This window comes from Prionailurus viverrinus, chromosome D2, assembly GCF_022837055.1.
Source record: "Prionailurus viverrinus isolate Anna chromosome D2, UM_Priviv_1.0, whole genome shotgun sequence".
Lineage (NCBI taxonomy): Eukaryota > Metazoa > Chordata > Mammalia > Carnivora > Felidae > Prionailurus > Prionailurus viverrinus.
This window is the reverse complement of record NC_062571.1, coordinates 87,514,384-87,770,650: the sequence shown is the minus strand read 5'-3', so window position 1 is coordinate 87,770,650 and position 256,267 is coordinate 87,514,384. Positions and strand designations below refer to the sequence as shown.

Here is a 256,267-nt window from a genome sequence, read left to right as displayed (position 1 = left end):
AGGCGCAGCCGAGGCCCGTCCTCTGTGATGTGGCTGCCACAGGCCCCACCTGTCTCAGCGCCCACCGCCTCCCCGGCCTCCGGCCATCCTGGCTGGTGCTCTGGGCTCCTGGGTCCCTCCCTGCGGCTGCCAGCCAGTCCTCCTGGGATGGGAAGTCCGTGGTCCCAGGGGGCACCCGTCTGCCAGGGCCTCGGGCACCGGGCCGGCCCTCCTCCGCAAGCAGGAAATTCACAGTCATGGCCGAAGCGGGCCCCCCGGGTGGATGTGGACGAAGAAATTAGGCGGGTTAATCAAGCTGAGACGTTCGCAGACCCTTGTGCGTCAATGTCTATTAAGCTCCCTCATCCAGCACCGGTCTCCAATAGTTTAATTTCTGTATTAAATAATTAAAACTCTATTTTCAATTGCTGTGAACAATTGTTTTCCTTAATGATCTTCCCAGAGGAGCCAGTAATTTTGTATCTTGTAAAAATGATTAACTGGCATCATTATCCCATATCTCTGAAATATAACTGAGCAGCTCCAGGGAAGGCCATTTGTATTCAATTAACGCTCCCTTGCATTAAGACGGACAATATTACTTCGCGCCACGGGCAACCCTGCTGTCCCCCCGTTTTATTATGACGACGATGGAGATAGAAACAACCAGGTTAATTATCCCACTTCCAACAGAAATCAATTTTCAGCGTGTCCTCACCCTCACACAGAGGAAGAGGCCACAGTGCCATTCCGGGGAAGGGCAGGCCTGTCGTGGGTCCACCCGCCCTGCCGCCCGCGCCCGGCTCTGGGCCCGGCCGCGCGCACGGGCACGGGCCCCCGCGAGGCTGCAGGCCTGGACCTCGGGGGGCCTGCAGACCCTGGGAGGACCTGCTCCCGCCTCCCTGAGCGTCGCCCCTCCTCGTCACCCCTTGTCCCGCCCCCCCCCGCCCCCCCGGCACCCGGGCCCCCAGCCTTGGTTTCCTGCCCCATGCTGCTGACACTGGTGCCCGCCGTGAAGGCGGATTTATCGCCCCGCACGGCTGCCATCGTCAGGGTGATTCAAGGGACGCGCCCTGCCTCGCCGCTCAATCACTCCGCGCTGTTGGCCAGTATAATCTAATTGTTTGACATTTTTATCACAATTCATTGAGACCAGAAGGAGATGACTAGATTAATACCCCCGTGCGCTTGGCTAATGGCCGGGATGAAGCCGATGGGCCAAATTACAGGGGACATTTTCTTATTACAGAGTTTAATTCTTTGTGACAAGAGGCGGGAGACGGTGTTCAGACGGAGGCGGCTGCCCTCAGCCCGGTGGCCTGAGATCCGGGGTCCCCCAGGCCCTCCCCCTTGCCTGGGCCGGGGACACGGGAGGCGATGGGGACGCCCAGCCCCGGGCGATAGGGGACCAAGGGCCATCGGCTGAGCCAGAGGCTCCCCGGGGAGCCTCCAGTTTGAGATGAGGGTCCGTGGGGGAGGCCGGCCCAGGTCGGGGAGCGGCTCCTGGCTTGCAAGTGGGATTTTCTCCACCCAGGAGGCAATGTGTCCCGCGCCCGGTTGGATTTCCTGTTCATGATTTGTCCCTCTACTGGGCCCATCGGCTTCCCTTTCTGCTATTAGTGCCTAGTTCTCTCCCATACGGACACTAATCTTTTCTGTCGCAGACACCGAAACATCCTTCCCAGCTGTCCATTCGCCGTGGGGTCTGTCTTACCGTGATGGGTTTTGCCCCGCAAACATTTTACACAGTTTTCTGGCATCACGTGTGACTTTCGTCTGGCATCATGGTCAAAACGCCAGGTTCCAGATCCAAACCGCATGGAGTCAGACCCACCTCTCCAAACGGCAGGCCTGGGGGGGCCAGGTGAGCACGGAACTGGCTCACGGGGGGCCGGGAGGAGCACGGGGCTCAGGGATGGTGCCCGCGGGCTCAGGGGCCACCAAGCGACCAGCAGATGCCGCAGGACTGCCGGGTGAGGGGGGCTCGGGCCAGGTGGGTGGGAGGGGCAGCGGATCCCACGCCGACTGGCCTGGGCCCTGCACCCTCCTGGCTGCAGGACGCAGAGCCGGCCACCTGCCGTTCTCCCTGGCCCGGCCTCCAGGGTAGCAGGTGCAATAGCCCAGGGGCTCTGGGTCCCTGGCACCTTCCTTCCTCTTGACCCAGGAGCAGAGGTTCGAGGCTGGCTTGCTGAAAAACCACAGGGTTAGGGGCTGGAAGCCCAAACGGAAAGAGGCACGTATGAGCTGGGGAGGGGCGGAGGCCCGGGGGAGGCAGAAGAGGGTTCGACCTTCCCCCCACCCCCACCCCAAAGTGGTCAGGCCCAGGGCATCGTTCACGGGGCTGCCCCTGGGGCTGAGACTCCCACTCGGAGCCCCAGCTGGAGAGCCCGATGCCACCCTGGGTCCACTCCCTCGTCTTGGGGGGGAGACGGGGCTGTGGACCCCAGCCTCCGGGTCCATTCCATGCGGCAGGGAGGGCTGATCCCTCCTCAAGGTCTCCAGGATGACCGAGATGTGACCCAGCCTGGGCAGTGCAGCCTGGGCGGCCCTGGGGCCCAGGTAAGCCTGGAGGCTTCTGGGAGCCCCACCTGAGCACCCCCTCCCGCCCTCCCCCACGTATTCCCAGGCCACTTGCCCCAAATGCCCAGGGAGGCTGGTGCCTACAAGCATACGAAAAGGGCAGGCCTGAGGATCGTGAGCCTGCAGCCCCGACTCTGAGGACTGAGCCGCGTGCGGGGACAGAGTCCTTTCACCCTCACCCCTTCCCTACCGCCCCCAAATGGCCCCTCGAGGGGCCCCAGGAGCCCCACTCAAACCCATGTTTACAGAAACAGCCCTTCAGTAAGTATACACACAAAACGTGGGCCTCACAGGCCCAGGTACGGATCCAGCCCGCCCAGGCAAGGGCACTGATGTGTCCCGCACTCGGGCCTTGAGCTGGGGCCTTCTCCCCGTAACGGTGCTCAGACTCCCCCTCTCCTGCGTGCACCGCACGGCCCTCAGCCCCGGAGGGTTCAACAGCTCTGGCCGCCACCTGTCCATCTGTGCCCCAGGACAGTGAATCAGGGTGACTGTGTACCTGGCTGTGGATGAGTATTTTAAACCCAAATTATTCAACAGGTATAATCTAAGGAGTCATCTTGAGCAAGACACCATGTGACATTCCCCGTAAGTGCACACACGGAGACTGCGCACTGTTGTTTAAAGTAGGTCTTGTCTTGTTTGCTTGAAGCCTGGCACCCGAGGCCGTTACTCCAGATCACAGGGACACTGTCTTCTGAGGTGCAGATTTAGCCAGAAAAAGACGTCACAGAGCCAACACGTTCACAGCACAAGGAATAGCGTTTGGTTTCTTTTTTAACTTCTTCAAATTACTCCTGTGGGTATGTAAGTGGTTAACAGATCAATATTCTTTCTAAAAGGCAATTGGAAAAAGATCTCACACCAATAAAATTTTAATAGACCTTATAGTCTGTTTAATTTCCCCCAGAGGCAGACAAGGTGTATCAGGCAGTTTGGTCTGGGAGTATATTTATCACACGGGACCTGCCATCGGCTCTCGTGGAAGCCGGGGGACCGGACGAGAAGGTCAGGGGTGGCTGGGGCAGCCGGGTCTCATCAGGACACGCTCGGAGGTAACCTCGCGTCCCTCATGGGAGAATCCCTGAGAGGCCCTGAGCGGTTTGAGGATTTCCCTGAACTCCCAGGATGCACTCTGTGCTGCCCCCACTCTTGCGAGAACGGTGGGAACCCCTGTCTTCGTTCTTCTTAAAAAATTCCCAAGAGGCGTAATCTGGAGTAATTCTGTCCCCCTGAGCCCTGCCGGCGACCTCTGCCCGCTCGGGGTTCGACTGTTCCGCGTCCCTGCGTTTCCCTTGGGAAAGGCATGAGCCGGACAGGAAGAGGCCTGCTCCGGGTTCTGTCCCCATCGGCCGCCACCCATCAGGAACCCAGTGGCTGTCACCTGCCACCCTGCAGAAGTCATTCGGGGCCAGGCTGCACAGTTAAACCCCGGGGTCCCGAGCCACTGCCCCAGCATGGACACGGCTGCGTGGCCAGAACGAGCAGCAGAACTCGAACCTGCTGGCTGAGGCTCATGGGGCCTGGGCTGGGTGGGGGTGGGGGTGGGGGCTCCCCGTGACTCCCAGGCAGCCCCGCAGGGCACCTCCAGAGACCCGTCCGGGCCAGACGCAGACACGACCGCGGAGATGCACAGGGCAGTTCCGGGCAGGACGGCCATCCTCTCAGAGCAGCTCAGCCGGGAGACGTCCCAGGCTTTGTAAGGTGGGGACCAGGTCTCGCTCAGGTGACGCGCCTCTGGCCGTGCTCAGGCGACGCGGCGGTTTCCACGTCGATTTGGTTTAGCCTCTGATGCCCCAGGTGAAGTGCACGGTTTTGGAGGCAGGACCCCCGCCTCTGCTCGGTCACAGGTGGCCTGAGCGTGGGGCGTGGGGACGTGACTCCTGCCCGGGACAAGTCAGCAGCCTGAGCGGGGCTGGCCCCGGGTCTGGCAGGTGCCCGATTCTGTCCGTGTGCGAGCCGAACAGGACAGTGCCCGGCGCCCCCTAAGTGCTGCCACCTTCCGACCAGCCAGCCTGTTGGCTCAGAAACCCAATGGCACCAAACTCAGTGTTGGCACATCCAACTGCTTTAAACACAGTCCAGCAAGGGGTACGATTAGCCGCTGAGGGTTCGCCTGCGCCCCACACCCCACACCCCGCACCCGACACCCCAAAAACCACACCCGACACCCCACACCCCGCAAGCCGCACCCGACATCTGCTAGTTGACAGGACTGGCCCTGGGCTGCAGGAGCCCTGGGGGGGCATCCCCTCTCCTGCCTCCCCCTCCCCTCTCCCTGCCTCCCCTTCCCCCCTCCCCTCTGTCTGCCTCCCCCTGCTCCCTTCCCCTCTGATGGGACCTCCCCCTCCCCCTCTCCCTGTCTCCCCCTGCCCTCCTCCCCTCTCCTCCCTCCCTGCCTCCCCCTGCCCCCTCCCCTCTCTCTGCCTCCCCCTGCCCCCCTCCCCTCTCTCTGCTCCCCCTGCCCTCTCCCCTCTCCCTGCCTCCCCCTGCCCCCTCCCCTCTCTCTGCCTCCCCCTGCCTCCCCCTGCTCCCCTCCCCTCTCCCTGCCTCCCCCTGCCCTCTCCCCTCTCCCTGCCTCCCCCTGCCCCCTTCCCCTCTCTCTGCTCCCCCTGCCCCCTCCCCTCTCCCTGCCTCCCCCTGCCTCCTTCCCCTCACCCTGCCTCCCCCTGCCCCCTCCCCTCTCTCTGCCTCCCCCTGCCTCCTTCCCCTCTCCCTGACTCCCCCTGCCCCCTCCCCTCTCTCTGCCTCCCCCTGCCTCCCCCTGCCCCCCTCCCCTCTCTCTGCCTCCCCCTGCCCTCTCCCCTCTCCCTGCATCCCCCTGCCCCCTTCCCCTCTCTCTGCTCCCCCTGCCCCCTCCCCTCTCCCTGCCTCCCCCTGCCTCCTTCCCCTCTCCCTGCCTCCCCCTGCCTCCTCCCCTCTCTCTGCCTCCCCCTGCCCTCTCCCCTCTCCCTGCCTCCCCCTGCCCTCTCCCCTCTCCCTGCCTCCCCCTGCCCCCTCCCCTCTCTGCCTCCCTCTGCCTCCCCCTGCTCCCCTCCCCTCTCTCTGCTCCCCCTGCTTCCCCCTGCCCCCTCCCCCCTCCCTCCCTACCTCCCCCTCCCCCCTCCCCTCTCTCCCCTCCCCCTGCCCCCCTCCCCTCTGGTGGGACCTCACTCAGCACTATGTGTCCATGGGCACAACCCCGCCCAGAAATTAAGTGTGTGCTTTCCCTGATCAGCCCTGACCGGCCCTGGAGGGGCCTCGGGACACACGTCCTGGGAGTGGCCAGGGTGGATCTTGGGCCCTGTGCTCAGCAAACCCAGAAACTAACGGAAACTGCAGCCAAGAGTGAAACCAAACACCGCAGAGAAGCGGCAGCTGTGTGGCCCAGCGGGTTCCTTCTTCCCGTGTTAGGAGCCAAGTCAGAGGGTCTGTCCTGCCACGTCGCCGACTTACTCAGAGGACCGACGTGTCACGGGCACCCGGCTCGGGTCAGAACCACCTGGGTGACCTCTCCCCTCCGCCAGCTCCCAGGGCGGGGCCTGACCCGCCAAGGCCTCTGCGTGTTCGTGACTTCACGACCGCCCCAGACTCTTCTCCGGGATTCTTCTCTGCCCTGGCTCACGCGGGGGACCTGCCCCGCACACACAGGCCAGGTCGTTCGGAACTTGCCTGACCCCAGAGAAGCTGGTCGCTGAGGGCTAGCGGCACCCCCAGCGCCTCGGTCAGCCCAGACCCGACGGCCGCCTGGGCTACACTCGTACCCGGTGCGATTTCGGGGGATTTCACAGCGAAAGCGGCACACGCTCCTGGGAAAAGAAGCCAAAACACACCGGGGAATACGAGAGGGAAGAGGGGCACTGGAGGAGGGTTTGGGGCCCACGGGTCCTTCCAGGTTTCTTCTCTGGAAAGGGCGTGTTCACATGTTCCACGATGAAATGGCATTAATTTATGAAACAAGATTCGCCTTCTCCAGGTCGGCTTCACGCCAGGTAGGCTCTCACGGCAGGGTCTTCCCCTCATTACGCTGCTGGGGACACCTTCTTCGTCACACACACCCACGCGCGGTGGGTGGGAGCAGTGTGCCAGCTCTGGTGACGCCGCTGGCGTCTTGGCCCGTCCCCACGTGGGGCCGAATGGGAGCTCACGAGCACAATCGGGTTGCCTTCTGCCTCTTCACGCGCTTCTGTCCCTGCCAAGGATTGCGGTGCGCGTGCGCCTTCCGAACGGCCAGCAGCCCCCACCACCAAGCGCGGCTCTGTCTCAGGCGGAGCCCTACAGATGCGACATCCGACCGTCTGGCTCGCGATTCCTACTGCCTGTCTGCGTGTCACACGCCAATCACATGTTTGTCAGGGACACACCCGCCCCCTTCACCTGGACCTCCCGGGGCTTCGCGGGGAGACGGCTCCTGGCCCCCACCCTCCACGCCCGGAAGCGAGACTACAGGTAGAGGAATGACGGAGGGTAAGAAGCAGGGGACACGGGAGAAAGGGGGCAGAACACAAAGGACATGCTGTGGGACAACGATGCAGCCGGCCACGGGCTTCCCGCCAGGTCCAAGACCTGAGGGGTAACCGAGGGGGCCTCAGAGGTTTCACTGGGGGGGGGGGGGCGCCCACCTTCCCTGACAACCAATCACCAAAGAGGTCAAGGCCGCTGACCCAGGGCCAGCAAGGGCACCCCTGAGGGCAGAAGCCTCATCCCAGACCCTGCGGCGGGTCAGCCTCTATCTACGGCCGCTGGAGCCCTCGGAGCCCAGACCCGGGCGGCGTGGAGACCGTCTTCTTGCCTGTGGGCGAGGGAGGGGTCCGCCGAGGAAGATCCCAGCGACCACGCAGGGCAGGGTCTAGGAGCAGGGGGGCCTGTGCCCACCCCTCCCCTTGGGCCCTATTCACTCAGATGCCCCCAGGCCGCCTGTGATGGGTCCTCCCTTGAGCGGACGTGAAATCTGGATCCAGGAACCTGTCACTCGGGGAGCACGGCTTGGGGCACTCAGGCAGGTGTACAGAGGTCCCCCCCACCCCGCCCTGCCCCCAGCAGCCTGCCCTGAGGCTGAAGCAGCCGCCCAGCCCTACGTTCACCGCCTTGGCCTTTCCATCCGCGTTCTGTTTGTCTTACTCTGGGGCCTTAAGCACCTTCAAGGACCATCACCGGGTGGCAGCACCCGCTCCTGGACTTGCCCGGCCCAGCTGTGGAGGGCAGCCTCCGGGTGACCCGCCACCCCCATGGACGCCTGGCTTTCTGCCTTCCGGCCCAGGCGGCGGTGAGGCAGTTGGCTTCCGTGGGTTGGTCCAAACTTCCTCTGGTAAACATGCTCTCTCCGCCCTGGCCTCGGAGTCCTGGGCAGCTGGACAGGTCGCCAGACCCCCACCCACTCGTCCGTCAGGGGCTCCTGGTCCTCTACGGTGCGGGAGATGCCAGGGTCCCGGGCACTGCCCGTGTTTGGTCCCCTTTCCTGGGTCTGTGAAGTCTTTCCTTGGGAGCAGCAGAGACCAACCCCCTGAAATTCCTACCTTCCCGGAGGCTCAGCTCCATGTTACCTTCTCAGGGAGCCTCCAGGATTTCCCCGGGCCCCTACTTGTCCCCAGCATCCTGGGTGAGCTGCCCCGATGTCCTTTCCCGTCACACCGTGCCCGCCACTGGAGGGCAGGGACAGGTGTCAGCTGTCTCAAGTGTCCAGGGAAAGCGGCAGTGAGGAAATCACAAGGACCCTCCAGTGTCACCCAAATGTCGGTCACAACTAGAGGCCTCAGAACATGGATCATCCTCTTCCGTGGGGATTTGGGAGGAGCCCCTTTGTTACTGTCACGCACCAGCCAGCCTTTGTCAGTGGTGCCAGATAACAAACATCTCCCCCCACCAAAGCCCAGTGGCCGATTTCCCCGGCTAGCCTGCCCTGCTCCTTGGGTCTTCTCGCCTGGACCTGGTCCGAGACATGCCTCTTTGCAGAGGGAGAGAGCCGGAAAACTGGCGGACACACGGGGCTCTGAAATTTCCTGCTCAGGCCACCAAGTGTCCCCTCCGCACACCTTCCCTTGGGCCACGGCGGTCATGTGGCAGCTGAATAATCAAGAGGCAGGTACAGTCCTCCCCAGAGAAGCAAGGTGAGCCCCAGGGCTCGGGTGGGAGGGCTCTGGGGGGGGGGGGGGGAATCTCCTTCCTTATATGAATCAGCACCGGGGCAGGGGGGGGGGTTGGGGCTCACGTGCCAGAGCCGAGCGCTGGGCCCAGCTCACTCCCCTCCCCAGCCCCACTGAGCCCACTGCCCACAGAGGCCAAGCCGGGCGGCGGGCAGCCTTGCGCCTGGAGCACAAGACCCTCACGCATTGCAGGGAGCGTGGGGGGGCGCATTGCCTCACATGCAGACCACCCCCCCTGCAGCATCAGGGGGCCTATTCTCCACGGCCTGGATGTTCCCCACTCACGGGACCCAGGGCAGGGTGCCCAGGCTAGAGCAAACACGGTCTCTTACGTGAGGCGCCAACCGGAGAGGCTTTCCCGAGACAGAGGCCCTGAGCGCCCCAACCGCGGGGGGAGTGGGGACAGGGCCCCGTGGCTCTTGCCTCACGCCAGCCTCTGGCCGGGGTCCAGGCCCCACCCCCTGGTGCTCAGTGACCCTTAAAATGCAAATCTGCCTTCATAATAGACAGCTCCTTCCTCTGCTGGACTCGGGCCCCTCCTCACCTGGTCCTGAGTGGCCCCCGGCTCCCTCCCAACCTCCTGTCTGCTGGGACGCAGCAATGCACTGACGAGGCCTTAGCAGGAGCGCCTCGGTCACCGTGTGAATAACCGGAGCACACAGTTGTCACTTAGCGTGTCATCTGCTTCCACCCCAACAACAGGCCTGCGATGGACAAAGACGTTCAAGCCAGGGAGCCCAGGCCCCGCACGCAGGGTGGGGCAGAGACAGCCCCACGATGGGGTCAGCCCCCTCCCACGTGGCCAAGACCGCTGCACACACATCGCCAGGAAGGGGCACCCGAGGGGCCCGTGGAGGCCACCCATCCCGGGGCTGGTGCTGCCGTGGCACCGCTGGACCCTCACCCGCCGGGAAGCCCCACAGAAGGGGCCGGGGCCAGGCTGGAGTGTAGCCAAGAGCCCTTCCGGAAGCCTCCACCCGGCCGGGGCTGGTCCCGTCCCATCCTGGGAGCGTGGCCACGGCAGCCGAGCAGAGGCCCTAACACAAATCTTTTACGCGGTGCTCAATTAGTGCGTTTGGCACGCGGTCAGACACCCCCAGGAGAGCAGCCCCCGGGGGAGAGCTCATTACCAGCGACTGCTCATCTGGGGCCCGCGCGGCCCTGGGGAACGAGCTCCGGGGCTGTGATTTACGGCCGCCTCTCTTTGTCCTTTCCTGAAGGAGACAAGATTCTTAGGACCCCAGTAGAGGGCTTCTGAGACACCGTGTGACGATCGCCCTGAGACCGGCCTCTGTGGTCCTGTGGTGGTGGGTCGGCCCCTGCTGGGGGGCCCCCTTGTGGATTCAGGTAGCTTTGCAGAGTCCCCCTCGCCCCGGATCCCGTTTCTACGGGGCACTGGAGGGGGGCGGCACGTCCCAGCGGGGGCCCTCCTCAATGGCGGTCGGGCTCCCTGGGCCCGTAGAGGGCGCTGGGGCCTCGGCCGACCCAGCTCGGGTATGGCTGCAGGGGACGGTGGCCACAGGTCTCCAGGAGAGCCAGGCGCATCTCAGAAGCAGGACCCCAAACAAAGCGGGGAGGCGGGCCTAAAGGCTCAGGTCTCTTGCAGGGGGGACCACCCCTCCTGGGCTCTGGGCTGAGCTGCCTCTCTGCAGGGGAGCTGTTTATTCAAGCTCTTTGCAGCCACCGGTGGGCTGGTGCCTGTGGGACGTCTCCATGGAGAGCGTGAGTCCCAAGGGAGGGACCCGGGAGGCAGAGGAGGCAGACCAGAGCCCAGAGCGCCTGCGCCGGGAGGGGCCATCCTGACTGGAGAGGTCAGGTAGCCACAAGTGAGTCTTGGCGCTCCGGCCAAGGAGGTGGGAGGTGCCAGTCTCTTGAGAGGCTTTCTCCAGAAGCTAATGATAGACACTGGCTGTGCATCAGCAGAGGTCGCGGGCACGCCTGTCTGTGGGCACCTGCAGCAGCCACGAGGGGCCTGTGGACATGTGTCTCCCAAGCAGAGATGACCCACAGTTGTGTGGCCGGGTCAGAAGAAGTCACAGCCTGCACAGAACCCATGTAGAGGGCACCCCCCCCCACACACACACGCTTATTCTGGGAGACGGGTGTGTGTGCAAAGGTCCCCAGCAAGACAGCGACTCCAGCACACCCAGGGCGGCGGGTGGAGCGGATCCGTGCAGGCTCCGGAGAAGGAAGTGAAGGCTGCAGCCAGGCTGTTAGGGACACGAGGGTGACGCTCGACGGCCATTTCATTTACCAAATAAATAACTTTTGAAGGAACAAAGGTGCTGGAGTTAGGGGAGAGGAGCTGGGTGGCGGGAGGGGCAATGTGGGAGGGGCCTGGTGGGGGGGGGTCCCCACGCTGGGGGAGGAGCTTCGGCACAGGAAGCAGATGATCTGCGGAGGATGGGAGCATTCATGCGGCTGGGGCCAGGTGCCTACTGAACCCTGGGGGAACACAGAACCCCTCCCCCACCCCGCCAGGGGCTCTGGACCCCCCCCCCCCCCCCGCATGTGGGGCCGGATGCTGGGCCATTCCATTCCATAGTATTTACTCAGCCCCGAGGCACCTGAGCGTGGAGTCTCCGCTGACCTGGGTGCTGACAAGGTGACAGGCTCAGAGATGACCACTCGGCAGGTGCTGCTACCCGGAGGGGGCTTGGTACTCACTGGGGAGCGGCCCAGGCCTTAGCGTGCAGGCCGCAGAGCAGTGCAAGTGGGGGGAGGGGGGAAGGGGTGGGACGGGGGAGGCCTCCTCTTCCAGCCCCTCCCACCTCAGGGCCTCCTCTGGCAAGGCTCCCCACGCAGAGTGAGGCCACTAGAGGCTCGGGGAGCTCGGGGGCTCTGCGTGGGGCCCCAGGGGTGTTTGCTGAGGAGGGTGGGACTTGCTCCTGCCCCTCCTCCTGTGGCAAAGGTCGGCCTCCTCTGAGCGGCCCAACCGCGTGGGTCTGGGCTCCCGCACCTCTTCCCTCGCTCTGTGACCTGGACGCTGCAGGGGTTACATCCGGGCACCTCCGCGGTCTTCTTTAGGCTCGCGGACCCCTGGGTTAGCTCAGCAACCCGTGAGTCGGACCCCCGTGAGGCCTCATCGTGCGAGGGTTTGAGGATCATGGGCGCAAAGCAAGGGCCCTTTGCAGGGGTGGCCCCCAGAGTGGCCATGGTCCCGGCGGGCCGCAGCTCAGCGACCACGACGAGCGGAACACAGACGGAGGACCGCTTCGTTGATAACGTCTCCGAGGACTCGATGGCTCCTCAATCCAAGCTCCATTCCTGGGCCCGCCTCCCCTCCCGCCTCCGCCCAAGGAGCCGGCTGCGAGGACCTGACCCCGACCCGCCCTCCGCAGGGGCCGACCCTCCCGACCCGCCTCCGCCAGCGAGCCGGCCCGTCCGGCAGACACTCCCCAAGCCCCCTGTTAATCGTTCGTTACCCACCCGCACCGGCCAGTGCGCGAGGGGTCGTGGAGCGCGCTGCGTTCCCGGGCGCGCCCGGCACGTAGTAGGTGCCGAATAAATACGATCGAACGCATGAGGGTCTGTGCCAAGTAGAGCGCTCTGCGCTTCCCGACAACGTTGTAAGTTCGCCCCGAAAAGCGCTCCTTTGTAGGACGTTTTCTTCAAGACCAGGAGATGGCATTCTCGAACCTCTCGGCTCAGGCGCCGGAGGTCCGCCCGAAGCTGGGAGCCCAGAGGCGCTGCTTCCTCGCAGGCCACCTTCGCCGGAGGAGGGGCTGCGCCAGGGGGCGCCGAACGGGGTGCGGGTGGGAGCCCCGGGGAGGGGGCGGCGGGGGCGCAGGCCAGAGACGGCGGGCGGGGAGGACGCCGAAGTCCACAGGCCTTCACCCGCGGGACCCGGGCACCGGGGGAGGGGGGCCCGAGGCGCGGCCTCCAGGAGGCTGGGGACCGTCCGGGGCGCGGCCTTGGGAACCCCGGAGCGCCGGGTAGACGCGCGGCCCTCGCCCCTTGCTCTGGTCCCGCACCGCGGCCACCGGCTCCCCGGGGAGACGCGCGCGCTGAGGCCAGAGGACACTCCAGGTGGGCCGGAGGGCCGGGCGACGTGGACAGACCCGGGGTCGCTGGGCGCAGGACAGCAACTCGGGATCTGCTTCCTCCGCGGTGAAAGACGGCCGGGAGGCTCTCGCCCAAAGCGCGGCGCCGGGAGCTTGGCGGGTCCTCCTGCCTCAGAGCCAGGGCCGCCCGCACCGTTCGGAAGGACTGCGCGCCCCTGTGGTCCCGCCGGGCGCGCCCCGGAGGCCCTTCTGGCCGCCACCGCCCACCGTCGGGTCCCGAAGAGCAAAGGGCGTGTCCGGAGGAGGGACGTGACCCCGCCCCGCGCAAGGCCCCGCCCACCTGCCCCGCCCACCCGGTCTCCTCCTCCCCCCCAGCGGCCCTCCCCCCCCCCCCCCCCCGAGTCCCAGCCTGGGCCGCGGTGCCTCGGCCTCTGGGGCCCCATCCTGCGGGCAGAGTGCCCCCGCGGCCAGGCTCTCAGGGCGCACACGCGGCTGTTTGCCCCGGGGACGTGGGGTGTGTGGCAAGCGAGGCCGGGGAGGGTGTCCTGGGGGCCGGGCCCCGCTGGGGCAGGTCACCCGGATCGGGCGAGCGCAGCCCTGGCCCAGAAAGCGGGGAGGCAGGAACCCCCCGTGCGCCCGGGGCTGCGCCGCACACGGAGCTGAGGGCCCCGCACGTGCCGCAGCCTCTCCTGGGCAGCACGGCGCGCGCGCACGGGACGCAGGGGCGACCCCCAGCCCTCAGGCCCGCGCAGCCCAGCCGGCCAGTGGCTTTCCAGCCGTGATCTGGCGTAGGGACTCGCAGCGCCAAGACCCCGCCGCTAACGGCACAAAACGAAAATGGACCCCCGAAGGTCGCCGTGCGAGCGGACGCTGGGTCCCCGCACAGAGCCGGGAGGGTCGCCTCCACTCGCACCATCCAAACCCTGGCGGCCCGGGGGAAACGGGAAAGTCGTTGCTAACGGAACCGCACCAGGCCCGAGACAGGCGGTCCGTTCGCCCACGCTGGGATCACGGCTCCCAGCCGGCAGCGAGTAACAGTAGCGGCCGCCACTTACGAATCAGTGTGGCGCCGCCCAAGAGACTAGAGGCGACAACGGCCAGCGTCTTACTCAGCGCCTGCTCCTCGCAGGCGCAGAGTCCGCCGCGATCTCACTGAATCCCCCCAGCAGGGCCATGGGCGGGGGGGGGGGGGCTTTTCGTAGCAGGGGGGACGGCTTGGGCCCCGCGTGTCCCGTGAAGGCGGCGCTTCAGCCCGCTGCGCCTCGGGAGCGCACACAGGTCAAGGCCCTGACCGTGGCCCACGCGCCCTGGGTTCGGGGCTCTGAGCTGGCCACGTCGCTCTTCTCCACGAGACAGCAGCGGCACGTGGGCTCGGTCGTGGGGTCCGGGTGGGAGTTCGAGGCTGAGGTGGCCTTCCGGGAAACGCGGGGCCGGGAGGCCCGAACCGTCCGCGGGCCCCAACCCTGCAGAGGGCAGTGCCGCGGGCTGGGAGGGGACAGGGAACTGCCCGCCTGGCAGCGCGCGAGGCCGGCCACCTCGCTTGGGGCCCCCGGCGGGTCTCGCCAACCGCGCCAGCAGAGCAGATTCGCGCTGGCCCCTCGGCGCGCGGGCTACGAGGTCCAGTGTCCTCCACCCGTCTGCGTCACAGGGAACGTCCCCCCCCCCCGCCCCGCTTGTTCGCGGTGCTCCCCGAAACCTGAGCCCGGGCCGGCGCTCTGGCCGTGTCCCCACGACGGTGCCAGCCGGCTCCCCGCGCCCGCACACCTGGGGGCTCTTCGCCGAACGGGACGCACAGAACGTGCCGAGCGGATCCTCAAATCTGCATTCTTTCGAGCGATAAAATATGTTCTCGTATTTTTTCCCGATTCCCCATTAAAACCTTTGCCTAACTAAACTCCCATCCAACGGGATTTATTTCGTCCCGGGGGAGATAAATCAGGGGGCAAATTTACAGCCGGGGAGGCACCTGCCGCGCTAATGGGCCCTTCATGGAGTGCGCGGCCGGCGGGGGCGCGCAGACGGGCGGGGCGCTGGCCAATGGCCGGGCCGCGGGCGCCCGCAGCCAATCAGCGCGCGCGCCGCTCGGGGGCCCCCGCGGTTATCAGCGCGTCCGGCCCGCGCGGCGCCGCTCCGATCGGCCCCGGAGCCGCCGCCGCCGTCGCCGTCGTCGTCGCCCCGCCGCTGCCCCGCCGACCCCGCGGCCGCCGCCCAGCCCCGCGCCGGAGCCGCCGCCCTCGCGCCTCCCCGGGCCGTCGGCGCCCGCGCTCCGAGCGCCCCGCTGCAGCCGGCGCCCCGGGCCGCGCGCGAACTTCCCGGGCCGGCGGGCGCGGGCGGCGGGCGGCGGCGGCGGCGGCGGCGGGGCCCGGATGGGCGCCCGGGCCGGCGGCGGCGGCGCCCATGGACGCTAACCGCCCGGGCGCGTTCGTGCTGAGCAGCGCGCCCCTGGCCGCGCTGCACAACATGGCCGAGATGAAGACGTCGCTGTTCCCGTATGCGCTGCAGGGCCCGGCCGGCTTCAAGGCGCCCGCGCTGGGCGGCCTGGGCGCGCAGCTGCCGCTCGGCACCCCTCACGGCATCAGCGACATCCTGGGGCGGCCGGTGGGCGCGGCGGGCGGCGGCCTCCTGGGCGGCCTGCCCCGTCTCAACGGGCTCGCGTCGTCGGCCGGCGTCTACTTCGGGCCCGCGGCCGTGGCGCGCGGCTACCCCAAGCCGCTGGCCGAGCTGCCCGGGCGCCCGCCCATCTTCTGGCCCGGCGTGGTGCAGGGCTCGCCCTGGAGGGACCCGCGCCTGGCCGGCCCGGGTAGGTGGCGCGCGCGCGCGCGCGCGGGGAGGCGGGGGTCGGGGCGCGGGGCGCGGGGCGGCCGGCCGAGCTCACCGCCGCCGCCAACCCGCTTTGCAGCCCAGGCCGGCGGGGTCCTGGACAAGGACGGCAAGAAGAAGCACTCGCGGCCGACCTTCTCGGGCCAGCAGATCTTCGCGCTGGAGAAGACCTTCGAGCAGACCAAGTACCTGGCGGGCCCGGAGCGCGCGCGCCTCGCCTACTCCCTGGGCATGACCGAGAGCCAGGTCAAGGTGAGCGGCCGGGAGCGGGGCGGCCTCCCGCGGGCCCCGCTGCGCGGAACGTGGTGGTGGCGGGAGGGGATCCCGGCGCCCGCGTCCGGCGAACGGCGCGCGACCGGCCGCCAGCCCGCGGCCCCCCTCCCCCGCCCCGTCCCCCCCAGCCCCCCCCCCCCGGGGGCGCCGCTGCCCCGCGGCCTGGCAGCGGAGCCGCCGCCCAGGGCCCTGCGCGTCCACGCGGGCGGCGGGGGTCTCCCCCGGGGAGCCGCCTGACCGCCCCCCACCCCCACCCCCTGCTCCCCGCCGCAGGTGTGGTTCCAGAACCGCCGAACCAAGTGGCGCAAGCGGCACGCGGCGGAGATGGCGTCGGCCAAGAAGAAGCAGGACTCGGACGCCGAGAAGCTGAAGGTGGGCGGCTCAGACGCGGAGGACGACGACGAGTACAACCGGCCCCTGGACCCCAACTCGGACGACGAGAAGATCACGCGGCTGCTCAAGAAGCACAAACCCGCGAACTTGGCGCTGGTCAGCCCGTGCGGCGGCGGCGCGGGGGACGCCTTGTGAGCAAGCAGGGTCGGGGCGGGCCGGCGCCCCTCGCCGCCGCCCGCCCGCGTGTATATATATTTTTACAGAATAAGTTATAAGGCGGCCGCGCGTCCCGGGCGGAATCACTTTGTATAATCAATAAATTATTTAACACGTTCCCGGCGGAGCCGCGGCTCCCGAGGCTGCACCGCGTGTGTCTTCCTTCTCGAGAACTCCGTTCTCCGCACGCCCCCCCCCCACCCTTCCCCGCCCCGCGGGTCCCCCGGCCCAGGCTTCGTCCCCGCGGGGGCCCGGGCTGGCGGCGGCGGCGGGGGCGCGGTGCGGCCCCGGCCTCCCCGCCCCGCCGTGTCCCCGCGCCCGGGCGGCGGCAGCTCGCAGCAGCGAGGGGACCGCGAGGGCCCGGCCCCGCGACCCCTCGGCCGCCCCGGGAGAGCCGGAGGAAGGAGCCGCGACGCCAGCGAGCGCCCAGCGGAGCCGGACGGGGACGCGGACGCGGACGGAGACGCGGCGCGCGCGGGGCGCGGGCGGCAGGGGTGCGCGCGGCGGCAGGTGCGGCGCCCCTCCGACCCGCGCCGCCACCTGCGCTCGCGAGCGGGCGCGGTCCCCGGGGCTGCGGGGCCGGCTCAGTGGCGGAGGTCTGCGGCAGGTGAGCTCCCCCTCCCCACCCCGCGCGCGCGTCCTCCTCCTGGGAAAGCCGGGGGGCGGGCGAGGGGCGAGGGGCGAGGCCTACGCCGCCGCTGGGCCCCGCGGCTCGGGCCGACCGGTCTGGTCTGGTCTGGCGCATCCGGGAACGCCTCCGCGGCTAAAATTTCCGCCCCCGGAGCCCGCACTCGGCGCGCAGCCCACGAACACGTCGGGTTTTAAGCTCTGCACCGGGGCCCCTGCAGCCCCCGGCCCGTAGTCTTCAACCGGCAGAAGCTGCTGTTTGATCCAGACTCGGGCGCCGGAGAGCGCTCCAAAGCGACCCCGCACAGGGACAGCGAGGCCCGCGGGCCGGGCGGCTTTGGGCCCCGAGGGCAGCGGCCCTGGTAGCGGGGGGCCGGCCCGGCGGGCCGCTATCGGGGGCCGGAGCCAGGGCTCCACGCGGTTGCGGCTTACTGCTCATTAACTGTTGACTTTTAAGTTAAAAATTAAGTACAACTGTTCTCCCGGAAGGCGTTTTTTAAAACGTGAGACAGAAACGTGAAAGGCTGAAGTTGGTCTCTGCCGCAGGGGCCGCACCATTTTACAAAAGACATTTCTTTTGAACCGCTGGCTGGTTTTCTCTTTAACGGCGCGGTCTGGAAATCTGCCTCATTTCTTCGAGCGAACTGTTCTCTCAGCTCAAGTTAAGAGCGGAGGAATTTCCAGTTTTCAACTTTCGCGGAACGCAGTGCGTTTTTATAACCTCCTTTTCAAAGGCCGAGGGGTAACTGCCATTAGCTACCACCGTCCACGGACGGGTATTCCAGGATCTCCGCGGGGCCGGATCGGAAGGAACAGCCCACAAAGGCTCGCCCTCCGCTCCTTAGCATTTCAAAGGAGGCGGGAGAGGGAAGGAAGAAACAAAGCGGACGCGGCACTGTTTTCACCAGGATCAATTTTATTGCTTAGGAACCGGGAGCGGTCGTTTCTAAAGGCCTCCACAGTGACCAACAACTGGAACCCCGTGAGACAGAACGGCGTGGGGCGGGACTGCCGTGTGGCGCGTGGACAGAGCAGAGGGGCCACAGCACTGACACAGACCCCCAACGCGCGCGGTCGAGGACAGATTCGGCGAGCGGATGCCCGATCACTTGCAAGGGTAGTGATTCACCTGAAGACGAGCATCTGAGGCCTTCACACGGTCCAGGAATTCTGTAGTGTTCTAGAGCAAATCAATAAAACCCACGTTTGTGTTTCATCCACAGGCACTGCAGTGACCTTTAATGCCGTACTTCGTGCTAGGAGAGAACGTTTGCAGCAGGGCCATCACGTGGGTTGGTTGCAGCTGAGCAGCCGAGGGAACTTACGGTTAACGTTTTTTATATACAGCCCATGTTAGAAGCAACTTCTACCTGAAGCAGACTAGATATTGTGGTTTTTCATTCCTCCCATGATATTATGGTTTTACGTAGGATACTTGGCACCATAGAACAGTAACAAAAGACAGACCAACAGGTTACAAAATTCTTAAAAGGTACACCCGAGCTAGCTACAAACTTCACATTCAGTCCTTAATGTTACACAGAAGAAAAGGCATAGGAGTAAGAATCTGCAAGTGTAGACGTGCTGTGGCCGACGTTCGCGCCCCGCCGGCCGCACTCTGGGATGCGTCCGCGTGATCTACGCAAAACTGAGCTCCTAGACTCCACTTCCACCTGCTGATAGGACACTCTCGAGCATTCGTACTGGAAAGTGTATTTAGCATAAGTTTTGGTAAGGTTTATAAATTATTTTTAAAAAGTATATATTTATATATATTTATATATATAAAAATGGAAAGCAGCTGCAGTGTAATTCAAAAACCACGTAACACGGCAGTTAGAGTAAATAACACGGAAGGGGGGGGGGCCGGAGCACAGCGGCCACGCTGCCTGAGGCGGCAAAGAGCCCGCGCCCGCCGCCCACCCCAGCTGGCAGGGGGGTGACGCCCGTGGGCTTTCTACGCCGGAGACGCTCTTCCCACGCTGACAATTGTTAAAAATTGAAACCCTGGAGCCTGAAATACAGACTCCCTCTGCTGTCTGTAGAGTTTTGGCAACAGGACGGTGACTTATTACAAAAACCCACTATTTCTACTAAATGTCACACGAACAGACAAGACAGTGAGGTATGTGAGGCTTTTCCGGAACGGTCCGGAGGCTGAAGCGAAGTGTGGGGCCGGCCGTCTAGCGGGTGGCGCTCGGGCGGGTTTGTCGATGCAGCTGTTAGGAGTACGGATTTCACGGACGCGACTTCCACTTGCTCCTCGCGCTACGGGGAGGTCTCGCGAAGGGCCCTCTGCTGTCGCTGCCATCGCTTCCCTGCCGCGGAATGTGTCATTTGTTAAAGGAACAAACACACCGGGAAAAGCTGAGAAAAGGTGAACTCGAGGGAAGGAGTCATATTTACCACACGTCACTGCACGACACAACACTTGTGCACATGGGCGTGAGGTTTACCTGCCCCGGGCGCGATGCGGAAGGCCAGGAACACGGGCTGCAGCAGAGAAGAGAGGGCGTCAGGACCCCGGCCGCGAGCTGACCCTGACCCCCGACCGCCCCAGCCGCGCCCCCTGGCTGGTGCGCTGGCACCAACGTGAGCCCAGTTGACCCAGAACCGGAGCCGGGCCGGGTGACCGGACGCCTGGGGCCACGCGCCTTCGTGTTTTGTCAAGCGGGTATCGCCTCCGGGTGGGGAGAAGCTCGCCCACAGACCGCTGGATAAACCCCAACTAGCACGGGGAAGGACCGGTGCCGGGGGTCACGGCCCGGGGGCCTTGCGGACAGGACCGAAAGCCAGTCTCTGATTTGGCTGAAGGTGGGACAGAGCCGGCACCGCCCTCGGTGAGCCCGCGGGGCCCTGGCGTGAGGGCCGTCCGCTTGTACCGAGGTGGCCCCTGCACGCAACTCCTCGTGCCCACAGAGCACTCACACTCCCCCCCTGCACTGTGGACGCGGCTCGGCACGAGAAGGCCACTACAGTAGTCCAAGTGCACGCTAGAAAAACGACCCTCAGAAATCATCGGCTGTAGACGGTATTTTTGTATAAATAGCAAAGTTCTGTATTTTGTTCTGCCTTCTGAGTCCACCTGCCTGCCTGCCTGCCTGCCTACCTTCTGGTATTTATTACAAGCAAATAAACAGACCAAACGTGGCCTGTGCCGTGGAGGCCGACCGAGGAGAAGCAGCGGCCCGGCCCTGCCCCCCTGCCCGCAGCCCGCCACCCGCCACCGGCCGCCCCTCGGGCCGCGCCCCACCCCGCAGCAAAGCCACATCACCTTGTGGTCTCCCATGCAGACGTTGGGCCCGATGTGGTCGTAGGTGACAACCTTCTCCTCGCTCTCCGACTGGGGAAGCAAACAGAGAGAACCGTGTGGGAGGCAGGAACGGTGGGGCCTCCTTGGGGAGTGCCAGCTACCGCCCCCCCCCTCCCCCCAGCTCCCTGCATGCAGGTCTCTGGCCGGCCCCTCAGAGGGAGAAGCCGGCCAGCACGCACAACGTTCTGGAAGCCCTGGGAGCCCCCGACCCTCCCTGCTCCTGGACGGGAGTCGGGCCGGGGGCCGCGGCACGTGCCCCTGCCAGAGCCCTTGCTCAACGGCAGTTAGTGCCGCCGTGAGCTTTTTTCCCGGGCTGCCCCCCCCCCCCCCCCCCAGCACTGGAGCAGCTCATCGGGCTCCGGATGCCCCGTGTACATCTGTTCTGACAGCCTGTTGTATTAACCCGGAACTCGGTTCACAGGACGCAGCCGCCACCGACCCCCCGCTGCTGCACGGGGCACTCTGCACACGTTAATTAAGCGCTGCGCGCACACCGGCTCTCCTCCCTCCTCGCCGGCTCTGCCAGCCCGCGGCCGCCGGTATTTTGGGTGCGACCCTGAGGGTCCGCTGCCGGCCATCAGTCGGCTCCGACTGGGCCGGAATTTTTACACCTGCAGCCGGAGCGTGTGAGACTATAAAGTTAAAACTGAATTATCTTGGATGCAGTAGGAGGCTCCAGGTCAGATGCACTTTCCCGCGTGGTCGCCTGCCAGAAAGGATGAACACCTAACCGGCACCGCGCGCGCGAGCACGCCCCATCCTTCACGGGGCAGGCGCGGCCTCGCGGAAGGAGGGGACATTCATCAAACGCGGCCCGGTAATTTACAACGGCAGCATAAAATTGTGGACTTCCAACCGCATAATCTCGAGACAGATAAACAAATTACAGCAACGCGATCATCCCCGCGGATCCCAGCCCGCGCCGCCAGCCCGCCACCTTTCGTGTTTTAGGGCCGGGGAAGCAGAACGGGACATGATGACGAGGTGGCGGAGCGTGGCATGATGGATGAGGCCGAGGGGCTGCTCGCGGTGCGCGTCTGCTCCCGCTGTAAGGCCCGCTGCCGCCGGGCAGCCCCCCGGGAGGGCCGGGGGGACGTCTGTTGGGGGGGGGGACCCTCCCCTCCAGCTCCGGCCCCCACCCCCCCTTCCAGGGCTGAGGCATCAAAGCTCGGAGAAGACGTGAGAGAACACAGAAGAGCGGGAAGCCCCTTCCACGGAGCCACGTCGAGCCCGGGCGGCGCACCAGAGATAGTGCTCGGCAGCTGGCTCCCGAGAGTTCACTGCAAACGCGGTTTCCTTGGTCGTGGCTGTTTTCCCTGGTAGACGGCTTGTCCCTTGTCTGTCCCCGAGGCCCCGGGGGCCCCATGCCGGCTGCGGCCCCGTGCCCAGCTCACCCCACGCGCTCAGGGCCGGCAGGTATGCGATGCCGTGGGCCTCCACGCGACCGCACGCGGCCGTCTCCCGAGCGCCAGAGGGCGGGCACCGCTGCGTCCACGGCGGGCGCCGGGCAGGCCCCGGGTCTGTGGGCTTGTGGCCCCCTGCAGCGTCAGCCAGGAAGGCCAGTGGGGGAGGGGCCCCGGGGGCCAGGGGGCCATAGGCGGGTGCGGGCCTTGCACACCGCCCGGGGTAGGGCTGCCGAGGCCCCGCCACGGCAGGCTTGCCGCAGACCCATCGAAGCCCCTGCCTCCAGCCCAGTCCCCCAGCCGGCTTCCTCTCCACGGGCCCAGGCCGCTCTGGGCTCGGGGAAGAACGTGGAGAGCTGGGCCCTCGAGGAAAAGGGCAGTGGGGGCCCACGGGGTAGGGGGCACCGGGGAGGTGTGTGGTGGGGCGGCACGTGGGGGGCTCTGCCCTCCTGGCCGTGACCCCCGTTGGCCCAGCGCGCTCCGCGTCCCCGGGGGAGGACCCAGGGCCCAGCCGAGCGGTCCCGGGGACGGCCCCCACCTAAGATGTGCCCCCGTCTGCTCTGAACACTGGGCACTGGACCACGGCACGCCCACCTCACCCCAGGGTGATGCTTCTTCACTACCGGGTGGACAAAACCAGTGTAGGCCTGCATCCTTCTGAAAACACTCTTTTTGTATTGGAATGTGGACACGGAAGATTCTGGAAAGTCAGGAGGCCACAGGAAGCCCAAACGTCCCAACACCCAGTGCGGTGTGCCACCTCCTGAATGTCGCCCGTCCGTCTTCACCCTATCGAGCCCAGATGTGAATCAGGGTCGTGATTCACAACTCAGGAAAATAACGGCGGACGTCTCCACCACACTTTCCAGCCTACGCGCTCTCTCGTGGACCAGAGCACATTTAGTTCCCCGGGATACAATCGACCGCGAGGATTTTTAAAGCGCTGACGACCACGTGTGCCCGTCTCGGGTTCAGAAAGGTACGGGATGTCGCAGAGGCCCCTGAGGCCTGAGCGCCGGGTCTGACGCCAGACTCGTCCCGGGTCTCCCCTGCGTGGCTGGTCCCGGGGCGGCTCTGGCACTCACCTTCAGAATCAGCTCCCTGGCGGACGGAGACATGAGGACGCGGTCGCACCAGGCGGGGCACCGCGTGTTCATGTACTGTCTGCCCTGGCCGGAGTCCTCGCTGTACGGGTAGCTGGGGGGACACAAAGGCACCCGGTCAGCCGCCGGCTCCGGCCCCTCCTCCCACCATCCTCCGCGTCCCCTGGGGAGGGCCCTGTGGGCTGCCCGTGCACGTGGGATGGCCGGCGCTACGAAGGGAAGGAATGCACGGTCAGAAGTTTCCAGAACACAAGGCCAAACTTGCAATTTCGGTCCTCACTGGAATCTTGGCTGTAATGGGATCTTGGGACAAGCCTTTCCTTTACAGAAATGGAATCCCCCGTTCACCTGTGGTTTTGGCTCTGTACGTGGCCTAGGGTACACGGAAGACCTACACAGGGAAAACCACGCCCCCGCCCCACGTCCCACCGGGAGACGTGCCCCCTTCCCCACCTGCGCCCCAGAGGCCAGCAGCCGTCTCCTCGCCGCAGTGGGACCCCCGCCAGACGCCCGTCACGCCTCGGGAAGCCGGGGCCCGACGCGGCACACACGCTGCCCCCACACCTGCTCCAGCACGGCACCGCGTCTCCAAGGGTGCCCGGGCCACTGGGTCACCGCCGTGGTCGCGCAAGGGTCTGTGCCCGGTTCTCCCCTTCCCACCCACTGACCTGGCTCAGCCCCCAGGGACGGAGCCGCCACCGCTGACCCACCCGCAGGCAGGCGACACGCCCGCGGGCGGCAAACAGCGGGGTGCCGCCAGCTGACCCGCCCGGTCATCCTGGGGACGCCCGGCTGCAGCCCCTCACGTCCTTCTGCTGCCTCCTGCGTCCAGAACCCTCCGGGGCAGTCCTGCCCGCGGGCCCCGTGCAGCCGCCCGGTGCCCCTACAATGGCCAGCCCACCCCCAGCGGGCGTCCTGTCCGGGAAGGACTGAATCATCGGTGGACAGACTGGCTGTGCTGTGTGGGTGCCCTCGGCGTGGGCTGTCCGCATGGCCTTCAGGCGGGTCTCAGACCCTCCCTCGTGGAACAGTTGTTCAGGTGAATCCCAAACCACCCGCGGCTTCTTCTCCTGTTGCTTTGAGCTCCGAGAGCGGGACGCGGGTGGCCTTCTGGGCTGCTCCCGAAGTGGCCCCTGGTCTTTGGAGGACCCTGGCCCCTCTCCCTCTGCTCCGTGGCCTCCAGACCCGAGTCAGGCCTGTGCCTTGACCATCAGGCTTCTAGACGTGTGCCTGCCCTGAGCCAGTGGCTCCCGGCCGCACAGGGCCCCCCGCCCTTGGACCACAGAGGGAGGGGCCTCGGGCCCCCAGCCCCTCAGGGAATTACCGCTTCCCTCGATTAAGGACTCAAAGCGGCAAATGCAGTTAAAACCTACACGACGGAGAGAGGACCAGCCACCCCTGTGTCCTACTGGTCACAACGTCCTCGTGAAGAACCCAGACGCCAGCTGCTCCCCAGCCTCCTCGGCAGGACAAGCGTGGACGAGTGTGCTCCTGGCTGGGCCGGGGCCACGGACGAGCGACATCGCCTGGCACACGCCAGCCCGCCTGGGTGCCGGGGGGCGGGGCTCGCCGAGGCCGGGTGGCGGGCTCTGTCCGGGAACACGCCCAAATGAAGAGCCAGTGGCTGGGGCGGTGGCGCCCGTGGGCAGGAGCCGGGCCGTCGGAGCCACCGGCCGCCCCCAGCAGCCCTCCTGGGCAGGCTCTGCCACCAGCGTTCCGCCCGACAGCTGGGTGTTGGCACGGTTCCCGCCCACTTCTTTTTCTTTGACTGCAGCTTTGTTTCTTTCCTTCTCTTTTCCAGGAGTTTCAGTAACAGCTGGTATTTTTGAAACCAAATGTTTGGGGGACGCCCTTATCCGCTTGGGGCTGGTGCGCTGCACTGGCCGTGACGGGCGTGCGTCTGCACCTTTTCTTCCGGTAACGCGCTGGGGGGGTCTGCGATCGCTCACACGGCGGGGCCGACTTGGCAGGCAGGGGTCCCAGGAGGGGCTTCTGTCCCCGCAGCCTCCCTGAGGGCGCACCCCCGCCCCTCCACCCCCACGGTGTGTGGAACGTACCGGAACGTGCCAGTCTGGCTGCGGTGTACCTCCCGTTTCCTCCTGAGCCTGGCGTCCCCACCCGCGGCTGGCCCCGCGGATTCGGCCGGCGGACACAGCCGGGCTTTGTGCCCTCCCGGCCGTGTTGTCCGGCTCGGGGCCCGCGGCGGCTCCACCCGCCCGCCCAGCCGTGGCAAAGGGGCCGCTACCCACATCCTGAGGGAAGGAGCTCGAGGGGCAGGGAGGGAGGGAGGCCGAGCCCTCGAGGACAGGTGGACGATTGTTAGCTCTACCACACGCCGCCAACAGATAGGCGGCTCTGCCTCTCCGTGGGGGCGAGGGCAGGGCGTCGGTCCTGGTCCCCACCCTGCCACGGTTTGCTTTCAGATAAGTGTGTGCACACGGCCGGCACCGAATTAGTCACTGTCGGCTCTGGAGGTGCTCAGGCCGCGGACAGGCGGCATCGGGCCAGGAGCCCTGCGCTCCGTCCACCGTCTGGGCAGCGCGTCAGGCAGTTCCGGAGGAAGGACCCGGGCCCCGCCCCCCACCCCCCCACCCCGGCCCCGTCTGGACCAGCACCGGCACTGTTCCGGCTTGCTGCCCCTGGTCCCAGGAGTGGCTGGGCCCCCTCTCAGGGGTCAGGGGCCACAGGGTACGGCCCCTGGGCTGTGGGGAGGAGGGCAGTGCCCCCAAGAGCAGGACACCTCTTGGGACCAGCCTCTTTCTCCTTTGCACTCCCCTATAATCACATTGGACTCTGGTGGCCGGGTCCTGCCCGAGCACGGTGGGGTCGGGCCCGGGGCTCCCCTTTGGTCGCATGCGTTTTAGGGCCGAGGCGCGAGCTTCGCCGCCGCTCTGGGCCTTTCTGGCTCTTCTCTGGGGCTCGTCCCAGCACCGCCGTGTGAGTCGTGACCACCCGTCAGGTCCTACCGTGCACAGGCGCCCCGCTGACAGATTTGTGTCCTGGCACAAACCCGGGCCTGCGGTGCAAACACTGGGCTTGGGCCCTGGGGTGTGTCCACGTGTGTGGGCGCTGTGCGCAGCCCTAGACGAGACCCGAAGACCGTCAGGGGTCTGCGAAGGGTTTCCTGTAGCGTCGGTGGCATCGGGCGTAGCTGAGCGTCCAGGGTCGTGTCTGAGCGTGTGAAATTCATCCAGCTTCCGTCCGGACTTTGTCTCAGCATTTGAGCCGGGCCACCACAGCCACCGGCTGCCCTCACGGCTGTCCCCACCCCGGACCTTTGCCCCTGGCCAGCGGGCTTGCTCTAGTCCAGCAACTCGGCATGTTGTCCTCTGGAAACTCGGGGCAGATCCGTGTCGACCCCGACCCCCAGCTCAGTGGCAGCATGTTCCCGGACAGAGCCCGCCACCCGGCCTCGGCGAGCCCCGCCCCCCGGCACCCAGGCGGGCTGGCGTGTGCCAGGCGATGTCGCTCGTCCGTGGCCCCGGCCCAGCCAGGAGCACACTCGTCCACGCTTGTCCTGCCGAGGAGGCTGGGGGGCAGCTGGCGTCTGGGTTCTTCACGAGGACGTTGTGACCAGTAGGACACAGGGGTGGCTGGTCCTCTCTCCGTCGTGTAGGTTTTAACTGCATTTGCCGCTTTGAGTCCTTAATCGAGGGAAGCGGTAATTCCCTGAGGGGCTGGGGGCCCGAGGCCCCTCCCTCTGTGGTCCAAGGGCGGGGGGCCCCGTGCGGCCGGGAGCCACTGGCTCAGGGCAGGCACACGTCCAGAAGCCTGATGGTCAAGGTACAGGCCTGACTCGGGTCTGGAGGCCACGGTGCCTGCCGGTGCCCACCCCGCGCATCTCCGTGGACCACATCCAACCTGGGCCCAGAGACCCGCTGGACAGACGGATGTCCTGGCTCCTTCTCAGCCGCCAGGCCTGGCAGATGGCACCTCCTCCTCCTAACTGCTCAACGTCACACAGATCGTTATGGATGAGAATCTACAGGTGGTCAAACTTTAAGTCTGGCCCGGGAAGAATTCTGGAAAGAGCATCCTTATCCTTAATTTAAAATTAAACGCATCCGTTAAGATAGACAACCCCTCCGCTGGCCTGAAGCGGTGAGTTTAGCTCTGTTACATGCGTTTCTTTTTTCTTTTTTTTTAAGCTACAATTTGATCTTATTCTGTAATTAATTCCTTCAGGAAAAACCTCTCCTTCCGGCCGTGGGGAGTTGGCCTCCGGGAAGGTATGGTCGTGTTTCTTCCCACTGCTTCCTCCGAGAAAGTAATTCACTTTGCAAACGTCTCAGGGGCAGACCCAGGTCACGTTTTCCTGTTCTCTCAATCAGCTTTATGTTAAAGTGTCACCCGCACTGGGAAGGGCCCACACGTCCCCACGCGTCCCCCCGCACGACCCCTCATCTGGGGGGAGCCCTGCCGGCCCTCCGGCCACTGCCTGCAAAGTCACGGGTCGTGACCCCAGCAATGCCAACTAGTCACGTCTCCGGGTCCTGCACCACGCCTGGCGTCCGGCCTCACGCGCGCCACGATTGGAGATTTGTGTGCAGAGAGCGATCGGGAGCCAGTCGCTGTCGTGTGGAGCTTTGCTTCAGCAGCAAGCATCCATCCCGCCACCGGTGGGCACTTGGGCTACTCCTGGTTTCTGGCTTGTCCTCAGGGGGTGGCGTGTGGGCCCCGGGGGTCCCCGAGACCCTTCGGGGAGCGTCTGTAAGGTAAAACCGCCTTCACGATCGCCCTAAGATGCCATCCGGCCTTCTCATGGTGCTGACGTTGCGCTGACGGGCGGGTGGCGTTCCTCGGTGTGGCTTCTGTGCAGCGGCCCCACGCCGAGAACCACGCGTGGTTACTGTACCGGCTCTCCAGACCGCGAGGCGGGATGTTTTGAGACGCGGCGGGACGAGATGGGACAGACAGGTTTCTGCCACGTGGCTGTTTCAGATCATTGTCATGGAACGGCTTTTTTTTTTTTTTTTTGCTAGAAAGGCAGAAAGACTGTTGTCGCTCAGACATGGGCATCAGACACGAGTTTTCTCAAGAGGCCACGAAACGAGCCACTTTTCCTCTCCAGGAAAACATCCGAGAGAATTTTTGCCAGTGAGAAAATTCAAGCTTTCAAGCAGAACCCAGGAGTTTGGAGAACTGGTATCGGCCCCACGTGCCTGGCAGTGCGCCACGGTACACAGTGCTCTGCCTCGTGGCCCTGAAGCCACACGGCAAGGGACACGCCGTCTCACACCTGCCAACATCTGGGACGTCTGCACAATGTGGCACCCCAGGGGCCCCGAAGGACCAACCTGTGACGTCCCCAGTCGTGCACGTGGGCGGCCCCCTCCCACGGCAAAAAGCCGGCGGCTCACGGATGTGGTTTCAGCTCCACTCTACTGTCGGAGGGATGTTTATAGACCTGCGGACGCACCGTCCGGCAGGATGGGACTTCGTCGGGCTGGGCGCTGCCCCGGGCCTGGTGGGGGTGGCGGGCGCCATCGCACAGCCCGGGGTGTGGGTGGAGGGCCCCCCGCGGTCCCTCTGCCTGCTCCCCCACCCCCACCCCGGGGTGAGCGGCACACTGCCTCTCGACCACCGCCCACGGCCGGTCACTGCTGTGGTGGCCCCAGGGAAGGTGCTATGCGAGCTGTGCCTTCGTGAAGAAGGACTGGAGAGTCTGTAAACGTCCAAGTATCAGCACCTTTCCCAGCAAAGCGACGGCATTAAGTTCCAATCCGTTAGGACTGAAGTCGTGTTAGTCCGTGGAGAACGCTAACAAGCATCTTCGTGAAGAACCCCTCTCTCTCTCGTCGCGAGGCCCAGCTGCCGATGAGACGCCTGCGGGGCTCGCGGGTGCACGGCCAAGCTGGCGCTCCGCGCCGCCACCCGCCCGCCACCCGGGGCCCTGGGGAGCCACCCCCGGAGCACGCGTCCCGCTCGGCACAGCGCTGCGGGAGGGCCAGAAACCGCGGGGCCCGCGTGCCGGGCACTCACCACTTGGATAAAGGGCAGAGAGTACAGATACATTCTGGAAACCAGCCAGAGGCCACGGGAACGGATGTTCAGGGTTTGCGCTCTCGCACTGGCACGGGCACAAGCCCTCAGATGCCGCCACGGTTCCCTGGTTCTGACGGACCGAAGCACACACGGGCCTCCCTGAGACCAACGACCTGACAGCCCCGGCTGCCCGGGCCCAGTCTTCACAGCCTTCCAGAAAGTACCGAGAGCACTAGCGAGTCCTGGCGAATACCCGAGAGCCGGGCGGGGGGATGAGAACACACGGCCTCGGAGACACAGGCAGTGCTTTGTCCCGACCTCCCGGCCGACCCGGAGCAGCCTGGGAAGCGAAAAGCGATGTTCACAAACTATACGTGTGTCGGGTAAAACCCTCCGGGCTGTGGAAAGGAACCGGTGTGGCACTTTGCGGTCAGTGAGGGGTCTCGTGTACAAGCCTGCCCTGCCCAGGCCGCGAGGACAAAGGCAGAAGGTGGGGACCCTTTCCCTTCTGGGAACATCTTCACGGGACCCGGCCAACATCCGCAAACAGAAACCTCTGTCGGAGGGAACAAGTGTGGGGAACCCGAGCTGGGCATCCTTCGGTCCAGAACCCGTGTGCCGCGCTTCCCGAGGGGACCGGCCTCCACCAGAGCCCCCTCCCAGCAGGACAGCCGCCCTGTGGGTGGGGAGTGGCAGTGCCTCGAGCTCACCCCCCACCCCCAGGCACCCCGGCACTGGAGAACGACAGCCCCCACTGAGACGGGGGCCCCGTGGTCCAGCCTCAGACCCCGTGCTGGGGACGGAGTTCCTGCCTCCTTCCCCACGGGATGATGTCATGTCCCTGGTCAGGCGGTGCCGGGAGTGTGGGACAAGAAGGAGCTGGACGAGAGGGCGGGACGCTTCAGGCCTCCAATCTTCCGGAAGGCTCTGGCCCCGGAACAGGTGCTTCTGCGTTCAGGACTCAGCCAGCAGCGCTGCCTCTCCCCAGGCGGGGACAGGACAGCCGTGTCACCGAGCTCCTTCCTGCAGGCAGCACTCTGGGGCCTTCTCACCCTCTGCTCCAAGAGGGGACAAAGGACCGTGTGCGAGGAAACCACTCCGGGTCAGAAGCCCCCAACCGCTTCCAGCCGCGAGACTGCTCCATGCTGGTGGCTGTTCACAGTCCAGACACGCACACCCGCACCCAGGAGACAGCCCCCCACGCTCACACCCCCACGCTCCCCGCCCGGGCAATGCACACTCTCTGCATATGCATCTTGCACGTGAACACACGCCCATGTACACTCATGCGCACACGATGTACAAGAACACACCCTGCCTCATGCACACCCGCCCCCTCGGACGTGCACACGCCACATACAGGCCCCTGGGTACACGCACCCGTGCACATGTGCACACCCAGCTCACACCCAACACCCACCTATACAAGACACACGCACACACCCAGACACACATCCCTAGACCCGTACGTGCGCACATACGAGCACGCGTGTGTACGAACCCCAGATCCCACTCCGTGTACATACACTACCCCCCATGCACACACGTGCACACACATCCACGCATTGTGGATGCTACGCGCATGCACAGTAACCTACATTCTGCACACACACTCCCATACCTACACACGTGCGCTCTTACCTAAGTAACGCCCACCTGCACGCACACAACCTTCTGTTCACACCCCCACGTGTGCATGTCTGTGCCCGCTGCAGCCCACGCGGGCAATCGCCCATACACGGCTGCGCGTGAGCTCACACCCCACCGTGTGCACACACCCACGCACACGCAGCATGCCTGAGGCCACTTATCGTACAGGAGAGTCAGAATTCACCTGGCAGACATCAAACCTTACAGCCACCGTCCTGACCCCTGCCCGTTCTCTCCCCAGACTTTACGGGGCTCATGCCCTCCCCACATGGTACAGCAGCTCCAAACCCCACACGGGGAGCCCTGGTCACGCACATGGTTTCAAAAATGCAGAGGAGCTAGAGGAGGAGGGGCCGTGTGTCTTGGGCAGTGGGGGAGGGGGGCAACGTGGCGCGTGACCCAGGCAGGGGGGAGGGGGATGACCCCGGGATCGGGGGAGGGGTGGACGATGGGGCAGCGGGGGGAGGGCGCCCTGGGCAGCATGGGGACCGGCCTTAGGAGCACGGGGTCGGTCTGTGCCAGAGCAGGTGCGGGGACTGCACTCAGATCACAAGGGTTTCCGACCCGGAGCTGGGCTCTGACGTTCCGGAGCTGCCGATTTCTTTAGGAAAAGCCTTTCACCTCTCTTGTCCCACACGCCCATCTTGGGACGCCACTGTGTTACTTCCTAATTAAAGGAAATCGACCTGTAATCGCTCACTTAATAACTTAATCGACCAGCCAAGCAGCCCCTGCGCCTGTGAAGCCAGCACTGGTAGGACATCAGGTGTCCCCTCCTCTGTCACAGCTCCTGTCTCTAGCCAGAGCGAGCTCTCTGCCCCTAAGGGCTCAGGGGGCCCCGCAGGCCGGCCTGGATGGCCCCGGACACCACCTGCAGCGAGTGCCTTCTCAGGCATGTCCACAGGTGCCAGGCTGAGGCAGGGACGCCTCCGGGCCGTCCTCCTCCCACACGTCATGGACCTTGTCGAGGGCAGGGTGAACCCGTCCCGTGTGCACAGCCACCCCTCCCCAGGCCCTGGTGAACAACGACCAGCACCCACGGGCGGCTCTCTGAAGTTCCTCCCACGTGGCACGAGATCACCCCCTTCTCCTGTCCAGGGGCGACAGAGGCCCCAGACGAGCGGGCTGCCGGGCGGCGGCCGCTTTCCGGGGGAGGCCTGTGCCCGCCCTGCCAGGAACCGCCAGCCCAGGACCCCACTGTCCTATGTGGCCACGTGAGGGCTGACGTCCTTCCAAAGTCTCGCCGTGTCTGGGGGGTGGCCAGGCGGGCATCTCTGCTGCTCCCCACCAGGGCACTGGCCACGAGGCCCTGGGAGCTCTGCACTCGGGAGAAACTCGAGAAGCAGACGCCAGCTCTAGGTGGCCGTGTCCACAAGGCCGTGGCCTCTGCCCCAGGTGCCCCCAGGCCTCCTCCCTCCTCGCCAGCTCAACAAAGCCTGGAGAGAGACCCCGGAGGTTGTTCAAACAGGGGGCACTCGGGGGGCCTGGCCTACCACACCCGGGACGAGGCAGCGTGACAAACCCTAAGAATCTTGTCAGGTCTCAGGTGCATCTGGAAGGACATCTGACCGCACGTCACTATACCCGTGAGGGGTCGGGGCCGTGAGGAGACGTGCTTGGTCAGCACCCACCTGGGAACTGCCGGGGCACCGACCAGGACCCAGTCCCTGCCTCTCTGGTCCCCTGGAACTCCCGCCGTGGCCCTCCCGGCCGGAGCCTGGGCCCCGAGGTCAGAGGGGCACCTGCCCATGCCCCCGAGCCGCAGGAAGTCACTCGTCCAGTGGTCTGTGGGGCCCCCTTCCGGCCTCCACACGTGTGACTGAACTATGACGCGGGGAAGGGAGGCCCCTCGCAGACGCACGAAGGGCTGTCTGGTTTTCGAGCTCGTTCTGGGAGCAGAGCTGTTAGGTCTGGTGATACTCCCCCCGTACCCCCCACCCCCCACGTTAGAAAGTTTCTGGAACGTGTCCGGGATCTAAAAGCAGAGAGAGGGAAGGGAGGAGTCTGGGGACAGGGTCTCCATGTCTTGAGGGTGCCCTCCCCCCAGGATGCCTGGCCCACCCTCTGCTGGCCTCTCTTTGCCCCACGCCCTCTGAGAGCCTGGGTGCCTGTGTGGGCCGTGCCCCTCACGAGGGGATGGGGTGTCGTCGCTGTAGACCGCGAGATTCCGTAAACATCGGAGTAAAACCCAGCGAAAGCTTCTCCGCCCGAGAAAGAGAAAAACAGCCAAAAACTCACCCAACACACGACGTTGTGGAAAACCCTGATGCTCCCAGAAAGACCCAGAACCCAGAGCAGCTGCTGGGGGCCCCCAGTGTGCCAGTCTGAGAAGGCAATATTTTGCGTACTTAAAAACATCTTTTTGTTAAGGGAAGCTAGCAGAAGCTAACAAGCTCTTCTTGTTCTCGGCTGGCTGCTGGCTTCGGGCCATGGAAGGGCAGGGAGAAGGGTTACCTGCTCGTCCGGCAAGCGGGTGCTCCTTACCTGGGAGGGAACGAGATGTCCAGTTCATACAGTCTGTCCTTAAAAACAGACAGCTCTTTGTCAAATTCTAAGAGCTAAAGAAAAGAAACAGAAAAACATAAGGTCACTTTGCTGTGCCGCACCGGCGGGGGGTGGGGGTGGGGGTCGGTCCGCTGCAGGGAGCCACGGAACCCGCGGGAAACACGCCTGGCAGACCGACTGGACCTGTGCGGGGAGCCCTGCCGACAGCCGCCCATTGGTGTCCCTGGAGAGGCCACGGGTGCCCAGGAGGCCCTTCTCAAAACCACGAGGGGCAGCAGACAGCACAGCCACAGGCCACGGCGGCGGCCCGCAGGGCGGACACGGTTCTTTGTTTTGCCCGAGCTAAGTCACGGAGCAAGCCACGTGGACCTCGCACGGGAGTGTGATTAAAAATGGCCACAGGGCGCCGGGGTGGCTCAGCCGGTTAAGCGTCCGACTCGTTTCCAGCTCAGGTCACGATCTCACGATTCCCACGACTGAGCTCCGTGTCGGGTTCTGTGCAGACGGTGCGGAGCCTGCTTGGAATTCTCTCTCTCTCTCTCTCTCTCTCTCTCTCTCTCTCTCTCTCTCTCCCCCTCTCTCTGCCCCTCCCCTGCTCACTCTGTCTCTCTCAAAATAAATAAACGTTAAAAAAAATGTTTGTTAAAAAAGAACGGCCGAGTCGGCACACCGGGGGACCCCAAGAGCACACGTGGGTGGGGAGCACGGTTCCTGCTTGCGGAGGACAGAGTCCTGCCCCGCAGACTCCTCGGAACCAAAGCCCGCCCTCCCCCGGGGAGGCAGGGGTGCCACCGGTGGCCCAGCCACGCTGGCTATGCCAAGGCTGCACTGCCCATGGCTTCCGGACGTGCGCGTAAGTCGCGTCCCCACGCAGCCCGGCCCCCGCCTGAGCACCCGCGCCCGGTGCTCTCCTCGCGTGGGCCAGAGGGCGACACCCGGACGGAGCTGTCGTGGGCTGTGGGGTGGGAGGGTATCCAGTTCCCTTGCACACACGCTGGACCGCACCTCACACACGTTCCTGCTGAAGCCTGCACGCTCACAGACACCAGCCTCAGACCCCGCCTGGGGAGGCTCGGATGCCGGGGGTCGGGGGCCCGGATCCGCCGGGAGCCACTCGCGAGCCCACATCCGCCGAGCACGACCCTGCTCAGCGAGGCCCCAACGGACATGGGGCTGAGGGCCCCCGGGGGGAGGGGAGGCACAGGGAGGCGGGCGGAGGACCACGGGGGGAGGGGAAGCTTGTGGGAGGCCACGGGGGCTTGGCTTCCAGGGCACCACATGGCCTTGCTGCCCCCACATCAGGGGGAAACTCTAGCTCCTCTTCCGGAGTGGGCTCCAGGCCAAGCCGCTTCCGGAAAGTTCCTGAGTCGGGTCCTCAGTGGAGCCGGGGATAGAGAAAGTCTTCAGGGAGAGAGAGACACTCCCTGGGGCCTGGACAGGGCCTGCACTTACACACACGTTTACACGTACGTCGGTGCTGGTAGACACACTCGTATTTACACACGCACACTCACACGACTATAGCGTGTGGCTCCCGTGGGTCACCCTGGTGCTTGAATTCTTGGCCTTCCCGGGTCAGAGGCAGGCCCCGCGTGCAGGGGGCACGGGAGCGCTCAGGGTGGCTGCTGGCTTCACGCAGGTCCCGTGTGCAAGGGAGAGGAGCCAGCCTACCCGAGGCCACGAGCCGGGGTTCCGGAAAGGACCCGTGCGTCTGGAGAAGTTTGGCCACGGCTGACGGGCGGCTCAAGGAGACGTCGACGGCACGTTCCTTTCCACACGGTGACTCTTTTCAGCCGCAGAGTCAGCCAACCTGCTGGTCCCCCCAACCCAGCTGACTCTTAGAGAAACGCAGCATGGCAGACAGAGATGCCGCGAGACCCTCCCTGTCCCCCGGTGGCCACGCCCTGGACGGCCGTGTCCCGCGAACCCTGCGCACGCACGTGTCCACAAAGAACAGCTCGCGTCGGGGGACACTGGCGTTCCCGCGCCTTCCTCCCGCCGCGGGTTCCCGACTCCGCCCGGCGCGAGTCCCTGGGCTTCTCCGGCCACGGGCCCTCGCTGCTCCTCTGGGGTCAGGGTGCCGCTGCCCGGCGCCAGCGTCCCTCTCGAGGGTGACCCGCCGTGCTCCTCGGTAGCTCTGCATCTTGTCTCTTCCCGTCTGATGTCCCGCTGGTTCTCGTGGACACATCCTCCTGAGGACTCAGCTCCCGCGGTTCCAACCTCCGCTCGCCAAACGCGGCCTCCCACGGCCTCATGCCGCGTTCTGCCCCCGCCCCCACCTGTGCTGCCCTGGTCGCAGGTGCCGAACCTCCTTGCGCCCTCGGGCTGTGTCGCCACGAATTCGCCGGCGGGGACTTCACTGGTAACACTGCCACGAGTTCTGTGTAGGTTTTAATCTGCCAGCTTCTTTCAGAGTGTGTTTATTTGCTTCTGATTCCTTCAAGTTTTCAATCCTATTAAACACTCTTATTTTGTGATTTCTATCAGTTATTTAAACGGCTGGTGTTCTCAGAGGTGCACCCGCCCTCCCGCCCGGCTTGTGTCTCTGGACCGCAAGCTCGCCTTCCGTGGACCTTCACCTGGGGGGGCAGTAAACGTGGCGCCCGCCCTCCATCAGACAGCCGTGCGCGTCGAAGAATCGGAGGCGAGGGGCCGGGCGCTCAGACACAAATACTCAGAACGTTCGGTCGTGAGCTGCAAGACGTTGCTCACGCTCTGGAGGGCACTCAGGGATGGCCCGGTGTCTCCCGGGCCCAACCCCACCGCTAGGACGCGGGCAGTGACCGCGCCCGATGGCCCGGTGCTCACGGCGGCCGCAGTCTCTTCCAGAGCCTCGGTCACACCCGGTGCTCCCTCCCTCCAGGTGACAGCGGCGATGTCTCCCGTGCTCCCCGTGTGGCGCCGCGTCTGGACTCTCTCGCACCGGTCCGCCTCCGTCCCCAACAGCCCGCGAGCCCCACGGGGGCATCTGTCGGTTCTGGACCCAGAACACAGCCCGGCTCCAAACGGCGCCCAGTTAGTAGCCCCAGGAATCTATTTCACAAAAGTCCAAAAGCGGTTTCGAAAGTTGCCTCGGGAAACGAGAAACTATACCTGTGCCCGGATTTCTTCCATGAGAGGGGTCTTCTCTCCCCTTCACAGCGAGATGCCCCCCATTGCCACCCACAAAACCACATCCCTAACGGAGAGACGGCTGCTCGCCGGCCACGAGACCCCTGGCTGCGCAGAGCCGCCGTCCCTTGCCAGCAAGGGTTTCGTTCACGCGCACGCACACAGGTGCTCGTTCTGTTCTGGTTTCGTCTGGCTGTGTCAGGAGACGGTGGACCAGAGCGGCCGTGGGGACGCTGACCACCCTCACTCTGCTGCGACGGCGGGGGGCTCCCGGGGCCCCATGGCCAGCCCCGGGGACACCGAGGGGCTTAAGGGGAGCGCGACGGCACACCGCGTGTGGGTGCCTGGGTGCACGTGAGCACGTGCGTGTGAGCGAGCGGCCTTCACCTGTCGCCTGCTGAACATCCTCCGTGTTGTGCCGCCTCAGAAAGGGCCCCTGGAAGCCTTGCTGGGCCCTGCACCCCCTCGGTGGCCAGACCTGCCCAGAGGGCGTCCACGTGGGCGGCGTCCGCACAGATGCCCTGTGAGGGGTCTGCAGGAACCTGCACACACACGGGCACACACACGCACGTGCACACGCTCCAATAAGCACAACTTGCAGCAGGCGATGAGACCCTGGAAAACCCTGGCATGAGGTGTGGTCATGGCTCCGCATGCTGACAGGCGGGTGGCAGCATCTGGGGAGGGAGCCACTTGGACAGCCACGCTTCTCTGGCTAAGGGTGTGAAGTAAAATTGCAACCAGGAAGCATCTGGTTTGGAAAGAGCGTGAATCTTCCAGCTGCCAACGAAGTGACAGAGCCCGTCTGGGAGGAGCCCTCACCTCCAGGGTCTCTGTGGGCGAGGCGCCCGCACGCTGGCCCCTGTGCTGAAAGGGACTCCTTGGGGAGCACCGCCCGTAACGCACCCATCTGCCTGCTATCCTGCCTGCCTGTCCACGTGGAGACGTTCCGGAGCGTGAGCATGCTCTCACGCCAGGTCAACACGTACTTAGGAAGCCTCTGCTGCGCGTCGGGGTCTCTGCCAGACAGACACTCTGGCAAAGGGCAAGGCCAACACCCGCCAGGCCGGGGCGCCCCTGGGCTGTCTGACACCGGCGGGGGCGGGGCACAGGTTAGTCCCACACCCGTGCACACAGCTGTAGCCCCGTGTGGCCCACGTCCTGCCCCGCACGGTCACAAACCCCGATCTGCTGCTTCGGGTCCCCGGCCGGCTGCCAGGTTTCTGGGATGCTCCCTCGTGGGGCCAGCGTGGGGCCAGCGAGGGGGGACCGCGTCTGGGGGACCGCGTCTGGGGCTCCGCGACAGCCACGGGGCAAACTCCAGCTGTGAGAGGTTCCTGATTAGAAATTACGGGGCATTTCTGTTGAAACGATAATTTGTATCTCTTTGAGATTTTTCACTAACACGATAACCAATTTCACATGTATCTTAAACATTCTTCTTGATTACAAAGTGAAAAACAGCTCAGGGCGTGTGTGGACAATGATAAAGGGCCTGGCGGATCGTCCGTATCTGTCAGGGCTGCACAAATCCCACTGTTACTGCAGAGACACTGCGCTGATAGAGAAAAAAGAGCCCGGAAAATCAATGCGCCTTGAGCTGAGCAGTTGCTAAACACACAGAAAACATCTCTATCCAACAGGCCAAGCGCTGTGAAAATTCCCAAGCCCTGCCCTGGGACAGCCGAGGAAAATTTAATCTCTCCAAATCCTCACCAGGGCACTCCATCCTGCAGCCCTGACAGCCACACTTATAATTAATTATACAATTTCGATGGGAATATCGACTAAACAAAGCTATAAATCATAGAAAAAGTCAATAGGCATGGACACATTCAATCATGTCCCGGCCAATGATTACTACTCTTAAAATACAATAATTATTTCCAGAAGCCAGCTTGAATTAAATTTCTGTCAAACGGGTACAAGACCGGTGCTTGATGAAGGGCGCGATGGATTTTGGGGCCGCGTCCGGCACAGGCACATCCATCCTGAGGACGGGTAGTTTGTCCCGTGGCCGTGGGGCTGCGTGCCTCGCCACGGCGGCGGCATGGCTCGTCACACCATTTATCTTGTCCCCCGTGGCCGGTCCCGACGACCCTACTTCCTGTGCGTGAGTGACGCGGAGGCGGCTTTTCAACGTGCCGGGTCGCGGCCAGGGGCACGGGCATCAGCGTGACCCCGCCAGGTGTCTCCGAAGGCACGGAGCCCCCGGGGCCCGCAGCAGCAGGGGGGTGGCGTGGCCGGCCACCCAAGCCTGGAGGAGCCAGGCAGATGCCCCGCGGAGGCCCCGGGCCTGACACGTGAGATTCCTGACAGACACGATGAAGGGGCACGTGGGGTCTTCCCCAAAACACCATGTGGACACCTATTCTAACTCTGTGCTGCATTTTTAAATCTTTGAAATTCAAACGTTCCCCTGAACATTCAAACTAATCTTCCTCCCTCTTAAAAAGTTTCATATGCAGATAAATACGGAAATAAAAATTATTACGTCCGACAGTGACAACACTTGTCATTTCTAATGGCAGTACCGTGAGCTCTGTCCAGATGTCAGCTCTGCCCATGATGTGGGTCCGTGTGCACTGGCCCCCCCATTTCCAGAACACATGCCGTCTCCTAGGCCCCCCGTGCCTCCCTGGCTCAGACCCCACGGGACGTCCTTCTGGCCCACCTCCTGCTCCTTCCTGAACGGTCCGGTCCCTGGCTGCCCCCGTGCCAGCCCCGCGTCCATGTGTCCACTGCTGGACCCTCGGCTTTGATACTTCCCTGGTGGCCTCACTGGCCCCCGCTCCGAGGCGTTGCCTCTGCAGCAGGGGCCCCTGAAAGCCCACCCTGACTCTGAGCTCAAGAAGTCACACAGCTGCCCAGAAACAGCGTGGCACACCCAGTCCCCCCGGGCACTTCACCACAACAGTGCCTCGGGCTCCCCTGTGTCCCCAGGTCCCCGGGCCCGGAAATCACAGGCGTGCTGTCCTCTTAGGTGCAGACGGCAGGCAGGACACGGTCCTTACCCTGGTGCTTCCCGCCTAGGGAAGCAGCCTGGGCTGTAAGCGTCCGCGTGCTGAGCTGGGCGCTGCGGAGGCTGCGGAGGGAGAGTCACCTTGCCTGGGCCTGAGGCCCCTCGAGGACGTGACATGTGGTCTGGCCAGGCCCGAAGGTCAGAGCCCCCGCTGGGACAGGCTGGTGGGAGGAGCAGAGCATCTGCTGGGTCCCCTGCACGGGGCGTAGGGCCGGGGGAGCACACAGAGGCTCACCGGAGGCCTGTGGCTGCGGGCCTGGAACTGAGGCCTGACTCTCTGTGCAGGAGACAAGCCCCTGGCTGGGCTCTGGGCTGGGGGCGCGCTGGGTGGGCTCCTGCGGCGAGCGAGAGGCAGTGGCCCCGGGCTGGTGGGGACAGACGAGGGGACAGGGACGGGGGCAGTGCCTGTCGCCCGGCACTGACACGGGCAGAGCTCCACTTGCGCTGAGGGGAAACTGAGGCACAGGTGCAGCCCACGCTCGGCACGGCTGGGCTCCCAGAGGCAGAGAGGTGAGAACAGGGATGGCGGGGCGGGGCCCACGGTCCAAGCACCACCCCCAGGCTTTGGCAGAAAGACGTCCCTGACATGGTCCCAGGGGTCTCGGAGGCACGGAGGCCGGACTGCCAGGGTGGGGGTAGACTGGGAGCTGAACAGAGGTCGGGGGTGGGGGGCAGCTGTGCACAGAGCCTCTATGGAGCGGGGTGGGGGCAGGGAGACCACGAAGGACAGAGGGCCGGGAGGTGCCCCACCCAGGGCCCACCCCTGCGCCACGGAACCCCGGGGGCCTGGAACCGGCCACACGGGGGACGCTTAGGCCTTGGAGACTGGCAAACACCACACGCCACCTGTTGGTCTACACGAAACAGACACCGATAAGCACGTGACAAACAGGCGCTGATCCCGTCACGCGAATCTGGTCGCCCCGCACGGCCTCTCCGGACTCTGCAGGGCACGCGGTGGCTTCGGGGAAGAGGGCGGTTCCCGCGGGACCAGGACTCCACCGACTGGTTTGAGATGCACGTTTCACGCACACGCCCTTGGTTTTGCACACGTGCACGCGCACAGCCACGGAGACGCCCGGTCAGGTGCGTCAGCCGTCCGAGCACCCGGGGCGCCGCCCACACAGGGGCCGCCCGGGCCGCCCGACAACCAGACGCTGGGCCAGCAGCCGCAGCCCGGGGACAGGGGACAGCGGGGCTCACCGCGGTGCCGTTGTTGTCTCGGAAAACCTCCTGGTTGAAGTAGTGGAAGACTTTCTTTTCCAGCTGAAGCATCACCTGGAAAGGAGAAGTGGACGCCAGTGTGGGCGGGGCGGAGACGCGCCTTCCGCACAGTCCAGAGAGCCCAGCTCCAGGGGCCGCGGGTGAGGGCTCGCTTACCTTCCGGTCGTTGTCCGACTCGCGAAATATCAGCTTCACCACCTCGTTGGTGTCGGCGGCGCGCACTGTCTGCATCGTGGCCTGTGTGCAGAGAGTCTGGGAAAGACACAGAAGGGACTCAGTCCCCGCAGAGAGGGGCCCGCAGCCCGTGTCCCCCGAAAGCAATCAGCACACCTCCTGGCCTCTCCCCCCTGCCCCGTCCTTTCCAGGCTGCTTCCGCCTGGCTCCACGCGTCCCCGGAAAGGGACCAGGGCCCGCCACACGGGAGCGGGAGCACGACCGGCCGACCAGGCACACTCTCCAAGGGCAGGCCTGTCGGGAAGTGCCGTGCACCTCCGGCGGCCCCGGCCTCCCTGGCCATCTCTGTTCCCCGTGCTGCCCCCGAGCCGGCGGGGCCTGGACCCTAGATCTGCCGGAGGCTTCGCTGAAATCAGCACGGGCAGCGGAGGGGCGGGGAGGTCTCTGCCCTTCACGGTGTCCCCACAGCAGGCTGGGGACACCCTGCGATGAGATCTGCCTCAGGTGGGCAGTGGGACAGGACCCGGAAGGCAACGCCAGGGAGCACAGAGGCCACGCTGGGTTTTTGGGTCACCCCCAGGGCCGCAAGGCCGGGACACTCCCCACAGCACACCCCAGTTCATGGACTAAGTTAAATCCAGGCCTGCCGAGAAAACTCCTCTAGTGTCAGGCTGGGTGTGAGGCAGGAAAGGTGTGGATGGGTGCAGCACACTGGAGACCCCCACCCAGCGGGGCAAGCCTGCTCTGGGCAGTGCGAAGTCGCAGGCTGGGTCACGGGTACTTAGGAATATGTTCAACAAAAGAGGTTCGGGATGTGCTGAAAGGATAGACCTTCACGGGAGAGGCCAGAGGACTGGGGAGCTGGCCCCCACCCCGTGCGGCGGATGACGCTCCTTCCTCGTGGGAAGGTCCCGTCACCAGGGTCCATGTGCCCAACGTGTCCAGGAAGGGCAGCTGGAGGCAGAAGGCAGAGCCGAAGCTGCCTGGGGGCGGCCAAGGAGAGTCCACCCCGGACCGAGGCCTGTCTGTAAACCACACCTCAACGGAGCCGCTCTCTAAAACCTGACTCGATGACTTTTATTTAAGAAAGAACACTGCAGGAAAACAACGAATTCTGACTTTTTGAGCACATCCTCCACTGAAGGCCTTTGCGAAGCTGGACACACGTCCCCCGGGGGAGAGTGGCGTCAGCCCAGAGAGGCCCACTGAGGGGCCGGTTTTGGTGGAGGGGGCAGGGACCCCCGGGACGAGCCCCCCAGCCCCTCTGCAGACCCCTCCCAGGTTTGCTGGGGACACACACACACACACACACACACACACCGCCCAGCATGCGGCAGGGGAGGCAGCGGCCACCGCCACCGTCCCCAGAGCGTACTCCAGGACAGGCCATTGACATTCAGAGCACAGATCAGTTAGGCAGGTCAAGCCCCCAAAGTGGCTTTTGGACTCATGTGTCACAAATCAGTCTGGCCGCCTTCAAGCGGTGAGGATTAGAACAAGCACAGAAGAATCTGGAGCAGAGCACGGCCACCCGGCCGCCCCAGTCCTCGGAGGTCCAGCTGCATCCAGATGCTAATGCGCTTAAGTGGCTTAAGCACTTCCGTGAATGGGGGAGGGCCCCCCGGGCGGGCAGACAGGCCATTGTGGCCACCCGGGGACGCGATTCAGGGGATTCTCCCTTCTTCTCCCAAAGGCACCTGCTAGAAACTTTTTAAAGAAATTGCTTTATCTGGCCATTTCGGGCGGGCTCCCAAAGGATAAACATCTGATCAGCCAGGGCTCTCTGAGAGGGCCGCCCTGTGCCTCCTGCTCTCCGGCCCTTTCTCTGCACCCTCCCGTGGAGCCACCACATTCAAGGGGTTTTAAAGAAGTGATCAGGCCTGGCCGCGGCCTCGCCTCAGCTTTCAATCCGCAGTCATGGCCAATCATGCAGAAACGTGCCGGGGCCTTTCCGCTCGCCTCCTCATGGAAGGGATTTTTCTTTTGAAAGGAGGAAAAGAAATGCCCCAAATGCTATTTCTACAGAGCCATCCAAGATTTATTTCATTATCAGCAGCCACACGAAGGGGCACCAGACAGGACGTTCCTGCAGTCCGTCCTCTCGGCACTCGAGCACCTGACTTTTGTCTTGGAATCTCGCGGGGCCGCTGTCTCCAAGGACGCCCACCTGTCGTGTGGCTAAGGAAAGCCCCGTGTTTCTTCTCAGTGTGATAACTTTCGAGGTAGGCTGCCGGGACGGGGTGTCCCCAGGCCCGGACCCCGGTGTCAGCCCAGAGGGCCACTGCCAGTGTTTTCTGTGAATCCTGTCGTTCACAGCCTACCTGACTGGCCCAGTCCTCCCCCGTGGTCCAAAACTCTACCAAAGGCAGCACGTGTGGACCCTTCCGGCCGGGCCATCTGACACCGTCTCACAGAGCCCACCCTCTACCCTCTGCTGTAGACAGAAGGACCCTGCGGTCCATGGCAGCAGGGACGGGGCGCGGGCGGAGCTCCGTCCCCACTTCAAGCACCAGCTACACAGGCACCTGACACCTGCAGGGCAGAGCTCCAGAGCCGAGGGGCTCGGGGATTCCCGGGAATGCCGGCCGGTCCTGGACCGGGCGGCTCAGCAAAGTCCCCAGTTTGAGTCTCCTTCTGGGTCTTACTGAGCAAAGCCTGATCTGGGGGCAGCTTGGGATGGGATACGTCTGTTAGGAAGGACGTTCCAAGGTTCCACGCGGTACGTTTCAGTCTGTGTTGGTAAGAAGCACACAGAACAAAAACGTATAAACGTAAATTTAAAGAACTCCATCAGGAACAGAGCCCGAACCAGAGTCTGCGAAGTTTCCCTGTTTGGACGGCTCAGTGCGTGAACTGAAGTAAAAGCCGGGATGCTGGGCTGTGTCCACCCCGAGAGGCGTCAGAAGGGCCGAGGCCTCCAGCTGCACGGACGACAGCTGTGACGCTCCCACGATGCTCCCGCCCGGCCGTAAATGTGGCTTCTGAGCAGGTTCCCCACAGGTGGCAGTCCCTCATCCAGGGACTGTGGCCGGGAGGGGGCGGAGGGGCAGGACGGCCAGCACTCGCTTCCACCGTGCGGTTTCCCCAGAGTGTGTCCGCTGGACATAAATCCCCGGTCCCGCCTCTGTCGGCGAGGCCCGCGTGGACGGGAACACGAGTTTGGTCTCGCTCTCCCCTGCAGATTCAGGAGGAGCCCCCCCGGGAGCGGGCAGGGGTCTCGGTCTCCCTCAGGCTCACAAGGATCCCCACCCCTGGCCCAGGCCCGCACACGGACCCCGCCGTACACGTTCAGATGCCGCTCGGGGTCACGGCACGGGCCGCTCTGGGATGCGGTGGGGGTGAGCCTGGGGTCAGCAGGCCCCTCGTCAGGGCCAGGACGCCCCACCCCCAGAGCTTGTGCGGGAGCCGCCGAAGCCACCGTGGCTGCAGGAACCACAGCCGAGCTCCCGGGGACTTGGGTCCTCACGCCTGGAGAGGCCTCTTCCAACGGCCTGCGTGTCTTGTGTCCTGGCAGTCGGTGGGCACAGTCCTGTCTCCGTGTTTTGACACAAGCCATCTCTTTGTTGGTGGGCCACGCCCTCCCTTCTGGCGACCGAGCCCACCTGCCAGCGAGGGCTGGGACCCACCGAAGGCCGCGAGCACACGGCAGGTTCTCAGCAGACGGCCTGCCCGACCTGCCCGGAGCCTCCCGAGGAGGCCCGCTCCCCTGTGCTGGGCAGGCAGAGCCACGTGTCCAGGACCACAAGGTCCCGGAGGCACCTCAGGGAGCAGGAGGGCCGCCACACAAATTCATCACCATGGCCTCCTGACCTGGCCACTGGCCACTGGCCCCGGCAAAGCCCATCCCACATCCGCACCAAGGGGGCAGGGGCTCCTGACACCGGCCCGTATCTCACAGACGCCAGATGCTCGCCGTCTGGAGGCGTGAGCAGGGCCGTTGTCTAGGGGTCCACAAAGAGGTGGGGGCAAGTTTTCATCCTGACTTCAGTCGGCAACGAAAACCAGCCAGGCCAGGTGTCTGCTGACTGTCGAACGTGCGGGGCGCGGACGGCGGTGCCCGGGGCCGGGACCCCTCGAAAGGCCCCTGCCTTCCCTCCCTCCGCGCAGGGGCGAGAACACCACGGGCCGAACTGAATGGATGCGGCCACGAGGCCAGCTGGGGCCCCACACAGACACAGTACAGGCAGCGCTGTGGGAAACAGTCCAGCAAATTCTGAAGGAATCAGGCTACGGCCGCGGGAAGCAGACTTCCCTGTTTTCGCACCCAGACCCTCAGGAGGAGGCACTGTGACCTGGGAGAGCCTCACACCACAGAACGGGCTTGGTGGGGGCACCCTGCACCTGCCGGCCCCCCCAACCTGGCGCTCCCGGGCGAGGCTCCCGAGGTGTGAGCTAACCCAGCTTTAGCCACTTACGAGCCTCATCCCAGCAACAAGGAAAAAGGAGTAACCCATCCGAAGAAAGTGACGGTGGAGGAAAGTGTGCGTCTGGCGCTTCTCAGACATCCGTAACAACAGAGAAGGGAGGAGAGCAGGAGAAGAAAGGAGGGAGCGAGGAGGGGGGAGGAGGAGGGAGAAGGAGGGAGGAGGGAGAAGGAGGGAGGAGGGAGGAGGAAGCAGGAGGCAGAACAAGCAGGAGGAGGAGGAGGGAGGAAGCAGGAAGGAGGACGGAGCAGGAGGGCAGAGGGTGGGGGAGAAGCCCTGAGCCCTGCCCCAGCCGTGTGCCCAGGGACTCGGGAGGGCACTCCCTCCTCACTGGCGGCCTGGCCTCGGTGAGCCGGTGGGTGGGCTTGAAGAGACATGTGCCCCGTGGTTCACACCTCTCCCCGGAACCGCGGCCCTGCCGCTGCTTTCGCCGGCTGACAGCCTGGTGCGGGACATGCAGACCCTTGTGAAACCGGAAACGAAGGAGCACCCCGGTCTAATTTCAGCCCCAGACGCTCACGGCTGAGTCTGGCCAAGGCGACAGAAGTCTGCAGAAGAAACGGACTGAAAACGCCTCCGGCCTTCCACGGAGGGTCAAGGAGCCGGGAGCAGGGAGGCCCCACGGGCATCGTGAGTCTCAGGGACACGCTTCCTTTGGCCGGCGGGCTCTCTGGCACGTCACGGACCACAGAGTCGGGAGGAGGGCCGGAGCCGGCTGACCTCCAGGGCCGGGGGTGCACGGGAGGCACCACTGAATCACGGCTCTGAAGGTTCTGGAATGGAAACTGGCGGCTTTAACACTTGCCTTGGTCCCTGGTAACCTACGCATCTGAGGGAAAGAGCTCAGGAAAGAGCCTCTCGCCCAACGCTCTCGGACCGTCCCCGCTGGGGGAGGGTTCACACGGCACCGCAGAGAACGAGCACGGAGAAGCCGCCCCCCCCTCCCCGCCTCGGCAGGGTGAGCGGAGCCCCTGCAGGTGAAGCCCTCCCTCCCCCCCCCCCCAGGGGAGCCCTGACAGAGAGAAGAGGCCGGTGGCCAGAGCAGCAAGGACATGCCAGTGCCCATCCCGCCCTGGTGACAGTGTGGGTCACTAGTGGGCAGGAGCGGCACGAGTTCTGGCCACTTTGGCTTCCTTCCCGTCACGCACAGGCACACACACGGGTACGCAGGTGGGCTACGTGCATGTGAATACACACGCCTGCGTTCAGTGCACACGTGTGCCAGCGAGGCACACACAGGGCACACCGTGCACACGCGCCCGCACGCACAGCTCCCGGGAGGCAGGAGGGAGCAGCGGCAGGCGAGGGCGGCGGGCCTGCCGCCCACAAACAGCCACTGTCACACGAGCGCGTCCCGGTGCCGGCCCCCCCCCCCCCCCCCCCCCGTTCTCGGGACCAGGGTGGCCTGCCCGACACAGAGAGCAGCCCCGGGGTCTTGTCCTCTCTCTGGAGAGGTACCCCTGCCTCCAGCAGGAACTGCCCCAAACGGTCCGCCAGCCCGTTTGTGCTGACCTCCCGGAGGCCCTTCTGGTGAGCGCTCTGTCTCTTCCAAAGGTTTTCCCACCAGATCCCTGCGCTCCCAGGAGGAAAGGCGTCTGTTAGTAAGTGTGGGGGAGACACCGCCTCTGAGGGCCCCAGAGTGCTGAGGCTGCTGCAGCGGGGGCCCTGGGGGGCTGGTGGCGGGTCGTGGGGAGGCACCGTTACGAGGGTTAGGTCAGCCGCCACGGCGCCTTCCCCCTCTTTGTTTCAGATTGTGCACTGTTCCTCCAGAACAACACCATAAAGACGCTTTCTTTCATCTCCTCTCAGGACGGCTCCCGCGAACTCCCTATCGGCCTGGCCACCAGGGCAGGCGCTAACGGAGCGGCACGCTGGGCAAGCCCGTGGCGGTTCTGAGCCCACAAGGGCCCCTCGGCCGGTGTTCTGGAAGGAAGCCAGGTGTGTCTCCGGCCGGGGTGTGCAATGCACGCGGCCTGGGCCCGGGACGGCTCCCCAGGGGTGACGCCTGCAGCAAGGCCCCGGCTGGGGCCTAGACATGCTCTCGGTCTGGTCTTTTGAGGACACCCCGGGACAAGGCAGGGCAGGCGGAGCAGGACCCCCCAGCCTGGCGCTTCCTCCTAGCGCCCACGCAGGCCACAGACAGACAGGGAGCCTGCCCACCAGCTCTGGCCCAGAGGTGGACGGTCCTAGAAGCCCCGCGGGCCGTGCTGACCCAAAGAGCAGCGGGAGAGCAGCACTGCATACAGCAGGACGCACATTAGTGAGCGCAGAGCCGTCCACGAAGCAGAAAATCAGGCTCTCCCACAGGGGACAGGCGAGGGCGAAAGGCACCAGCGCTCTTGTCACTTTTCTTCTCTTTCCATCATCGTGGTGATGATTGTTGGGACATCAGTGTACCAGTTGGAAAGGCCAGCTGATGTTTGCAAGGCAAACTTCCTGGCAGAAAATCCCCCCCACGTGAAACCCAGAACGGTCATAACTGTGACCTTACGTAGTTGGTTTCAGGTCCGTGTCTCGGGCCCCTTATCAAAACAGACCGGATTCTCCTTTTTTGGAACAGCAAGTAAATAAACCTAATGATTCAGATGCGTAAATTGGCTGCTTTAAACTCTGACTGTTCAAAAGCCACACAGACAAGCTGAGCAGAGACGCTAAGGCGCCTGCACGAGCGCCCGACCCAGCGGCTGCAACTCCTGGAGTCCAGACACAAGAGTGCCCAGAGCCAAGGAGGCCGCCGGCACGCCCAGCCCTGTCTACACCGGCTCCCAATTCAGATCGGAAACCCTCACGCCCACCAGCGTTCGCCCGAGACACAGAGGACAGAGCTGTCTGCACATTTAAACCCACACCCTCTCAGAGCTGCTAAGGGTCTGTGAGAGCCCCGTTCCCCAGGAGGCTCTCTCGCGGCGCATCACGGGGGCGGGGGCCAGGGCAACCCTTCCAGCTGTCTCAGGTCGCCAGGCTTCCCTCTCCTCAACTGCTCGCTCCCACCACTCATTGCCACAACACGGGCGGAAATGCCAGCTGGCTGCCGGGGGGGTCCGCGTGCCCCACGACCCGGGCTGAGTGTTGGGGTGCGGAGGGGCGGCTGGGGTTGGGTTCAACGAGCTCACTGGAGAGCAGACGCGAGCCAGCCCGCTGTCTGGCGCTCCGTGTGGGCGCCGTGACCGTGCAGGCTGGGTGGTTCCTGGAGGGCCTCCTGGGGGAGGGGGGCTGGCAAGGGCGTGATGGGGTGATGCCCCCTCAGGCCGAGTGGGAGCGCCCTCCCCAGGACGCGGGGGCCCCGAGGGAAGGAGGGCGGTCTGGGGACGGGGCTCCGGCCACCGGGCAGCCTGGCCGCACCACTCTCGCTGGCTGTGGTCTGCGGTGGTTTCGTGACGCGGGGGGTATGCCCCGCGTGGTTCCTTCTGGCCCCTTCCCAGGCCGGCGCTGTCAGTGCTGGGGGCGCCCCCCACCCCCCCCAGACGGGTCCTCACAGGACCCGAGTCCCCAGGGGCCCACCTGGCACCCGGGCGCATGTGCACGTGTCAGTAACTGGCAACTGGTTTTCAAGACGGCCGCCAGCCTCCAAAAACGCATCCGCCACCATCGCTGTCGGGGATGAAGCACGGCAGGTGGGCGTGGGCCGGGCCTCGCCGGGACGGGAGCGCCTGGCACTGCTGATGCTCTTTGTCACTGCGGCCAGCTGAGCGTCCCAGCTGCCAGTTGCCACGGCGCAAGGCACAAAACGTACCCTCTGAGCGATCCTGCCAGCGGGGCTGAGCCAGAGGCTGCGTCAATAAGCAGCTTCGTGACGCACGGCCCACCGGACGGCACGTGACAATCGTGTGGAATCTGTGCACGTTTCAATTACATCCAGCAGCACCAAGTCCGGTCCTCTCGGTTCTGCTCTGCAAGCATGTCGGCATGAATTTGCATCTGAAACAGGAAGCTGCCGATTCCCGGGGGACGGGCTCCCTCGCTCTGCGGCTCTTCCCGAGGCTGCCGCCGGGCAGGACTTGGCCACCCGTCTCCGTCCGGCTCCACAAGTGACCTGGTTCCCCTTCCTGCACTCGGGGGCCTGGCTGGCCCCAACTCCTTTGCCCGCAGGAGGGTCGTGGCGGCCCGTGCCTCCTGGAGGCTGCCATCCGCTCACTGGCCCCTCGCTGATTTGGAGACAGGTTTGCCAGTGAGCACGGGGGTGGCACCCAGGAGGCGAAGAACCCCGGACGCCAAGTCCGGGGAGGCTGACCTCACCGCCCTCGGTGAGGCTCGGCAACAAAACCCAAACCCAGTCCGGTGGTGGCTTCTCACCCGGCAGTGCTCAGCAGAAGGGACCCGCTCACACACAACGTGACCACACGCTTCCGGAAGTCGCCGTCAGGCAGGAGGCACAGTCCCGCCTCGAGGCCTCCTCAGGCCTCCTCACACACAGCTGCGGCACGGTCCACGACATTCGGGGTCCCCTGCCACGCCGACCTCGGGCCCGCCGAAGCCTACGCGTGGGGTGGGCACAGGCCACCTCGAGGACGGAGGGTGGAGGCCAGCACAGCCTTCTCTTCCCGTCCCTGGCACCCCGTCTTCAGGCACTGAAAGTGGGTGTCCATAACTGGCGGCCCCAGGAGGGGGTCGCTGCTGAGGGCAGTCCGCCTGTCTACCCAGGTGGAGGGGAGGACGGACAGTGCCGGGCACAGGCCCAGGTCGGTGGTGGGCAGCGTGGGTCCGGGCCAAGCCCCAGCGGGCTTCTCCCTGACCTGTGTTCTTTCCTGGGCCACGCAGAGCTTCAGAAGGACAGGTCAGGCGCCCCACTCGCCTCCTCGGCAGATCGCAGGGGCAGAGGCCCCGCTCTGAGGCCTTGGAGGGGGATGGACGGAGGACACTCTGCCCTCGTCCCGGCCCCCTCCTCCTGGCTGCCCACATCCCAGTGCCCACCCAGGGCTGTACCACCCCCCCCCCCCCCCGTCCACACCGCCAGCGGCACTGATGCCCCCAGACCATGCTTAAGAACCCCACAGGACTCCATGGCTCCCAGCCAGGCCTTGCCCACAGGAGGCCCCATCCCAAGACATGTCCCGCTGGCCTCCGGCTGACACCAAGGTCACAGACACAGGTGCGTCTGAAACAGGGCCCTCCCGCAAGAGGCAGGTGCTTCCAAGAACAGGGTCACGGGAAGCACAGACACCCTGGAAGACGCTGTTCTCAGGCTGCTCCTGGGGCTCCCAAGAGGATGGGGCAGACGAAACACAGCACTCGTGTCCCCAGGCTGGCAGACCCACCCCCACGGCTCTCCCGGCACCCAGGACCGTCGCCACGAGGGCCCCGGGCCACACGTCCACCCTGGCGTGCACCACAGGCACGCGGGAAACATCGGCTGGACAGACGTGGAAGAAACCCCAGCTCTGGGGCGGCCGACCGCAAAGCCGTAACCGAAATCAGAGTATCCAACCCGCCACGGGCGTCTGTGAAACAAGAACCACCATCCAGGCCGTGGGAAAGAGAACCGCGGCTCTGCTCTCCCCGGGGCCACGGAGCCACCCTGGGCCTCAAGGTCCTTCTATCTCCTCCCTGCCGGCTGTGAGGACTCAACAGACAGAAAGAGGAGAATGTGATGCAGGAAAGGCCAACAACCCGCAGGACCCCACAGCCTCTAAGAACACAGAGGGCAGCCTCCCACGCGTGTTCCGGAAACAGGGAGGCTGTAACAGGGCCGCCCCGGGCACGGTCCAGCCCAGAGGGGACACGAGCCATGACGTCCACGTCACGTGAAAGGCGGGCATCTTGCGTGCACACCTGCGGGGCCCGTCACCCCAGCTGGTGCGGGGCTCGACCTGAGGCGCTTCTCAGGCTGCGGTTCCCCAACCGCAGCCCCAACACGGGGCCTGGAGGTGCCGGCCGGCCCCTGTGGCACCCTCGTCGTGCAGTTAATTTGGAAGAAAAAAGCAAAGTGAAGTGAGTCGGGGGCCAGGCAGCCCGTCCCTCAGAGGGACCTGGGCTTGCCGGCACCCGCCTGTGGCCCTGGATCCACACCTGCAGAGGCCGCACTCAGGGCCCCGGCCTGGGACTCCTGACGCCTCTCCACACCTGTCCTCTGGAGGAGCCGCCCACCGCCCACCCAGCCGGACTCGGACTCTCAGGAAGCGTGCAGAAATGTCCTTTGGTTCCCACAAAATTTCTATCCATTGTTTTTACTGCTAAAAACTCCTTTAAAAAGCCATGCCACCTGCCACTGGCAGATTCTGATTTCCCAGAAGACGTGCTTGCGCGGTACTTCACAATTCAACAACCTACGGCACCTTGACTAACGCTACTGAAATTAATCACCGACAAAAAGAATTTGTTCTTTTTCAGTTCAATTTACCTTCAGGTACACCTTTGCCAAGAAGTACATTTACTGTGTTAGTGTTCAGCTCGTCAAGTGGTGGGGAGATATGCCAATCCAGCATTCCACGCTGTCAGGGTTGAAGAGTATCCCCCAAATTCATGTCTACCCAGACCTCAGAAGGTGACCCTGCTGCACAGTATGGTCTCTGTAGATGTAGCTAGTTAGGGATCTCGAGACAAAGCAGGCTGGATCCAGGACAGGCCCCGAGGTCGACGACTGGGGTCCACATGAGGGAACAATGAGGACCGGGGGTGGAGGACAGGCCGCGTGTTCACGATGAGGGACGACCAGGCCACCTTGACTTTGGAGCGCCAGGTTCCAGACTGTGAGGGAACATGCACGTGTGGTCCTTATCACAGCAGCCCAGGACCCTGCCACGTGGCGGCACAGGGCCCGGCACAGGAAGGCTGCACCGTGCGCTCGCCGTGTCCTACGTGTTCAGTCAGGAACGGGCACGAGATTGGTTAGAACCTTCTCGGTAAGCAGTACGTGTGCGAGGCCGGCAGGGAGGGGCCCTGGCGGCTTGGCGGTGACGCGGGGGCATGAGGGCAGAGCACTGGGGAGGGGATGCCTGGCCTGTGGGGGTGCTCCGGGACATCACCCGCCACGCCGGGCGCCAGGTTCCTCCCGGGCGTCAGGCCACAATTCTCAGGAACCACTGGATCTTTCTTTGGGAAGAGCGAGGCACCCACACCTGCTTCCTCGGTTTACTCCGCGACGCCTCGACTTCTCGGGCTCCAGGGAAGTTTCACAAGTGGTTGATGCCTGTATTGATGCTGCTGCCCGGGTTTCGAGAACGGTCTTGGGCTCCACAGCTAACATCTTCATTGACCCAACGGTCCTTAGAAACTCTAAACTGAAAGTCATATTCCATGCATTTGGGATCACGATCATCTCCCGAAAGTCTGCCGTATTTACACAGCAACCCCTATGCAAAAATGTAATTAGAAGTTTTGGCGAACGAACGGCCATTTATCCTGAGGCTTTAAAGAGCCACGTGGACGTGAAAATCCTCCAAACATTGAAGGATGGATCGTAGGCGCACTTGTTTAATGAGCAAGTGATTCCACTGAAGCCCACGGACTTCCCTCCCACTCTCGGCGGAGGTGCCACAGAGCCGAATCTGACCCGTCCCGGAACGGCACTCAGCGGGCAGCGTCCTGGGGCGTCGCTGGGCGAGGCTCGCTGCTCCCAGGAACCGAGCTCGGCGGCCCGCGGGCCTTCCCAGGCCGGGGGTGGAGGAGAGCCGTCTGCCCGGTGGCGCTCGGGTGCATTCAGATGCGCTGTCCTGTCCCGACACTCACGCGGACTGAACAGAAGCCCTGGGACGTGCTCCTGGCTCGTGAGCGAAAGACCCGCGTCCCCAACTAACAGGCTCCCGGGGAGGCCGCGTCTCCTGCTGGCGGCCAGAGCTCCGACAGGAGCAGCTGAAGACCTCTCTGCTCCATCAAGCCCAGCACCTCCAACCGGCACCGATGGGAAGAGCCGCTGGTCGAAACAGCTGCCCAGCTGCCTCACTTCCATCGGGAGAGGCTTCTCTGACCTTCCGAGGCCCTCACACACCCTCCTCGCCCCCGATGGGAGACCCTGGTCTCCCCACGACGCGCCCCGGGCGTCCCCGCTCTCAGTCTACCGTGGCTCAGCCCTCGAGTCCCCAGGACCTCCAGCCGCCTACGGCCCCCCACGCCTCTCCGGCACCGCCACCGTGCGGCTTCCCGGCAGGGCAGGAGGCAGGGATCTGGACACACAGAAATGCTCACGCTGGGACACAAGGACACAGCGGTGGTTTCATCAGTCGACCACCTGACGGAAGGAGGCAGGGAGGGGCCGCACGAATACACATTTGTTCCTTTTCCCAGTACCTGATGCCACGCTTTCCACCTGACGTCATACAGGTGCACAGAGGTGGGGAGGAGCACACGATGGCAAGGGGGCGGAGCCTCTCACCCTCCAAGCTCCAGAAGTGCGGGCGGCCCGAGCTCCTCTGGGCTGGCACTGGGCTGCCCGCCAATTGCCCCGGGAGGACGGGACCCTGAGCTGCTGGGGCCAGGGGTGGCGAAGCTGACAGAAGACGAGGCTGGGGGCCCAGGGCAGGACCCTGTGGGGTCAAGGAGGGGCGGACATATGTGTGCTGCTCTCCTTCTGAAAACCAGCCACTGTGGGAATCGTCTCCTAAAAATAGTGTTCCAAACAAGTCCTTATCTGTGTCAGGTAATTGTGATGGGAAAGCAATCGGAACAAAGACCTCCTGTCTTTTCCTGCAGGAAGGGGAATAGAAAGCTGGAGACACTTATTAAAAACTCAGGTAGCCCGTCAGATAGCGGTGCTTAGGAATCCTGGAACATTGCGGGCTATCAGCAACTTAGAGATTCTTGAGGCTCCTTAGTGACTTCGAGAAAAACGTGTCTGCTCTTGGGAAAACTTCCCGCCAATTCGCAAGACAGTCCCTCCTGTCTGCCGCGACCCCTGTGTGCAGGAGCCCCTTGTTTTAGGAAACAGGACAAGTCAGGAAGTGGGGGGCACGTTATGAGATAAAGACAGCACCCGGCGTATCTGCTAGCCCGCAGAGTGGCCCCAGCCCTCAGCCGTCTCCCCGGAGGGCACAGCAGCCCGCGTTCCCGCCGTAGGGGAGGAAGCGTCATTCTCAGATGGGCCGGCCCTAACTGCGCCACCGACCGCACTCTTCGGGCTGCGGCCGGCTTCTCGGCCCGGCACCCGCCAGGGGCTCAGCCGTGCTGTGCGCCACGCAGCCACGGGGCAGTTCCGGACGCACACCTGCAGCGACCTTGACCCGAGCCGGAGCACTGCCCCTCCTCGTGGTGTCTGTTCTCAGGCAAGAGAAGGCCCGTTCAACACCTCCCGGACCTTTCCGCACGTACAAGCTGCTGGACAGCTCCCGCCTGGCCGGCTTCGGTCTTTCGAAGGATCTTGACTTCTCTGCAGGTGGCTCGGCTCAGGGAGGAGAGCGAAGGATGAGCTAGGGCCGCTCTGTGCACGGCAGGCTCACCGTCCTGAGCACCGTGAGAAGCGACCCCTGCGTAGAGGGTCAGGATCTCATCAAAATGTGGCTTTTCAAGCCCCCAGTGGCCTGAAATCAATGGGGGCGGTGGCCTTTGGCGAGGGCACCGGGGCCCCAACAGCGTCAGACATGGGACCAGCTTTGAACAAGACAGACGAGCTCCCGGGCTCGCTGCAGGGCCTGAGAGCGGACCGATGAGCGCTCCGGCCCCGAAGTGAGGAGAGAAAAACCAGCAGAAGTGAGGACACCAGGGGCCGACAACCCCGCTGCTGACACACACTCTCCCAGCTGTCGGTGAGCGTCCAGGCACGACCAGCACGTAGCCGAACATTCACACACGTGCACCTGTGAGCACGCCCGCTGAGGAGCCGTCAGACGAGCCGCAACATCAGACAGGAGAACTTCGACACCACGCTGCTCACCTCCGTCAACCAAGGGGAGCTACGGAGTGACGGAGAGCGCGCCCGTCTGTCTTTCGGGGACGACCTCTACGGAGGAGGACGAGGACCGTGTGGCGGCGTCTGTGACGGTGACGCCGACAGGACGGTGACTGCTTGACGGCCGCCACGTCTCTACCCGGTGTGAGCCGGGTGCCGGGCGAACCCTCGGAGGGCTTCCTGGTGTGGGCCGCCCGGCCTCCCCATGCAGGCTCGGCACAGGCAGCGGGGTCACGGCTGTGCCGGCGGAGGAGAGGCTCCGCGGTCACACGACGGGGACCCACAGGGCCGAGGCTTCTCACGTGTGCCTGTCCCTAGGGGGCGTCCCGCCAGGGCCCTGTGGGTGCACCCGGGAAACGCACGGCCTCCAAGCTCCAGAGAAGCGAGTGACAGCCACGAATGTTTCGGCGAAAGACGACACTGGCCTCCAGCAGCGCCTGCCCGTCGGGCGCCACAGAAGCAGCCCCCTCCAGCCACACCTCCCCGCCGGCTTCCTGGGCGTCTCACAGCCGAAAACAGCCCTCACGGCGGGGCGTCACGTCCCGCCGGTTGGCGATGGGTCACCTGATTAGCTTCGGAAGTCCGAGGGACTCCGACAATGGCCCCCTTTTGACAGTGACACATGGTTATTAGGAATTTCTGCCACAAACATGGCCGGTGAGAACGGCAAGGTCACACCTGCCCGCGAAGCGCAAACACAGCCTCTGCGGCTTTCGCGAAACCCGTCGACTGCGGCGGAGGCTCCCGCCACGGCGGGGAGCGGTGCCTACCTCCACCACGGACTTGGAATCCAGCCGGAAGTTGAAATCTCCAAACACAAAGTAGGACACTTTCTCGAATCGCTGGTCGATGATTCTGGGAGGAGAGAAGGAGACCACGTTACTGCCACGCCGGGCGATCAGCTTCCGCACCAGGCTCCCCTTCCACGCACCCTCCCCGCACCCCCAGGCAGACGGCGCGGCTCTCCCAGCACAGACGCGCCGTCACCACGGGCCAGGGCCGTGGGGAAACCGCAGCCGGTGGGTGGTGCAGCCGGTGCGGGGGAAGGACCGAGGCCAGGAAACGGGGCTCGGGGCTCTCGCTGGGAGCACAGGACTCAGGACGCAGGGGGAGGGAGTCTGCACGCTCCTCCCAGGTGGGGTGGGACGCGAGTGAGCTCTGGAAGCGTCTGTGACACTCCGTTTCCACGTTTCAAAGGCATAAAACCGCGTCTGTTTTTCAAAGCGAGACGCTGCCTCCCTGACGTCTTGCCCACATGTTCTGAGTCAACCGCAGCCCCTTGGTATCTTCCCACTGAAACGCACACACGGCGGCCACTGCGCGAGCAGCCCCTCACGCACAGTGGGACAACCGCTCAGACCCCAAGTCCTCGTGGTTACCGACCGCTGCTCGCTTCTGACGGCAAAGCAAGGTGCCGGCCGTTTCCGACCGGAAAGCAGAGCGAGAGCCGTCGCTGACCAGCAGGACGGAGCGTGTGGCCGGCACAGAGGGAGGGACGTCCGGGGAGCCCGCGTCACTGCCGTGGCTCCGCTCACGCGTTTGCAGGGACGGAGCTGCGGGGTGCAGGGTGCAGGGTGGAGGGTGTCCCTCCCACGGGCCCATCCCAAGATGGACTAAGATCGAATCTTGTCAGGCAGGCAAAGGCCAGGGCGAGGACTGCACCGGATTAACTCGGAAAGTGCCACCGGTTACCGGGAAAGCTGGCACAGCCGGTAATGCCTCGGGCGCCGCTTACCGACTCAGCCTCTCGTCACTTGACTCGTTAGCTTGAGAAACAGAAGAAAGGGCCAAGCACAGGGCGACGTGCCGCCTTCTCCGGCTCGGCACGTTCTCCCAGGTCACAAGAAGGGTCCCTGCAGGCTGCGGCTGGCAGCGAAGGGCTCACGGGACACGCAGGCTCCTGGCGCCCAGGCTCTGCAGAGGCCCCGCGACCCCGTGCCGCGAAGGCGCAGGCGGCGTGCGGCGAGTTCACCAGCACCCTGTCAGCCCGTCCCGTCTGCGGAACAAACGACGCCTTCCGCTTCAACCGCGCCCTCCGCCCATCCCCACCACGGAGACCACCTGCCTCGTCAGGCACTTGTCGGGACCTGTGTTTCTGTCTCTACTTATTTCTGGCCAGTTTCTCTTTTCAATCCTTCCTTTCTTTTTTTTTTTTTTTTTTGAATTCCGGAAGGCTCCCTGTAAGCTGGTGGTGATCCACGTTCTTGGTCCGTGGATGCTTTCCACGCAGTTCCCGGCGGTTTCTGCCCGGTACGCGCCGTAAGCTTCACCGGGGGTGCGGGTGCCAGCCGCTGGCCGTGCATCCTCTCCAGAAGCCCGAGCCCCTGCCAGGCTCTCCCACCATCGTTAAGGCAGAGTTTGGTGGTTAGACTTTAATCCGTCTGGAATCACAGTGTGAAGCAGGGATCTCAGTTCATCGATTTTCCCCGCGGCCGATCGACCGCACCATTTATTAAACACGCGACGCTCTTCCCGTTCAGTCTGTGCAGCACACAATTGCCCCAATCACACGGGTCTTTCTGAGATCTCCATCTACCCTGCACACTTGGAATTAAGGCCACTTTCCACAGCGACACCCTTCTTGCTGACAGTTCCTTTGAAAGCCACCTCCACCGTTTCCCCATTTCTCTTGCAGTCATGAACTGCTGTCATCGAGCTATGTTCCATAAAACATCCCGTTTTCCTTTCTAATTGGAGTAACTTTTAACTTACACGTGAACTTGAAGACGAAGGACACGTTCATATGTCATTAATACTGCAGACGACCAGTAGTTTCCTTGTACGAATTAAACTTTTTAATTGAGGAATAAGGCGGTCAGGGGCCTAGTGGGGGCACCTGCTGACGCATCCGCACGGGGCCCAGGACCACCACCACCCCTCCTCCCCTGCCTCTGCCCTGCACGGGACTCAGTCTGTCAGCAGGAAGCCAGCTGCCTCTGCCGTCCTGAAAAGGCTAAAGCTTCTTCTGCCGTTAAACTCCTTTAGAACAAAAAACTCTTTAGAGACCCTGTATAGGTTCCTAGAAAGGTCTCCAGAATGTCTACAGCATCAGGGCACCTGCAGCATGGGCTTCTTGGCCTCCCCCATGAAGGTCGGGGTCCGATCCTTCCTGCCGCCCTCCCCTCCCCCCATGGAGGTTGGGGGTCCGATCCTTCCCGTCCCCCTCCCCTCCCCCGTGGAGGCCGGGGTCCAGACCCAGGATGCAGAAGCCCCGACGGGAAAGGAGAGGCCACGGTGAGCTCTGTTCTGGAGAGGGAGCCTCCTCACCAGAGCTGAGGGCTCTTCGTGCAGTGGCGATGCTGCTGCCGGGAGGCCTTCCGGGGCTATTTCGGGCGGAGAGAATACAATCACTGGGGGGTCAGTCACATTATTAGGCAGACAGATTTCTGTTTCCGGAGGTTGCACAGGGATGCATGTTGCTCTGAGGGCACCTGTCCCCAGGGGCTTCCCCGGGAGACGGAGAGGCCCCTCAGCGAAACGGAACTGTGTGTGTGAACCGGGAGGAGGCCGCCCCCCTCTGCCCCCAGCCGACTCTCTCTGCGCCTGGCTCGGCGACGCCACCGGCCTGCCCTGCCTCCCTGAGCAGAGGCAGAGCCACCTGGCCAGGCTGGCTCCGTGGGCATCACTCCGCCAAGGTCCGGAGACACAAGAGCCTGGTGGGCACCATCGGGGGGACTCCGTGGGTCAGAAGGAACGCTGCCCACAAGATGGCCGCTGCCGACACGGGGAGCTGGCCTGTCGCCGTGGAGCCCGGGACGTGGCAATGAGAAGGCTGGCCAGTGCCGGGGGACCCCCGAAGCCCCTCGCGTCGTCCGAGCCATCAGCGGTCACACCGGCACCACCCAGCGTGGCCACACACGTCCTCCCAGCCAGTACACGTGACCTCGTGCCCCTCAAAGGCTTTTCACTTTTCTGTTTTATTTATTTATGTTTTTAAGAAAAACGGAGCCGAAGCAACACTGCAACTTTCCCTCGCCGAGGGAAGAGGGCGTCCTCTCGCCAGGCAAACGCTTCGAATTGTCACAGGGTCCACACGTCTGGTCTTTAAGATCCGCCAGCTTCTGTCCGCTGGGGGCACGGCAACTCGTGTTCCTCGAGGACGCTGCACGTAGAGCACGATTCACCACTCCGCGCTCTCTACGCATTTGCCCCTCCTGGGACCGCGAGCACGGAGCTCGGGGAAACGCTTGACACGTGACCCGCAGAGACGGGACACAGGAGACGTGTGTGCGCACGTGCCGCCAGCGGGGGAGGGGGGACACAGCCGTGCCACGTGTGCGTGGTGTGCCTGCGCGCGGCGACGCCTCGCACGCGTGTGGGCGCGTGTACCCGCGTCACGCGTGTGCTCTCCGTCTACCCCCGCAGCGGTAGAGACGAATGAGAGGGACCAGAGTTCGCGTGCGCCCGGCAATCCGTAACCGTTTCCCGGGCGGACGCCGTCTCCTCGCGTCTTTGCCTCGAGAAACCCCACCTGCTCTGGTACGAATCGCTGCCGTCGCCCTCTGTGCTGGCGCGAGGCCGGCGCTTTGTGTTTCCTCGGGTCCGTGAAAGTTCAGAAGGTGCGTGAAGCCACCGGGGTCAGGGCGCCACTCCAGGTTTCTGGGATGCGCGGAGGCTGTGGCGGGAGCAGGCGGAGGCGACGACGGCACGTGAGGAAGTCGGCTCCGGGCCTGGGGCCACTGGGCGGCCGGGCGTTCGTGAGACGGCAGAGACCCCGGGCTCACGTGCACAGGGCCTCCGGCGGGCGGGGGGGGGCAGGGGGTGCTGGACACGGGCCACCCGTCCTCACGGGGCTCGAGGCATCGAGCTGACGTGACGGGAGGGGACAGGGGCTGCAGAAGGTGCGGACAGCTGACGCCCGGGACGGGAATTATGGACGCCGCCCACTGCTGGCTAATAAACGGTACGGGGCGTTGGGAGGTGAATTCCTTCTTTAAAAAACGGACAAACTTCAGATTTAGCATCTGAATGGAGGTTTAAAAGCTCCAGCGTGTCTAGAGTGAGGAACGCGAGGTTCCTTAGGCCTTGTCGCCATGGAGGCGCACAGGGATGCCCGTGGCCCGCGGCCCTGTCCCCGCCTCGCCCCCACAGGAGCCCCGGCAAGGAGCCGGCGTGGCCCCCGCAGGGGTCCCGTCAGCAGTGCTAGGCTCTTGTAACACCATCATTAAAACCTAAACTCGATCACGTTTCCACGCCCGCCCTGCTCCTTTGATGGAATGGCCCGCGCTCATCAATAACCACCACCATCTCCAAAGGTCGTGTGGTGTGCAAGATGGAGGGCTGTCACGGCCGAGGCAATCACCTGAGTGCCAGGCCCGCCGCCCTCACGGCACTCACGTTTAATTTCGATATAGTGCCATTTGGGCCAAGAGAAAAAAGTTGTTTTAAAATTAATTACCTTGTCAGACGCTATTATGATTAAAAAGTAGGCCCACATCAATATCATGTGCCTAATTCAGAAAGAGAATTACAAGAAGAGCCATAAAAATCAATTTTTTAGGCCTTGAAAACAGAGTCTCTTTCTGTTTTGACAGGCGATTTCATTATGTGACAAGCCACGCTGACACGTGCCGTATCACAGAGGCCCGCACGCCGAGGAAGGGGTCGCGGGCTCGGGTCTCGGTGAACGAGCGGTGCCCACCCTCCGAGGATGGGGACAACGTCCCCTGAAGGAAGTCACGGCTCCAACACTCAGAAGCTACAATGTTCCTGGCCGGTGGCCTTGGAGCGGGCGGGCGGGCGGGCGGGCGAGCCGTGAGCAGTCCCACGAGGCACGGACGGCACCCGACACCCCCAGAGCCTGGTGCGGTTCGGGAAGCAGACGGTGACCCGACCGCACCGGGACCGTTCCTTCTCTTTGCTCTCCTGTTTCCGCTGCCGCTGCTGGACAGACAAGACTGCTGACCCCGGGCAGGGCATCTTAGAGCTCTGGAAGTTTCTTCTCACCTTCAACACCTGAGTGGTTTGCTGCAGACACATCTAAGCTGTTTCGAGCAAGCAAACGGATCTGTTTTCACCTTCCTAGAAGCAGGTAGACTAGTTTCCACGTCACTGTTCATTCTACGCCAGAGCGTGCGGGCCGGCCGGCCCCCAGATGGACAGCCACCTGGACGTGACGTCGGCCGGCACCAGGGAGCCTGGGGAGGCTTGCGTATGATGCACACGAGGCAGAGACAGGAAAACGGACCTCAAAAAGGGAAACAGGAAAAATCTGTTCGAGGGCCCATGACGGGCAGGCTTTCACAGACACCTGGACGTCCCCCTGGTGTTAGGCAACGTCCCGAGAACCCACCTGCCCGAGGGGCCTCAGTGTCGGCCCGCCGACCGGCCAGCCGTGAGCCCTCAGTGCACAAGGCAGTCCCCAGGGCCAGGGTGTCGGGGCCTGGAAACCTGAGGGTGTGCTGCCCGAGGGGCCCGAGGTGGGGAGCTCTGCGGCTCCGCACTGGGGGGGACAGCGGCCGGCACGGTAGACACCCTGCGGCCTGCCGGCTGTTGGAAGCGCGTGCCGGGGCCTCGGAGCGTCCCTGGCGGAGGGCAGCCTGCTGTCGGTGCCGGAGGGCCCCAGGCAGCACACGCACCCTCGGCCCCCGCGTGGGTTCGGCCGGGGTGGTCGCGGCACGACTCGAGGGCACTGGGCTGGGGCTCATTCTCAGCTCCCCCGCAGCAGTTCTCATTTTCACTCCCTTTAAACAGCATCAAGACATTAAATACGCCTTTTCTGCACCAGAACCAGAGTCCTGGAGAGCTGCCGGCGAACTCAGGACGCGACGTGGAAATGCAAACCAGCCGCGTTTCCCGGCCGGCGTGAGCACGCGTGCCGGCCAGGCGGCCCGCTCGGAGCGCAGAGCGGCCGGGCCACAGCTCGAGACATCGTCCTGTTAGCAGAACGCCAACAAGACAAATGCCAACACGACAGTGGACGAGCAGGGGCGGTCAGGGCTCGCATGGGATGAGGCCGGAGGCCGGCTGCAGAGGGGGACACGCGGAACACGCGGCTTGTGGACGCTTACACGCGGGAAAAGGCAGATTGCACACACACGCCCCTGCACGCAGCACTGCACGACAGCAGCACAGGACGGTGCACACGGGTGTGAACGGGACACACGGACGAGGGACAGCACCAACAGGAGTGTCGGGAAAGTGGGGGGGGAGCAGGACGACGATGCAGGCTCAAGGGTGCCCGCGTTTCGTTTCTAAACAGAAGGACACACAGGACGAACACGGAAACACAGACGTGGCCACGCCGAGTGGAGGGCGCACGCTGTCGTCGGGTCCTCCCGGCTTTTCTGGACGCTTGAGCCTGTCCTCAGGAAGACGAGAGAGGCTGTGATCACACCGCCGCTCGTCTGAGATGTGGGGCGTAGGGAGCTCGGGGTGCCGGACGGCCACTGGACTTCACAGTCCCCCGGGGCGCGCCCCCGCCTGAGCCGTGAACGCGCCGGCGGCACAGACCCGCAGACTGAGGGGCTCGGGGTTCTGGCGCCCCGCGTGCGGCCCCGGGACGCCACGCCGTTGTCAGACACACCCATGTGATGACGGCCGCCTCAGCCTCCAGGCCGTCAGACGCCTGAGTGGCGTGTTTCCGGTCCCGAAGGACAGACGCGGCCTGCTCCCCGTGGGCACTTGGAGCAGGAAACAGGGTCGCGAGAAGCCGTGCGGTGCCTGGCCGCGCGGAGGGAGCGTCCCAGATGACCCACGTCTTTAGCGCCCTGCTTGCCTTTGCCTAGAGACGCAGTGGCTTTTCTTCTGCCCGCTGAGCAGCCAGGCGAGTTCTGGGAACGGCCTGAAGAGAAACGTTTAGGTTGGAGGGTCTTTGAGCGGCTGACAGCTGACTGATGGCCGCCCGGGAGGCCACAAAGGGGAGCTGTGTGGCGGGGCGCATCACATCGCCTCTCCCTGGGAAACTAATTGCTCCCAATTGTTCGCAGCAACATTATTTTTCTGGCAATCATTTCCTTTGAATACCCAAAATGAGCATGAAACAGCTCTTTTGCCTGGACATAAAAGTTAAATGTCCCAATGTTGATCAAATTAACTTCAGCGCCGTGACAATGGACTGTGTTTGTGAGAAAATAATGGGGGGACAACGGGGCGCTTTATGCCAGGATTTCACAGTTGTAATGTAAAATGTTTCTGTTGAACTAGGCCAGGCCACATCTCAAAGGGGACACACAGAAGCGCCCTGTCACTTGTGGAAAAAAATCTCATTTCACGGCCGAGAGCTCGGGGGGACGTCAGGAAGTTTCGGTGCTGGCGGCTCTGGAGGACAGCGTCCGAGGTCTCTGCTCTGCTTTAATCCCCGAGGAGCTCCCCAGGTGCCGAACTACGTCTGGGACGCGGGCAGGCCCGTCCCCACGGTCCACTGGAGGTGCCCGCGGGAGGAGGGGTCCCCGGGATGCACAGGGGGAGCCCCCCGCGCCGCCCGCTCCCCACCCCTCAGACGGACACCGCGCTGACTAGCGGACAGTCTTCTCCAACCTCCTGTGAGATTAAAAGCAAAACGCTCAAGAGTCGGCCGTGCAGGAAGCACAGAGGCCGTTACTTGTGACAAAAGTGCGGGGTTCCCCAGGGGCGGCACCCCAGTAACCCTGAGGACCCATCTTCTGCCGCCTCCAGGAGCCCCTTCCAGGTCGGCCCGGGGGGCGCCGGCGTCCGCGAGACTGCCCCGCACTGCACGGAGGCGCTCCACGGCGCTCACCGTCGCTGCTGTGGGGGGCACACGCTTCGGACAAAGAGACTTTGTCTCTCGCCTTTCTTGAGAGTAAGGTTTAACTCTGGGATCACCTTCGATTTCCAGGAAATCCGCACACACGGCACTGAATGCCCCTGAGTTGCCAACCGGCGTTCCCCCCGCCAAGCGCTCGGGGACGGGACGCCAGGCGCATGCGCCACCGCTCCGGGGTGCGACGCTACGGGGAGACCAAGCCAGGAGAAGGCAGGCTCCCCTCTCAGGAGCCTCCTGGCCGTCCCCCTGCGTCCCCGGAGCACAGCGGACAATGCTCCCGGAGGTTCCCAACGCCGTGAATGGGGCACTGTTGGTGGCATTGTCCTCCCCACCGGCAGAGCAGAATGCAGTCTGCTGGTGGCCGCCAAAAGGTTAGCCGCGCGATGAAAGGCCGGCCCGTCACTCACCGCTCCTACAGAGCCGCCCTTTGTGCCGGGCGGCCCGGCCCTGCGCCGCGGAGGCCCGGATCTGCGGCTGGCTGCGCGCCCCACAGAAGCCATTCATGGGAATGCAAAGTTGCAGAAAAGTGCCCCGGAACCCAGAGGCTGCTTTCCCGCAGGCCGCGAAGGAACAGCAGTCTGGGGCAAGGACGCGTTTTAATGCCCTACCCCACCGACAACCAACCCGACTACTGTCACCGAGACCTCTGTCTTAGGCTCCGCGGGAGGCCCCAGCGAGCGGGCGCAGCCGACACGGAACCATCAGGCCGGAAGACCCGCACGTGGCTGCACCTTGGACCAGGTCCTTGCTCCCAGGCCGCGGGCTCGCCGTCCCGTCCGCAGCGCCCCAGCCAAGCGGCTCGGTGGGGGGAGCCAGGCCACGGCTCCTTCAAGGTGACCCCTGCCCAGAGGGCTGCTCTTGTGCATCTGATGTACCTGCACGTCCCTGTCCTGCCTCCTAGGACCAGACGGCCTTCCGGGCCAGGTGCTGGCGGGTCAGCGCCCACCTGAGTGTTTCAACCTGCTCGAGCGGTGCTGGTGTTCTCAGCAACCCAGGGCCTCAGATGGGGCACTGCTGAGGCCTGCACGTTGGGGGCTCTCCAGAGCGGGCTTGGCTGAAAACAGGGGAGGGGGAGGCCCACCGTGAGTGGCCACGGGACGGGCCACCATGCAGGGGTACAGGGCCCAGACCCACTCGGTGTGCCCAGAGTTCAGGCTGGCTCAGGCCCTCTCCACCGGTCTGTCAGCCCGGGTCAGTCCCTTCTCTGCGCCCGGCTCAGCCTGAGCCCGAGAGGCCATTGAGACCCCCAAGAGCAGCCAGCACAGAACCTGTTCTGGGCTGAGAGCCAGGCCCTCCGTGTGCATCAGCTATAGCAGGAGAACCAGACCCCAGTGTCCTACACTCATAGCTCCTATGTGTGTCCCTGGCAGGCGGCAGCAGGAACCAGGGTGCCCAGACAGGGCATGAACCCTGATCTCGAGGTCCCTTAAGGTGATGGCCACCGTCCCACACCTTCCAACTCCCGGTCCAGAGCGCATCCCTGCGGAACCCCATGAGGAATCCAGAAGGATCATGCGTGTGGGGGTGAGGTCCCATTCAGGCCAGGGCCAGGCCGGGTGCCCGTGGGAAGGGTCAAACGTCAGAGTCTAAGCCCTTGGCACATTTATGCAGATGCGGCACGGGGGCAGAGGTGGGGTGTGGCAGGGCCCCGGGGAAATCTGAGCTCTCCTGGGCAGAAATGGGGAGACCCTGTCTGGTAGCGACTACTCCCCCAGGCCCGGGAGGGTCACTGACGTCACTCAGGACACAGAAGCTGGTCGGGGAGGACTTCCATCCGAGGCCTGGGCAGACCCTGACAGCCCCGTGCACGCACTCACACTGCAACGCTGAGCCTCAGCCAAGGTCCGTCTGTAAACCCAGAGGGGCACCAGGCCAAGACTAAACGCAACCCGTTAATCAGGGTGCGGGGAGCTGCCTTTCCCTCCCAGACGCCTACCGGCCCTGACCCCGTGGAAGGTCACACGCGGCAGGGTCAGGGACAGGCGGTGGGCCTCACGGGGCCCGGGGTGGGAAGGTCCTGAAAAGCAGCCTCGAGGGGAGCGCCGAACAGCCGGAGTGACGGAGGCGGGCGGAAGCCCAGGCAGGAGGGGCACACCCCGGAAGACCCCTGAGCCCCACCCCCGCCCCCCCAGGGTGCGTGGCCCCGGCCCCGGGAAGCAGGACCTGGCTGCAGGGAGGCGGAGCCAGGGGGGCCGAACCTGTGCAGCCTGGGCCGCTCCCAGATGCCCGGAGCCCGAGCCCGGCGACACCAGGATGGCGAGAGGGCTGGGGCCACGGGAAGGCGGGCGTGCCGTGTGTGGCGGGTGGAACCCACAGGGCAGCGTCTCTGAGCCTTCGGGAGGCTGTCAACGCTTCAGCGGACACCTCGGTGGGGCCACAGCTCTGGGCACGTTTTCTTCTCTCCCCCGCAACACGGGAGAGAAAGTGAGGCCACCCACCTTCCGGTCCATCTCGCGGGGACCGCTCAAGCCTTGGGACAGGGGGCGGGATTCGGGTCAACGTTGGCAAGTTTTGTGTTTTGGTAAACAGGAAAAGAACAGAGGAGGAAAAGCAGCTGAAAAGCAGCGGCCACGCGCCCTGGAGGAGGCGGGGAGGGAGGGCCGCACGCTCAGCACCCACCTGTCGAGCACGTAGCCCAGAGCCTTGTGCCGGATCCCCGAGTACACGGACGGGCTTGTCTCCCAAGCGACCAAGTTGGAAGCGTCATGGAAAAGATGGATGTTCACCAAGTCAAAGGCGCTGCAGGGACAGAAAGGAGACGTGGCGACAGAGGCCGGAGCTGCCGGGCACCTGGAGTCCCGCCTGCACCGTCCCGGCCCAGCTCCCGAGGGGCCTGCGGGGCCCGGGCCCCAGGGTCGCAGGGGGGCAGCCCTGCCCACGCCCACGCGTGTCCCCCGCAGCCGCTCCAGGCTGACCCAGACGTCCCCCCGCCTGGTCAGAGAGGACACTCGCGGCCTCGGCCTCAGTCTTAAAACACGTCTGGTCAGCTGAGAAGGGGGCTGTTTCCTGTCAAAGAAAATCACATGGCATGATCGCAGGAACCCTCCACAGGCCAAGAAGAGTCGTGAGGAAGAAGGAGGAGGAGGAAGAGGGAGAGAAAGGAGGGAGGACAGGAAGAGAGAAGAGTGGAGGAGGAGGGGGAGGGAGGAGGAGGGGAGGGGGAGGACAGGAAGAGAGAAGAGAGGAGGAGAGCAGGGGAGGAGGGGGAGGAGGAGGCAGAGGAGGAGGAGGAGGACAGAGGAGGAGGGGGAGGGAGGAGGAGGGAAGGGGAAGGGAGGACAAGAAGAGAGAAAGATGAGGAGGGGGAGGGAGGAGGGGAGGAGGGAGGACAGGAAGAGAGAAGAGTGGAGGAGGGGGAGGGAGGAGGACAGAGGAGGCGGAGGGGGAGGGAGGAGGGAAGGGGGAGGACAGGAAGAGAAAAGAGAGGAGGAGGGGGAGGGAGGAGGAGAGAGGAGGCAGAGGGGGAGGGAGGAGGAGAGAAGAGGCAGAGGGGGAGGAAGGAGGACAGAGGAGGAGGGAGGAGGAGAGAGGAGGCAGCGGGGGAGGAAGGAGGAGGACAGAGGAGGAGGGGGAGGGAGGAGGACAGAGGAGGCGGAGAGGGAGGGAGAAGGGGGGGGGAAGACAGGAAGAGAGAAGAGAGAAGGAGGACAGAGGACGATGGGGAGGAGGGGGAGGAGGAGGCAGAGGGGGGAAAGGAGGACAGAGGAGGAGGGGGAGGGAGGACAGGAAGAGAGAAGGGAGGAGGGGGAGGGAGGAGGAGAGAAGGAGGGGGAGGGAGGAGGAGAGAGGAGACAGAGGGGGAGGAAGGAGGAGGACAGAGGAGGAGGGGGAGGGAGGAGGAGGGAAGGGGGAGGGAGGACAGGAAGAGAGAAGAGAGGAGGAGGGGGAGGGAGGAGGACAGAGGAGGAGGGGGAGGGAGGAGGACAGAGGGAGGAAAAGGTGGAGGAGGCAGGAGCAGGCAGCCCGATCCCGGGCCTGGACCCCACCAAGGGCAGCTGGGGGCGGGGGCGATGCTCCTGGAGCCCATCAGCTGCTCCCTGTGGGTCAGTGACACCGGAAGAGGGGCACTAGGTGGGTCCTTTCACCCCCGAGAAGCCCCCCAGCTCACAGCCCCAAGAAGCCCACAGGGGGACCCCCGCGGCCCCGCTGTGGGTCTCTGCTCTGGGGGAGGCGGGGAGGCAGGAACTCAGCCGTCAGCCTTCCTGCCCCATGGAGGGCCCCTGGCGTCGCTGCAGACAGGTGGCCTCACCGGGGGTCAGTGTGGTGGCACAGGCACGCTACAGCTGTCTGTCACAGTGCCAGGGGCCCTGTGGGGGCCCAAGACCCCATGAGATGCGTGTGCTGAGCTAACGACCCCACCACGGCCCGGCCCGCTCTGTGCCGAGGTGGCCGGCATGGCGTGAGCGAGGGCACTCTGTGCTCCCTGGATTCCAGCAGTGAGTCTGAGGCTCGGCCTGGGGCTCCTCCTGCCCCTGCTCCAGGGAGAGCCAGCCCTGAGGGGCTCTGGGGAGGCTCCCGGCCAACAGCAGGGGCGGCTGAGGGCCGGCCCGGGATGGGGCACCCCGTCTGGACGCACCCTCGGCCAGCAGAAGGCCTTTCCACGGCCACTGGCGGGACACATGCCCCTCTAAGACCCTAAGAGCGGGTGCGGACTGCAGGCGCCCTCAGCCCCGCGGTGGCCCCGTGAGTGCACGTTAGGAAAGCAGGTAAGGGGTTTCTGCAGAAGGGGTGCGGCCACGCCGGATGGAGAGCCAGCCCAAAGGAGGCAGGGCCCAAGGGTCGGGTTGGGGGCGGGCTGCCTGCCCTGCGCTCCAGGCCAACCGCAGCGGACCGTGGCCGCCCTGGGACCACCACAGGAGCGGCTGGTTGCCTGGGCAACGCTCACGCCCACGGGAGGAGGTGGTGGGGCCTCTGGTGGGCTGATGCGGGGACACGGGACACGGGGACCAGCGACTACACTCCCTGTCACACGGCGTCACCGAAGACAAAGCCACAGGGCGGTGGGTGCTCGGGGCTTTCCAGTCGGGGCAACTCTTGATGGGACGTTCGCCCCCCACGACGCGTGCACAACCAGCGAGAATGTTCCAGAATTCAGAAGCGGAGGTAAACCTACCAGTCCGCGACACACCATCTCGTCCGCACGAAGCCTTTCCTTGACCACTTGCACTGAAAACAAACAGGATGCACAAGTCAGCGGCGGGAAAGACGGGGGAGGGGCGCACAACTCAGCGGCCAGGGCGGGGGGGGGGGGCACCCGTGCTTCTCCCACCCTCTTCCCGCCAGGGGACTTCTGCTCGGAACCGCAGCGTGCACCCGGTGCAGGCGGAGCACCTCACCCTCGGCCACCGGGGACGTGGCCAGCCCGCGGCCAGGCTGCCCGGGCCTGGGGCAGAGGACGGCTCCCACGTGCCCTCAAGAAGTCCCGACCCGGAGGGAAGCGAGCCGGCCGCCACAAAGGCCCTGCCCGGAGCGCCTACCAGCAGCTCCAGGGTCGGTGCCCCCAACCGCGGGAGCAGCGCAGGCCCCTGGCGTCAGACCAGAGAAACCCAGTATTTGTCTCTGCTACGTTTTCCCCAAAAGCAGCCTGTGTTCTAGAAGCTGGGAGAAGGGTCCATGTTTCCCACACTCCTCTCTGGCTGGTTCGTGCGGGGATGGGACGGGGCAGGCGAGAGGCCGGCCGTGCCCACCTCTCCCTCGTCCGCGGAGCTCACACCGGGCAGGGAGGGGAGGGGCTGTGCTGTGTCACGCTGGCCCACACGGGAGCCACGGCCAGCTGGGCCGCTGCACCGGGCAAAGGCTAAGTACAAAGCCAGGTGTTTTGTGTGGTCTGGACAGGGTGGCTTGCGGCCCAGGCAGTGGGACCGGGGCTCTGCTCACAGGCCGCGCGAGCCCCCAGGAGGCACCGGGGAGACCCCCCGAGCCCCCACTTTACAAATACTTCAGCAAGTTGCACGGAAACGTCCCGTCTCCCCGAGCCCCGGGGTGGGTCCCTGTGCCATCCCGTCAGGAACCGCTCTGAGGACAGAGGAGGAGGACGGCCGTGGTGACGTGGCCTCGGTGGGCCTGGGCTTTTGGTGCCGGGGGGGTAACCATGCGGGACCCACGGTTGAATGCTGATGGAAAGTGTTCCAAGTGAGAGAAAGGTCCAGAATGACAGGGGCTCTAGCCCACTCAGTGGTTACTCTTTATCTAGTGCAAGTAATTGAGTGGCTACGAACCCCTCCCTGACCCCACATCCCCCTCAGCCACTGTCCCACCCGTGTCCTCTCCTGATGACCAGCTTCCCAGGCGTCCAGCTTGGTGCCCACGGCAACGCCCTGCTGGAGGAGGGGCTGTCTTCAAGGTCACTGTCACCTCTGGGTGCAAACCTCTGGAGGCCTCTCCCTCACCGCCCCGACGCTCCGGGGGCTCCCACGGCCAAGCGTCCACACCTCGCAGGACACGTCCACGCCGCCCGCCCGCCCGTACCATCCTCGCAGGCCTCCCCCTCTCTGTGCTGCCGCCCCGAAGCCGCCCGCGGGCCGGTGAGGCTGCCATCCGTCCATCCTGCTCTCCCTCTGCACGTGTTCTGAGAACTTGGGTCTTCAGTTCCAGAAAGCTCCCTCTTGCAATAATCGCCCTACTGTTCCTCTCTGATCTTCTCGTGGAGGAGCACCAGAGCCCCCCACGGGCCCTTCGTGTCTTTTAACTGACCTTTCCTTTCAAAAAAGTGAAAGCCAAACACCCAGCTAAGCGGAAACGACCACGGTCTCCACCAGCAGGGTCCGGACGCACCCGATGCACACCCTTCCGCCACTTGTGCTGTTTCTGTCTGCTCTTCCCCAGACTCCCTCCGTTTTCGGTCTTTGTTTGCTTGGGGCTGTTTTAGGTTCACAAACCTTGCGTTTGTGCCTTGATTAGCGTCCTGAGGGCCTACACGGCCTCATCCTAAGTCTTTCTCGACTTGTTCCGCAGGACGCGCCCGCTTGGAGTAAACCGCGTCTGGCGCGTTGGCGTCTCGGCTCCCTGGGTGGGAGCCCCGCTCCTCTGTCCCGCAGCAACCTGCCGCCCAGCCGCCAGCCCCCGGCTCCCCCCCGCCGCGGCCCCGCACCACGAAGGAGGGGGTCCTCGCCCCCCGGGCGCCGACCTCCCATGACCCGAAGCGAGTCACTGCGGGGTGGGTCACTTCGTTTGCTCCTTGATCTCAGAAACCAAGTCTTCAGGACTCCGATGGCTCCTCCCCGCCTGCCGCCTCCGGGCCGGCAGCCGTCCTGCCCTGCCCTGCGATTTCCCCCTGCTCACGCACAATCCACGGACGCTCCACAGGTGCCAGCGTGCACACTCCTCGAGGCTGCGGTCTCCGCTGGACCCATGGCCCCCGGGGTGGGTGTGGAGGAGCGAACGGGGATGCGCCCACCCTGCTTCCAGAAAGTTCCTTCCAGAAGCCAGGATGGACACAGGACAGGAGACCCCCCCCCCCCCCGCCCCATGCTGGGCAGTGCTGCTAAGGCCCGAATACCATGGGTTCTTGCCTAGAATTTAACATAACCAGCACTGATTTTATTTCCATTAAAAATGGAAGGCGTTTGTGAATTTAATTAACCAAAAATTAATTACTGTTCCCAATTTTCAATTACACGTTAACTGAAGCGTCTCCGTGCACATACACCTGCATGCGTATCTTCAATACATGTACCATGGGTGTATCTCTTTCTACACACTTAAAACTTCTACAATAACGAAGCACTGTTTGAAATTATTAATAGAATGGATACACGTAGCAGAGAACAATGTGTTGCTTTTTCATATAACGTAGATTTGTAATAACTGTAATTTCCAGAGGATTCTAACAAAATTTAAGGTTTTTAACTGCATCGCAAACAAATCTCAAAAACTTTCACAGCATGGCGTTATTACACCCACGTTATTTTTTTTAGAATTTTTTTTCATTTTAGAGAGAACAAGAGAGAGGCAGTGTGTGCACATAAGAGGGGGAAGGGCGGGGTGGGGGGTGAATCCCAGGCAGGCTCCACACTCAGCGTGGACCCGTCATGGGGCTCGATCCCACAACCCTGGGATCATGACCTAAGCAGAAATCAAGAGTGAGACCTTCAACTGACTGAGCCACTCAGGCACCCCAACGCCCAAATATTTTGACGAAACATTTGCAGAAAATACATTCCTTCTGAAGTAAGTTCCTCATTACAATCACAAATGTGTTTAGGTGGCATTTCCAAGTAATTTCACAAGATGACAAGATGGGGTTACAGCCCGCGACCTCCTGGACTGCCAGAGCCTGTGCTCCGCGGGTGACCACGTGTCCTTGGGTGTGACGTCAGGGGTCCTTCCGGAAACTGCCTTCCTCACCCACAGAGTGCCCCACAGCCCTCCACCGGGGGGCCAAGGAGGCGGTCATGGCGAACACTGCCACGTTCACGGTGCAGACCCAGGGCCGAACACTGCCACCTGCCCGAGACCACTGGCTCCTCAGGGAAAGGACCGGAACTGGCATCTCCCTAAGCCCTGGACCCAAGTCCCCTCGCTGTGACCATCCCTTCCCTGTCGTGGCTGGGCCCCGGGTCACGCCGGGCAGGGAAGGGCCAGGGACACACCCCAATCAGCAGAAGGTGCAAGTGCCCGCCTGGTGAGGCTTCACTGCGTAACCCCCTACGGGAAACACACGCGTGTGCTCACACACGCACGAGCCCACAGCTGTCCCGCACCTGGGAGGGACGGAGACGGGAACCCGTCGCCTCCGTCACAGGCTGGGGGTTCCCTCGAATGTCAATTGATCTGTTTCGCTCCATCTACGTTCTGAGGCTTTCTGGTCACCAGGCACTTCTGAAGCCTCCCCAGAGGACGCCGGGCGACCGTGCGTGGGCAGCAGCGGCCGGGCGCCCGCCCGGCTGGCAGAGGCTGTCGCCGCGGAATGAAACCACGTCACGCCGGGCGGGGTGGGGGGGCTGCCGCATCGCTCACCTTGCAATATTAAGTCCCTGCTCAGACCCCCTGTTAATAGGATTCCTTTAGCCAGCAGATGGATGGTGACGGCAGGATGGTTCATCCACTAAAGGACGGCATAAATCACCACGGAGAAAAGGGAGGCTGTGGGGAGGTTATCGGCACGCAGCCTTGCCCGTGAAAGGCCCGCTTTGGAGCATTAGTGAAATTAATCCATCTTTCATAAGAGCTTGGAGCAGTCCCTGTGATCTATGGTAACAACCAATTTCTCACTACGGGCAAGAGGAAAAAAATGCCTCGGCCCTGATCGACTACACAAATCTGCTTTTTAAAAATGGTCTCACATTATCTGGAGTGCTGCTCCCTGAGGCAGCATTTGAAATTCATGCCGAGCCAAAAGCACCCATAAATCAGCAGAGAAAGTTTTGTTAGTTTTACATGCAGTGGGCCGTAATTATTTGGAATTGCATTATGCCTCCATCACGGTAATTACATTTAGATTATCCTTAAGTGACGGTAATAAAAGGAGAGAAATCAGGCCGAGACTAATTCCCTCCCCTAAAATGTGTCCAGATAAAGCTGCAGGACTGGCTGGAAGGCACAGGAGCAGGGCTGCGAACGCGGCTGCCCAGCGGGGACGGACCGCACGAGGACAAAAAGCACCACGCTATCGACAGAACGTTAGAAGCCTGTACGTGTTTTCTAAACGTTTTTCCTTCTGTTAATCAAGCCACGTGCACTTCTGCCACATCCACGCTGTCGGACCACATGGACCAGGCACTTAGTTTCTAGCGCAGCAGCAGCACGTGGAACAGAACAAGGATGGCGACCGCAGGGAGCCCAGGGACACCGCGGTCTCCAGTTGAGAGGCCGGGGTCTGCCTGACGACGCCCCATTTCTCCTTCCAGAAATCCCTCCCCTCTGCCGGTGGATGGGACAGCGGTCACCTGGGGGCTGGGGCCTGGGCCCCCACTGCTCCCCCAGGGGAGACGCAGCTGCTGGCTATCTGCCCCCACGAAGCCACACCAGCACCTCAGAGGGGGCCGCGCACTGGCCACAGGCCCCAGGGTCGTCGGCGGTGTCTGCCCTCCAAGGGGTGTGCGGGAGGCGGGACATCGCTGCTGGAGTAAAGCCCCAGACTTCGTGCTGACCCACCTGCATGGCCGGGGCCCGCGGAGGGAAGGGCTGGGATCGGGGCCAGGCCGCAGGGCCCCCACACGGGCTGGGGTCTGGGGGGCTGGCCTTCACAGAGCTGGGCCGGAAGAGAGCCTGAGGGCCGGGGAGCAGGGAGCCCCTCGGAAGGAGGCCCACCATCCTGCGGGGACAGAGGCTCAGGGCCAAGGGCTCAGCAGGGGCCCGCCTCCTCCGTGGGGTGTCGTGCACGGGGCACTGCCGCGCCCTCCCCTCCTGGCACCCAGAGGGATGCCGAGACCACCACGTGGGCCTCTTCTCTGGGAACATCACAGCTCACAGCCGACAGACTCCAGGGGCTCCAGGGACGAGACGAGGGCAGGGGTGCCACCGGAGGGCCCCGTGGCAAGAGGAAGAGGGACCGGGGAGGTGCGTGCTGCACGCAGGGTGTCTGGCTCACATGGGGCGATCGGCCGACACCAAGCCCCCAACAGCGTGGGGCACAGCCGGGTCCCCCCCCCGCCCCACCACGCGCACATAGTGGCGCCACTCAGCACGTCCCCGCGGAGGCTGGGGCACCGCGGGCCACTCGCTCCTCAGCAAGCGCCGGTTCACAGCCTTCGGGCAGGTGGATGCTGCAGACACCCCCCCCCCTCCGCTGGCCCCCCAGAGTCCTGCCCACCCCCCCCGTCCACGCCCTGTGGGGGAACCCTCCCTCCGGGCCACAAGCTCACCAGGCGCGGGTGAGCGTCCCAGCTGGGCTAAGGACGGAGACAGGCAGCCCTGGGTCTCGGCACAGTCACCTGGCTGATGGAAATAGCAGGAGAGGCAGCCTGAGGAGACCGCGGCCAGGACACCTGCTCCCAAACCACCCCGGCACCTGTCAGGGCTTGCTGTCCTCCTGCCGTCGGCCCCGCCACCAGCTCACTCGGCCCGTGTCCCCCGGGGCCCGCGGTCACTCTCGGGGACCCTGCTCGGCTCTGAAGCTGACTTTGCGGCCCTTGGCATCTCCGAGGGGACAGCAGCCCTTGGCCAACGTTCGGAGAGGGTCGTCCGGATCCCCTCAGCTGCTTCCAGAGCCTTCGGGCCACACTCCGGCCTCAAGAGGAGCAGGGGACGGCGGGGGCTGGGCAGCCAGGACAGGGGCCGGCCCCCCGACACCACGTCCTTGGCTCAGGGACAAGGAATGAGGAAGCCTGCCCAGAATGACAAGCACACCCATCCTTCACCCTGCACTCGGGTCACAGACAAGTTAATACCGTCGTGGCCTTGCTGAAAATCAGCTCCGGTGCAGGTGGGCGTCTCCGTGGATGGTGGCCAGCCCTCAGGCAGAGGGGCCCCGGCGGGGCCATCCTTCTTGCAACGAGCTGGCCTCCCGTGTGGCGAGAACACGGCCCCCCCCCGCCCCCCGCGCTCCACATCCCGTTGCGGTTTAACAGACGACCGCAGGGCGCCGGGAGCGAGCCTGGGTCAGCGTGTGAGTCACGCAGGATCAGCAGACTCCGGAAGGCTGGCCGTCCCGTTTGCTAAAACTAGCAGAACCCAAGCCTACCTGGGCCGCAGCGACTGCACACGAACAACACAGCCACACAGAAACGTGCTAAACCCAGTGGAGACGGAGGCGCGCCCCGGCTCACCGCGAGCAGCGCGCGAGCCACGCTCCGGGCTGCAGGCACCCCTAGGGCACGGGGCGGGGGCTCCCTCAGCTCCAGTTCTCCGCGGTGCCTCTCGCTCGCTGCTCCCCCGAGGCCTGACCTGGGAAATGGCCAGAGGGCCGGCACTCGGGCGCCGGGACGCGGCCTGCGCGTCTGGCCACCGGCACCCCGCACCGCCGCCGGCCACGTCAACGTGCTCTCATCTCGCGCCTGCCGGGAGGCCCCTGGCCTCTCCAGCCCCCCGTGAGCTGATTATTATTTTCCTACATCTCGTAGTCAAGGTGCCTGTGCCTGGAAACGAGGGCCAGAACGCGTGGCGATTCGTGCAAGGACAGACACGGTGGTTCTCTCAGCCCCCACCCGAGACACCGGGACGGACCCACGTGGGTGCCAGCCCCTCCCAGAGAGACGGTGCACCGCAGCCCTCAGCAGCCACACTGGGATCCCTGCCCCGAGATATGACGGCTTCAGGCCCTAAACGTGCTCGTGTGTCCCCGCGAGGTGTGCGCCCTGAGAGGGAACCGAGCGAGGGGGGCGGGCGGGCCGTGACGCACCTCGGGGAAGTAGTCCTGCGGGAACTTCTCCTTCTCCAGCATTGGCGTGCTCTCCAGTGTGTCCGAGTAGATCTCTTTGCCAGTGACTTTTTTATACTTCTTAGCTGGAAAAGAGCACAAGAATGACCTCATCACTACACCCCACCCAAGCAGTGCAGCTCTGTGGGGAGCGAGGGAGGCCCCCGGGAGGGGCCCCGCGGTCTGGGGACGCCAGAGGCTCGTAAATTGCCATCCACGACCCGGAACCCGACGCTCCACTTCATTATCCCCTAAGAGCTTCCAGCCTGCAGATTTACAGGGGCTAATTGGCATCCTCCGTAAAAACCGTGAATATATTCAAGACGGCTGCAGAATTGCCGTTCACTCATACCTTAATACGAATTTATTTAATAACATCGATTTCCTCCTCACATCCAGCCAACATCACTCATGTCCGGGGAAGAGCAGTTTTTATGCGAGACAGAGCAGATACGGCGGCGCGGGGCGCTCTGCACCCGCTGCCTGCGGCTCCCCAGACCCCGTGCCTGGGCTGACGCCCCTGCCCTTTCACGTCGAGGCCCAGGACCCCTTCCTTCCACAGACGCACGGCCCACACCCACGCCGGAGTCTCACGAGCGGCCCGGGGGCGCGGAGGCCGCTGGCTTCCCCACAAGACCGCGGGCAGGGACCTCGGGCAGCACGCGGGCCCCGATGGCTGCCGCCTGGCCGGACGCCTGGCTCCAGGGTGAAGTTCCTGACAAATCACGAGGTGTGCTCTCAGTGTCTGTGGGGCTCATGCTCCCTGCCCCACGGTGCTCACCACTGCAGCACGTGGAGCACTAAGAGCCCCACGGACCCCCTGACAGGGGCGGACAGCAGCAGGGAGACAGGTGAGCACGGGGGGGCGGGCGGCGGGAAGGAGACGGGTGTGCAGTGTCGTGGGACAAAGCTCTGGCCACTGTGGGTTTGGAGGAGCGTGACCCCCAGGTCAAAGCAAAGCACTGGAGGGTAAAGACTCATCTAAAGACCCACCAGAGGGACACAGGACGAGATGTTTGGGGACTCGGGGAATTCAGGACACAGCAGTGTGTGGAGCCATCCCCAGGTGCACACAGCTGCTCACTGTACCCACTGTCCCTCTGTTCCTGTTCCCAAACACGGGCACGACCTGCTGAGGTGACTAGTGGGGGAGGGTAAGTTGGTCCCCCGATCTCCCCTCATCACCTCACCCCTGGGCTCTGCGTTAGCCGGTCGGCACCTCGTGGTCAAGCCCGAGTCATGACAACAGGCGGCCAGGGGCACGAGGTCCTGAGCACAGGTGGTGCACGCCCCCAGGACAGACTCCCCCAGGACAGACGCCCGGCAGTGTGTGATGATGGGGCAGCACTGGGTCTGCGGTGTTTGAGGTCAGTGATGAAGAGGAGAAGCCGTGGCAGGAAGGCGATTTGGCTTCAGATGAAAACCCTCGTTGCCTTTGAGGAAAAAGCAAGAGCTCGGGAGAGGTGGAGAGAAAGGAGTTCGTTCTTTGTTAAAAAATAGACTTCAGCGTTTAGAGCAGTTTTAGGACTAAAATCACCCGAACGGGAAGCACCACCTCGCCCACCGCCGCCCGTCCCACCGCCGACACGCGGCACTGGTTCGGCAGGGGCACCCGGCCTGGCACCGGGGCTCACGGTCCGTGCCAGGCGTGCCCGGGGTTTTGACAAAGGCACGGTGCCACACGCCCAGCACGGCGGTATCACACCTACCCTCCCACGGTCCGGAAGTGCCGGGCGCTGGCCCGGCCCCCTGCCCCCCCCCCCCCCCCCCCCGCCAGCCCCTGCCACACTGACTGCTTATACCCTCCTTCTGCCTTTCCAGAAACATCATCTTGCTGGAGCCTTTCCCCACAGGCTTCTTCACTCAGAAAAACACACATTTAAGGCTCTTCTATGTATTTTTGTGGCTCCATTTTATTGCCGTGTAACATTCCACCGTTTGAAATATTCCACAGTCTACTTATCCATTCACCCAGAAAGGACATATTCTGGTTCCTTCTGGTTTGGGGTAATTATGAATAAAGATGCTATAAATACTTCTGCGTAGGTTTTTGTACGGACATAAAATTCCAACTCCTTTGGGTAACGTGCCGAGTGGGATCGCTGGACTCCACAGTAAGCCTGTGTTTAGTTCATAAGAAACCACCGAGCTGTCCTCCCCAGTGGCTGCACCCTGTCGCACCCCCAGTGGCCAGGAGTGAGGGTCCTGCTGCTCTACGCCTCCCCGGCACGCCGGGCGGTCGGTGCTCCGGACTCTGGCCGTGCGAACAGGTGCACGGTGCTGTCTCCTCACACGCGATGCGGGGCGTGTGCTCCTATTTTCATCTGTCGTCTGTACATCTTCTTGAGTGAGAGGGATGTTGAAATGTTTGGCTCACCTTTTCATTGGACTTGTCTCTAATTGTTGAGTTTTAAGAGTTCTGAGCCTGCCGTGGACTACCAGCTGTGTCTTTTGCAAACAGCTTCCCCCGTCTGTGGCTTCTCTTTCCACTCCCTCGACAACTCTTTCACAGAGCAGAAATTTCTAAGTTTAACAAAGTCCAACTTACCAATTTTCTTCATGGGTTGTGGAGCTGTATTTCAGAGTCATCACCAAGCCCAAAGTCACCTGCGGTTTCTGTGTTATCTTCTGGGCATTTCATACTTTCATCCTTTATACTTAGCTCCGTGACCCGCTTTCGGTTCACTTTCGGGGAGGTGTAAGGTCTGGGTGTGGATTTACTGTTTTGCACGTGGACACCCAGCAGGTCCGACACCATCTGTGCCCCGCTGTGTTACCTTTGCTCCTTTGTCAGATGTTAGTCACCTGTATTTACGTGGGTCTATTTCTCTGACCCACCGACCCGTCTGTCTACCGTTCCGCCAACCCCACGCCATCTTGATTACGGTAGCTTTTCTGTGAGTCTGCAGGTCAGGTGGTACCAGTCCTACAACCTTGTTTTCCTCCTTCAGTATGGGGTTGGCTCTTCCGGGTTTTTTGTCTCTTCCCTATAAATGTGAGACTCAACTTGTTGAGGTCTACAAGGTAACCTGCTGGAGTTTTGACGAAGATTGCCCTGAATCCACGGATCAAGCTGGGAAGAACCAATATATTGACAATACTGAATCTTCCTGTCTGTGACCGTGGGCTACTGCTCCCCTATATTTGGATCCTTTTTGGTTTCTCTCAACAGAGTTTTGTACTTTTCCTCATATTACTCTTTTTTTAACGTTTACTTATTTTTGAGAGGGAGACAGCGCGCACGCATGGCGGGGAGGCAGAGAGAGAGGAGGACAGAGGATCCCCGTGGGCTCTGAGCTCTCAGCCCAGAGCCCGACGCGGGGCTCGAACTCATGAACCGTGAGATCGTGACCTGAACTGAAGTCGGACGCCCAACCGACTGAGCCACCCAGGTGCCCCTTCCTCGTATGAATCTTATACATATTTTGCTAGATTTATTCCTAAGTATTTCTTGTGCGTGTGTGCGCTAATGTAAATGGTATTTTGTTTTTAATTTCAAATTCCGCCCATTCACTGTCGGTATAAAAAAGCCATTGACTTTGTACGTTAACCATGTATCCTGTAACCTTGCTCATTGGTACCAGTTTTTGTCGTTGAGGATTCTTTCAGATTTTCTACGTAATCATGTCATCTGGGAACTAAGGCCGCTTTATTCCTCGACCCCGACTCCCACCAATAAGCCTCTTATTTCTTCTTGCCTTACGGCACCGCCAAGATTTCCAGTACGATGTTGAAGAGAGATGATGCGTGGACGTCCTTGCCTCGCTCCTGATTCTAAGCGCAAAAGCATCTGAGTGTCTGTTACGTGTTATGTGGACGTAGGTTTCTGTAGCTGTTCTTTACCAAGTAGTTCTTTCCTGTGCCTAGTTTGCTGAGAGTTTTTATTATGAAGAGGTGTCAGGTTTAGTCAAAGACCTTTTCTGCATCCACCGACACGTGATTTTCTTCTTTAGCTTGTTGATACGATGTATGACATCAACTGAGTTTCAAATGTAGAACCAGTCTTGCACACCTGGAAAAAATCTCCATCTGCCATGGTGTAGAATCCTTCCTACACACTGTTGAATTCAAATTGTTAATATTATGCTGAAGAGTTTCGCATTTTATGTTCATGAGAGACACGGGCCTACGGTGTTCCTTTTCTATGACGTCTTTATTTGGTTTGGGGATTAGGCAAGGCTGGCCTCACAGAACGAGTTAGAAAAGTTTTCCCTCTGCTTCTACTTTCTGGGAGAGACTGTAGAGAACGGGCGTAATGTCTTCCTTCAATGCTTGGTAGAATTCACAGTGAAACCATCTGGGCCTGGTGCTTTCTTTTTTGAAGGTTATTAGTTATTGATTGAATTTCCTTAATAGATAAAGGCCTATTCAGATTATCTAGTCTTCCATTTATGAGTTTTGGTAGGGTGTATCTCTCAAGGAACTGGACCATCTAAATTATCAAATTTATAGGCCAATTCACAATATACCTTTATTATCCTTTTAGTGTCCACACTGTCAGTGGTGATGACCCCTGTCTCATTTCTAATATTAGTAAATTGTGTTTTCTTTTTTCTTGGTTAGCCTGACTAGAGGTATATCAATTTTATTGATCTTTTCAAAGAATCAGCTCTGGGTTTTGTTAATTTTCTCTATTGAGTTCCTGTTTTCAATTTCATTGATTTATGCTCTAGTTTTTATTATTTCTCTTCTTATGATTTGGATTTATTTTCCTCTTCTCCTAGCTTCCTAAGGCAGCAGCTTCGATTATTGACTTCAGGTCTCACCTCTTCTCTGCACATCTGATGCCACCGCCGCCTGGCTTTCACTGTAGCCCACAAATTTTGATTAGCTGTATTTCATTTTCATTCAACTCAAAATATTTTGAAACTTTTTCTTCGGATTTATTCTGTGACCCATGTGTCAGTTGTAAGCGTGTTCTTTAACGTCCAAGTGTTAAAATAAAATACAGTGACCAGCCTTTAAAATTCCCTGAGCACATAAAGCCAATTTAATCACACCAACAAAGCTGAAATTAGCTTATTTTTATTTTGCAAGACTAACTTAAACTGGCTCATTTCTTACTTATGCCTCTGAAAATCATAAGCAACCCTCAAACTGTTTCCAAAGGTTGACAGGAGGTGACCACTAAGCAATTGCCCATTACTCACGAGAATTCTTACAACCATCACGGGGAAGAAGGAGCAGTCACTGCCCGCACACCGTGTAGGCTGCTGTTTCACGACACACCCCGGAGCCTCACTCCACGTCTCGGTTTGAGTGCTCGGGTTTGCACACGGTCTTGCTGACGTGCACCACCAACTTTGGCTAATTATTACCTCAGTGATTCCCTGGCTTTACTTCTGTCAGTTCTGAACTTTTGACACACGTATTTTTGGGATTTTCCGGCCACCTCTCTGTTATTGATTTCCAGTTAAATTCCACTGTGGCCCCAGAGTATACTTTGTGTGATTTCTGTTCTTTTAAATTTGCTCAGGAGTGTTTTATGGCCCAGAATGTGGCCTATCCTGGTGAATGTTCCAGGTGAACTTGAGAAGAATGTACGTTCTGCTGTTGTCGGATAGAATATTCTATAAGTGTCCATCAGACCCAGGTGATCGATGGTGCTGTTGAGTTGGACTATGCCCTTACCACTTCTCTGCCTTGCCGGGTCTGTCCATCTCCGGTGGGGGGGGGGCACCGGAGGCCTCAACTCTAACCGTGGATTCATCCATTTCTCCTTGACGTTCTGTCAGTTTTTGCCTCTTGTGTGGCGACGGTCTGTTGTTAGGTGTGTCCACGTTAAGAACTGTTATGTCTTCTTAAAGAATTGACCCCTGTATCGTTAAGTGGTAAATGGCTTTGTTCCTCCCCAGTGACTCTCCCTGCTCTGAAGTCTGCGGTGTCTGAGATTAAGACCGCTGGCCCAGTGCTCTTCTTGGCCAGTGTCAGTGCCATCTCTCTCTCTCCATCTCTCTCCTTTTTTTTTTTTTAATTTTTTTTTCAACGTTTTTTATTTATTTTTGAGACAGAGAGAGACAGAGCATGAACGGGGGAGGGGCAGAGAGAGAGGGAGACACCGAATCGGAAACAGGCTCCAGGCTCCGAGCCATCAGCCCAGAGCCTGACGCGGGGCTCGAACTCCCGGACCACGAGATCGTGACCTGGCTGAAGTCGGACGCTTAACCGACTGCGCCACCCAGGCGCCCCCCCATCTCTCTCCTTTTAATCCGCATGTGTGTACGCATCTTACGCGGGTTCCCGGCAGACAACACACGCTTGGGTATCATCTTGTTAACCACTCTGACGGTTTCTGTCTTGTAATTGGTGCGTTGGCACTGCTAACGTCTAAGGTGGTTCTGGACACGGTAGGACACTCGGTGCCGGTAACTTTTCCCTCTGTCGCCTTCGTTTCCTGTCTTTCTTGTCTCCCCCGCTTCCTGCCTTCTTTGGTTTAGTTGAGCATTTCATCCGATTCCACTCTCTCTCTTCTGTCAGCATGTCCACCGTATTTCATTTTGAAAGTTTTCAGTTGCCACAGTTCGCGATACACATTTACGGCTGGGCCGGGTCTGCTTTCCCTGTGAGGCTCGTATCCCTTCACAGAGAGCCCGTGTTCCCCGTGCAGAGCCCTGGCCTGTCCCCACCCCTCCTGACGGCACTGCTACTCATCCCTTGTCCGTAAGCTGCAGAGTCACCCAGAACGTTGCTGCTTTGGCGCTCTGTACAAAAGTTCTCTGTCAGACTAAGGATAACAACAAATACGACGTCACCCCCATTTACTCCTCTCTCGCGCTCTGCCCCCTTCGTGTGGATCTGCAGGCACCGTTTTTCTTTTATCAAATAACTGTTAACATTTTTTTTATAAGGCAGGTCTGCTGGAGACAAATTCCCTCGACTTGGGTTTGAGAGAGTCTATTTTTCTTTAAACTTTGAAGGATAATTTTGCTAGCCACAGAATTCTAGATTTTTGCCTTCCAACGATAAAAATATTTCGCACTGCTCTATTTGCTTCGCGGCTTCTGAAAAGAAGTCCAACGCAAATCTTGTCCTCGCTCCTTTCTAGGTCACCCCTACCCACCCCTGATTCTTTCAACGTCTTTCCGTCATCTCCGGCTTTCTGTCGCTCCAGAAGGACCTGCTCGGGGACGGAGTTTGGGTGCTTAGCCTGCTCGGTCACCTAGAGCTCTCTGGACCTGCCGCTTGGTGTCCATGATCAGTGGTGTAAAATCCTGGGCCGTTACTTCAAATATTCCCTCTGTTCCTTTCCCCGCCGCCGCCCCTCAGTGCACGCGTCCCACGGCGCTCGGACATCTTGCTCTGCTTTCGTGTTGTGTTTTTCTCCCACTTTTCAGTTTGGAAGGTTTTCTACCACACTCTTCTGGCCGGCTGGCTCTGTCTACAGCCGTGTCCAGGCCGACGAGCCTGGCAAAGGCCTGGTGCGTTTCTGTTACGGCGGCGTCCTTCATTCTGAGCTGTTCCCGTGGATTCGTGGTTTCCGTCTTGACTCGCGCGGCCGTCTGCGTGCACGCCGTCCGTTCTGCCACGGGCGCCACCGGCGTGTGAACCGCAGCCATCCACGCTTCCGGGTCGACAGCTCCACACGGAGCCACACCCCGGTCTGGCTCCGATGCGAGCCTGCTCTCTGCACGCCGGACCTCCTGTCCGTCAGCTCAGTTTCCAGCTTTGGGTGGAGGGCAAAACGTGAATAATTGGGAAAAGGAACTGAGAAGACAGGCCTTCAACGCGAGGCGTTGTGCTGATCTGGCGAGGAGCCGGGCTGTGTTTCCCGCGAGGGCTCAGAGGCTGAGCCCTCCTCCCGCGTCCCGTTGTGGCTCCCCTGTCGTCTCCGTGCTCTTGCCGGGGACACGCTGCAGGCCTCCGCCACACCGCGTCGCGGTGACGGGCGCTGCGGCTGGGTGCAGGGACACTGTCCCGCAGCCCCATGACCCCGCCTCGGTCCTTCAGCCAGCGTGAGCCCTGGCCGCAACCTCGGCACACGCTTCCTAGCACCGCGGCCCCTCGGCCCCGCAGCGAGGCCACCTCCCTCCACCAGGCCCGGGGGGGCTGCTCCGGGGAGGGCAGGCCTCTCGGGAAGAACCCAGTGTCCAAACAGCTCCTCCCACGCACCCCCCCCCCCGCCCCCAGCAGCACCAGGGGGTTTTTCTCTGATCTTCACCAAGACAACACGGTGGGGCTCCTGCAGGCAAAGCTCACGGAAGTGGGGGGGGGGGCTCCGAGGCCGGGCCCCCACGGGCTCTTCTCTCCCAAGCCCCCATCCTGGAGCCTCCGGCCTTCCGCCCCGTCAGCCGCCCCCGCCGGCTCCGGGGTCCCGGTCCGCCCGCCCGGCCCTCCGGTTTGGAGGCGGCACCGGCCCGGCGGCCTGGCTTTGCTGCAGGATCTCAGAGATGCGCCCTCTTGGGTCCGCGCAGGGCCACCCGTGCTCGCAGGTGCCGGGCCAGAAAGTGACGTCCCTATCTATCATCCTTCCCACCCACGGCTTCAGGGCGTCCTCGGATTTCTAACTGCTTGTTTGTGAAAATACAGGCTATTCTTAAAAAGTTCATTCAAACTTCTCCCAACTTCTACGTTTGCTGTAACTTGACTCAGGGTGTAAGAGTGAACCTTCGAGAGCCGGGGCCACAGTGCAGGGCGGCGGCCCGCCCCACTCCTCTGAGACCAGCACCTGCTCGGAGCGGCAGCAGTGGCACGGCCACGCTGGGCCACCGCTGCGTCCCCAGGGTCCCCACAGCCTCCCGCCACAGACGTGCTCGGGGCATGGCCACTGCCACCATCTCAGCCCTTGTCACTGACGACACGGGGGCCCTCGGGGAAGGTCTGCTGGGGTCACGCGTATGTGTATCTAATGGATGGTTTTGAATAAACCACGGGCCAGCCAGGTAGTTTTGACCCATCTGATTTAGCAATAAAATATGTACGTAGATGGTCACTCAAAAAAAAAGGAAAAGTTAAATAGATCAGCGACACGTTTGAGCCTGAAGCACAGGCTTAGTAGGAGTGTAACCCGTTCTGCTTCCAGCCCCGCCTGAGCGTGCTGTGTCTGAACACCTCTCCTCTGTGCACTCTCGCCCACGGCCCCGCTGCTTGACAACGTGACACAGTGGTGTCCACGGTCTATCAAGTTCGGGGGACGGTGGCCTCCGGCCCGTCTCTCACCAGGTCTGCGTGGCTTCCCCAGTGGGAAAAGGCAGGTGCTTGTGTTTAGAAAACCGTGTGAAGCATCCTCAGGCAACAGGGCCGGTGAAAAATAGTCCTGCTGGCTGGAATCCTGTTCTTAACATCGATGAAATCACTACTCAAGCAATTTAGAGAAGGCTCTGCTTCTCACTTTCCTGAGAGGTGATCTGTCTCGTAAGTGAGCAAAGATAATGAATCTGGACAAACTGACATAATTAGTCGCTCTCCATAGTTATCACAACTCCAGTGACATCTCAAATTAATGTGATCTGGCTCAAGAGCATCGTGGAGCCAGAGGACTCACACACAGGTGGCACGAAGGGACAGTGCCCAGCAGGGCAGGCGCACAGCACCCCAGCCGAGCAGGGCAGACGCTGGGGCCGCCCAGGCCGGGGGGGGACGGCTCACACGTGCTGAGCCACAGAGACAAAGGCTGTGTCTTCGGGAGGCACGTCTCCTCCCCCACTCGGCGCACGGTGTTGGCCCAGACGCACGGGCACTTTTCACTCCACTGCAAACAGCAGCACTTGTCCTTCTGTTTAAAGACAGCACACTCTCCTGCCCTTCTCCGCTTTCTCCCGTTTGGTACGGACACAGACACAAGACCGTTCCCTTCTCCTCTCGACTGCGCTGCAGGAAAGCCAGTGTCACCTACGGGCCCTGCCCAGCATGGGGGTGGGCAGGGCTGGGGTCTGGGGCAGGCCCGCCGCCCGGACCTCAGAGGGGCCAGAAAGCCAGGCTTCCCCGTGAGGTCCCTGGTTCGTGGCTGTGAGCCTCCCACAGGGACACGGGGTGGGGTGAGCCCTGCCAGAGATCCCAGAAGAGTCTTACCTTTAAAGTCAAACTGGTAGATGTTTTTTAAGGATTCATGAAGAAAATAAAAGCTTCCTAGTGCCTGCAGAGCAAAAAGAGAAGTCAAGTGAATGACCAGCACCGGGAACCATTTGAAAGCGTTGTTAAGTGACGCACAAAAAGCTCTTTTGGACCAGAAACAAAAGTTAACTCATCCGGACTTAATCACGGTCACGGGGAGGAGATTTCAGCCACGTCTGAGGCACAGGGGTGCGCACTCCGGCGCGGTCTCGTCTCTGCTGTGAGCGCCAGGGTCCAGCGGGAAGGGCTCGGGCACCCGCCCCCGGCCTCGGGCACCTGCCTGCCCCCCCATCGGCTGCACTCCACACCCCTCCTCGGCCCGCCCTGCTCCTTGCCCTCCTCCCCTCCTCCTCCACGTGGGGCTGCAACACCATTCCCCCCAGAGCTGCCGGGCCCCTGCCCGCCAGGGGCTGACTGTTCTGGGCATCGGGGTCGGTCCTGCTCCCCACGCTTGGGAAGGAGGCGAAGCCACAGAGGCCAGGCTGGGGGTGGGATGACCGGCAAGGGAGGCTCGCACAGCACACCTGACACTAACATTATTTGCTGGTTGTCTAAAATTCGAACTTGACTTGGTTATTTCCTAAACGTGTCTGTGCACGCATATATATATGCTTGTGTGCATACGTGTGCGAGCAGGAATAACGTGTGTATGTGTGCGTGCATATACGTTGAAATGCACACACACCTGTGGACACGTGTAAATGTGCACGCAGCAGGTGTTTGTGTGTGCACGTGTCTATGTGTAGATGCGTATGCATGCACGTATATGCGTGTGTGTATGAACGTATGAATGTGCACACGCATGTGCGTATCTGTGCACACACACGTGCGGATATGTGTCAGTGCATGTATACATATGTGCCCACATGTGTATTCAGGTAGATACAGATGCAGATGTGCATGTGTGCATGGATATGTATTTTACGGTTTTGCAAAATGTGGCCACCTGAACAAGGGGCCGGGGAGACTTCCAGGCGATAAAACTGCTCTACGACTAGATTACAGCTACAAAACTATGCTTTGCCCAAACCCACCGCACTGGCCCTTAGGAAGGGTGCGTTTCACCGGCTGTACATCGCACCTTTACTACTGTGACTTCCGCAGACGAGCCCCGTCCTCCTAGAGCCCACCCCTCACGGCACAAGATCAAGCAGGGAAAAGAGCCCAGCAGGGCCGTCTGCCCCGAGACTGAACCGAGTGAGAGGCGGGGGGGGGCGTGGGCGCCAGGCTGAGGGGCCGGCGGGGGGCGGCACACGGGCGCTGGCCGAGCAGGGACGCCTGGCTGCAGCCAAGGGCAGTCGGGCCGCAGCAGGCAGGGCCTCGCTGGAAGGGAAAAGTGGGGTTCTACTTTTCACTCTGCAGCTCAGTCCCGAAGGGTGAGGGGAAGAGCCAGGGGAGGGTCGGGCAGACAGAGAAGGGCTGGTGTGCAGAAGGCTGAACCAGCAGGACAGTGACACGGGGGTCCCTCAGCCAGATTCCCAACTGCCGGCACCAGCCACATACACCCTGTCTTCTTGTGTACACATACACACACACACACACACACACACACGGGCGTACACACAAGTACACACACACATGGGCGCACATACGAACACCCAGCACATACGCACATGTACATGGGTGGGTACACACAGCACACATGGGCACACACGCGGGCACACACGCACAGGGGCACACACACACACACACGTGGACACACGTACACACGTGCATGCACATGTGGCCAAACCACCCCAAAGCAGCTGCTGCTGACACTACGACCCTGCATCCTGAACATGGCAGCGCGGGTCCCTTGTAAGAATCTTCTTATGACCACAAAGTGTTACCTCTGCAGAAAAGGGGCAGCGATGCCACAGAGTAACACTACCAGGCCCACATTAAAGTTCCCAAACTGCCTACAAATCCTTTATCCGCTCCCTTCCCCCCAGCCAGTCCAGCCTGGAGCTCGGAGGGGTGCCTTCCGCACTGAAGGGCCGCCTGGCGGGTGCAGAGGGGGAGGGGGAGGGCGCGGTGCAGGCAGCACTCGTCACCCTCTCATCTGGGTGACAGCCTGCTGCAGGGCTCTCCGTGGCCCCCAAACTCGGGGGCCGGGGGGGCGCCTGCTGGCTCCCACGTGCCTTCCCGAGGATCCGTGGGCAGGACCCTGCCCGGGTCCGCAGTTAGTGTGGGGGCAGGGGGTTACATTTGCCGGGCACACGTGCAACCCCCACATGCCCTGACCCCAGCATCCCCCCACCGCACTTCAGCAGCCTTGGAATTCCAGTTCCTGGGGGTTTCCACACCCCGGGGCTCTATGTTCCAAGCCCTCCCGCCAATGCTGGCTGTCCTCAGGCCTTCCCCCAGGGAAGACGCTACGGCCGCGGCCTCTGTCAGGGTGGGTCAAAGGGCACACAGGCCCCTGGTCCTCGATGCCGTTGCCGACTCCGCGAGGGACACCTGGGTTCAGAACCACAGCACGGGCCCACCCACAGAGGCTGCAGGCACCACGCCAGGCGCCCTGCACGGGGCCCGGCTGTGCCTGGTGCGTGGCCCTGCCCCAGGCCCAGTCCTGGGAGCTGGCGGTCTCCTTCGGCCCAGGAGTCCAAGAGCAGAGAGATGACACCGTCCTCCAGTCCGAGCCCGGAGCTGCCTCACAAGCCTCCCCGACGTGACCCGAAGACAAAATGCGGACACTTCCGGAAGTGCAGGCGACCCTGGGGACCTTCTGAACCGCTCCAGTGGTCACTGCCTGAGGAGCCACAGGGACAGACATGGCAGCCTGGCAAGCAGAGTGGGTGGGAGCAGGGGAGTGCCAGGCTTCGGGCTCCTCCCCAGGGCACAGCAGGCCGCTCGCCGGAGGCCAGACGTGCGCAGACTTGCCAGAAACGCAGAGCGGAGGCCTCGTCCCGATTGGGAAGATCCTCTCGAGGCTGCGAGCACATCCGGCCAGGGGCCGGCCGGGGACTCGGGGCCGAGGGGCTCACCACACGCGGCAACCGGGCAGACTGCCCGCCTGCCCCCACCCTGTCGGGCACCCGCCCCGGGTCCGCTCAGAGGAGGAGCTGAGGCACCGTGGCGCACGCGCCTGAGGACAGCCAACCCTGTCTTCTCTTTTGACGACTTGGGCGAAGGCCCCCCCAGGCAGGAGGGACTGCAGCACCACGGGCAGCGCGCGGCCCTAGGGAGCACGTGAGCAGGCCTGCATCCCTGGGGGAGCCTCCCTCGCTGCGGCGCCGCATCAGCCCTTGACAGCTGTGCCTCCCTTGATCCAGGAAAGAGCCCTCTGAAAAGCGTAAGCCCACCAAGGTCACGACAAACATTTAACTATGACCTTGTTGAATGTGATAAAGCCAATACAATGTTATGAAGTTTACAATAAATAAATGGAAAATAAACGGCCAACACAGGCATAGAAACTGTAATTCATGGAGTCAGAAAATCCATAATTAGCTCTAATGAATATTTAAAGTCAAAGTTCAAGCTAACTTTTTCAACGTTTGACCTACTCTATCAATACGGTTCAGGGCACGCATCTATCACAGGACACGACGACGACATCAGGACAGAGCGCGCCGGGGCCTGCCAACGGGGGGGGGGGGGGGGAGGCCCCGCGCCCGGCGGGCCTTCTGCCCACAGCACCTGTCAGCACTGTGCTTGTCACGTCGGAGAATATTGACTCCTTGCCTGTTTTACTAAAAACAATTAAAATACTTTTTACATATTTATAAACCTGACTGCCAAGGGTGCCTATTAATTCTCCATTAGCGAGACACAGTCCAGTCGATGCTGTGTTTCTGCCAGAACAGCGAAAGGCGGGCGCCCTGGACGGGGTGGGGACGGCCTCCAGGTGCGGCCTGATGGTGCCGCGGCAGAGCCTGGAAAGCCCGGCGCCCGGGGCTCTGCCGCGCAGGGCAGGTGTGGCTGCGCAGGAGACCCCAGCTCCCGTGCTCGGTGGAACGTGGCAGGGAACGCGTCTCCCGGCCGCCGTCCACCTGGGCATTCGTGTGAATCGCGGCCCATGGCTCAGCGGCCGACTCGGGGTGCAGGTGCACGCGCCACAAAGCCAGTTCTCAGCTCAACTGGAGTCTGCTGATGTGACGAATGGTCCCAGCTGGAGCCGAACTGTGAGGGCGGGAACCCCACCCCACCCCCACCCCACCCCCACCCCACCCCCCACCAGCACAGCAGACTCAGGGCCGTGACCAGAGCAGCCGGCCTCCACACATCCGGTCAGAAAGCACCAGGGCACTGCAGCCGCCGAGCAGCCTCAAGAGGGCCCGTAGCTGTCGAGTGCTCCCACTTTCCGCGTCGAGTGCTCCCACTTTCCCGGTGGGGCTGCCTCGGGCCTGGGCAGAAGCCGACCAGGAGAGAACACAAAGCGACTCTTACAAAGGCCTCCATCACTTTTTATTTGCAAACAAATCAAACGGCCAGTAATTTATCATTCCGGCAATTAGGTCAGCAGCCAAAGTACACATCATTAACCTGCAGGCCTGCGGCTTCCGGCTCGCTTTTCCGTGAAACAGAGAACATTCCTGCCGCCAGATCGACAGCGGCGAGAGCACATGGGAACACTCTCTTCTTCTGCAGACACTACGGGAGAGCGCCTGGAGAGTGACCCCCGGGGTGACGGCGGCCAAGTCCCGACAGCGCCCTGGGAGTCACCAGGACTCAAGCACTTCTCCCAGGGGACAGGTCGGTGAGGGGGGGGGGGAAAGGGCCGGGAAGCCAGCTGTGGGGTCTGCACTGGGGCAGGAGCGCACAGGGCGGGACCCCAGCACAGCACAGCTCGGGAAATCCCACCACGGGGAAGGGTTGACGGCATTTATCAAAAGTTACGTGGGCTTTGGCGGGTCTCTGCTCCCCCGGGATGGCACATGATGTTGTTTCGATAACTAAAGCGTTTTCAACTTATCTTTTAGTTTTTAAAAAAGTGCTTATTTACCTATTTTGAGAGAGAACCAGTGGTAGGAGGAAGGGAGCGCAGAGAGAGAAGGAGAGAGAGAGAATCCCAAGCGGACGTCACAAACCCCAGCGCGGGGCTCGAACCCACGAACCGTGAGAACGTGACCTGAGCTGAAACCAAGAGTCAGACGCTCAACTGACTGAGCCACGCGGGCGCCCTTCAACTTGTTATTTTTCAAAATTAGAATAAACGCATCTACGAACGGGAAAAAGAACTTCGTAAGACATCGTTGACAAACTTCTTCAAGTTTACAAAAAAATCGGAGAACCCTAGTTGTTCTAAGCTAGAATCAACAGACTGCAGTGGATCATGGCTGGGAAAGCCTCTTCATCTGGAGAGAGTGACGAACCGTCTTGCGCTCTGTCCACTGTGTCCTGGCGCGGGCGGACAACAGGGAGGAAGGACCCCCACGTGACAGACGTGGCCTCGCCTGTGACGGTGCGGCGCGCGGTGAGCGGTAGAAGCTCCTCGTAAGGAGGGCAGCCGTGCTCTGAGGATGGCTACACGCGTCCCTCTCTGGGCACAAGGCTTAGACGCCAGAGGGAAGCCTCGCGTGTGCGGCCCCCGGAGCAGCACCGGGGCGGGCGCTCGGCTCTCTCGATGCCACCCCCTTGTCCAGGGGGACAGCGATCCCTGAGCACAGAAGACACAAGCTACAGGGAGACGGGTGTGCCCGCTGACAGCCACGCGGACGCACGGAGAAGCTGGAGCCCTCAGGAGGGGCGCACGTGAACGCAGTGGCAACGCTTCCAGAAACACTGACGAACGACCAACAACGAATGCTTCACGGGAAGGCGGGGGAGCAAAATCTGACATATCCCTGTGGAGGGGGGGGGGGGGTCCTATCCAGCAAGGAGAGTAAACACATCGTACCCCAAACCTAGATGGGCTTCGCGGTGCCGAGAAAGAAGGGGCTCTGCAAACTCCACACGGCCATGGTAACAAAAACTGAATCCAAAGGAGCCGAAACAAAAAACGTGATGCTAAGATTGTATCGAAAAAGGAATAAAATGGCAAACACAACTTCAGAGCAGGGTTGCGTGGGGGGTGGCAGGGTGTGCAGGTGCCCACGGGCACCCGGGGTCAAACGGGGACTGCACAGGCGTCTGCTGTCTCCCCAGAAGCGGCCGCCATCTTGAACGGCTATGATCAAGGTCCAAAGACACAGCCCTCAACTTCGTCGATGCCAGCTTACCTACCTTCTCCTCAGAACTTGGTTTTTCTCCATTTAAAGTTGTATTTTACAGATGTTCCCGTCGAGACACATAACTTCAGCTTCCTTTTAATGCTGCGTAACGATCCAAGATATAAAAATACTGCAATTTTTATCCATTCTTCTATTAGAGATGAAGACCGTCTCCGATGTTTTCACGATTACAACTGATGCTACAACGAGTGTGCCCCCATGGCATCCTGGCACACACACGTGCCAGGCACCCACACAAGCTGCCCACGTGTCCTAACTGTGCACGCACACAGAGGACACTGGAGTCTCTGGGTCACAGTGTACTGCACCTTCAGTGCAGGTGTCATCGCGTTGCCCTGACGACCACACGTCCCCAGTATTTCAGGCAGTGGCCGCTGCTCCACACGCTTGCCAACGGTGGCGGCAGAAGACTCCTGTTCCCCAGCCCGACGGTGTGAAATTACACGTCACTGTCGTTTCGACCTGCATTTTCGTTATTCTATCATCGCTGAGCCTCTTTTGAAGATTACTGGCAATTAGATTTCTCTTGTGAACTCCTTGTTCATATCCCTTGTCCACTTTTCTATCTACCTTTTTCTCACTTTATAAGATTTTTAATTTTTGAATATAATTTGGAATTTTTTTAAGTGTTTATTTTTGACAGAGAGAGAGAGAGAGAGAGAGAGAGAGAGAGAGAATGAGTGGGGGAGGGGCAGACAGAGAGGGAGACACAGAATCTGAAGCAGGCTCCAGGCTCCGAGCTGTCAGCACAGAGCCCGACACGGTACTTGAACTCATGGACCGCGAGATCATGACCTGAGCCAAAGTCGGACACTCAACCGACTGAGCCACCCAGGCGCCCCCTAATTTGCAATGTTTTCATCTATTACTTGCATTACAAAGAATTTCTCCCTCTCTAGCTTATCTTTTCTTTTGGCATCTTTAGTTAAATAAAAGTTTTTATTTTTAAAGTAATCAAATTTATCAATATATTCCTTTATGGTTTATGCCTTTACATCTTACTTGGAAATAGTTCCCTAATCTGATTCCACAATGGTATTCTCTGTATTCTTATGTGAAAGCCTAAGGCTGTGTTTTACCCATTTAAGTTTGTATGGTGACAGAGACTTGTTTATGGGTATGGCTCAAGGTAAAAGCCAGCATTACTACATTTTCTGTAGAAACCAATCATCTGGTCTCCCAATAACTTACACCTCTATTTCAACTTTGTGGGGGTCTGTCCATGACTTCTCCACGCTGCCCAACTGGTCTATCTCCAGTAACACATTTACCTTTATCGTACGTCTTGATAGTTACTAATATAAATGTCTCATTTTATTATTCCTCACAATTGCTTTCGTTATTTTGGGCCCTTTGTATTTCCAGATGAAACCTCAAAATGGCTGCTAGATTACACCCAAGGCATCCTACCGGGGTTGAGATTATAGGCCCACAGATTGGGAATAGGGGGCATTTTTAGGATATTCAGCATTCCTTCCCATAAATATGATACATCTTTAGGCAGATATTTTAAAATCTGAAGTGTTTTGAAACATCTTCTAGGGGCGCCTGGGTGGCTCAGTCGGCTAAGCGTCCGACTTCAGCTCAGGTCACGATCTTGCAGTTCGTGGGTTCAAGCCCCGCGTCGGGCTCTGTGCTGACAGCTCAGAACCTGGAGCCTGTTTCGGATTCTGTGTCACCCTCTCTCTCTGACCATCCCCCGATCATGCTCTATCTCTCTCTGTCGCAAAAATAAATAAACGTTAAATAAATAAATAAATAAATAAATAAATAAATAAAACATCTTCTAATAAAGTTTTATAATTTTCTCCATAAGGGTCCTGAAGATCTCTTATTAGATTTACTCTTAGTTATCTTTTAGTTTCTGTTGCTATCAGAAAATGTAAGTTCTAAAACCACTGTTGGGTTAGAACCGTTTGTCGCCAGGGAACAGGAATGCTACTGGCTGTTGTACATTAATCTTTTATTCAGCAACACTGCTCAGCTTACTTTGAGTTCTAACAATTGCGCACTCTCCCTGACGATCTGTGAGTAAGGACTATTTGTTTCAGTCTGTTTCTTCTCCATAGTCTTCACACCGTTTTCTTTCCTTTCTGCTTGTTGCATCGTGTTGCAGTGCTATGTGGGAAGAAGACACCTGGCTCTGTGCTGAGAAGACTGTGTGTAGCGGGAAGGCAGCAGGGGATGTACCTGAATTGTGGCTTTCTGATGAATTCAAAGTAGGATCTGTAAAAAAGGTAAGGTCAAAGATGCCCCCTCAGGAAAGAAACCGGACTGGAGAGTTTTCTGGCAGGAGGAGAATCCAAGAGGAGTGGGATTTGCTGGGAAACGCGAAACCAGGATGAACCCGCCAGGCCGATGTGCCTGCCGGCCATGCACACAGGGATGCCGCTCAGGCAGGTGGATCAGGAGTCTGAAGTTCCGGGCCAACGTGTGAGCAAAAAGGGACATTTCAGCTGCCTGTGAAGATTGATATTAGAAGCGGTGGGAATGCTGGGCGAGAGGGCTGAGCCCTGGGGCATTCTGCCAGCAACGTGCATCGGCCGAGGGAGAAGCGCTGGCGGAGGGGAGGAAGGGACAGGTGATCGTGGTCTTTAATTGGCTAAAGCGGTGAATCGCTTTAGGAAATTTAAAAATGTTAAGCCAGCCTTGCATTCTTGGCATCAACCTGGATACTCATGACACATGCCTTCATGCGTTGTCGGATATCTTCCCAACGCCGTGTTTAGTTTCGCGGTTTCCAACCTTGTCTCTGTTCTCATCACCCCGGCGAAATGACTCTCTTTAGTGACGTTCCACTCACAAACCCAAAGGACGCTTTTCACGACACAGGTCACTTGCCCTTCCCTCGTCCTTTATTTCCAGGTTTGAGGACTAGCGTCTGTCTCTCTGGACTCTCCTCCTCCTCCAGGTGACGACACACCGGGTCTCCTCGGGACCCCTCTGGAGCCTCTTCCCTCCTCCCCGCAGTGGTGGCCAACTCCCCCCACCCCCACACACCGTCTTCCAGCTGGCAGCTCCCGCATGCACAGCACTGGGCCTCCCCTTGAAGGCCAGCCTCGTGGGTCAGAACTCGGCCCCCATGTGGACTTCTCATCAGGAGCCGGTCTCTCCCGACTCGGGACATTACTCTGTCACTCACCCTCCCACACCCTGGATACCTGCAGCCGCCTCCCCGCCGCCACGTCTCTCCTGCAGTCCCACGCCAGCAGGACCCCTGCTTCCTGCACCCCCACCGCCCCCTCCGCCTCTTCACCCGATGTCAGGGTGACCTGTCAAGAAGAGGCTCTGGCCCCGTCACTCCTCTGCTCTTCGGTGACTGCCAGGACACGGGTCCTCCCGGCTGCCCTTCCACGTTCCCAGGCCCCGGCCCAGCACACAAAGCCCTGACCACACTGGCACCCGGGGCTGGAGCAGGCTGAGGCCTGCCGTCATCGGGGCCTGTGCCTGCTTTGCCTTCCCTGTCTCAGCTTCTTCTCACGTGGCCCCCTGCTGCTGCAGGTCTGCATGGAAAGGCTGCCTCCTCTGAGCAGCCCTCCCAGACTGCTCATGCAGAGCCCTGGCCCAGCAGAGTCCCCCACCCTTCCGCAGGGCCGTCCGCTCTGGCTGCATGCTTGTTTCCTCCTCGCATGTGCCTTCTTTGCCAGCAGTCGGGAAGCTCCCGGTCAGTGTTCTCGGGACCTCTGAGTCCCCAGCTCAACACCTGGCACCAGGCAGGGACTCCACAACTGCTGGTAAAGGGACAGGCGTGGAGACGAGCCTGCGGGACCGCCTGGTGGGTGGTGTGGGAGGGCCCACTCAGGTTTCAAAGGACAGCCTAACGCACACCTCCCAGCGCTTCCAAGAAGCTGAACGTGGCCGCAAAAAACAACATACTTTTTATCCAAGAGGGAATAAGTCCTTCACGAGAGTGAGCCCGGAATCCTGGTTGTAAAACAATTTAATGGACGGAGTAATAAATCAAGGCAAGGTTACTACAACACTCATTAGATTATAAATAATAATAAATGAAACAAAGCTTTTGTTTAAATCAGCGTAGAGCTTCACTGATCTCTTCCGGTATAACACACTCGCGGACGGCCCATCTAATCGGATGAGGCGGCATTATTGCCTGTTCCACCCGGCATCACCCAGGAGGGGGCCTGTGGGAGCAGGTCGCTGTCAGGACCGGCGCCCTCCCTCTCAAAGCGGCTTTGTAGCCATCTAAAATGAGGCCTGACTCACGTACAAAGTACTAACTTTCCAATTCCAGCTTCTGGGGCTGAACACGAAATGACGGCACGAGGGTGTCCCCCGGTCTGACCCTCGCCACAAGCCCCTCTCCAGGCCGGCCGCCTGCTCCAGAAATGCACGTGTAATTTCATTTTGTCTCCCGTCCAACAGCCGGCCTTAGAAGTTAATTAAATTGGTTGTCCATTGTGTTCACCTACTTGCAAAGTTAATGATATTCTGCTCCTGAATTAAAGAGCATTTTATAAAGCTTGCACCACGGGAGCTGGCGTGCTATATGAGGGGTGCCGAGCCCTGTCACAGCCCCGGTGGTCGTGTCCCCAATTAGGCAGCCCAGCGAGGGGCCTGGCAGGGAGGGTGAACACACAACAGCCACTTAACATCACACGTGGTCACGATAAATCCCCCAGACCGACGCGCCTGTTAACATTTCACATCACCACCGCGACGGGCACCTGACAGGTGCGGACGGCCTTCTGAGACGGTCCCCGGGACGGGCTGCCTGGAAGGGGGCGGCGCATCGTGAGGGTGGTGACGCCAGACCCTCGCGCGCAAGGGACACCGGGTAGAACGCCTGACTGGGGAGGCAAGGTTACCAGCTGGCCCAGGAAACGGCCTTCGAGAGCGGGCTCGCACATCCACTCACACACCCAGTCACTGCGCAGATGGTTACTGGAAACTTCTCTGGGCCGCGTGGTCTTGGGCATCCGACAGGGACCGAGGAGTAAATGGCCTGAGGCGCGGGGGACAGTGACAGGTGCTTCACACAAAGGATCAGCCTCTGACCACAGGGGCTCCGTCCACAGGATGCCTGGCACGGCGGCGCGTGCGTGGGGGGCTCCAGGACAACACCTGGGGCTTCTGCCACGGAAGCCGGGCCAGGCGCCTGAGACCGGCGCTGCGGAGAGAAGGCGTCCAGCTTGACGCGGCTGTGAGACTCCGCAGGCAGACTGAGAAGGAGACTGGACGTTTGGGCCTGGGGTCCAGGACAGAGGTCTGGGAGCCGATGCAAATGTGGGCGGACAACGTGGACGGCCGATGGCCTGGGTGCCGAGCTTGCCGAGGAGGGAGTAGAGCCAGAGGCCCGGGAGCAGGACGGGACGGGGGCGGGTGGTATCTCGGAGGTGAGTGGGGAGGAAGGGGCAGCTGCGGGGCCAGGCAGGTGGAGGGCACGGGGACTGACCCCCCCCCCGCCTCCACCTGCAGAGGCCAGCGGCGCTGTGCACAGCCACCTCGAACGGCCGACACTCGAGACTCCTCACGGTGGCTGCAGGGACGGGGACCCCACCGCGAAGCGTGGGGAGTGCGGCGCTCCAGGAAGCGAGGGGGCCACAGACTGGCCGCAGCTGCAGGGAACCGTTAAAGCGTTGGCCCAGGGAGGACGAGCCCACCCGCCACGTCCTGCGTCCTCCCGCTGCCTGGACGCGGTGGGCCGTGGTGGCGGGTGCACCCGCAGGACACCCCGGAGTGCTCTGGGGACGCGGTCAGGCCCCGGGGGCTCCTTCCCACAGGACAGTCGCCAGCCGCTGAGCACGTTCAGACCTTCCCTTCCAAAACCGAAACCCTACTGACTTACACCTGACTTACTATATTTCACCAACTAATGCCGCACAACCGGCGGGAAAAGCCGGTCAGTTGCTCACACGGTCTTTATTTGGGAGGAAGGGAGGGCGGGCCGGGAATCCGCCTACGTGACGGAGCTCCTGCCGTGAGCCGTGGGCGACAGTGACCACGGGGCCCCTTTGCAAGCACCCCAGGGCATGCTTTAATTTGCCTCGCCTCGGTATTTTCCCCTCCAAACGAGATGCGTCTGCGATACGGATGCACTTCTCGATAACATGCATTTTGCAAACTGAGTTTCAATAATGAGCAAAGAAAAATATCTTAAAATAACCAGTTTTAATTATGAGATTTACTAAGTCATTTTTTTCATGTCTACATGATTACAAAACTAAATCAATACACTTTTATGCCAATTAAATTATGTGGAGCATTTGCATCATAATCAAAACAGCTCTTTTATCTTTCCTCTTACAAAAATCATTAGCTTTTCAATTACAATTTCACCCTCACAAACGTGGAGAAATCCGTTATGTGCGTGACGGACAGAGGATAATTGAAGTCCAGTGCACTTGAAGAGCTGACTGGCACCAAACACAAGCTGTTTACAGAATTCCTTCTGCCGCGGGGAGGCTTGGGGCAGACAAAACGCTACTAAAAAGACTTAATTGATTTTTAAATTTCCATTACACTGGGAACACCATCTACTTCGGAATCAAATAAGTCAGTGGGTCCCTGTAGGCGGAAATGCTACACAGCAGCATTCTGAGTGGGCCGTGTCCTCCCACAGCCTCACGGTCCGGTCACTGTCACCGGTCCCTGCGGCACGAAGCCCGGGGGGTGTCGAACCCTTCACTTCCCACCGCGAGCACATGCGCCCCGCGCCCTCCTCGGTCCGCGTCTCTGCGCGAAGAATGTCCTCGTGTGGGTCTGCTGGTGACAGAGTCCTCACGGCTGCACCCGAGCGAACCTGTCCGTGTCACTCTCTCTCCCGACAGGTGCTCGGCGGCTGCTGCCCTCGGGCTAACCGCTGCCCCGTGAAGGCAGCTCATCCCCTCCCCACGCGGCCTCTGAAACATCCTCTGCGTCTGTGGCTTTGCTCGGCCTCACTGTGGTCTGTCGGGGTCCCCGGGATTCCTGAGTTTGTGTGTTGAGGTCTCTCACACTGGAGAACTGTCATTTATTACCTCTTCAAAAATAACTTCTTGTTCCTCTCCCAGCTTTGTCCTCAGGCTCTAACCTCAGCGTGTCAGGCCTCGCACCTTCCGTGTCCAGTCACGTCCACCCCATCCTTTCTGCGTCTCTGCGGTTTTAGCGATGTGACTGGGGCAGACGCGTCAGGATGGCCTCAGTCGCCCCTTCTGTAAATAGGACTAATCATCCAATTCCTTCTCCGTGAAGGTCACGGGAGACCCCATACACATACCAGGGTCTGTGAGAGAAGCCGCTGCGACACACAGCTCTCCTCCTGCAGCCCTAGTCTGGGGGTCTGCCGACCCAGCCTCCGGGACGCGGGTCCCGAAGCCGGCATTTCCCCAAAGGCCCTCCAGGTCAACACGCACGGCCCTGACCGTCACCCCACCTTCTTCCACCGGGGCCCCTTCCTGGGTGAGCAAGTTCCTCTCCCGGGTTTGGGGGCCTCCGTCAGTCAGCGGGCGGCTGCGTACCCGACACGGGAAGACAACCCCGGCACCTGCTCTCCAGGGTTGCCAGGAGCCCTCGTGGGTGGGTCATGTAACACGCACGCTGTGACGGTGCTGTGACCGTTCAAGGCCAACTATCGTTCCTATTGGATAGGAACTATCATTAGCTATTTCCTCTTGCCCCCAGTGCCCTCAGCCCGCTGCAGGAGGACAGGACGGCCTCAAATGTGGCCTGGCTGACCCCAGAATGCAGGGCATGGCAGGGAGGGGCACGCCAGCCAAGGCGGGGGGTGGGGGGGGCTTTCTGCTTCCACAGCACAGAGGCAGGGCCTCACTGCTCACACCTTCTAAATCCCCCCGGGTGAGTCTGACGGCGCCCCCTCGTTCAGGGAGAGGCCACTGGGCACCGGCCCCCCGTGCCCCCAGGGTCCCCCCAGGAAGAGGGGGTGAGGGACCAGCTCCGGCGCAACCCGCATTTCACATCACGGGCCGGCCGGCCGGCCGCTGACGCTCCCCACAATCTGAAAGGCCCTTTTGAGGCCAAATCACGGCCGCCCTGACGGGAAGAGCTATCCGCCACTCATGGCCTTGATGTCAGTGAGGCTTGCTGACAACGCCCACGGAGGAGTGACCCCCACCGCCGGCCCTGTGCGCACCTCCTCCGTCTGGTGCTGCTGGCCAACCACACAAATACCTATCGTTTTCCTTAAAAAGGAAAAGGACCGTGAGCCTGAGGGCAGGCGTGCCCTGCCGGGAGGCTCCCCCCTAAAAAGACGGACGTGCTGGCACCAGTCTGCTGTCGGGAGAATCTGCACAAAGGGAAAACCTGACAGGCGGGGGCAGGGAGCATCTGCCGGAACCCTCCAGAAAGCCAGTCTGAGGTGAGGTCATTCACAACCGCCAGCGTGAGGCACAGATGACCTGGGAGCCCCCTCCCCGCCCCCCACTGCGCCTCCCTCTTTGGTGACCAGGGACTCACGGCATCCACTTGCCCAAGAATGTACCGGTGGGAACGACAATCAGCCGGGCGGGGGGCCCGCATGCCCCCTCTCTCAACGTGGTGAGAGGGTCTGACGCACGGGGGTGGTGCCGCCAGGGGACACGGAGGCCCCAAGGCCCAGGGCGGGCAGAAGACAATCGGGGAGGAAGAGGGAAGGGGCTCAGGAGCCTGGGGCTTTGTGAACGGGGGTCCAGACACTCAGCGGGGCTCAGGGTCAGGGTTGGAGAGGCCAGAGGGATGGCCGGGCATCGCCGGGACAGCAACAGGGGCACGACACCACAAGTTCCACGGCTGTGCAGACAGGAAGGGGCCACGGTGCTCGGGGACACGGAGGGCAGTCCCTCCCACGTGGAGACCAGCCACATGAGCCTGACATGCGGTCTGTAAACGCAGCAGGTCATACCAGGAACCGTGCCCGACGAGGAGCGTGGTCCACACAACATGCCAAAACGCCATCGTGCACCACGTGCCCATGTAGAGTGGGGAGAGGTGCCAGCACAAGGCTGTCCTGGAAGTCAAGGCCAACGACTCGAGCAATGAAACCTGCCTTCCCCGTGATGCTGGTCTCCCAAGCGCCCTGAGGCCCACACTCACTCCGTGGCAGACCCGGGCGCCAGCCACTCGGGCCGGGCCTCACACGCTCCCCGGTCACCGTCACGGCAACGACGCTGAGAGCAGCCGGCCGTCGTTCTCTCCCTGCTTCTACGGCAAAGGCCGAGCCAGACAGAGCACGGCCGTCTGACCCCAGGAAGTGTCCTCCTTGGGCACTGCTGTTTCCAGTTTATAAAACAGACGTCACTGAGGCTCCCTCTCACCGTCTGTGAGGATGTGCTGGCAGGTCTAGAACTGCAAGGTTAAGAAAAACATGCAGTTATGTTTTCCCTCGTGTCCACCTCGGGCAGCGGGGCGCCCACTCCCGTGTTCGCCAGCTGCCCGCCACCCAGGACCGCGCACCAGCCCCGGGCCGTCCCGTACCTCGCGGCCGCTGGCTGTCGCGGGGGGGGGGCTCACGGTCAGGTTCGTAGAAAACCTTGACAAAGGGCAGGTGCCCGGTGCGAGTGAGGCTTGGGGCAGGCGTGTGAGAGCACAGCTGGTTTTAAAGGAGAACAGAAAGCAGCCGAACTGAAGTCGTGAGCACTGAGGGCCGCTGGGCTATTTTCAAGGAGTAAGGACAACGGGCAACAAGCTTTGAAGTCACATCAAAGAGAAATGACGGGCACAGCCGTCTAAGCCCCCTGTGCAAACCCACGTTTCACTTGGGGACAGGTAGGACTCTTCTTTCATTCCCCTGATCGTGTTTTAATTAAACCTCCAGCCGCCATTTAAAATAAAGCCATTATGGACAGTGATTCAGGAATTTCATCATTCCCTGTCGAGCTATGAAATCAATCACCTGAGTTTTTATTACGTAAGTTCTACAGAGTAAAACGGTTTGAGGCTGAGAGATCCGACGCGCTCTGATGTGAGCCAGGAGCGCGTCAGACGTGCTTCCCGAGCGGGTGGCGCATGCACACGCTGTGGGCGGGATGCCGCTTCGCATGGTGATCGCGGAAACCTGAAGGCCACCTCGAGAGGGGCGAAAATGTGAGGTTCCCCTGTCATTCTGTCTAAAGAAGGGCCTGGCAAAACGTCCACCTGGGATTTGCAAGAGTGAAGGGGGGGTGTGGCCGCGGGCGCCCGGCAGCCCTGCCCCCCCCCCCCCCACCGCTCCCCGCACACGGCTGGCCCCCACCGACGCCAGTACGTTAGAGAAACTGAGTAATTTCGTCTGATGTTGCCTAGAAATAAGGAAAAATAACAAATACTTACAAAAGTTACACCTGAAAAATCTGCACTCAAACTTATGTTCAATGTACTTAGCAAAAAGGTCAAAGCTCGGAATTTGCTGGATAAATAAATGTTGGTGAGGCGGATGAATCACTGGAGAATTGGTGCATGGCAGCGAATGAATAACCTGCAAACGCTTCCCAAACCCCATTATTTCCCCTTTTCCAAGAGCCCAAGATTCATGTCCCCGCATGCCGCCAGTTCATTACCGAGAAATACCATCCCTCTTCCGGCTCTCGCCGGGCGGCACGCGGCCCCTCGAGGACCCTTTAATGTTTAATTCCCCATCATCCGCTCCGCTGAACAGCTTAATCTCTGCTTGTATGATCAATACTATATCAGTGTAAATTAAAATGACAATTTTAAAGTAATTAAGCCTGTTAATGCTCGATTCAAATGTCATTATTTGCACAAGGGATTGAGGAGAAATTACATCGTGTCCAGGGTGACAGGAAGATCTTTGAGCCTCCTCAGTCCTGCTGCGTGGTGCCACTGGAGGCTTTAGCAAAGCGGATTAACTTCTGCCTCGCCCCGCCAGGGTACCTATCCAATTTCTAAAGAGGATAACGCAATTTGATAAATTTAATTCCGGCTACAAACTCAATTATTGTGATAACAGATGAAAACTGGGAGGAGACTCCAAACAAGGCCCACGTTTCTAAAAACACACTTAGCTCGGGAATGAGATACAGCAGTTATGGTCTGATTTGATTTGTTCTCTCTCTTTCGAAAGCCCTTTAAATAATTACGGCGGTTGGATACAGCCGCCATTTATTAAATCATTTATTAAATTAAACAGCGCAGCTCTACCCCGAGAGGGGCTGCGGCTCCGTGCAAGCGTCCGCCGTCCGGAGCCCGAGAGGACAGCGGCCACGTCATTACATTAGCGGGCCTCACGAGGACCTACAGAGAGCCGCGGCAGCCCCCGACAAGACCTCGGCCGGCCCGGCCCCCGCTGGGAAAGCGGCCTCTGGCGCGTGCGGTCGGCGGCGGGGTGGGGTGGGCGAGCGGAGACAGAAAGTGAGCCGGGGCGGCCCCCCCTCGGCCGCCAGGCTGCGGCACCGGGGCTCCGCCTGAGCTCCGCACACGACCCGCGGCACGGCGCTCACCGGGCTGCTCCGAGGGGCGGCGGCAAGCGCGGGGCCTCATCCGTCAGACAGGCAATAAAAATTGACAACCCAACATTAATTTCAGGACGAAGAGCGAAGCGTAACAATTTCCATGTGACGGATGTGGACGCGCCGCGCGGCCGATCCCTCGGGGTCTCCCCGGACGGTCGCAGACCCGCTCCCCTCCAGAAGGTGACCCGGAGCGGCCGCAGAGACGCCCGAGGCACCGGGGCCGCCGGCCGACCACCTTTCACTCCCCTGTTCTCGGTGATGCGACGGGTTCTGGGTGCGGCGCGCGGGTCCGGACGCCACGTGTTCCACGGAGGAGCGTGGTCTGTGGCCGGCAGGGCTGCACCGGGCCCCGTGCGCACCGACGAGGCCTCAGCCGCCACCTGCCTCCCGGGTGAGCCGCGTGCACGTGCGAGCAGCGTGCAGGCCGCACTCTGGGCACCGGACACACCGACAGCCCTGAGTGTGAACCACTTCCCGTGTCCACGGATGAGGAACCAGACAGGGCCTCACGAGGCACTGACAAGCGATCACAACGCGGACAGGAACGGTGACTAACAACCAGGCGTGCGATGACCTGGTTTTACGGCAAACATAAGGGAACGGCACGGTTAGGACTCTTCCCTTCCAGGCAGGAGACCCCAGATCTGAATGCTACGTTTCTTTGTGACAATTAAGGATCAGGTCCTCTCCTGAAAGGTAGCAGACACGAGCTAGAGGGGAAAGCGGGGGAACAGCCGACCGTCAGGGTACTTTCACGCACCTACTAAGGGGGCAGTTTGCCTGAAATCGAGAGGCGCGTGCGGTCTCAGGATGCGCAGTCTGGGAGGACGCACCCCAGCTGACGGGAAACAGGTGCTGCCTCGTCAGCCTGTTTTGAAAACACTGGAAAACCCACAAGGAACACCACGCGGTGTCTAAAGCCGGCTTTTCATTTCCTCTTGTCCGAGGCGCCTGGTGCACAAGGGGCCCGTCCCGGGGATTCGCTGGAGCCCGCGTGGCCCGGCCCCACCGGCCACCACCACCTGGGGCGGCCGCAGGCAGAGACTCAGCACCTGGGCTGCGAGGGGCCCGATGGGGGCGCCAGCCTGACAGCCGCCCCCCGCCCCCCACAGCAGAGGGACGTGGGACCCACGCGGGTGCCAGCACTGGCCCCTCCTCCAAGCCGACACGTGTGTCTAACAGCAGAAGGGAGGCGGCGTGGACTGCAGTGTGGGAGCAAGTCTAACAGACAGAGATCCGCGTAGCAGGCCTGCCGAGCACACGCCCTGCCGACGATAAGCCCGCCCCACCACGTCTGTCCGCACACGTGGGCCGGGGGATTCACCGACAGGCCACCAGAGACCGGCCCACAAGGCCACCACGGGCCACGACCGCCACGACCCAGGCCGATGGCCCTCGGCGGGCCGAATGCCACCGCGCGCGGGCAGCCTGGCACAGGGAGGCCGCGCCCTCTCTCGGGAAAACACGCTCCTCGCTCCCCTCGGGACGGGGCTGTGAGTGGAGCCCGGCCACCCCACTCCGCCGGGCGCTCTGCCGCCCTGACCGGTCACGGGAAGCGCAGGGACCGTCAGCCCAGAAGGCTGGTCAGGATGTCCACCTGCCTGTGCAGAACGAATCCGCGACATCCCCTGGGAAAGCCCGGAGCACAGGCGCAGTCGAGCCCCTCTCTCCTCCCTGGGTCCTGCGACTCCGCCGGGGTGTGACCCCCGGGGCGCGACCCTCATGACCCGCCCCCTGGACTCTCGGTCCACCTGTGACCTGGGCATCGGCTCTCGGCAGTGCCGTCTGGGCTTCTGGGAAAACCTCTGCACCGGTGTTCCTTTTGTCCCCTTTGGGGTGCTGAACACGGACGTCCAGGGAGGCCAGGGCCGGGGACCGCGCAGAAGTGCCCCGCAGCGGAGGACTCCCGGAGTGAAATGTCGCTCGAGGCCAAATGAGCAGAACAACAAGCCAGACTGTGAATCAACCGTGACTATTTTTTTATGTTCACTGCTTCACTGATTTTCTGTCAAAAAATGCTAACAAGCAGGAAAGTCCTTAAGAGCTTTACAATTTTTCAGTTTGTTCACCAATACGTTTCGAGCGGCGTATTTGTTTCCTGGGCTGCGAGTGACACGGCCCTCGATCACGCCTGTCTGCGCCTGATGGATCGGCCGGCCGCGAGGCGCCCGTTCTGGATTCCCACCAGGGAGAGCCCGACTCGCACGGAGGAAGGGGCCGCTCGGACGGGCAGGGGACCCAGGGGAGTCCCCGTGGGGGCGGGAGGGAAGACGTATCGGCTGCCACGCTCAGAACTGGCCCAGCCGGGGCTCTGGGAAGAGGGCCAGGGAATCGCGTGCAGTGCCTCTGTGACCCCCGTGGACGGCGAGGACAGGCGAGGCCACGGCAGCTGTGTGAGCAGCCTGCGGGGGGGAGCCCCTCTTTACGCCACGTGGCTGCCGCGTGGGGTGGCTGTCCCTCCTCACACCCTGCCCCCCGGCAGACCTGCTCCTCGCGGAGATGGCGCCACCGCGGGCCGCAGCGTGAGCAGTCGGGCTGAGGAGCAGGTGCCGGCGCTCACACAGGCCCACGTGCGACCTCCCTCTCTTCAGAGTGGGCCCACCGGTGCCCCCCGAGCACCCGGCCCAGCCCCGGGTCCAGACCGCCCGACGTGGGGCGTGCTCTCACTGACACCTGCTGTGCGCGCCCCTGGGTCTGCCGGCCAGCGCCCTCCGTGTCACGCTCCCGAAGGAGATTGTTTTCGGTACCAGCAAAGCCCGGCCGTCGCCCGGGAGGCACGGCTCCCGGACACACGGGGCAGGGCCACGGCTGGGACCAGCCACCCGGACGGGGGCGCAGAGATGCACACTGTGTGTGCTGGGCCTCGAGGGACACTTGCGGCAGACGGCACACCTCCAGGCCCAAAAAAAGCTCACGGTCAGGAGGGAGGCCAGACATTGAACGAGGTGACTGCCACTGAGGAGGCGTGGGTGGAACAAAGGAAGAAGCTCCACGGAGAATCTGGAACCTGTGGATCTGAACTCGAGACGGGACACAACATACGAAAAAAATGCAACGGCTCATAATCGTAGAAATGGCCCCATTTCAGGCACATAACACATCTGCAAATCGACCGGACAACTATGAGCCACAAGATGGCACCCCTTCTGCCCAGAGCACAGACACAACGTAGACTAAAGTTACTCTTAGGTTCAAAACCAGCGCAGCTTCATTTGGTCTGGAGAACGCTCTGTTAATTTCACATCGACGGTATCTGTTCAGCGTGTGTGTGACGGTGACAGTAAGTCACACTCTGCTGTTCCTTCTTGTGGAACGACACGTGTCCTGACCCGTAAGATGCACGGCGATCCGAGTACCTGGTACACGAAGTCGGCTGGTGACGGACGCGTTTCCCTTCTCAGTTAAATGCTTTGAGGTCTGACTGCTCAGCCATTCACCACACGACTAGTTACGGCAGTTACCGATGGACGCCTAGCACTCAGGAATCCGCGCGGGCCGTGTGCACGCGGAGGGGGCCGGAGGCACGCACACACCCATGCAGCCGTCACGAGAGTCAGGAATGCCAGCGCGGCCCCTGCTCCCGGGGTCCCCGTCCCAGGAAACCCCTGATTTGCCTTCTGCCATCACAGATTAGCATGCATTTTCGAGAACATCCTATGAAATGGAATCCTGCGGGAAACCACGACACGCGGCCCATTCCCTCGACGGTGGAGCAGGACTCCAGCTTGCCCATCGCCTGGGTGCTCACGGTCGGGACGCCCTGAACGCGTAGGTACCGTCCTTGCTGGACAGGCTCCTCCACTCTCTCAGGAAGACTCCTGGGATCGGAGCGGCCGGGACACATGGTCAGTGGGTTTTCACTTCCTAAGAAACTGCCAGTGTTCTCCCACGTGGTTGTGCGGGTCCACATCTCCACCTGAGCCACACCGGAGGGCCCAGTTCCTCCGCGCCCTCACCAGCACTGTGTGTTGTTCCATCCAACAGCAGAAAGTCTGTGATCTCTGAGGAACATGGCGTTCAGCCTTTTGCTCTGGAAACGGCTGGTGTTAAGTACTTTTCATGTGATTATTTGCCGTTTACAGAGCTTATTTGGTGAAGTGTCTCTTCAGATCATTCAAAAATTCCGTTGTCTGGTTAGCACTAAGCTGTGAGAGCTCTTTATAAGATACAGTACTCTAGATGCAATTCCTTTGTCGGATATAATTTGCAAATATTTCCTCTCTGGCTGTGAACTGCCTATTCTTGTATCTTTTGAAGGGCGTGTGTTTTCCATTTTGATGAACTGCAATAGATTAACTTTCATTCATAATAGTTTGTGCTTTTTGTGTCACGTTTAAGGAATCTTTATCAAAGCTGAGGTCACTAAGATTTTCTCTTACGTGTTCTTGCAGGAGTTCATAGTTTCAGCTCTGATACTAACTACGTCTGTGATCTGTTCAGAGTTAAGCTTTGAAATAAAGGCTGACTTTTTGCACACGGCCATCTAAATGTGACGGTGCCATCTGTGAAAAGATCACCCCACCCCACCCCACCCCCGTGAGTTGCCCGACCCCCTGTCAAGTCCAGTGGAGGGTCTATTCCTAAGTTCTCTACTCTGGTCCATGACGTGTTCATCTGGTTTTACGCCAATGCTACTCTGTCTTGATGACTGCAGATTTATAATAAGTCCTAATCAGATAGTGTTAAGTCCTCGTTGTGGCTAATCTAAATCCTTTACATGTCCACATAAATTTTAGAACCGGTTTCCACCAAAAAACGGTCTGTTCAGATTTTGACTGTATCACACTGACTCTTAACATCAGTGTGAGGAGAAATGCTACCTAAATAGTACTGCCTTCCAATCCATGAACATAGTACATCTCTCCACTTATTTAGATTTTCTTTAACTTCTCTCAGAGATGTGTTGCAGTGTTCAGTACACAGGTCTTGCGTATCTTTGGCCAAGTTTATTCCTAAATATTTTATGTTTTGATACTATTATACATGGTAACATTATTTAAATTTCAAATTCCAACTGAATTGTCTGTGAGTTGACAGCTTATATAAAGCCATAACTACATGACCAGATTCTTAAAATGTAAACAAAATACTTTTACGTGGTCAATCCCTTCTGACTACTGGTGGAAGCACTTCATCCCATATTTTTCTTCTCCTGAGGGAGATACTGTCCTCATTAATTTCAGTGCAGTTAATTCAGTAAAGCTGACCTTCAGTCTCACACCATTTCTACTCAGCTCTGGACTGTGTTTTCAGAAATGTAGCACAAAGGGGCAGACACGCATTTGGGAGCACACTGTGATCTGGCCGGAGTGAAAAGGCCTACGTAGGGGGCAATGCAGGCTTTGCTCTAGGCCTGGCCTGTTGTGTCTGGCTTCCTCACAAAGCCGAGATACCCAGATCTGCACTATCTTCCACCTGCCGGGCTTGGTCCCATTTCTCTCTGGTGTTCACTAGGGCACGCCGCCTGGATGGTTCGAGCTTAGAGAGAGACCACTTGACTTCAACAAGAGCTTCAAAGGCAGATCTGATAGATCTTTTAACTTTGGGACAATCTACCTACCCTTCTCTGTCTTTCCGGAGCCCTGATACCCTCATCTCCTTCCCCCAAACTGCACTGGTTTCCCGCTGACCATCTAATCTTCAAATCCTTTGCCTGATACTCCAAAGGTCACCAGGGTTCAGCCAATCTTTGTGACGGCCTGGGCTCAGATGACTGAAACCCTCCGCCCGCTGTATACAGCCGCTCAGGGCACCAACGCACAGATCCACATGCCTCCTCCCTGTCTTCAGCTCCCCTCCCCGTGCAAGTCCTTCTTTGGGGTCACCGTGAAGAGAAGGAATCTCTGCCCTCTAAGTTGTTTCTTCAACAAAAAAATTAAAAATTTTTTTTCTCTTCTTCGGTTAAAAAAAAATCAGTTTTGCAAGGTTTGTTATGAAAAACAGCAGCGCCCTGATCATTTCGATTTTCTCTTCCTAAGAGAAAATTACTTTCTTTTACTTGTTTTCTTTTGGCATTTACCTCCATCTCCCTAGAACTTGTATTGCTACTTCTTGACTTTCTCGTTTTCAACATTATTGACTTTTCCACTCTGGAAGATGAAGACTTAATCCCTTGCCCTGGTTTCCTGTGCACTCACATGTCACGCACGTGCACTTCTGATCCCCTACCCTCTGGGTACAACCACATTTTTACTTGAACTGATAATCAGTATTTATGTCACCACAACCGTAGAAACGTTCTTCGTAACAGGAGAGCATTACGGCGGCCTTTCCTCCCTCCGACAGCCGTTTGTTTCTCCTGCGGTTCACGACTGGGTTCTCTTTGTGTCATCCGAGTCCCTTGCACGTGTCACCGTAATTCCCCCACACCCGCTCCTCTCATCTAGGTACGTCTCGGCACATCAGACAGCCTATCGCCGACACCTCCTGGGAGAGTCCTCTCAGAAACGGAACCAGCTTCACAACTGCTCACATGCCTGGCGCGTGCTCCTCCTCCTGAGCTCTGCCTTCACCCCTGGCCTGAGGACTCCCTGGGAGCTGGGGCTCGGGCCTCACACACAGGAGCACACGCTGGTGTTTCCAGAGCTGGACGGAGAGGGCATCGTGTCCAAGAAACAGGGCAAAGCCCTCCGCGGACTTTCGGTCATGGCGGAGGTGACCCAGATGCACGCGTGAACTCTCCGGTACGCACCCTCCGGGCGCTGCTACGATCGAACCCCTGCTCCCTGTTTCCTGGATCACGCGCCCACTTTGTGGGGTACGGTATCTCCCGATGGCACTTCTTGACAAAGGGTGCTGGGGACAAGATCTTTTTTCAGATCTGACGTTATCAGATACACTCACTTTTCCCTGCTCACAGACTGGCCCGCGGGGATCACGGATGGGAGCTTCCGGTATGCCAGGGCTTGGGGACAGCGCTCCCATCCGTCATCTGCTCTCCAGCGCAGCCCTGGGAAGAGGGGGCCGCTGCGGCTCCCACGCCTTTGGCGAGAACATGGCCCTCCCCGGCCTCCCTCAGGACCGCCCTGTGGGGCCTCACGGCTGGGTCTTCATACCCGCACCTCGCCGGGGCCCCAGTGCGGGCTGCCCGGGCAGGCGTGGCCGTGGGGCGCTGTGCGGGATCACGTGCTCCCCCGCTGGCAGCAGGCCACCCCCGAAGGGGCCCGGGAAGCGCAGATCCGCGTCTCGTGCGGCCTCTGTGCACCCAAGGGCCCAGCCTGGAACGCGTTCCCTGCTTCCTTCCCTGGCCACTCCCGCTCACTTTCCAGGTTCTCCTTGGAGCGGCCCGCTCGTGACTCCTGTTCCCACGAGGCCCCTGGGGCGCTCTCCACACCTGGTAACTGCACATCCGTGTACGTGTGCCCTCGAGCCTGTGCGCTCCACGTGGGCAGAGGCCCCGACGGCCCCTCGAGTGCACACGGTCACGCGTGGCAGCCACGGGTCACGGCCGGGTGTCGTGTGCACGCGCACGCTCCCTGGAGTCTGTGAGCTCGAGGACAAGGAGCGGGCGGGTGTCGCGTGCAGCCGTCAGGCGTCACACCCGCGTGCTGTGCCGCGTGGAGCCAGCCCTGTGCCGGCACAATCGGCACCGGGCCCCATCCGGCCGCGGGAGGGGGTGTTGGACTTCTCTTCCCCCGTTCCCACCGTGCAACCGGGCTGAGGACAGGCTGGTCCGCTGGAGCGAGGGTCCGACCGCCCCCCCCCCCCCCCCCCCCCCCCGGCACAGCGGGGACCGGGCGAGCCCACTTCTCAGCGCTCTGGCTCCAGCCTCACCCCCCGCACCGGGGGTTCTCTCTCAGCAGAGGGTGAGCCCCGTCCTGTGTCTGCCACGCCTGCCGAGGTGCAGGGGCCGGACCAGGGTGTGCGGGTGACCGAGCTCAGTGCTCCGCTCACTGCTGAGGCTCGGATTCCGGCCGAGTCTGAGCATGGCCATCCTGCAAAACTCAGCTTTCTGAATCCGTGCTGCGGATGCACGCCACGTGGGCTTGTCAGCCATGCCGCCGACCAGCGCCCTGCCTTCCTCACGGAGGCACAGGACCTCTGCACACGCTCCGCGGCTGGACACCCGCGGCCAGCCCCCAGAGCTGTGGCCACATAGTTCTTTGCCTCTCCGGCTCTGGACTCTTCCGAGGCAGCTCTTGACTCAGAATTGTGTGTACTTGGTGTGTAGACTGTGACGACCGGGCTGCCCAGCAGACCCTCCCTGTGCCCGTGAGCCTGCGGCGTGGACTCCCAGGCCCGAGGTCAGGGGCGACCACCCACCAGCACCGGCCCCGCCCGCGGAGCACCCCACCCGCGCTCCCGCAGACGCGCTCCCGCAGAGGGACGGACGGAAAGGCTTCAGGCCACCTTCACGCTGCGAAGCCCGATGGAGTCGGGTGCCGAGGCCGGAAGATCCCGGTTCTTGGGAAGGAGGCCAACTTTCGGCCTCAACTCGCTGTCTCTGCATCAACTGAGGCACAGACAAGACCCTGGCCCGGCCTGTCCGCAGGGGAGCCCGTGCGCCGCCCTGCATCACCCTCTCTGGTCCGGGGGGAGGGGACAGAGAGACGGCACTCCGGCACTCGGCGCAGTAAGCGTCCGCGTGCACTCGTAGGGCACACCATCCTTCTGGAATATGTGTCTCATCTGAAACATGGCTTCCAGAGGCAGACGTGGTGCCCAGAACAAAGGGAAATGCCAGAGACAGGATTACGGTCAGAAAACAGGACTGCGTGCCTGGACGCTCACAGATGACTGGCGCTCAGAGACAAGCCCTCTGCTGGGGAGTGGCCATCTTGGTCCCAGGGGAGCTGGTCATGTGTTCAGGATGATGGGGCTCCTCCTGCCTCCCACCCTAAACCTCGGATCAGAGCGATGTTCCCAAGGCACCCCCCCCCCCCCACCGCCATCACACAGTGCGGTCAGCCCTTCCCCGACCACGTGGCTCCAGCCTTGCTCCTTCGGCCACGACCCCACCCTCCCCGCTGGCGGCCGTCCCTCTCTCCTGCCGGCGCACCAGCCACCCTCAGAAACGTCCGTGGGGCTCCCGAACCTGTTCTGGCTTCAGTCGGTCGGAACCCCAGGCCCCCGCGTGAGGCACGGAAGCAGTCTCTGTGCTCTGGGTTCAAGTCTGAGCAGACGCAGAAGAGCCTCGGTGTGCCCCTGCCTCCCCTCCGTCCAGTGGCGAACGCGGGTGACACGCAGGTGCTGCGCGACGCCCTTGTCGAGCGCACCGACCGGCGCCGGCACGGGCCCCCACGCCTCCTGCTACCACCACGCAGCATCAGCAAGAGAGACGGCTCGTGCAAAGAACATCCGGCCGTGGCGTCGCTTGGCTCACGAGCAGGCCGCCAAGTGGTCCTCCCGGAGGAGGACGTACGTGGTGGGGGGTGCAAAGTGCCGACCGGGGCGGCGAGGGCCAGAATCCCGAGTCCCAGGGCCAGGGCCCCTTCTTCCCGCGGCCCTGCTGCCGGGTCCAGCCCGGGGGCCCCCAGGGCCAGCAGCTCCTCGTTCCAGACGCTGGAGAGTGGGTAATGGTTGCAGGGAACCCTGACTCTGGGGGCGGCAAGACGTGCTATCGATCACGGGCCAGGTTTCAAGTCCTCAGTCTTCCCAGCAAAGTTTTTGTCCCCACAAACAGCTGCACGGGAACGGCCATCCTGCCATCTCCCCTGTCCTTCCCTCTCCCGTTCTCCTGCTGGGCCACGCGGATCCACGCTGTGTGGCCCTGGGGACTCGGCCAGAACTCTGGGGGCTCCTGAAAGCCTTTCCTCGAGAAGCACACGGTCCCCCCACGCCCACCGAGAACCGCAGCATCCGAGACGCCCGCCTGCCCGCCGCACCTCACTCGGCCGCGGGCCGCTGGGGCACCCACAGGCCAGGGCCCTGTCGGGTACAGGGGTTTCCGGAGGTGACGGGGGATCTGCTGTGCCAGGACATACCCAGCGTCCCCTCAGAACGCACAGAGCCGGGTAAAACCAGCCTCATGGCACCCGTGCTACCCTGCTCGACAGCCCCATGCCACCTCATCCGTCAGAGGCAAATAAAAAAGTCAAGCGCAAATGTATAAAAAATTATGATAGAAGCCCTAAATAAGGCAGGGACTGCAAGCTTATTGAGTCAAAAATCAATCAATCAATGAGTGAGTGGATCAGAAGCACCTCATAAGCCCCAAAGAAATAATTTGCCCAAACACTGGGATTTAACAGTGGAAGACCAAATTTCAACACTTTTAGGAAGTAAATAATGAAAAATCAATTCAAAGAAAAAACAGATCAAGAACCCTGGACCCCGACGTGCCGACACATTTATTGCTGAGGCCGTTTCTCGGCTGACCCGAAAACTTCGGGGGGTGTTTATTTACTTTCAGCACCTTCCAGAGATCAATATTTTTAATTTGGATCCGAGTTATTATTTTTCACATCACAGCAGCGGGGAGTGGAGTAAAGTGGCTCATATTTTAGTGCTAAAAAGATCGATATGACAGCTTCACCTTCACTTCGGGCCCCCGCCGCTGCCCAGCCGCACATCACCGTGTCCCGTGGGGCTGCAGGTGCCGCCGAGGGGAGCGGGTCGTTACCGCCAGCAGAGCAGACAGCGTGATTTAGCTGAGCGCGGAGGGCCCGGTGCCCTCGGAAAACCAATCTTGTTCCTCACACTCCATCAGGCCTGTCTGGCCCCACAGGCGGGGCGCGGAGGCGGGGCGCAGCCACGGGAGGGGGGCCTCTCCTGGAGCAGATTAGTTCCCTCATCACAAATGCGTTTGCCTTCTTTCCCTTTCCTCAGATCAAAGAACATCAGTAAACTCCATTAATTTTCCATAAATTTCCCCTAAAATCCTACTCGGGAGAGCAGACACAGGAGAAGGGGGCCGATCGAGAGGGGAGCACGGGGGAGGTGGAAGGGCACCTCCTCCAGTGCGCGCCTTCCCGCCAGCAGGGCCGGGGCCACAGGGGGGAGCAGGCAGGGGCCTGCAGCAGTGGGAAGGGAGAGAGCAGGTGCAGCCCCCCTTGCCCTCCAGCAGATCTGGGGCAAATGGGAGGCAGGCCCCCACTGATGAAGGCCCAGAACCTCCCGGAAAAGTGGGTCCAAGGCCGGCACCGAGCCCTCCCGCCCCGTGCTTCCCCGTGGGGACCCTCCTCTCAGCACTGCCAAAGACAACGTGGGGTCGGGGGTGGGGAAGGAGCCCCCCAAACAGAGAGGAAAGTAAGAGGGAGCCTGGTCTGTTGGTGACGAGCAGTCCCGGTGTCCCAGGACGGGGAGCCATCGGCATGGGCACTCCCAGCCCGGTGGGGGCCAACCGCTCCTAGGCCCTCCTGGTCACCAGGGCCTGCCCTCAGGCTGCATGGTCTGACTACAAGGGAGGACTCGTAAGGCAGCCACTGCACGTTCCCGGGAAGGAGAACCTGCTGGATGGGATGGGTTTGCCGAGCAAAGGTTTCAGGCCAGGGAGGAGGGGTGCTCACCGGAGGGGAGCCCGCAAAGGGCACCTGACAGCCCGCTCCGGAGGTCTGCACACACACGAAGCCACGCTCCCAGGATGCCATGGTGTCCCTAGAGCTCTTGTCGGTGAACTGCTGCTTTGGACCACACTTCTTGCCTCACAGAAGGGAACTCAACCTGTGCACCTCTTCCCGGGAACTGAACTGGCTGGCCGAGCCGGCTGGGGCACCGCAGGCAGCAGAGGCATCTGGGTCTCCCCACTAAGGGCTCGGAGCCCGGGAAGCCCGCTCCCCAGCCCACAGACCCGCCCGGGGCCTCTGGGTGATGCCGAGTTCCGGGCGCTAAAGGACACGACACGTCTCTGGCTCCAGACCCCTCTGCCCAGAAGAAACCCCACTTTCAGAGCTTCAAGGAGAAGTCGGAGCCTCCGTGTGCTAAGGCAGCCCTGAGGTCACAAAAGCGCTCTCCACGGACTCTATGTGCTCTCCGTGCCGGGAGGCCACCAGGGCACTTGCCCAGCTCCGGCCCGCCACTGCCTGGGAGCTCTCACGGCTTGTAAGACCCTGACAGGAGCTCACGGCTCCCGCCCAGACACGGCTTCCCTCTTTCAGCTGCCGGCTGTGCAGGCGTCGGCCCAGTGCCAGCAGGGACGGCGTCCTCGGGCCCACCCGCACCTGCCCTGCAGATCACAACACGTGCACCACTGGCGCTGACCGGCCACACGTGGCTCCCGGGCCCCAGAGGCTCCGCGGGGCCTGCAGCGTGCAGACCGGCAGGGGCCTCGCAGGCTGGGCTTGGTGCCCGTCACCCCCAGCTTCTCCACCAAGAGGACGGCCCGGTCCGTGCCCGCCACCGAGCCGACGCTGCCCAAGGAAAAGCCGCTGAGCCAGCGCGCTCACCTGCAGCCTCACGTTCTAGAAGCACCTGTCCCAGAAACGGAAGGGCTCCCCGGGGAACGCGACCTCGGCCTGCACCTCCTCGGAATGGCCCCTGACGCTGCGCATCCTGCCTCAGGAGCCAGGTGACCCCCCTCTGTCCTCCTCCTCCTCCTCCTCCTCCTCCTCACAGGGCACCCAGTGAGAGGAGGACGGGTGGCCTCTGGCCGTGCCTCTGTGGGCCTCCCCCAGCCCAGAAGCCCTGAATTCACACAACGGGGGGGCCTGCCTGGCACACGCACGGCAGACGCTCCGTTCCTGCAGCGAAACGAGACGAGGAAATTATACCAAAATAAATTTGCAATTTCTTCCTCATTTAGCCATTTCTGAAGCCAGAGTATATATAGGAAAGCCGTTCCCTTCACGTCCCCCTATCGACGTTCAGGCTTTTCCGGTGGTGAGTGATGTGTTTTCTATGTTCCTCCGGCGAAATGAGACACAATTCCTGTGGTATCAGGTCTCCAATCAATAGACACTGGGAAGCCCTGGAAAACTACACCGGGCACTTCCTCAGTGTCAAGGCACGAGTGGCTGCGCCCTGGGCTGCTGTGAAGTCAACTGTGACCAACCGTGGGGCGCCTGTGACGTCACGGGGAGTTTCCCAAGAGGCAGATCCTGGAAGGCTTCGTGTGGGAAGCGTTTCAGGGCACTCGGGACCCAGGCGCCCCTGGCGGCGGGGGGTGCAGGCTGTCATTCCGATGGTGTCAGGTCCCTCCCACGTGGCGGGCAAGGGGACCTGCGGGCCCGGGCGCCAGGAAGCCGGCAGTCTGAGGAGCGCCCCACCTACCTCAGGGCCCACGCCTGTAACCGAGAAGGCCCTTGAGTCACCTTTATGTGTCATAAGCCCGGAACATACCCGCCTGTCCACACGGATCCTGGGACATGTGGAGGGTGTGTGGGCAATGTCCTCGGCAGGGAATAGGGGTGCTGGCAAAGGGCAGAGGTACATGTGACAGGGACCGGTCCTCCAGGGCCAGGGGGAACAGAGAGGCCCCGGGAAGGAGGGGAGGGGGGGAAGGGGGGCCACGTACAGCGGGGGAGGGGGAACGCACGGAGGGCAGGACGCACAGCAAGGTGGCTGCCACCTCCTCCCACGTGGCGGGCACCACAGAGTCTCCGCCCACAAGAAGGGATGACCCGGGGACGTGAGGCCCATGCTGTGAACGTGCTGTGAGGTGTGGGCACCCCAGGGATCCTGTGGACGCTGAGGCCTGGCCAGACACGCTGAGCGGTGGCTGCTGGCTTCTCTCCCAGATGCTGCAGCGTCCCCGGTTACAACGGGTCAGGCGCCCCGCACGAGCTCCGGGTCACTCGCACCTCGCCACCTGGTGCCTGGGCAGGGACACGGGAGCAGGGGCAGGGAGGCCGGTGCACAGGGGTCCAGTCCTGCTGGAAGGGACACCACCGCTCCTGAGTCTCCTCTCTGGCCGGTCCCGGTGCAGTGGCCACAGCACCGTCCGCATCTACCTTCTGTCCACAACCTGGCGTGCTCTGTCCACGTGGCGGGACCAGGACGAGAACGCCTTCACACCTGCTGGCGATCAGCACTGGCACGTCTCGGTTCTTTGTGGGCAAACACAAAAGCTCACTGTGGAATGTGGAAACCGGAAAGCCTGACGGGACACTGGAGAGCCTGGCGTTCTGTCGTGGAGAAGGCCTCCCCCAGAGGAAGGACGGCAGGGCGTTCGGTCAGGTCCTCCCGGGACGTGCGGGCTGACTCCAGGGCTGGGCCAGGGCAGGGCGGCACTCAGGGATCGGGCTTCAGGGAGGTGGGCAGCCAGAAATGAGAAGCAGCAGGGCCGCTTCCTGGACGCTGCCACAGGGGGAAGGACCTGAGGGCACCTGGGGCACCGGACGCAGCCCGCTCGCTCCCGGCCCACCCCTCCAGCTCACGCGTGGCTGTGCTGCTGTGCCCACGCCCTGGGCCAGGGTCCTCAGTCTGCTCTCAGGGATGTCCCCGTGAGTTCCCGCGAACGGACAGGGCCTGGCAGCCCTATGAAGAAGCCGCCCTCCGGCCTCCACCTTCCAGGGAAGCAGGAAGCAGGTGACCCAGCCGGCGACCGGGCCACCACACCGGGGGCAGCCATCGGGGGCTGGGATGACACCAGCCTCCTCATCAGTAAGTGGCCCCCCAGCACGACTCTTAGGTGCAAACCAAACTTCACGTAATCGTTGCTGATTTGAGTCTAGAAAAAGCCCTGTGAGCATCTCCTGAACCAAAAACTTGACACCAAATGCTGCTTTGGCGCCATCTTCTGGTGACCAGGGGCATCGGTGGGCTCCCGACGCAGTCGGCAGGAACCCCCCCCCCCCCCCCCCCCCCCCGCCCACCCAGAGCCATCCAGGCAGAGCCCCCACCCAGGCCCAGAGCCCCCTGCCCCCCCCCCCCGGCCGAGTCCCCCAGGCCCAGAGGCCCCCTCAGGCCGCAGCTCCCCAAGCTCAGACCCACCCCAGGCCCAGAGCCCACCCCCAGGCCCAACCCCCACTCCAGGCCACAGCCCCCACGCTTCTGTGTGCAGAGCAAACCCCCACGGTCATGTTCATACACCAGGTGCAGCTTCAGGCTCAACCTCTTTCTGGGAACAGGCCACTATTTTCTGATCCCTATTAATACCTGTGACAGCATTTATGTACAAGATAAATTCATTTCAATTTCCTTTTTCAATTAATGGCCTATTATTTGAACCACACTTAGCTAAAAATACTGCTCCAATGCCATTAATCTTGTAAAAATTAAATTTTCCTCCGTCTGACAGGCAGAGGCCACCAGGCTGGGGTGGGAGAGTGGCCACACAGCTGGCCAGTGTAGCCCAGCCCTGCCCAGGACCCTGGGGGTGCAGGGTCCCCTCGACCGGGACGTCCGGAGGCCCCAGCAACGATGGTTCCACCCACGGCACGCTGAGGGGGGCGACGGAAGGGCACAGAGGTGCTCCAGGGGCCCCAGGGTCAAACAGGATTTTATCGCCAACCATCAGCATCATGGTCACGAGGCAGGATCACACACACTCGGACCTCTGTGCCAACTCTGGGATGCGCTCCAACGTCTAGAGCTCCACCGTCCATTCCCCACCCGCTAAACACGGCTGTCCAGTTATCCAGGGGCCATCAGCACACCTCACCCAGGACTGCGGCCGCAGGAGGGGAGCCCTCACCTCCCCACTGTGCACCCCCCCCCCCACCCACCCGAGGGAAAGCCGGTCCACAGCACTGTGCAGACGCCCCAGGACCAGCCGCCATGCGCCCACAGCCGCTGCAGGCAGGCCAGGCCTCCCGGCCCCTCCCCCCGACCCCATCCGGTCCTGCGACACCTGCAGACACAGCCTCAGCGGCGCAGACCTGAGCCGCACCCGATGCAGTGTTCCGGGGGCTCCTTCTGCGCCCCGTGCTGGCCAGTCCCGCCCAGCTGGATGCCATTCTCCAGCCCGGTCTGAGGCTCCCACCAAGCAGCACGGCCATGTCTCCGGCTAACGTGACGTTTCTGTATTTATGACCGAGAGAGGAAAGCACTGCTCATCTCAACTAAAATGCCACGGATGTTGGGTGCTCCCTGGCTTCAGACACTTGAAGTCTGAAAACCTATGCACCAAAGAACAGACGAGGCGTGACACGACCATGAAGTACTTCAACGCACCAACTGGACAGCAAGGTCCTCCAGCGGGGAGAGCATGGGCTCCAGCCTCTGGGCTTCCTCGGGGGGAGGGCTGCGCGTGGGTCCCCCTCCCCGAACGCCCTGTGCCACTCAATCTGTCACGCGGCTGCCCTTCCCATCGGCGTCCCGCCAAGGGCGGCAGGGTCACGCTGGCGGGCGGCATCGGTCGGTGCGAGGCGGGGTCGAAGCCCATGCTTGCCACGGCCCCGTCCTCCCAGCTGCCGGCGGCCGTGCACGTGTGAAGCTCCGACGCTGCACTCGCGGCCCACGCGGTTGTGTCCTCTCGAGGGACTGACGCCCTCGTCTGTGCGCAGGGCCCCCTGACCCCTGCCGGGGTCCTTGTCGTACGACTGGTTCTACGCACCCACACGTTTCGTCCAATTCTGAAGAATTTCAGCCAATTCTTCAGGCGCCTGCTGCCTCCTGCTCCCTCTCATCCTGGGGCTCCGGTTACGCGCACACCGGACCCCGGGACGCCCTACCCCACGGTGATGTCCCGGCAGTGCCTTCCGCGTTTACTGTGAGTGCTTCCCACTGCCAGGGCTGCGAGTTCAACCGCTGTCCCCTCCCCTCCGCGGTGCCCGGCCCTCCGCTCGCCCCAAACCAACGCAGCTTCCATCAGAGCTGCCGTGACTCCATCTGAACCAGTCCTGATGGGAGAAGCAGGAAGCAGGGTCCCGGCACAGGGAAGCGTGAGGGTCAAGAGAAGAGTGTTCTCCTGTCCAGGGCGGGCTGAGAGCCAGCGGCCCTCGGCCCAGGGCAGGAAGGCAGAGGGAGCACGGGGCTGCGGCGGCCTGCGCGGGGCGTGCCTGCGCCGGGATGTGGCTGACACAGGTGGCGGTGAGGCCACGTGTGAGTGTGGAGGGAGGCAGGGGTGCCCGAGGACAGCAGGCGCGGGGCACGGGGGATCCCATGGCCACGTGACGGTGACCATCTCAGCCATGGAAGGTACCACCGAACTGGCACAGATACCCTGAATTCAGAGACCGCGAACGGACAGATGCCTTTCTGACCACAGGGCCATCTCTAGTGTCGCTCCCTGAGCGGGACACGGCTCCCCGGCCCCGCCTGCTCTCGGCACACCGGCACCCACCGCCCCATGCGACCAGCACGCAATGGCCGAGCGCCTGCTGCATACCAGGCTCCTGGCGACACGACAGCGGTGAGGTGAAGGACGCCGGGAACAGAAGCCGGAGGAAACTAAGCTAACGAGGCAGCTCTGAGCCCTCCCCAGAGATGGGGGGGTGAGATGCCTCAGTCGCTCGAACCAACAACCAGCGACTCAAAACCCATCTGACGTCTGCTCCTCCGAGAAGCCTCCAGCCTCCCCAGCACCTTGTACCCCCCACAGCCGCTGCACCCCGGCGGGGCCCCCTTTCCGGGCGTCCGCTGACCCCCGGACCAAGGACTGTCGCAGGAGAGGCCAGGCCCCCGGGGTGGGCTGCCTGGGCCCACAGAGGGACTGGCCTCCGTCACTCGAGCTCTGCGGAGCAGATCCAGGGATGGGCTTGATCCCTCGCCTCTGTGAAGAGCCCCCCACTTGCCATCACCATCCCACAGGCCACGGCCCGGGGCCGACTCCATGCAGCAGAAGGGCACGCACCGTGAAATGCTCCTGGGATTTGAAGTTCTCGTCCAGGTAGACGCGAGCCCTGTTGTACTCCTTCATGGCGTCACTTGACAACAGCTCTCTGGAAGGAAAACAGGGGGTTTCTTTGGTACAAAAGCCACCCAAAAAGCTGCTGCCAGACCCAGGCTACTGGCTTGAACACCGTGTCGTACGTCACCCCAACAACGCCACCAAGCAGTGGTGGGAGGAAGGAAGGGCGGCAGAAACCAGTCGGGCCGTGTCGTCAGCTGCGGTCCCCCCCGACACCCGACAGTTGCACGGGACCCAGAGGCCTCTTGGGGAGAGAGACGTGGAGGTGGGGGGACACTGGGAGCTTGGCCAGGGCCGCATGCCGCAGCGGCACAACCCCAAACTCTGTGGGCTCTCCTGGCTGTTTGTGTCTTGTGCTAACGGAGAAGCAGGCCGGAGTCCACACGCCCCCGGGACCAAGGCAGGTCCCCCCACCAGGAGGAAGGGTCTCTAACACCCCTCGTCAGAGGGGCTTCCCGGTCACCTCCCTGCCTCGTTTCCCAGCCAGAAAAGGCTTAGGCGGGCACCCACGTGTCACCTCAGCACGTGTGGCTGGAAGGGAGCCACTGTGCACCCAGAGCCCCGAGAATGCACCAGAGCCACGCCGGGAAGCGAGGGGGGCCTCCCTGCTCACCTGCCGGCTCCCCGGCCGAGGGCCCCCCCACCCTCCCGCCAGCTCCGCAGCAGCAGGGAAGGGGTCACGTAGCCATCTGACCAGCCAGCACGGGGGTCAGACGGAAGAGGGGTTCGGGCCCCAAGAAGCCACATGGAAGAAGGGAAGAGGCTATGTGCCTCGGAGGGCTCACACCCTTCCCCCCCTGCAGCCTCCACCGTGTTCGCGGCAGGAAGCAAGGTGCAGACACACACCACACGATGTTCGGAACGTCTGGCGTCACGCCAGAAATGAACTTAGTGTGCAGAGAAGCAAAAAAATACAACCTACAACCTGCAGAGACAGACCTGGATGGACAGAAGTCAGCCAAAAACACCCCTGAAGCAGGGGCTGTCCATGCAATCAAAGATTTCAAGGAAAGCATGAATATGAGGAAAAGCAAACGTGAAAACCACAAATTAAACTTCTCAGGCTGAAAACAGAACTCACCAGGTGGACCTAAGAGCAGGTTAAAACCTAAGAAAATAAATAAGGAAGAGATCCGTGACTACAACACACAACACACAGCAACAGAAATGACCCAAACTGAAGCAAAGAGCCTGGAAAACGTCGGAGGAAAAAGAGCTCAAGGGGCAGAGGGGCCCTGGGTGGTGACAGACAGGCCGACCCCAGGAAAGCCGAGTCGGAGACCCAAGAGAAGGGAAGGAGAAAAACAGGAAAGTGGTGAGCAAACTTTTCCCAAATATGATTAGAATTATAAACCCACTGAAAAAGCTCAAACACAAGGGAAATCAAACTAAAATACAACATAATCAAGTTGCTGCAGACCATCCGGGGAGACAAAATGCCACAGTCAGGGAAAAAAGACACATTATATACCGAAAATTAAGACGGGGACAATGGCTAAGGCCCGTCCTAAACAACAGGACACAGAAGACAAGGCGATGATGTCTTTAAGTGCTAACAGAGAAGCGCGGGCAAGCCGCAGTCCCAGCTACAACAACAACATCTTTCAAGAGCGAAGACAAAGGCTTTCCTCACACAAACAAAAGCGGAGAGAATTCGTCACCAGTGACTCGTGTTAAGATGGATGTCACAGAAGCTCTCAGGCTGAAGGAAGATGGTACCAGACAGAAACCGAGGCTTCGAGAGAGCGGGCAGAGCACAGAAAGCCATAGACAAAGTGGTCAAGATAAAGGGCACCTTCTCTCCCTTCTAATCTTTATAAAAGGTACCAGCTTAAAGCAAAAAATGGCAACACGGGTCACATATGGCAAGCAAGGGTAGGGGTAGAAAGAACGGGACAGCCTCCCCAGGACGCAGGGGTGATGGCAGAAGGGGCACACCTCGGGGGCGGGGCATGGGGCGCGGGATAAGGCGCGGGATAAGGGGCGGGGTGGACGCCCGGGGAGGCAGGGCCAGGGGCGGGACATAGGGGAGAGGCGGGGACATGGGGCGGGGAATGCGGGAGGGGGGCGGTGCAGGGGCGCAGGGCTGGGCACGGCTGGACAGGGGGGGCCTCCTTCCGCAAGCCTGCTGCGCACCAGCAAGGCACCCCGCTCTGGAAATGCCGCTCTCCCCCGCCAAGCTCCTTAAGGTAAGTAAGGGCTTTGGTCACCAGGGTGTGCCGCAGGTGTCTTTCCCAGGAGTAGCTAACCATTTACTTCCTTTACAGGGTCTGTTGGTAAACAGTTAACGTTGTTTAACATTCGCATTTCACAATCCTTTCTTTTGTAGGTGACACTTTCTGCGTCTCTTGAAGGTAACTCCCTGCCCCAGAGCTACAGACAACACCCTCCAGTATTTTAGCCTCAGCATTATCAGAGCTGGCCCTCTCCCTTTACTCAGTAACACAACTGAAACACTATCCTCCTGCGGGGAGGGGGGGGGGACCCAGTGCCATTTTCTCACGCACACATGGCCTTGTGGCTCACAGCCAGTCCCCAGCTGCATTCAGTCCTTCCGCAGCTCTTGCCTCTTGCCCGCCCTGCACCCCTCCCCCTGCCCTCACTGCTCCCCAAGGAGCCTGCAGCCAGGGGAGGGGGGGCACTCCCACCTCGGGCCTCTTCAGAATTATTTTGGCTACTTTTAGCTATTTAGCGGCATCCCTGTGCCCTCATGTTAACTTTAGTATTAGTTTAAGTGGTAAAAAATTTAAAACATGTTTTTAATTAAAATTGCCGTAAAATTGGATTATTTGGGGAAAATTTGATCATTCTTTTTAAAAAATGCCCTTTAGCAAATCGGCCCACAGTTTAACAACTGACACGTGGATGGCTTGTGTCCACCGTATCAGGGACCTCAAGCAGGACTGCGGCTGCTGACGGCGGCTGAAATCACCCTCAGAGCCCGGGCACCAGGCGCCAGGGCTCTGAGTGCAGACCCAGCACAGCGGCCCTCAATGACACGCCTTGGGAGTCAGGGAGTGTCACCTCACACCCGGCTGGCGGGAGCAGTCACGATGCCCCGAGTCCACAGCACGGGGACACGGAGGGCAGGCACAGTGGTGCCCAGTGCACAGTGGGTGTCCCGGGCCCTGGGGCTGCGGGCAGAGCAGAAGGAGGAAAGGCGCCCCAGGGCCTCCCACTGCCACAGCCAGAGGCGGGTCCTGCCAGGCTGAGCACACACTCCGCCCTCCGCTCCGCCCAGCCCCCATGCGTGCACTTCCCAGGTCTGTGCAGAGGCCTGTGGCTACTTCCTCCGGAACGATGGAGATGTCACCACCCACACACGACTGGGGCTCCGTCCCCGTCTCACTGTGACAAACACAGGTGTGAGATGCTGGATGGAAACCAGCCGTCTGTCCGTCCATCCACAGCTGGCAGGCTGGCAGCCGTCACGCCACAGGTGTGGCCTCCAGGACATGCAGATGGGACGCTCCACCTGGAGCCCAGGGCTGAAGTCTCCAAGCCCAAAGCACCACTGTCACCCTGCAAGTGCACACCCCCAGGAGCCACGCTGTCATTCTGTGGTCCCTCCCAGGAGTCACGCTGTCACCTTGTGGTTCTCTCCAGGGGCACGCTGTCACCCTGTGGTCCCATCGCCAGGGGCCATGCTGTCACCCTGTGGTCCCACCCCCAGGAACCACACTGTCACCCTGTGGTCCCGCCCCCAGGAACCACACTGTTACCCTGTGGTTCTCTCCAGGGGCCACACTGTCACCCTGTGGTCCCTCCCAGGAGTCACACTGTCACCTTGTGGTTCTCTCCAGGGGCCACAACGTCACCCTGTGGTCCCTCCCAGGAGTCACACTGTCACCCTGTGGTTCTCTCCAGAGGCCACACTGTCACCCTGTGGTCCCTCCCAGGAGTCACACTGTCACCTTGTGGTTCTCTCCAGGGGCCACACCGTCACCCTGTGGTCCCTCCCAGGAACCACACTGTTACCCTGTGGTTCTCTCCAGGGGCCACACTGTCACCCTGTGGTCCCTCCCAGGAGTCACACTGTCACCTTGTGGTTCTCTCCAGGGGCCACACCGTCACCCTGTGGTCCCTCCCAGGAGTCACACTGTCACCTTGTGGTTCTCTCCAGGGGCCACACCGTCACCCTGTGGTCCCTCCCAGGAGTCACACTGTCACCCTGTGGTTCTCTCCAGAGGCCACACTGTCACCCTGTGGTCCCTCCCAGGAGTCACACTGTCACCTTGTGGTTCTCTCTAGGGGCCACACCGTCACCCTGTGGTCCCACCCCTGGGGGCCACACTGTCACGCTGTGTCCCGCCCCCAGGAACCACACTGTCATCCTGTGGTCCCATTGCCAGGAGCCACACTGTCACCCTGTGGTCCCATTGCCAGAGGCCACACTGTCACTCTGTGGTCCCACCCCTGGGGCCACACTGTCACCCTGTGGTCCCTCCTAGGACTCACACTGTCACCTTGTGGTTCTCTCCAGGGGCACACTATCACCCTGTGGTCCCACCCCCCAGGAACCACACTGTTACCTTGTGGTCCCCCCCCCCGGGAGGCACACTGTCACCCTGTGGTCCCACCCCCGGGAACCACACTGTTACCCTGTGGTCCCACACCGAGGGGCCACACTGTCACCCTGTGGTCCCACCCCCCCCGGGAACCACACTGTTACCCTGTGGTCCCATCCCCAGGGGCCACACTGTCACCCTGTGGTCCCACCCCCCAGGGGCCACACTGTCACCCTGTAGTCCCTGCCCCCAGGAACCACACTGTCACCCTGTGGTCCCCCCCAGGGGGCATACGGTCACACACTCGGGACAGGACTTCTCTCTTTGGAACACCAGCCCACCCAAGGAGCCTCACAAAGGTGGGGCCATGACCTGGGTTTCCAGAGACAGCCCCTAGTGGCGCCTCGCCCCGGGAGGGGGCAGCAGGGCGTGGCACACACCGCCAGGACTTACTTGACGAACTTGTCCACGTGTGACATGGAGGTCTCGTAGTTCTTCCCTCCAAACTCCTGGCAGTGCAGGGCCATGAAGTGCGGCTTGTGCGTGTGCACGACCTGTGAAGGGAAGCGCAGGACAGGCCATTAGTGGCTCCGTGGGTCCGTGCGGCCACCCTACGAGGAAGGTGGCTGCCGGGACCAAAGGCCCCTGTGCACGACCACGGCTTGAACGGTCTCCAGGAGTCAAACCCCCTTTGTGCAGCACTCGTTTCAGCTTCCCACGTCTTCCCGATCCTCAGACACGATTCGGAATTCCTTAGAACCTTCCCCAGTCACTGAGAGGAATTCCCCCAGCTGTGCAAAGTCAAACGTGTCAACTGCGGAGCATCCGAGTCCCACAGAAACAAACGAACCGGTTAGCGTCTCACTGCAGACACCTGGCTGCGTCCTCCACAGAGCATATGAGCCCAGCCAGCCCCACACGCTGTTGTGGGCACGCATGCCAGCACGCGGACACGCACACGCCCCAGACCTGCCCAGGAGTAAGCAAAGCTGACTGCGCTCAGCGGGGGCCCACACTGCCTTGCACACGACGTGCACACGACTGCCTGACGACCCGACACGGCAGGTGCCCAGCACCCGTGTCACCGCAGGGACGGCTGCGGCACACGGTGGTCAGCAGCAGAGGTGGTGTGGCCACGGTGCCGCTGCCCCACTACAGCCGGGGGGGTCCCGGCACTGTCCCCAGGGCTGCCGCAAGCCGCGAACGCTCCCCACGCTTTTGTTCCTCGATGGTACGGGTTAAGTACCCCCAGTGACACGGATTGCTGGCCGCAGAGACACTCTCAGCAGTGCGGTCGCTGTCCAGAGGCTGTCCAGCCATCCCAGGCCCCCACCCAGCACAGGGGTCCTGACAACCACCTCAGTCACAGCTTGGACCCTGATCTCTCCCCCTGCAGTAAACCGCACCAGGCTTCTGGGCATGACCCACAGGTGGCTGAGCCTGTGTTGACCAGCACACGCTCGTGGAAAGGACAGGACACTCACTGGCCCCGCTCCCCTAGGGCGCAGGGGACAGCAGATCACTGCTGAGCTGATGAAGCATCCAGGCCACGACAGCTGGGGGCTGTGGCAGGGGCTCGTGGGACCAGAGGGTCGAGGGCAACAGGGCAGAGTGCAGGGGGCGTGTCCCCACGTCCTCAGCTGCCCATCACGCTAACTGCACTTGGCCGTGGTGGCCACGATGCTCTTTCTGGTCCTGCGCTCCTCCCCTCTCCCAGGCACTTGCCAGAAACCCGCATGATGACCTTCCCCATCCCCAAATACACCATCCCAGGGCAGGCCCCCCATTCAGTGCTCTGTCACCTGGAACCCAGCCTCAGGGTTCCTGCCCGTGCCTGGCGGCCAGCGAGCCATCAGCGGCCTCAGAGGGACGGGCCACTGTGTGCAGCCCCGATGGAAAGTGGCCACTTCTAGGAAGTGCCAGAGGGCTGGCCACGGACAGACAAGCTGGCCACGGAGAGCCAGGGCCGCAGGCCGTGCCCCATGAGACAAGTGACCTGACCACGGCCAGGAAGCGCCCCGCGGCCACAGTGGCCCCTCACTGGGTGGCCGGCGTGCACGTGGCCCGCATGGAGATGTGAACACACGATCGGGAACTCGGGATGCGTTCTTAAAAAGGGACACAATTCTGACCAGGAAAAGCACGGACGGCGTGCGTGAAAAGCGTCAGTACCTGATGCCAGCTGTTTGAGTGAGCTGCTCCTTGCGTGCGTGTTGTTCCTGGAGAACCGGGCTACCACAAGCCCACTAGGGTGGCCCATCTGCCATTAAACACAGTCATGGAACATTCCCTCCCCTGACCCCACCCCTCAGTGCTCGGGGCTGGCAGGGACGGGCCCTCGGGTGCTGCACACGAGGCCGGTGGCACAGTGAGTCCCGTCCGGAAGGACGCCTCTCATGTGCACCGAACTCAGGAACGCCCAAGCGACCGGGAAGCCAACCCGCCCCACAGCCCGCTTGGCAGCTGCCCCACAGGGCACCTTTAGCGGCTTCTCCAGAGGACGGTGTGCCTCACCGAGGAAGAATGACCACGATACCAACCCTGGGAATACAGCCTGGCGGGCACCGGCGTAGGCTCCCCTAGGCACTCGGCGGGAAGGGACAGCCCCGACCTCTTGGCCCCGGGGCCGCCCTGCACGGCGCACTTCCCCTTAGCGGCAGGCTCAAGCATCCTTCCCAAAGGGCCAGCCTGTCCGCACCAGCTGTGCCTGAAGCAACAGAGTTCTCCGTTCTCAGAGTTCTGACTGCGTCTGCCACCGTCCCTCGACACACAGCTCTGTGTTCGCCGTGGCGTGCCCGCATGGCGGAAGGCTGGGTCGGGTCCCAGAACGCAGATGGGGGCCTCAGGGCTGGCCTGGACAAAAGGGTCCGACGGGGACCCCGGCAACCCAGCAGAGTGCTCAGCCTGGAGACAGCGGCCCCCACCTGGTCCCTATCACCCCGAACCCAAAAGGGGAGATGGCTGGAGGCGCCAGGGGCTCTGGACACGTCCCTCGGTGGGCACTTGCTCTGAAAGACACCCTTGGGACGGACTCAAGCAGCAGGCACTTCGGGGGGTGTCGAGTGAGAGCACAGAGGGCGTTCCTCTGGGCCCCAGCCCCTGCCAGTCTGCACCTTTGCCCGCAGCAGCCCCTGCCCTGCCAGCTCGAGCCTCTGTTGCAAGGACACGCCATGGGGTCGTGCTCTCTGAAGATCACAGTTAGCCAAGTCCTTGGCACAGACCCAGGGCTCTGACAGGGAAACGTGCCTTCCCTTGCTTTGAAACCCACAGGCCACCTCCCTCCAGAAGGCCTCACTTGCCAGCTGGGACAGAGGTTTTGAAAGGTGCCCGACACGGGGCAGTCCCCTCCCCAGTGCGGGCTGGACGAAGTGACGACCCAGAGTGGCCGGGGGGGGGGGCGTGGAAGGCCACTGCCACTGCCCTGGCTGCGCCTCCCCCGGCCCCTCACCCTGGCCTGAGGACGCTCGCTCCCAAGGAGCCAGGCCCGAGTCCCTGCCCCAGAAACCATCTGTCTGTCCGTCTGTCCTCCCAACCATCCTCCTGCTCAAGCTGGGCCCTCCTCTCCCTAACCCTGCCGCTCCGGGCAGGGTCTGGCCACTTGACCTGCCTTCCCAGGGAGTCCCCTCTCTGCAGAAGCAGCCACCCTGCAGCCGGTCCAGGCCCAGCACCTCTTCGAGAGGCCAGGGCCTCAAATCCTCAGTCACCTCCTTTTCCGGGAAACAGTCACGCTGTGGATGCGACGTGTCCAGAGGGCCCAGGTCCTGGTCCCTCTTCCTCACCATTGGGTGCCGCAGCCCCAAATTCACAAGCGTGAGGGACATACAGGGGATCGGTGCGTGGGGTCGGTGACACAGGCCCATGAGCAGACGCAGGCCTTCCGGCCTCTGTCACAAGACCTCTGAGCCTACCCTGGAGCTCCGCAGCCTGAAGCACACGGCCGGCCACACCCGCTGTCTCTTGGCCTCCTGTTCTGCCACTTCCTTCAGGGTCCTCGACCCACACATCCGCCCCTTAGTTTCCTGGGCCCACACACCTGTCTCACTTCTCAAGGAGGTGCTGCCGGTCCAGAGCCCTGCCCCGTGTCCGGTCCCATGCCACGCCCCACGCCACGGCCCCGCCCCTTGCCCTGTCCCAAGCCTCAGGGCCTTGCCGCACAGCCCCGCCCATGCCCCGCCCCCACCCTGCCCCCCACCTCAGGGCCTTGCTGCAGGTCCGGCCCCCACCCTGTCCCAGGCCTCAAGGGGCCCACCCCATGCCCATGCCCTCCGTCCCGCAGCCACAGCACACACTACGTGCCGTGGTTCACCTGGATTCAAGTTCCTGAACTGCCCTCAGGCACAACAGCCGCACCCTGACAGCTGCACTTCTAAGGAAGGAAAGACCTACATTCAATACATTTTGTGCAGAAAACAATGATTTTCCAGGTTAAATTTACCATATTTGAAACCAAATTTTAACTGATCATAAGTTTAAAAAAACAGCCAAATAAAGTGAGTGATATTTCTTTGTCTCTGCGACGCCGCTGACCTCCACGTGCTCAACGCAGCGGCCCGAACAGGAGCACGAGCGCGCTCTGACCGCAGGCGCTGCTCCACGTCTCCGCAGCCGGCACCCCACTTTCACCGCCGGGAAGGGTGAGATGAGGAGGACCAGGACTGAAGCACCGGCGGGCACTCACCCGCGTGCGGTGGCCCCTCCACGTGGAGAAATGTGTGTCCGAGTCCTGAATGCACACTCGGCTGCCAACGAAAGGTCGCACTAGTCTACACCAGGGCAGCCTGGACTCCCCCAAAACCCTCGCGTCCAACGGACACACACTTAGAGGCCGAGGGGGGCGCCCGATTGGCAGGCGGGGGGCGGCACCCGGGACACACCCGGCCCCGGACTCAGCCTCCTCACGGGGCACAGGGTGGGCTGGGGAGGCAGGGGTGAAGCGGGCGCCACAGCGGGGCTCATGCACAGACTGCCCGCCAGGGTGACCACACACGGAGCAGCGTGGCCCCCGGGAACCTGGCCCACCTGAGGACGGTCAGGGGTTCTCCGACCCGCCCCGCAGCCACTGCCTGGCTTCACACGGCAGCCCTCACCTCCACCCCAGCGGCTGCCCACGCCTCCAGAGGCAGCTCCTCTTGGAGATGGGCCCCCACACCCTGCGAGACTCTAGGCCCGCCTGCCCGGGAGGATTCCATGACACCTGCCCGGCCCTGGACACACAGGCCACACGTTAGGACTGGCCGGGCCCCCAGGTGCTGCCACCAACACAGGCTCTTGCACATCCCAAAGCTACGCACGGAGAGCGCACACCGTCCCTGCCCTCAGGGGACATTACGCAGAAACGCGGCATAACAGACACGAGGTCACGTGTCATCGGAAAGCTGAGTTATTAAATGACAAGACCTTTACCACGCAAAGTGTCGGGAGACACGTAACGGACGGTCACACGAGGAGCCCGGCGTGGATCCACAACACACGCTCCGAGGCCGTGGGCTGCGCCACGGCCGCACACAGGCTCCCCTACACAGACCGGAGACTAACGTGCAGCCACGTTGGCGGAGCTGGCGATGAGAGGCCTCGCCCGGCGCTCAGGTGCACGTGAGCCACCGCAGGACTCCGAGCAGGAGGAGCCTGATGGGCCACCTGGGCCGCAGGGTAGACTCCCACACAGGAGCCGCCACACCCTCGACAGCACAAACCCGTCCAGGACACGCGGTCACTGCCTAAAATGGACGGAAACAAAATACGTCTGTATCCGTGGCTTCGTGGGGACACGAAACGAGCCACACGTTGGCCACCTTGGACTCCGGACTGCTCCTGGAAGTGAGTGGTGACTGCGGACACAAGGGAGCGTCTGCCCTGCCTCTGGCGCACCAGCCACGTCTCTGGAGAAGCGGACACCCCACCAGCAGAGCAGGGACAAATGACAGGGCTGGAACGGCGGCTGGACCACGAGGGCACTCGCTGAGTGGGAGGAGAGGGGCAGACACAGCACGGCCTCAGGGGCTGCACGGACGCGCGGTCCTGGCTCCTGGCGGCCAGCGCCCTGCAGCGTGTCCCACACTTGCAGCCGCTTGGGGGGGCCCAGCACAGGGCCGGGGTGCGGCCCGGAAGGCGGGGCCTGAAAGGAGAGAGCACGCGGCAAGGAGGGGACCGACCGCAGGGCGTGTGCCGCGGCAGGACAGACGCATCTGGACGGACTTGCGGGGAAGAAAGGGGACAGAGAGGAGGAAGGCAGCCTTGGGCAGCTGGTGACGGAGGAGAAAGGAGGGCAGGGGAATCGGGCTCGCAGACAGAAGAGTGCACCGTCCTTGGCACGGACAAGACAGGCTCTCGTGGCTCAGGAGCCCAGACCTGACCTGCCTGCACTTTGCTGGGAGGACAGAAGGGGGCGCTGTCGGGCTGAGAATCCCACACCCCTCGCCAAGCCCCTGCAGATGGCTCGGGAGTCCACACTGCGACGGAATTAAAGACACTCACACCACCATCTCAGAACAGGCAAAACACACGGAATCGGAACGCAACACTAAACCAGAAATGGGCCAGAAAGAGCGAAGGAAATGACATTAACCTCTGGGAAGAAATGGGAAAAAAAAAAAAAGACAAAATCCTCACAGAAAAGATGAACCAACGACAAAGCCAACAAGGGAGGCTCTACTGACAAGCCAAACCACAACGAAGGGGAGACGGAAGGGGGCACGGGAGAGGCCACCAGGTCCTGCGGGAGAAAACATCCGATCAGAACTAATCTTTACAATTATGATCCAAGGAAACTTCCCCTAAATAGAAAGAGACCTGAACTTACAACTCAGAAGGACTCACTGAGCATCTGAAGAACTGGCCCGGAACAATCCACCCAAGACGTACCCTGGCGGGACCGCGAGGTCTCACAGGTGCACACACAACCCCGCAGGCCTCCAGGACACAGACCCGTTAACCAAATCAAAGGAAACAGGCCCACCGGGCTGGTCAGAATCAATGCGCAAACCAAGGCGGCGACGGAGGCACCTCTCTGAGAGCCTCAGTGACGCAAAGTGTGACCGAGGACGCACACACCCACACTAGTGTTCTTCAAGTGTCACGGGCACAGGAATACAGTTTCAACAGACAGAAGCCTAGGGAATTCTGGGTCCACCAGCCTTTTGAGGAATCCGCTGCAGCACGTGCAGGCGAACGATTTCCACGGAGAGGCCACGCCGTCTGCACGGCAACAGCTCCACTGTGCCGGCGTGGACAAGAACGCACACACACGCACGGCGCACCAGAGCACACGGGCAAGTACCTGGATGGGACAGCCCTCGCAGAGCCATCCAGGCGAAGGCTGCAGCGCTCGCCCGGGGAGCGGTCCCTGCTGGGCCTCGGGACTCTGCAGACAGACAGCGCGCGGAGTGCAGCCAGCGCAGGCAGCCAGTAAGAGAAAGCGCATGCCGTCTGATTCCGCGTACACAGAGATGCGGAAACTGCACGGTGATGGGCAGCGAGGGTGGCTGTGCCGGGCACAGGGACAGCCGGGCGGTCTCAGGCCGCGAGCAACCTTGTGAGCACGCGAGCTTCCCGGGGCAGACCAGCCGGCCGCTTCCGACACGCCAATCACATGCCAATTCCACCCCCATTGCCTGACAGGGAATGTTAATTTCTTCTGCGGCAGTGAGAGCCACTGCAGCACACACGGGCGACAAACTACACGGCCACGGCCACGGGGAGCCTCTGAACACGGGCTGGCTGGTCCCATCAGTGGTTCACATCAGTGATGTGATGAAATTATTAGTAATCTTCTGGGATGTAATGACACGGTCTTTCCGAGACATGTGCCGTGACATTGATGAGTGACACGGCACAGCCTGGGTTTTGCGTCAGATGATGGGGGGGGGGGGGGGAGGTGGGACATAACTGAAACCAACCCGGCCGAGAGCTGGAAACGCTGAGGCGAAGCGGCACTGAGGGCCCTCGCACGACTCCCTCCGCTGCATCGTTCACAGTCATCAGAATAAAAGGTCTGCCCATCACGTTCATTGGGTAACTCGGGGGGGAGCAGGGCCAGAAACCCAGAGAGCGGCTCACCAGCCCACCGCCCAGGGCTCCTGCGCTCCAGCCCCCTGCTCCGAGCTGGGGGAGGGGGGGAAGTCCACTGCGCCGTGTCAGGGTGACCTTCCCCGGTCTCTTAATGGCGGGCAAGGACACAGGTTCCCCCTCGACGTCCCACCCTGGAACTCAGCTTGAAGACCACTGCCGTCTGCCGGCTCTCGTCGGGGGTGGGGGCAGGTGCCCGCGCTCAGACGCTAAATCCATCCAGGGTGCGGGCAATGGGGTCACTCAGAGGCACACACACACAAACTGAGGACTTTGCTTGAAAACAAATTTAATTATGGCACGTGATGAGAAATGCACAGTAGCTCATTAGAAAAGGGTAATTCTGGTGACGTACTATGGGAATTTTCACTGATAGAAAATATTTCCTTTGTAAGCGAGTGATGCTGTGGGGTGCTTTGTGAGTAAACGTAAGCCTTCAGTGGTAGAGTCATACATCGCTGTGGCATGGGAAGTCAGGCTGGACCATTCCAGAAAACGCGCCCCCCCCACCGCCCCCATTGTGCACTCTTACCAAACGTCACCGACTGACAGGCAGTACTTCTGTTGCAGTGTCCTCCTCGCTTGACAAAAAACGCCATGGTGGTTTCGGACACAACCTGAGAACCGCTGCCCTGGGGACAGACGTGTCTTCAAGGGTCTGAGCCGCCGCTGCTCCGCCCGCTCTACAGGCAGGTGCTAACACCTGGCTCTCTGGGGCAAAGCCCTGACTGGTCGGATGTACCTGTTCCCATGGCCTAAGTGCCCTCCCCGTGGCCCACACTGAGCTGACATGACGGTGCCGAACACGGGCTTTGGGAGATGCTCGGCGGACACTTAACGTTCTATCCTCCTACAGACACAAAAAACCTGGATCCCATTAGTAAAATGTAGCAAAATCACTCAGAAGTGGTGAGTGTGGGGCCTCTGTTATCTCTGGTTTCATCACCACTTACCTCCATTACATGTTTCTAGAACCAGATTTTTAATAATGCATGTAACGGCCAACTTCCGGGTCCTGACAGTAGTGGGCTCCCCCACAGCTTGCTGGGGTAGGGTGGCAGGGTGGGTGGTGGCGTGGGCTCTCCAGGGAGCACACCCTGCTCGCTTAGAGTCCTGCTCTGGGCTGCCTGAGCATCCACTTCCCGGAGAGCCTGCCTCTGACAGTCACTGCGAGGACACAGTGAGGACAGTGACTGGGGTCAGCCCACAGCACAAGCCGGACACAGAGGAAGCCCCTTAACTAGAGGCGTGAGTCTGACACTGCTGCACACGCCGTGGGCACGGAGACCGGCCACGGTGGCCATGCCAGACGAGCTTTGGGGCCTTCCCGGCCCAAAGGGAAGGAAGTCTGGACCTCAGGTGATCTGGGCAGGGATTCCTTCAGGGCTGATGGCACAGGCACCTTGAGGGTGCACAGGAAAAAAAACACCCTCCGAGTTATGGGACAGCGAGCTCACGTCACTTCTGGTTGGAAAGGCATCTCAGTACACAACACAGGGTGCGGGGAGGTGCGTGTAAGCACCCATAGGCCCCCGCCAGACCTGAGCCTTCACACAACCGGTCACATCCTGCCGGACGGGACACTGGCATACCTTCACCTGGGACAGCACACAAGTCACTGCCCGAAGCGCATATTCACTTGACCAAAATTTGCCACAAAAAAAAAAAAAAAAAAAAAAGAAAACTTATGATAAAAATACAATGGGTTCTTCATCAGAAGGATCAAGAAAAACATTTTAGAAAGAGTGAATGAGAAATGTGGGCAACTGGGGCGCCTGGGTGGTTCGGTTGAGCGTCCGACTCTTGTTTTTGGCTCAGGTCATGATCCCAGGGTCATGGGTTCAAGGCTGTGTCTGGTTCTGCACTGAGTATGGAGCCTGATTTTCTCTTTCCCTCTCTCTGCCCCTCCCCCACTCACATAGGCATGCACTTGAAGGAAGGAAGGAAGGAAGGAAGGAAGGAAGGAAGGAAGGAAGGGAGAGAGAGAGAAAGAGAGAGGGAAGGAAAGAAAGAAACGTGGGCAAAAATATGCCTAAGGAATTACAAGAACACACACACGATTGCGCACATGTGGTTGCACAAACAAGTGTGCACATGTGCTCCCGCACACACACACATGCTCACACATGTACATTCACACACACACATGCTCACGCACACATGCACGTTCACACATGCACATGCTCACACACGCGTTCACACACACATGCTCCCACACGCACGTTGACGCACACACATACTCCCCGCACACGCACGTTCACACACGCACATGCTGGCACACACATGCACATTCACACACGCACATGCTCACACATGCACGTTCACACACACACATACTCCTGCACACACGCGCGTTCACACACACATGCTCCCACACGCACGTTCACACACGCACATGCTCACACGCAGCAGCCGCCGGCCCTCCAGACGCTGTGCAGGTGGCCCGGCCAGAAGGCAGGGGCCCAGGGCACCAGCAAGGCAGCCCCGCCCCACCCCCACCCCCTGGCGGCCAGGAGTCAGCGCTAAAAATAGCAGCGGCCGCGCCGGGTTAGGCTTTCTCGGAGAGGAGCATCTGAGTGACCTAAAAAGGAATTACATCCTGCACACAGGCCAGTGGAAGCCTGATGGCCAAGATAAGGGGCAGAAAGGGGACAAAAGAATTCCCGGAGGGAAAAGTGACCGCTATTTGCCAAGTCTGCGTGGAGACGTGCTCACCTCGAAGCCCCCCCTCCCCCGAAGCCCCCCCCCCTCCCCCCCCCCGGGGCTGTGCCGGGAGGGGGCGGAGGCCAGGGGCCCGCCCCCAGCTGCCCGCCGCCCTGCCTGGCCGCCCTCCCGGAGTCCACGTGGGGGCCGGGCCACCAGCAGGCATTTCCTCCCTCCCGCACGCGGCCCGCAGACCTCCGCAAGCTCCCGCGGCCTCGCCAGCGGGCTGCGCCGCCATCGGCCGATGAGCGAGGGGCCTTCTTGGCCCTGTGTGAGGCCGGACCCCGGCTCCCCGTCCAGGATGGGTCTGGCCCGGCTGCCGTCCCAAGGCACGGCGCCCGAGTCTCCTCCGGGCAGCCCCGACCCTGCCCGGCCCACAGGTGACGGCAAACGCTGAAGCCGCCGCGCTCGGAGGCCGTCAGCGCGGGGAACCTGCTCCTGCTACAGCCCAGAAACACACAGCGCCGTTCAATTTTAATAATACCCGTCGCTTTGGGACATGAAAGCTCCACTCGAACCGCCTGCTTTTCACTTAAGAAGCACTCTGCCCCGACTTGGGGTGGGGGTGGGGGTGGGGGTGGGGGTCGGGGGAGGGAACAGAATCAAACCAGGTCCTTGGCAGACGCGGCGAGGCCTCCAGACCGCTTCCCACACACTCGCCTGGCCTCACACCGAGCACAGCGGTCAGTGGTGGCCACGGTCCCACGGTCACGGCACGAGACCCCTGGGCACCCCATCTGGAGACCTCCTTCCCAAGGCCCACCCACCACGGAAACTGCCACGAGGCCCCTCCTTTGAGCCATTTCCAGCCGGCGAGGGACTGTGGTCACGGGGTCCGAGAGGGTCCCTGGGGGCCATACCGGGCTCTGGCCCTTCCCTCAGCTGCCCTCCCGTCCCTCCTGCCCCGTCCCCCCACCCAATGATCATCTCTCCCCAGCCCTGCCCCTCCCAACCTCCCCAGTCCCCCTAGGGCAGATGGCCTGTCCTGAACTCCAAGTCCACACCCTCCAGAGGCCTGGCCGGCAGGACCACCCCGTGCCCACCCCAGGAGCCGGCAGGTTCTCCTGTCTCCTCTCCGGTCTGGGCCCTAAGGACTCCTCGGGACAGTCGCTCACCAGTGCTGCCGGGAACCCCGGATCCCAGAGCCAGGCAACCAAGGACTCCCCTCTCTTACCAGGTTTGCGGGACTCACCCCTGCCCGCCGGCCCGGCCAACCTCTCCTTCCTCACGTGCCCCCACAGCAGGCGGCTGGCCCTCGACCCGGGGGGCCCGGGTCCCTCCTCCTTCCCCTGCCTGCTGCCAGGAAGCCACACCCAGACCCCTTCCGACAGCTGCCCTGCCTCGTGGACTCCGGCCACCCATCCCTTGAACCGCCGCCCCTTGCCCTGGCGGGACCCCTCGCCCCGGGCCTCCCCGCTGAGTGGCCGGCTCCACCTTCGGCACCACAGAGCCTGGGACTCCCATCCTGCAGCCGGGTCCCTTTGGCACACCTCCTGACCCCTTCGTGCCTCAGCTTTCTCACCTGCAGAGTGGGGCCCAGCACAGCTGTGATTTGGGGAACAAGGGCCCAGCCTGGCCGGCAGCGAACACCTACCACTCAGCAGCCACCGCCGAGTCTGTGCCATCGATCCCCAGAGACCGAAGGAAGCAACCGGAGGAACAGATCACCTGGGATCCCACGGCTAACTGCGGTCTGCACATGTGCACGTCTGTGCCGAGCGGGACACGGTAAACCACGTCCCAGGTCACTCTGCCAGGGCCACCACAGCTGTGCCACGGAAACCGACGGTGCCAGACCACCTCCGGTGGCCCTGAGGTGAGCGGCAGGGCCTGGCGGTGCTGGGATGGGCCTCCGCGGCTGTGAGTGAGGGTCTGCGCTCCCCGGCCCACCTAGGAGGGGAGTGGGCACCGGGGTCGGGGCAGAGCCACTTGGAGGCTCTCACATCCGTGGGCGCCAGAGGCTGGATGGGTCCTCTGTCACTGTCAGCCGCAGAACCGATGCGCGGCTCTGGTGGGCGGGGAGACGGGACAGCCTGCCGCGGTGGTGTGCAGAATGCACCTGGGCACGTGGCGATGTGCTGTGGACAGAAGCCACGCGGGAGGCGGTGCCAAGGGACAGAGGGCGTCCCGCCAACTGTGCTGGTTACGTGTTAGCGTCGGGACACGCTGGGTTGAATGAAACGTTATTAGACTTGATCTCACCTATTCTTTTTCCTGTTTGAACACGGCTCCTAGACAGTGGGATTTTGCACGTAACTCTCAGGACCTTTCTGTCGGGCGCACAGGGCTCAATCCTACGAGATAGATTTTGGCCACTTTTCTATTGTAGTTTTACAAGTTCTCCTTCATTTGTAAGAGCTCTTTACAGAATTTTTAAAAACTGCAGTTTTATTGAGTCACATCCATCAGTCTTTTCCTCAGTGGTCCTTCAACCATTTGGAGCTCGGAGAAGCCAGCCCCGTGCACCCAGAGAGAAGACGACAGTAAGCGCGGAGCACATGGCTCGGCGCGCTGTGGCCCAGCAGTTCACGGCAGCCTGGCGGCCAGGACGGCACCATGGGCCAGGCCGTGTTCACAGCACCCCAGCAGTAATAACTCTGTTCTCCTTATAAGACCCCCAGGTGCGGGGACATAGACCCCCAGGTGCGGGGACACGACCCCCAGGTGCGGGGACAAAACCCCAGGTGCAGGGACACAACCCCCAGATGCGGGGACACAGACCCCTGGACGAGACCCTAGCCCCACGCAGGACTCCCACCGCTCACTAGGACTCGGGGGAGTGCTTCCCTCCCACTCCCCAGCGGGCAGCTACTGGCTGGGCTTAGCCAACTCCTAATTGTGACCAATTCTAATTCGTCAGTGTTCTTCTCTTATGAATTGTGCTTCGGTGTGTCTAAGAAATCTTTGCCTAATTCAAGGTCACAAAGATGTTCTCCTAAGTTTTCTTCTAGGACTTTCATAATTTTGGGTTTCATACTCAGGTCCACAGCTGACTTTAATCTGCTTGCGGTGCAACGTATAGAAAACGTGCTGCTTTCTGCGTGTGGACGGACGAAGGCCCACTTTCCCAGCACCGTGGGCTCAACGACACCCTTCCTCTGATCAACAGCCGTCAGCCCCGGTCGATCACTTGGCCATATTCCTGGCTCTACTTTGGGATCTCTTTTCTGTTCCATTGGTCTGTAGCTCTGTCCTTTTGCCAGAGTACTGTCCTGATGGCTGTAACTTTACAAGAAATCACGAAATCAGAGTGTGAGTCCCTAAACTTTTGGCTACTCTAGTTCCTCTGCTCTTCCACATAAAATCTTAGACCTACTTTGTAGACTTCTACCGAAACACCACCCAGAGGTCTGGAGTGGAACTGCACTGAACGGGGGCTCGGTCAGAGGGGGGTCACCACACTAGCATCACAGCGTCTCCATGACACAAATACAACGTGCCTCCCCGTCCCTTCACGTGGTCTCTGGCGTCCTTCGTACCCGGCTCACAGGCCTCTACGCGCAGGTGTTGACGCCGGGTACGTTTACGTCAGGCCCTTCCTCCGTCAGCGCCACTTAAGGCTCCAACAGTTCGTGGCCAAGGGGACAAAGATGTCTCCGCAGAGTCCTGGCACACTGCCAACAAATGCGCTTACGCTAGTAAGGTTCCCGTGGACCCTCTGTGAGCCTGTGAACCGCAGTCGTATCTTCACCCACACGGGGACTCTCAGTTCCTTCTCTCAGATCGGCCCGGCCAGGACCCTCGGGACCACACTGAACAGGGGAGGTGACGCCAGGCGTCCCTGCCCCGCCATCGGGCATGAGGTCAGCCGTGGGCTCTAAAGCCGCCTTCACGGGCTGAGAGGTCCCCTCAGTCCTTAGTTTGCTGACAGTCTGCATGAGACGTGGTTACAGAATTTTGCCAAATGCTTTCTCTGCACATATTGAGATGATCGCATGGCTTTTCTTCTTTAATCTGTTGACATGGTAAGCTTTATCTATCGATTTCTGATCTGTTCCTTGGTGATGACGCATTAACTTTGTCATCCGCTGTGCCTGCGTGTGTGTACCCATGTGACACGCTGGTACACGCTGCTTCACACATTCGGTGCTAAAGTTTTATATCTTGCATTTATTTCAAGGGAGACGTTGGCACATGTACCTTCGTCACGTAAAGCCTCTGCCTGCCTTGGTGCTCTGGTGACACTCGTGTCACGGGAGTGAGGAAGCATCGCCCGGGCCTCAATATCTCTGAAAGTTTCTGCAGAATTGCCACTGCGTCTTGCTTCAGTGTTTGACAGAATTCACCACTGAAACCACGCGGGCCTGGGGTTTTTTGTCCCAAAGTGGTGGGCAAAGTTTAATTTAACAGATAGAGGGCCACTGAGTTCACGTACTTCTTGACTGTGAGCTTTGATGCTCTGTTTTTCCAAAAACAGGCAACTCTCACATAAATCTTTGAAGTTATTAGCATGAAGTTGCTCACTGATATTCCCTTATTTTTCTAATGCCTGCAGGGTTGTCAGTGACGATGCCCCACGTCAGATCTCTGAAATTGGTGATTTTTATCTTCCACCTTCAGAAGTGAGATAGAGAAAAGCAACTTAAACCCAAAATAATCAAAAGAAAGCAAAACATAAAAAGCAAAAAATCAACAAATGAGGAAAAGAGGAAAACAACGGATGCAACCCGTAAAACCCAAGGCAGGTTCTCCGAGACGGTGAAGCTGGCGATGCTCCAGCTCCAAACGCCTGCTTTCTCCTCACTACGGGTCCCGCTTGCCCGCATCCTTGCCTGTCTGCTCATCTCCGGTCGGCTGTAAGCAATGACCGCACCCTTCACCTTGCCGGGGCCCACCTGGACGCCCCCTCCGGTGGCGGGGGAGCAGCCGCAGGGCTGACCCTCCGTGGTCACTGTCCGGCCTGTGGGCTGGGCCTGAAAACCACAGTTTCGTGTCTCTTTTCCGGTTTCGGAGGGTAAGTTTGGCGCCCGCTCCCGCAGGTCACCCGGAGGCAGGACCGCTCCGCACATCCATCTTAGAATCATGCTCCGGAAAACGTGTGAAAGACGTTGACACGGCCAACAGATTCGCAAGGCCAGAGTCCGGCGGAGCTCCCCTCTGGGCCACCCTGACCTTACCGATCACTGAGCTGTTTTACGATTCTGTCAATTCTAAATCCTGATAACAATGCAAATGACTCTTGGCCACAGGAACAAGGTGTCTGGTGGAAAGAAGTGATTACTGGCCTGTTTTCCATCTCTCAGGCAAATAAACTCACTCAGCGGCTAGAAGAATCTGGGTTTGCTCTGGGGAGTCTTGCTTGAGGCAGGTCTAACTTCTCATCTTACTTCTCTCGCTAATAAGTAATACTTATTACTGCAATTTAAAACATCCTCAACACTTGTTCAATTTATATTCGTATGAGAGACATTATATCTGTGTTACAGTTTATCTACACCATTACAATAAACTCGAAACAACCTGGGAATCCATCAACAGAACGGTGACTCTAAAAAGGCTGGTGTGTCCAGTTAACGAAATCCTCTGAAGCCATTAAAACAGGGAGCGTGCATTCACTTACACAGAAAGATCTCCCGGCTCAGCTGTAACAACACATGTGCCTGCAACCTGCTAAGGAGGTCGCCCTCTCCTCCGGGCACACAGCCGGTGAGACACGCGTTAGGGCGTGTGCGTCAAGCCGGAGGCAGAACGGGCTGGGGGTATTTATTCACACTTTCTGCTTTGTGCAATTTCCCCAGACTGTTATTCAAGAAAGAACTGTTGAGCACACACCCCACGTGCCCGACACACTCCCAGTGCTCAGGACAAGCATGAGCGGGATGGCAAAGAGCCTACGTGCAAGCACGCTACCATCATACGGGGGAGAAAAGTTAAAACCGACTTCCCGGCAGCCTCGCCCGCAGTTTGGAGGGTCAGGGGGAGAGCAGGCAGCACGTCTGGGCACGGCCTCCTCAAGAGCTTTCCTGAGAACCCCACCAACAGGGGCCTGCACCCCCAGCCCCAGACAGGCCGTGTCCTTCCCAGCACCATCCCTGGACTACCCATGGGGCTTTCCGGCTGTCTCTCCAGTGTGACAGACGCTCCCAAGGGCGTGGCCCCCTAGCACCTGGCCCGCTGGCCGGCCCTCCCACACTGTGGCCCCTCTCTCTCCTTACGGGGGCAGTAATGTCATCGTGGGCCCGCCGCATGACCTCATCAACCCTATTCCCCTCGCAAAGGCCCCACCTCGAACACTATCCTCGGCGCAGGAACTTGGCGGGGCACAAAGATCCAGGCCATGACGTGCAGCCCGCATTTCCAGGGCGACAGATCCATATGCACCCAACGGACACAGACTGCAAGTTCAAGCTCAGATGAGTCCACAAAGCACAGCAAGAGTAAGGGGAAGCCAAGAGAGTGACCAGGAGGGGCCTCTCGGGGGAGGTGGTGGGGGGTGACAAGGACAAGAACCGGGAAAGTGGGGGCAGGGGAGAGAGTGGGGGCAGGGGCGTGCATGGGGCGGGAAGGCTCGGACGGCCAACTTAGAGCAAGCACAGAGGCCTGAAACACCCAGCGTGTCTGGAGACAGCGCAGAGAAGGCCACGCATGGACCCTAGGCTCTCACCCAGGGGGACCAGAAGCACGAAAGGTACCCAACCAGAGTTACGGCCTCAGGGAGCACCCTGCCGCTTACACAGAGCAGAATGGGGACGTGGCGGGGCCCTGGGGGAGGCTCTGGGTGGGCCGTGAAGGGGTCACAAGGCCTGCTGCTGGCATGGAGGTATGGAGGTAGATGAGAGCAGGGATTGGCCCCTGTACTTAGAGCCCGTGCACCCCAACAAGGGGGAGACTGGTGTCACCGGCCACAGGACCAAGAGTCTGATGCTCAGGGAGACAGGACAGGGAGGGGCGTGGGGAGGCCAGCAGGGGTGACACCAGGCTGTGCACCTTCTGCAAGACTGACCACCTCTCTGGTGCCAAGGCCACACTCAGGACCAAATATGTAAAAATCCTGGATGCCAAAAGCATCGGAGGCCCATCAAAACTAAGGACGGAGGGGCGCCTGGGTGGCGCAGTCGGTTAAGCGTCCGACTTCAGCCAGGTCACGATCTCGCGGTCTGGGAGTTCGAGCCCCGCGTCAGGCTCTGGGCTGACAGCTCGGAGCCCAGAGCCTGCTTCAGATTCTGTGTCTCCCTCTCTCTCTGCCCCTCCCCCATTCATGCTCTCTCTCTGCTCAAAAACAAATAAAAACATTTAAAAAAATGATAATAAGGGGCGCCTGGGTGGCGCAGTCGGTTGAGCGTCCGACTTCAGCCAGGTCACGATCTCGCGGTCCGGGAGTTCGAGCCCCGCGTCAGGCTCTGGGCTGATGGCTCAGAGCCCGGAGCCTGTTTCCGATTCTGTGTCTCCCTCTCTCTCTGCCCCTCCCCCATTCATGCTCTCTCTCTGCTCAAAAACAAATAAAAACATTTAAAAAAATGATAATAAGGGGCGCCTGGGTGGCGCAGTCGGTTGAGCGTCCGACTTCAGCCAGGTCACGATCTCGCGGTCCGGGAGTTCGAGCCCCGCGTCAGGCTCTGGGCTGACGGCTCGGAGCCTGGAGCCTGCTTTGGATTCTGTGTCTCCCTCTCTCTCTGCCATTTCCTCACACACACACACTCTCTCTCTCAAAGATAAATAAGCATTAAAAATGAAAAAAAAATACAGGACAATCAATAGATTGCCCACATGCCTAATAATTTGAGAGAAAGAAAATGAGTTAGAATTAGGTATATAAGGTACATCCTCATTTTCATATAAATGAAAGTATAGAAGATGGTTTTCATTTTTTTCATCTTTTATCCTACTTTCCATTATACAAAAAATTCATTACCAACATAAAAGTATAAAATTACAATTAAGATCTTCCCTATATCTCCAGTTAGAAGACAGAATGAAAAGCATTGTCTTCATTCTAAACACACACGCATGCACAAAAGCTCAGTGAAATGCCTAGAAACAGCCCCAATAGGCAGGTGGAAGTTCCCTGTGAAGGACTAATGGTGACCAGAGGAGCAGTGGAGCCCTGCGGCGTTCATGGATAAACAGACAAGACATTGCAAGAGTATAAAATCTGCTCAAGTTAATTCATTGATTTGAAAAAAATCCAGTAAGGGGCGCCTGGGTGGCGCAGTCGGTTAAGCGTCCGACTTCAGCCAGGTCACGATCTCGCGGTCCGGGAGTTCGAGCCCCGCGTCAGGCTCTGGGCTGATGGCTCAGAGCCTGGAGCCTGTTTCCGATTCTGTGTCTCCCTCTCTCTCTGCCCCTCCCCCGTTCATGCTCTGTCTCTCTCTGTCCCAAAAATAAATAAAAAACGTTGAAAAAAAATTTAAAAAAAAAAAAACAAAAAACAACTAAGGACGGAAACGCCAGCAATATTTCTCTCGTCCCCTGCTTTTTTATGGTGATAAGTGTTACAGAAAAAGGAAAATTAATCCAAGGGTTCTAAAAGGCACAGATGTCACATTCAGTTGTGTTTACAAAAGCAGCTTATCTTTTCAAAGGCTCCTTTGGAAAATGACTACATAACAGAAAGTCCAGGATTAAACACTTTTTAAAAAGGCAGGGACCCAGAGGCCCCCGGGGCCTCGAGGCGCCTCGTCCCTGAGTGCTGGCCCAGCGCACTGGCCTGGGCTCTGGCGGGACCCACTCCCTCTGCACTCGGGCCAGCCGGCTGAGCGCCTCACTGCCCAGGTCAGCCCAAAATGTGTTGGGGGGCTCCCGTTTAATTCTTATAAGAACCGTCACTGAGGGTCGCCTGGGTGGCTCAGTCGCTTACGCATCGACTTCAGCTCAGGTCATGGTCTCGCGGTCCGTGGGTTCGAGCCCCACGTCGGGCTCTGTGCTGACAGCTCGGAGCCTGGAGCCTGCTTGGGATTCTGTGTCTCCCCCTCTCTCTCTGCCCCTCCCCTGCGTGCACTCTCACACTAAGATGAATAGACGCTAAAAAAAAAAAAGTGTTTTTTCAAATAAGAAAGAAAGGAACCGTCACCGGAATCTCTTCCTTCTGAGGGGACCTCTGCACACAAGCCGGGAAGAATGGCACCTCCACGAGCACACCGTGGCTCTCGATCCCCTTTCTGTGAATAAAGGCTCAGCACTCTGGACACCAGGTGTTCTGGCAACAGGCTGCCTGCCCCTCTGGGTTCTGGGTCCCGGGTCCCCAGTTCCAGAAACAGCCCAGTGTGGCTGTGTGCAGCGAGGAGGCTCAGACAGGGGAAACACCTGTTGGTCTGTGGTTTTCCAGGGGTCAGAGTTCACAGGAGGGGCAGCTGCCCGGCCCCGAACTCCCTCTCAGACCACTGGTACCTGGCTGCCACAGCAGTGGTGACCGGTGGCCCCATCACCAGCAGAGTAAGAAGGGCAAAGTTTGCACTGGCGTCCACTTTGGGGCCTGTCGGGTGGCGTCTCGCCTCCCAGGGGCCTCTCTGCGCGCCGGGAGCCAAGACGGCAGCTCGCTGGCCTCCCAGGACGTGCGCCTCCCCGATCTCACGCTCTATACTCCTCCCGCCCCCCACCCGGGGCCCACCTCTGAGAAATGGGAGGCCAAAATGGACACAGACCCAGGGAGCCAGGGAGCCGCAGGAGGACGCCACAGGCAGCAGGGGCCCTGGGGCCTGTCCAGCCCCCGAGAGGCCAGTGCTTGGCCAGGAAGGGCCCTCGCTTCGCCTGCTCGGCCGGCTTCCCGCCCGGAGCGGACACTGGCAACAGCTGGGCCAGGGCTGGGCCTGGGCCGGAGGTCCCTGGGCAGGGCAGAAGGTTAGAGGGGCAGGGCGGAGAGCCCACCAGCCCCACCTCACTGCCAGAGACCCTCGCTGACGGCCTCCCACCTGCTCACCCCACGGGCTGCTCCTTCCAGAGGTTCCCTGGTGTCCCCGGGGTCTGCCTTCCATCCCTGCCGAGAACCAAGCATGACACGCGGCGGACAATTCGTGCGGGATGGGCGAGGGAGGGACCCCACCTCCAAACACCCCAGAAGGACGCACCTCGCTGGACGGGACAGCAAGGGACGAAAAGGGCTGTCCGAGGCTCTGCCCTCCCGTGCCTGCGGCCCCACGATCTGCCACCACCCGCCGCTGCCCCTTGGGCCTCTGGTAGATGGCTCGGCACCAGCAGAACCAATGCGCGACCGCCCTCGACACCCGGAAGGGACGGCGGGAGCCCGGGGCCGGCACCTTGCCCAGTCAGGCAGGACACAGCCCGTGCCCACGTCCATCGGCTGCTGTGCCCTGCCCCTGCCCCTCAGCACCTCGGATCTCAGCCTGCCGGACCCCAAGGCCAGGAGGAAGGGGGGCCCAGGGCCATCCCCAGCATCTCCTGCTGTGTCTTGTTCACACGGCACGGCCGCGGGCTCAGCAGAGCTGCAGGAGGGCAGGGGACAGGGGCGGGGGACCGTCCCCCAGCTGCCCCTCCCCCAACGCCCCACCTGTGCCACCCTCCTCCAAGCTGCCCTCGGAGCTGTGGACCCCTCACACCCTGGCAGGGCCAGTCGCCCACGGCCCTCGCCGTGCTGGACGCCTGGCCACTCAGTTCCTCTCAGGTCTCCCCAGGCATCCCGTGCCTCGGAGTGGCCTCTCCAACGTACTACCTGGGGGGTCCCACGTGTACACGTGCCACGTGCTCAACTCCGCTGCCGCCTGTCATCCGGAAACACCTGAGCTTCCCGTGGCCCCCTGGCCATGCTAGCCACCCGTCTGCTCACGCAGCACGCACCCTGGGAGCACAGCCGTCTGTCCGCCGCTTCCAACCCGCCTCCGAGCATCCGGAACAGAATTCGCGCCGACCACGGGCTCCGCCAATACGTGTTCAACACTCGGTGCCAGCACCTGGCCCCTCATCCGGCAGCGCCTCCCCCTGAAGCCTCGGACCCGGGTCCTCCCCACACCCCAGCCCAGACTCCACCGTGGCCTCCCACGTGGCTTTGCCGCCTTTATGCTGCCAGCAGAGGACCCTCCTGAAAGGCACCCTAATGTCCCCAGAAGCTCCCAACACCCCTCCCCCCCAACCATGCAGAGACCCCCACCCGGAGGGAGAGGAATCGGAAGAGGGGCCTCCGCGGAGGCACGTGACGCCCCACACAGCCAGCCCCAGGACAGCCCCAGCCCGCACCCAACCCGGACACAGCACGGTCTCCACAAAGAGCAGGTACTCACGGCACAAACAGGCCATCTGAGAGGCACGCGGTCACGGCACCTCTTACCTGATAGAACTCCCGCAGCCAGTTCTTCTGCAGGTTTTCTGGCTATAAATTAGGAAGAGAGAAAGAAAACACAGTCAGATCGTCGACACAGCCCCAAAGAGCCACGAGCAGACGCTGGGGTGGTGAACACCACCTCGCGGGCCTCACCGTGGGGCCCGTGCTGGGGGGGGGGGGGGCCGTCCACATGGGGGACCTCCCACCCCCCAGGAGGGGGCCTGGCTCTCAGTCCCCAGGGACCAAACTCGCCAGGCGACAGGCAGGCCCCGCAGTGCCGCGCGTGCACGGCCGACCCTCAGCCCTGCTCTGTCCCCATGGGGTCACGGGGAGGGACGGTCCACAGCCGGACCAGTGTCTGCACAGGATGGCACAGCACCCCAGCAGCCCCCACCCGCAGTCAGCGAGGCCCCCAGACTCCGTCGTCTCCCCGGCGGGCAGCAGGGAGGACGCCGTCCCAAAAAAAGAACCCGGGGCGGGTCTGGGCAGCACGAGCACCAGGTGCACGGAAAGGCGCATCGTGGGCCGTCGGGGACCCACCCGGCAGGCCCCCTGCGCACCCCCCCGCCGCGGATGCAGAGGAGCCGGAGCCCCCAGGTGCTGCGGGAAACTGTCCAGCGGGTCCCTAAAGCGCGAATCAGAGTCTACACGTGATGCAGCAAAATGCAAGCAGCCATCACAGAGAAACGGGCACCGACACCGGGGCACCGGTCAGAGTCGCCAAAAGGTGGACACGGCCCAAATGCCCACGCGCGGATGAACGAATGAGCAAAACACCGCCCATCCACACAAATGACTGCGACTCGGCCCTAAACAGGAAGGAAGCTCGGCCACCCGCTACAGCACAGCGACCCTCAAAAACACGCGCCACGTGGGAGAACCCGGACACAAAAGGGAAGTAACACGTGACTCCACCTTCAGCACGGTCCGCGCACACAGGAAGCGGACCGTGGCCAGGGGTGGGGGTGGCCGCTGCTGGGCACGGGTTTCCCCATCACGGGGTGATGGACACGCTGTAACGTGGACCGCGGTGGTGGCCGCAAACTCGGGGAGTCCACGCACTCTCCCACCGCCCGAACCGGCGACACCGCGAGCCCCGGGCTACGTGGCCAGAGCAAGGGGGGCCTCCCGGGACGGGGGCCCGGACACGCGGCCGGGCCCCAGCAGTCCTGCCGGCGCCCAGTCCTGGCACGGACGAAAGAGCCGCGGGCAGGCCGTCCACTGACGGGACGACGCGGCCACCTTCCAGTGCAAGTGCTCCCGGGCGCGGAGGAGGAGACCACGCGGCTGCACGACCCGAGGACCGGATCGTGGCCAGGACGCAGCTCCCGACGCCGCTCCTGAGGACAGAACACCAGCGTGCAGAGCGCGGCGTGCAAGCCAAGGGCCACCCTCCGGTTTCTTCACTTCTGATATGCTTACAGTCACCACACGTTACTTTCGTATTTGAGGGGTTTTTAAGTTTGCTTATTTACTTTGGGAGAGAGAGCAGGAGGGGCAGAGAAAGAATCCCACGCAGGCTCTGTTTTGTCAGCACGGAGCCTGACGCAGGGCTCGATCTCACGGTTCGCGAGTTTGTGACCTGAGCCGAGACCAAGAGTCGGACGCTTAACCGACCGAGCCACCCAGGCGCCCCCACTTTCGTAATTTGTAACTTCGTGTTCAAAACTTGAAGCAGAGACCGTGACAGCTCTCGGACGCGGTGCAGCACGCTAACCACCGGCCGCTACAAGCCACCGTGAGAGGCGAACGGGGAAAACTCTGCGGAGGGTACGACGGCGGCCCCCCGGGCCCCTCCCGCGGCAGCAGCTGCTACCGACGGGCCGGGCCGAGAGCGACGCTTCAAACACGCCTCGACGTGCACGCACACCCACACCCACACACACCCACCCGCGCGCGGTGGCCCCAGGGCTGGACGGTGTGGCCCACAGGACGCTCCCACTGACACAGGGACCGGCACTGTCGGTGGAACCCTCCACGATCACAGACTTGCAGCAGCCAAATTCACACTTGAAATGTGGTTCCTGTGGCTAAATCACTGCATTTTTAACATCACTTAATTTTAAACCGCACGCGTAGCTGGTGACGTTTGCGGGCAGCACGGCTCCACGGAAGCTTCGAGGTCCCTGCTCTGAAGCAAACATAACGCTGACACATATACGTGATGAGACGGTGCACACAGAAAGGGAGGAACGTGTCACCCACCCCGCCTGTGACGATCAGCACAGACACCCACGCTCAAGGAGTGTGACAGCACATTAAAGGCTCACCCCTCACAACCAACCGCGTGGACTATCCCGCGAATGCACAGAAGGCTCCACCGGGAAAGCGGCCGAGGCAACTGGCCGCACCAGCAGCTCAGAGAAATCGGCCGATTCTCGTCACAGGTAACGGGACAGCCGGGACCCCGGTCCAGCCGCAGCCACACGGCTTGCAAGTCCCGCTCCGGGCGATCACGCCGGCGTCTCCTGGACCCGCCAGGGAGCTGGAGCGGGCAGCAAACCGCCACCCCGGAGCCCAGACAGACAGGAGAACACTCGAGTCGCGGCGCAGACCTGCTCTCCCGGAGAAGATGCTGGAACCAAAGCCTATAGCGGGGCACCAACGGTCAGCTGTGACCTGGGGGAAGCTGAGCACGGACGAGTGTACAGAGGAGCCCTCGGGACCACATCGAGGAGGCCCCACGCTGTGGTGGGTTCTCCCTCCAGGTAGCCCGGCACGTGCTCGTGGTCTAGGTTGGAGAAGGATCCCTGGAGAAAGACCCCTCCTGGCGCCGGCCGGGGGACGGGGGGAGCAGCCTCGGTGAAATACACCCAGCGCCCTCTCCACACCGAAAGCCCGCCACGCCGGGGAAGGGGGGTCACCCGGGCCCAGGCCACCCCTGGAAAGGGCGCCTCCCCCCAACCTGCCTGCCTACGGCCCCGAAGGAACGGGGGAGGGGTCACAGTGCAGGGACACAGGCGCAGCCACAGTCCGAGACGGGCCGCAGACCGCGGGGCGCTCCCCGCCCCCACGCCGTGCCAGCACAAGGCAGGGCTCTGGCGCAAGAGGGCGCGACACAGACCGCCTGTGAGCTGCCCTCACGGAGCCCCCGGGACACAGGCGAGGGCACCGGGGGACCACGAAGCCTCCGACGCCATGGCCGCGGCACGCCGTAAACACGGCCCAGGGCCACGTTAACAGAAGGCCTCACGCGACCTCAGCCCCTGGGACCCGACGCTTCAAGTCCAGCTCCCGGCAAAAAACTACCAGGCTGCCTAACAGGCGAGGGGAAAACAGTGCAAAGACGCAGAAAATGCGTCTGAGTCCCTCTCGGCTGGGACTCCGATTCCGGAACGCCAGAAAGCAAGCGCAGGGCACACGGAGGGTGCTGACGGACAGCCTGGAGGGCACACGGGGACGGACGGCCACGCGAGCAGCGCGGCAGAAGCTCTAAGAACGCAAAGCAGACGCTAAAATCAAACCCACTGTAACAACATGAAGAATGCCTCCGGCGGGCTCATCAACACGCCGCACACGCGGAGGGAGCGAGCCGCGAGCTAGAAGACCCGTCAGCGGAAACTTCCAAAACATAACGCTGAGAAGAACACTGACTGAAGGACAGAACGTCCAGGAATCATGAGACGATCTCACATGACGGGGTTTCAGGAAGAGCCAGAAAAGAGAGTGGAAAACACCTGCGGGGTCCTAAGGACCGAATTTTTCAATGAAGGACAAACACCAGACACAGACGCTCCCTCGCGGGGAGAGCACTCGGTGCCACTCCCCCCAGAACGGCTACTCGCAGGCACACAGGATCCAACGTGCACCAACCCGGGGACAGAGAGCATCTGGGAAGACGGAGGAAACGGGAACCCGGGCCGGATCATGGCGACCTTCCCGACAGCGACGCGAGCAAGCAGGCGGTCGGGCGGGAAGCTCCCCGCGGTGGGAGGGAGCACCAGCCACCCAGGACTCTGCGTCCAGCAAAACCATCTCTCAAAAGCCAAGTTGAAATAAAGGTGTTCTCACCTGGGAAAACTCATCACCAGGGGACAGGCCCTAAAAGTAACGTTTTAAAAAGTTCTCCAGGGAGAAGGAAAATTATACAGATTAGAAGAGTGGTTTCATTGGGGTGCCTGTGTGGCTCAGTGGGTTGAGCGTCCGACTTCGGCTCAGGTCACAATCTCACAGTTCGTGAGCTCGAGCCCCACATCAGGCCCTGTGCTGACGGCTCGGAGCCCCGGAGCCTGCTTCGGATTCTGTGTCTCCCTCTCTCTCTGCCCCTCCCCTGCTCTGTCAGGCTCTGTCTCTCTCTCCAACATAAACATTAAAAAAATTTAAAAAAGAAAAGAGTGGATTCGCATGAAGAAAGACAAAGAAGAAATAAATGAAACTTCTTCAATAAACTTCTGCAACCATTAATGTCAAGTTAACAGACCAGGAAGTGCCTGCACGTGCCCCACCCCTGTGCTCCCCGAGAACCCCTCCCTGGGGAGTCTGGGCGTCCGTGGAAATGATAAGATGTCACTCCCCTGGTCAGGGGACACCAGTGGCAAAGGTGGAAGGATTCGGCAGGTATAATTAAACCCCAAGATTAGTTGATCTTAAGTTCATCAGAAGGGGCGTTATCCTGGGTGGGTCTGCCCTTATCAGATGTCAGCTGGGCAATTTTCCAAGAGGCTCTAAAGGTCGGGGAGGGGAGGCCGAGCACTGGCTCTCTGCGGCCCGCCCTCACCTCTGCCGCAGCAAGGTGCTGACTGCCGACGTGGGCCAAACCCGGGGCGGCGCACTTCCCTCCAGATGAGGGCGGGGGCCCCCCCGCTCGGCTGCGCCCAGACGCCCACCCCCCAGAACCGAGAGGCGGGGCCACTGTGGAAGCCTGCACTTGTGCTGCTGTCACACGGGCAGAAAACTGACACACGTCCTCCGTGTTACGAACACGGGCGGGTTGCATACAACGGAACAGTTGGTGTCCCTCTGAACGCTTCGCCCACTCAGATTTTACTGTGAAATAAGGTCTCTGGGGAGGACTCCGATCCCACTGCGGGAGGAGCCTTGACCACGAGAGCAGCCATGTGGCCTGACGTCCCGCCCTTCCTCTGGCGCCTGCCTTTCTCAACTACGCGTTTCACGTTTGGGTGCAGACAGCCATCAACATTGCCTTAATTTACTGGTTTTCCGGTGGGTTTTCGTTTACTTTTTCATTCAACAACAAACATGGTTTACATTCATCTTCTCATGTGACTTCAGTTTATGACATAATTCTGTATTTTGGCTTTTTGAGTTAAATGTTTTCTTTATTCTTTCTTGTTCTGTAGCAACAGAGTCAAGTGTGACGGAACCATGTGTTAGAAAGGACACACAGCACACGCACTCACACCCTGGAGCCGGTCCCTGTCCTGTGGGGAAACGCTCACCCCCCCCCCCCCGCCAAGGTCAGGAACGGGGCAAAGACGCCGCATTTCCGTAACACCTAGACCAACACCAAAGAGATTAAGGAATAAGACGAAAGAGAGAGAGCAACCAGGAGGGTACAGGTGAGAGGACAGCATGTGCAAAGGACCAGGGTCGGCGATGAAACTAAAACAGACATAAAAGCACTGAGGAAAAAGTAGCAGGATGTAAAAGTGAGACCCAAAATCAACAGCTGTCCTAAACACAAACACTGGTCACCAGATGAGCTGAGGAGGAAACCCCACGACAACTGCAACACCGAACAAAGATGACGCTTAGGCACCAACGTTTAGCTGTGAAGATTCTGTGCACGAAAAGCAGCAGGACGCTCCTGGCGGAGGCGACGCCAGACTGGAGGCCACGGGACGACGCCCGCACCTCCCCCCACCCCGGGGAGGCTGGCCCAGCGCCATCCCGCACCCCTGGGCGAGGCCCCGCAGCCCCACTAGGCCAGCGGACTCCAAAGCTCACGGAAAACACACTATGACTCAAAGTCTGCCCGCCGCTGCTGAACAGAACCACACGCTCGACCACAACGAACGTCGAAAGGCACATGGGCGAGGGCTCGGCTGCCCGACGCCGAAGAACCGGACGGCAAAGCAAGACGACAACAGGTCTGATGGAGAAATGACCAAAAGACGCCAAGGGGGCTGACACGAGTGAGAGGCTCACCTCTGCGGACGAGAGCCGGGCAGCGGCTGGGCGGGGGCGCTCGTCCCCGCGTCCTTGCCCACGGCTGCGGCCCAACCCGCGGCACACCCACGCAGAGCCCCCCCCCCCCCCCCCCCGACAGTGCCACTCCCCACAGCCACCGCGGCGGCCGGAGAAAGCAGGGCAGGAGGCCCAGGGAGCCAGACGGGCCATGCCCCCCGCCCCCGCGGGAGCACATGCCACAGAAAAGCGGCAATGAGGGCGGCCGAGGCCCTTGGAGGCGACGGGGCCCGTGACTGCAGGCCCTACACAGACCCCCTTGTACCGGGGCCACATGAGCCCAGCCAGAGCCTCGTGTGCTCCATGAGAACCTCCCCCCCCCCCCCACCACTCTCCTGCAGCTCGCCCGGTGCCCCAGGCGGTGGCCTGGCCTCTAGCCTAACGCACCTCTGTCCCCCTCTCCCTCCCACCTGCGGGAGCCACCCCCACCTGACCCCGCAGTGGCTGCCTAAGCGGAAGACCGGACAGGGACCCCTCCCTCCCTCTCTCTGTCTCTCTGTCTCCCTGTCTCTCTCTGTGTCTGCCTTCGCTGCCTGACCCTTGTAGGCAGCGAACACGGCAAACGCTCACGAACACACTAACTACAGATGTGCAGTTAAGACCTGTAGAAGCATCTGGGGGCGCCTGGGTGGCGCAGTCGGTTGAGCGTCCGACTTCGGCTCAGGTCACGATCTTGTGGTTCACGAGCTCAAGCCCCACGTCCGGCTCTGTGCTGACAGCTCAGAGCCTGGAGCCTGCTTCCGATTCTGTGTGTTTCTCTCTCTGCCCCTCCCCCTGCTTGCGCTCAGTCTCTCTCTCTCTCAAAAATAAATAAAAACATTAAAAAAATTAAAACAAACAAAAAAAAAGACCTGTAGAAGCATCTGGAAAGAGGACTTTCTCAGGAAGGAAGCCAAGGTCTGGGCCGCAACGGGAAAGAAAGTGCCGGAAGCAGGAGCTGCTGTCACAGGAGGGAGCCCCCACCCACGGCTGAGGCCTGAGGAGGACGGGAACAGTCCCTTGCCGTGCTCACCTCTGGTGGGAAGGGGGGCCACAGGGACAGGCCTGCCGGGGGAACCCACCCCATTGTGACTCCCACCCCCACGTGCCGAACCCCATCCGGGTGGTGGCGTCCACGCAGCCGCTGGCTCGTGTGGCCCGGGCACAGCTGTCAGGAGGAGGGGCCGCAGGCTGGGCTCAGGGCTGCAAGCCGCCAAGGCCCGAGTCCTGCGGGCCGCATCCCGACAGGCTAGCACGAAGCCGGCCCGCGGTGGCGACGGGCCCCGTGTTCGCACACAGCGTATGCCAGCCCAGAAACTCCGCTTTCTCAAATACGCCCTTAAAACTTTCAAATACGAGTCATTTAAAACAATCGAGCGCCAGGGGCTCCCTAAGCCTGGGTGCAGAGCGGGCCAAGGCCTCCGGTCCGCACCACCGATGTCCCGGGAAATCCCACCCCTCGCCAGACGCCTAGCCCTGCGGAGGAAAACCATTTCCTTTCACGAGAAAGGAAGTCTTGCCTGCACGTTCAGAAACACTGAGGCTAAAAATAGTTTTGTGAAAGGAAGCGAAGGTGGGCCTTCCACCAGGAGAACGCGCACGGAGCGGTACAGGGCGGTCAGGGCCTCGCCGCGGAGGAGCAGGGACAGGGCCGCCCGCACCGCTCCTCCCCTCGGCCACCACTCCTTTCGCGGCAGCCGCCACGGCAAGAGCACCCAAAGTGGGAATGAAAACCGCAAGAGATCCTCCCACGGACGACGGCTCAGAAACGCGCCCTCTTCAGTTACGCACGAGGCAGGATCGTGCTCAGCATCTGGCAAAGACGCGCTCAGAACCCGTCGCCACTGGGAACAAGGCCTGGGCGAACCTGACCACGAACGAACATTTTCTCCTCAAGGGTGCCTGGGGACAAAATACACTTACAATGACAACGTACGGTCACTGAGGACTGACTTCTGAGAAACTAAGGTTTAATCGGGAATAACGGCCTATAAAAACCGAAATGACCCACCCCATGGACACCTTCCACCCAGGCCAGCCATCGGGGCTGAGGCCATTTCTCAGCAGAGACCTGCCCAGCCGGGCCCGCCTGCCAGATGCACAAACCAGAGAGGGCGAGCGCTGGACCGCGGGCACCCTAGCGACAGGTGGGAACGTGCCCCGTCCCGGAGCCGCACAGCCGCCCTGCCTACCCGCCCGTGGACAGGCCTCCCTGGGCCCCCGGTACTGCTCTTTCCATCAGGACTCTGCTCAGAATCCCCCACGGACGGGCGGGTGGCCGCTGCGGAGGGTGCGGCCCTCACCCCCACGGTCGGGACCCCGGGGCCTCACGGGCAGACATCTGAGACACCGAGGCCCCGCCGTCCGGTCCCGTCCAACCTCCGCAACGGCCAGCAGTCCACATGCCACCGCGTTCACACGGCTTCTCCGGGTTTGCAAAAGACCGTGAGCACGGCCCTTGTAATGTCACACCTGAGAGGCTGAACGCAAACCCCCTCAGACCGCAGAGCGGGCCTGGGGGGCTGGGCAGGAGTGAGGGGGTCATGCAGGGCACCCCCAGGTGCACAGGTGACGAAACCTGAACTCCAGCTCTAAGCACACGCCTGGGTTTGGGAACACAGATGCGCGGCAGCAGCAAAGTCCAGAACGCAGGCGGTGGGCTGCGGGAGAGGAGACCGCGGGCGGGGAGGGCCCAGAGAAGGGCGCCACGGCCTCCGTCGGGCACAGGCCGCTCTCGGGCCGATGCTCAAGGAGGCCGCTTCTCAAAGGCGAGTGCCGGGAGACCCGGCAGGGGAGGCTCAGAGCACGGCGGGCAGCCTCCGGTGCCGCCCGGGTCCCGTGCCCCGCGCCCCGTCGCCGCCCCCGCAAGACCGTGCGGTCGGTCGGGCAGCTTCCAAACTCCCACGTGACAGGGTGCAGACTCGGGACCCACCGTGCCCCACGTCCCCCACGAGGAGGCGCACCCACCACAGCCCGACGGAGAGCCCAGTGTCGCCATGTCCTCCGTGGAGGGCACCTGCCTGCCTCTGCCGGGGAGGCCCCGAGGCAGTAAGTGAGGGCAGAAACGCGGCTTCTTCCCATGGAGGGTCACCCTCTGGGGCCCCGAAGGGGAACACAGACCGGCCAGAGCACTCCAAGGCCAGCCTCTGGGAGCACTTTCCCCTGCCCGTTTCCCAAGTGACACGCTCACTTCCGATTCCCCAAGTATCCACACACAATAGTGGGACGTGGGTTTCAGAGACACGTGGCTCATCCCCGGCTGTGATCCCACAGAAGGACGGGGTCGCCCAGGGCTGTGAGGGGGTGAGCCTAAGCCGCCGTGACCCACGGGCTGCCTTCCCCAACCCGCAGCGCGGGGCCTCTGGCTCATGCGACTGCAGAGAGGGGTCCCCGGGGACCTCAGCTACGGTGGAGGAAGGCAGCACCCGGGGGGAAGAAATCACAGAAATGCAGAGTCTGGAGGGAAAAGCAGTGTGGTGCCTGAAGAACGTGAACACAGCCCGAGGTCCACGAAAACATGACAGAGGGGGGGCGCCTGTCGGTTAAGCGCCGACTTCGGCTCAGGTCACAATCTCGCGGTCCGTGAGTTCGAGCCCCGCGTCGGGCTCTGTGCTGACAGCTCAGAGCCTGGAGCCTGCTTCGGATTCTGCGTCCCCCTCTCTCTCTGCCCCTTCCCCGCTCGTGTGCTCCCTCCCTCTCTGTCTCTCTCTCTCTCCCTCTCTCACAAATAAACATTAAAAATAATAATAAAAAATAAGACGTGACAGGGAGAACGGGCCCCGCGCAGCTCAGGGCCACGTGCCCAGGCCAGCGCCCACCCCGACCACACGGAGGGGTCACAGGCTGAGCTTCACGCACAACTGCAGGTGACAAACAATAAAGCAAATCAAATGAAAAGCTGGCTCTTAAACAGGTTAATACAATTGATGAGCCGCTAGGCGGGTGAATCAGGAAGAAAAGGACACAGGTGACCAGCATCAGAAGTCAAAGGTGACCGATGCAGACGTTCAAAGAACAATGAGCACACGGGGACGTTTGAGCGTTATGTCAACAGGCTGAACAACTCGGGCGAAGGGAACACATGCCTCACCGAGTGGAAGGACACGCAGCGAAACAGAACCTTCTCTGTTAAAGAAATGCGGTTTGCACCAAAAACCTTCCTACGGAGCAGGGACGGGTTCTCCGGTGAGTCCCATCAACCGCCCCACCAACCTCACACGGCTCCTTCCCATTTGTTCTACGAAGCCAGCGCGGCGCCGATGGCAAACCCTGGCAAACGTGTTCGAAGGCACGGCGCAGAAAGAACCACGGCCCCGCGTGTGCACGTGTGTGAGCATGCCCACAGGCCACGTGCAGGAATACGTAAGGGAAAACCCAGCGTGACCGAGTGAGTTTGGCCCAGGGATGCCGCTCCGGTCTGGCACAGTTGAAACCGGCGGAACTCCCAAATTTACAGACTGAAGGGAAAACTACAGGATCGTGTCCATAGAGGCAGAACACGCATTTGACAGCTTTCCACAGCCTCGGCACACCCCCTCCCCCACCGCACCCGGCGCCTCCTCCCGTGGCACCCGGCACCCCCCTCCCCGGTGGCGCCTGCCACCCCCGTCCTGTGGCACCCGGCACCCCCCGCCCCGTGGCGCCTGCCACCCCCGGCCTGTGGCACCCGGCACCCCCCGCCCCGTGGCGCCTGCCACCCCCGGCCTGTGGCACCCGGCACCCCCCGCCCCGTGGCGCCTGCCACCCCCGGCCTGTGGCACCCGGCACCCCCCGCCCCGTGGCGCCTGCCACCCCCGACCTGTGGCACCCGGCACCCCCCGCCCCGTGGCGCCTGCCACCCCCGGCCTGTGGCACCCGGCACCCCCCCGCCCCGTGGCGCCTGCCACCCCCCGGCCTGTGGCACCCGGCACCCCCCGCCCCGTGGCGCCTGCCACCCCCGGCCTGTGGCACCCGGCACCCCCCGCCCCGTGGCGCCTGCCACCCCCGACCTGTGGCACCCGGCACCCCCTGCCCCGTGGCGCCTGCCACCCCCGGCCTGTGGCACCCGGCACCCCCCGCCCTGTGGCGCCTGCCACCCCCGACCTGTGGCACCCGGCACCCCCTGCCCTGTGGCGCCTGCCACCCCCCGCATTCCACTGCGAGAGGAGCACCCGCGCTCGCCCCCGGCCGGGCACGGAAGCAGAGAAGACAACGTGCAGTGGGCTGTGTCTGCAGGTGCTGACCGCGGACACACGGACAGAGGGGCCCCGAGGACTCGGCCAGCGTGGCCACCGGCTACAAGATCAATCCACGAGATCTGGTGCGCGTGTCTTTACAACAACAGCAGGTAACTGGAAAGTGAAACATTCGAAAATACTGTTGACGGTAAACTACCGCAAAAACCACAAATTATGTGGGAACGCGTTTAATGAAAGACACGCAAGACCTCTGGGCTGACAACCGCAAGAGATGCTCAGAGAAGCGAAGACCTGAGTAGAAGAAGACCTGCCACCCTCAGAAGCCCCAGGCTCCGCACCGGGAGACGTCAGTGCCCCCACGCTCGCGACGATCTGGGCGGCCCCGGCCGTAGTTCCGGCCGCTTCTGCGAAACGGACAAACTGTCTCTGACGCACACGTGCAAATGCAAAGGGCTGAGAACGCCCAAAGCAATCCGTGGAAGGACGGACAACGGAGCCGGGGGGCTCCCGCGGACGCCCAGCCTCACCATGAAGCTGTCGTGACCAGGACAGGTGGTCCTGGAGTCACATTCAATGAGCAGATCGATACAACAGAACAGTCAGAAAGAGACACACACGGACTGATCTTCAACCAAGGCGCCAAAGCAACCCACCGGGGAAGACAAACTTATCCACCCACGGCGGTGAGCTAGCCGGCGCCCGTGGGGAAAGGCACACCTCCACCGTACCGACTCACACACAAAAATTAACTCGAGATGAAAACCCTAAGTGTATGTGGATCCTGAGAAACTTAACGGAAACCCATGGGGGAGGGGAAGGAAAAAAAAAAAAAAGAGGTTAGAGTGGGAGAGAGCCAAAGCATAAGAGACTCTTAAAAACTGAGAACAAACTGAGGGCTGATGGGGGGGTGGGAGGGAGGGGAGGGTGGGTGATGGGTATTGAGGAGGGCACCTTTTGGGATGAGCACTGGGTGTTGTATGGAAACCAATCTGACAATAAATTTCATATATTAAAAAAAAAGAAAGAAAACCCTAAGTGTAAAAGATAAAACCACACAGCTAAAGAAAGCAACAGGAATGGGGCGCCTGGGTGGCTCAGTCGGTGAAGCGTCCGACTTCGGCTCAGGGCATGATCTCATGGTCTGCGAGTTTGAGCCCCGCATCGGGCTCTGTGTTGGCAGCTCAGAGCCCGGAACCTGCTTCGGATTCTGTGTCTCCCTCTCTCTCTGCCCCTCCCCTGCTCACATTCTGCCTCTCTCTCTCTCTCTCAAAAAGAAACATTAAAAAAAAAAAAAAAAAAAAGGCAACGGGAAGAATGTCTTCCCAGCTCGGCAGCCGGCAGACTTCTAGGGTAGAGGGAGCAACAGTCGTGAAAAATCCTGATTAGGAACCGCCGGTCACCGAGGTCACCATCAAGAAAACGAGCAGGCGAGCGCCACAGTCTGGGAGACAGAAGCGCACAACAGGTGTGTGACAGAGGACGGGCGTCTGGATACGAAAGGAACTCCTCCAAATCAGTAACAAAAAACAATTCAGTCGGAAACAGGCAAAGGACGGGACCAGAGAACTTCACCGAAAACCAACCAACCAAGCAACAAAATGGACACGCGGACGGCCAACGAGCGCCCAAAACAGGCTCCAGGTCACGACCACCCCGGCGAGCCTGAGGTGACAAGAGCCACCAGGGCCCACACCGCTGGCGGCACACGAAACGGCACGTTCGCTCCGGGAGAAGTTCCACGGCGACACAGCAGTTCCACTCCCAGGTGCGAGGACCTGAAAGGAACGGAAGCGTGTGCCCAAAACACGCATACGGGGAAGTTCACAGAGTCTGCTCGCGACGAGCAAGACGTTACAAACGAGCAGCCCCGTGAGCGTCAGCCGGAGGACAGCCGGACAGCCCGCAGCGCGGCTGGAAGCCGTGCGAGGAGCGCTGCCCGCGACACGAGGGCGCAAGCTCGGCGCAGGCAACGACAGGACGCTGTGTCCAAAGCACGTGCAGGAGGCCGAGGCGACGGGGCGCAGCCCGCGTGTGGCCCGCTGGCGGGACGTCCCAGGACAGGCTAAACGGGGCCGGAGGGAAACGGGGGCCCGGCTCCCTGGCGGGGAAGGGCGGGGGAACCTTCTGGGATGACAGCTGCGCTCTACGTCTTGATAAAGGTTCGGGTTGGCCGAGACCCAGCAAATGTGTGTTTAAACGCGCACTCTGGGGCGCCTGGGTGGCACCGTCGGTTGAGCGTCCGACTTCAGCCAGGTCACGATCTCGCGGTCCGTGAGTTCGAGCCCCGCGTCGGGCTCTGGGCTGAGGGCTCAGAGCCTGGAGCCTGTTTCCGATTCTGTGTCTCCCTCTCTCTCTGCCCCTCCCCCTCCCCCGTTCATGCTCTGTCTCTCTCTGTCCCAAAAATAAATAAACGTTGAAAAAAAAAATTAAAAAAAAAAAATAAACAAAAAAAAAATAAACGCGCAATCTTCGCCGCATGTAAATGTTGCGTCAAAAGAAAATCCAAACCGATACTGAACTCCAGCTAATGACACTGCTACTCGAGTATTTGGGAACGAGTATACTGACGTCTGCAATTTCCTCTGAAACACATAAAAGGACAGAACGACTCATGGATGAAAAGACGGATCAGTAGGTCATAAAACAAGGACAGGAACACGTTAATGACAGAACCAGCTGGTCGATACGTCAGTGTCAATGGCAAAGTTCTTTCAACTTTATTAGATGCTGGGAATCTTACGATAAGCGTCGTGAAAGAGTTTAAAAATAAAAGATAAAAGGCTGAACTGGACAGTCTGTGAGGCCCTTTCCATGACTCTCGCCACAAAGAACGGCCGGCTCCAGGGGGCCACAGACTTTTGTTTTGCTTTTCCTCAAACAGAATCGACTACAGGCCGCCAGACCCTTGCTCTCACACCGAGGCACAGCCCCTAAACCTCGGCGAAAGCTGATCCGGCCCAACCCCAGGGGCTGCAAGTGAGGCCCAGCAGCAGCAGAGTGTGGCCACAGGGTAGGGCCTCCCCGGGCAGGGGCAGTGGGAGCTGCCCTCTGTCACCCCTGGACAGCTGCAGGCCAACGAGGGAGACCAAGAGTCAGGAGCCACAGAAAATCAGGGTCGTGAAACGGCAAAGCCCAAAACATCCTTTCTCCGACAATCAGACATGCTAATTCTGAGTCTCGGGAGGTTTTTGTTTTTTCTTTAACCTTAAAATTCAAGTTCAAAATAACTTAAGTCTAAAAATAGGGCCCCTGTAAAATAAACACGTGCAAAATCCTTCTCGCTGGCAACCATCATGGAGCCACGCCCTGGGCAGCGCTGAGTGTCACATGCCCCCCCCCCCCCCCCCCGCCCTCCGCAGGGTCCCTGTGCTGCAGGAGACGGACAGGGCTGGAGGCTGGGGACGCGCACAAGGCTCCCCAGCCTCGGGCAAGGCTGGTTCACAGCCAGAGCCACCGCCAAAGCCCTGTGCTCTCCAGCTGGGCTCCACAGGCTGCATCGGGAGGCAGGCCCTGGCTGGTAAGCAGACCGTGACAGACAGCATTCCCCGGGGAACAAACTCACCCTTCCCCATGTGCCGGGCACACTGCCAGCCTTGACCCACTTTAGTCCTCGACTCGGTGAGTCAGGGGCCCGGAACCCTCGCCCTCCTGTTGGCCTCCAGCCAGGCGTGGGGGACAAGACGGAGTCCCCATCTGCGGCCCAGGATACCCAGAGAACCCGAGGTGTGGCAATTGATGGACGGACAGGCAGCCTTTGACCGTGTTTTGGGCCAGGAGCGAGGCACACGGGCCTGCAGAGTGGGTGCCCTGGGTGGGGTGAACCAATCACCGTGAGCCCTGGGGCTGCCCACAGACCAGCTCTGGGCCACCCGTGGCCTCAGCCAACTTGACCCCAGGCTGGAGGCTGGAGGTATGAACATAGGGTTCGGGGTCACCACACCTGGCCCGTGGAACACAGGGCCACTGGTACCTATGCCTGTAGGCCATGGGGCCAGTGACATCTGACCTATAGGTCATGGGGTCAGTGACACCTGCCCTGCAGGCCGTGGGGACACAGACACCTGACTTGTAGGCCGTGGGGCCATGGGGTTACTGACACCTGTCCAGCCAGGCTGTCCCAGTGCATGAGCTGGTGGGGGACAGGGGACGGATGCAGATAGACACCACCCAGGCGCTCCAGAGAGCCCTGGGGGAGAAGCTCGGTCAGAGCTAGAAGAGGCAGGACAGGGCCTGGGCAGGTGAGGCTGTCATCAGGGACAATGGGGGTGCAGAGGAGGGGCCAGATGAGAACTGAGGGGTGTCGATATTCTCCAAAAGCCTGAAACACACATTTTTACAAATCTTATCAGATATCCAAAGCAAAACCAACAAACATTTTCCCGCAAAGAAATTATAAGTGAACTCAGAAAACATGTGCTTTTCCAGGTTACTATTTTTTTAGATTTTTTTTTAAAGGTTTGTTTATTTTTGAAAGAGACAGAGAAAGAGCAAAATTGGGGGAGGGGCAGAGAGACAGGGAGACACAGAATCCGAAGCGGGATCCATGCCCTGAGCCGTCAGCACAGAGCCTGATGCAGGGCTCGAACCCACGGACTGTGACATCACGACCTGAGCCGAAGTTGGATGCCTAGCCGATGGAGCCACCCGGGCACCCCCCAAGTTACTATTAAGGAAAGAAAAGGAACATGAGGAAGTAACGAGAGGAGGAGGGCACCAACTCGGGTCACTCGGGACAGGCACCGCCCTGAGAAACGCCACCCGCCCCCGGAGGCAGAAACTTCCCAGCAAGAGTAAGAAAGGCCGTGAGCTGTGCAAACACGGTCCCCATGCTGGCGACGGGCAGCAGGCCAGGGAGGAGCCCAGAGCGCCTTCCTGAAACGAAGTGGTCACTCGAGCCCAGGAGACTCCTTCCCGTCCCGCTTTTGTCGAGAGGCCAGGCTCCGGTCCCCATGAGGCTGTGGCCTCGGTGTCCGTCCGGGAAGCACGGGCCCCGCAGGAAGCCGGCTCTCACAGGGCCCCCAGGACGAAGAACACAAAACACATCTCCGACGACAACTCCGCTGAACGTGGGTGTGGATGCACCTCTCTGCTCAGGACGCCCAGGGCAGTGCAGGGCAACCGCGGGCACCCTTCACGACAGGGAGCAAAAGCCTGAGGGCAGGTGCTTAAGGAAGACAGTCGTGAAAATTATGAATTCTGCGTCCTCCACCCACACACACACAGGACTGTGGAAGGGCAGCCTGGAGCCTGCGACACCCACGGCCCGGAGGACACGAGGCCGCCAGAGGCCCACAGGTGACCACCCTTCCCGGAGCAGGCAGGCTCGACTCTCCGGACCCGGAGTCGGGGCACCTGCTTCCACACCTCCCTCTGCCCACTGCTGGCACCCAGTTCCCCTCCTGTCGCGCCCTGCTTCTACCGGGGCTCACGTCACGGCGGCCGCCCCTAACAAGGGAACGTGCTCCGTGACCTCACTTCCCGCAGGCACTGCCGCCCCAGGGGCACCGACGGCCCCCAGCTGCTCCCCCAGAGCCCGGGAGCTGCCCCGCCCGCACGGCCTGCTCCCCCGTGCAGATGCTAGTGCTGCCAGGGGAGCCACACCCGCGGGGCAGGCCCTGCGACCCGCGCCCTGTCCCCAGGAAGAGACTGGCCCGAGGCCCCAGGGCCACCGGGAGTGGCTGCAGGACGTGAACCCAGGCAAGGCGCCGCGGCCAGAGGTGGGTGGGAGCTCCTCGGCAGGCCTTGCGAAACCCCTGCCAGGGCCACGGGCCCCACAGCCAGAGGGTCCTGCCCCAGACCCCGCCCCACCCCACCCCCACCGCGTCCCCGTGCACACTGGTGACAGGCCTCGCCCCTCCATACATTCTCCCTTCCCCTCCCCCCCCCCCCCCCCCGGGCCTCCACCATGCCCCAGACTAGGGGTCTCTCTCCTCCGGTTTCCGACGGGAGGGGCGCAGCGGCACGTGGTCACAAGGGCGCACCGACAGGTTCCATGCAGACACGCGCAGCGTCTGTAAGGCTTTCATTGGCCCTACGCGCACCACCACAAAGATGTGAAGCACACTCCGCGGCCACGTTTCGTCCCGGAGGGAGGGGAAGCCACCCGATTTCGGTCACGTACAAGGTCACGTTTCACAGCATTTGAAACAGACACAACACGAGGGTCCCATCTGCCTTCACTGATGCAGAATCAGAGTCTGGAGACACGGTGTGGGTACAACTCTTGTCCCAAACTTTTAGAGTTAGATTCCTGCTTTTCTTCTTTCCATTCAAGGGCAATATTAAGTCCAAATCAAAACAGTGCTGAGTGAGGCGAAATGGCCGACACGTGGCCAAGATGCCCACCAGAAAACTGACCCAGAAGTCTGTCAGTGCTCCTCGGGGCACAACCTGAGTGCAGCCACCGAGCCCTCCGGGACAGGAAGCCCGTGCTCCCCTCTCAAATCGGGAGCTGGACGGCTGCCCAGGAGCAAACGTGGCTGCAACGAGAGACAGAAGTGACCGAGGAGGACACAGGGTACTGGCCGGCATACAGGAGAAGCGCGCGGGAAACCACCCGGCCCCTGGCCGCAGGCGCCGCGCCTTCTCCGAGACAGCAATGGCCGTACTGGGCTCTGGCAGGCCCTGGCTCTGCCAGTTCTTGCCCACCCGGCCGCCCCTCCACGGCCCCGCGGCCCTCCCTGGGGTCCCTGCCCCACACGCGTCTCCTGCCCCGCTCCCGAGGGGGCTGGGCTCTGACGCCAGCCCCCAGGTCAGATGCACTCTTGGCACCAAAACACGGGCTCCCCCTGGTCACATCCACCCCGGGGCTCAGGCCCCAGATAAACGTGGGACACACAAAGTGGCGAGCCCAGAGAAAACACTGGTGGGGACTCACAAGTCCCCAGCGCCTCCCTGGCCCCACGTCTCTCATGTAAATTTAACCTTAGACACAAATTAGAATATCCGAGCTAGCTTGTAGGATGCCCAGAGGACTATGCAGACACATGCAGTAAACCGAATCACTTCACCAGACGGGGCTGCAAGACAACAGCGGGTTCCACGGCTCCGTGGGCGGGCTGCCTGCTCTTCAGGCGCAGCGGCCCTATCTGGAATGCCCTCGCGCCTCCCACGTTGCTTCTGCTCCTGTCTCAGCCGGAATCCCACGCACACGCGTCGACGCCCTTCCAGGCCTTGAGGAGCCCGCTCACAGAGCCCCCCAGGGGCCGCGGCACGCGGGGTTTCTAGACTGAAGGTCCGGGTCCGCCGGTGAGCTCACGTCCGCACGGTGGGTTGCGGGCAGCAGGTGGAGGAGGACGGACCCAGGAGAGCCCATCCCCACAGCACGGGAGACTCCGGTGCAGCGGTGGGGTGGCAGGCGGCCCACCTCGGGCCTTAGGACAGAACCCAGACTCGTCCAGCGTGCGCCCCCCCCTTGGGCACTGGCGAGACGTGGACCTGTGCCGAAATTAACTTAGCTCACGAGGCAAACGCTTATTGCTGAAATGTAACCCGTGCAGTCTGCATTCCAGGACAATCTAGAATACTCTAACATGCACACTGCTAGCCCATCGGGTGGAAAACGCACAGACCTGCACCATGTGCAGTGCAGGCCCCCCGGAGCAGGACAGAGTGTGGGGTGGGAGAGGGACACAGGGCCAGGGGATGATGCTCCAGCCTGGACCCTCCCCAGCCACCGAGGCCTCGGGGAGCTGCCCACAGCCGGGGCACTGAGGCAAGAGGTGTCTCCCTCCTCCCATCCAGGGCTGGGCCCCACAACCCGCGGGCGCTATCCGCACTCATGTGTCACCCCGTTCTGAACCTACCCTTCACTCAGCAAACACAGCCAAACCTACAGGCCTGGGGCTCCACCCCCTGGGCCGCACAGGACAAGCGCGGGTCCTCGGGGGAGGGGACCGGACCGCTGGGCAACCCCGCCTCCGCTCTGCACCCTGACGCCGCATACAGCCTCTACCAACGCGGCCGGGGGCGCGCAGGCAAGGGCAGAAACTGCAGTGAAGTGGGGTGGAGGCACCATGGAAGAGACCGAATCTGCGGGGCCAGGGGCCGGGGTGGGCAGCAGGGAGAAGTCACGTCCCCAGACAGGACGGTGCCATGGGAACGGAACGGTCCACGGGTTCTAAGATTCACGAGAGCCACAGCGGCAGTTAGGTCAGATGGCTCCGTGGCGGTGAGTTCGAGAAGGAAGAAACCAAGGAGAGGCAGCTTTGCCGTCACACTGCAGGCCTACTGCCGTCACGTCCCTGTGGCCCCTGAACACCTGACAGCAGGGGCAGGCCCCCAGAGCGCACACACTCTCTATTTTCTGGTCAGCCATGCGGCTTCTGACCCCGAAAAACCACGGCGCCCCACCTGCTTCCCCACAAGCCACCAGGACAGTCGCCAAATGGGTCCCTCAAATTAAAGGGGGGAAACGGACTCCCTCGGCCTCCGCTCACTCCCTGGGCCAGCCCCGCCCTTCGGTAGACAGACCCACCGTCCTGGCGGGGCTCAGACACCGTCTACCGCGGCGTCTCGATGCACCCGCGTCTCCGCAGAAAGCGGCCACATTCGAAGTCCGCGGAGCCGCCGTCCCTTCCGAAGGGGCTTTCCTTCTGCTTCCTTTCTACTCCCACGTGCAAACCTTCCACCCTTCGGAGACCAAGATCCTCCATCTGCCCGACGAAGGCACCCCGCCTCTGCTCCGGCCGCGCTTTCCTCCCTCCTTTCTGACAGGTATAGGAGTAATGGTGCGCCCTGCAATTGATCCCTGGGACCTGATGCAACCGGGTGGAACGCCGCCCCCTTAGGATTGATTTGCTGTCGGGACTGGCGGGGGGACTCGGCGTTCTTTTCCACCAGGGCTTCCACACCATTCCACACACCAAGTAAGCTGGCTCCTCTGGCTGAGACGCGGCCCTTGTCCCACGCCAAGTCCCCACAGGCTGGCGTGCCCCTTTCCCAGCTCCGAAGGCCTCACTCACCTCTCCCTGTCTTCCGCAGTTTTACTGAGACGCCACTGACAAAATGCTGCGGAAGGTCGGGGTGAGCGACGTGGTGACCCGGGCATGTGGTGTCATCGTCACGGCAAGGTGAGCTGACGTCCAGGCCTCACAGCTTCAGGTGCCACCTTGTCGTGCCAACTCGCAGGATCTGCTCTTCAAGTGCTCAATGCAGCGCCGCTAACCGGCCGCCTGACCGCCCTGCGCACCGCCCCCAAACTGCTCGGACTTCCACGGCCTCGTGACCAGGCGGGAGCCCCCGCTGAGGCAGCCCTTCGCGTGGCTCTTCCTTCTCAGAATTCGCCCGGCTGCCACACACACGTCCACCTGCCCGTCCCACGTCATCAAAGCAGTGCAAACGCATCCACCCCGGAGTGGCCCAGGGCCATCCTGCTTCCCTCTGCGTCTGGCCCGGGCGGGCACGAGGCTCAGCCTAGACACAACCCAGGGAAAGTGTTGAGCCTTCTGGGAAGACCCCCCGCCCCCCCATCACAGGAAAGCTGCATGTGACCCCAGGGGAGTAATGAGCCAGATCCTGTTACTCAATACCATTCTCCAATAAAAGCAGCAGACCCCAGGAGAACTGGCTGACTCCAGGGAGGGGGCAGGGAAAACACAGGACGAGTCAGCAAGTTCCCAAAAGACAGCGGATGCACACGTACTCGGGGCCAAGTGAAGGAGTCCAGCGGCCAAATCTGGGGCACCCCGAGCCCCTCCAGGCAACGGCTTGGGCGCCCCCCTCAAAGGGCAGCCCACTCACCCCCACGTGTGGGGTGCACTTGGTGACTGGACGGTGGAGAGGTGGCGGGCACCCCGGCAACGTCTGTCTTCTTCCCAAACGCCCACAAACCCAGGCTCATCATGAGAAGGCATCTGACAAACCCAAGGTGAAGGACACCCACAAAGCACCGAGCAGTCTCCTCAAAGTGTCCAGAACATGGACAACAAGAGGGGGAAACTGTCAGGGTCCAGAGGGGACAGAGGAGGCGGGACGACCGCACGTGGTGCGGTGCCCTGGACCGGGTCCTGGGACAGAACAGGCTCGTTTCTGGGACACCTGCTAAGAACCAAGTCAAGTCTGTGGCTCAGTCAATGGTGTCGTGCCAACGTGAATTCCTCGGCTTTGACAAAGGTGCCATAGTGCCACGAGACGCTCCTCTGAGGGGGGGGGCACAGGGTCTCCAGTCCCTTCTGTGCCACCAATTACCCCAAACTAAAAAGTAATATATCCCCAAATATAAAAGATCCCAAATTCTAAGAAGCTGCATCAAAGTTGCCCAAAGATATGGGGAGGGGGGCTTCCTGTGTCACCCCCCTGCCCTCCGGCAACCAGCAGCTTGCTCTCTGTATCTGAGTCCACTTCTGTTTTGTTCATTTGTTTATAGATTCCACATACACACGAAATCATATGGTATTTCTCTGACTTCTTGCACTCAGCATAATGCTCTCCAGGCCCTCCGTGTTGTTGCAACGGCAAGATTTGCCTCTTGTTTATGGCTGAGTAGTATTCCACGGTGTGCACACATATTCTTTGCCCAGTCGTCTATGGATGGACAACGCTGGGTCGCTTCCGCGTCTTGACTACTGTGAATAACGCTGCAGCCACCATGAGGGTGTATGTATCTTTCTGAATAAGCGTTTCCATTTTCTTTGGGAAAAAATGGGGTTGTCGTTTGGGGTTTTGGCGGGGGGGGGTGTTGGTGTGCTTCCTTCCCCCCCCCCCCCCGCCCAGTGTCTCTCCTTTCCAATTTTGCAGGATGCGGTGTGAGAATCTGACAGTGGCATCCAGGCTTTATCAGAGGGACAGTACCACAGGCACAGGGAGGCGTGGGAACTGAGACGTGGGGGAGCTGGGCCCGGACGGCGTGCCGAACTGCCCTGCACACTTCCCGCCCTGTGTGTGACCAGGGAGGGATTCTGTCACTCGTAACCATCAGCATCCTGACACCGTGTGTTTCCCAGAAGATCAGTTAGATTTAAAGATCAGCAGAAGTGACTACCTCTTCGTAAGTTACGTCTTTGCGTTCGCAAACGGGCAGTGTCTCCACGGACCGTCACCGCTCTCTGCGACTGTGTCGAAGCTGCCTTCACACAGAGGTCAGAGTGCCGGACTCCACGCCTGTGCGTTTCGTCATCACAAACGGGATCCCTTCTGCTTACTGTCTGGATGTATAAGAACTTGTACGGATTAATCACTAAAGGCTTTCACTGCGTATCACAGGTTTTCAGTAAATCCACTTGAGTTTCCCAGATGCATAATCACATTTATCAATAATTCTCCTTCCTTTCTGATACTTCAGGATTTACAGTCTCTTCTTGTTTAATTACTGATTTCAGTAGTTAAAGCTTCTAGAAAATGTTTAAATAAACACATTTATGTCAAGCATCTTTGTTTTGTTCAACTTCAACTTTTATTTCCGTATTCCCAAAACAGTATTAATGAAATATTACATGTTTCAATTTTACTTTGAGTAATCGTTGTTTAATCAAGAGACGTTGAATTTTATCAAATATATTTTCAGCATCTACAAAAAACAGATATTTTCCTATTGATAAATTATTAACTTATGAACATGCTGGATCATGTGACGCAATTTTTCCGAATACAAAACCACACTCACACGCCTAATAAACAGACTGTTTTCTACTTGTCGCTGGGTCCTCCGTGGGACCCTCTGGCGAGCACGCACAAGCGGCGGTCTACGGTGCTGGCCCCTGGGGCTCCGCGGTCTCTGAGTGTTCGTGATCTCTCTGGAGCCGGACAGTTCGCACAGGGCTGGAGTCCGCCGTTCCTGGACAACTTGAAATACCTGTACCTGGTGACAGGTCGATCGTTCTGTCTTCCTCTAATAACTGGCCAACTTAACTATTCTCTCTTCTTCGGTCTGTGTATTTGTACATACTTTGCTAGAAAATTACCCGTTTTTGCTCATTTTTTCAAGATCATTTAAATACAGTTGAACAAACTAAGGTCTTAAAACCGCTTTAAATTTAACAGGTTTCCCTGGAGAACCAGGAAGAACAACACAGGTGGCCAGGCGACAGTCATACCCTGAGGCCTCCCTGTCCCCTCCCCAGGTCGTCACTGCCCAAAGGTTGTCACTGCTGCAGGTGACGACCTGGAAGAAAGTAGCGTTCCTTCCTATGACCCTGCTAAAGTCCCAACTCAGAGACAAGAAGGAGGAACGGCCATATATGTGTGTTGATGGACAAGGGGCTGGTCTGCTGGCCTCGGCCCCGGCCCCCACCCTACGCTGGACCCAGAGCCACCTGGGAGGGCTGCGCTCTGGTCGACTACAAACCCCGAGTATCCTCTGCGTCGTCCACACCGCAGGGTGGACGTGAGGAGCGCAAAGTGCCTTAGAGCGTCTTTGGCTGATTTCTTAAGTGGTTTAGGCTTGGAATTGAAACAAATTTTCAAATATGCACCACTTCAAATACACGGTAAAGTAAGTGGTGCCATTTCTGCTCAGCCCAGAAGCTGTAAGACAACAGTGCAGAACAGGCTCGCTGGTGTCTGTGCCACACCCGGCAGAGGAGCTCCCGGCAAGGCTCCCACTGGGGGAGCTCCTGGGGGGACGGGGCGAGGGGGCTCCCGCAGGAGGAGCTCCTGGGTGGGGGCGGGGGGGGGGGAGTGGTGGGGCTCTCGCATCCCGCAGGGGAGATCCTGGGGGGGCAGAGCAGGGGGGGCTCCTAAGGGAGGGGCTCCCGCAGGGGGAGCTCCTGGTGGGGGAGGGGTCAGGGGTGGCTCCAGTGCAGGGGCTGACGTGGCCCCCAGACGGGCCCAGATCTCTGAGTCAGCAGCGGCCAGTTCCCATCTCCCTGAGGCTCACACCGGGCCCAGGCAGGCGGTCTCTCCAAGCACAGCTCAGAGTCCACTGATACAGTTCCCACACCCAGAACAGGGCCAGGCATACAGCAGGCACTCAATGAACACCTGCTGCAGGAATAAGAGAAGCCCGGATGTAGCCATCGTGAAGGCCGGAGCTCCCAGACCTCAGGGAAAGGAGCTCTCTCTACCACACCCAGGACCTCATGGCATCTACCGCTGTTCATCTGTGACCTTAAGACCTCAAGACACTCCTGAGATACGCCTTCTCCTCCTCAAAGCCTAGAGCGTTTGGAACTGGGTCTCCATTCCAAGAGCCATTTTCACAGCCCCCGGTGCAGGTGGGAACACTGAGACCGGCATGGCCACGGCCACCAAGGAAACCCCGGGTCCCACATCCACAGAGAAGGGCTCACGGCCTCTCAGATGCACGGTGGCCGCACGGGCCCAGGGGGAAGCCCGGGGCCGTGGGGACAAGCCTCCTTCCCCCACTGCGGCCTTCCCAGGACAGGTGCTGGCCACACTCCAGGAGCCACCCCGAGAGGGCAGCACGGGTGGGGAGCAGTGGGAGGCAAGGAGACACGACAGGGGCCTCCGGCCACCACACGGAACCGGGAGGCCAGACGGACCAGAGGACTGCAAAAGGTGTGCGCATCGGCCACCGAGGCTCCGGGGCCTTCCTCGGCCCCTTCGCGGGTCTCCTGGACAACTGCCCAGAGCACAGAGCAATAATCCCCAGTTAGCAGCCCCTACGGTCGGCCTCACCAGCAATCACACGGCCAACGATGAAGCCACCACGCGTCGGGGAGAATTCAGGGCCTGTTTCCCCTACTTTTTCTGTTCCTTTTCTTTTCCCGTGTGGCACCCACTCAACATGTCATTTTTCTTTTCTTTTTTTTTTAACGTTTATTTATTTTTGAGACAGAGAGAGACAGAGCATGAACGGGGGAGGGTCAGAGAGAGGGAGACACAGAATCTGAAACAGGCTCCAGGCTCCGAGCCATCAGCCCAGAGCCCGACGCGGGGCTCGAACTCACGGACCGCGAGATCATGATCTGAGCCGAAGTCGGCCACTTAACCGACTGAGCCACCCACGTGCCCCAACACGTCATTTTTCAATAGCCATCCTGAGAAAAGAATTCCTTCTAATTTTAAAGTTCTTCCGTACAGCAACCCATGGTTATGATCTTTTTAAACATACACATGTATTCTGTTGCTTTCCCGACCCTGTGTATGCTCTGTGCTCACTACAACACGGAAAATTACCATTTCTGTAAAACCTGTGGCTAAGAATATGCTTGTGCCTAATTGCCACGGTGTGAATGCGTGGCCGCACCCTCATTTTGACACACGTACTCACTACGGAGGGGCAGACGCGGGACCACGCACAGCGGCACAGCCCCACCCCCCCCGCCCCCCGCCAGGAGGCCACCTCACTCCCCGAGAAAGGCCAGAGCCAGACCTGCAGGCCGCACGGGGTGCAGGCAGGACACGTGCACAGAGACACGGGAGGAGCCCCCGCAGTGGGAGAGACCCTCAGCCGGCCCCCAGGTGCCGGGGAGGCTGCGGACTCCGAACAAAACCTCACGCTGGTTTCGAGTCTTGCCCAATTCCCAAATTCACACCATCGCCATCTGTGACCCACTCACTCTTACCCCAAAGTGAGCGTCTAGGGAATGTTTTACATAGAAAAATACATAGAAACCGGAAGGACAAGGGTCCCACGATCACTTGCACACCCTGCCCCTTCTGGTGGCACAATATGCTGGAAGCGCCACGTCCCCCAAACCAGCGGGAGCACCAGTCCGGAGGACAAGGGTGCCTTGGTCCCGGTGGGGCCAGGGAGACTCCACCTTCCAAGGCCCACTCCTCACACGCACGATGCGAAGGGACCCTCAGCCCCAAGGTGCTGGCAGCCCGCGGGCTCCTCCCCGACGGCCTGAACGACGTCCCTCACACTCGGCCACCCTGCACCCTGCAGGCCTACCCCCGACACACTCCATCCTGACCCCTGTCCCCTCTGGCCCCCCTCCTTGTCCCACCCGTCCTCCGCTCTTGTGGCTCCTCTGCCTCAGGGAGGAGGGGGTCTCCCCGGGTCCTCACGTGCTCCTCCTCCCCCCGACAGACGCCCTGTATGTGGAGGCTCCCGCCGCTCTTGTGACTCTGGAACTAACCCAGTTGGCCGTGCCCCTGAATGTCAGCACGCCGGACTGGGGACTGCAGTGACCCCACTTGGGAGGGGTCCCGGTTCGGTGTGACCAGCACCACACACTTAAAACACAGGGCCAACCTCAAGCACTACATACTGTTCAAGTCTGACACCTGCCCCGCTGAAAACATTCCAGAAGGTTCTGCGCCATCTCAACGGGTACGGGCAGAGGGCAGTGTGAGACTGAGGATGGGCTGAGCCCCGGCTGATCTGGGGAATCAGAGGGCCAGGCTAGGGACCCACACCACATGGAAATAAGACACTCTGGGATACCCTCCCTGGGGCCACCAGGTAGGAACCGTGGAAGGCCACTAGCCCAAAGACACGCTGCTAACCTGGCCATCGGGGGCCTAGGGACAAGGAGTGTGCGGTCAAGGACAGAGCGGAAGTGAGAGCCGACCGCCCACGGCAGGACCCTCCTCATCCCGATCCTCAGAAAGCGTTCCTTGGACGTGCTTTCCAGGATCGGGGCCTTGACCCCCCCTCCCTCCCCAGTCCCTCCACACCACAGTGAGAAGTCACCCACAGGTTAGCGGTCCCCACTCTGCCACCTGTCATCTGTGACTTGGGTTTTCTCGTCAAGGGCAGAGAACAAGACAGAGTGGCACGCTCCACCTCAAAGGCCTTCGCTCTTCCAACGTGAATCCGAGATGTGTCCCCAGGCCCCTCGGGGAGTTTGCCTGCGAGCTCCTGGTAACAACATGAGGCACCTGATGAACCCTGACCTCACGGAGCTTCCCTTCTGCGGGGACAGACTGGGCGTGCTAAGACTCTGACATCAGGTCACACGCTGTCCTGGGAGGGGAGCCACAGGGACAGAGAAGGGGCCCACCCCTGCAACTCAGCGGGTGCCAGGGGAAGAGGGCCCGGCTGACTGCCTCAGATGGTGGCCCTGGTGGCCCAGGGTCCCAGGCGAACTCCGGCTGGGAAGCGCTCCAGCAACAACTGGCTCTGGGGTGAGGGCAGCCAGCTCCTACAGGCAGGAGTGTGGGTGTGGCCCGGGCTGGGTGCGGGCTGGCAGACATGCCTCGGAGCTGGTGGGACGGTCCAGCAGGAGCTGGTAAGGAGGTCAGGGTGGGGATCGGCTTGCAGGACAGAGGACCCAGGGAACGCTCTGTGTGTCTGCCCTCCCATCTCCCCATGAACCAGCCTGGGGCCGTCCACCTTCAGGAAAGGGGGATCAGGGGCAGACTGGCCACCAGGCTAGGCCACACTCAGGAGGCAAGGGGCGGGACCACGTGTAGGGGACAGTCTACCGGCCTGAGGTCAGCAGGGCTCCCACGGCGGATGGTGAGCTCTGCAGGCTGAACTCAAAACTGTAGCTGCAAAATATTCAAATCTGCAATTTGTTCTCTAAAGAAAAACACAGTCGCAACCAGCAAGCAGAGCCCGGAGTCACTCTCAAGTTCCTACAGCCCAAAAACAAGCGAACCAACCCTGCGACGTCAGCGATCCCGATGGGAAAGAGGGCGGCCAAGGCCCCCAGACCCGCCCAGCCATCCTTCCCAGCCTGGACACGCTCCAAACCCCAGGAACCACCCCAATGCTCCATGCACCGGCCACCAGGAACGTGAGAGCCGGGGTACGGACAACCACAGATGTGACAGCTGGTCCCCAGAGGTGAGGGGCGGTCCACGGATGCCCATGGACACGAGAGCTGGTCCATGATGTCCAGGGATGTGACAGCTGGTGCACAGATGTCCGCAGACATGTGAGCTGGCCACACACACAAGCGCGCACGTTCATCCACTCCTGCCACTTCCCGACATCCCCTTTCACACCCATCTCCAAAGTCAAAGCTCTCAACCTCACGATATTTGGCAAAACTACCCCTCCGCCTCTCCCGAGGCTCACCAAGACAGTGCCTCTGCAGAAACCCATGAGGGCTTCCTAACTGGCTCTTGAGCCCATCAGCCGGCCACACCCAGAGGCCGGGGCGCCGGCCCCACAAGGCCCAGCGCACAGGCAGGAGCTGTCACAGCTGAGCAGTGATACATAGGAAGAAGGGCTCAAGGTCGGCCCACGGTGGCACGGCTGCCTGGACCACTGCCTGGAGAGCCCTCCTTCCGCGGGGATACCACCCCTCGACCCCTCCTGTGCCCAGGGATGTCAATGCCCTTTGTCTGGAGGGTGGGCAGTGGGGCCCCAACAGGCAAGGTGAGGCTCCTGCGGCATCTAAGCCCCTTACTTCACCCCGGTCCCCTTAGTGGGGCCACCTGGGAAAGGTCTGCTGCACGCAAGCAGGAGGGCACAAAAGACACGCTATGGTGGAGGTGGGCACGGAGGCCGAGCTCCGCGGCAGCCTCTCAGACAAGATGGACACAGAAAGAGTGGGGCCCACAGGGAGCGGTGCCACTCCTGCTAGAAGGCCCCACGCTCCTCGAGACACAGGCAGCGAACCCGGCAAGGGCTCCACACGCAGCCCAGGAGCTGGGGGGCTCCCTGCCTTCTTCGGGTCATCTGCCTGTGACAGCCTTGTCACTCAGCCACGGTCCCCTCCCTGCGTCTGAACCCAGAAGCAATGATCCCTGTGAGGCCCTGGAAAGCCGCTCCTTTCTGTGATGCAGACTCCGGCGTGGGGACCCAGAGTGAAAGTCACATGCTTTCCCCCCTCTGTGCCCGTCAGAAGCCGCCCCCCGCCGTTCAAAATTAGCACCATGCCCTGTGCCCTTCATTACCCGAGCTGAAACTCAGCGCCACGCTTCACCAAACATCAGTTCCTGAAAATAATGTACAGTTGGACAGTTGGGGCGCCTGAGGGCTCAGTCGGTTAAGCGTCCGACTTCGACTCAGGTCATGATCTCATGGCTTGTGAGTTCGAGCCCCGCGTCGGGCTCTGTGCTGACGGCTCCGAGCCTGGAGCTTGCTTCCGATTCTGTGTCTCCCTCTCCCTCTGCCCCTAGCCCACTCGCATCTTATCTCTGTCTCTCTCAACAATAAATAATAATAAAAAAAAAATTTTTTTTAATTAAAAAAAAAATCAATGTACAGTTGACCCTGAACACTGGGGTTTGAAGCACACAGGCCGGCTTCTCTGCTGGTTTTCCTGGTAAGTGCAGCGCAGTACTATAAACGCATCCTGTCCTCCTGATCGTTTTCTTGGTACTGTCTTCCTTCCTCGCTTGATTTACTGTAAGAATACACAGCATATAACACGTACAACATGCTACACACGTGTTAATTCACTACGTTCCTGGAAAGCTTCCAATCGGGACTCTGTTAGCAGTAAGTTTTGGGGAGTGAGACGTTATTACGGGGCTTTCTGATCGCGCAGGGCGTCATGCCCCTAACCCCTGGGTTGTTCAAAGGTCAACCGTATGTCAAGAGCGATGGTGGGAAAGTAGTCTCTGTTAAAACACATATTTACACAGGGGCGTGTTAAACGTACACACAGACGCACCCAGACGCGCGCAAACGCATTTGGCCTCCATGTTAGAGTATAACACTTCTGGCAAACGCCAGTTTAGGAAATCTCAAGGAACGAACACACCACATGCCATGGCAAACAACGCGGGTGCAGAGGCGGTGGGGGCGCCCCAGACCGCCGCCCCGACGGGGAGCAGCACATCACATACAAGTCCCGGAAATCAGAGACCTCAGGCTCTTGCTTTCTTCCTTACCTCTCAGGTTAAAATGTGTGTTTTCAGACTGCTAATGACAAACTGTTAGAAAAGTGTACTTTAAACAGAACTACGATCGACCTTTAGAGCAGCCAGAACTTGACCCTGGGGCACTTCAAACCCCCAAGTGAACGTGCTCGGCGGGGAGGACAAGGGCTGGGTGAGGACCCTTGTGGGGCCTCTAGGCTCCTCCCAGCACTGCGCCCCGGAGGCAGGAACCAGGTCACCCTTGTCCAGCCCCTGCCACCCACACAGTGGAGCCCGAGACACCAGTGACGGAAGGGGAGAGGCTGTCCAGCGGGTCCTCTGCCCAGCGGCAGCAGCAAGGGTCCCCAGAGGCAGGGACGCACTCAGCCGCCCTCCCCTGGGCCCCCAAGCCCGACTCCCAGCCCTTCCCAGGAGCCACCGATTTTTAAAACCTCCTTTTCTGCTCAAACTGGCAAGAGTTCCGTCTACTCTTAACTAGAGCCCCGTAAGCCGCAGCTGTTAAGAGTCTCACCGGCATCTTCTACACCAGACTGGATGATCCCCGAGAGCAGGGCTCACCCAGTACCTGGCTCAGTAAGGACGGCGTCACCCCCTGGAACGCACCCCTCGTGTCTGAGGCACCCCTCGGGCCTGAGGTCCCGAAGGGCATTTCTTCCCAACCCCGCTTCCGAAGACCCTTCTAGGTACTTGCTGGTTCTGCCTCCTGTCAGTCACGAGGGGGCGGAGAGAAGGGAGCCCACTGGAGCATGTGAAGCCTGTGACGGAATCGCAGGCTCTCGGAGCCGTGGACCAGTGCCCAGCCACGTCACAGTGCTCAGAGGGGCATCTGACTGGAGGCTTTGCATTTATTCAAGCAACAAAGTCAACCTACGTGCACAAGGGCCACCTCACCCGGGGCCTGGGGCCGGGCATACAGGCAAAGACTGTCCTGAGGGTTGGTGGCACGGGACAGAGGACCCCAAGTCAGGGCCACGACTGGTGCGCCCAGCACAGGTGACTCAGGACGCCATGTCGGAGTGGTGTCTCTGCTCAGGAAAAAGCGGGAGGAGGGCTCGGCGTCAGCCGAAAACACAGAAGGTGGAAAGCAAAGAGTGAGGCTCTGTCAGCAGGAGCTGCTGCGGCAACGTGACTTTCGAGGAAGGTTCCTGGGCGACTTCATCCCGGGCGCAGCCCATACCGAAAACAGAAAACAACGGAAAAAGCGGTGAAACCAAAAAGCTGGGGCTTTGAAAAAAGACCAACAGAGCTGAGAAAACGTTTGGCTAGACCAACGAACACACTGTGGACAAACTGTAAAGCTGGGGCTGAACAGACCGTGCGGGAACCCCGCGAAGGGCCACACGCCAGCAGACCGCTTAACCCGCGTGAGGGACGCATGCCCGGAAAGACGCGCTACCAAAGCCGCCTCGGAAGAAACAAAGGCCTGATGCACCGGCAGAAGGGTCAGGAGTGAATCAAACAAGACAAGCGCAGGGCTTGTGCTGAAGCGCGTAACACATCACGGAAAGGAAGCGAAGAGGACCTAAGCCCTCAGAGGGCTCTCCCGTGGCGGCACACTGCAGGCACATGTTGACATGGCGACACGACTCCCAGAGAAACTGCGGGTCCAGTACGGCGGGGACCCCAGGGAGCCCCCCGTGGAAGCGGACAGGCCAGTCCCGGAGCGCGTGTGCCGTGCAGGAGACCCACAACGAGCTCGAGGAGCAAGCACCACGCGGAGGACTCACACTCCCCCGTTCCAAACCCGCGACAAAGCTACAGTCCTCCACACGGTGTGGTCCCGGCACGGGGCAGACGTGCAAGTGCGGGGAGCGCACCCGAGAGATGCGTCTTTATGGCCAATTTTCAACAAGGCGCCAAGACAGTCGGGGCGGAAACCAGGCTTGTCAACAGACGGCACCGGGACCCCTAGGCAGAGATCCTAACTCACGATACACACAAAAAGTGCATCCAACAAGCGAAAGACCCAAACAGAAGGGCTGAAGCTACGATCTTAGGGGAAAGGGTCGGGGTAGATCTCCGTGACCCTGGATCGGGAGGCGGCTTCTCAGAGACAACAGCTGAAGCACAAGGAACGAGACAGATGACTTGGACTTCATCGGAATGCGCTTGCGAGGACGCCGTCGAGAATGTGCTAAGACAGCACGGAGCGACCCACTCTCCGCCATGGGGCACTGCTGCGGCACAGGGCTGCGGTCGGTGGCCCCAAGACCGGGGGAAGCCTGGCCCCGAGGGAAGACCCCTGGGGGCTGCCGGTCCACCACGCGCCCCCGGGTACAAAGGGCAGGGCACGCTGCCCGCATGTTTCAAGCGATCCTTCCTCCGAGGCCAGGGGTCCTTCTGACGCTCAGTGGCGCTTTGTCAGCTTGCAACCAGGAGTCCACGGGACGGCGGGGGTCCGGCTCGGGCACTCAGGTGGAAGGAGGGCACCCCAGCCACCCTCCTGCTCCACAGTCACACCAACCCAGACAAGCGGCGGGAAAAGTCCCCTCGGCCAGCCACAGAACGTACAAGTGGCCGTCTCCTCCGCTTTCTACACACAGGAGAAGGAGTTTATGGGGACCCGGTGAGCGTGGGGGCGACCCACAGCCGGTGCATCCCTGAGGAGGGATGTGCTCCAGGAGCGACCCCCTGGTCCCAAACCTACCCGGCTGCAAGCACACGCCTGCCACCCGACCAGAGACCCATTCCACCAGCGCGTCCCGGTGCACCGGCCGAGGCTGTCCACGGCCGGGCTCTGAGCCGGCGGTGTGCCACTGGCCGTGGTGTGTGGCTGGGGAGGTCAGGGGCGGTGTGCCACTGGCCACGAGTGTGCGGCTGGGGAGGACCTACGTGTTTTATAACTTGAGCACCGGCGGTGGGGTCGGCCCGTGTGTGACAGGGAGGGGCTGGCCCGGGCTCCCTCCGCCCCGGGCCCTGCGCCCCCACCGGGCACCGGGGACGCTCACAGACCCCCAGTCCACCGCCGCCGACCCGGGAACGGTTCGCCCTCCGTGAACACACCGCTGGGGCCACGTTAAATCCCGGGGGGGGGGGGGGGGGGGTGCGTCCTCTCTCACGACATGCTACAATGTCACGTCCACCTGTCACAGGGGAGGTTCCTCACGCAGCAGCTGCCGTAACACACGGACCGGTCTGCGGTCTGTCTGCGCTGCCGGCATTTAAGGCAACTCGAAATGTCATGCAAGATACCGACGAGGCATTTCAGGGAGCCTTTCTGGGTCACTCTGCGTGACTTTTTCCATTACAGAAAACTAGAACCATCAGGGTTATCAAGGCTCACAGACGTCACTTTTCTCCCCGAATCTAGGAGACGTCCGCCTGCCCCGGGAAGAACCTTCTCACACCGCAAACAGACATGGGAGTGCTCCCGCCAGGACCTTGCCGCCTGTCACCCCTCGCTCCGTGGGAGGCGCTCCTCGACGGACCCCATCCTGGAGGGCCAGTCCCGCGCACCTCTCCGCTCACCTCCCTGGGCTATCCGGAGCTCCTCACCCTTCCAGCCCAGCCCTAAGCACCCCCTTCTTCCCCTTCCGGACTGACTCACTTATCAGTAGTGAAAACACAGGCAGGGCGCAGACGGTTCCGACGGCCCCCATGTGCATGGAGGAGGGAACTAACTGTCCCTACTCAAGGCCCTGCCCTGGGGGACGACAGTGGGGTCGAGGCAGTGGCACCCACACCTCTCGGCTTCTTCCTACTGGGCCACGGTGGGGGGGGGGGGGCGGCGGGGGGGCCGTGAGCCACAGTCCCCATGCATGGAGGGAACAAGGGCTCGAGCACAGTCAGACCCACGCAGCCTCTCGGCCCACAGTGCAGTTTCCGCCACTCACTGGCTTTGCCGGACCACGCCGACCACACCGCCCACGCCGACTGTGCGGCCTCCCAAGCAGGCCTGTCTCCTCATTTCCTGCCTCTGCTCCTGCCCTGCAGTGGCCCCAGAGGCCGCCTCTTCCTTACTTCTCCAGCTGGCCCCCAGGCCCCAGACACTTCAGGTGCTGGCTCTGGCTGCTGGCCCAAGAGGCTACCTGTGGTCTCTGGGCCCAGGGCATCTCTGGGCCTCCTAAGCGACCTTCAAGTTCCTCTCCTGCCCCACTGGGCAGCCAGGGCAGCTGGGTGCTCAGAGTATGAGCCACGAGCCAGGCGGTCCCAGTGTAAGGCCCCAAAGGTGGGCTGTGCCTCATCCCAGCAAGACACGAGTGGGAGTCCCTGCCTCGGGGGGTGAGGCCCTGACCACGTACGAGGTGCCTCAGACGACAAACCCCAGCTCCTGCCTGCGGGCTCCTGGGGCCCTGCACCCCACACCCCAGGACACCCTTCTTGACAGGCCTCTGCCACGCCCCAGGCCCCTCGCAGGCTCCTGTGGCCTCCTCCCCTGGCCCAAGGGGCCTCCCTTCTTGGTCCTCGCCCCTGTGACCCACAGCTCCCTCCCTGGGATTTATCCTGCAGTCCCTCGCATCCCAGACACAACCGGTGGGATGGGTATGGGAGACAGAGGCAGGGAAGGTGGGACGTGAGGGGCCTCAGGGGCCTCCCCCAGGGGCCCTCGAGGTTCTCCAGTGCTCAGCCGCTGTGCCTGGCCAATTCAAGAAATGCCCCATGGAGGCGGGCAGGGCGAGCGTGCTGCTGGGAGCACTGGCACGGGGAGCCCTCAGGGGTGTTCCCTGGAGCTCCCTGCCAAGGCTCCGGCCTCTGGACGAAGGCCCAGCTCTGAGGAGCACTCACTAAGCCCAAGGCCACCAGAACCACGCTGTTAACAGTCCCTAAAAATGAGTCCTCTGGGCCCGCACCTGCAAGCCCGGCTGGGGCAGAACCTGGACGGCACAGCACAGTCGCCAGCAGCCTGGGGGCCCAGGCCTCCTGCCCCCAAACACCTCTGCCACAGCACCAAGTGTGCCTGGGCTGCAGAGGTGAGGACAAGGCCCTGGGGGCTTCAGAAGCTTAGGCGAGACCCCACCTGCTGGTGTCCTGGACGGCCCCCGAATCAGCCACCGGGACACTGCTTTGCTTCCCCTGGTTGGTCAGTTCCTTCCACTCACCCACATTCTGCTGGCGGCCTCGACAACCACGACTCCCTCCCACGCGGCCCAGCCTTCCACCCCCCACCTGGACGGGGTGCACGGGACGCTGCCTGGATGCGGCGGCGAGGGCGGTGACGGCCTTGCAGCAAAAACAGGAAGTTGCAAAAGATCTGAAAAACCATAGGTGATGAAGGAGAAACGAGCAAACAACACACGTGTCCCCAAAATTTGTCTGTCACTTGGACAGATGTCATTCTCAACAGAACGTCTTTAACCAAAGTCCAGATCACCCCAAGGGACAACACAGAGAAGAGCATGCTCCACACTCGGGCTGGGCAACCACCTGCAGAGCTGGAAAAGCGTGGCCCCGGGATACATCCCGGTTAACCCTGGGGCCCAGGACTAGAACGGGACTCTGAGCGCCCTGGAGGACGCCCACGGGCAAACGCTCCCTCCGTCCTCCCCCCCCCCCGCCCATCCCCGTCCCCGGCCGCCTCTCAGGGCCACACCTGCCCCGGGCTCTGCAGGCCACACCATGGTTTTAACAGCACTGACCATCGGGGGCCCCTAGGTGGTTCAGTCGGTTAACCATCCTCTTGATTGCGGCTCTGGTCGTGGTCTCATAGTTTGTGGGATCGAGTCCCACGTAGGGATCTGCACCGAGTGTGGAGTCTGCTTGGGATTCTCTCTCCGCCCTTCTCCCACTTGAGTGTGCTCTCTCTCTCAAAATAAATAAACATTAAAAAAAAAAAAGTACTGACCATCCAACCCAGCTCTCAGCTCCACATGACCAGGTTCACCCAGAAGGTCACAACTCCCCAGCCTGACCGTCTCCGGGAACGTCTCACGGAGGGGGCAGCCACCCACCGACAACGGCACGGGAGCCTAAGTGGCAAGGCAGGGAGCCCAGAGCTGGGGCCAGGCAGCTGTGTCCCAGTGGTCCTCAGGACCCCGTCCTCCCTCATCTGCCCTGGGCACCCCAGGCGGCACCCCGGGACTCATTAAGGGTGTGGCTAAAGAAAGCCCCTGAGCCAGATGGATGTGGGCGCAGCCCCCTTCCAGGCAGGCCTCGGGCCCTGAGCACAGGGCGTGCCCTCCCCCACGAGGACCAGGCCCCTCCCAGGGACAGGGTCCTCCTGCAGCTTTGGGAATACGGCTGCCAATTCGCTTGAGCTCCCCACCTGACAGGGTCCCTGCTGACAGCTGGTGCACCACGGGATGGCACCCCCATCGGCGGGACCACAGAACATCCCAGACACCTGGGAGGGGCAGGGACAGCCATGACACCCAGAGGCTGGGAGAAGAGAAGTCACCTGCCAGAGGCACTCTGCCCCACTCGGTGGCAGGGGTCCTCCGTGTACCGGGGCAGTGGGGGGGAGCTGTGGGTGCCACCACTGCCCGGCTCTCGAAGACCAGTACCACCAGACTGACCCTCGAACGTGGGACTCGGCATCAGCGCTGCAGAGAAATGCCCCAGCCCGGCATCCACACCGGGGCTGTGAGGCAGAGAAATAGAGTCCCGGGAGCCCAGGGTGGCCTGGGAGGCCCTAAGGCAGCCATCCTTACTCCTGTCCCGCCCACATAACCATGCCCGAGGGCGTGACACAATGACAGGTACGTTCCACCCAAGGAGATGGCCCCTCCTGGGAGGTCCCAGGAGCCTGCGGGCCTGACCCGGAGTGGGGGCGGGGAGTGAGCAGAAGCACGACAGCCCCAGAGGCGCCCTCCCGCCAGCACAGTCACAGTGTGCCCAATACCACCGTCAGGACCCGAGAACACCGTCGTCGTCGTCAATGGCATCATCATCATGGCGCAGCAAAGTGCCATGGCTGGATGCCTAGTTTTTAAAGGCAGAGGCCAGAAAACGCACCGGGCAAGCACAGTATGGCTCGGCCACACACCCACAGTCGAGGCCGCGCGCCAGCCCGGCGTGGACAGGGGATCGGCGGGCCCTGGAGCGGGCGGGCGGTGCCTGGAGAAGACATACGCTCCTTGGGCACATGAGCACAGGCGCAGACGACCGTCCGCACCAGCTCAATCCAGGAACCACACAGCATCCGTAAGTGGGGTGCGTGCCCAGCAGAAACCCACTGGGCCCTAAGGAGGGACCGAAGTGCTGACACGAACAGCACGGCGGGGGGGGCAGAAACCACCAGCCAGACTCGAGGGCCGCAGTCGGTGGGACTCGAGCACGCGAGGTCCGGGCTGAAGGCAGGACTCCGGAGACGGCACGCAGAGCCGTGGCACCGAGGGCCTCAAAAGTCTGGGAGGGTCGTGTTCTCAAACGAGCGTGGTGACAGCTGTACCCCTGCAGACGCCTTCTGAAGTTCCCGCTGGGCGAATGGCGGGACACCCACACCGTCCGGCGGCAAAGACACGCAGAGAAACGCAAGCTGGAGCCCACAGCCCTTTGCCCGACCAGCAGAGGGGCTCTAGGACCCAGCTCTCCCGCTCCGTCAGGTCCAGGAAGGCACAGGATTCCCCACACCCTGGAGCAGAGCCCCAAATCCGCCTGCCCGCAGCGCCCCAACACAATGGAACCTGATGACAGCCACATCAGCAGCAAGCACGGCAGGACAGAAGCACAAAGCCTGTCACTAATTCAGGTGGGGAAGGGGAAGCGGAAGGAGGGCTGGGATGACAGCGCAGCACTGGTCACTGGGAGCGGTCCCCTGAAGGGACAGCACAATCCTGCCTGCGCAAGGAGGCCAGAGAAGCTTCAGGAGAAGCACAACCGTGGAAGAGCACACCCTGTCCAGGCCACGGACAACCCACCTGCCACAGGCACTTGGTTGGGGAAGGGGGGGGGGGGCGGGCAACGAGGCACGTGGGGTGACAGTCCCAGACGCGCAGCAGGGGAGAAGGCCAGAGCGGCAGAGGCAGGCCAGGGAGGCCGTCCCACCAGCCACACACAGGAGCCCATGCCTGGGGCGGCTGAGGGACCAGCCCGGCGGCCCAGGCACTGCTCAGCCCCAGACACAGGTAAGGACCAGGCCTGCCACCCCAGGAAAGGCTTGGGTGGGAAGGAGGGGACAGAGACCTTGAGAGGAGGTGCCTGGGGCCACCCGACAACACCAGCACCTCACGCTGTGAGGGTTCCCTCCTCCACCTGCCACAGCCACCGTGCCGGGTGTCACGCCTGCCTCTCTGACGCACAACAGGCAAAAGAGGGTACCAAGTGACAAGAGGCACGCTCCAGCAGCCACATCTTCCCGTCACCGCGTGTCCCTGCAGTCCACGGCACGCGGCCTGGCAGCAGCACCGGGAGCAGGTCCCTGCACGGAGGCCCAGGCCTGGCCTCCGGTTCCCAGAATAACTGCTAGCTGCTCAGGGGCCCTGAGGGGCGGGGCAGGAAAGAAGGGTGTCTGAGCCCGGGCACTCTGCCACGGGGAAAGAGGGGCCCCCCGGCCTCCGGGGCGCAGTCCCAGACCCAGCTCCCGTGAGGCTCGGGGTGCAGACAGAGGAGGGCACGGACCCAGCACGCACCCCAAGGCTCCAGGGTAGGAGCAGGAAAGCCACCCCTAACAGCGTCACATTCTGCTCAGATAGAGGGGGGAGCGCGGCCCAGGCCCACCAGTCCCACCAGCCCCCAACCCCAAAGAAGGGCCCGAGGCCCCTGTCAGAGCAAAGAAGGGAGAAGACAAGGGGCCTCGGGTCACAACAACCCACCAGTGGGTCAGGGCACAAGTGACCCCAAAGCCACGCTCCCGGAGATGGGGTTGAGCTATTCACTCAAGGGAAAACCCACACCAGAGGCAGCGTTTTCCTCGAGCCTGCGTGGCACCCATACGCCTCCCTGTCCACCGGGGCACAGGGTCGGCCCGGGAAATCCCCCCCTGCGAGCGGGCAGGCAGAGCGCCGTCACCCCTGCCCTGCTCTGGATGGTCCCCACCCTGAGCCGCCATCCAGGGACCGGGCCAGCTCCCACACGGTCTCAGGTCACACGCACGCGCTGCACCAGCACGTGGACAGTGTGCCTCCACAGACAGCACGGCCCAGCCCGGCCGGTCCTGCGGGCCCGCCCCTGCCGGAGCGCCATCACCCCCCCTGCAGACCCAAGTGGGTACCCTGTTCAGTGCCTTTTCTAACCACAGGACAAACTTTGTGAACTCAAAACAAACTGTTGAAAACGGTGCAGGCACCCTATGGATTCTCGTCACCAGAGGACAGGCAGAGGCAGGGACACCGAGTAGAGCCAGAAAGACAGCTCAAGTCCCAGGACGCTCTCCTGAAACACAGGCCCGTGCGCAGCCTCGCCTTTCCCGGACCGGCCTGCAGGCCACCTACCTCCCACCACTCTGGATTCACGTAAATCATCCCACAGTCACATTTCTGGGTTAACGCTGCCGTCGCTTGAAAAACCCGAAGTCTTTCACATCACTTCCACATTTTCCATGGGGCTGGACGAGCCGTTGCTTTATCCGCGTGCACGGTTAAAGGTCGGAACCCCGATGGCGTCCTCATCCTTGTCTCTGTCCGTCCGTGAGCGTGATTATCCGAGCTCTCCCGGGAGCCCAAGGTCAGACCTGGAGTGGACCGACTCAGCCCCCGCGCCCACTGAAGAGCTCCGTATGAGCACGCTTTTCACGGTCAAACACATGCTGAAACATATCATCTGCTCCCCCAGAGGGGAGGCCCTGGTGAGGGGGCCCAGGCTTCAGAGTTCTGTCTCCACTGCACAGGGAGGGGAGGGGGCCTCAGAGCAGAGGGTGCCACCCCAGAGAAGGAAGGGTGCCACAGGGCACCCCCCCCAGCCTGGGCCAGGCAGAAACTGGGCCTCGAGCCTGGAGGCCGGCTGCTATCCCCCAGCCCGTCTGGGGAGCGGGTCGAGGCAGGAGAGTCTCAAATGCCCTAATTAACTGAAGCAGCAACGGAAGACAGAAGTCAAAGTCACCTTATGTTCACCTGGGGAACGTGACACATTTTCCCTGCCACCTCCCTTCCCCAGCCCCCACGACCGCACTCCTTTAGCTCCCCCCGTGTTGGAAGGGCCCAGGGACACATGGGGACAGCCAGGCTGCGTCCCAAAAAAGTGGCGACAGACAGGTGACCACGACAGCGCCCAGACGCCTCCACTGCTGTTCTGACCAGCCACCTGGCCCTGTGTTGATCCCCCACCTACTGGACCCCATTCGGTGGGGTGGACACAGCCCACCTTCCAAGAGGTGACCCTTGTGCCCACACGCCTGCCCGCAGGGACAGATGCTGGCGCTGAGCTGGTCCACATTTAAGGCACCATCATTCCGCAGTCCCTTAGCAACCCTGGCCCAGCTTCCCCATGTCCCCTCGGGATCAAACAGTGGGCTCCTTATGGGCCATCCACTGGGAGGCAGGCCTGCATCCGATCCAGTAACTTCCAAACCGGACCCGGCGCATCACGGAATCACACCTCAGCACAGGCCTCTTCCCCCAGAAACCCGCACACCACCCGAGGCAGACCCAGGGCGCGCCGGGCCCCCTCCCCTGCTCTCTCACTCCCCAGGGGACACGGTCTGCGTGCCGATAGAGTGTGCGAGACAGGCCCCGGACACAAGTAGAGGGAGGGCCCTTTCTCAGCCACGTCCAGCCTCGGGCGGGCCCCAGGGGATGAGGGGGCTAGGGGAGCACTAAGGGGCTGGCAGAGAGGCCCAGCCCTGTCAGCCCCCAGCCCTGCACCTGCTCCAGGGGCCCAGGAGGAGGTGCACATGCCCCGGAGATCCGGCAGCCCCGGGCTCCCTGATGTGAGCTCCCACCGTGCACCGGGCTCTCCCGGGCAGTTGCAGAAGGAACAGAGCCGATCCCACCGCACCACGGGCTGAGCCCCGGGCCCGGGGCGCCTTCCTGCCTCCTGGGGATCTGAGTGGACAGGGTCTTCCAAGGCCTGAGTCCAGACAGGCCCCCATCGGCAGTGAGTGCGGCCACGGAGAAGCGGCCGATGCTGCGAGGTAGGGGTGAGGAGGGAGCCAAATGCAGGGTGTGTGCACAGCCCAGGAAAAAGCCTTTGAACCAAGCTGACAAGACCTGGAGACTGGGAAGCGACCAGAAGCCTGGAACGTGGCTGACGGAAGGTAAAATGGTACGGACGCCGGGCAGCGGTGAGCAGTTCCTCCAAAGGAGAAACACGGAGCCACCAAAGACCAAGCAGTACCCCTCGTGGGCATGTGCCGGGAGAAATGAAAACCCACGTCCGCACAAAGCCTGGACACAAATGCTCAGAGCGGCACTAGTCGCGGCAGCCAAACCCTGGAAACTGCCCAAATGTCCATCAACTGACAGTGGCCCTACACACTGTGGTACGTCCACACCGTGGCACAGCACTCAGGCCTAGAAAGGGAAGAAGCACCAACACCCACTACGGGTTGAACCCTGGACACGTCACACCCGGTGAGCACAGCCAGACACAGAAGGCCACGCAGACGATCCCAGTTACGTGGAACCCCCAGAGCAGGTAAACCCTAGACCAGGTAAACCCCTGAGCAGGTGAAACCCGGAACAGGCAAACCCCAGAGGCAGGAAGTAGCCTGGTGACCACAGGGGCTGGGATTTCAGGGGAGGGTGGCTGCTGAGGCACCCTTTCTGTTTAGGCACAAAACAGGTTCTACAATCGACTGCGGTGGCCTCTGCACAAGCCTGCAAACACACTGAAAACCGCTGCTTCACAACCACCACGTAAAGGGGTGACGTGTGTGGCAGGGGAATGATGTCTCTGTAGAGCCATCAGCAAGGTCCTGCAGAGGTAGACAGATCCCTGCCATCAGGGCTGCCCAGAGCCAGGGACGGACGGGGACTGACCGCCGACCCTCCGGTTCGAGGTCCCCGTGGACTCCGCCAAGCCCGTGTGCCCAAGTGCTGGGACAGGAGCTGTGATGAGAGTGGGGAGCCATCAGGGATGGCCACGCACACAGTGCTAGCTGGGGGGGGGGTGGGTCTTGGGGTTCAAGGAGCTTTCAGGCTGGGATGAGAGCAAGAACGAAGAGTGCAAACCTGATGGCACAGGACTGGGGGGGGGGTGCCCAAGGCAGCCGATTCCCCCACCGGGCTGGGGGGGGGGGGGTGGGTGCCCAAGGCAGCCGATTCCCCCACCGGGCTGGGGGGGGGGGGGGCGGGTGCCCAAGGCAGCCGATTCCCCCACCGGGCTGAGGGGGGGGCAGGGGGCGGGTGCTCAAGGCAGCCGGCGCCCCCACCGGGCCAGGGGCAGGGGCTCTCAGACACCCACCGCCAGAGAGGCCTTGGAGGGCGCAGCACAGCACCTCTGCAGAGCTCGTTGCACAACCACTCTGCAAGCCTGGGTACAGGGCTGCTCGGCCGTTGACCAAGCAAAAAGGGAAACCAGCTCAAAACGGACAGGGAGCTCAGAGGCACCGCAGGACGCAGGCCCCCCGGCAGACGCCCAAGGGCTGTGCTCTCGAAGCCTGCCGCTCGGCTGACGGCCTTTCCCAGGAACGGCCTTGCCTTGTAAGGGTGGGACCCGGCTCCAAAACCGTGGCTGCAGGAATTCACCTTCTGACTTCACTTCTGGCAACAACATAAAGAACCAAAAGCCGGAAACCTCCCTTGTCAAAAATCTAGCCATCTCGGGCACGGTTCGGTATGCAGCCCGGGCCACCCCTTTCCAGGAAACCGGGTAGTGCCACCACGAGTCCAGCTGGGGGTTACAGAAGAGCCGCAGGGCTCTAGTGGGGCAATCAGGCAGCTGCTGTGGACCCAGAAAAGTCACGGCACCCCCAGCCACGTCTAGGCCCCCCCATCCAGGGAGATGCTTGTGCAGGTTCAGGAAGGGCCACCAGCTTGGACAGAGGCCCTCGGAGTAAAGGCCAGGAGACCTGGCCAGGGGTCTGCTGGGTCACAGCTGTGTTCACAGTAACACAAGACTCCCATCTCCTGTCCCGGGCACAGTCTCCTGAGTGAACAGCGGAGCTTTCTGAGGAGGGGAGGACGTGTGACAACGTCACCACCTGACACCCAAGCAACCAGCTCGCTCTCTGCTTTTCTCAGTTCCTACCTCCCAATGCGGCAAATACTGGTCATGCCAACCTACGTAGCCAAGAACTCTTTGGAGTCCCCCTGTTTCTGAAGGACGTGAGGGTAACATTTGAGAACGATGACGCCCCTCGTGGGTAACCGCACGTGGGGGAGGAGGAACCTGGTCCGCCAGCCGTGGCGGGGGTCAGGAGCCAGGGGAGCTGAAGAGAGGAGAGCAGCTGCCAGACAAGTCTCGGTGCGTCCCCTCCACACTGGGAGGAGGTACAAGGGAAGACCGCAAGACTGCAAACGCACAAGCACACCACCTACCGCAGACGCGTCCTTCACAGCACGCCATGCCCGTTTCTAACTCGGACGCCCTCCCTCCCCAGGACGATGAAGCCGGGCAAGAAAGCATTCCTTCCCAGGCCTTGCCACCTTCTGAAGAGCGTGTTGCTCAGTGTGGACACGTGTTGTGCAGACAGAGTCACCAGGCAGGTCTTCTGAAACCTACTATAAACCAAGGAATTAACGCCCCCGTCACTCAAGGATCCACTGCTCTCACCAGCCAGGTGTCTCCCACAGGCACCACTGCCCCGCACCCCAGCCCCAGCGGGCGCCCCAGAGCAGGGTGAGACTGCTGTCCGTGCTGCCCCTCCAGGCTGCCCTCCGCACCCCGAGAACCTATGGGTTACGGGCAGAGACTTGTCTATGAGCCCACAAACCAAAGACACCCTGCAAAATTAACCAGCATACTGTTTACCAAAACAAGCGTTCCTTCCAGATGCAAAGATAATGCACAGCTCCATACAGCCTTCGTGACAAACAAAAACCCGGAGAGAACATGTCGCCACACAAAAGTAAATGAAGTTACCCATTTTCATGTCAACAGAGAGAAGTGCGCGTATACAGCTGAAACACAACAAAAATGCCAGAACTCAGAATCAAAGATTACTGGAAAGAATGTTTGCACAGCAAAATTCTTTTTCCCTTTGAGACTAAAATGCCCCACCATGCTTAATTTTCCTGACATTTCTGAGGCTTTGAAGCCTCAGCTAACGGATCTGAATCATCTGAGCAAATCCATGTTATAGTGGCATGTTACTGGAAAGCCGAGAATAGAATGCTAAATATACAGACACACACCCATACAGGGCACTTTTGTAGAAACGATCAAACGCCAAACTAGATGAAGTTGTCCGAGGGAAACAGCTCACCCCCAGCAGGGAAGGAGAATACACGGACGCCTGGAAGTTAAAATAAGAAAAACACAAAAATAGCACCTACTCTTTGTGAATAAAATCAAACCTAGCCCGTCCGTGACCTCAGCTTACTGAAGCACTTCGCCCCTGCCCACTGCCGGCGAAGGAAGGTTCCGCCAGAAGCCAGAACCCTCTCCGGAATCGAAGTCATGCTTGTGTCGGTGGACCGGCCCACACCCACCGCTCACCTAGCGAGGCCGCCTCGGGCTCCGTCTGTGCCATCACCCTTTTCCCTTAAACAAGCACGCCACTTGGAGCCGCATTCTGCTTTATTTGGGTTGGCGGTGTAAGTACCAACAGCGGGCTGGCACCGCGGCTGAGACACCCAACTAGGTCAGCCGGGGCCTGCCTCCCGCCCCGGGCGCTCTGGGCGCCCCCGTCCCCCGCTGCCTGCTCTCTCCCAAGGGCCGCCCTGGGTGCCTGGGTGGGAGGCCCCCGGAGGGAAAGGCCCTGGGCAGTCCCATCCCTTCTTTGGCCTTGGAAAGCTTCGCGGCATCTTTCTCTTTAATAAACGAGAAACAGAGTCCTCCTCCGGGGCTGCCCACAGAGGCCCTTGTCTGAGAACTAGACGGATACTAAGTTACAAGGTGAAATGAGGGCGCCTGCCCCCGGAGGAGTGAGCCACCCACCCGGAGGAGGCCGGCAGGGGAAGCCTGCACACCCCGCCCGTGGCCAGGGGCCAGTGCCGTGGGGTGGGGGGGGGGGGGGGGGGCGCGGCGGCAGAAGTCAGGGGCTGGGGTTTGGGAAGCAAGGTCAGGGTTGTGCGGTCAAGAGTCAGGGACCAGAGTTGGGGCCCGTGGACAAGGGTCCTCAGGTCAGGATTCGGGGACCTTGGACAGGGATTAGAATTGGGAGTTTAGGAACCAGAGTCCCGGGTCCCGGCTCTGAGGTCGGGGTTCAGCCTGAGCAGTTTGGAGGCAGGAGGTGGGGGACCCCGATTCCAGGGTTTGGGGCAGCGCTCAGGGGGCCGGGGTCTGGGGTCCATGGCCCTCGGGTTTAGGGGTACCAGGGTTTGGAGGACCCAGAGTCCCGGTCCAGGTCCCGACGTGCGCGACTCAGGGTGTCAGTCCAGAACCTGGGGCTCCGCGCTCGCGGACGGGGACCAGGATGTGGGCCCCCGGGGCCCCAGGGCGCTGGGCTCAGGGTCGGGGTCTTGGTCTGGCCGCCGCCGCCACAGCACTTACGTCGTCGAAGAGCGAGCCCACGTTGGCCGTGACCAGCAGCACCGCGGTGCCCGGGGCGGCCGCCTTGCCCGCCATCGTGGCCTGGGCCGGCGGCGGCCGCTCGCTCGGGGCCGGACGGCCGGGGTCTCCGCGGGCCGCGGCGTCAGCTGCGCCGGGGGGCGGCCCCGGGGCGCATCGCGGGCTCGGCGGCTCGGGCCGGGCCTGGCCGGGGTCCGGCCGCGCGCGCGCTCGCTCGCTCGCTCTCGCTGCTCGGCGGCCCCGCGCCCGTCGCTCTCCGCCCGCGCCTCACCGCGGCCCGCGCGCAGCCATTAGGATCGCCGCCGCCGCCGCCGAAGTTCCCGCAGCCGCCGCCGCCGCCGCCGCCGCCGCTGAGGCGAGTCCCGCCCGGAGCCGGGGGGCGGGGCGTGCGCGGGGCGGGGAGGGGCGTGCGCGGGGCGGGACTGCGCGGGATGGGCGGGGCCACGGGAGGGGCATGCTCGGGCAGGGCGGGGCCAGTGGGAGCCTGGCAAGGACGGCGGAGCGACCCTGCGCGGGGCGGGGAGGGGCGGGGCGGGGCCTCTCGGGGGAGGGGCTGAGCACTCGGGGGGCGGGGCCTACGCGAAGCGTCCCTGCGTCAGCCCCAGCTGCTCTTCCGCCGCCCTCCCATCGGTCAGCGGCCGCCCCGCCCCGCCCCTCCCGGCGCCGAGGCTGCGCACTGTCTCCGCCCCCCGCACTCCTGTGACGTCACGACCCGGCACCGATCGTGCCTCTTAAAGGGACCGTGCGTTCGCCCGCAGGCAGGGCTGCAGGAGCAGAGGGGCAGCTCCGGGGTTTAGTCGTGTGGCCCGCGCTCGACCCACGGAAGTGGGAGGCGGCGGGCCGGGATGTTTAACTCTCACGCAGGCTGTGGGGACCCCAGCCCAACGTGGGGTTCAGAGGGGCGTGAAGGCCTGGGCCGGACAGGGACGCAGGAGGGGAGGCAGGCGAGGGTCTCGCGGCCAGGGACGGAGGGCTCAGAGGGCTCGGGGAGAGGGAACTCGAGGAGGGGTCCTCGAGGCAGGGGACAAGGGGCGCGGGCTGGGGAAGGGCTCTCGGGGGCGTGGTCGGGCGAGGCGGGGGCCAGGCTGGGGCGTGGTCGGAGGGGTTGGCTCGAGGCCGGGGCGTGATGGGGGCCTGGGGCTCGGGGCGGATAGCTGGGGTCTCAGGGCGGGGCGGGGCGGGGCGCGGGCTGGGGAGGGGATCTCGGGGGCGTGGTCGGCGCGGGGGTGGGTGGGCTCAAGGCCCGGGCCTGGTCGGGGGCAAGGGGCTGGGGAGAGTGGGTCTCAATCCCCGGGGGTGGGCGGACTGGGGAGAGGATCTCTGGAGCGTGGTAGAGGCTTGGGGGGGGGGGGGGGCGGGCAGAGCCGGGGCGTGGTCGGGGAGGAGGGCTTGTCGGCGGAGCGGAGGGTTTGGGGGCTAGGGCATGGTCGGGGGCAGGGGTTTCAGGGCCGGGAGCCAAGGTCTCACGGCCGTGGGCGTGGGCTGAAGCGGGGATCTCCGGGTCTTGGTCTGAGCGAGGTGGGGTGGTTCCGGGCAGGGGCGTGGTCAGTGAAGGGGCCTCCGGAGCTGGGGTCTCTTGGGGGCGGGAAGCAGGCTGGGGACCAGGATCTCGCGGCTGGATTGCGTGGTCCCCAAGGAGGCAGCCCCGACACGGACCACACAGCCTCTGGGGCACCGGTGGGACCCACACTTGCCAAGCATCTTGATGGCTACATTGTAAAAAGGCGACAAAGGAGACCCAAGGCTAATTGAAGAAAATCTTTTATTCAACACACTGGATACACACGCAGCCCACATTTAAATGTTATCAGTGAAGTGTTTTCGAGGCTGTAAACCTGCGCCTGGGCGCACAGTAGGCCTCAGCGCCGCCGGCCCCCTGCCCAGGAGAGCTATGCCGGTGTGGGCAGAGCCAGGGGCAGCCTCGCCAGGCCGCCCTTCAGCTGCCCCCGCCCCCGCTCCGTTAAAACGACGGCAGCCCCCACCTGCACGAAGTGACAGGCAGCTGCGCCCTTGCCAAGGAAAGCATCCCCTCTAGTGATAATTGGGGGATCCTGCTTACAGCGTCCGCCTCGCCTCACCACCAAAACCCTTTGACTTGGAAACTGATGTCTGATTCATTCAGCAGGGGTAGCGGACAGACAGAATTGGGCCCACCGGAACATGGTAAGCTGAAGCCCCATCCCCCAGGATGCTTGTATGCGCACATGGGGACCACAAGGAGGTGATTACGGTTAAAGGAGGCCAGAGGGTGTGTCCGTTTTCCAAGAGAATTCATGTACCTATAGGGGAAGACCCCAGAGCACCTGCTGTCGCCCACACCCTCCACCCCCTGGCAGAAAACAGAGAAGAGGTCGTGGGAGCACACAGAAGGTGGCCGTGGACAAGCCAGGAAGAAACCAGAGCTGTGGGGACTTGGCCTGAGACTCTGGGCGTCCAGAACCCTGAGGAATACATTTCTGTAGGAAGCCTCCTACTGTGTGGTATCTTGTTGCAGAGCCTCCCTGACCAATACGGTATCTTGTTTCCCTTTTCACGAAATCTGCACGTGCCAAGGATGCCCTTCGTAGAAAGCAAATGCAGAGACATCACTGATGCCTGGAACCTACCTCCTAAGAAGTGGCACTGCCTGTTCACCTGTCCGCAGGCTGCCTCTCCCGCCTCACCTCCACCACCTCCGCACTCCTGCGTGCGTGTGCGCTGGCTCACTCAGAGGCTGTGCCTGAGTCGGAGAACACCCAGCCCCTGCCCTGGAACCCTCCTCGCCCAGCACCCACCCTCCTGGCTCTCCTGTCTGACCCCTCCCCCCCCCACCCCCCCCCACCCCGTCTCCAAGCCCCCCCAGCGGGCCTTCCCACTTGGTGGACAGGCTTGCCCTCCACCTTCGGAAAGAAGGATTTGCAGTCCTTCCTCTACCCAGCCCACCGCCCCCTCTCGGTCCCGCCATCAGCTCACAAGCAGGCTGCAGTGTCTCATATCCTGTCAAGTCCCCCGGTGTCCTCGGCCCCTCTGCGCCCTCCTGTCTCTGCTCCTTTGCTGCTGATGCCTCTCCTAGGAGCTGACCAGTCTGCCCCAAGTGCCCTCAGCTGTGCTGCCCGCACCCTGACGGGGCCATTCTCATGGTTAGTGCTGGCCTCCTAATTCAGCAGCCAGTCCCCACCCCGGGCTCCCACCCGCCCGATTACCCCCCAGAATTAGGGTCTGCCTGCTGATGATGGCATTTGCAGTCCTGGTCCTCCCCCTGGCTGCCCACCCCCTCTGCCTCCTTTGCTTGCTCCTCCTGGCACTCTACCTGACGTCCTGGGGTCCCCAGGCTTGGTCCCGGCTCCCCCTTCCTGTGTGCACACTCCCTGCTGATGGTCCTGAGACGATCGCTTCACACTCTCTCCACGTGTCTGCTGCCGCGCTGGGAAGGGCTATCGCGACCCCCGCAGACGGCAACGGGTTCCGGATTCACTCCCGCCTCCCAAGGCTCACACTCCCAGGTGCCCAGCTGACGATGCATGGAGCCCATGGCCACCTCGGGTCCTTGGCAGCCTTCTTTGTCCCTCTGCCCCAGAGGCAGCTTCACTGGCTTCTTCCGGCCCTTCGGCCTCTCACATGCTCCTTCCTCCTTCAGACCCCCTGATCCACCGAGCACACCGCCACGTCGGCGTTCCCTTCCCCTCTGCCTGCTGATCGCTCCCCCCACCGCCACCCAGGCACACAGACGTAGCCTGCCACAGAGAAAGAACAAATACGTGCCACGTGAATAAATAACATGTCAGAGCCCTTGCCATGCCCGGGTCCTGGGGACCTGACTTTCAGAGACGCTGACCACTAACATCACCGATATTAAAAGCCACGTTCGTGAAATCATGGGTAAAAGGGAGGCTTACTTTTTCTTGTGTGCCCTTTGTTACCTGTGGAATGCTGTCCCGTGTCTATGTTTCCTTTGCCAAAATAACAGTAGCATTATTTAACTTTTGCAACTTATTACATACGTTTTGCAAAGCCCACTTAACAGTCTCCAGGAGAGGCCTGCCCCCGCCCCCCCCCCCCAGCATCTGGGTCTGGATCTGACCCCTCAGTGTGAGAGGGCAGAGGAGAGGGGTGGAGGTAGCCAGAGCTGTGATGTTGATTCCTTGGTGGCAGCCAGCCTGCCCCCACCCAGCCTGCTTAGCCAGACGCTCTCTGGGCTCCCAGGAGAGAGTTTGGTCCAGTCTTCTGTTAATAATAGGCTGTCAGCCTTTTTTTTTTTTTTTTTTAAAGGACAGCACATTAGCAACTAAATATCATATCACTACTTAGTTTAAGATAGTAACCGATTTACTTATGGATTCAGACTATTGGATGGTTGGGAGGTTTACACCCGGGATTCCCTATCCACACACATGCTTAAAAGCCGTCCTTCAGCAGATAGATGGGTGGATGGATTGCACTTTGTAGTTGCAACGCATGTTTTAACTGTGTAGCAATCAATTTGCAATACCACTACCGGGTGAGTCACCCCTAGTCTTTTCTATAGAACACACTGTGTTCAAGGGCTGGCTCTAGTCAATTTTCTGCAGAGAGCCTGGCCAGACACGCAGCGAAGGGAACCCAGGACTGTGTCCCCTTGGTGAGGGGCTGGACTCTGTCGCTTCAGCCACAGGGACATTTGCCATCAGCAAGTTAATGGGCGGCTTATTATTTCACACTCCTCTGGGAACGGGAGGTTTCTTTCCTTCTGAATTATTTGGATTCTTTCTTCATTAATCAGCTTTCCCCAGTAACAGCTATCGCTTTGCAGACACCCACCGTGTGTGAGGCCTTTACAATTCTTGCCTCCAAGTCCTCATAAGCAGTCTTGGCATGAGGCATGCATCTCTGTTTTGCAGATGAGAAAACTGAGCTTTGGGAGTAAAGAGCTGGCCAGCTCCACACAGCCAGCAGGTGCAGAGCCAGGACCCCAAGACCTGGTGACCCCCAACAGCACATGCGGCCTTGCCCTCGTTCATTCATTCATTCATTCATTCATTCCCTTACTCGTTCACGGATTCATTCAACAAATCTTCATCGGACACCTTCCCCATGTTTGGCAGTACCCTGGGCTCCAGGAAGAAGTTGGCAAATGTCCTCGGGACGCTGAGGCCACAGCGGCAGAACGGGCGAGAAATGCGCACGGGGTCGCTGTGATTGGGTGGTGCTGTGCCCGCTCACGGAGACTCTCCTTAGGAAAGTCACATGCTCATCATAGGCGACTCAAAGTCTGTAGAGTTGCACACAGAGTCTGCTTCGGAGGAACTATGGCTCATAATTTCACTCCAGACAAACCAAGCCCTAGCTGACAGCACTTTTGCTAAGTAGTCTTTACACCTAGCTCCTCACCTAGCACTCTGGTCAAGCCATACACACAGTTCTGACTCCTCTTTTAAAACCCAGCATTATGGGGCGCCTGGATAGCCCAGTCAGTTGGGCGTCTAACTCTTTTGTTGAAAAAAAATTTTTAACTTTATTTATTTTGAAAGGACAGAGACAGCACCAGTAGAGGAGGGGCAGAGAGGGAGGGAGAGAGAGAAAATCCCAAGCAGGGTCCGTGCTGCCAGTGCAGACCCTGATGTGGGGCTCGAACTCATGAAACCATGAGATCATGACCTGAACCAGAGCTGGGCACTTAACCAACTGAGCCACCCAGGCGCCCACAGGGTCCAACTCTTAATCTCAGCTGAGGTCATGATCCCAGAGTCATGGGAATGAGCCCCTCGTTGGGCTCTGTGCTGGGCATTGAGCCTGCTTGGGATTCTCTCTCTCCCTCTGCCCCTCTCCTCTACTTGTGCTCTCTCTCAAAAGAAAAGAAAAGAAGAGAAAAGAAAAGAAGAGAAAAGAAGAGAAAAGAAAAGTAGGAAAGATGGAAGGAAGGAAGGAAGGAAAAGAAAGAAAGAGAAAAAGAAAAAAGCACCCAGCATTATAACATCACTGCTTTCTGATACAACTGAAAACTCTCCCTAGATGTTTTTAATGTCCGAGTCATAGACACCTGATAGACACATCATGCTGCAAATTTAGTTGTTTCCAGTTCTTTTTTTGTTAAGTTTATTTATTGAGAGAGAGAGAGAGAGAGAGAGAGAGAGAGAATCCCAAGCAGGCTCCGAGCTGTCAGCACACAGCCCAATTTGGGGCTCGATCCCACAAACCCTGAGATGATGACCTGAGCTGAAATCTAGAGTCAGACACTCAACCGACTGAGACACCCAGGTGCCCCATAGTCATTTCCAATTCTGCATCATCAGGTCAATGGGTTCAGAAAAGGCATTTGACAACATCTAGCATCCTCTTTGTGATAAAAAAGAAAACTCTTTGCACACTGAACATAGGGGGTGTCCCCCTGAGTCTCATAAAGTTCGTCTGCGAAGAACGTACACAAAGACCATGCCAGTGCTGACAGACACCCTGGCTTTCTGAGTTTCAGGACAAGGCAAGAGTGTTCGCTCTCACCCCTCCTATTCCACGTCGAACTACAGATCTGTCCGCACAGCAAAAACAAGAAAAAGAAAGTCAGGGCATACAGACTGGAAAGGGAGAAGTAAAACCGCCTTTGGTTGCAGGCAACGTGATCATTGACATAGGAAATTCTAAGGATGCTACAAAGAACACTACCAAATAAACGCATTTCACACAGTCATGGAATACACATCCATATTCAGACATCAACTGCATTGCTGTATCTCAGAAACTGGCATTGCAAAGCAAAACTTTAAATCATTTCCACTTCCAATAGCATAAAACTTGAAACGTTTATGAATAAATGTCACAGGAGACCTCCCAGGATGGAAACCACAAAGCACGGGGAATTGTCAAGAAGGGAGACCCACGGAAACCAGAGGACAGGGGATGCGAGGTGCTCGGGGGTGAAGGATTTGCCAATGCCACGAGGTCGTTTCTCCTTGGCTGATCTTCAGATCTAATGCGATTCCACTCCGAATCCAGCTGGCTGGAGCACTCTTGAAGAAGAACAAAGCTTGGTACTCACACTGCCTACTGTCAAGACTTACCATAAAGCTATAATAATCACGACAGAATTCTGGGCGTGTAGATCAGAGGAACAGAGTAGAGACCCCAACCGCAGACCCACATTCAGGGGGTCTGATGGTTTAGACAAAGATGCCCTTTCAACGGGAAACGATCATCTTTTCAACCACCGGACCCGGGATCAATTGGATATCCATATGGAATAGAGTAAACGAACTTACTGAATATGGATCGCAGACCCCCACACTAAAGCTAAAGCCATAATACTTCTAGAAACACATGAGAATATTTCTGAGACCTTGGAGCGGGCATGGATTTCTTAGAGAGGAGGACACCAAAAATATCACCCGCAAATGAAAAAAAATAATAAAATGGTAAGTAGCACTTTATCAAATTAAGAGCTACTCTTTTTTCCCTCCAACATCCATCATGAGAATGGAGAGTATAAAAGGACTGTGGTTTGTGCACACAATAAATACCCCTCCGCAATAGAAACAACGTGGCTCAGTCCCAGAAACTCTGTGCTGACTGAAAGAAGCTGGACACAAAGAGTAGACGCCACCCGATCCGTGCAGTCGGTGCTGGAGACAAGGTGGCTGTGCTCCACAGCGACCAGAGTGGCCGTGGCTACCCGCCCCCCACCCCCCACCCCGGACAGGGGCGATTGAGCACCAGGGAGCAGGGCGGTGGGTGCTGTTTGCAAGGAAAGAGATGTGGACAGGTTAAGTGGGTGTGTACGCTTGTCAAAACTCATGGAAATGCCCATTCAACACAGACGGATCTCACTGTACAGAAATTACGCCTCAAGGCGGACCTTAAATTCTTGACAAAGGGAATGAATTAATGGTGATGTTTACATACATCTACTATGTCTCCTGCACGATAACGTAAACCCAAATCCTCCATAATCAGACAGTTGGTTGTAGACTCGTTTGTTGGCATAACCTGAACTGAAATAAGGCAAATCAGGGTCCTCGTGTGCCGGCCTAAGGTGAAAATCCGCACGTGTTGTTTCTGAAAGATTGAAACATGTGGCGATGGGGCTCTGCCGTCTTGCCCCATCGTACATGGAACGTGCAGCCTATCAACTCCCTAAAAATCCAGGGGGGGGACATTGGGGCGCCTGGGTGGCTCAGTCGATTAGGCAACTGACTCATGATTTTGGCTCAGGTCATGATCTCACAGTTTGTGAGTTCGAGCCCTGCATCGGGCTCTGTGCTAAAAACAGTCTGCTTGGGATTCTCTCTCTCCCTCTCTCCCTATCTCTCTGCCGCTCCCCTGCTTGTGCTCTCTCTCTGCCCCTCCTGCTCTCTTTTAAAAAAAAAAAAAAAATCCAGGGGGAAAATTCTGAATTATAGAAGTCTGGGTTTGGTGTTTTTTTTTTTAATGTTTATTTATTTATTTTGAGAGAGGGAGCGGGGGAGTGGAAGTGGGGGAGGGGCACAGAGAGAGAGACAGAGAGAGAGAATCCCAAGCAGGCTCCATGCTCGTGCAGAGCCTGAAGTGGGGCTCAGTGCCTTGAGCCTCGAGAGCATGACCTGAGGTCAAGAGTAGGATGCTCAACGGACCCAGGCGCCCCTGAATGCTGAGCTCTATCTGGTCCCAGGGTTTCAGGGAAGAGATGGTGGATGGTGGAGCTTGAGCTGGAACAGACCACATTCTGATCTGCACACTTTATTCCTTAGAAAAAGTGCTACAAGTGTCACCCCTCTGGAAATGTAATAGCACGAGGCTGCTCTTCTGGTGGCCTGGTCCCTGGAGGGAACTGGCCCCTTTCACGTTCATCGGAACCTGCAGAACCGTCAGCACCGGGTCCTGGGGCCGATCTCCCCCACCCGGGGAGGGAGCCAGGGAGGGACAGAGCAGGCACCAACCCAGGAAGAGGTCTGGGCCCCGGGGAAGCCTCACCCCACTCCAGGGAGACCCCAGCATCCTCTCCCAGGCACAGAGTGGGTGGTGGCAGCACGTGGCTCCCATCTCGCCCCCCCCCCCCACACCATATGGAACATAATCAGTGAGTCACCGATCAGGAGGTTGGGCATGCTGTCTGCACACATCACAAATCCTTGACCTCGAGGTTGCATAGCTTGTCCCGAAGCAGCAGGTTGGACACTTAACCCATTCTGCTTTCATAGGCCCTCAGTTTCCCCTGTTTGATACGTTCTTAATCAGCTCCACGAAATCAACGGCACCCATGATTGTTCCCAGCAGGGTTGAGCCACCCAGCCTGGGCCCCATCTGGGCCCCTCGACCGCTCGCCCCGGGAGCACCGGCCACTCCTGACGTTTCCTCGCGGTCCTAGCAGGGACTGAGCTCCTCACTGCTGTTTTCACTCCACCAGACTTTGGAGGAAATTAAAAGGCGGCTGTCAGTTCCCCACACCACCGTCCGAATGGCTGCTGGGGGCAGACGCGTGTGTGAGCCTGCGGGGCCTGTCCCCTCCTCAGGTAGAGACAGGTTGTTGAGAATGCCAAATTATTTACATAAAACTACAGGGGCAGGAAATGTCGGCAGGTCCTGTGATTCGGGCAAGCAAGCGCCCACCAGATGGACACGGGCTGCCGGCAGAAGACGCATCCCCATCCAGGGCCAGAAGGACAAATCGTTTCCAGAATCACCTAGAGTCCCAAATGATAACTAAACAAGTCAGAGTCAGGAACACTATACAAGGAAAACCTGTCTCTGAGGTGACAATGCCTTTCAAAGTGGTCAAGGCTCCCGACGTGGTGCCAGTCATCCTGAGGACACAGCCAGAGTGCCACGATTTTCTCCCGGGGACCCAGGTGCGAAGAAACACCAACCCTTGCTCCGATGACCGGCGTTCCTGGTGTTGGCAATCCGGCGTCCGCGTTTCGAGGGTTCCCAACTCAGCTGTAATTTCTATACTGGGATTTCATACTTATGGAATCAGCTTTATAAAGACCCGTGTCTGTTCGAATCTTTAGATTTCAAATGTATCCCAACAGTGTCGTAAAAGGACCCCCCCCCGCCCCCCCGCCACACACACACACACAAGTATCCAAGCCCTTAATCAACGGATTTGGTGAGTACACACCTCTTTCCCCTTTTCTCTGAGCTCTGTGCGGACTGGGTCCTGCCCCCGGGACGCGCACCAGCAAATGGGAAAGCACGAGCTGTAGCGAGAGCACAGACAAGAAAGCGAGCAAACACATGACGGATGATCTCACTGAGCTGGAATCATTTAATAGCAAGATACCATCCTAGTAAGTTTTTATGTCATTCTGAGCAGCGGCCTGTTCGAAATCAAAGCTCACTCCTCGTACACACGGAATATCCCGAGTGAAATTGTTTTCCGGTGATCTGAGCTTGCTGACCGGCCACATGTTTGCTTGGGGGGGATCCTCACGGACTACTTGCAGTCGACAGTATTGTTTCCCTTGTTTTAGAGGAAACGTGCAGAAATCCCAGTGTGCCGCAGTCCGTGGCCGACAGTGGCCGGTGGCTCCGGGAGCGGGACACGGTCGGTCGGTGCAGGACTGAGTGTGACACCCGCGCTGACACCGGGCTCTCCTTCTGGCGGGAGCAGGTCCACAACAGCCCGCGGCGAAAGGGAAGCGGGCACCGAGGCGCCCGCCTCCCGGGACCCTTCACTCTCAGGCCTGGACTGGGCGTGAGGGCGGCAGGAGATCACCGGGAAGAGTGGGATGGGAGCCTTGGGGCGCAGGGAGAGGAGGCAAGGCCCGGATGGCCAGGGAGGCCTGGGGACGCAGGGGGAGCAGAGGCTTGGCTGGCCGTCCGCCCGCCCGCCCTGGACAGAGGGAGACCCGAGCTGGGAGGGGGCTGTGGAGGACGCCAGAGCCCCGCAGCAGGTCCCAGAGGCACAGCACCGTCCATCCACCCAGGTGGCAGGAGGCAAGAGTCCTGCACAGACTGGGCGGCAGACGTGTCCACACGTCACGTCAGCCCGTTCCCGGCAAGATCCAGGTAGAGGCCACCGAACCGTCAAATCAGGGGACTCTGTTGGCACTGAAAGCCATCCCTCGGTGAAGGCGTGTGTCTCTTTTCGCTGTATTTATATCCTCGTGTTTAAGAGTGGAGGTGTCCGCAAATGTGTGCTGCTGTATCCAGGCTAGAGTCACTCCGTCTCTATTTTAGAGCTAGTTTTTCTGAGCCCAAAAAAAGAAATAGAAGCAAAACAGAGAGTTGATCACTGCACCCTCTGAAATAGTTTTTCGTACATTTGAGGGCAATTACTAAATCACTACTGAAGCCCCGTCTGCTTGGGGCTGAATGTCATCCTGGCTGGTCCCTGGTGTGTGTCATTCTTTTAGGGTAATCTGCGACGCCAGACCTCACCCCTGTTACAAATGCAGTGTGCTTTCAAAGCTCTTTCTGCTTAAGGTATTTGCTTATTTCTAGCCAGCAATACCTTACGAAACAGGTTCACTTGTGAAAACAGTGATGGCTTGGGTATAATTATAATGAAGAGAGCCAGAAACTCCTTCTCACTCACACCAACCACTTTAATTCACCATTTGTGTGTAACTAAGGTTAATTCAATTCTCACAAGAAAAATTAGTAAAAATCAAATATTTAATTTCTGGTTATATCTATTTTTTTTTTTTTTGCCTCCTCAACTAAAGAGGAATGTATCATTAGTAATATTAAGAGAATTCTGATATTATATAATACATTCTTTTGTTTGGTTGACATCATTTCTTATCCTTTCAATTATAAAATTAAAATATGTGGGCTCCTGGGTGGCCCAGTTCGTTAAGTGTCTGACTTTAGCTCAGGTCATGATCTCGTGGTGCATGAGTTCGAGCCCCGAGTCAGGCTCTGCACCGACAGCTCAGAGCCTGGAGCCTGCTTCAGGTTCTATGTCTCCTTCTCTCTCTGGCCGTCCCCCACTCACACTCTGTCTTTCTCTCTTTCAAAAAGCAAAAATGAACTATTGGGACCTCATCAAGATAAAAAGCTTCTGCACTGCAAAGGAAACAACCAACAAAACTAAAAGGCAACCGACAGAATGGGAAAAGATATTTGCAAATGACATATCGGAAAAAGGGCTAGTATCCAAAATCTATAAAGAACTCACCAAACTCCACACCCAAAAAACAAATAACCCAGTGAAGAAATGGGCAGAAGACATGAATAGACACTTTTCTAAAGAAGACATCCAGACCGCCAACAGAGACATGAAAAGGTGCTCAATGTCGCTCCTCATCAGGGAAATACAAATCAAAACCACACTCAGATATCACCTCACACCGGTCAGAGTGGCCAAAATAAACAAATCAGGAGACTATAGATGCTGGAGAGGATGTGGAGAAACAGGAACCCCCTTGTACTGTTGGTGGGAATGCAAACTGGTGCAGCCACTCTGGAAAGCAGTGTGGAGGTTCCTCAAAAAATTAAAAATAGACCTACCTTATGACCCAGCAATAGCACTGCCAGGAATTTACCCAAGGGATACAGGAGTGCTGATGCATAGGGGCACTTGTACCCCGATGTTTATAGCAGCACTTTCAACAATAGCCAAATTATGGAAAGAGCCTAAATGTCCATCAACTGATGAATGGATAAAGGAATTGTGGTTTATACACACAATGGAATATTACGTGGCAATGAGAAAGAATGAAATATGGCCCTTTGTAGCAACGTGGACGGAACTGGAAGGTGTTATGCTGACTGAAATAAGTCAGACAGAGAAAGACAGATATCATATGTTTTCACTCATATGTGGAATTTGAGAAACTTAACAGAAGACCGTGGGGGAAGGGAAAGGGGGGGAAAAAGAGGAGGGAGGGAGGCAAATCATAAGAGACTCTTAAGCAATGAGAACAAACTGAGGGTTGGTGGGGGGTGGGGGAGAGGGGAAAGGGGTGATGGGCATTGAGGAGGGCACCTGTTGGGATGAGCCACTGGGTGTTGTATGGAAACCAGTTTGACAATAAATTATATTTTAAAATTTTTTTTAATTAAATTAAATTAAATCAAATTAAGATATGTTAGTCTCAAAACAAGCCTTTATGCTAATGCAAGGATTCTTATATGTCCTTCAGTGAAGTTTCCTTTTTTCCCCCCCCAAAACGTTATACGTACTTCTTAAATGTATTTCTGGGTATTTTAATCTTTTGTGCTGTCATTAGGAACATGACTGTCTTCTCACACATATTTCAAAGTAGTGTGGTTTGTAAACAGAAAGGCTATTTCATCTAAATGTACATTTAACAGTTAAGAATTGTCACTTCTGGTTTTTTCTCTGCAATAACTTACTAGACATTCTCTTGGACTTTTCAAGCAGGCAGTCACATTAACAGGTTTGAAATGAAGGTTTTAATGCTGTTTAAAGCTAAGTAAGGATACACCCGAAAATGGAAAATATGCGACAGACTTTTTTCAAGCCACAAACAGATTTAATTAAACTGTTAAGTTTTTGAAATATGAGTCAAGTAAAATATTTGCTTTATGACATGTCCTATCACAATTATTTAAATGATGTACCTTGGGGCGCCTGGGTGGCTCAGTCCGTTAAGCGTCCGGCTTGAGCTCAGGTCACGATCTCACACTCCGTGAGTTCGAGCCCCGCGTCGGGCTCTGTGCTGACAGCTGGGAGCCTGGAGCCTGCATCCAGTTCTGTGTCTCCCTCTCTCTCTGTCCCTCCCCTGCTCATGCTCTGTCTCTGTCTCAAAAATAAATAAAAACATTTAAAAAAATTTTTTAAATAAATAAATGATGTACCTTGAAGGGTGAACCGCTTGAAGCAATTCACTGAGAGGGCCTCCCACCCCCTGCCCCGGCCCACACCGCACGCGGACGGAGCTCTGCCCGTGGTGCCCGCAGCACAGGAGTTTTCACTGCTGCCGTGCGGGCCACAGACTCCTCCTTCCAGTGCTGCCGGAGGCTGGCAGGAGACCCTGACCCCAGTCCGGCGGCAGAACCACAGGTGGTCCCGTCGCCCACTCTGCGGCCGGGACTCCACCCTCCGACCTCAAAGTGGCTCTGGGAGCGGCTCCTGCCATGTTTGCGTTCGTTAAAAGATCCATTCAGAACTCAAAGTCGGCTTAGCAACTGCAGATTCGGCCTCTTCCAGCCGAAGGCCGGGAAACACACCAGACAGGAGTCCCTGGAATTCTGGGGAGTAACGAACCCCGCCCCCGCCCCCGTCCTGGTGCTCGCAACCTCCCGGGCCCGCTTCTCTCTGCGGCCGAGCCGCCCCAGAGCGGGCACGCCCCGCACCTGCTCCCTGACCTGGCCTCCCAGCACCCCTGCTTCCTCCATCTGGACACCCACGGCCGGCAGTGCCTTGGCAAGGACGCGGGAGAGGAGGCCAGGCCTGCAGGGGGGAAGGCACAGACTCGGCCCGGGGCAGACTGGGGAGGCACGTGGCAGGGCCGGCTGGGGCCGCAGCGGGGTCCCCCCAGAGCTCAGAGGCTGAACCCGCAGGAATACGCGGGCGGCCACGCTTCTAAACACACGCACGAGTCAGAGAAAGCCCGTGGTCCCGGTTCCAGGTAAACGGCTGTTCCTTTGGCAAGACTTTCTCAGCCTGGTTCCTCACCCAGGCTGCAGACCACAGACAGCGGTGCCTGTGACTGTCCCCATCTCTCCTAGGGCGAGCCCGAGCCCTCGTCCTCTCGGGAAAGAGTCCTAACTCCTGACACCGCAGCCGCACACAGGACTCTTCTCCCGCTGACCCAGGAGACAGAGGGACACAGACCTGCCTCTTGGCCCGTCTGTCCCTCAGAGTCCACCGGGCTCCTCCCGGGGCCGCGGCAAGGATGCCCCGCTGACTCTGGGACACCCACCTCCTTCTCGTGGCCAGTTTCCTGAACGGGAACGGAGCCAGCACGGGACCACCCCTGCACTGCCGGCTGGGGGCCCTCGGGGGTCCTGGAGGTGCCGGGCCCCCTGCCCCTCGAGGACCCCTCTCCCCTCGTCCGCTCCTTCTGCAGACCGTGCAGGTCCCAGGGGGCTTTGCTGCCCACGCTCGGGGGCCGAGGGCAGCAAGCCGTGAGACCAGATGGGCTGGAACCCCTTCCGGCAGCTACCGCGTGTGCAGAGGAAGCTGTCTGAAGAGGCAAAGAAGAGGCCCGGCCGCCTGAAAAGACAAGAAAGAGGAGCTAGAGGGACAGAGAGACAGGGACGGGCCGACAGAGCCTGAGAGAGCTGGAGACAGAATGAGACGGAGGCCAGGGCCGGGGGCCCTGATGGCATCTGAGCCCTGCCCGGGACCCCGGGCCCGGGCTTTGGGGAGCCCAACTTCCTCTGGGTCTGCTGCGCCCCGACTGCTCCTGCAGGCCGGCGCCGGGTCTGAGACATGCTGTCCGGTCCCTCCTCAGGGGACGCGGTCCAGGGTGACCCTCACGCACGGGGCTCCTTGTGCAAGTTGGGAGCACACAGACAGGGACAGCATCACTCTGGGGATTCTCGTGGTGACCCAGGTCAGGCTGGAAGGGGGCTGGGGGCCGAGGCTGGCGGAGGAGGGGCCAGAGGCAAAACACCGATATTAGTCAGGTACGTCAGGAAATACTCATGAGACTGTAAACAAAACCTTCCCAGAAGAGAATTTGAGCCAAGGGAGGGGACCTGCTTAGTGGGTGAGCCACGTCTGTGCCAACTCCGGTGGGGGCATCAGCTGAGAGCCCGCAAGGTGTCCCCTCGGTGTGGGCAGGTGACAGGGTGGAGAACGTGCCCGGTCCTGCAGGGCGAGGGCAGGGACGGCCTGTGAGGACCATGGTGGCACAGCCCAGGGCAGGAAGGATGGGAAGAAATGCCCTGGCCGTCCTCTCCCCGGCCCACCCCGCCCGGACCCGCATAGAGGTCAGGACGCAAGCCCAGGGCCGTGGGGCCAGAGCGGAGGGGAGCGTGGACAGGGGTGGGTAGATGGAGCCCGGGTCACCACCCCGAGATCCTGAAGCTGCTGTCCAGCCCTGCGATTGGATTGAGAAGGCCCCCCGTGTTCCCCAGGCTCGCCTACAGCTGCACAGGATGAGCTGGGCCCTGGGGTCATCCGGCTCTGTGGGGGGGAGGGCAAGGCTTCATCCTTGCTGGGGAGGTCCCCTCTTCCCCGCAAGGAGTCACCGGGGTCAGCAGCCCCGGGGTGGTGGGTTTTCCTGCAGAGTCGGCCGGAAAGGGGCTTCTGCTCACGTTAGCCCACACAAAACAATGATGGCTTGACTCTGAGGACTAGTTTCAGTGCGTTCCTTTCCCTGTAGGCCGTTCTTCCAGGAAGCCCGAGTCGGGGCACTGCCATAGGACTGACCCAGGAGCATGCCCAGGACATGGGTGTGGGATGGCCTGTCACACAGGACTCAGCTCCTGGCAGCCCCACCAGCCCTTAACCCTGCTCCAGTTCAGGCGGGAGCGTGGAACCTTCCCTCGACTCTCCTGCTTACCTGGCAGAAACCTGCTCCCAGGCCAGGCCACCTCGGCAGGCACCCCGCTCCTCCTGGCCAGTGGGGCCACACCCTCCCCCCGTGATCTGGGCCGGCACGGTACTGCCCTCTCTTGGGGCTCCCCACGGACTCTGGTGTCCTGGTTCTTAGAGGCCCTCTCGGCAGCCGCAGGCCCCATCAACAGGCTCTTAACTGAGTCACAGAAGGGGCCTTTCTGAGCTCCCAGGGGGCATGGCCATTCTCCCCTTCCCGGCAGGCCCAGGTGCAGCCCAGCAGCGGGGGCCGTCGGGCTTCAGGCCCTGCACCCAGGCGTGTGTACAAGGGCCAGGGAGTGCAGCCCCTGGGGCAGAGCAGACAGAGAGCAGGGGACCGGCTCTGGGCCGGCACCACCAGGCATACTGGCCCCGAAGCCGCCGAGTGGGGAGGGGAGGAAGAGGAAGCTGACTGGGGAGACGGGTGGCAGGCGTCAACCAAGGGCCATTGCCTGTTGCCTCCAGCCCTCATCCTCGGGGGGTCATGGGTCCCAGGGCAGGAGGGGGACAGGGAGGGAGGCAGGGCACAGGACCCAACAGCCTGCAGACGCTCAGCCGCCCTGGTGAGGCTCTCAGCCCTGTGTGGTTGGTGGCCTGAGGGCATCCGGCCAGGTCTGCACAGACCCTCCCGGTGCCCCCCTCCCATGCCCACAGCTGGCCTGAGTGTGGTCAGACTGGTTCTGCCCACTCCAAACTGGCTTCAGGTGTCACGGCTTCCAGGCAGCCTGGGGAGCCTCCTCGGTGAGGTCCGCCCGGCCACTACTGTGACCTGCACGGTCAGGGGCTCATGCGCACCTGTTGCCTGCACCTGCAGAATCTCAGGCACCCCCCTCCTGTACTGGCCATGTTTGGGGGGGGGCCTGAGGGGCCCCGGGAAACTCTGCTGGACTCCACCCTGAAGCCCAAGGGCATCTTGTCCACTTTCCCGTGGACAGGAAGGCAGAGCTGGCCCGGGACACGGCCCTCAGGAAAGTGAGCCCTGGGGGGTGGCGGGGACACGGAGGGGTCCCCGGGCAGCCTGGCTCTCCTGAGTGAAGGGCAAGGTTCCCGGTCGGGGGCGTCCTGGCCTGATGGGGTGGGGCTCCGGGTGCGGCCTCGGGCAAGCGGCTGTACCTCCCGGCCTCAGTTTCCCCACCTGTGGAGTGCTGTGCGATACTAGGCTGGGCCCCCGGGGCCGTTACGAGGACAGTAGCGTGCAGGTGAGGACCACAGCCAGGGTCTGGCCCAGGGACCCACGGTTTGTTGGGGACAGTGCTCAGTCTGAGTTCACGGCTGTGCAAACGGTTGTGAGCGAGCCGGCCGCTGCACACGCAGCCCTCTAGTCCACGCACAGGAAAGTCACCTGACTTTCAAAACATGAGCATCGCAACCCAAAGTTACATAAAAAGGAGAGGCGCTTTCTGGCTGAGCGCGTCCTCCTGACAGCCCCCCCTTCCCCGCCTGGCGGTGCAGGGCCAACCCTCTAACCTCGGAAAAGGCTCCAGGCTATTTTAAGCACGGACTTAAAAAGTAAAACAGCTGTGAAGTGAAAAGTTTTAGGAACATTTCCATTTCCTGGAGTGATGGAAGGAGAGCCTGGCCCGTGGGCCCGGGGAACAGAAGCCTCTGCTGGCAGAGCGCGGGCGTCCGGGCCCCCAGCAGCCAGAACGCGGGCGTTGGGCATGGCGCGTCCTGGCCTCAGGCAGGCAGCCCGGTCTGGCGGGCGTGTGAGTGCCGAGTTTCGGTGATTCATCGGGGTGGGGGCGCTGGGCAAAGGCGGGCGTGACTGCAGGCGGGGACTCAGCTAGGGGAGGATGGCCCGCCCCGCCCCTCCCGTGGCCAGCCCTGCAGTGGGCCTCAATCTTCCCAGGCCAGAGGCCTCGTTGGACCCCCGAGAACCTTCCGGCGTTCCTCTGCTGCCCAAGGCGCGGCACCGGCCCAGGGAGAGGGGGCTGCCCACATGCCCAGGCTGCCATGAGGGGGTCTGCAGGACCAGGGGTCCCACACCACTGTGCCCACCTGGCTCGGGGCCCGCTGTTGCCTCTGCACCGAGCCCACCCCGTCCCCTCAGTCCTGGGCTGGGGAGGGGCCGGCAGAGTGGTCATGGAGGTGGCCCCTTACCTCCTGGTCTGTGTCCTCAGTCTCCCTCTCTCTCTTTGTGGCCTTTACCCCAAGGCTGCAGGGTCCGGTGGCAGGCCTGGCCATGTCCGACGTCAATAGGGCTGGACGTCTAGACACAGACCGCAGGGCTCCGTGTAGGGGCGTCTCCCAGGGGAGATCCCAGCAAGAGTGTTCCGATAAGGGGCGGTGCTGAGGGTCCCGTCTCTGGGGTCTCAAGGGCTCCTACAGGTGCAAGCCCAAATGCCCCACCTGGCTGTGCTCAGAAAGGGATACCAAACAGGTGGGATCCCACCCGTGGAGACAGCTTGGGGTCCTCGAAGGCCTCTTCAAGGTCCCTGCCTCTGGTCCCGGGCCTACCCTATTGAAGCCTGACTGTTGGACTTGACTGTTGTGGGGAGCGGGCTCTTTGCCAAGCAACCCTCCGTCCCACCCTGACCCCAAGTGTCCACAAGAGCCTGGACATCGTCTGCTCCGAGGACCTGGGCCCTATCCTGGGGAGGGACACACAGCCCTCACTGCTTGGTGGGCGGCCTGCTGGTCCATCTCCTGGGGGATCCAAGCACCTACCACAATCGTGGGAGCTGTTCCCCTCAAGGCCAGAGGAGGGGAGGGAGGTTCCCAGGCTTAGCAAGGGCCAGGGGAGGCGGGAAGGAGGGAGGAGCGGAGAAGAGGGAGGGGAAGGAAAGGGAGGAGGGAGCAGGGGGAGGGAGGGAAAGGGGGTGGAAGCTCGGGTAAGTGAAAGGGAACACGGCCTCCCAGGGTTCTGGCCCCAACGTGGAGTGTCTAAAGCAAATGAAGCACTCCAGCAGGAAGTCTGTCTACACCCCCCAGCGGGTCTTGTCTGTACCCGTCCTGCTCCCCAAACTGCTGTGCAAAGCCCCCCCCGCCGGAGTCCTGGGGAAGCCCAGCCACCCTCCTTCTTCCCAGAGGCCCCGGGGCCCCGTGCTCAGCCGCAGGCCTGGCCAGCGGGGGTGGGGGTGGCCGGGACGAGCCCAGGGCAGCCAGTGGATGCTGCTGCGGACCGCGAACCGGTGCAGAGGGCCCGTGGAGGAGGTGCCCCGGCTGGCCCCGGGGCTCTGTCTGCCCCGCGCCACCTGCCTGGGGTGCGACCTGCGGGCCAGACCTGGCCTGGGCAGAATACGTGCCTCTTCGTCTGCCTCTCATCACCCCAAATCAGCTGTCTCCTCTCAAAGGTCGGCCTTTATTTGGAGCAAAAAGATAAATGTGAAGTTTAATTTTCTCCTTAGGGCGGGGTGGGCGAGGGGGTGTGGCCCCCCCTGCCTGCCCCATCTCCCCCCAGCCCTGCTCACCCCTGACTCTAACCTACACTCCCTCCTGAAGCGTTTGCTCAGCCTGCCCGCGCACACGTCTACCCCTGCCAGGCGGACAGAAAACTGCCCCGACCGGGCTCCAGCAGTGCGTGCCCGTCATTCGGCTGGTGTCGCAGCAGCATGTGGCTCCCCCGGTCCCAGCACTGGGCAGCTCATGTGGGATGGTGGCCGTCTCAGGGTCACCTCCCCTGCGGCCCCACTGAAGGGGCCACGCCGTTCCCCGGGCTTCAGCTGCAGGACAGGGCCGGGCCCGGGCGGCCAGTCCGAGGGACTCAGGACTGTGTGCGGGGCAGGCCCCCTGGGAAGTGGTGCTTCCAGAGCACCAGCCGGAGATCGGGGGGCAGAATTCCTGCTTACCCCTCGGCTTTTTGGGAATTCAGCGTCGTCGGTGATATACTTCGATGGCAGCTGGAAGGGACATTCGCAGGTGGCCACATGGGTATGTGACGTCAGCAGCACCGTGCTGTGGGCAGCTTCAAGCCCCTGTGCCGGCGGTCCCTCGCCAGTGTGACCCAGGTGTGACAGGCTCACCCCGATCCTGGGGTCAGTCACTCGTCCGCACCCGCACAGACCACACCCGTCCCCCTGCAGAACTGTCCCCTGCATGCCGAGGGGACCTCCTGGAGAGCGTTGGCTGATGACGAGACGGCTGGACAGTCTTCCCCATGTGTGCAGCCCTGAGAAGTGGGCACTCGGGATCACAGTCACGGAGACCTCGGGAGGGCTCTGTGTCCCCTGAGGCAGACAGACAAACCCTGGCTCGTGGCCTTGCAGCCCACAGGTTCCTTTCTCATCTTCATTGTAAGGTCTAGGAGGTGAACGTGGAAGTGGTTTCTTCTCACAATGTGTGACGGCCTTTCCAGACACCCCACTCTGGGGTCAGGGGTGAACCTGAACCCCCCAGGCCTGGCCGGCCTTGCTCTCTCCTCTGGACCTCGAGAGGTCGGGCCCCTGCCGTGGAGGGTGGAGTCCCAGCCCCAGCAGTGAGCTCCCAGGTTATCACTGTCCTCAGGTGGCCCCTGTGCTCGGGGACTGAGCCCCGTGGGCACCATCATGACCACCTCGTCTTGTGCCCCCAGAAGCTGGCACCTCTCTGGGTATCATGCAACACCCATGGCCGAAGTGCCCCTTTGGTCATTTGACCTCGTTAGTGTTTGGTAGGTCGCAGCCGTGTCTCCCCCAAACCAGGGGCGTTTGGGCACAGGCACTCTGGGGAAGTTCCTGTCTCCTCGGGCTTCCTGAGGAGCCTGGGCAGGGCCGCCCACCTCCCGGACCTCACTGTGTTTCTGTCCAGAGAGGCAGAGGGTGGCTCTGCCCCAGGACATCCGGCTCACTTTCCCTCTGAGTCCGGAAGCTAGTTAGTTCTGGAGCACCGGCACCTTCCCGCCCCACTGCTGCGTGGATGCGGCTCTAACACCAGAGGTGACCCCATGCGGGTGGGAGAGCACCAGCCAGCTCTGGGGTGAGGCTGGGGTCCGGCCCTCGGGTAGGCGCCTGTCCCTGGGGTCTCTGGCACTGGAGGATGCTGGGGCTCTGGGGTGAGGCTGGAGGCCGTGCCGGCCGAGTTGGAAGTCCTGGGCTGGATGGGAGGAGGGGGTTGTGACGGGTGGAGGACCCTGCAGGCGTGCCCTTGGGTCAGCGCCCCCATCGTCCAGGGCACAGGGGTTCACTGGAGAGATTCCGAGGGAGGGGCTCAGAGCACGGGCTTCTTAGCCGGGGCTTGGCTCCCATGGGGTAGCCCCCAGCGGCCACTCGCTCCTTCCCCAGCAGGAGGACTGTCCCGAGGGCCGCGACACTGTGTGAATGGGTCACGGTAACCAGGAGAGGTGCTGGCCTGACGGCCGTTTCTCCTCTGGAAACAAACTCCGGGCGTGGGCGTTTGGGGAACTCCTGCACCCCAAGATGGCTCAAACTCCTGCTCCGAGGCTGTGACTTCTCTCCTCGGGTGACCAAAACGACCTTTGGGGATGGGGTGCGGGGCCAGCTTCCTGGGGCGTGGGCTGGACAGTCCCACAGGACACCAAGCTCAGAGGGACCCCCTGCTTGTCTTGAAATTCTGGATCATTTTCACTTGACCCCCACATGAGCCTGTTCTTCAGGGGGCGCTCTGACCCGTGTAATGGGCCAGGGGCCTCCCTGTGGGGCACCCGGGGAGCCGAGGAGAAAGGGTGTCCGCTGGGAGGAACACAGGTGCAGGGACTCCGGCCCCTGGGCCCAGGGAGGGATGGGCCTGAGTGTCCAGGCGGCCCCACCACCCCTGACCACGTCCCTTCCTCCTCAGAGAAGGGAGCCCGCCCAGGAGGGGCTCTGTCCCAGCCTAATAATAACTCCCAGCCTGGCCCCAGCCGCTGGCTATTTTTAGAGCCCCTAACCCAGCCCCCACGTGACTCAGCGAGGCCTCAAGCGGGGATGAGAAAGTCTCAGGATGGCCCGTGGCCAGGGCGCTCCAGGCGGATGGGCAGGCGTGGGCAGTGGGGGGCCCAGAAGCAGGCCAGGCCTTCAGAGGAGGCTCCCGCCTCCACCCGCCCCACCCCGCCCCTCCCTCCCTTCCTCCCTCTCTCCCTCCCTCCCCGGCAACGGCTCCCCCACCCCCACCCTCCAGCCAAGCATGGAAAATCTGATGTCAGAATTCCAGCCTTGGCAAAGAATGCTGACCTTCTCCTCCTGGGGAGTCATGGCCCTAAGGGGCTGGGCCTGGGTCTCCCCCCCTCCAGGTGTCCCCAAGCACCCCGGGGGCCACTGCCCTCCTCCCCTCTCTGACACCCCGGTGTGGCCAGCATGAGCACCTGAAGGCCCCACCCTGTGTGTCCCAGGCTGGTCCTGCCCCCAGGAGCCCGGTCCGTCTGTCCATCTGTCTGGCCAGGCCGCTGTTACTGGAAGGGTTTCTGGGGCTGGTCGCCTGGCTGAGTGGAGCAGTGGGTGGGGGGCACTGCGCTGCCCAGTAGTGCTGAGGCCCCCGACCCTGTCCAGTCCTTGAGGAAGTGTCTGCAGGATGGGGGGGGGGGCAGTGGGAAGAGCCAGAGAGCTGTGGACATGCACGTGAGCGTGCCCTGTGTCCCGGTGTGAGCGTGTGCGTGTGTTTCAGTTCTGGTCTGAGAGTGCGCGTGCACGTGTGTGAGTGCATGCCCACATGTGCACGTGTCTATACATGCGTGTGTGCCTGGGTGCTGCTGTGTGTGCGTGTGAATGCACGGGCAGGTGAGCACGCTCGTGTGGACACACGTGTGCGTGCACGTGCTGTGTGATGCGCGTGCACGTAGGGCGCGTGTACACAAACGTGTGTGTGCACATGCGTACGTGGGACCTTTGGTCCCTTCCCAGCAAACTGACTTTCTTCGGCGCCTTCTGGCCAAGGGGAAGCGCCCCGAGCCGCGTCCCCAGTAGCTGCCCTGCGGGTCCCACCCAGCAGGAGCTGTGCCGCCAGCTGAGGGGCAGGGAGGAGGCGACGGCGGGGCTCCCTGTGCTCTGGGGGCCCCCCTCCGGGATGGGGGAGGCCGAACGGAGGGGCTACCCGGAGCGGGGGGTGTGCATGGACTCGCTGAGGGTCCCGGCTGGAAAGGGCAGGCCTCGGGAGCCCTGGCAGGTCTGGTGGCTTTGGGCGGCCGTCACCTCAGCGAACACAGGTGCAGACACCCGGGAAGGGCCCCCCCGCCCCCGCTTCCTGAGCGCCCCCCAAGTGTGGGGTTGTCTTCCCGCTGGGGGGTGTCTGTTGTCGCTCACTCCCCAGAACGCGATGTTAACCTTGGGCTCGCAGCCTCCGGTTCTCCCGTCGTCGTTGGCTTTCTCTGCTTGGAGCGTCAGGACGCTGTTGTGTTTAGGGAAGACACTGCTTCCCGGGACGGATCATGGCGACCATGGCACCTTGTGGATCCTGCGTCTTCCTACTCCCGAGGCCTCAGCGGGACGAGGGAAAGTGAAAAGGTTTGTAAAAGCCATTTTCTGGAATGAAAGTATTATGCTGGTTTTCGTTGACTTCAGAATCACTTGGAAAAAGATTTTCATTTAAAATATTTGGCTGCCTGTCCTGTCGCGGACTTCCTCCCAAACCCCCCACCACCCGCGGACGGTGGGGGGGGGGGGGGGGGAGGAGGAGCCCGGAAACGCACCCCACCCGGCCCTGCGGGAACCTCTGTGGCTGGTGCATGTGGACTGGAAGCCACCTGGGAGCCCACCTCCTCTGGCCACGTGCCAGCCCCCTCGGCCTCCGGGTCGGGACCCCCGGCCCGTGCCCACCAGAAACCTGAGCGGCCCTCACGGCTGCGGGGATCCCAAGGGCCCCTTGAGGCTCCGTCCCCAGCACATCCCCGTGACCTCAGAGGGCAGGGGACCTCCCCTTGATTCATGCGGACCCAGGGCCGAGCGGGAGCCATGGACACTGGGCCTGGAGGACAGAGGACACCCCAGATGTGGTCCCCAGGGGTTCCCTGCAGCAGCCCTAGTTGGGGGGGCCCTAGCAGCCCCCAGGGAGGGACCCAAACCAGACCCCAGTCCTGCCACTGGTGGACACAGGATGGAGCCCTGTGTGCACATGTGTGCACCCGCAAACACACACACACACACAGCATACGCACACGCCACATGCATGCACACAACATACACACACGCGTGCAGCACACATGCACACAACATGCACAACCACACAGCCCACACACATCACAGAGCCCGTAAACTGTCCTGCATACGGGACGAGGAATGAAAGGCATCGGTCTCTCTGATGATCACACAGAAGGACAAACCTTCGGACGGGAAGGAGACTGAGGCATCCGGGGAGTCAGACAGCGCGGAGGAGCCGCGGGCGGGCGGGCCGCTGGGGGATGCACGCCGCAGAGGGAGCAGGAAGGGCACACAGGCCCTGGGCCCAGGTCCTGGGGCCCCCGGCTCTGAGGAGCAGGCTTCAGGCCTGCAGGCAGACCCTCCGGAGTCTGGAGACGACCTACCACAGCCCGTCCGCGGGGACAGGGGGTCACGTGCTTTGGCCAGCTTCCGGTGGATGAAGGCGACCCCAGTCTTCAGTTGCAAGGTCGAAATAATTGTCTTGCCAGGTCACCTGCGGGGCTCAGTCGGTTAAGCAACCGACTCCGGCTCGGGTCATGATGTCACGGTTTGTGAGTTCGAGCCCCGCATCGGGCTCTGTGCTGACAGCCCGGAGCCTGGAGCCAGCTTTGGATTCCGTGTCTCCCTCTCTCTCTGCCCCTCCCCTGCTCGTGTTCTCTCTCTCTCTCTCTCTCTCTCTCTCAAAAATTAACATTAAAACAAAATTCTTTTAGAAATGGTAATTGTCTTGCAAAAGACCACGCGTCACACAAAGCACACACTTGTTTGCAAGTGCGCGTTAGGTCTTTGTAACATTTGTTCGCGCGTCTAACAGACCTCATAAAACCTCAAGGATGCCGAGAAAATGCTTTTGTCGGGACCACATTTTTTTCACCTTGGTGACAAAACTGGCCGCGAAGGAGAGCGCGTGGTAAGGACCCCTCAGCAACTTGGGCCGTGCCTGTCACTTCCCCCGACAGGGGACGGCCCGCAGCGCTCACAAGGGAGGGACCCGGGACGGACCCGACACGGACGGAGGCCCTCCTCACGCTGGGCTGGGCCAGCCCCCCTGGCTGCCACAGAGACCCCCGGCCACTAAGAATTTAAACAAACCCCCCAAACAGCTCAAAGAGGGGAGCACAGCCACGGCCAGAGTGCTTGGGACACCGTCAACCTGCAGATACTGCTGGGGACAATCCCGGGACATGTCAACAGCTCTTCCCAGGGGCACACCGCCAGCCTTCGATCTTGTCATTGTGAGGGGAGTGAAGGTCTACGCACCTTTCAACTCCCTTAGTTTTAAAGGATAATAACAAGCAAACTGGAGGAAAGAACTGAGCGTCTTGTAAGCCAAAGCTGAAAAACCAGAAAACCTTCCAAGTTGACCAATAATCCAACTGCTGGAGTGTGGGAAAAAATAGCAACAAAGAAAGAGATCCATGGCAAATAGAACCCAGAAAAAGAACAAGAATATAAACATGCAGAATTATATAACAATAAGACACACAGTTAAGATCTGAAAATCCGATGAAAGTATAAATGAACAGAATGGCCTCAAGAAGGATGAGAAAAACTGCACGGACCAGTCGATAGCAACAGATTTCTGAGAAACGTTATTGCCTGGGGAATCTTTTCCAACACGTAAAGAACAAGCGATTCCCAAGCTACACAGACCTTTCTGAGAAAGACTAGATACCTCCTAGTTCGATTTCTGAGGCTGGCGTAACTTCGCTCGACACGCAGAGCCTGGGCGGCTCAGTCGGTTAAGTCGGTTAAGCATCCGACTCTTGGTGTCGGCTCAGGTCATAATCTCACGGTTTGTGGATTCTGACAGCAGAGGCTGCTTGGGATTCTCTCTCTCTCTCTCTCTCTCTCCCTCTCTCTCTCCCTGCCCCTCCCCCATTTGTGCACACCCCCCCCCCCCCCGTGTCTCAAAAATAAATAAATAAATAAATAAACTTAAAAAAAATCTGAAACCACTTTGGAAAAACCTACTGGCCACCCAGATGCAAAAATCGTCACTGGAACACCAGCAGCTCAAAATCAAAAACGTGAGGAAGGGTAACTGAAGACCTCAGATTCCCAAGTGGGTTTATCCCAGGGATGCAAAGACAGCTTAACATCGGGAAATGGATGAGCTCTATCATAGCCACAGTCCGCAGAGAAATGTCGTTCTCTCCAGAAAAGCCAACGCGGACAAAGTTGGAAATCTGCGCCCGACAGTCTTAACAGACTCTGAGCGGAGTACGTGAGGTGCTGCAGAGTGCCTGTCTGTCCGGAACAGTAGCTAGAAGCTGGAACCCCCGGCGGGAGGCACCCCCACTGGCGGTCAGGTTGTGCAGGTGGCTGGCACCTGAGCAGGAACTTCCCAGCAGGCTCTGGGCATCTCACAGTCTGCAAAGGAGCAAAGGGAGGTCTGGCCGTGGGGGTCGGGGCTGTTCCTGGGGAGCTCTGCCCCCAACAGACTCAGGTCCCCGTCTTGGCTCGCAAAGCTCGGATTCTGGTCCGCCAGCTGTGCCAGCCGTGGTCTGGAGAGCAGGGGTGGGCAGTCAAAACGCCTCTGTGAGGGGCCATCTTGGGAGAGGAGGCGGGAGGGGGGCTCTGCGTGGACCTTGATTGCTTGGGGTCACCCTGCATGGTATTCTGCCTCTCTCCCTTTTCCAGCCCACACTGAGCTACGCCGGTCATCGAAGCACCGGATTCTCCTGGCCGAGATGGGGAAGTGACCCCATGAGAGCCAATGAAGAATTAACGAGGATTTTGCTGGGAATTCTGGACAAAATATGCTCATTGTTCACCCGAGTCTGTACCTGTGGGAACGGTCTAGACCCGCTGCAGCCATCCTGTGACAAAGAAGACAGCTGTGCTAGAACATGGATACGCACTTAGAGACCAGACTGGGATGCTTGATCAAGCCAGACCTGAAGCCTAAGCCATGTGAACGCATACATGCCCTTGAAGTTAATCTGGTCGTGTTTTCTGTCTTTTATAGTGAAGAGTCTTGGGGCACCTGGGTGGCTCAGTCCGTTAAGTGTCTGACTCTTGATCTCTGCTCAGGTCTTGATCTCAGGTCTTGAGTTCAAGCCCCACATCCGGGTCCACACTGGGCACGAAGCCCACTTATAATTAAGAGTCTAGACTGCCACAGGCTTCAATTACAACAGGACCTGTCCACACGCACCACCGTTGCCTAATGCCGTTCTGAAAATCCCAGCCATTTTTATTTCTATGTGACGGAACCATCATCACATAGAAGGACTTGACCCCCCCCAGATCCCAGATGACGGCAAAGCCCGGCTGGCACGCGGTGGGAGCTCTCTGCGAGCCGTGGGCCATGACAAGCGTTCATCCTGGGAGTGGGGGGAGCGCCCGAGGAGTGCCCCAGGCCTGGTGAGGGGACGCAGGGGCCTGCGGTGGTCTTTGCCCCCGATGCCCTGTGACGGAAGTAGCTTCTCTTCTTTCTGGGAAATGCACTCGGCACCCCCTGGGGACGTGCCCTGCGACCCGGCGTTGCTCTGTAGCTCGGAGAAGCCAACGTGCCAAGTGCCTTTGCGAGGGCTGCTGTCCCATGCGTGACACTTCTGTGAAAAATGACTTTTTTCCATCGCTCCTTCCAGAACATGACCACTTCCTGTCCCCTGGAAGGGCACCTTCTGTCCAGGGGTGCACTGTCCTGTTTGGGAGGAGCCGTGGGGCTCGCTTTGCCTGCCGACTTGGGATGTTACTGATTTTCCTGCCAGGTGCTCTCGCACACGCCTGCTCGTGGGAGCCTCACGCCCTCGCGTTCCACAGTCGGGGAGGCCACGGCTGGCCGCGGCTCTCCCCCGCCTTCCGTGTGTCACTTCAGATCCGGTCTGGACCCCTCAGCCGTCCCAGGACCAGCAGGAAACGGCGTGCACGCAAGCCTCCGGGACCGCAGCTCTAGCAGGTGCTGGCCGGGGCAGGCCCAGCCCCCCTGTTCCCAGCAGCAGCCCCCGGGGCACGGACCTGGGCGTGAGACTGAGTCCCGGTCTGTTGCCAGGAAAGGCAGGGCTGCTATTGTCCACGACGCGTGGCCCATGAGCTTCTGGGGGCGACGGTCCCCAGGCAGTGCCCAGGGGCGGGGCTGTGTGACCTGGGCAGGCAGACACACGAGTTTTGCCCCGCCCTCAGTGGGTCCCGGGCTTGGGCCACTCACATTGCCAGGTCGTGGCTCACGACCGCCAGGTGGCCCCCGGTGGCCTCCCCGGGTGCACAGAGCAGGGCCCCCGCGCCTCCCAGAGGTCCCGCCCCGAAGACAGGAAACTGAAGCCAGGCTCGGCTGCCGCGTCGGGGCGCCACGGCAGGCGGCCACGGCAGCTCCCTGCGTGCCCTCTTTCTGAGAGTTCCCCCGGGAGCACTTGCTCCTCCGCCCGGCATCCCACAGCCCCTCTGGGACGCGGTTTACTGTTCTCGCCAAATTGAAGTGTGAGCCACCTACTTACAATCAGGACGCTCAGCCCGGGGAGGGGCCCCCCCGATCTTTGGGAGGACGGTTCTCCGTCACGTCCGTGTCTGTGTCAGGAAGGTGCCAGCAGCTCCGGTGACCAGAATGCCAACTGCCGAGTCCCAGGTTCCCGCCCAAGGGCCGGCTGAGGCTCATTCAAAGCCTCGCTCCCTCGTGTCTGTCGCACAGGAGGGCTCCTCTCGGCTGGCCTGCGTCCTGGACAGTCGTCCTTCCCGGGGCACTGAAGGCGGGGGAAACCATAAGGCCAGGCTGCCTCCAGCAGGTGCCCGGAGAGACCCCAGAACTCAGCTCTTGGGGTGTGTGGGGGGGGGCCTGTCGCAGTGCTGAGTGGCCCCTGTTCGGCGCCCCTCCTCGGTCCGGGGGCCTTCCCAGGGCCAGTCCCTCTAGATACGAGGTCACGGCTGAGGATGGCCCCTGCTGATGCAGGGCCTGAGTGTCACGGGCACCGAGCCCATCTGGGAGGACAGCAATGGTCGTCTCTGGGGACATGTGCCACCGCTGCCCACGCTCCACTCTGGCCACTGCTCTTGTCCCAGCCACAGCTCTCCCTCCGCTCATGCGTCCTGTCCAAGCCGCCCACAGGACCTCGTGGGCCAGCGGGGTTTCCGGAGGAAACAAGGTGGTGTGTTGGGTGGGGCTTCCTTGGGGTGCTCTCAGGGTACACGAGCCACCCTGTCGGCCCTTCTGTTCCACCTCCTGCACCAACCAGCCTGGACATGACGGTTACCCTTGGCATTTGGGGAGACAAGGCCTGGAAAGATGGGACCATTCACTATTTTTATCAGAGATTCAGAGACTGTGTACCGAGAACGAGTTCCCACTGTGTGAAGGCTGGGATGTTCCTAGAAGGGGCACAGACCCTGCCTCCCCTGCCACCTGCCAGCAGGGATGGGAAGAGCCCGAATCTGGGAGGCCCCCGGGAGGCGGCATCGGGGCCTACAGGACGGCTTCTGGTCTGAGGGAGGGAAGCAGCCCGGAGCAGAGGGACACTGATGTGCCATGTGGTCACCAGAGCCTTCGTTGACCCACGGGGGGCTGTGGGCTGCCCGAGTGTCGGCCTGGCCCAGGCCTGTGTCCCGCGTTGACCAGTCACTGGGCCTCTGGGCAGCACATCTTTCCGGAAACGTCCTCTGGGTGGAAGCGGCTGTTCTTGGGCCTTGGTTACCACGGTTACAGATCCCGGGGTGCGAAGCCGGGGCCCTCCCCTCCCCGAGCCCTCTGGCACCTTTCAGGCCGAGCAGCAGCGCAGGGGACTTGTGGGATGCTCCTTGTGTGGTCCAGACCTGGGCCCGAGCTGGGCCTGCCCAGAGGGAGGGTGCGTGGGCCCAGCCAGAGCCTGCAGGACCTCGGGCGGGCCTGGGCCGGGGATCGGAGACAGAGGGATGATGGCCAGTCTCCAGGGTCACGGCAAGGACCCTCTCGGGGGCTGCTGAGGGTCACTGCAGGAGCCCCCACTGTGGCTCCCGGGGTCTTGGAGCCCCTGTGCCCTCAGCCCTGGAGTCCAGCCGGTGTCCACTGATGGACGGGCACCCCTGCTGGGAGAGAAGCCGCCTTCCGGAGACGCCCCTGTGGCTGGGGGTGAGGGACCAGTGGCATTCGTGACAGGGAACTGGGGAGCCCCAGAAGTACGGTTGATACCTTGTTTTCTACCGAGGATTGAGCACCCGCCCCGCTGCAGGCTGGGTGTCGATCGACACCGGGAACAAGTCCACTCGGGTTGAAAGAGTCGTGAAAACATTATCTGGGCAGATCCTTAATAACTGGCCTCTCAAGTCTTCGTTACCAGAGACGAACTAAAAAAGATTTCCTTTGTCATTGATTCACCTTGGCCTAAATGTCGTGGGAAATTTCCATGACTGCTCAAAGGCGACATGGGAGCGCCCGTGGAATCCCGCGCCGAGGTGGAACGCACGCGGGAAGGGGACCGGAGCGTGGGCGCAGCCGTGCGTGGACCGGTCTCTTCCAGGGCGAGCGCGGGTGGCAGCGACGGGGACCCTCGGCGGCCGGGGCGCGGCACCAGCGGGAAGACTCGGCCCCGGCGTGGGACCCAGCCTCACCCGCGTTTGCCCGTGGAGACGTCTTCCCAGAAGACTCTCCTTCCGTGGGGGCATTCTTTCTTCCCACAGCTGTCCTTCACCTCAGCGGCCCGCGTGTACTCGCGGAGATGCGTGGCCGTCGGCACAGCCGGCTTCAGCACGTGTGCGCCCCCCGCGAGAGAGACCCGGACCCCTCACTGCCACGCAGCCTCCCCCGCCTCCCCCACCCCCAGCAACCGCTCGTCCACGTCCTGTGTCTCTGTGCAGCCCCGTCCTGGGCATTTCGGGATCGGAACGTTCCAGCGTGTGCGGTCACACGTTTGCTGACTTGACCTGAGTGCGTGTGGGCCCCGCACCTGGGGGACCTACACTCAGGGACCCTTCCTTTGAGCTCCAAGGATAAGGTTCGCGGTAAAAGTGTTACAGAGGGCCTGCTTCTCCTGGCAGTTCGGAGACCGGGGAGGCAGGGGACGGCTGGCTCGCGGGCAGCCAGATCCTGCGGAGGCCTTGACCACCTGTAGGACCTCACGTTCCCCGCTAGATGCTGGCTCCCCGGTCCCGATCCCCAGAGTGAGCAGGGCTGCGTCCTTGTCCCCCCTAGGGGAGGGGACAGCAAACTGCTCCTGGAACACTGTCCCTGAGCCCCAAGGCTGCACCCCAGCTGCATCCCCCAGCCCCAAGCTCTGCCGTCCCTCCCGCGGGCCTCCCGCCCCCAGCTCCGCTCCCCTGGAGGAAAGGCTAGCCCACAGCCTGTGTCCACACGGCCCACAGAGCCACTGGCCGGTCAAGTGGCAACCACGGGACATCTGAGTTGTGAGGTCCAGACAGACAGAAGGAAAGATGTTTTAACAAAGTCTTTGGCTGGGAGATATTTACGTAGTTTCAAAGACAAAGAAACCAAAGCTCAGCCTCTGCTTGGACAGCCGGGGTCACCAGAGCTGGGAGGCCAGGTGAGTGTGGACGGGCTACCCTGCAGAGCCCGTGGCAGGCCTCGCAGACAGGGGTCCCCCTGCCTTCCAGACAGGGTCTCCATCACCAGTGGTGGGAAGAGGCATAGATAGTATAGAAACGTTTTCAGAGAATCAAACCCAAAATGTCAATATTTGTTACTTTTTCTTGTCCACGATTTGCTGGTTTTGGCTAAAAACTTCAGGCAACAGATGGCCAGACAGTCTGGCCCCCCTCTGTCACCAGCTCCTGGTTTTAAAGGAGTCACAGCCCAAAGGAAGGGGCCACTTGCAAGGAGGAGAGTTGCTCTGAGCTGGGAACAGTGCCACCGGGGACTTTTGTCCACAAAATGGGCATGGTCTGGTCAAAGCCGGTAAGACCGGTCCTCAGATCAAAGAAACATCGCAATGTTAGTTCCTGGGCCCCCATGATTCCTCTGTAGTGGCTCAGTCTGAAAGACAGCAATGAGTAAGAGAGTAGGACCTCAGGCTCGTGGGAGCGGGTCCAGGAGAGACGGGAGAGCAAGGGAGACCGCGCTGCCTCCCCAGGTCGGGGGGAAACATAGCAGGGCGAGACAAGATGCAGTGGTTTACGGCAAAGACTTGAAGGGACCCAGTCTCCCATAGTAGACCCAGGCTCAGCCCACGATGGACAAAAGTCAGCCCATGATGCAGCCAGGCTCAGCCCAGGAAGGAGCCAGAATCAGCCTAGGACAGAGCCAAGATCAGCCCAGCACGGAGCCAGGATCAGCCCAATATGGACAAAAGTCAGCCCATGATGGAGGCAGGCTCAGCCCAGGACAGAGCCAGGCTCAGCCCAGGACGGAGCCAGGATCAGCCCAGGAAGACCCAGGCCCAGCCCACAGTGGACAAAAGTCAGCCCTGGATGCACCCAGGCTCAGCCCAGGATGGAGCCAGGCTCAGCCCAAGAGGACCCAGGATCAGCCCAATATGGACAAAAGTCAGCCCATGATGCACCCAGGCTCAGCCCAGGACGGAGCCAGGCTCAGCCCAAGAGGACCCAGGATCAGCCCACGATGGACAAAAGTCAGCCCATGATGCACCCAGGCTCAGCCCAGGACGGAGCCAGGCTCAGCCCAAGAGGACCCAGGATCAGCCCACGATGGACAAAAGTCAGCCCATGATGCACCCAGGCTCAGTCCAGGACAGAGCCAGGATCAGCCCAGGATGGAGCCAGGATCAGCCCAGGAAGACCCAGGCCCAGCCCACAGTGGACAAAAGTCACCCTACAATGGAGCCAGGCTCAGCCCGGGATGAAGCCAGGATCAACCCTGGCAGCTTTTGAAAGAGGAAACTGGGTCACAGTAGACGCATCCCTTTTTGGACTCAGGACATCTGAGAGGCGCCTGCTGACATAGACCTTAACATTAAATTAGCACATCTGACTTGTCTGAAAACTGTCGGAAGAAGTATGTGCTGCCTCGCCTGAGATCCGTGAAGTGCTCCCGGGAGCCAGGAAGCCTGGGCTGGGATCGGCAGGCTGACAGCTGGAAGGATTCGCCCATTCCACAGGCCCCACGTGCGCAGCCAGAGTCCTCGGAGAGCACAGACACTCCGGGATGAAGTTAGATTCACTTCTCTTCCATCAGGCACCGAGCTGGATGCTGTCCGCGCCCCACAGGCCACTCCCCACGGTGGGCGGGGCCCCTGTGGCCCACTGAGCGCCCACCCCCCCCCCCCCCCTGGGCCCTCCAGTGTCTGCCCCAGCCCCCGTCTCCAAGGGGGCCACCTGCTTCCTGCCAGGACGTGACCCCCGGGCTTGGATGGACCATCTGCCCGACTGCAGAGAGCACAGGGTTGGGGGGATGGTTGGGGTCCCCGTACTTGGGGTCTGGCTCACATGGAGTTCTCAGGAGGCTGTGGCCCAAGTTAGGCTTAGCCTGTCTGCACGCTCCCTTTTATTTGTGTTTTTAAATGTTTTTATTTATTTTGCTTTAAATGTCTCATATGTATTTAAGTGTCATCTCTCTCTTGAGAGAGAGAGAGAGAGCACACGCGCATGCACGGGAGAGCTGGAGAGAGGCAGGATCTGCACTATCAGCACAGATCCGGACACGGGGCTCGAACCCACAGACCGTGAGACCATGACCTGAGGTGAAACCACAAGCTGGACACTCAGCTGACTCAGCCACCCAGGTGCCCCCTTTCCTTTGGCTTTAAGCAGAGAATGTCACTTTGTGGAGACCTCTGGCGTCGCTGGGGGTGTTTATTTCGTATCTAAAGCTCATCTCAACGTCCTGGTTCTTGTCTGTGAAAACCGTCTCGGAATTTCTACAAGGAAGCATCTAGAACTGGCTGACCCAGAGCCACGGTGAGCCGCGACCCACGAGGGGAGCACAGGCGCCCCTGGCCAGGCCCCCATCTGCACCCCCGGCGTTTCTGAACCTCGTTCGACGACATTTCATCTCCACGGATCCACGTGGCTCTCGTGGCGGGGACCCGGGAGCTCGGTCCTGATGTGGCTCGTGGGTCTGCTGGCCACCCGGCTGCAGAGTTTGCAAGCTTGGTTCCAGAAGTTTCTAGGGTTTGCTCCCTCCTCCCACTGTCTTGAACGGTCATGCAACATCCACGTGGCCCCAGTGCCTGGCGGTCCGGGGTCCCCGTCACGCTCCAGATGCGAGACTCCGCGTGGTTCCCCACCGGCCGCTGGGCGGGAAGCCCTGTCGGGAACCTGCCTCCCGCCCACTCCGGGCGCCATGTCCTGGGGGAGGAGCCCCACGGGGAGCCAGGATGGGCCAGCGGGCCGGAGTCCACAGACATGTCCCTGCCCCCTGTCACTCGTGGTCTAGAGGGACAGAGAAGGGACAGAGACGGGACAGACGAGGAATTGCAGCAGTGACAAAGGAGAGGCCTGGATGGGGGTCTGTAAAGCCTTTTAGAAGAAGTGACATTTGGGGAGGAACCTGAGGGGTCAAGAGTCCACATTGGCCCCATCCCCCTCTCCTGGCCTCCAACAGCTGTGGCTGGTCTCCTGGCCCACAGAGCCCCCCCCCCCCAGGAGTGGATCCCACTTAGTGTCCCCTTGGGGCGAAGGAAGTAACACATCAGTTGTTCAGCTTGGCCCAAGTGTGCATGTCCCTATGGCTGTGTATCCCTGTGGCCATGAGTCTCTGTGGCTGTGTGTCCTTGGGACTCTGTGTCCCTGTGGCCATGTGTCCCTGTGACTGTGTGTCTTTGGGACTGTGTGTCCCTGTGGCCATGTTTCCTTGTGGCCATGTGTCCCTGTGGCCGTGTTTCTCTTTGACTGTTTGTCCCTGTGGCCATGTGTCCCTGTGACTCTGTGTCCCTGTGGCCATGTGCATGTCCCTGTGTCTGTGCCCTGAGCGAAGCAGGCCCATGTCACTGGGATGAAATGCAAACTTGGCCCCAGCTGGGGGATAAATTCGAACAGCTGTGTACAGCTGTGTGTTTATCTGTGGCCGTGTGACCATGCCGTGTGTATGTGTGTGTGTGTGTGTGTGTGCACGCACACACAGGGAGCAGGTTCATAGAACTTTCTGGTAGACCAATCTCCAGGTGGCCCTGAGCAGCTCTGGCCCCTCGTGCCTGCCCGATTGTGACTCCTCTGTCAGCCCCAAACACCGGCTGGGACCCCGAGCTGCAGCATCTCCAGTGGGGGCGCATCTCACAGGAGGGCAGAGACAGGTGAGCTCCCGGGGGAGGCGTCTGCCTCCACGAGGTGCCCCAGAGGGCGACGGCAGGGTGCACTGGGTATGCACGAGGCCCTGGCTGTAACGTGGCCCGTGGCAAGACGCAGCCTGTAACCCGGTGGCCAGTGGCACCGCTGGGCGCTACGGGGCTGTGGATGGAGTCTCTTCTGATGGGAGTCTCCGGGCGGCTGGAGAGCCCGGGGCTCAGAGAGGTTGAGAATCTGCCTAAAGTTGCAGCCACATCCTCTCCAAGGTTGACCTGTCTTCAAAGTCCATGCTTTGTCAGCCACCGGAAATTCTGCCCCGTTCAGGACTGAACTATGGCAGCGGCCACATTGGAACGGAAGGAAGGGCTTCTGTCTATTTTGGGGAAAGGCTGGAGACAGGGGAGGGCTCCTACGGGTTGGCCCCGCACCCCTCGTGGCACCAGGGGCCTGGACGCCAAGGTCTGGCCAGTGCTTTTGCCCCGTGCCGGTCCAAGGCGACAAGCCCCCCTGACCCTCTGGGAGATGGGACCCCAGGACCCCTGCTTCCCTTGGGGCTCAGGAGATGTGGGACCACATCAACGGGTGCTGCTTGTGTTCTGGTTCTCTGCCTTCACGGGAAAGCTCCCCCCGGTGGGAGAGGCGGGGCCCTCAGGGGGGAAGGGGAAGACAGGGGAGGAAGAAGGTCCTGGGACAGCACCCCGGCCGGGAGCCCCAGCGCACGGACAGCCACGTCCTCTAAGAACGAGCTTCCCATAGACCTGAGAGAGGACATTCTTCTGTGGCTGACGTGGCTTGGGACTCTCAGCTGGATCCCAGAAAGCCCTGACAGATCTGGGGCTGGCATATGACTCGGTCCTGAAACCCCACTGGGAGGTGTGCTGCCCAGGGAAGCTCGTGGCTCAGAACGTGTGCTCCAGGAGCGTGACTGATGGCCCACGTGCTGTGACTCTGGGGCCACTGTCTGGCTGGACTATTCTTAACCAATAATGAGCACAGCGGATGAGACGGGGGATGGGCTGGAAAACTCCCCCTTGGCCTGGCTGTGACTTTCTTGGAAATGCTCTTCCTGTGATGGTTAATTTATGTCAACTTGACCCTGCTATGGACACCCAGATATTTGGTCAAACATCATTCTAGGTGTCACTGAGGATGCTTCTGGATGAGATTAACATTTAAACCAGCAGACTGAATAAAGCAGATTGCCTTCCCTAATGTGGTGGGCCTCATCTAATCAGTTGAAGGCCTGCATAGAACAAAAAGGCAGATAGTCCCCTGAGTAAGGGAGAAGGTTTTTGCCTGACCACCTTTGAGCTTGGGCATTGGCTCCTCTGGGTCTCAAGCCTCCTGGAGCCTCCTGGAGAGCAGATGGGGACGACGCCATCAGCTCTCCTGGCCTCAGCTTGCCAACTCACTCACCCCAAGTCTTGGGACTTGCCCGCCTGCCTCATCGTGTGAGATGATTCCTTATAATCAACCTCAATCTCAATTCTTGAGAGGGAAAAAACAAACAAAAAACACAAAGCAGTTCTGAGCTCTGTCCTCCAAAGCAGTCTAGAAACAATGATCAACCCAGCCACGGAGGAACCGGGGACCTTGGAGACCCAGGTGCACGAGAGGAAACACAAAGATGAGCCTCAGCTGTCTGGTCCTGCCAGAGTGAGGACGCCACCAGGATTACCTGTGTCGTGTGGGAAGGACTCGGGAGTGAACGTGCTGAGGCTCCCGCTGACCCAAGAAGGGCGATCTGACCTCCAATAGGACCGCAGCCAATGGGCCCCACCCGCCACCTCGCTCTACAGCGGGTACGTAGCGCCCAGCGATGCGGAAGCCGGTGGGTCATCTTGGGAGCTGACGCATTATCTTGAAAGCTGGAAATCAGGGGAACAAATCAAGCACTTACCCCCCCGTTTGTCCACGAACTGACCGCCAGGCCACCGCGTGCAGGTGGGGGGTGGTGATGCTTTATGAAAACTTGCCGACTAGCAAGTCGGCAGATGACAGACCCTGCTTGTCACCGTTTCCTGGCCCCTGCGGACGCGTGGTCTGGGGCTTCTGTGGCTGCTCAGACAGCAGGGCCATGCGTCTCCCGAGGGACCGTCACCGTGCCTCGAGACCTGCCCAGGGGACCGGCCCGCATCCGACGGGGCCGCCGGGCCCAGGCAGACCCAGGCCAGCCAGTCGTCCGTGCACCGGCCTGTGAGTCCCGCCGGCAACCCCAAGCAGACCACAGGGAAGCCCAAAGGGGGAGAACCCGTGAACTACAGGAGACTTACGCACGCCGAACTTGACAACTGAGCGAAGCTCACCTTGCTGTCTCAGGACTCACGTGGTGACTTCAGCGTGGTGACGGACAGCGGTGACCCTGGGGGCCATGGTCCTGTGACAGGCGGCGGGGGCAGGGGGTTCTGAGGTCACGGAACAAGTCCGTTCGGGTCTGCACGCTGCCTTACGGATGTCCACCTGACACTGCCTTAATAAAGCGCGTATTTTCTTGGTGTGGTTTCCGCTTCCCAGCTTTATTGTACAATAGAAAGGCTTCGAGAGTAGGGGCCACATCGTGCGGGGCATCACCCCTCTGCGCCCCTGTGCGGAAACGGTCAATCCTTGGCGGGGGGAAGCCCCTTGAAGCCCAAAGCCTTCGGTCTCTGCAGAGACACAGGCGCCCCTCAGCTGGGGGTCGGGATGCTTCTGCGAGGCGACCCATAGGGAGAGACGCAGGGTTCATCCAGCATCAAGAACATCAACTCGCCCGGCAGACAAGGAGGCCGAGCCCTCCCGAAACCGGCCTGGCCTCTGGAGGCCGTGCAGCTGATGGGCTGGGACAGGTGCGCACTGGCTCAGCAGACCCTGGGCAACCGGTGTGTGACCGCGGGGGACAGACTACCGAGCCCCAAACAAGAAGGAGGCGCGGTAGGTCAGTCCCCACCGAGGAGGGGGAAGCACCTGCCCCTCCCCGGCGGGCCCCGGGGAGAAGGACCCCTGCAGAAGGACAGACCTGGGGATGACGGAAAACGAATACAAAACAAGGAAACCAGCATCCATCAGAAGACTTCGAAGAACAATCATTTCCAAAGACGACCTTTCCAAGAAAGAAGCTAACTCTTTGACATTTACGACGGGACGCGGGAGACACAGCCCCACGCACGGGAGGAGGGCATTCAAGACAGACAGACGGATGGGTGTGGGGTTGGGGGGGCCCTGCAGGGCGCCACAGGACTGGGATCCGGGGAGGAGGGCAGGAATCTGCAGACTGCGGGCACAGGGGGCTTTGCTGGCAGGGCTGTCGGTGCGGAGGGAGCCGAGGAGCCGCGGCCTCGCGGGAGGAGGTGGGGCGGAGGCGGGAACGACACCCGAGGAAAAACATGGAAGTATCTGAGTAAATGCAACACACTGTTTACAGGAACCAGAAATCCGGCCAGTGCAGACTTCCTGCCGAAAAAGGACGTCTGCGCGTTGCGTCCACTCGAGAGACAACGGACCACACGGCTGGAGCCCGACTCCGGCTCCCTGGCACGTCAGACTCACAAACACGGTTCTGTGACACGCAACATACGCGGTGAGAGGGTCGAGTTGTCACCGAAGTCGGGTGACATGATGCAGTCACGATGCGGTAGCCTGTGGAGGACGGTCGCGCTCGTAATAACTCTGTGCACAAAACCCCGGCCAGGCGCGCTTGAACACCTGCTTTGGCCCAATGAGAACTGAGCACCAAGCAGCCCTGGAAGAGCCCCCTGCCCCCCCCTGGCTCCGCGGCCCCTGGGCGCCCCCAGCTCGGGGAGGAGCCCCTGCGGCCCGTCCTCCGCCGAGTCCCGCACACCTCCCACTGTTAGGACCACCGCAGCCTCGGCGCCCGGCTCGTCCGTTCCAGCAGCAGCGAAACCTTCCGGGCGGTCGAGACCCCGCGTGGGGGAGGCAGCGGGCGCCCTGGCCCTCGCGGCTCAGAAGCACAGGTGCACGAGGCAGAGTCCGTGCTCCTGGCGGAGGACCGTGAGCACACCGCCCTGCCCTGCGTGGGGAAGTCTCGAGGAAGCACGTGGGTCTGTCGACTCAGAGAAAGAGGCCGTGACCGTGAGATGAGCGGACACCCAGGTCCTCGCGATCTCGTCTCCGCCGGAAGCGACCTGGCTGTCACCAGCACACAAGGGGTGATGTCAAGGCTGGGGCCCCGGAGGGAAGCCCAGGGAAACCATTCTGGAGGCGCTTTGTCTCCTTTGTACTTTTTCAGGGGCCCGGCCGCGTACGTGTGTCGCCTCCAAAAGGAAACCTGCATCTGTGGATTCCACGCGGTCCGCGAACCCACAGCCCTGGGCAGCAGCACACATTTGCCTGAAATCCCGGCAGGCGCTTCGGACGCGGGCAGATTCCCTCCTTCCGTTTTGTGTGTTTTCCAAAGTTCCTATGGTAAGTGGTATTACTTTTAAAGCAGAAATCACGGTGGCGCCTGGGTGGCTCAGTCGGCTGATCGTCCGACTTCGGCTCACGGTTTGTGGGTTCGAGCCCCGCGTCGGGCTCTGTGCCGACAGCTCGGAGCCTGGAGCCTGCTTCGGATTCTGTGTCTTCCTCTCTCTCTGCCCCTCCCCTGCTCACGCTCTGTCTCTGTCTCTCTCTCTCAAACATAAACATTTTTTTTAAACCTGCCAAAATCTTTTTTAAAAATAAAAAAGCAAAAATCATTTAAATGTATTTTTTATTATTTTTAAATGTTTATTTATTTATTTTGGGGGGGGGAGGATGAGTGGGGGAGGGGCAGAGAGAGAGAGAGAGATTGAGAATCTCAAGCAGGCTCCGCACTGTCAGCACAGAGCCAGACTCAGGGCTTGAACCCATGGACTGTGAGATCATAACCTGAGCCGAAATCAGGAGTTGGAGGCTTAGCCAACCGAGCGGCCCAGCGCCCCAGAAATCATTCCAACTTAAAAGCCAAAAACAAGTAAAGGCGGGTGGGAGGAAGGCCCCACTTAAGGACGCAGTGACCCGGAAGCCAGCAGGGGAAGTGGCTCCCGGGGCACCTGCAGGGGTGGAATCTCGAGGGGAGACAGCTCGGCCCCACGGTGGGAGCATCCCCCGGGGCCGGTTGGCCGCACACACAGAGAGGAGCCTCCGCAAACAAGGGGTGAGGCTGCGAGTGTGGGGAGCCACCGCGGCCCTCTAGCAGGAGGCCAGGACAGCGGGTGCCCGCGTGGGGGGCACTGTGGCGTGAGCGGAGACGTCGGGGCGCCGCCAGCCCCTTCAGAGCCTCAGGGACACCGCGGCCCTGGGACAGAGGAAAGCAGCCCTGGGGCCAGCGAGCCTGGAGAGGCAGGCCAGGACACATGCTCCGTGACCCCGCACCGGGTGCCGGGTCACGCCCACGGCAGGGCTCCGGGAACGTGTGGGGGTGGATGCTGGCTCAGGGCAAGGGCCCAGGGGGCCTGCAGCCCGCGCTCCCACCCTCGTCCGGGACCCCACACGGCCGGACCGAGGCTTCCTACCAGCCCCCTGTGAGCTCCAGCGCCCAGGTGGCCTGTTGGCGGAGGCACCGCGGGGCCGAGGGCGGAGAAACCGAGGATCAGGGGAGAGACGGGGCAGGGACGTGCCGCCTGGTGGGCTGTCAAACGGCCATAAAGACCTTCCTTGGAAGGCAGCGAGGGCTCAGAGGGTCCCTGGACCGGGACCCCCAGTAAAGGGCCTTGGGTGAGGGAAGCCGACGTTGGACATGACTCAGCAGGGCCGAGGCCAGGCCAGGGCTCGCGTCAGGACATCAAGAGTCCCTGGGAAAACCGGCACCTGCGGCCCCCCCGGGACCCCGTCCTGGGGCTCCTCCAGCGCCCACCCAAGTCCTCACTGCAACCTCCCTGGGTAGCTCACACCCACCAAGGAAGAAGGGGTAGGAGGCCCCGAAGGCTCACCACGCCTGCTTAGGTCCTTCCCTCCGTCCCCTCCCCTGGGTGCGCCTGCGGCCAGTGCTGTCCACTGGGGGGGGGTGGGGGGGGGACCCAGCCCTCAGCCCTTCCCCCACCTCTCCTGGCGGGCTGCAGGGCTGGCTTCTCCCTCGGCCGGGGAGATGGCGGCTGCAGCTGCCACGTCCATGGCCAAGGAGTGAGGGGCTTCTGCCCTGCGTCCCCAACAAGAGCCCCAGAACCCCCAGTGGATCACGCACCTGTGTCCAAAGGGCAGGGCCTGAGCAGTGGACCCGCCCCGCTGAAGCCAGCCTGGAGCTGGGAGCTGGCGAGGGGGGAGGGAAGGGGCTTCCGTGGATTCCCAAACCTCCACGGGCCTGGCTAGCGGGGGCTGGGCACAGAGAAGCTTCCGCTGGTGCCCCGGACCCGCAGGAGCCGACCCGGGAACCCTCGGACCCTCCGGGCTCCAAGTCCCGCTCCCCCCTGACGAGGGTTCTGCAGACAGATGGACAGACAGATGGGGGTGGGGGAAGGGGGGACGGAGAGGAAGTGGGGGGGAGATTAGCGGGTGGAGCAGGTCTTGGGGCACATCCGGGACTGCAGCTTCTGCCCTTCTTGGAGGCCGACGTCAGGGGCCCGGGAGCCCGAAGGTGGAGGGCAGAGCCCAGAGACTCCCGTGGAGAGACCCCCGCCCTGCACGCCAGCCCCCCGCTTAGCCAGGCAGACACAGGCGATCGGGGGCGGCGAGGCCTGCCCCTCGCTCAGGGGGACCAAGGCCTGGGGTCGGGCAGCTCCTGGTTTTCCACCCCCATCCTGCAGGGGGGCCCTTGTCCAGTCCCTCATGTGACCCTGGTGTGCCCCCTACCTCGGGGCCTGGGGGGGGGCGGGGTGACGGCTGACAGGTGTCACCGCCTGGCTTTGTGGCTTCCTTCAGGAAGAAGCCTGTTTGGACCAGGAGCCCTGTGCTGCTCCCACCCTCACACAGGCTGGGGTGCACAGCGTGCCCCCGGCCCAACCCTCTTGCGCCGTGTCCTTGGCCTCGCTCAATTTTCTCTTATTTTTATTGGTTTGAGCCTCTCACTCTCTTTCTAAGTGGGACACCTGCGTCCTTAAACTTCATTCTTTTCCCCTTGTAAGGCAGCACGGCGTCCTCTGAGCACCACTTTGCAGGGCCCTGCGTGCATGCTGTTCCACCCGCTGCAGACTCGACGGCAGGGTGCTCACTGCAGTCCAGTCCCAGTGGCTCCGGTTCCCATTAGACACTATTCTGTGACCCATGCATCCTTCGCAAGTTCACATTTTACTTCCCAGGTAAATTGAGATTGTAAAGGATTCTTTTTATTGTTTTAAATTACTCAGATTAATTTTTAGATCTTGTTTTGACTTTCCACTAATTGCATTAAGGACAGAAAACATAGTTTGTATGGTATCAACTCGCCGACATTGGTTGGTTTCTTTCGTGTCCTGATGTGCATTATTTTTCATAAGCCTGACGTGTACGTTCGAGACTAACAGGAAAGGGGCGCCCGGGGGGCTCAGTGGGCCGAGGGTCTGACTCTTCATTTCGGCTCAGGTCACGATCTCGAGGTTCGTGAGATCAAGCCCCTCCTCAGGCTCTGCGCTGCCAGTGCGGAGCCTGCTTGGGTTCTCTCCCTCTCTCTGCCCCTCCCCAGCTCTCAAAAGAAATAAATAAACATTAAAAACAGAACGGGAACGTCCCTCAGAGTGCCTCGGTGGCCAGAGAGCAGGACGGATGTTCCCTCCCTTTTGTCAATACAGCTACAAAATCACGGACTCGACTTTCAGCCGCTGGGCGGCCGCGGCACAGCGCTCTCGACGGAGGACAGCTCCCCGTGGGTGGCCCGGGGCCGGGCGCTGTCTCAGCTCTGGTCTGATCCAGACTCGTCTTCGGCCTTGCCCCTCTCTCGGGGTCCCTCATGGGGGGTTTCTCCTTGTTCCCTGCACCTATGCTCGCTCGGGACGGCTGTGCCTCCCGTCAGCGCAATTGTGCGGGAGGCGACTCCCACCCCATCCCCAGAGGCTCTGCCCCTGCCCCCACCGCACCGGCAGGAGCCGGCTTCCCCCTTGGGCTGGGTAGTGAGCCTTCCTGTGCAGCCTCGGGGTCATGCAGCGGGTGACTGGGGACCCTTACTCGTGGGGTGAAGCCCTGTGCTCACAAGGCCCTGGGGCCCCACGGCTGCCCGGCGGTCTAGCGGCTTATCTTGCTTCGCTTTTTGCCTGAGGAGTGGTTTCCAGGGGAGGCTGAGTGGGCCTCCTGCCCTCGCTGTCACACCTTGCTTCCCTGCCTCCTCGCGGCCAGCAGGGTGGGCTCACTGCCTAGCACGCGGGGTGTGCTCACGAGGTCCGGGCCCCGAACATGCCAGCTCGGCAGCTCCCGTGTCTGAGTTTGCTCTCCAGCACTGGGCCAGTGGAGGGACGGGGAGGGGGGACAGACACGGGTCAGGCGGTGCGGGGCTTGGGCGTTGACCCGGGCCAGGCCCCGGGATTCCACAGCCAACAGGCCAGGGTCCTTATCCTCAGGGGCCCCTGGAGGCATGCGGGGGCCAGGCTGCCCCTCATCGCTGCTCGTGGGGTCTGGGGGGTGGCATCCTCAGGCTCCGTGCCGTGAGGGTGCAGGTCAGGTGTGGGAACGTCTGCCTGCCGTGTCCGGGCGCCTGGCCGTCCGCCCCAGAGGCCGGGCCGGTCTCTGGCCCCACACCCCTCCCTTGTAGACAAAGCTGTTTCCTAAAGCATCTGGGGACAATTCCTCGCTGTGCTCCAAATGGGGCTTCCAGAACCTTCTGGGCTTGCAGGTTGACTCCAAGGAGGACTTTCCTCAGACGTGTGACATTACAGCACAGAGTTCTCCGTCAGTGCCTCTGTGCAGCATGAGAAGACGCTCAGTGACCCCAGGGACCAGGCGGCCCAGGCAGACTCCGTGGGGCAGAGGAGGCTCGGAATGGACCCACCCCGAGGAGCCCCTCTTTGTCCATCGGTCTCGTTGAGGCTCCAGCCACGTGGCTCGGACGCACATGTGAGCCTAGGGGACCCCTCCGGCACAAGTACAGGTCACGATGAGACTCAGGAAAGCATTCGGGGGGTCTCCGATACATCTGTCCCCCTCACAGGGTCACACTCTCCCTCTTCACTAGCCGACGAAGGGTTCAAAAGGCAAGTCAATAATGTGGGGAGACTGGAATGTGGAGCTTGGGGTCTCAGGTTCACGGAGGAAAAAAGTGAAGTCCTGTGGAACTGTGTCCAGGGCACAAAGCTGTCTGGTCTCATTCGTGAGTGAGTGGATGGATGGACGGACGGACGAGTAAGGGGGGAGTAGACGTACGGGTGGATGAGGAGAAGGATGGCCGTCCCATCCCCACTGTTGGTGGCCCGCATCCAGTGGCCACAGTCGGCACATTGTGTGTCGGGGAGCCCCTGTGAGTGGACGTTTCCGTGCGTCCACCTGTGACCCAAATTCCATGTCTCACGAGGGGTGGCGGCTCCCGGGGGCCCGGGACTCAGGAGCGGGTGCCTATGTAAGATTGGACAAGGCCGGCCTCCACGCCCGGGGGCCGAGGGGCACAAGTGCGGACAGGAACCACTCAGACTGGTCAGGCACCAAGGCAGGACGGCAGACACCTGCTGGGACCTCTGCCCCGGGAGGGAACAGAGTGGGGAGCTGGCCTCTGCTCGGCGGCAAGGTGGGGTCCCCTCCTGCATTTAGGGCCCAGCCTGGGAGGCCCCTCCGGAGCCGGCCGGCAGGGTTCCAAGGCCTCTTCCCGGGACCCTGGGAGCGGCACCCTCATCAGGCTGGTCAGCCCAAATTCGGGTCCTCCACAGAACGTGGCCTGACCCGGAAATCGGGTCTCTCGGAGATGGGCGCAAGGCAGAAGGAGACCAGGCCCAGGGCCTGGAGGAGGCAGGAAGTCCCGTCCCCTGGGTCCCCTGCATCAGGGCCGGGAGGGCGTTAAGTCCCTGCTTGTGGTACTTTGTTCCGACAGCCCCCGGAAGCCGTCACAGACCCCTGGAGGACTGGCGTGCAGGCACAGTGTGGGCTCTGTGACCACCCTGTGGGGCCCCCGCACGTGTGGGGCAACAGGCCCAGAGGTGGCGGGCGTGGGCTTGGACCACACGGCCTGGGTTCAAGTGCCCACCCCCCCCCCCCCCCGGTAACGCCCTCAGGACGCCCCCCGGGGCCACCACGGGCTCGGCTATGCCTCCTTGTGGACTCAGAGCCCCTGCCCCCTGCCTGGGCCCGTCTGCCTGAGGCTGGGTGCAGTTCCAGGTGGTTTATGGGGTTTCGGCCGAGCAGTGGCCAGCGGCTGGAGTCTGCCGGAGGGAGGTCCCGGGCAGTGGGCCATCCGTGGCCCCGAGCTGTGTGGGAGTGGGCTGCGGGGCCTGTCTGGGTGATGGCGGGGCTCCAACAGCAGCCCCCAAGCCCCCCCCCCCCCCACCGCCCCGGTCGATGAGGACCCACAGGCCGCACTGACGAATGTCAAGGCCCCGGCGTTCGGAGCAGGCTGGCGAGCCGGGTGGCTGACAGACGCAAAGGTCGCTGCTGATTAATACCGAGCTACCAAATGCCATGGGCCGCCAGACACGGGAGCGCCCCGGCTCGCAGCTGGTAATGGCTTAGGGATCGTCAGCGGGAGCTCCCGGGAGCCTGGAGAGCACAGAGCGAAGCTCCCCCCAGAAGGTCAGCCCACCGGCCGGCAGACGGCCGAGCGGGGGGTCCCCGTGTCCCCGTGTCCCAGACAGACCTGAGGGTGAGCCCGAGGAGCTCCGCCTGGTCCGTGTCCGCTCTGGGCCTCTGCTGCCCGGCACACGCGCAGCTGGAGACAGACACGAAGCGTGGCGGTTCACGCCCAGCCCCCGGGGCTGCGACAGGGGCCTCATGACAGCCAGAGCCAGGTCACCCCGGAGCCGCGGCACCCAGTCACCCCCTGCGAGGGAGAGACCAGTACTGGGTCCTCAAGGGGGATGAGGGCGGGCACCCATCAGGGGCGGCCGGGGCCCCGGCACCTTCATTTGTGTCAGGAGGCAGACGGGCGTCAGGGAGGTCGAGAAGCTTCTGCTCACAGATGTCTGCCCTCCCCAGGGCCGCGAGGCCTCCTACCACTCCAGGACGACAGGCAGCAAACACACCTGCGCACACGTGCACGCACACACACACACACACACGTTCACACCCACGTGCACACATGCATGCACAACCCATTCCCGTGTGAGTACACATATACGCATATGCACATGCACAGACCCAAAATAGAACCCACTTGCAACCTGTAAAAATAAATCCTTCCTTCTTTTTTTTTTTAAATGTTTTTATTTATTTTTGAGAGAGAGAGAGACAGAGAGACAGAGACAGAGTGCGAGCGGGGGAGGTGGGGAGACAGGGAGACACAGAGCCTGAAGCAGGTTCCAGGCTCCCAGCTGTCAGCACAGAGCCCGACGCGGGGCTCGAACCCGCGAACTGCGAGACCATGACCCGAGCCGAAGTCAGATGCTCAACCGACTGAGCCACCCAGGTGCCCCAAATCCTTCATTCTAAAAGTAGAGAAGATAACAAGCAAGTTGAGGATAAGAAGTATATTTTACAAAAATTTCCAAATGGAGAAGTATGTATTTTGAAGTATCTGCTTCGGGCTTTCGTTAAAAATCAAGACTAAAGGCACTGAAGAAACGAGAGGACCAATCAGAGGCCTTCAGTGGAACTTCTGCCTGAGTGTCGGAAATGAAAGATCGCTCGGCAGAAAGCAAACACAGGAAAGGTCACGGAGGAACCGGAAGTCAACCAGAGGAAAGCGATCTGCTCTAGAAGCCGTGAGGAACACGCACTGAGAGGATCCCAACCAGGGACACTGTGATGAGCGACATCTGGAAAGTGGAAAAAGCTTTTAGTGAGTTTTGAGATCAATTACATGTAGAAATGAGTCTAAAAAATTGCATTTGGTTACAGGTCAGAACTAAACGTCAAAAACAATTCTTCAAAAATCACATAGCATACGGGCGCCCGGGTGGCTCAGTGGGTTAGGCGTCCGACTTCGGATCGGGTCATGATCTCAGGGTTCGTGGGTTCAAGCCCCGCGTCGGGCTCTGTGATGACAGCTCGGAGCCTGGAGCCTGTTTCGGAATCTGTGTCTCCCTCTCTCTCTGACCCTCCCCCTGCTTGTGCTCTGTCTGTCTCCCTCTCTCTCTCTCTCAAAATAATAAACATTAAAAATTTTTTAAAATCCCACAGCATAAAAACTATAAGTGAAATAACATATAACACTATTAAAATAAATCTGTACATCTAAAAGAAAGGGGTGATTTTCTGAGAAAATGGGCTTTTCCAAAATTGTCTCAAGAGGAAAATTAAGAAGCCCAATAGGTGAATAACCCCGGAATGAATTCGAAGCGTTGCACGAGAAGTGGTGTCAGATCCATACAATTTCAGGGTATTTATGGATATTTCAAAATTTTAAGCAACAGATATTTCCAATGTCATATAAATTGATAATTGATTTAAAAAAATATGAACATGTTCTCTGGGACACCTGGCTGGCTCAGTCGGTGGAGCGTGTGACTCTTGATCTCAGGGTCATGAGTTCGAGCCCCACGTTGGGCGTTGAGCCTACTTAAGAAAATATATGAAAATCCTCCCACTTAACTTTATGAATCTAGTTTAACCCTGACACTAAAACTTGGCAAAGACAGCATTAAAAGAAGATTTATGGAACAGTCTCAGTTATGAATTCAGACCTAAGAATTCCAAATAAATTTATAGCAAGTTAAATTCAGCCAGTCTTAATTAACAATACATTGAGTACATTGGATTTATCCCTCGAAGACAAGGATAAGCTAAAATTATAAAATCTAAGCTGTATCAATAATTTAATCATATCTACAGGTTAAATGAGAAATATAACTCATTAATAAATACCACAAAAGGCATTTGATAATACTTAATATCCATTAACCTTAATTATTTTTTTTGTAGAGAGAAAGAGAGCAACAGTGGGGGAGGGGCAGAGAGAGAGAGAGAGAGAGAGAGAGAGAGAATCCCAAGCAGGCTCCACACTCAGCTCAGAGCCCAACACAGGGTTCCATCTCATGACCCTGGGATCATGACAGGAGTTGAAATCAAGAGTTAGATGCTTAACCAACTGAGCCACCCAGGCACCCCTCCATTAATCTTAATTTTTAAAAAATTAATGTTTATTTATTGTTGAGAGACAAAGACAGACAGGGCATGATGAGCGGGGCAGGGGCAGAGAGAGAAGGAGACACAGAATCCGAAGGAGGCTCCAGGCTCTGAGCTGTCGGCACAGAGCCCGGCACGGGGCTTGAACCCATGAACCCTGAGATTGTGACCTGAGCTAAAGTTGGATGCCCAACCGACTGAGCCACCTGGGTGCCCCAACCTTAATTTTAATCAAAGTAAACACACGCTTAATTTTAAGAGTCAGAATTATTTGCCAAGGTTTATAACATAATGCTCTAGTCCCTTAATTCCTCTTAACTTGTAGCAATTTCCTGCTTCCCAGAAGCCACAACTTTCAGCTCTTTTTAAAAAATTCTCCATACTTCATACAATTCTAAGTAACATACTTCTCCCATCATTGCTTGATTTTTCAGTTTTAGATATTATCTACTGGCTTCCTTTGGAAGTTTGAAACTCTCTTACATTGCCTCCATCATTATACAGTCCCATGGACCTCTCTCCCCTTTCTCAGTTTTTGTGGGCTATATCACAATTTTTATTAAATCAAAATTATTGTTTGTGTTATTAGATCAGGTTAACGTCATTCAGATCTGAAGGAAATGTAATTTGATTATATTTCCTTTGTTATGTAACTTTATAGTTTCCCAGAGTTAATAATTGCCTTACTAGTCATTAGCTTGATTTTTCTGCCTAAGGTTTACAGAACTTCTTGAATCCATGGGCTGATGTCTTTCATTTGTTCTGGGAAATTCTAGTCATCATCTTTTTGCACATTGCTTCTGCCCCATTTTCTCTCCTCTCTTTCTTAAACTGTAATTATTAGCGCATTAGAACTTGAGCATGTTCTGGGCGCCTGGGTGGCTCAGTCGGCCAAGCATCTGGCTCTTGATTTTGGCTCAGGTCGTCACGGTTCACGAGTTTGAGCCCAGCGTTGGGCTCTGCGTCGGCGGTGAGGTGCCTGCTTGAGATTCTCTCCGTCCCCCTGTCTCTGTCTCTCTGCCCCTCCCCCACTCACACACTGTGTCTCTCCCTCTCAAAATAAATAAACTTTAAAAACAAAAAAAAGAACTTTTGAGCAAGCTCCACATGCCTCACATATGTTTCTCTGTTCTTTCCTTATCTGTCTTTTCTCTCTGTGCTGCAGTTTGGGTATTTTCTATGAACCTGGCTTCTGGTTCCTCGATCCTGTATTCTGCGAAGGGTGTTGATAGAGTTACTAGTTTCTGACATTGAACATACGGCTGCAAAATATCCATTTGATCTTTTTCTAATTTAGTTCATGGTTTTTTAACAAATATTTCAATTCTCTGGTGAAACTTTCCATCTTTCCTTCAATTTTCTATAATCTATTCATGATAGTTATTTGGGAGTCCTTGCCTGCTAACTCTAACACCCAGATCATCTCTGGGTCTACTCCATGGTCTGGTTTCCCTCTTAATTATGGGCCATGTTTTCTTGCCTCTTCCCATGTTCGGTTAGCGTTTGCTATATGCTTAACACCGCGCACGACAGAGCCGGCGAGGCCCAGGTAAGACTCTGTTCCGCCCATCCTGTCTTCTAGGCGTCAGGCCCGACCGGGCTGAAGCCGGGTGGGCTGACCACGGTGTGAGCCCCCCCTCGCGGCCTGCAGGCCGAGCCCCCCCGAGGCTGTGAGAGGCCTGATGGCCTTTCCGGTGCAGGCTGACTCCCCAGCCTCTCCTTTCCTGGCTCCCATCTGGTGAATGACTAGGAGTTTCACGTCATCCCGTCACAGGCCCGTGCCGCCCAGGTCTCGGGGCCGCGGGCCCCGAGCTCTCCAGGGCGCGTTTGCCAGGGCAGAAGGGCAGGTCAGACAGTTGGGAGGAGAAGGAGGCTGGGGAGCTGAGTTCTGAGCCTGCCCGCCAGTACTGGGGCAGGCTGTGTCTCCCTGCAGACAGCTCCCCGCGGGGTCCCTCGGGCCCAGAGGGGTCGCAGCAGCAGGCCTCCTGGGGTTTGCTTTGAACCCTGCCCGCAGAGGAGTAACCCTAGTACCAGGCCGGGAGAGCACTGGCTGTGCATTCTGAGCGTTCGACCAGCACCGCGGGGATAATTGGTTAATTATTTGGAGAAGAAAATAAAGTGAAATCCCTGGCCAAGCTTCCATATAAATTAATTCCAGATGGATTAGAGTAGCATGAAAAGAAGAGGGGAAAATCACGCTGTAAATACAAGAGGCATATGTAAGTATTGCGCCGAATGGAATTTGATAAGAACTTTCTAGGCACACACCCGAAGAAGGAAAATACGACTGGCTTTCAGTGCGTGCCGTTTCCACATCTACGTATATGTAAGTGTCTTCAATAACTTAAAAGCCAAGTGACAAGCAGGAAAACACATTGGCAACAGAGGGAGATCTCCAAAACTGATGTAAAAAAAATGGAGAGTGGGGGACTAGGACGCAACCCTTTCAATAAAATAAATCCCATGTCTCCGTGAGCCAGGTGCCCCTAGACATCAGAGATGAAACGAAAGGCAGGTGGGATTTACCCGGCACCCAGCTGCACCCCCGTCCCTGCCCCAGGTGAGCCATCTCCTTCCAGGGGGCGCCCCTCAGACCTGGTTTTGATTCTTGGCCCCACCTGCACCCTGGGATTTTCCCTTCAGACCTGAAAGGCCCATTAACATGTTTTCCTAACAAATAGATAGTTTCCCCTGGAGACAAAGCGTGCAGCCCACGGGCAGGGGGAGGGGGGGGGCTGAAAGGGAACCCCAGGAAGCAGGAGGCGGGGCTCACACCCTGCGTAGACGCCCTCCCCATCCCCCTCTCCTGCCCTGGGTGGGAAGTCCCTGACCCAGCCCGCCTCCCCCAACTGCCCTCTCCACCGTATCTGCAGCTGCAGGGGTCCTGTTTTGCCTCAGGACTCCTCCTCAGGGTGTGAGCATCGAGGGGACGGGGACTCTGTATGACCCCGGGGCGGGGCATGAACGAACCTGGGGCCAGGACGACAGGATGCGGCTACAAGGCCACCCCGGTTCCCTCTGGCTCTGGACGTGTGGGTGACTCTGGCTTCCTTCTGTTTTAGAGCTGTTCTACAGCAGTGACACAGGTATTGTTGAGGTAGGCAGCACACGCTGGTAAGAGAAAGTGCCCACTGAGTTGTCATGCAGCAGACACCCAGCCAGAGCGGCGGCCGAGGGGCCCCTGTGTGGGGCAGGGAGGGGACCTGACGCGGGGCCTGAGCCACAGAACGGGACCTGGCCGGGCTCCTCCTGGCCAAGGGGCCATAAACACCCGCTGGTCCAGAAGTGTCCAGGTGCCCAGAGCGCAGGGCCAGTGCCCAGCTCTGCCAGAGCTTCCGGGCTGTGACGCTGCCCGGGCACAGCCTTGCCTGCCCCGGACGCGCCCAGCCCTCGTCCAGGGGTCAGGAGGAGACGCCGCGCAGGGCAGCGTGAGGGCCAGCGGGCCCAGGGAGACTCCCCAGGGCTGGTGCTGCTGCCGCCGTGGGAACCTGGGAATCCAACCCTCGGCCAGGCCGCCCCTCTGGCCGGAGCCGCTCTTGTCAGATGGAGCTCCTGGCTCCCTCCCTCGGCCTGAGTCACCGGGAAGCCAGAGCGGGCCACTGTCACATCACCTGTGCCCGCACACCTCTGTTTACCCAGCCCCAGAAGGGGCGATGACCCCATGTGAAGACAAGGGGCCTGCCGGCTGCCCCAGGTCACCCTCCCAGGGCGGAGCGGGCCGGGCCCCGTCACCGCCCGAGACTTGGGACCCGGGGGGCTGGGACCGGGCCAGGGACAGCCACGGCAAGGCAGGTGTGTCCACCGGGCCGCTGGGAGCCGCCGGGAATGAGGTGTTGTGTAACCTCCCCTTCCTCTCTGGGCTTTTCGATTTAATTGCGAGTGTATTTCCAGCAGCGGAATCTGGGCCACGGTGACGGTGACGCGAGCGGATCTGAGGGGAGGGACCAAGGCCAGGGGTCTCTCCCTCCGCAGTTGTCCCCAAGCTCCTCCAAACTCTGGCTGGCGGGGTGCTCGGTGTGGGGGGACACTGAAAGCCTACCTCCTGCAGAACACATCTGGGTGCAAAGCTGAGAAGCAGCTAGCCTGCAGACCCTCCTGCCCTCCGGGCCAACCCTCCTTCTTCCAGAACCTTCCTTCACTAGAAAGTGGTCGGGGCTGGGTGCCGTGGTGACCGCCCATGGCCTGGATCTCCAGGGTGTCACCTGCTGTGTGCTCTGCCCTGCCCCTGCCTGCAGGTGGCCCCCACCTCAGCTGTAGATGCCACAGGAACCTGGCCAGCGGTGGCTCATCCCTCCCACATCCCGGCCTTTCACAGCAGCCATGTGTCCTCGGGCAGGGCTGACCTCTCCTGGCCTCAGTGTCCCCAAGTACAACAAGAAGGACCGCCCAGGGCCCGGCCCTACCCGTGTGGGTGCGCTCCGAGGACCAGGGACCAACCCACCACACGGGGCTCACAGTGGGCCCTGCATCCACCCCTGGGCGGAGCTGGTAGGGGGACTTGTGGCCTCGACCTACAGGCTGACCGCAAATCGAGCACTGCCCCTGCTGGCCCTCCCGGCCGGGAGGGGGGCCCTCTTTCCCGGGGGGCACCTCCAAGTGGACCGGACACTCGGCTGTCCCGGTGCAGTGTGGGCAGGTAGCTGGGGCCCGGCTCGGGGAGGGATGAGCCCCAGCAGGGCCCACGGAAGGCGGCTTCCTCCCGGATCCCGAGCCAGGATGGGGCGGGGCCTTCCAGGACTCTCTACCGCCCGCCCGCCCGCCCGCCCGAGGCAGATCCTGTCCCGGAAGCAGGCTGAGCCCCCAGCCCCTCCGACCCTAGAAGCGCCTGCTGCCTCTGCTTACACTCAGCTCACGGCACTGGCCTCTCTTCTGGGCGGGACTGAGGCAGCTGGCAGCCAGGAAGGAGTAGGTGAAGGGCAGGCTTTGGGGGTGGCCCGTCACTGGGCCAGGCCACCAGTGACATTTTTAGAAAGGATTTGGTATTTGTTATTTCCAAAAAGGCATCCAAGTGGTCTCTGCGGGAAAGAGCAGCACCTTGGCCTCCTTCCGTGTACTTTACGGCTTAGCGCTGTTCTTATTTTGAATTACACAGCGGCGGGGGTGGGGGCACCCCAATCCTCCCCGGGCCTTGGTCACAGCCCTGCATGGAGCCCAGGAGGGACTTGGAGACCCGGGCCCCAGGCAGGGGCTGCTGAGCGCCCAAGTCAGGCAGCTCCACGTCGGGGCAGGCCCGGCAGCGAGGCAGCCCAGCAGACCATGACCCCCGACCTGGCTGGTGGCCCCTGACCCAGCGACGCCTGTGGGCGGCTCTTGTGGGCATGTCTGCCGGGGCCACTGCCCGCGTGCTCCTGGGCCGGCCTGGCACCACGTCACGGTCAGGACGGTGCCTGGTGCTCCTAGCCAGCGGCTCAGCTCCTCCCCGCTCCGGGGGCCGGTGGGTGGGGCCCGGCTTGGCCTGCAGGGCGGCCTGGAAGCTTCCGGGTTGGGTCGGGACAGGCCTGACTCTGTGGAGTCCAGCCAGAGAAGAAAACCAGATGGGCTTGTTAGGAGCTGGCCCAGCTTCGGGCGGCCGGGCACTGCTCTGGGGGGAAGAAGTGCCGCCGTCCTGCCCCTGGGAGGCCCGGGGCCCTGGCAGGTCCCGGTGGGGACACCCCCGGCATGCCGGCCCCTCTGCTGCCTGGAGGAGGCGTCCCCATGAATTCCAGGCCCCGGGACAAGAGTGACCTTGTCCAAAGCAGAGACCCGGGGTCCAGCGGGACCACCAGGGCAGATGACCCCCTCGGGGCCTCAGTTTGCCTTCACCTCAGCCTGGCCCTGGCACCCCGCCCAGGGGTCGGCCTTCGCCAAGAGCCGTGTCTGCCCGGCGGCTGGGCCTGCACACCCACGGGCAGAACGGACAGCACACAGGATCCCTGGAATGCTGGAGAAGAAGGCCTTCCCTCAGGCTTGGCCTGGCCCCCTCTGGACGCCGCGGCCAGGCTTGGACACAAGCTGGTTTCGCCGCAGCCAGAAAACATGAGGCTCTGGCACAGCGAGACAGGCGGCCCTTCCAGGGAGTGTGGGCAGGGCTCCTGGTGAGGCTGCCGGGGGTGGACAGGCGCACCGGGGATGCTGGCCTCGGGAGCCATCGGGCCGGCCAGGAGGGCCTGCGGGGGGCAGGAGCTCAGCTACGGGGGCTCAGGCAGCCTCAGGTCAAGGCCCCAGACCGGGTTTGAATCCAGCACTGCTGTTTAAGGCGGGGTGACCTTGGCCTCAGTGCCCCGTCTGGGATATGGACACAATAGATGTCCCTAGAGATTTGGTGCAAGCTGGTGACCTTCTATGGGGACCCAGTGCCCCTTCCCCAGCCCCAGCCCCATGCCCCTGCTGGCTTCTCAGGGACATGGCTGGGTGTGCGGATGTGGATAGGGCCCGTTTCCTGCCAGGCCCGCAGCCGACCCCCTGACCGCCGGTCATCTCCATAGCTTCGCACTGACCACCTGCCTTGTGTCCGGGCCGTGCTGGGAGCCAAGGACAACCCTGCCCTCAGGGAGCACAGAGGCCATCGGACGGGAGAGGCCCAGAGGAGACAAATAAGGGGGTTGGGAACCTGGCCTCAGTTGGGGGTACAGGGAAGGGCATCCAGAGCACAGATGTCCCCCGGGTCTTTGCGCGGGCCCCCGAGCATTGTTGGCTGCCACATCGACCTCGTGGCGCACGGGGCCGAAAGGGTCCTTCTTGGGTCCCGTTTACAGGCAAGGACGCTGAGGCCCAAGGGACGAGGCCTCTGCCAAGACTGTGAACGAAGAGCTGGGGCCTGGACCCGAGGCTTTGTCCTCCGGCCCCCAGGACGGCCTCCCCGGCCCGGCCCGCCCCCTAGCCCTATCTTCCTTGGCTGAAGGCCCACCTGCCTCCCCATCAGCCCTGTCCCCAAGATTGGGGGAGGCGGTTCTCAGGGGACTATCCCGTTCCCTGGTGCTCAAGCTGATGCCGGGTGACATGACATCACAATCCCAAAGCCCAGAACACACAACCCGCTCTCTGCTTCCACATCCTGGACCTTGTCCCTGGCCCTGGACCCAGACCCAGGCCTCCACCACCTGTGCCGGTTGCCTGGGTCTGGCCTCCCGAGGTCTAAGTGTCTACGTGAGCTCCGGGCACCCCACTGGCCCTAGTCTCAGCCTGCCTCCTGGCCCCTTTGCCACCCCAGCCTGGTCCAGCTGCAGCTCTGCCCAGCCCCACTCACCCCTCCCCTGTTAAGAGGAGGCTTGGAGGGGCCCCAAGCATTAGAATGGAGGTTTGGGTTGCTGTGCCCCCTGGGTCCCTGCCAGGGCATGCCAGGGGCAGCCTTGGACCAGCCTGATGCCCGCCCCACTGCACTAGCCCACTGCGCTTTCCCAGAGCCTCCCACAGGCAGGCTCTCCTCTCCCAGACGTTTCTAGCAGCTGCGGAGATGTTCTGAGGAAGCTGGAGGCCAAGGTGTAGGGGCCCCTAGGTCCCCACCATTGTGGATGCAGTGTTCTGGCTTGTTCTGTGGAATCAAGGAGAGACATCTTGCCCCTGTTTTCACACCGTGGCCCAGGACGGCCCAGCAGCAGCAGGCTTCCTGAGCCATGGTTCCCGGAGGGGACTGGGAGAGGCCCGCAGATACATTCTGCTTCCTGCTGGCTTCCTTCCGGTAAACATCCTTCCAGATGAAGGGCCGGGCTTTGCCCATGGATTCTGATGGCCATCCTGATGGGAAAGAGAGCAGAGTGGATGTGTGGGCTCCCTCGGCCTTCGCCGCTGGCCCGAGAAGCTTTCCAGGGCGGCAGGCCGTGTCACCGGGGAGCCGGGCCCCCAGGACGGCCTCCCCGGCCCGGCCCGCCCCCCAGCCCTATCTTCCTTGGCTGAAGGCCCACTTGCCTCCCCCATCAGCCCTGTCCCCAAGCACCCCCACCATCATTTTCCAAGGTGGCTGGGCCTCAGAAGAAGCTGCAGGCATCCCTGTGTGGGCTGGAATGTGACTCCGTGGGTTCCCAGGACCCCATGAGGTCCCCCATCGCTCTGTCTAATTTAGAAACGACTAATGAGTCCACTCCCCCCCCCACCCCTGGGAAGCACTGCCATCTGTCCTGGTTTTCGAGGCTCCTCCTGATCCTGCAAAGAGCTGCAGGTGACCTGATTTACCCACAGTCAGAGGAGGAGGTGCCCACAAAGGCAGGCGGCAGCCAGCAGCGGGATCTGGTGACGGGGCAGGCAGGCTGGGCCCCCCAGCTGCACACCTCATCCCAGGGGAGCCCGGGGGCGCCTCGAGGAGGCAGGCCGGCCCTCCGCCTCTGGGCATTGCGGACTCCCGTTCCTGGGAGAACCCCAGGTCTCTGCTCCCACGACCCCCACCAGGGAGGCAGGGACACATACGGGCTCCCTTCTACAGCAAGAGACAGCCATTCTGAGAAGTCTCCGGCAGAAAGGTCACCGCCAGCCTGGAGATGCTCCCCTTGGACGTCATCAGCTGCCCGAAGGCAACCCCTCTCCCCAGCCCGTCCCCTGCACGGTGCCATCCTCTCTGGGACCCGAGTGCCCATCCACAATGCCAGGGCAGGGCCCAGTAGCCAGGGAGGTCCTACCCAGGCACATGATGCCTGTTGGTTCATTCATTCATTTGCTCAGCCGTGTGTCTACTGTTCTTGAGCGCCCCCACGTGAGCGGCCAAATTAGTGCTGGGGACGAGAAGCAGTTCACAGCCCTGGGAACAGACGGGCACTGGGCAGGCGGGGAGAGAGGCCTGGGGGCCTGATGGGAAGGAGACGGGGAGGTTAGGAGGGTTCTAGGCAGGAGATGAGGCCTGAGCTGGAGAGCTTGGGGTGGGGCTGGGAGGAGACACGCAGGGTCTCAGGAAGGGAGAGGGACGGGCAAGGCCCTGGCTGGGCTGGCAGGTGAGGGCAGAGTGCACTCTGGGAGGGCCCCCGGAACCCCTGTCCCCAGGCAGACCCCCACCCCCTCTGAGACTTAACAGCTGTAACTCTGGTCAGGCACAGGCTGAAGAGTAAGACAGAAGACAGGAGCGTCCGTCACTGACCCTGCAGAAAGGGAAGCCCGTATAGACAGTGTGACAGTCACCTGATGGCCACCTGGCTGCGGCTGCCCCCCAGGTCGGGAGGGAGAGGGTAGCGGGGGATGAGGGCGCTTGCTCCGCCCTCCCCAGCGAGGCTGGGTCAGGCCCAGGACAGACCCCTCCCCACTTGGGTCCTGCAATAGGGGCATGCCGACTGCCGTCACCCTGCGTCCTGCTTCCTGAGGCTGCTAGGCAGACGTGGACAGCATCGTGGACAGCCCACGGTTGGGCAAAGCTTGATCGTGATGGTTTCCATGAACCACAAAGCAAGCAGGAGCTGTTCTCCACTGTCCCTCACGGGGCATCTGCTGAAGCGTTTGAACTGGCTCCAAACCAACTCGGGCCAAAACCGCTGAGCTGGGACTTCTCTCCATTCTGTGCAGTCCCCGTTCCTCAGGGGACTCCTGCCCCTGTGGATGGAAGGGCCTACAGACACCCCGGCTCCATCGTGGGCAACCGGCAGTGACAGGACTTGGGGCTGAGGGAGGGGGTGGCCCTGGGCAGGAGGCTACCACATAGCACCGAGAAGGTTGTTCTCACCTGACGAGCAGGTTTGGCCCTGAGCCCGTGCTTCGGGCACCTGGTTCCTGGCTGCCCGGCCACCTCTGGCAGGTGCCCATTGCCCCGGGGGCTGCGTGGGGTGCCCACCTCACCTCCAGGCATGAGGCCTGGCTGCCTGGGAGGAGGTCCCACGTGCTGGGAAAATAAAGGTCCCCAGTGTCCTAAACCCTGGACCCGTGACTGTGTCACCGTGCACGGCAAAGGGGATTCAGGTTGCCAGTGGAATGAAGGTTGATAGACAGCCAACGTGGAGATGGGGGGGGGGAGCGGGGGAAGGGTCATCCAGGATGATCCAGGCAAGGGTCCTGGCAGGGGAGCGGGGGGCAGGAGAGTTCAAGGGATCAGAGAGAGGCACCTACCGGCTTGAAGGTGCAGAGAGGGGCCGGGAGCCAAGGAAGGCAGGTGCCTCTGGAAGGTGGAAAGGGCAAGGAAATGGAGTCTTCCCCAGAGACTTTGTAAGAAACCCCCTGCCCACACCTGGACTCACCCACTCCACACTCGTGACCTCCAGACCCGAAATGGTAAATCTGTGGCTTCTCAAGCCCCTAAGCTGTGGTGATTTGTTATAGTGGCCACAGGAGATTCCCGCACCCTCCTTCTTGGGACCAGGGGTCCTCGTGGAGATGACGACAAAGGTGATGGCGATGGTGGAGGTGATGGCTGCTGCCGCTGCTGATGGTGACATGGCAGCTCACGTGCGTGGCCAGAGGGATGTCCCTGCCACGTTCTCGTGGAGAGTCTGGTGGCGGCCAGGTGCTCGTGACGGGCCCTAGTGAACCCCAAGGGCAGGTAAGACACTTAGGGATGTGGGAAACAAGCCACCCTCTGGTGAGACTGCCTGGGAGGAAAGCCCGGGCGTGGGGGCTGTCCGGTTAGAGGCGAGGGGGGAGGGACTCCTTTCCTTCCAGGTCTCCTGTGGCGGCTCCACGTGACTGTAGCCAGAGGGTCTTTGGTGCCCCTTTCGTGCTGTGGGCTCTGGGAGTTTGTGGGCAGCAGGAAGAGGGCAGGGGGCAGCGGGGTCGGCCTGGGAGCAAGGCACGTGCTGTGCCTGGAGGGCGCCCTCTGTTGGCAGATGTGGCGCGGCCGTGGGTCCTGCAGCAGGGGGCCACCTCCTGGCGTGGCTGCACCTGTGACCCACCAGGGCACCCCGGGGGCGGGGCGGCGCTCTGCCTACGCCTGCTCGGGCTCACCTTCTCTCTCTCCCCGGGCACCGCTCACCCAGCTGGCTCGTGGGGACTTGCTCTGAGTGTCACAGGAGGCCCTCTCTCCCGGGAGTCTCTTGGCCTCGATGGCCGAGTCGGCTTGTCTCTTGAGAGTGTGCTCTTGTGGTTCCTTCTTCCCCTGCCCGCGGCCCCGCCCCACACCTGCCCACACCAGGGCGCCGGAAATGGCAGGATGGGAGCCACGTGGCCTCCACCACCAAGCACTGAGGCCACTGATGGCTCCACGTGGGGTCGGCACTGGGTGCGGGTCCCCTGCACTGAGCTTTGGGTGGATGGAGCCCGTCTTTGCGCCGTGTGGGGCGCACGCCTGGGGCCGGAAAGGCCTCTCTGAGACCCCTGTGGCGCTGGGACTGCAGACGTGGTGTCCCATCTCCCTCCTGACGTCTGAGAGCGCCTCCCTCTGGGCCCTGCCCTGGGCGGCTCCCCAGGCTCCAGTGCAGGGCTGACAGCCAGCACCGCCAACCGGGCAGCGTTTCTGGCGGCCACCTTCGGAAGGGGCCGGAGAAACCGCGCCCCTTCCCCTTGGCTCTCAGCCAAGCGCAGGCAGGACGCGGCCTGCCCCGTGAGGCGTCGCCTCGTGGCTGTCCTAAGACGCCACCACGCGATGTGTCTGTAAACACGGAGGCACCCCTGAAGCCCACCCACATCCTCACCGCCCCGGGCCCCCGCCGCTGTCCTGCGTGCCCATTCGCCTGCCCTGCTGGCACTTTGTGAGGACTTGGAAAGGTACGTGGCTGGGGCAGGCACCTCCCAGGCATGGGCAGGACCAGAGAAGAGGCGCTGAGTGCCGGGGCCGGCACGACCCACTCAGGGGACGCTTGCGGGGGGCTCTGGGCTCTGTGATCCGTAGACCCCAGGAAAGCAGGTCTGGAAACCCCCAGGAGCCAGAGCCCGAGGCGAGCTGGAAGATTCCGGACCCTGGGGCAGCTCGTCCACCGCAGACTCACGTCTGAGCATCCAGCAGCTCTTAGAGAACATTGCTGTCGCTCAGAGAGCATCGTGGTTGCTATGGAAATGTCACCTCACGGGGACAGCAGTGCTCTGTCTGGCGGCTCCCAGAGACCCAACACGGGGTGCTCGGTGCTGTCCTCACCCCACCTTGCTTCCTCCATGCTGTCCCCGTCCCCCTTGCCCCCGCCCTGGGTGGTGCCGCCGCAGCGCTCTCCCGTCCGAAAGGGACATTTACCCCCTCCCTCCGTCCCCCCTCCCTGGCCTTGGGTCCTGGTCAAAGGACTCGCCGCGAAAGCCGACAATGCAGCGTATACGGGCGGTGGGACCCCTCCGAGGCTGCCTGTTTCCGTGGGTCCCCCTGGCTTGCGCCCAGGCCAGAACACCTCCTCTAGGTGCTCCTCGAGGGGCTAAGCCCCCGACAGGGAAGGGGAGGCAGGAGGCCCCTGCCTCCTGTCCCGCCTGCCAGTCTCTGCTCTCACTTGTCCTGTGCCAACCCCCCTCGGTCCTCTGCCCGTGGCGCCTCCCACTTCAGCCCCGGCTGCTCTGCCTGCCGTGCACGTCCCGGGAGAACGTCTGCGCAGGTGAACGAATGCTTCCAAACCCTTGCTTTGGGAAGAAGTGATTGTATCTGGGTCTCTGGAGGCCCCGGGCCAGTGGGAACACTGCCTGGGACCATTGCTGTCCCCCTGGGGCCCTGGCCCTGCTTCCGCGGCCATTCGGGGGCCGCGATGCCAAGAAACGTCAGCAGGGGGCACCGCTGCACCGTGGCGACCCCTCGCCTGCAGCTTCGCAGGCCGACACCAGGGAGTGAGGGTCTTTCCACGGCTGGGACCTACAGCCACGCCCTCAGCAGTCCCTGGCGGGGCTCTAGGCCACGTCCGGATTGTCCCCAGAGGGGCTCAATGGAACAGCAGGGACTCCCCTGTCCCAGAGACGCGTGTGGGGCTTGCTATTTGCAGGAGCCTCACACATCTGGAATCTTCTGCACACCTTAGGAGGGGGTAACGTTTCTGGGGTTCAGAAGTGGAAACTGTGGCACGGAGCTGTTTGTCGCCTCCTGGCTTAGGTCCAGCTGCTTGGACATGGCCAAGTGGAGCCTACTCCTCTTTCCAGGACTCTGCCCCTGAGCTGTGGGTGGCCCAACCCAGAAGGGGCACCTGGGCCTTGGGGGCCCAGTCTTGGAGGTGCTGGAAATGCTGCGGTTCCAGGTGGGCCTGGGCCTGCAGAGGAGAGGCCTCAACAAGACCTGAGCCAACTCCCCGTAGATGGAGGGGTCGGCCCTCCGTTCCTGTGGCCAGGCTTCTTGGGGCCAAGGAGCTGGGACAGATACACTCACAGGTGAGCATGGGGGCGGCGCGGGCCTGGGGGCGGCGTGGCCCGGGTGCATAAGGAGGCCACACGTGTGGTGGTGGCTCTGCCTTCTACAGTGTGGCCAGAAGAGGGCGCCCAGGCCCTGCAAGGCTGCACGGACCACCCAGAGGCTGCAGGGCCAGGTTGCTGGGTGTTCATTGGGCGGCAGAGGGCCCCGGGGCTGGGCTGGCTCAGGGTCCGGCCTCCTTCCGGCTGGAGCCCTGTTGGCACTTTGGGCTGGGCCCTGATGGCGACTCCCTCCTGCTCCCGGGACTGGGCGGCCACTCTAAGCCACTCCCCAGGTGCAGCACGTGGCTGTGCCAGGAGGATCCCGGGGGCCTGCAGGGTCATCCTCCCCACTGCCACCCTATTGGGCTCACGGTTTTCTGCCAGGGGCTGCAGCTCCCCGTGCCGCCCACCCTGTGACACCACAGTCCCTGGGGTCCCAACAGCCCACGCACATCTGGGGCGAGGCCGGCACCCTCCGCTACCCTCCTCCTCTCACTTCTCCCAAACCTCCACACGGTCATGGGCACGCGCTCCCCTGTGCGGGCCACGCTTGGGCCGGGATGGTGCCGGGCTGGCACCTGGGCCCTCAGCAGGCCGCCCTCTGGCCGCTGCCCTGGGGTCTCCTCGAGGGGGCAGCACACATCCTCCCCTGCAGAGAGACCCCCTCACCTGCCGAGGCCGCACGGAGACCTCAGGTGGTGGTGGCAGGCGTGACTGTCCCCACGCTGGGGGCTTGTCCCTAGTGCCTGGGCCCGTTCTGTGCCCTGCGGAGACCAGACAGGACCAGCATGCCATGCTGCCTGGACCCCTGAGGCCTCGTTCTGAACATGTCTGACCCTCGTCCAGCCCCAGGAGGCCCCTGGAGTGTGCCCTGGCATGGGGGCCAACGTCCGTCCCACAAAAGCAGACCTTACCTTGAGCCAGGCCTTGGCGCCTCATCTATCAGACACAAGGTCCCAGCTCAGAAGGCCTCACGGAGGCTGGGGAAGACGCCCGGGCCACCGCCGTAGGCAACATGCAGGAGGCAGCGTCCTTGCACCTGAGCTCCATCCGGGTCCCCACCCCTGGGGTCCCTCGCCTGCCCGGAGCTGACCACGCCAGCCTCCGAGGTCTGAGAGGGCGGGAGAGGTGCCCACCCCCACCCTTCCTGTGTGCAGGACTCTGTTTACCCATATGTGGAGCCAGAGGGCCCCTGGGGCTCTGACCCCCTGGCAGGCTCCTCTCCCCCAGCCAGGGGCATCCTTTCATCGCTTTGGAGCAAGCCCCTCCAAGGAGTCCCCAGGGCGCAGAGACCCCCATACGGCAGGTGGGGGGGGGGCAGAGGAGAAGGCAGAGGCACCAGGTCTGCCCTCCCCCCGCTGGTGCAGGTCCCAGAGCAGCAGCCCACGGGCCCTCGTCAGCGCTCAGCTGGACACACTCCTGCCTCCCCAGCTGTGCCTCCTGAGACGCGTCCGCCTCTCGGCCGCTGTCTGGGGAGGGGCTGGGGGCCGGGGAGAGGGTGGGTCGGGGAGAGGGTGGGTCGGAACTCCAGGTCCAGGGTGTCGTGGGGGGAGGGACTCTCTCCATACCCCATGGTGACCCGCCCTGGCCCCTCTCCCCTCTCTCTCCCTTCACCAAAGGCCTTGCCTGGAAATCCACGGGAAGGGCCAAGCTGCCTCTCTGCCGGCTGAGACCCCCTCCTGCCCTTGCCCTGCTCCTAAGCGCCACAGCCTTCCCTTTGTCCAGGGGTCATAAGGACAAGCTGGACCAGCAGAAAGT

At 61.1% G+C, this 256,267-nt stretch overlaps 3 protein-coding genes across 4 annotated transcripts; 1 reads left to right on the top strand and 2 right to left on the bottom strand.

Annotated features, from left to right (window-relative positions):
• The first annotated feature begins 15,082 nt into the window (after positions 1–15,082).
• Positions 15,083–16,306, top strand: NKX6-2 (NK6 homeobox 2). Its single transcript, XM_047825243.1, has 3 exons — positions 15,083–15,485; positions 15,585–15,757; positions 16,052–16,306. Exons 1-3 carry the CDS (start codon positions 15,083–15,085, stop codon positions 16,304–16,306), a joined length of 831 nt encoding a protein of 276 aa, XP_047681199.1.
• Positions 16,307–17,850: 1,544 nt separating this feature from the next.
• INPP5A (inositol polyphosphate-5-phosphatase A) lies at positions 17,851–192,941 on the bottom strand. 2 transcript variants are annotated; one of them, XM_047825241.1, is made up of 16 exons: positions 192,788–192,941; positions 147,456–147,497; positions 125,924–126,024; positions 120,906–120,993; positions 85,717–85,780; positions 75,691–75,794; positions 68,524–68,576; positions 66,030–66,149; positions 55,456–55,540; positions 40,427–40,522; positions 40,250–40,324; positions 32,893–32,966; positions 22,756–22,867; positions 20,229–20,297; positions 19,361–19,447; positions 17,851–19,272 (listed from the first exon to the last, which is right to left on the bottom strand). In XM_047825241.1, the coding sequence occupies exons 1-15, from the start codon at positions 192,860–192,862 to the stop codon at positions 19,367–19,369; spliced, it is 1,239 nt and encodes a 412-aa protein (XP_047681197.1). In that variant the 5' UTR covers positions 192,863–192,941; the 3' UTR covers positions 17,851–19,272; positions 19,361–19,366. The 2 variants fall into 2 exon arrangements, with proteins under 2 accessions (XP_047681197.1, XP_047681198.1); XM_047825242.1 differs by lacking the exons at positions 17,851–19,272; positions 19,361–19,447; positions 20,229–20,297 and adding an exon at positions 20,366–22,459.
• Positions 192,942–242,389: 49,448 nt separating this feature from the next.
• LOC125147634 (uncharacterized) lies at positions 242,390–252,569 on the bottom strand. The gene is made up of 3 exons (XM_047824692.1): positions 252,167–252,569; positions 248,822–249,052; positions 242,390–244,450 (listed from the first exon to the last, which is right to left on the bottom strand). The coding sequence occupies exons 1-3, from the start codon at positions 252,567–252,569 to the stop codon at positions 244,398–244,400; spliced, it is 687 nt and encodes a 228-aa protein (XP_047680648.1). The 3' UTR covers positions 242,390–244,397.
• Between the last annotated feature and the right edge of the window lie 3,698 nt (positions 252,570–256,267).

Coding starts and splice junctions, on each gene's coding strand:
- NKX6-2 (XM_047825243.1), top strand. CDS start 15,083: ATGGACGCTAACCGCCCGGGCGCGTTCGTGCTGAGCAGCGCGCCCCTG. Junction 15,486..15,584: donor CCCGCGCCTGGCCGGCCCGG/GTAGGTGGCGCG, acceptor CCCGCTTTGCAG/CCCAGGCCGGCGGGGTCCTG. Junction 15,758..16,051: donor TGACCGAGAGCCAGGTCAAG/GTGAGCGGCCGG, acceptor TCCCCGCCGCAG/GTGTGGTTCCAGAACCGCCG.
- INPP5A (XM_047825241.1), bottom strand. CDS start 192,862: ATGGCGGGCAAGGCGGCCGCCCCGGGCACCGCGGTGCTGCTGGTCACG. Junction 120,994..125,923: donor CACGTGGACAAGTTCGTCAA/GTAAGTCCTGGC, acceptor TTTTCCTTCCAG/AGAGCTGTTGTCAAGTGACG. Junction 40,523..55,455: donor ATTCCAAGTCCGTGGTGGAG/GTAGGCACCGCT, acceptor TGTCTTTCCCAG/ACTCTCTGCACACAGGCCAC.
- LOC125147634 (XM_047824692.1), bottom strand. CDS start 252,569: ATGGGACACCACGTCTGCAGTCCCAGCGCCACAGGGGTCTCAGAGAGG. Junction 249,053..252,166: donor TGCCCGGGGAGAGAGAGAAG/GTGAGCCCGAGC, acceptor CTTTCCCATCAG/GATGGCCATCAGAATCCATG. Junction 244,451..248,821: donor AGAACACTGCATCCACAATG/GTGGGGACCTAG, acceptor TTCTCTTACCAG/CGTGTGCTGCCTACCTCAAC.